Genomic DNA, 288,358 nt, shown 5'->3' with positions numbered 1-288,358 from the left:
CATACGGAGCTCCATCGCAGTCTTTAACACTGGTAGCATGCCGCGACAGCGTGGACGTGAACCGTATGTACAGTTGACGGACTTTGAGCGAGGGCGTATAGTGGGCATGCGGGAGGCCGGGCGGACGTACCGCCGAATTGCTCAACACGTGGGGCGTGAGGTCTCCACAGTACATCGATGTTGTCGCCAGTGGTCGGCGGAAAGTGCACGTGCCCGTCGACCTGGGACCGGACCGCAGCGACGCACGGATGCACGCCAAGACCGTAGGATCCTACGCAGTGCCGTAGGGGACCGCACCGCCACTTCCCAGCAAATTAAGGACACTGTTGCTCCTGGGGTATCGGCGAGGACCATTCGCAACCGTCTCCATGAAGCTGGGCTACGGTCCCGCACACCGTTAGGCCGTCTTCCGCTCACGCCCCAACATCGTGCAGCCCGCCTCCAGTGGTGTCGCGACAGGCGTGAATGGAGGGACGAATGGAGACGTGTCGTCTTCAGCGATGAGAGTCGCTTCTGCCTTGGTGCCAATGATGGTCGTATGCGTGTTTGGCGCCGTGCAGGTGAGCGCCACAATCAGGACTGCATACGACCGAGGCACACAGGGCCAACACCCGGCATCATGGTGTGGGGAGCGATCTCCTACACTGGCCGTACACCACTGGTGATCGTCGAGGGGACACTGAATAGTGCACGGTACATCCAAACCGTCATCGAACCCATCGTTCTACCATTCCTAGACCGGCAAGGGAACTTGCTGTTCCAACAGGACAATGCACGTCCGCATGTATCCCGTGCCACCCAACGTGCTCTATAAGGTGTACGTCAACTACCCTGGCCAGCAAGATCTCCGGATCTGTCCCCCATTGAGCATGTTTGGGACTGGATGAAGCGTCGTCTCACGCGGTCTGCACGTCCAGCACGAACGCTGGTCCAACTGAGGCGCCAGGTGGAAATGGCATGGCAAGCCGTTCCACAGGACTACATCCAGCATCTCTACGATCGTCTCCATGGGAGAATAGCAGCCTGCATTGCTGCGAAAGGTGGATATACACTGTACTAGTGCCGACATTGTGCATGCTCTGTTGCCTGTGTCTATGTGCCTGTGGTTCTGTCAGTGTGATCATGTGATGTATCTGACCCCAGGAATGTGTCAATAAAGTTTCCCCTTCCTGGGACAATGAATTCACGGTGTTCTTATTTCAATTTCCAGGAGTGTATTTCTTCGAACTTAAGCTACATATGGTATTCATTTACCTAGTTTGGAAGGATTGGAGACTCTCTCTTAGAAAGACGTCACCCGAATTTTTAGCTGCTTTTATAAATAGATATATTTCGCGTATAGTTTTGGCGAATTTCTTTGTTACGGAAGTGAGCCTCTCTACGACTGCGTGTTCACTAATCCCTGTATCCGTCGTGATGCTCAGGATTATTTGTGGCTAAGAGGTCAAGTGTGATTTCGTAACCATTTACAATTTGAATGGTCTCGTCAACTAATCGTTAAAAATAATTTTAAAGAAAACATTTAGAACAATTACGGAAGTTGTTTTCTATTTACAATAGGGTATGAAAATGTATTTTTGTCAACATGCGCAGGGTAGGTTGAAGTAACTGCCAGCTATAATTGTATGAGTAGGGTACCTATTTGTGATGAGACTCAAGTTTTCTTTTCTTTCAACTGTTCAGCAACTGTTTCATCTGAGACAGGGGGTCGGTAAAAGGAGCCAGTTATTAATTTATTCCGGTTGTCGAATATAACCTCTGCCCATACTATGTCACAGGAACTATCTGCTTCAAAGTCGATTGTGAGCTTACATTATTTTTCCTTAAGTTGTCCTTCTTGTTTCTGTCGTAGTGCAGATAATTACAATTACGGCTTTTCCCTCCAGAACCTAAGATGCTTTCTCTGTGACCCTGTAAATACCAGAACTAAACAATGTAGAACAACAACGTACGTTACAAGCGTAGCATTCTGTATTACTTCATTTCCTTATTTCTAACATTTTAAAATTGTAAGTCGACTTTAGATGACATGTCAATCATAGATGTTCTTATCTCTATTTAGTGAACGTGTTTTCAGTTATGTTTTGAACATTGTCCCGCTACACTTTATTAACTAATGTTTTTAGAGAGTAAATTAATATGGAGTATGTCGTTCTTCTTTTCAAACATTCACAAACCCATTTATTCTTTCCCTATTGTCTTTTGGGTATGCAGTTGTAGTAATTAAAGTAGGCACAAATGCAGTGATAAAAAAGAAATGATCAGCGTACATTTACATTCTCGTTTCATCGTTCCTTTCTTGTTGCTCCCATGCTGATGGACTGTTTCTATCGCAATCAGTAAGCGTGAAAGGAAGCTACCGTACAGACAGAGGAATCTATATTTATACTTGGCAGAACTAATTACATACTGACATAATCGTCGGTATTGATTTCGTTTCCAAAAAGTTATAAATATTTCGATTTCGGAAAAGAAGCTCTGTATTTGGCCAAGATGTCGAAGAAGAAGGTCCCTTACGTACTGGTTGTATCGAGTAAGATGTGGAGATGGCGGTTTGAAAGCGGACAAAGGTTGTGCGAGGAAGGGCGTCCCTTACCTGAGGGATCGCTACTCAAGCTACCTGGCGAAGGGGCAAGTGTGGCAAATGTCCGGCGTGGCAAATGTCCAGCATTCCAGGAATCCATTACACACAGGAAGCGGCTACACGGGTAGTGGGGGCTGTGTGGAAGGGACTGGGCGATTTTTTAGGTTAGAGGGTCTCAGGAAACCATAGAAAGGGCGTCCTCCTATAAGGGGGCAAGTAAAACACGGTAAGGTAGTTGTAGAAACCATCGGTATTGTAGTTGTAAATTGTCGTAGCTGTGTTGGGAAAGAACCAGAGCTCCAATCCCTAGTAGAAAGCACTGAAACTCAAATAGTTATAGGTATGGAAAGCTGGCTAAGACTGGAAATAAGACCAGCCAAAAGTTTTTCAAACACTCTAACAGTGTTAAGAAAGGATAGATTAAATACAGTTGGTGGTGGAGTATTTATTGCTGTCATTAGTAGTTCACCTTGTAGTGAAATTGAAGTAGATAGTTCCTGCGAAATAGTATGGGTAGACATTATACTTGACAATCTGACTAATCAATTAATTGAATCGTTTTACCAACCCCCCCCCCCTCCTCTCTCCCTCAGAAGATACAGTTTGCAGAACAGTTCAAATAAAACTTGAGTCTCATTTCAAATAGGTACACCAATTTTAGTCGGTGGTGACTTCAATCTACCCTCGATATGATGGAAAAATTATACGTTTAAAGCCGGCGGCAGGCAAAAAACGTCATCCGAAATTTTACTGAATGATTTCTCATAAAATTATTTTGAACAATTAGTTCATGAGCCCACTTGAAGAGTAAATGGTTGTGAAAGCATACTTGACGTCTTAGCAACAAATAATCCTGTACAAATAGGAAGTATCATGATGGATACAGGGATTAACGACCACAAGGCAGTTGCTGCTAGGCTAAATACTGTAACACCCACAAGCATCAAAAAGAAACGCAAAGTACATCTGTTTTAAAAAAAAGTTGATAAAAATGCTCTTTACGCCGTTTAAAGAGAGTCTCCACTCCTTCCGATCTGATCATGTAAGTTTAGAAAAGATGTGGAATGATTTGAAAGAGTTAGTATCGACAGCAATTGAGAGTCATATACCACATAAATTAATAAGTGATGGTGTGTGTGTATTGTTTATTAAACCAGGGACCTAGAAACGACGGATAGGCTTCATCCCGCCGTAGCTCTGTTATTCACATCCCCACAACAGTCCACCCACCCCACCCCACCCCACCCCACCCCACCGCCACCCCGAATCCAGGGCTATTGAGCGGTTCGGGGTCCCCAGTGCCCCCCCCCCCCCCCCCCCCGAACGACTCATACCAGATGAGTGATACCCCAAATGTTTCCGCGGCAGAGTTATTATGGTGTACGCGTGCATGGAGACAGCATTAGCACAGCAATCGCCGGCATAATTAACTGAGGCCGAATGAGGGGAACCAGTACGCATTCGCCGAGGCAGATGGTAAACCACCATAAAAACAGACTGGCCGGCACACCGGACCTCGACACTAATCCGCCGAGCTGATCCGCACCGGGGACCGGCACGCCTTCACGCTCGGGAAGCAGCGCGTTAGACCGCGCAGCTAGCCGGGCGGGCAATAAGTGATGCTACTGATCCCCGATGGTACACAAAACTGATCAAATCGCTGTTGCAGAAGCAACGAAGAAAGTATGCCAAATTTAAAAGAACGCAAAATCCCCAAGATTGACAAAGTTTTGCAGAAGTTCGAAATATAACGCGTAATTCAGTGAAAGATGCTTTTAATAATTTCCACAACTAAACTTTGTCTCGGAATCCGGCAGAAAACCCAAAGACTTTCTCGTCATACATAAAGCACGCTAGTGACAAGACCCAATCAATACCTTCACTGTCCGATAACAACGGTGAAGTCACTGATGACAGTGCTACTAAAGGAGAGTTATTAAACACGGTTTTCCGAAACTCCTTCGCCAAAGAAGACGAAGTAAATATTCCTGAATTCCAATCAAGAACAACTACCAAGATGGGAAACATAGAAGTAGATACCCTCGTTTTAGCTAAGCGGCTTAAACCACTTAATAAAGGCAAGGCCTCGGTCCAGACTGTATACCAGTCAGATTCCTTCCAGAGTATGCTGATACAACAGCACCATATTTAGCAATTATGTACAACCGCTCGCTCACAGAAAGATCCGTACCTAAAGACTGGAAAATTTCTCAAGTCACACCAATAGCCACAAAGGGAAGTAGGAGTAATCCGCTGAATTACAGGCCCATATCAATAACATCGATTTGCAACAGGGTTTTGGAACATGTACTGTGTTCGAACATTATAAAGTACCTCGAAGAAAACCATTTGACACGTAGTCAGCACGGATTCAGAAAACATCGTTCTTGTGAAGCACAACTAGCTCCTTATACTCACGAAGTAACGAGTGCTATCGACGGGGATGTCAAACTGATTCCATATTTTTAGATTTCCAAAAGGCTATCGACACTGTTCCTCACAAGCGCCTTCTAACCAAACTCCGTGCCTACGGAATATCGCCTCAATTGTGCGACTGGATTCGTGATATCCTGTCAAAGAGGTTCATAGTAACAGACAGAAAGCCATCGAGTAAAAGAGAAGTAATATCCGACTTTCCCCGAGGAAGTGTTATAGGCCCTCTGTTGTTCCTGATCTATATTAACGACATAAAAGACAGTCTGAGTAGCTGTCTTAGATTATTTGCAGATGATGCTGTCATTTACCGTCTTGTAAAGTCATCAGATGACCAAAACAAATTGCAAAATGATTTAGATATCTTTATGGTGCGAAAAGTGGCAATTGACCCTGAATTAAGGAAAGTGTGAAGTTATTCACATGAGTACTAAAAGAAATTTCGATCACGCGATAAGTCAAACATTCTGAAGGCTGGAAATTCAATTAAATACTTAGGGATTACAATTACAAATAACCGAAATTGGAATGATGACATAGATAATGTTGTGGGTAGAGCAAACCAAAGACTGCGATTCAATGGCAGAACACTTAGAAGGTGCAATAGGTCTACTAAAGATACTGCTTACACCACGCTTGTCCGCTCTATTCGGGAGTATTGCTGTGTGGTGTGGGATTCGCATCAGGTGGGACTGACGAATGATATCGAAAAAGTACAAAGAAGGGCAACTCGTTTTTCAATATCGCGAAATACGGGAGATCGTGCCACGGACATGATACGTGGATTGGAGTGGCAATCATTAAAACAAAGACGTCTTCGCTGCGACGGGATCTTCTCATGAAATTTCAATCACCAGTTTTCTCCTCAAATGGTTCAAATGGCTTTGAGCACTATCGGACTTAACATCTGAGGTCATCAGTCCCCTAGAACTTAGAACTACTTAAACCTAACTAACCTAAGGACATCCCACACATCCATGCCCAAGGCAGGATTCGAACCTGCGACCGTAGCGGTCACGCGGTTCCAAACTGACGCGCTTAGAACCGCACGGCCACACCGGCCGGCGCACCAGTAGAAAGAAGACCACTTTTTATACAGGGTAAAAGTAACTTAGTCGTTGCGATCATATATTTAACAGCTGGTCGATGTTAGACGATTACGTCTCTCTTCCTACGACACACTGGTACCATCCGCAAGAAAAACAAATGAGACATATCCATCCATCACGAATTTTCTCTCAATATTGTTTGCTGTCTCCAGCATTCAGTTATTACCATACTTAGTAGGGGATGTGTGACAGATTCGCTGCTATTAGCAGCAGTGTGCGTTTGGGTGTGAAGCTACTATGGTCATTCTTCCGATATGTGCAAAGAAAACGACTATGTCCTGTAGTAGGGAAGGTATGGATCTGACCTGGAAAACTGCGGTTACAGCGCATCGATAGCTGTAAGGGGCATGAAAGATTTTACATGGAAAATTATGTCCAGTCATAAGAATGGTACAGATTTCGATATTTTCAGAGCCACAGTCGTGGCTCATTGTCGAATGTCGTCAAATTGAGGCAATAATCGTAACATTTAATTGTAATGACAGTGAGAAATATGTGGTTGGTTTCCTATGACGGTCAGACTGGCGTGCGGGAGCGCATGGCGCAAGGTAGACTGGCCGAAACGAACTGAGGAGGAGGAGGAGATTAGTGTTTAACGTCCCGTCGACAACGAAGTCATTAGAGACGGAGCACAAGCTCGGGTGAGGGAAGGATGGGGAAGGAAATCGGCCGTGCCCTTTCAAAGGAACCATCCCGGCATTTGCCTCAAGCGATTTAGGGAAATCACGGAAAACCTAAATCAGCATGGCCGGAGACGGGATTGAACCGTCGTCCTCCCGAATGCGAGTCCAGTGCGCTAACCACTGCGCCACCTCGCTCGGTCGAACTGACATTTCCAGCTTATGGCGGAAGCAGTCGTTGAGCCACCACGACTGGAGAGGCTGGGGTACAAGAATGCAGCTGACCTAATCGTGTCGTCCTCTAGGCGAGTGAACAGCGAACTAATACTCAGTGTATCTCGGGAAGCCTTCATGATTGCATGTGATGCGAGTATTCTCCATGGAAGTTTGAGAAGGTTCAATATGGGCGAGTGTTGTCGCTGGACGACTATTCCCTGCCATGTAAATTGATCGGTTGACTGCTTGTGCTGAAAATTCTACACATTTCCCGTCTTTATTTGGTTTAGAGAACATCGGTCGTGATGAGTGTTGTGTGCATCTAGATAGTGAAAAACAGGTGGAAGACACATTCGCTGGTTCTCTAGACATGAGAAACCATATGACTATAAGCATTAATACATTAGTTGACTTTATAAAGTACAAGAATGATTTGGAATCTATAACATCATTCTCATCGGTATTCGTTAAAAAATACAAGTGGAACTACCAGTTTTCTTTATTTTCGTGTTTTCACGCAAATATCTTTGCAGACGAGATAAGTTCCTAGTTACTCAGTGGTTTGCAGTACGTCCCACATAATGACCTCAGTAAAGTTTGGGTTTCTATAGCTACAATTTCCACTCTTTATCTTCGGAATTACACCGCACAAGCGATCGGTAGCATACTGCTATGTGAGTGGTATCGAGAACTATTCTGGCAAACCATATGACAATATGTATGTTCTTGTAATGTCATAGTCTAGAGATGATCCAAAGTCGTTGCAGGAGCCAGGGTAGCAAGTAGGCCAGGTCGGTAATACACTACTGGCCATTAAAATTGCTACACCACGAAGATGACGTGCTACAGACGCGAAATTTAACCGACAGGAAGAAGATGCTGCGATATGCAAATGATTAGCTTTTCAGGGCATTCACACAAGGTTGGCGCCGGTGGCGACACCTAAAACGTGCTGACATGAGGAAAGTTTCCAACCGATATCTCATACACAAACAGCAGTTGACCGGCGTTGCCTGGTGAAACGTTATTATGATGCCTCGTGTAAGGAGGAGAAATGCGTACCATCACGTTTCCGACTTTGATAAAGGTCGGATTGTAGCCTATCGCGATTGCGATTTATCGTATGGCTACATTGCTGCTCGCGTTGGTCGAGATCCAATGACTGTTAGCAAAATATGGAATCGGTTGGTTCAGGAGGGTAATACGGAACGCCATTCTGGATCCCAACGGCCTCGTATCACTAGCAGTCGAGATGACAGGCATCTTATCCGCATGACTGTAACGGATCGTGCAGCCACGTCTCGATCCCTGAGTTTAAAGATGGCGACGTTTGCAAGACAACCATCTGCACGAACAGTTCGACGACGTTTGCAGCAGCGTGGACTATCAGCTCGGAGACCATGGCTGCGATTACCCTTGACGCTGCATCACAGACAGGAGCGCTTGCGATGGTGTACTCAACGACGAACCTGGGTGCACGAATGGCAAAACGTCATTTTTTCGGATGAATCCAGGTTCCGATTACGGCATCATGATGGTCGCATCCGTGTTTGGCAACATCGTGGTGAACGCACATTGGAAGCGTATATTCGTCATCGCTATCTTGGCGTATCATCCGGCGTGATGGTATGGGGTGCCATTGGTTACACGTCTAGGTCACCTCTTGTTCGCATTGACGGCACTTTGAACAGTGGACGTTACATTTCAGATGTGTTACGACCCGTGGCTCTACCCTTCATTCGATCTACATCTACATTTATACTCCGCAAGCCACCCAACGGTGTGTGGCGGAGGGCACTTTACGTGCCACTGTCATTACCTTCCTTTCCTGTTCCTGTCCCTGCGAAACCCTACATTTCAGCAGGATAATGCACGACCGCATGTTGCAGGTCCTGAACGGGCCTTCCTGGATACAGAAAATGTTCGACTGCTACCCTGGCCAGCACGTTCGCCAGCTCTCTCACCAATTGAAAACGTCTGGTCAGTGGTGGCCGAGCAACTGGCTCGTCACAATACGCCAGTCACTACTCTTGATGAACTGTGGTATCGTGTTGAAGCTGCATGGGCAGCTGTACCTGTACACGCCATCCAAGCTCTGTTTGACTCAATGCCCAGGTGTATCAAGGTCGTTATTACGGCCAGAGGTGGTTGTTCTGGGTACTGATTTCTCAGGATCTATGCACCCAAACTGCGTGAAAATGTAATCACATGTCAGTTCCAGTATAATATATTTGTCCGATGAATACCCATTTCTCATCTGCATTTCTTCTTGGTGTAGCAATTTTAATGGCCAGTAGTGTAGTACCACCAGTGGACGCCTTTGTGCCAGGGGAACCAGCCCAGTCTTTGTACACCAGTTTGGAGAGCGGCCACTGTCCATTGAGGCGCTTTGAACGTGCGTCAGGCCAGTCTGTGCGGAGGCAGTTGACTCGTGACCATTGGCCACGGTGAATGACTGACTGGCCTCGCGTGAAGTATCCAGTGTTGCGAGTATATACGGTGCGTGTGCTTATGTTTTTCTCGGTATATGTACGAGTGTCTGCCGACTGGAGTGGCCGTGCGGCTCTAGGCGCTACAGTCTGGAGCCGAGCGACCGCTACGGTCGCAGGTTCAAATCCTGCTTCGGGCATGGATGTGTGTGCTGTCCTTAGGTTAGTTAGGTTTAATTAGTTCTAAGTTCTAGGCGACTGATAACCTCAGAAGTTAAGTCGCATTGTGCTCAGAGCCATTTGAACCATTTGTACGAGTGTCTGGTGGACAATAACTACACGCATGATGCAGAAGTGATAATTTTGTATGATGCATGGTATGAATTGTTTTTTTAATACATCGGTATGGTATGGTGGTACAATCGTTTGTGGTGATACAGCCTGGTTGGAGATCGGTTTCACGCCGACAAATTCAAGCATTCCTGGACAGTAGCAGAGCAGTGTAATTGAAGAAGTGTCTTTGGTTGTAGTTTCCGTATTTTAATATGATTGCTGTATGTTTTTCGATCTGTACAAAATAGTTTGCCACTGAAAGTCTCGTAATTTGTCTGTCTGCAGAAAGGAGCGTATAGTGCTCCCACACCAGCAGCAGCAGTTTGGTGGGTAATTTCAGTAAGAACAAATCAGATTGCTCCATTCCAGGAATTTCCATGACGTCAGAGAGTCACAAGACATCCTTTGTGCAAGGCATAGAAGGAACCTCTACAGACTGTTTCGAACAAGACAGGGGCAAAGTATGTACAAAAATTTCTGTGATGTCTGAGCGTCACATGATGTCTTCTTTGTTCGAGTGTTCAGAGAGCAGTCCAAGCAAACAGGTGGGATGCTGTCCTCCACGTACCATCGTGGCTTTAGAGCATCTCCAGACCAAGAGTTGTAAGATACCGAAAATTCACCGAAAATTCCAGCCATTTTTCTCGTCTGTAGGAAAGTGCTTCGAAAACTGTGTTTGTGTTTCACAAGTGTGCCACGATCTTTTTGGAGCCAGTGTTCGAGTGTGGTGGTATTCCTGGGAATAAAATGTATAATGTGGTACATTTAGTCCATTCGACATCTTCAAGCTATATATGTGATAAATTCTGCACATTGTTTAAACACTAGATTTAATAACTCCTGAAGCAGTTTGTTCAGCGACAAAGGGTATCTGTGTACTGCAAAGAATGAAAACGCACGAGAGATGAGGAGAAGGAAGGCTGTGGGTATTTCCAACACTACAGGATATGCTTAGCTCACGGAGCTACAGTTGTTGGTGGCCAGTGGCCAGTGGGAAGCAGCCCAGCACATGGCTTCTTCCAGCGATAGCGACTCTGGTGTGGGTACTCTATGCGAGAAAGTCTTTCAGATATGTTCAGCATGATCTGTGACAGTGTAACTATGTGTTTCCTTTCGTTATCGGAATAAAAAAAAGGTATCCCAATTGTTTAACATTATCTAAAAATTTTAAATCTAGCGTCAATTTCTAAGTGTATTGTGATTCGGAAATAATACACAATACACTTAAACAAGTTGTTTAAACAGCGCCTTGCACACGCTATATCAGCCTACCGCCATGAGGTCCTCCCAGTGCAGCAGCTAGACAGACTGCGCGAATTTCCCGCCATTTTCCCCGGGCCACCATCTAGGATTACGTCATGGGTGGGGAGGAGGAGGAGGGGAGGCGAGAGAGCCAACAGTACCCTCTGGCGGTGGTGTTTTGAACTAGGTCAGTTGGCCTCTGGACCTCAAGGTGAATACCCTGGATGAAGCTACTGTCTAATGCTTGATCAATGGCAACTCAAATTGTTTAAATAAACAATATAATGCACTACACACAAAATAAAGACTTACATCTGTCCTACCCAGCGCATACTGAGTCCATTTGCCACTAGTAACACATGGAGGGGAGGAGGAGGGGGAAAAGGGGGTGGAGTTAGGTTAATGGAGGTAGCCCAATTGAGCTATTTTCTGCCAAAATTTGAACTTCCCACCATGACGTCAGTGCGAAGTTGCCACATCTATGGCTGCCATCTTGTATCCGCCATCTTGAATAAATTTGGCTACAGTGCAGAGTGGGACGACGACGCCGCTATTGCCCCACTACTACTATCTTTTTTAGTTAGACCAATTTGGACCCTAATTTCAATGGCCTCTTTAATCACACACCCCCAGACGGAGGAAGACCACATAAAAATTTGTGTTTTGTTGCAATCCATAGTACAGCCAGTTTTTACACTATGGTTGGCCAGTATTGGCTTGGTGGTTTGGCGTAATTCAACGTGGCTTTTATGTTCACGGCACCTGTCTTCTATCGCTCATACAGTTTTCCCAATGCATCTCTGCTGCACTGGCAGGAAATTTGTTAAACCCCTGGTTTCTGAAGTACATTAGTTTCGAGGTCCTAGTTGATGGGGAAAATAATTTAACATTGCGTCTCTCCAAGATGCAGCCAACTTTACTGGAAGTATTGCCGACAAACGGGGTGCACGCATGTCATCGGTGCTCCTCCCCTTCTTCCTGCTGTTGTCTAGGTACAACCTGTCTAAATGCACGCCTTACCTGCATGTTGCTGTACCCACTCCTTACGAATATACTCGTGAAACGGAAACCAGATAGCAAACTGGGACACAGCGAACACAGAAAGCCTTATCATACTGATATTTATCTACACACCTCCAGCAGTCAGCAAGACTGTCAACATGATGACGTTTATCGCACATTTGTTCACAGTGTGCGATATATATGAGACAGAGACAACCTTCCAACTGAGCTGAAGCACCTGGAGTCAACATTCCAAAGGAATGGATACAACAACATGCCCATAAGGTGTGCGTTTGTACAGGTTGTGCCCAGAGACCAGCATGAAGGTGCGCAAATCATTATTGGGCATCCCATTTGTCAACACTTCCAGAAATGCCAGCAGAATATTCTAGCAATCCCATGTTAAATATGTATTTCGCCCGCCCTATAAGACCACCACACTACTATGTTCAGTAAAGGATGATCTAGGCCTTCACAAACCACCGTCTACCAAATCCCCTGTCTTAGAGCAAGGCATACTTTGGGGAAGTTGTATGCACAGTAGAAAAGAGGTACCGTGAACATAAAAGCCCCACTGAATTACGCCAGACCACGGTGGCCAACCGCAGTATAAAAACTGGCCATACCATTGCTTACAACAAAAGACAGATACTTCAGCAATCGTCCTCCATCTGGGATTGCATGATTAGAGGCGACAGATATTATCTAAGATGGTCTAATAAAAAAGATAGTGACCTAACACTTAGTCAGGGTGGAACCATGCATTGGACATAGAAAAATAAGTGTCCCTGTACGGTGTGGTCCGCATCTGAGAACAGAGCAGGCACTGGAGATCACAGTTCACAGCCGGGCACCAGTAGCCCCACCCACGAGCGACGTCATGGATATGCTAGTGTCCAACGTGTATAGGACGCCGACGAGAGTACAGTAACAGTCATCACGAACCACCTGAAGATCGTAACGATTCTGTTTGCCGATATATCGTGGAAAACTCACGATGCGACGCAGGCAGACGCCACAGAATTCTACGAAGTTGGCCTCGCCGTGTGGTGCCCTCTGTGTATGGCTTTGTCTCTTATCTTGTAGACACAGCATTTAAAATAATTATGTACCAGAGGATTGTATTCAAGGAACGAAAGATAAGCACTGTTTACGCACTCTAAACTGGGGGAGGGGATCAAATAGCGAGGTCATCGAGCCCATCGGATTAGGGAAAGACGAGGAAGGAAATCGGCCGTGCCCTTTCAAAGGAACCATCCAGACATTTGTCTGAAGCGATTTAGGGAAATCACAGAAAACCTAAATCAGGGTGGACGTAAGCGGGTTTGAAACGTCGTCCTCCCGAATGCGAGTCCAGTGTGCTAGCGAAACTAATGGAAACGTTGAAATTTAGATACATTCCTTTTATGGATTCGTAAATGCAATATTATACAATATCCTCTCTTTTTTTATTAGCACTGCCCATTTTTCATGATTCTAGGAAAAACTGATAAGTTTGCACTTTTATAAATAAAGGTATCAGGCAAGAACTGTACAAGCAGCAGCTGCACCTCCGACATGACTACCTGCTACTCCCAGCCACCAGATCCCGCGATGAATCGACTGTGGGACTTGGTGTGAGGTCATAACAGCTACAGTTGTAAAAGTACTGGAGCGTACCGTAGGTTATCATAAGTCAGCGTAGACTAGGATTGGTTTCCTGGTATTCTTGGTCAGCTAAAATCATAACACCGTTGCTTGTACTTTAGGTATGTTGCAAACCTATCGGGCGTTACTTCATTTCGATCACTTTGTTTGCGTATGGTGGGTTGGGTTGTTTGGGGGAAGAGACCAAACAGCGAGGTCCTCGGCGTCATCGGATTAGGGAAGGACGGGGAAGGAAGTCGGCCGTGCTCTTTCAAAGGAACCATCCCGGCATTTGTCTGAAGCGATTTAGGGAAATCACGGAAAACCTAAAACAGGATGGCTTACGCGGGATTGAACCGTCGTCCTCCCGAATGCGAGTCCAGTGTGCTAACCACTGCGCCACCTTGCTCGGTGTTTGCGTATGTGATTACACTAGTCTGCATGTCAAAACTTTTTGTCAGATGACTCGTTGAAAGTGGATGTTCAAATGTTCAAATGTGTGTGAAATCTTATGGGACTTAACTGCTAAGGTCATCAGTCCCTAAGCTTACACACTACTTAACCTAATTTATCCTAAGGACAAACACACACACCCATGCCCGAGGGAGGATTCGAACCTCCGCCGGGACCAGCCACACAGTCCATGACTGCAGTGCCCTAGACCGCTCGGCTAATCCCACGCGGCGAAAGTGGATGTTCTTGAATCTATGTTTTATGCTGATTCTAGAAATAACTTTCGTTTTCGCCAGGTTTTCACCAAGATAAGAAGTAATATTTTGATGTTTTTAACTTTTGAGCCTACAAATATATTCAGATACCATTTTACATATGGTAAGTTTTTAATCAAAACACATCTAAAGAATAAAATACATTTAGAAATACTCTACAGAACTCCCGTAATTTATTTAATGACTGTCTTGTATAAAACCAAGAAATCAGCATTGTTTCATTAATTTTTAAACTTTCTCTTTGACTTCCTTGAAGATCCTTGCGTATGATGACTGCCCCTCTTCAACATCCAAGTCTAGTCGGCCATCATAGTTGCATTCCAGTTCCCGTGGTACCTCCTCTCCATCTTAATATCTTGGTGAAAACGTTCACCCTGATCTTCACTATAATGTCCAAATTTTCCGGAAAGCAGCTGATATGTGAGTGTAGAAAGCGGACTTTCACACTCATATTACAGCCCATCTTCTTGAAATTGTGCAACATTTTTCAACAATGGATTTGTAATTATGATATTGGTTAGTCCCTAGAAAGTTCTCAGTAACTGATCGGAAGGTGCTCCACGCATCCTATTTTTCTCTTATTCATTGTCTTATCAAAATCTTCATCCTTCACGAATTTCTTTATTTGAGGAACAATAAAAATTCCAGCTTTCAGTTAGTCTTGCGTGACAGAAAGAAATTAGAGAAATTTCTGGGAAAGGTACTTGAAGCAGTATCCATCCTGCGTCAATGATGTATGTAATTACAGAATAACAATTTAATCTGTGAACTAACGGCAACCAGACATGTCACTGTTTATCGACTTTATTTACATACAAGAAATTTGCAGGAATTGTTTGTTGTTCATTCAATGCGGATTACTGCGTTAGCATGAGAGTGAATTGAAGAATTTCGTTTTTTAGTGCTACAAACTTTTGGAGTGAAATCTGATTTTTTTTTCCTGTATCTGGTACACTACATTGTTACCGTTTCGTATCATGTACAGCATGCAGGTGAATCCCGATCTCTGACTCTGTGGTGTTCTCATAAAAATCTGAGCTAATTTACTCCACAGAAAAATGAAATATTTCGAGGCTTGTGCCCATCAGTTCTGTTAAAAACAAAAGTCAAGTCAGTGATGTATCCTCCCGAAAATGTAAATGCTATGATCGAAAGTTCTTCATATAAAACATCTAAACATGTCCAGGTACCTATGGAAGATAATATTGATTCCTTTCCGAAATTTATTCGTGCAATTAAACGCAGCACAGGTCTTCAGTATTTTTGTTCAGATGCACTGGAATATGTAAACAGTACATTTTCAACTACGAAATACTAGACGTATGCATCAATGAATATTTAATGGCCAATCTGTGTCCTTAAAAGCTACAATGCACTTCAACTTACAGGAGTCTTACCACGACAATGGCGTCCAGCCGAAGGTTTAAAATGTCCCACATTTCAGCGCTGTTTGGGAGTCTAATTATTTTAACAATGTCTTTGAATCTAATACAGAATGACTTGACTGTTTCTATTTTAAAAACACGCATGAGTAAAATAAAAAACGAGGAAAATGAATCTAACTCTGTTATTCTGGATGAAGCAACCGATGTGTGTAATTTCTCGCAAGTCTTCTCGGCAGTTCGCTGTGCCACAGATGTTAATCATTGCAATGAAAGGTTTCTAAAATTTCCTTTATGTTCTAAAATTCAGGACCGTGCTCGGAGTTACGATGGAGCTGCAGCTGACTCGTTATTGGACTGGATTGCAATAAAGAGTGATAAAAACGTTATCTACTGCAATGTTTATTCACCATATCGCTCACCTACTGAATTCAGTGCTATCGCAAGCTGTGTCAAAGATTAAAGAACGCTGAATTCTTTTTCCTCTCTTCGGGTGGTCTTGTTACGTTTTTCTTCAAGTTAAAAACGAACCTTGGTTCTAGATAAAGTAAAGAAACTACCGCCTTGTGTCTGCCACGTGGTGTTCTGTATCTCGCTTGGCGAAAATCTTAAATCGCAAGCAGCCAGAATCACTTTTCAAGAACATAACAGATCCAGTTCAGTGGGATGAAGAAGCCTGAACTGCTGCTTGTAGTTCTGCAATCAGGATGCGAGATGTCAGCTTCAATTTCGTTCTATATACTTTTGCAGATATTTTCCCTCTCTCCCACATGTCTTATTTGATATCCTTCAAACCAGCGTTTATGACATTTTCTAATGTGTTACAAAATTTATGAATTCGAAGCAGTGTTGAAAACCAAATGTGACGAATATTAAAAAATATTCAGAAGTCTCTTTCAAGCCCAACATATGGATGTATCAATCACTAAATGTCCTGGGATAATACTACAGTTCGAAAACAAACGTTAGAAGAACCTACCCTAAAATTTTGCATGTGGTGATGTGGCAGTTAAAAGATGGTTTCAGTAGCAATGGGGCAAGGTGGCACAAGCAGAGTTTGTTTGTGTGGGTTGCATACAGTCTGGGGCAGGCATACATTCAGGAGCAAACATGATTTATGGTCCCCTCCCCTTCCCCTTAATTTGTTATGCTAACTGATTTATGAACACCTACAGATAATCCATCCTTCCGAGAAACCCCTGACCCCACCCCTCCCCCTCCCACTCCTCCTCCACCTCCCCTACCGCTCTTGGATATCCCCAACCATTACCCCTCCTCCATGCTGATACAAGCACACTTAAGCTAACAAATTAATTGACTAATTAATTAAATTGATCAATTAATTATCCCCTCCTCCTCCTCCTCCTCCTCCTCCTCCTCCTCCCTAGGAAATCCCTCAGTCCTCCCCTCCCAAACCCTACAACCTCCCTCCCTTCCCCATCTGGAAATTGGCTGGAGAAAAAAGACTCAATCTGAGCCAGAGAGAAAAGATTTCATGATACGAAATTGAAATCAGTGTGAATTACGTAATAGAATATATATTGTTTATTTATAAAATTCAGTTTGCAGGGGTTGTATCTTTTCATTTGGCGGGAAAAATCATCATTCCCTGCTGTGCTGGAAGATGCACACCTTCTAAAATACACTGAAAATAAGTAATTAAATCGGGAAATTCTCGGTCTTTGCTGAGCTGTTGGTCTGAAAGGTGCAAGTATTATTTTGACCAGCAACTACATGTCCTAATTACGTAATTACACTGCTACGGATTGGAGGCGTTTTCTGGGTATGAGCAAGGATCGACTGAGCTTGTGCAGAGTGTCACCACTAGAGGACGTCTCACCCCCATCCTCTCGCTCCCTCTCTCCCCACACCTCCTAGGAAAAATTTATGGGAAAAGGACTCAGTCTGTGCTGAAGAGGAAGTAACTCGCAACACGAAATTCAAATCGATGTCAGTAATATATTGATGCATATTCTTTATTTAATCAGCTTAAGGGAGACAGGGCCTCCCGCATTAGATTGAGCTCACGTCTTCACCCCCACCCCCGCTTCCCATGACGTAATAATTGTAAGCACCGAGAAATGCAATGAAGTGCGGTATAGTAGCTGCATTTGTGGTTTCCCACACATGTGTCTGTCATTCAGGCGTCACCACAGACGTCAGAAACCGCCCAATATCCTAATTATTACATGTCACGATACTAAATACCACCGATCACAGATCGCAGCCCCAAACAATGCATAAAGTGGCGGCTTTCTGTCGATCGAGAAATTCCAGACTCCCTCTCCCTCTCTCTCCCTCCCTCCCTCTCTCTCCCTCTCTCCCCTCTCTCTCTCTCCCTCCCTCTCCCTCTCTCCCCTCTCTCTCCCTCCCTCCTCTCTCCCCCCTCACTCCCCCCTCTCTCTCCCCCCTCTCTCCCGCTCTCTCTCTCTCTCTCTCTCTCTCTCTCTCTCTCGGCTGCTTCCTGCTTGTGTGTGTAAACCAACGTCTCCAAACATAGAGTCAGAGGTTTTCATCACTCCTACGTTCCATTTGGCTAATGCTGGGGACGAAGGGAGTGCTGACGCAATTTCGATATCAAAGTTAGAAGGAAATAGTCAATTTGCTCTACCCTATCAAATTAATTGTTTAACAATTTACAGAAGTCAAATAGATCGCTTAAAACACTCACCACTACCTTACGATGATACTTCTTTGTAAGAAAAGAATCACATTCAAACTTTCTGCAAATTAAGTAACTAAATTTCTGCCACAAATAAATCGTTCTGCTAAATATATCCGAAGTCTTGTATGCACGAACGTTTGACAGCAAAAGCCCGCTCTTCCACCACAACGTTTCCACTAAACATATCTGGTGAAAAAATCCTACTGATCACACACACACACTCACGTTCGCAAAGAGCACCCCATGTACTGACTGCTGAGAGCCGCCAGCCGGGATATCATGTCGTCACATGCTCGCCAGTCACGAGAGACTCGCACACACATCAGCTGCTGCACACCCATCCTCCGGCATCCATACGCTGCGCCTACCAAATGCTCGGAGGTCGAAGAGACTATCGACCAATGTACTTGGGAGGAATAATCGTCCAGCACAAACACCTGTCATATTGAATCTTCTCACAAAACACACATGTCCTCACCCTCCATACTGGTTACTTCGCTAGTCAGTCATCTAGAGAGCTCCGCCACTGTGACTTACCCCCCCCCCCCCTCCCCCCCAAGCCATAGGCAAGAGCTGACAGTTCGGAGTATTCTTTGTAACTGCTCGTCACAGGCTAAGCTCATCAGCGACATCCGGTCGACTGAAGTCTCGTGCCCACTCATGCTGCTGGCCGCGGTGCACAGCGAGACAAACAGCTGCAGCTTGGATGTATACAGTAGTTCTATACCCCGACAGACCCCCCCCCCTCCCCCTCCCCCCAGTTTAAAAAATCCACTTTACCCAATCTGAGATAGGGATGTTGTTGGCAATACACTTTGAATTTCTTACGCGAAATGTACATTTCTCACTTTTATACAAGTTATTTTTTAAGACGGAGCCGGCCGCGGTGGCCGAGCGGTTCTACCGTGTCAGTCATCCGTGCTTTTGCGCAGTGCCGACAGTTTTTCGTGTTTTTTCGTCGAGTGTGAACGGCTTCGTGTTTTTTAATTTTTGTCTCTACTGTTTTTAACCACCAATCTGTTACCTTTTTCTCTTCATTGTCTCTTTATTGAATTGCTTGTGGCTGAAGATCGGAGTAGGCTTATCCGCTGCCAGACCACCTTTGTAAGAGGTGCAAAATAACAATAAAGAAAAAAAAGCGATACTTCAATCACTTCTCTCCTATATGACGACCCCAAGAACCTCCATCACTCTCGTTTGATGAAAGGTGTAGTTGCCGTCTTACCGTCGTAAACGCATCTGTGTCATTTCCGTTCTCACCGAATTTTACCAGTGCCGCGAGCAGCCCATCAGTCTTATCAGGCTTGGGCGGCGGAGCTACAGGGTTTGAGCCATAAGTGTCGCTTTGTTACCGAAACCTCCAAGGAACCCCACATAGACTGAATGATTAGGGATGCGATCATCTGCCTAGCGCCCGATAAAGAAGTTCATCAGAGTTCCCTTCACTGTAGCGATCCGTCCTTGGACGAAGTTTTGAACACTGCTCAGTCCTATGAAGTCTCCCGCGCTGCAGGTTACCAAATCGAAGTGTGGGGAGACGTCGCTATCGTTGATAGCGAACCACATCGGTGCACAGCAACAAGCTCGCTGAGCGAAGAGGTAGTCAATGCCCCGCGCACTTTGGATTTGGTTGTTAACGATCCTCATACTAAAAATTTGTTTGGGTTAGATGCCTCCATTGCTTTTGAATTTTCTACTGCCGACACTGTACTTCTTGTATTGGTCCTTATCAAGACCTATATAAACTGTGTTCTTAATTTTCAGATTTGTTTTCTGAGGGATTAAGGTGTGTGAACAACTTCAAGGCCCATATTACACTTAAACCTTCGCCTCAGCCCCCTTTTTTTTTCTGGCCATGGCCTGTACCTGTCTCCTTACACGAACAAGTCAAGTCAGAGCTGGAATGGTTGATGTCACTAGGCGCTGTTCGACTGATCTCAACCGGTGAGTGGACTATACCATTAGTGAGTGTCAAAAAACCGTCTGGAGACTTTAAGGTGCATCGTCTGTTATGAACACATACGTTCTGCCTTGAACTGATGAATTATTTCCAGAATTGGCCAGGGGCCAATTATTTTCCAAGATCGACTTAGCTGAGGCCTACCCACAGGTTCCATTTGATAACGCATCAAAACAATTACTTGTCATGAATGCAAATTTGGCCTTAATTAATAACAAGGTTTAATATCAGTGGTGGCTAGCATGCCAGCTATTTTCCATCACTTTTTGGAGCAACTCACGGTGGAGGTTCCTTGCTCCACCAACTATCTTAGTGATATTGTAGTAAAGGGCGGTGTGACAGAGGAGTGCTTGCATAACCTCTCTTCTTTCATTACTGCTTTGCAAACCGCATGCCTTTAAGTGTAATCTTATTAAATCATTTTTTTTCAACCATCTGTTGTGTATCTGTCACGACTTTTCCTGGCAGGATGTTCAGTCCCTGAAAGAGCATGTCACCACTGTTATGGCTTTGCCTTGTCCGACCAGGCTGTGAGAACTATAGGTGTTTCTCCTTAAAATAGGTTCCACAACTCTGGTTCGCCCACTGCACCAGTTGCTTCGTAAATGTTTGCTTTTGAATGGTCATCAGCCTGTGAAGAGGCATTTGTGCAGCCTAAAAAACAAATTATATTCTGCGTCTTGCCTTGTGGACTTTCGACCTGGGAAACATTCTGTCTTAGACAGACCTTGCGATTGTTTATGCCACAAGGAAATTTCATGTATTTTTATGTGGTACACCTTTAGTTTCTTCGTTTCACACTTGAGGTGCTTTACCTGACGAAGGCAGTCATTGCCTTCAGTATTTCCTTTATTTTTGTCGAGATATAATTATGAGCCTCATTTCCGTCCTACTTCGCAGCACACAAACGCCTTGGTTACCTATGCGGATCAGTCCATTGGTTGATCGGGAAGAACTGTTGTTTTCAACTTGAGACGGAAGCAAGACAGGTTATTGATGGTTTCCCCATTACCATTCCAGGAATGCATCAGCAGCAGCTGCGGAACTGGTGCTTAAATAAATGGTGCGCACGACACGACACAGGTGAAATCTGACCTATTGTGCAACTTCTATGCTTTTCGTCATCATATTTCTTTGTTATACGGTGGTGACATTTTGTCAATGGAAGAAGGTACTCCCCATGCTGTGAGTCAAGTAACGTTGTGTAAGAAGGCTCGCAACCTGTTACATCAGGATAATTGGGGAGCCTCCTGCGCTAATCAACGGGAACTTTGGCATGTGGTCTGGCCTGATACTGATCATGAGGTGGACCGCATGGTTGTGGCCTGGCACAGTTATTCAAATCAACAATCAGTACTACACATTGTTTCTTCCTCTTCGCTAGTGCCCACGCTGCCTCGGAAAAGAATCCATATCGACTTTGCTGGACCTTTCTTAGACACTTTTTGGTTGTTGGTTGTTAATGACTCTATCAAAATTCCTTATGTTCATCTGTGCCTGACAGAGGGTTCATCGAACCACCTTCATAATGTTGCTCGTTATCCATCTATCACAGCAGATGCAATGGTCAATTTGCTGACAGCAACGTTTTCCTATTGAAGGCCTCACAGTGGTTTAAGACAATAGGCTACAATTAATGGGTCAATCTTTTGAAAACTTTTACTCACATGAAGGCATCCACCGCTTTATGCCTCCCTTCCATGCACAATCCAATGGCGAGGCAGAAAGTCTCGTGCAGACTTTCAAAACGCAAATATTTCACAGAATTTTCGGCGGAAGAGGCCCTTACATTCTTTATCAGTTCTTACAGAACAACTCAATTTGGGAACAAGAACCCAACTGAACTCTTGCACAGCCGACAGCCATGGATGCTGCTCCTTCTCCTATTGCCAGAGAGGCATCCTGTAGTCGCACTGATGTCATTGTGGTCTGTACCCAAAACTCTGGTCTAGGCCCAAGGCTTTGGATGACCCCCATGTTGAATTCCAGGTATCGTCAACAGCCAGTGTGGGCACCATGTATTCATGTGCATACCAACAAGTGCCTTGTGACACACCACTACTGTCAGCTACACCCTCTGGTGGGCACTGCCGCCTCCCTGTGGACTGCTGTGTCACCATCTCTTCCATCAGCATCACCACTTACTGTAGGCAACAGGCCATGCAGGCCATGCCCAGCCACCCTCCTGACATAGTCTCCAGCTGTTCTAAGAATGGCCCAACCGCACACATGCGATGCGGCTTGGCACCTCAATGACCCTGGGGTACCTGCTGTCGCCAAGGGGGTGGCCTGCCAAGGCTTCATCAACTTGTCCACAGGTGCCTCCTACGCTGATGCAGGTGCCTACTACACCAACGCAGGCACCTCCTACAATGATGCCAGCACCTGACATCCTGCTGCCAGTGTCACCTTCATTACCTCTGGACACTATGGTCCCCAACTAATGTCACCTAAGGGTGAAAGGGTCAGCCACCTGCTCACATGTATGTGATCAGCACATTGTGGAGTAGCCAACATCTGGTCTCTCTTCCCTCCAAGGTCAAAGTTTTTTTTTTTTTTTTTTTACTTTCTTTATGTAAACTGTTAAGTTCAAGCTTGTTATATTCTTTTAAAAATGAAAACCATTCTTCTCATTTTAATTTGCATGAAAAGATCAACACAGCTATCAAGAAGAAAACATACTAATCCTCAACAATATTGTACAATATAAAGGTTCCCTAAACTTGAAGACTAAAATTAGCATTTTGCTCAATACCATCTTCCTGAATTCATTGAACATTTATATAGGTGGATCAAAGATAACTGACATTGTCAAAGTAGATTGTGCACTGTACAACCATACAGAAAACTATGAAGCCCTGTATTCTCTACCTGTGAAGATGCCAATCTACTATGCAGAAGTCATCACAGTTAGGGTAACAGTAAAATATGGCACTTCTGGCACATGAAGGAGTATGGTGATATTAACTAATTGTTGAAGCATACTAGAGAACCTCAAAGAACCAAAATGGAACAAAAGTGTGTCACTTATAATTATAGATATAATTAAAGAAGACGTTACAGGAATAGTAATAAATTTCTTGTGGCTCAAGGGCACAGTGACACCTTTCACAATGAAGTAGCAGACAGCTTAGTGAAATGAGTAATGAACTTAGGTGACATCATAAATTACCAAGAGTCACTGAGCATAATCAATCAAAACATGAGAAACGACTAGCACACAGAATGGGATTCAACCAAGATGTCCAAAAGTGTATTATGGCCAGTTGCCACCTAAAATAGCATCACCACCTTGGTTTTCTGATTGGGTTCAGAACAGATGATTCATATAAATGATTATGCACTATTGATAAAATCATAGCATATTGCTGACCCACCTGCTCTGAACAGGATTTAAGAAATCTCTGTTATGTGATTTATACAATGAAGGAGACATGAATCATCTCCTTTTCTCATATGCCGGGTGCAAGACAACAAAAATCCTCTATCCTTGCATTTGTTAACAACAATGTTCCTCTTACAACATCAGCTGCAGTGTCATGTCAACCCAAAAGATTGCACTAGTATTAAATGTGATGTTCATTCACTTAAATATGCTTGATCTATCAAGAAACATTTCACAGCAGTGGTAGTCAGCCTGGTTCCTATCACCCAGTAGTGGGTGTTTCAGCTTTCATGGTCGGTGGTATGCTGCAGGGGTTTTGAAAACATTCTCATTAGGTTATCATAAAATTTTGACATAAAATATTTGGCGACTAATTATTATATGCTTTAACTTGCTGAAACTCTATGTCATAACTTTTACAAAGTAAAGTTATTTCTCTACTTTGTAAATCACCATTATTGTGAAGAAGTTTTACTACTAACAGAGATACAAAAATGGGCAGAGGGTAAGTGGATAAAAAAGTCTGACTGCTCTTGGTGTACAGGATGTGTTGGTTTTGGTATTATCCTATGTTTTTCCTATTATTATTATTATCACACTGAAGCACCAAAGAAACTGGTATAAGCATGCGTATTCAAATACAGAGATACGTAAACAGGCAGAATACGGCACCGCGGTCAGCAATGCCTATGTATGACAAGTGTCTGGCACAGTTGTTAGATCAGTTACTGCTTTTACAGTAGCACATTATCAAGATTCAAGTGAGTTTGAATGTAGTGTTACAGTCATGGGTGGGTGATGGGACACAACATCTCCGAGGTAATGAAGTGGGGATTTTCCTGTATGCCCATTTCACGAGTGTGCTGTGAATATCAGGAACCTGGCGAAACATCAAATCTCAGACATCGCTGCAGCCAGAAAAAGAATGTACAAGAACAGTACTATCAACAACTGAAGAGAATCATTCAGCTTGACAGAAGTGCAACCCTTCCAAAAATTGCTGCAGTTTTCAATGCTGGGCCACCAATAAGTATCAGCGTGTGAACCATTCAATGAAACATTATCGATATGGGCTTCCAGAGCCGAAAGCCCACTCATGTACTCTTGATGACTGCACAACACAAAGCTTTATGCCTTGGCTGGACCTGTCAACACTGACATTGGACTGTTGATGACTGGAAACATGTCTAGTTGTATCGAGCAGATGGACATTTACGGGCATGGAGACAACTTCATGACTCTGTGGACCGTGCATGTCAGCAGGGGACTGTTCAAGATGTTGGAGGTTCTGTAATGGTGTGGGGTGTGTGCAGCTGGAGTGATACGGGACCCCTGATATTTCTAGATATGACTCTGACAGGTAGCATGTACATAAACATCCTATCTGATCACCTGCATGCATTCATGTCCATGGTGCATTCAGACAGACTTAGGCAATTTCAGCAGGACAATGCAAGACCCTGCATATCCAGAATTACTACAAAGTGGCTCCACGAACACTCTGCTGAGTTTAAACACTTCTTCTGGCCACCACACTCCGCAGACATGAACGTTATTGAGCATATCTGTGATGCCTTGCAACGTACTGTTCAGAAGAGATCTCCATCTCCTTGTACTCTTACAAAATTAGAGACAGCCCTGCAGGATTCATGGTGTCAATTCCCTCCAGCACTACTTCATATATTGATTGAGTCCATGCCATGTTCTGTTGTGACACTTCTGCGTGCTCATGGGGGCCCTACACGATATTAGATAAAAGTAGTTTCTAGTGGTGTCATGCATCAATCATTTATTCATACCCCTTTTTAACAACATTTAATGAATTCCATAGTAGAATAATCATTAAGAATGATACTTCACCCATGTTATGGCTAACTGTACAGTAATGGCCAAATGCCAACAAAGAAAAAGAAATCAATATTCTTCTTCTCGACCTCTTGATGATACCTGAGGAAATTTTTTGGAGTTAATGCTCTATGGCAGCAGATGACCAACACGATTGTCTTCGCTAACAGGGTGACATCAGCTGCAGCACCTCTCCTGGCCTCATGATCATATCTGTTGGACCCTAGAAGACCGGAAAACCATGGCCTGCTCATATGAGTCCTAATTTCGGTTGGTAAGAGCTGAGGTAGGGTTCAAGTGTGGCACAAACCCCACAAAGCGATGGATCCAAGTTGTCAACAAGGCACTTTGCAAGCTGGTAGTGATTCCATAATGGTTTGGACTATGTTTACATGAGTCATTGACTGGAAATTACGTCAGCTTCTTGAACACCATTTGCAACCATTCATGGACTTCATGTTCCCAATCAATGATGGAATTTTTATGGATGACAATGCACCATATCACCAAGCCACAATTGTCCACAATCAGTTTGAAGAACATTCTGCACAATTTGAGCAAATGATTTGGCCACCAAAATGGCCCAACAGGAATCTCATTGACCATTTATAGAACATAACTGAGAGGTCAGTTCATACACAAAATCTTACACCAGCAACACTTTCGCAATTATGGACTGCTATAAAAGCAGCATGGCTCAGTATTTCTGCAAGGGACTTCCAACGACTTGTTGAGTCCATGACACACCAAGTTGCTGCATTATGCCAGGCAAAAGGAGGTCCGACACGGTATGTAGAACAAGGACCATTTTAAGGTGTTGTGAACATCTATTGTGTCATCAACCATGACAGCTACAAAGGAAGCTTTTCTAATTTCCGTCCTTATCTCCTCATATATTTGTAGCAGGCAGTCAAGAGTCTCATTCCAAATGGTCTTAGAAATATCTTTGAAGACTGCAGTGGTTTCTAAGTGCTTCTTCAAATCTGAATATAATTTAGATGCAAAATTTACTAATCTGCTAAATATCTATGGATTTCCTAAATCATCTTTTTGTCATGTCCACATTCACAGTTTCCACAAACGAAATTTTAGTATATGATTTTGGTCAAAATTTTGTGGTTATTTTTAACCTTTATATTATGCTCTTTAACTGAAATTCTGTATTCATCATTAAGTTTCTCCTTAATATTTAAAATTCCTAAAAGTGACAATGAAAGTACTTTTATCAGTGTGCTTCTTGGACTTCTCATGATTTTTAGGTTTTCCTCTCATTTTGTCTATATTTCCAAATGCATCTTTTGTCAATGTCACAAAACCTCCAAATTACAAACATGGGAAGCAAAACAATGCATTTTTCATTTGATATCTGGTTGAGATATTATATCATCAGGTGTTAAACAACCTCTTTTTTTTAACTGTAACTTCCTCATGGAAAGGAAACTATGAAAACTTAAACTTTCAAAGTTCACTTACTGTCAGGGAACTTATTTCTTGGAGCTGCAGGGCCATATCTAAAGTGTTTTATAAGACAAAAGAACTGAAAAAATAAATTAAATAGAACAGCTGGAAGCAGGATAATAATCTAATTCTACACTTCAAAGAATATAGTACATGGCTTTTTAATCATAACATCACATAGAATAAAAAAGACCTTCCCCCAGCATCATCTTGATAGGATTGGCACTGTGCGAGCAACAGTGCTCTCTCTCCCTTGCAGTGTCACTTGCAGATTCATATGTGCACATGCATACAACAGCTGGACACCACACTGCTGGAACTCTGAACTGACATTAAGATTATGAATATCTACATCTATATCTACATGGATACTTTGCAAATCACATCTAAGTGTGTGGCAGAGGGTTCATAGAAACCACCTTCACAATTCTCTATTATTCCAACCTCATGTAGCTCATGGAAAGAATGAACACCTATATCTTTCCGTATGAGCTCTAATTTCCCTTATTTTATCATGGTGACCATTCCTCCCTATGTAGGTCAGTGTCAACAAAATATTTTCACGTTTGGAGGAGAAAGTTGGTGATTGGAATTTCGTGAGAAGATTCCGTCGCAACGAAACACGCTTTTCTTTTAATGTTTTCCAGCCCAAATCCTGTATCATTTCTGTGACACTCTCTCCCATATTTCGCAATAATACAAAACATGCTGCCTTTCTTTGAACTTTTTCAATGTACTCCATCAGTCCTATCTGATAAGGGTCCCACACCACACAGCAGTATTCTAAAAGAGGACAGACAAGCATGGTGTAGGCAGTCTCCTTAGTAGGTCTGTTACATTTTCTAAGTGTCCTGTCAATAAAATGCAGTCTTTGGTTAGCCTTTCTCACAACATTTTCTATGTGTTCATTCCAATTTAAGTTGTTCCTAATTGTAATACCTAGGTATTTAGTTGAATTTACAGCTTTTAAATTAGACTGCTTTATCATGTAACCGAAGTTTAATGAGTTCCTTTTAGTAATCATGTGGATGACCTCACACTTTTCATTATTTAGGTTCAACTGCCACTTTTCACACCATTCAGATATCTTTTATAAATCATTTTGCAGTTTTTTTTATCTTCTGATGACTTTATTAGTCGATAAACGACAGTGTCATCTTCAGACAACCGAAGACGGCTGCTCAGATTGTCTCCCAAATCGTTTATATAGATAAGAAACAGCAAAGGGCCTATAACACTACCTTGGGGAATGCCAGATATATTGTACAAGTATAAAGAAAGAGTTTACAAAAAAAGGACTCACCATATTAAATGTTATCAGTAATATCTAATGGAAATGGGGGGTTCCTTCTGTTCCACAATGCCTGTACACAAGCTACCACTGTTGCTAGCATTAGTCATATTGAGAGAGTCAAATAATGTTAGCGGTGGTACAGTGGCCCAGATTGTTGATGTATTAAACAAAACAGAGTACGAAACCAACCAACAAATGGCAAACATAGATATGAGATAAAAGAATCTGCAGGGAGTTAGTTGTGTATACATGTTCACAATAATGTTGCAGTTGTATAGCTGTTTCTCTTTTTTTCCAAACACATGTACATTACATAAATATTACATTAAATGATATAACTTTTTGGAAATGTTTTTGTAACATGAGAGTTGTGAAAGTTTATATGGAGTGATGAGTGGATTACGTAAGCTTGGAAGAAGGCGTCATCTCTAAATTCTTTGACTGACCAACTTGTGAAAGTGGCAATACTATGGAACTTTACACCTTTGAGAAATGTTGTAAAGTGGGATCAGTGGAGGACAGTACTACAGAATGAGAAAGTTTTAAAACATAAAAGAAATTAAGCTATTGGTGAAGAGGGATTACAGTCAGGGTATAAGAAGTAAGTTGACGGGAAGAAGTTTGAGGTGCAATGTGAAACTGAGGACCAGGAAATAAAGTACTTTTATGTTTGAAAGGAAGAGGGTGAGTCAAAGAATGAAGGTAGAAATGATACTGAATATCCTGGAATAGGTAGTAAAATCCTGGTTGAGCAAGTTGGACATGTTCTGCAAATTGCTGAGGGGAAGATACAAGGATATCTTTCAGACATTGATGATAAAGATAGTGTAATTACTCTGAAACCTTAAATTATTCCTGTATTGCACATCAGCAGCACTGCAGCTGTAAAATACGGTAATTCCATATGGACAGATTTAACGAATGACAGTGAAAAAGGATTTATAAAATTTGAAAGAATTTCATGGTTATTTGTGGATGTATTAGGACCAAGAACTGCATAGTAAATATGACTGGAAAATGTTAGCTCTGCTGTGTAAAAGTATGGACCATGCAAAGTAAAATGAGAGCATATTTAGTTGCTAGGATTTATTGATAATAAAGAAATGAGTGAAGATGGATGGGAGGAGATACATGCATCGTTGTTCCATGATGATGTAGAAATAGATTATTTGTGAAGCAATGATAATGCAGTTAGATTAATAAGGAACACAGAAGAAACAGATAGCCTAAAACATGTTGTGTTCAAAGCTATCCTGAATACTTACCAGAGAAAATGGACACAATTAAATAATAAAAAACAAAAAAAATCCCTTAGTAAATGTGGAGATAGGTTAAGTGATGACTGACTGTTTAATTGACAGTGGTAGCTAGATGTCAGCAGTATAAAAGAACAGAATCAGCTTTCATTTGCAGTGGGGTGATAGGTTTTGTAGAGGGGTAAGCTTCTATGAACTAATCCTGGAAAGCCTAGTTTAAGAGCACTGCACCATTTATTTTATAACACTTTTTGAAAACAGCTTGTTGAAGCAACTGAGCTACCTCACTTAAAGCAGGAGGTTGAAATTCTTTAGTTCTGACAGCTAGTTTCACAGAAAAGTTTATAAATATTTATTTGTGGGATATCCACAACTATTCTGCTACATGTTCAAGGCAAGCAACTCCATCAAAGTTGTAAAATATTTTATTGACTAAAGTCTTGCTCAACACAAATCACTATATGCTAACATGTTATTTAGTTTCACTTTGGGATGTTATTTGACAATCCCCCTATGGTAGATGTTTGCCTATTAGTTGTTAGGGCATGGACATGGTGTCCCACTACTAATGCTAGGTAGCCTGTTGTTCAATCATTTCATCGGTTTTGCAGTTTTTTAATGTCAATCTTTAATTTTTTTAAATTTCGTAGTTGGTTAATGGAGAAGGTTACAACTGCTGTGCTATCCACTTGAGCTAGTACATAAGTGTCATTTGAAGTAATTTCTTTAATGGTAACGATGTTAGCTATCCTGAAATTTGAACAAATGTGGGTGGTGCATTTATTTGTTTTTATTTAAGTGCAAGTGCAAAGGAACAGTAAATTGAATTTCTTTTGTTATTTAACGGTAATACAATAGCAATATAATCTCAGATAGAAAAAAAGCTGTCAACCTGTGCTTCTAGACAAAAAAGACATCAAAATGATAAGTATAGCCATAGCTTTTGTTGCTTTAGGAATCATTTATTCATGGGAACTCGTTTAGTTACCAAAAATAAACATTTTGGCGTTTTCAACTTAGGGAACCTGTGCTGGGCAGACTATTTTAATTGAAGCGCATGAGTTTAGCATCAGATTTGGTTATCATTACAACGACATAAAATGTTCCTATTCTGCATAAATGGCATACCACTAAATATAAATTCCCCATCAGTTCCATTTGCAAATGATGTTTCTGTTTTAATTGAAGCTGATGGTGTAGAAAAAATTCTGAGCTCTATTGCGAGAACACTTGTTCCACTTAAATGGGTTGGAACTGAACATTGCAAAAACCCATATGGTACATTTTAAAAAAACAGTCAAAATGTGTGGTGCTTAAAGAAGTACTACAATGAATTTATGGAAGATTTTTACATATTCAAATCCCTTGGATTAAATGTGGACATGAACATAAGTGGGAATATGCATGTTGACTTGATATCAAATAAATTAAGTAGTTTTGTGACTGCAGTGGTACTGATGTGTGTTCGCAAAATGAAGTACATCCTTTTTTTTTTGTTCTGTCATTATCTATGGTACAGTTTTCTGTTTAAATTAAAGCTGAAATAGTCTACCTCAAATACTGAAACTGCAAAAGAAAATTGGCATATATATGTGTAAGATACAGCAAAAAGAATCTTGTTGTCCACTGTTTCAGAAACTGTGAAGGTTATGGAAATAGCCAAGCTATACAGTAACAGGGAGAAGCCAATACTGCTGGCCACTTCCATAAAATATATTAACAACAAATTACGACTAGTGCTAATCTACTCAAACTGATAATTATGGTATTTACATATAGAGTACTATATAACTTTACATAGACCACTATTAACTGCTTTTATACATATAAAACCAGGACATATCTGATACAAATATTAGAGTTAGGTAGATTTTTTCAATTTATTGAGTTTTGGGATGTGCATATTCAGCCATCTCAATAGTGGAATGTCAGTTATGATGATACAAATATAGGGACAATGCAACACACAGACCCTGAGTGGAAAAAAAACCTCTGATCCAGCAGGGAATCAAACCTAGGCCCCTTCACTTAGCAATCCGTTATGCTGACCGTGCAGCTACTGAGGTGAATGAGTTGGGTAGAATTTTCATTCTTGATGGTACATTGGGGCTATTGGCCCTCTCTCATAGCAACCAGCCATACATCACCATCAAGTAGGTGACCTACAAAGCAAAGCTGGAGGGGCATCTCCAGAATATGACAGCCCGAAGGTTTTGCATGCGTTACAGACTGGCAGGCTATAGCGTGATCACCACAAGAGGTCTCTGTCCCCATGGACCTTCTTGCCTTCAGAGTCATGCGTAGTAGTAGTAGGAGGAGTAGTAGTACCAATTTCAAATAAGCTAATTCGTATACACATATATTTACAGACTTCTAGTGAGAAACAATCATTAGATTTACTCCTGGTATACAATACTTTTTTTTACAAATAACTTACTAAATAATGTAATCCCACACTGTTCACTCATATCTCACTATCAGTCACTGCATACCACACACACTGGTGATCTCTGGGCCATTTTCTGTACCGCAACTTCCCATTCGCTATCCTGAAAAACTGAGTCAGCACCCCTCCATAATGAGTGAGATGTTGAGCTCAGAAAGAGGAAGAGGTGTTAGTATTGTGTTATGCATAGCTTGGCAGTAAGTATTTCTACAAAGGAAAAAAAAGAAGGAAAAGAAAACATAAAGTGAAGGTGTTATGTGGAAGGTTGGATGTTTTATAATCACCATTATTATTATTTATTTGTATAACATTTTTTATCAAACCCCTACTCTGTTTTATCTAAGTAATCCTTCAATGTATAAAATGTATTCTGTAACAGGTGGCCACAAACAGACCCAGCTGTAGCCTGGTGCCTTCGCAATATTTAGGCTGACACCCAAGCCATGCTTGGGCAGTTCTTTCCTAATGAGCTCTCTGGGCCAAGCACCAAATGCAGTAGCAGTTCATCAATCAGTCTCACTAAGGAATCATCAGGATTTTTGATGCTACAATCCAGCTAGCAACCTGCTCTGCATGGAGAAGCCAGTGCTGCCGATAGGCTTTGCTGAGATGTGATCTCTGCACCAAGAATTTTTCTGGTTTTGTGTCATTAACTTTTTCATTCCAAAGTGAACTTTAATTTTTATATTTATTGAGGCAGTCAGCCCAACAAACAGTTATTGTGACTTTCAAGTGCAACTCTGATTGAGCACATAGTGTAAATAATATACAAATTTATTTCAACGAGGAGATTTGAGTTCACGTGTATACTAATAAACTTGTTCTGTGTTGTTCAGTTGGTCTGTGTTCCTATTGTGCCTATTGCGCCTCCAGCAGTGCAGTGCATATCATCTGAGTCTAGACTTACAGATACATTGTAAAAGAAGTGTCTAATGAGGTATTCTTTTAGTTTGTGTTAAAATATTTGGTGATTTTCAGTTTCCTACCAGGTATCTACTGGCAACCTGTAAGACTTTTGTGCCAGAGCATAAAACTCCATTCTTAACTCTAGAGACAGAAGCATAGTCCATATAGAAACTATTTCTACTTCTAACATTGTAGTTGTCAACTGCTAATTTAATTCACAATTCATCCTTGTTATTAACCACAAATACTAGTATGGCAGAGATCACATGTATTTTAATGTAATGTAAGAATCCTTAGGACCTTAATGAGGCATCTCTGAGATATTCAGTTATCTAATTTATGCAATATTCTTATTGCACATTTCTGTAGAATAAACATTTTTTTCAGCTTAACTGCAATTCTCAAAGGATTATGCCATAGGATAGAATTTAGTGAACAAATTCAAGCAAACTTGTCTGCAGGTCAACACAGTGAGAGAGATTTCTGAGTGAAAAGCAGGCAGAAATGAGATTTTTGGTTAATGTATCTTTACGCCTGTGCCAACTCCATATTCTTTTTTTTGGGGGGGGGGGGGGGGAATTGCATAATATGAGTTTCCCTAGATTAAGGGTTGAGGCAGTTGTAAGCCTGTTCCATTATTCTCCTGGTTGTGTCAACAGCAAACTTTACCGTTTTTGAAGGCTCCTCCAATGTCCCCATTAAACCATTTATTTATACCAAGAACAGGAACAGGCCCAGCAATGAGCTCTGTGGCACATCATATTTAATGTTTCTCCACTCTGAATTTAATCTTATTCTTGTTGTATCATTTCCCATTGTGACACACTGTTTTCTGTTTTTAAGATATGACTCCATCCATGCAAGGGGAAAACCTTCAATGCGGTTCCATTTTAGTTTCTCTAGCAGAATTTTATTGTCTACACAAGCAGAATCCTTATCAAGATCATAGAAGACGTCAACAGGTTAATTTTTCCTGTTTAGCTCTACTAGCATTGAATTTCAGAGAACACATATTGGATTCTCAGTACAGAAACCTTTGTCAAAGTTGAACTCAGCTTTTGTTGAAAGTTTATTCCCAGAGAGACAATTCAGTGTTCTGTCATAAGTTACTTTTTAAAAAATATTAGAAGGAATAAGATCAATCTATAATTTAAGATCATTTACTTTTCTCCACTTTTGTGTGTTGATGTTCCTGTTGATACTTGTCTTTCAGGAAGTACTCCCTGACACATTGACAGACTACAAAGATAACTCAAGAGTGTACACCACCAACTCCGCACAAGATTCTAGTACTTTGGCTGAGATAGTCACAGCCAGATAAGTTGCTACTTCTTAGTGACATGATGATACTCGTGGTCTCTCTAATAGGTGTGTTAACAGAATTGGTTTCTGGTAGTGTAGCATACATTACCTGGCTATATGATTCAATTGGATCTGCTTTTTGTGGACAATATTTTTCCTTGTGTTTTCAGCAACTCTTAGGAATAATTCATTGAGTTTAGTAGCCAATGATTTTAATTGATCTCTCTCTCTCTCTGCTAATAATATTGTTCAATATCATTTCCTGGACAGGTATATTTGTTTCATGCCTACATATGTTCCAAATTGTTCTTGACACCTTTTTGATGACACGCTGGAGAATTTTTCAATAGTCCATTTGTAACTCTTAATGAGAACCAGTCCTTTGTAATACTTCCCTCACACAAATTGCAGTTACATGCAATGTGTCCACAGTATATGGGGATGAAAACATACACGGTCCACCCACATTAATGTGACCACTGCCTATGTTTGATGTCAGTGTGCAGTAACGACTCACAGGTGGCAGGTGGCAGCACTAGCAGTGGAGGGTATATAAACAATATTTGGGAGATGTGGAAAACAATACAGTCATTCTCGTAATGCATAACTGGAGCAATTTGTCTGATGTCCTAAAGGGACATGGTCTTTGGTTTTTGGGCCAAGGCGCGGAAGCATTTCTGAAATGGCTAAGTTTGTAAACTGTCTGTGTGCCGCCACATTTAAAGTATACCATGCATGGCACAATGACCCGACACAAAATCAGCGTCGAGGCAAGTGTGATACACCACAGGCCACAGATCACAGGAGTAAATGACAGATACAGAGATGTCTACACATGAATATATGTGCAACTGTTTCACAACTGAATGCACTTATAAATTAAGGGGCTACCAACAGTGGCTCCTCAATGGTCATTCAGCAAACACTGCTGTGTCTGGGCCTCCACAGCAGGTGCCTTCATGTAGCCATGCTGACAGCCACTCATCAGCAACAGAGGCTGGAATTCACATATTAATATTGCAACTAGATGTCCTCTGAGTAGAAACAGGTGGCCTTTTCAGATTAATCACATTTTATGCTCCAGTGAACAGATGGTCATTGGCGTGTACATCGTGAAACATCTGAAATCAAACACATGGCAATCAAGAGAGTTATAGTCTGGGGAATGTTTTTGTCACATTCCTTGGGTGATCTCACTATTCTGGAAGGCACAATAGATCAACACAAGCATGCATATGTCCGTGGGGACCATGTTCATCCCTACACACAATTTGCTTTTCCTCAGCATTATGAGCTCTACCAGCAGGACAGTGCAGTGTGTCATGGAGCACACAGTGCACATGTTGATTCAAAGAGCCCCAAAGTGTGTTTCTCATACTCCCTGGATCTAAAATCAAAAAGAATCTGTGGGACCACCTCAACTGAGCTGTTTGCACCGTGAACTCTCAGCCAAAAACCTAGCATAGCTGGCCCTGACACCGGAGTTGACATGGCCGCATATACAAGTCAGTACCTTCCAGAACCTCATTGACTCTCTTTCCATACATCTTGTGCTTCAAATGGTGGTTATCCAGGCTTTCAATAGGTGGTCACATTGATGTGACTGGACAGTGCATAATAAATTACAGGCCTAAACTTGCTTAATATGAAGCCAAATCCTCTAAAAATAAGGCTGCAGGAGATTCTGTGAGAGAAATGATGGTATTCAGTAACAGTGGTTGAACAATTCAGGAAAAGCTTGGAGGATGTAAAACTATGATTTTTCTTAACAATAACATGCAGATCACTTAATAAATCTATTGTTATTTGTTACCTTAAGGATGTATCGCAGTATAGGTGCTGACACTTAACTTTATTTCATGAGTTTGTCAGACTTAACCTACATTTGCCAAGGGTAAACAAACAAACAAAAAACAGCATTTGCTCCAAGGAAATGAAATTCTACAATAAATTGCCCAAATAGGTTGAGGAGACAACAGAAACACAATACATAAGTCATTTAAAGTATACTAATTAAATAATTCATACGACAAAGTTAAGGATTATTTAGATAACACTGTATAAGAAATGATTAAATAATTAACACTATTTAATAGTAAATAACTGTCATTTTGTAGCCAACTGTAATAGTTTAATAATTGTTATTGCAAAATTCTATGTCCAGGATCTACGAGAGAGATCAAATGGTACACGGGCAGCCTGGGTACAAGACTAAATGTTAAGACAAAAATACTTGTTCAGACAAGGAAGGATCCACAGGCCCCCCACCCTATCCTCCCCCATACCCAACTCCCCACACAGTGGTGTACAGTGTGTCAGAAAGGAATGTAGGGTGTCTAGGAAAGGTGAAGGGAAATATGTGATACATGCAAGGGAGATGGCATTATGGTGTATGGAGGTGTGTATGCTGAGTGGGGTAGAAATAACTGTAATAATATTTTTAATCAGGAGGCAGTGTGGAATTACTTAAGGAGGAAAATAAAACTGGAACAGGGGAATAAGGACAAAAAGAAAGAAGAAACACTAAATATACCACATCAAATTACAAGAAGTTAGCTTAGAGAGTTGGCGTAAAGTATAAGTTAAAAGTAATATGTAAAAATATTTTATTTTTCAGTCCTTGTGTATGTGATAATTATTTAAAAATAACTTTTTTAAGTTGCATGTAGTATGTAAAATGTGATTTTTCTCTCTTTCTTTTCTAGTGCTAAGTATGAAATCCGAAATGGTTGAATTCTGGTATTATCTTCCATCCTCTATTTTCACTCATGTTCCCCTGCCTTATATTATTATTATTATTATTATTATTACTATTACTACTACTACTACTGTCACTTTCCCTCCCTCAGTACATGCTCTCTCCCCCCTCTCCTTTCTCTGTCTGTGTCTCTGTAAAGATGTCTGATGTCTGCAATCTCACCTGCATGTACTCTTGTTTCATAACAGCACACTCTCTTTTAGACTTTCTCTCCCTCCAGCCCTTGTCCTCCATTCTCCCCACCTCACATTCCTTCCATATTCCTAGTACCATTCTCAATAAGTTGATCTGCAGTGCTCAGGAACAACAGTGCTCATGATTGTGTTTTTTTTTCCCTCACTACCTTTTATGTGTGGTGAATAATGACCTGTCCTTATATGCCTAGTAGTTATTCCATCCTGAATTTTCCTGCAGTTCAGCGGTTGTGCATGTTAATCAACTTAAGCTGGCTGGTGTGATTTCCAGAAGTACTGGTAATGCAAAAATCTCAGTTCATTTTCTTACAAACTTAAATAGTAAAATGTAATAAATAGAAGTGTAACACAATAATTTACACATTTTAGTGAATAAGCATGTTATGTATTATGTTAGTACTAAAAGTAAAAGTGGAATAACAGTAGGCCTGCAAACTTGAGGCAGCACATACTGGAACTTTAATTATAGGCTTCATCATGTATATTACAAATGTGGTTACACTAATCATAGAAAGTCCTTATCTCAGCTGTATAAATATATTTCACTGTATGAATATATTTCACTAGTTTACACACATTCAGTAAAGCATTTGCATATAGTGGTACAGTGTTTGATGTAAACAAGTGTGTTTCCACATTCCCGCAGTACACTAATTCCAAACAGTGATAGGAAACATAGGTCCAAATGAATTATTTAAGTTTTCCAGTGACTGAATGGTACTAATACCTTTCACCTTTACTAATACCTTTCTTCATGGAGTTCAACATCCCATTGACCTTCATGTCATGGTAGTGCTGTGTTGGCTCAGTTCTTCATAGGAATGTAATAAACTCAGCAGATATTACATTAAGGATGTGAACTGCCTCCAGTTCCTTCTGCCTTGGCATTGCATCTTACTTAAAGAGCAAAGGTGTTTAATCACACGAGCTGTAATTGTTATGAGTATTATGCAAGAGATTTAGTCTGGTAAATTTTTGGCATGAATGTCATCAGCTGTGTAAATTTCTTTTGTGAACATTGCACTGTGTTGCAGCTTATCTGTTAAAATGTGTGATTGTTTCTATGTACATTTTGTGTAGTAACATGAAGTGTGGGTTTTATTATCCCAGTGCTCTGAAGGAGTTACTTCTTTGTTTTTGTGTAATGCAAAGACACAGTGCAGTGATTATTACACAGAAGAACTGTAGCTTTAAGTCTGAATTTGCATGAGTTCATCATGTATCATAACTTGATTGGTGTGTTGTGTTTTTGAAGTAATAATTACTAGCAGTATTATCAAATTTATCTTATGTGGGGTTCACCTGTTTAACAATTTCTCTTAAAGTATTGGAGTTGAGCCTATGGCCAGAGATCAGGCCTCCATGCATCGATCACACCAGTGTCACTGGGCTTTACCCTGGTCATTATTACTGTGATTCTTCCCTTGCTACTTACAGCAGTCATTCACTGCAGCAAGGGATCCAGGCTCTGTTAAGCAAATGGAAGTTGAAGATCCCAAGACAGAAGCCAACAGGCCATTCATTGACAAGTTGGCCACAAAAGCCTCAACAATTTAGTAATTTCTCTTAAGATCATCAAATATGGCACCCCTCCATTAAACCTGGCTGGTGAATAAGTATTATTAAACAAAATTACTATTTCTTTTATTTTTCTGGCACTAATATTTCTTTTATGCCTGTTTAAACTTTATATATTTATTTTTATTCTCAATACAGTATCTCTGTTCCTTGACTCATATTATGATGGTTGATATAATATTCTTATTTCAGTTTTTTCCATCTTCTAGTTTTTTTATTATTATTATTTACTTGCTATGCAACCTATGGTTTGTTTTCTAGAAGCTAAGGCAAACTACTACTACTACTACTACTACTACAATAACATTATGAGTTGGGCTTTGACATCCAGATTGAGTTTCATTAAAAATTTCTTTTAGGTATTGTGCCATGTCATTCAATAAAGCAATGAAAATGTTAGAAATTCCAGTGTTTCAGCTGTATTGAAATGGCTTTCATCAAAAACAATAACACAAGATTTAACATTTTAATTGGTTTGCATGACAACATATCATATCCAAAGGGAGTTTAATGAAATTGGCTACTACATTCACAGAAAGAAAGATTACAATAATTAAATAACAATTAACTCTAACAATAAAAATTGACTTAAGAAATGCTCAAATTATTTCCAGTCATATTTTACTGATCCATGTACCAGCACACAGTAGATACACTACACCAAACATGTACCATGTTCTTGTTCTCCATGAAAGATGCTGCTGGTTCCCGAATGTGCTACCTATATTTTACACTTGAGGGAACATTTTTGTGTATGAATTAATTCATTTCCACAACACAGCTTTCTTTCCATACACATTTGAAAAAAAATAAAATGTTCTATGAATATAATATTTTGGCTTCATTTACCTGAATCATTTTTAAGTGTAGCAGGTGCCTTGTTATCAACTTCCAGTTGGTAAGTTACCTGCTTTGTAAGTGTCAAACAGTAGATGCGTATTCCCATGCTGGACAGTTTCTCCTGTTCTGAGCCTCAGTCCTACAACCCACTGACAAAAATACAGGAATACGTTTTCTGCAAAATTGTATGTAACCCAAACACGCTTGTGATGAAGCAAGCTGGGATAATTTTAATTCCCCTCTTGTTTTGCCATCTGCCTCCTTAAATTCATTTTTTCACTTTTTAAAATTTACCATTAATATACATGAATATAATCTGTATTTTTGTAAAAGAGAAAGGCTGGCCCTCAGTTCCAGAGGATTTAACACCAGATCTAATTTTGTGCTTAGTTTTATCTATGTATTTGATTTTCTAATTTGTTTTGGTTATTCCTAGTTAGTATCTTTTATTATAGGGTGAAATCAGTGATTGTTTCATAACTTAAATTTTATTGTTGACATATAAGCGAGTATAAATTCTGTAATAATTGTAAACATTTGGAAGACGAAATGCTAGCAATCTCTAAATATCTATTTGCCTCTAGTCAGAAACGTGTTAGTAAAGCCAAATTCCAAAGTAATTAACAGTTTTGTCAAAAGTACTGTTTACATAACTGTATTTGTTAATTTCATGAGTTAAAGAAATAATTCGGCTTAATCCTTGTAGTAGAAGAAACTGTTAAAAAGAACCAATTTTTCAATGTAGTCAGTTAATTTAATGAGTTAAGTTTTAATTGTAATTTCTGTAAATTAAACTTTGAACAATGTGTAGTTTCAGCACCTATTATTGTGAGGATATATAAGGGCCCGACTTTTGGTCACAAGACAGTCAGTCCACAGCCGAGTTTCTGATGAGTAACCTGTGCTGGTTAGAACAACAACAGTGTTTCAAATTAACTTAGGCCATGTGTAAAAACAGTGACAGTGTCTGCTCCATACATACCTGATTATTCTTCAATAACACTGAACTTTGTGGTTAGGTTTTACTACTTGTAGCTGTTCAACAGTAAACTATTATAGCAGTATGTGGAGTTTTGCGTGCAAACTATTAATGAGGCTTATGGAAAGTTTAAACAATAGTGCACTGGCCATATAACAGTGTATTATTGGGGGGTTGTGAACAGTGAAATTAAAGTACTGTGACACACAACTGTGCACCTGTCGGCTACATAATTTACAGTAGTCAGTGTCAGAATCTACAAACCCCAGATTTCAGTCAGTGTAGCAATGCAGTACATCAACACTGAGGACAACAAATGATGACAAACAAAATAATTAAATGCAGGTGGAACCGCTACAGGCTGATGTGACTGTGAGATAGAAGGATCTTAAAAAAATCCATTTACTTTAAGAAGATAATAACCAGAGTGCCTATTATGATGTTAAAATTTCTCCCTGCATCTAGAAATAGCTGATCAGACTCATCAAAAATATTTTTACTGTCCTACTATCATGTTTCATGTTTTGATAATAATTACAATTGACAGAAGCAAGGCAATGTCTCATGTGTAAATGAAGAAATTATAATATTTGTCAAAAATTGAAATGAATAGCACTGATGACCTCAGAAGTAAAGTCCCATAGTGATCAGAGCCATTTGAAATGAAAAATGTGTTTGTGTTGATACCTTTGGATTGGATCCACATCCATTTATCTTCTTGGTTAGAATTTTAATGTAATTATTGTATATATTATAGCAATTCATACTGATACATAAAGTGTGGTTAGACTTGTAAAGAGTGTTAAAATTGATTTTTCTTGTTTGATAATGAGGTTTTCAGGTCATAAGTCAAATGTCCTATTTGTGCTAAATAAAAATTACATACCTCATTGGTACTTTGAAATATACACGACTGATCATACTCATAGACCGCACTTACTTGGCATTCAGTAGGAAGCATGGGAGAAAAATCATATGCTGACTGCTGGCCACCACTGAAGCACATCGGATTCAAGCTCCAGGTCTGTCTGGCACTGGCTTTCAGCTAGCAATGATATAACCCTTCTCCTGCTATCCTTTTTTTCTGGGCTTTGTTCCATTACCACAATTAACATATTCTCATGACCACCATGACTGGCTTACAGCCTCACAGGTCGACATGGATGTGCGCATATGTGTCCTGTACAGTGAATACATTGAAATTTTGTTTCAAACAATTCTTTCATTGCAAAAACTCGCTTCAGTTGCCAACATGCTTGCCTATCCTTACCAGGTCAGTTTCTGCACCTGTACAATACAAAGTATATTTTTGCTGTTCCTTTTCTGTTCCAGTGGTTTGCGTGCACTTTAGTATCTACAATTTTAGTAATGACTTCTCCATCCTAGTAATGGTTTCCTAAATTTGACTATCTAAATATGTAAAACACAAAAGCAGTTGTGCAGGAATGTGGATAGGACATCATCTCCTTTGAGGGAGAGGTGTATAAAAAATCCAAAGCACAACTATAGTTGCCCATGTGGCAGCCTCCTATGCCAACCGTTAATGGGCCAACTAGAAAAACCTTCCTAGCCTGCAAAAAACCAAAACTCCTTCTCTGGTTCTGGTTCATTGATGATATCTTCATGATCTGCAAACAGGGCCAAGACAATCTATCCTCATTCCTACAGAACCTCATAACCTTCTTTCCCATCTGCTTCATCTGGTTCTCCTCAACCCAATGTGTCATCTTCCTGGACATTGATCTCCACCTGTCTGATGGCTCCACCCTCACTTCTGTCTATATTAGGCCCATAAACTACAAACAGTACCTGCACTCTGATAGCTGTCACCCCTTCCACACCTAACAATTGCTCTCATGTAAGCTGGCCACCCAAAGATGGCATACCTAGAGTGGCCCCTACCCACTATGCTGTAGGTTTCACAAAGGCCTTCACAGAGGGGCACTACCCCCTAAAGCTAGTCCACAAATAGATTTCCTGTGCCATATCGTCACACCCTCGTAATCCTTCCACCACCCCCTAAGTATCAGCTACAAAGGAATGTACCCCCTCCCCCCACCCCCAACACCCAGCATCACCCCAGAGTGGAGCACATGATCCATGTCCTTTGCAGGACTTTGATTATCTGTCTCAATATATAATATCAATAGTAGGAATAAAAAAATCTGCATCAAGACCTGAAATCACTTATCTTCATACAGAAAGGGTTCAATTTTCAGGAGTACACATTTTCAATAAGCTGCCAGCAGCCATTAAAAACTTGGTTTCAGATAAAGCATAATTTAAACAGAGTTTGAAAGACCTCATTGGTAGGTAACTCCTTCTACTCTATAGCTGAATATCTTATCAGAGACTGTTAGACCAGCTTAAGTAAAAATGTCTGTTAGATTTCAGTTCTGATAGCACTTCATCACATCAATCAAGATTGGGTATTGTGCCTACAATAATTTATTAAAAGTGCATAACTATGTTTCATTCTGACAGTGTATTAATTCTGCAAATATAAGCAGTTCGAATTTACTGTAATGTTTTCACATATCTTGACAATCTCCTGACAAATGAGCAGGGAAGTGAGTATTATATTCAAATGTTCTATGTTTTAATGTTTTATTTTCTGACATGTTCCACACCCACGAGAATCATCTTATTTCTGGGTCTATGGAACGAAAGCTGAATCTAATGTAACTCAATCTATCATCATGCCCAAAAATGAGGAACATCCTACCTAAGATCCTTCCCATCCCTCTTAAAGTGGTATTCCATCACCCACCTAAACTACACATCAACCTGGTCCATCTCTACATCACTCCCAAATGCAACCCCTTGCCACAGGAATCACATCCCTGTGGAAGACTCAAATGCAAGACCTGCTCCTTTCTCCCACCCAGTCCATCCTACTCCAGTCCTGTCACAGGCTTAGCCTGTCATGATAGGCAGCAAAGTCATATACCAGCTCTACTGCAATCACTGCTCAGCATTTTATGTGGGTATGACCACCAACCAGCTGTTCACCAGAATTAATAGCCATCCCAAACTGTAGCCAATAAGAAAGCTGACCACCCAGTGGCACAACGTGCTGCTTAACACAACATGGTCAAGTTCTACCTGCTTCACAACCTGTAACATCTGGACCCTTCCCTCCAGCACCAGCTATTTCGAATTACATAAATGTGAGTTATCCCTAGCACGTGCAGCTGTCATCCCTCGCTCCCACATTCCTAGCATGCGCACATGCTGCCTTCTCCAAAGCCGTTAGCTACCTTTCCCCAATCCCTCCTTCTGCTTCCCAACTCTTTCTCCCTCAACCAACCCAACCCAACACAAACCCAACTCCAACATAGTCCACCTGTCAAACTGCAATTCTGGCATTGTGTGTGCACCCAGCACACTGTAGGTGTTAAGTTGCTTGTGCGTGTACATGTTCTCTTGCTTGTCATCGTCAAAGCACTTTTTCTGAAAACTAATAAGTTTTCTTTCTCTTTTGTGTGTCCTTATCAATGACTCAACATTTCTCATATTCTGTGAGTGATTTCCTTTACTCCTAAATTAATTATTTACATTCTGCTAGAACTTTCCTTACTACATGAAAATAAATGTGACTGCACCACTTAGTATTCTTATGGTTACAAGTTAACAATCAAATGAAAAATAATAATCATTTCAAGAAATGGTCTTGCAGTTGTCACTACTTCCTTATGTTTGGTTGACAGAAGCAATGAATTTACACAACCTATTTATCAGGTATAACTAAAAATGTTCAGAGAAAATAACTTTAGTTTTAATATTTTACCATGCAGTAATGCATAGGCAAGAAAACTGTGCAACTAGTCTTAGGCTGATCTAATTCCCCATATTCCTCAGGATCTACCATATTATAGCATTTTTAATCCTCCCAGCTCTCTTGTTGACAACTTGTTTCTCCTTTAGATTTCATCAGTGATCACTATTATAATTATTAATCCCACATTAATCTGACAGTTCAAATTCCCTGACTGATAGATCTCAAAAAGTTTTTGTATAATAGTCAATAAAATTGTGGACATATAGTTGTTTTTCTTTTCATGTTTCTACAGAAACGAGATAGTTTGTTTCAAGGAATGGCATGGAGTGGAGAAAAGAAGAAATAGCCTAAGCATCTAGAAGGACCATGAGAGGGAGAATGTTTACTTGTTTCTCAGTTAGTACTGACAACCCACAGATCTGCTGACCTTGTACTAATCATCAGCTATGGTATGAGTGCTGTGAGTATGATGAAAACAGGAACAATAGAAGAAAGTTGAGTCAAAATTTTTTTAAGATTTAAAAAAGAAACAAATTGATGTGCCTAATCTTAGTAAAGTGATAAGCTTTTTATTAGGCATACCAGGATCAAATGCTTACACAGAAAAAGTTTTTTTGTCTTATGACTAATCTACTTACCAAGAATGCAGCACTACTGCTGGTAGCTACTCCAAAATTTTGCACATATCACTGCCAGGATGAAGAATGGTTGGACTGCAGAGCACAATTAGAGGCATCAGCTACTAGCACACATAATATATGTTTGCAAATTTGTTAAATTTTATTTGTGTATCCTATACCATAAACTTTTTTTGTTTAGATTATATTAGATTCATTATCTTTTATGACTAAATCTCCCTTAAACCTCCCTCAAAATCAAGGTCTCATGTTGGTTATCATCTTAAAATCAAATGTTGGCCGCACTAGCTAGCCTCAACTCATCTTATCTTCATTACTATTTCATATTGTAAGCAAATTTTTATATCTGCAGTATGCTGAATGAGATACCTTATTTTAGAAGTGAGACAATAGGTCAATGTTGTACCACCACTAGCACATTGTGTAACAATCATACCATAAACTATACCATAAATATAAAATTAGTAGAGAAAAATAACCCATACAGATTACACTGAAATATGGGCTTCCAGCATTGATTATTGACATGGACAACAGTAAAAAATTGATCTGTAACTAACTCAAATTTTACCATCACAGAAAGCATCACTTTTAAACTCTTTTGCACTACATGAAAATCAGTGAAAGCTGATAAACTGACTCTTCTCTCTAAGAACCCATATTTCTTAGCTATACAATAATCTCCATTTTTGGTCTAGCATGAACATGGATAGAAAATAATGTTCATAACTAAGTCAAAAACAACAAATTCACCAAAGGTTTTCTTGGGAACTTTACCATTATCATAAATCATCCTGCATGAGCCTGCGCATGTTTCAGTGTTAAAATTCTAATGAAAGAATGGTAAAATATATCGTGGTATTGCCCAGACATTGCGGTGCCACACTAAAGTAAGTAACGTGAAACAATACAGCAAACGTTAGCGATATCTCACTGCAATCCAGAACAACATACGGGAAGTGCTCCTGAAGACCACGCCTCCCCTCTCATTATAGCAGTGCCCTTGTGCTGAGGTCAATACTGTGTGGAGCATGCAAGAGCTCTGCCTCAGTTTGTGACCTCAGCTTCAGAATTCAACACCATCTGGTAGGACACTCTTAGTCGAAATCTCAATGAAACATGTTGTTGTCTTGTTGTTGAACTTTGTACCATACTTCAAGAGAAAAGTTTGTGATTGTATGCATTAAGTGATTCTTTCATAGTCAATGACAGTTGTAAATATTCTACACTTTCCTGTGACAAAGAACTTTCAAGTTAAGTTAACCTTTTTATTCATTCGTGCGATAAAATGAACTAATAGTAAATGTGTTTTGATAAAAATGAACCACCTCTCAGAGGTGCAATTTCATCTGATATCATCTGATATCAACATAAATTGTGGCTGATAATACTAAAAATTAAAACAAATAATATAGTGCCTGTTGGCTTCTGTCTTGCATTCTTTGACTGACGTTTGACGATTTTTTCTCTCATTTCACCAACATGAGTGGTTGGCATTGTCAATGGTTCACCCTCCATTGCGGGTGTCAGACTGAAGTCGAGCATGCACCTGCATATTATGTGAGGGACTTTCAATAGTTTAAGAGACAAATGGATGTATAAATGAAAAAGTTTGTAGGAAGAATTTTGTACTTTCGTGGCTTTTGGTTGGCATCGGTGGGATGAGCTGAGAACAGCTGATGGACATAAAGTTTTTTCTTATAAACTCACAACTGTTATTAATGATTGCGTGTCCACTTGGAGTTTCCACATTGGTTGAAAAACGTTCAGTGATACTTATTTGCTTTCCCCGAAGGCAAAAAACCAGTTAAAATCTTTTCTCAAATGATTTTACAGTAACATGAAAGTTGTGCAATCTGGAAATTTTTATAAGTGGGTAGAACAGTTCAAAGACTTCCGCAACTCAGTTCAGAATACATGAATCAGGGGTAAAAGTCACGTTGACCATCTTTGGAATGCCTTAGGTGATATCTTTTGTGATTATTTGGAAGATCACCATACAGTAAGCAATGGCTACTACTCAGACATGCTTATGAACAAATTAAAAGCAGCAATGGGAGAAAAATGTTGTGGATCTCAAAGTAAAAGCTGCATGACAGTGCTCGCCCTCACACCACCAAGCTGATCCAAAAAACAGTTGAAAAATTGGTTGGCAGATACTGCCTCATCTTCCCTACATTCCAGATTTTGCTCCATTACATTTTGATTTCCTGGCTCCATTCAAGGAGGCATTATGTGAAAAAATGTTCAGCAACAATGAGGAGATCAAAGAATTTGTAGGAAATAAACTCAAATAAAGAGACAAAGACTTCTTTGTATCAGGTCTTGAAAAACTAGTTCATCTTTTAGACAAGGGTCTTAATGTTGGCGGGGATTATGTTGAGATGTAGTAAAAGTGTCACTTTTTAAATACACACTTTTTTCTGTATCAGTGTGTCTCTTTAATACTGTATGTCCCTCGTATGTACCTGTCTCAGCAAAGTCTGAGGACTTTTACCAGGTCATTACCATTGTGTTTCTCCTGATGCTACCTGCAACAGCCATATGCTGCAGCACCAGAATTCAGGATTCTGTCATGTTTGTGAATTTCTATGGCCTCCCTGAACAAGCTGGTCTGGTAGCTCTTCTCTACAAAAAGAATTTCAATGTCAGCAAAATTTTTTATTAAGTGGTCTGTCTCATGCAGTGTGTACCTCCCATAGCTGATTTCTTCACCTGTCCCAGTTCACAATATCATTTACATTCAGTGATCCTGGTGTTGGTGGGTCATTCAGTCATTTCCACATAGGCTTTTCCACATGTACAGGGTATGCGATATATGCCCGACAATGCAAGGGGTCTGTTTTGCCCTTTGACAATCTGAGACACATTTTGATCTTCTTGGTCAGGGTTTGTAAATAGTCATTGCACCTCTGTTTGCACAATATTTATTGTGTATTCTTGTTTTTCTGACATATTCTACATCCTGGAGGATCTCCTCACCATGGCTGCATTGAAGATCTACATCTAACGTAACACATACAGCTGATTCTGTTCATCATCCTTGAGATGTATGGCAGAAGGGCTGTTCTTGTTATTTCTTCCTCTGACATGTCACTTTGCCAAGTGTTAGATTTCGTGACATTTCTTATGGAACTGGTTGAGTACTCTTTGCTACTCAGAATGCTTTCCAGACATTGCACTTTGTGTCTCATGTACTGTGGCTGAGATATTGGTCTTACATGCGTGACAAGCATATCAGTCCTTCCTCGTTTCTGGCTCAGGTGATGATTTGCAGTTTGTGTAGGTATCAGTCTGTGTGTGCTGGTTTTTGATACAAACCATGTCTCAGGTTGCACCATTCCTGATAACCAGCACATCAAGAAAGTGTAGCTGTTAGTTCTTTTCAATCTGCATAGTAAATTTTATGTTGGCATCTACACTATTCAGATGGGTAAGTAGTAACAAGCTGCTCCTAACCATGGCTTCATGGCTTTACACAATGGAGGTGTTATCAATGTACCTGTATCACACCTTAGTTTTACAAGATGCCAAGCCTAGCACCTATCTTTTGAAATACTCCATGAAGCAATTGGCCACCACTCGACACTTTCCAGCAGTTCATAGAAAACACCATTCCACATGAAGCAGCTCATGTTAAAATGAATATGAAAGAGCTTGACAATGTCATATGAGAAATGGAACTCATATGCTCCAAAGAATCATTGAGTGGCACATTGGTAAACAAAGAAACAACGCCAAAGCTGACTAGGATGTTGTCTGGTCCAAGCCATAGTTCTTCATCTTCTCAGTGAAATGCCCCGAGTTCTCTATGAAAGTGCTCATCTTTCCCATGAGCAGATGAAGCAGAGAGGCCAAGTTGTAGCACGCACTGAAACAACTGAGATGAGATTGACAGTGCTACTCACAGGAACATGAGGAATGAACTCATACACTGCATGGAGTGACAGAAGATAAAGTTTGCAAAACACAGAGAGCAGATTGACAAATCAGTTGCTGACATGTCATGTGCAATGGTCCACATCAGTCAGAGGCATAGACAGTGGGGGGTTCAATACTCCCTATCCTCCCCCTCCCCTTGACATTATATGTTTTCCTTTAAAGCAGTACATTCTCTGCTTGTACTGCCATATCATGCTTTCAGCTTTCTTAGACTTGGAAAACAGTGAGTGTGATAATCATAAACAGGTTTACTAGGCAGTAAAAGAATTAAATTCTACCATAAGATTACAATAATAATAATAATTTTACTGCTTAAAAAATTGAAATTATCAGGACCCGTCAGTGTCTCCAGACTTAATCAAAACAGGGAAACGGCAAGCTTAATTTTAACTTGTTGTGCTCCTCTCAATATTCTGACCACCGTGGAAAAGGCAGCCAAGATAATGTCGGTTGCCGCAAGGAGCACTGTAACTAGTGTATTAGCTACTCCATGAAATTTTAATTTGTTGGAAGTTGGATTATACGCCTCTTTGATGTTGGTACAATTTGTGTCAACTACCATGTTTATGACAGCTGTGAACTTCAGTGTCCTATGCTATAGTACCGCGATGAACTCATGTTGTGTGTCAACTGAAAAATAAACAGCATAATGAGTGTGTTTGAACATGAACAACTCTAAGATATACTTTCACATAATCTTGTTACCTCCATGTGTAATTTATACCATAGCTGCCGATCATCTGCACACACTCCTGCTGAAAGTAGTACCATTTTTTAGCAGATAATATTCACTCTCTCACGTCCCTCCTCAGCATGGAAACAAAGTTATCTGTCCTGCTTTCTCTGCACCACCACACTCTCCACTGAAGTTGAAGCTTGACACTGACATCTTATATTCACTTCAAAAATGGTTCAAATGGCTCTGAGCACTATGGGACTCAACTGCTGAGGTCATTAGTCCCCTAGAACTTAGAACTAGTTAAACCTAACTAACCTAAGGACATCACAAACATCCATGCCCAAGGCAGGATTCGAACCTGCGACCGTAGCGGTCTTGCGGTTCCAGACTGCAGCGCCTTTAACCGCACGGCCACTTCGGCCGGCCTTATATTCACTTCTATCGATATCTATAGAGTGTAACTATTGCATCTGAGATCATTAAAACTTGAGATAAAAGAGACATGGCTTATACTGAGCCATGTGGTTCCATCAGCGATATTCACGCTGCCGGTATGGGTCACCTTTCCAGTGGTACGCACAGAGTGCCTGGTGGAGCCACCTACTGAGCCGATCAGGGAGCGAAGGGTAAGCTCTAGCAAGTAGCAAGGACTTTGCTTTGGGACACCTTGCAGTAAAGTTGTTTGGGAAGTCTGGCGGACAATACAGGCATCATGCGAGGCAGTAGGAAGAGCACATCTAAAAGGGGCTGTTTACCCAGGTGACGGCACCATAGCAAATATTGCCGGCATGGAAGCAGTCACGTTACTGGGACGCCGTTGGTGTATTTCGCTTCCTGCATGTCTCCTGGCATTGGGATCTGCAGCAGCTGGCTTCGTCAAACAAGCAAGAGGGTAAGGGCCTTGCTTGTGTTGTAAATTTTGGCCAGAATTGTCTACTGGGTTCAGTGCTGTTGACTTCATTTTCTTGGCCAGCCATTGTTACTCCTACTGAGTCTGTCATAAAATGTGTTAATTTCAACTTGCTTGGTAAGCAAGGTTCTAGAGAGCTGTATGTGATGTGATGATTAACATTTACTAGGGCCTAGGGTGCTGATACATTTTGTTTGTAGATTGCTACTGTCAGTGTTAACCGCCATTGAAAACAGATTGGTTGGTCCTTGTCGAAGTGTCGCATGGTTATTGTATTTATATCACACAACAGAGTTAAGCTGGCCAATTGCTATAGGTATACATTGATAAAATTTTCCCTGGATATATTTTGCTGCGAATTGCAATAACATTACTCTTACGTTTCCGTCTGAAGTGATAGTGCATCTGAGAGACACGTGTCTAATTCTAAATGAGTAGTTTCATAAATTCTTACAAGTTACTGAGAGGCCAGTTGTTATTGCGTGTTTAAATAGTTTGAAACTAATTCTATTAATGAATGCTGTAATGAATTATTGTGTTTCTAGTTACTTAATGTAGATGTCAGTCTGTTTTAGATACCCACTTCTGGGCGTAGTTTGTTGAATCCCACGAGGTTGCTTGGTCACATGAAATTTTGTGTTTTATAGCCTACATTGTAGGGCGCCTGCCATTTAAGTAACGTGCTTATGTGCCATGGTATCTGATTTGTTGCTGCCTGTACTCTGAATTACCTTGGTAATACCAATCACGGCAGTAACAAGAGACTACATTTCCTCATTAAATTTTAGTAAATTGTTCTTCAGATTGATCATAGTTTTTGAGTAAATAATTTTTAATTCATTTCACTAAATGTGTAATAGGCCATAAGTGCCATGGTTTATGAACGTTTAAATTTTGAAGTAACTTGCTGTCACCTAAATGGTAATTTTAAAAATGTGTTGATGGTTTTATGTTATTTGTCTTGTTTAAATGTGCCAAATAAATGTTCAATGCAACTGTCGATGGATATTGCCTGATGTGTCACTTGGTCCAGTCCTACCACCCCACAACCTATTGAGCTGAGCTTGTGTCATTGTGTAAAAGTTGAATTCCAGGCTGTGCTGATACATCATGTACAACATAGTGATTATCAAAAACCAGAATGTTTTTAATGCTTTATGCTTCAGAGTGACTCAGTGATTAAAAAACTAAACTCCACCCGAACGGGCTATGAAGGCCCAATGATACCGACTGGCCGCCATGTCATTCTCAGCCTACAGGCGTCACTGGATGCAGATATGTAGAGGCATGTGGTCAACACACCACTCTCCCAGCCGTATCAGTTTGCGAGACCATAGCTGGTGCTCCTCCATCAAGTAGCTCCTCAGTTTGCCTCACAAGGAGTGGGTGAACCCCACTTGCCAACAGCGCTTGGCAGACTGGGTGGTCACCCATCCAAGTGCTAGCCCAGCCCAACAGCCCTTAACTTAAGTGATCTGACAGGAACCAGTGTTCCCAATGCGACAAGGCCATTGATCATGTGATGTAACAGTGATGTACCCGACATGTAAGTTGGAACTACACTGAGGTGATAAAACGTATGGAAACCTCTTATTATCGTGTCAGACCTCCTTTTTCTCGGCGTAGTGCAGCAACTCCATGTGATATGGAGTCAACAAGTCGTTTGATGTCCCTTGCAGAAATACTGAGCCCTGCTACCCCTTTAACTGTATGTAATTGTGAAAGTGTTGCCAATGCAGGATTTTGTGCACAAATTTATCTCTCCATTATGGTCTATAAATGTTTGATGGGATTCATGTCGGTTGATCTGGATGACCAAACCATTCGCTCAAACTGTCAAGAATGTTCTTCAAATCAGTCGTGAATAATTGTGGCCCAGTGACATGGGGCATTGTCATCAATAAAAATTCCATAGTTGTTTGGAAACATGAAGTACATGAATGGCTGCAAATGGTCTCCAAGTAACCGAACATAACCATTTCCAGTTAAACACAGCCCACACCATAATGGAGCCACCACCAGCTTGCTCAGTGCCTTGTTGACAACTTCAGTCCATGGGTTCATGGGATCTGCACCACACTCCAATCTGTCAGCTCTTACCAAATGAAATCGGGACTCACGTGGCCAGGCCATCGTTTTCCACGTCATCTAGAGTCCAACTGATATGGTCACAAGCTCAAGAGAGGTGCTGCAGATGATATCGTGCTGTTAGCAAATGCACTCACGTCGACTGTCTACTGCCACAGCTCATTATCACCAGATTTCGCTACAGTGTCCTAACGGATACGTTCGTCGTACATGCCACATTGATTTCTAGGGTTATTTCATGCAGTGCTGCTAGTCTGTTAGCAGTGAAAATTCTATGCAAACGCCGCTACATCTCGGTCGTTAAGTAAAAGCCGTCGGCCACTGCATTGTCCATGGTGAGATGTAATGCCGGAAATTTGTAATTCTTGGCACACTCTTGACACAGTGGATTTCGGAATATTGTATTCCCTAATGATTTCCGAAATGGAATGCGACGTACATTCAGCTCTAACCAACATTCCGCTTTCAAAGTCTGTTAATTCCCGTCATGCGGCTATAATCACCTCGGAAGTCTTTTCACACGAATCACCTGAGTACAAATGATAGCTCCACACTACACTACACTAGTCGTAACTAGCAACTCGCAACTGGCCTGTGGGCAGGGTGAGCAGCTAGTGCTGTTCCTGCAATCCCTGATTTCTGAGTAGAAAGTGGACTCAGTAAGTTGGAGTGGCCTACCGGATGCGATGCATCCATTGACTGTTAAGTTTTTAGGCTCGCAACATGTGTCGTTGGCCTGCGGTGTATTGAATGGCCCAGTTCGTGAATGAGCCTATTTTAAGACCTTTGGGTCTCGTGATAGAAAGTACGAGCCAACTGGTGGAAACAGCCCCATATAAGTGGGATTCCTGCTGTTCATGCAACTGAGCAGTCGGGTATTGTCATGGAAGTCACAGGGCGAGCTAAAGTGCTCGGTTCTGCACGCTCTGGAGCTCAGCAATGTGTGTGGCAGTAGCGTTACCCCACACAACGGCAGCATACGGACGGACCAGCGCTAGGTACATGGTGATGCCATGGCGAGGGGGAAGCGTCGACGTCGGCTTCAGCAGAGGGTACAGGACACGAAGACGCCCTGCAGCTCTACCCTTCACCTACCGAATGTGTGGACGCCACGTTAACCTCTGGTAGAGGGTGACCCCGACGTATTTCGCTGTTCTACTCCATGGGACGGAGTCCCTCGTCATCGTGACTGGCTGACAATCGGATGGTAGCTGTCGTCTCGTGAAAATCACTGCCTGGCTCTTGGTAGCATGAAATTTGAGCCACCATCTCGTTGACCACGCCCCTAGTGCGTCGCAACCTAACTGGGGACGGCGTCGCATCTCTTACCACGTTCATGCTCCGGACGAGTAGCACAGTGTTGTCGGCGTAAAGCACCAGCGACACCCCTGCCACCCGCGGAGCATCTGCGGTGTAAGGGGAGTACAATAGGGGTCCTAATACGGACCCTTGCGGCACTCCAGCCTGCATCGATTGCTGTGTAGAGATGCTGTCATCCAGGCGCACGTGATAAGTTCGGTTTTCTAAGTACAACTTTAGTAGAACTCTGTGCGACGTTGGCACCTCCTGCACAAAAAGTTTGTACACAAGGCCATCGTACCACACGGAATCGTAGGCCCTTGATACATCCAGGAACTCTGCCCCAGGTGTCCAGGGCGCGCATGTCCTCCTCCACAAGTCGCATGAGCTGATGTACCACGGAGTGATCTTTGCGAAACCTGAACTGCTCTTCAGGCAGCAAACGCTCAGTTTCCACGTGCTGAGAGAGCTGTTTGGCATACAGTCGCTCAAACACTTTAGAAAGAGTCGGCAAAAGACTGACAGGGCGGTAATTTACCACCAGGCAGGGGTCCTTATTGGCCTTGGGGATTGCTACCACTTCCGCATGTTTCCACTCGGAAGGGTAGACTCCTGTGTGTAGTATCGTGTTCAAAATATCGGTCAAGGTCTGGTAGGGCCCTGCTGGCAGTTCGCGCAAGAGGATACTGACAATGCCGTCATACCCTTCCGCCTTTCTAGGGCTGAGCGACCGCAGCTGAGGAGCTACTTCTTCCACCGAAATGGGGTCTAGGACACTTATATCTTCCCTGACAGGCAGAATGGTGGACAGTTGCACTTCAACAAGGCGAATGCGTTCCACATCGACGACGTCCTCTATAGGCGTAAAAGACGGCGCAAAATGGTCTACCAACATATTTGCCTTTTCATCTGGGTGGCTAATGACATCTCGTCCGACCTGAATTGGGGGGACGCGCCGCAGACTTCTCAGGAATGCCTTAGCCACGCGCCATGCGTTGCCATCTGCAGGATTCGCTGTTGCCACCAGATCTGCCCACTCTTGATTTCTATGGACCTCAACTGCCGCCTTGACGTCGCGGCGCAATCGATTGCGGCGAGTTTTGGTGCGTGGCTGACGCGTGAGTTGCCACTTACGGAAGATTCTGTTCTTCTCCTTAATCGTCTCACTGGTTTCTGGCGGAAAGCGACGGGAGTAGACCCGTGGATGTTGCGGGGGAGGTGAAGAAGCTGCTTCAGCAGCCCGAAGGAGTTGTTGATTTAGACTGCAATGCAGTATCAGTGCTAACTGCAGGATGATCTGGGCCATCTTCCAAGAGAGACAGGACCTCCTCTTGGTAACGCTCGCTACCCAGACGTTTATAGTTGGGGCGCTGCGGCGGGACAGCAGCACTAAGGATGTCCTCATGATCAGGCAACAGTGCACATCGTGTGCAGGCAGAAATGTTCTGCCCAATGCCCTTAATAAGGGCAATGTCTAGCACGTCAGATAAATGATGTACAAGAAATATTGTGTGTTCATATGGCCCAAGTGCTAGAGCACCATTTCTCTCAACAGCACGGAGGAGGCGACGGCCACTGGCATTTGTGAGGCGGGAATTCCACACCGAGTGCTTGGCATTAAAGTCACCCGCAATGAAAACTTGCCCCCCACCCCTCCCCCACTGCCAGTAGTGCGTCAAAGTCATCTTCGTTAAGATTTCTATGAGGTGGTTTATAGGCACCAACGAATGTGATCTGCCCTATAGTGGTAAACACCCCGATCCCCGTCGTCTCCAGGGCTACCAGGTCAGGTGGTGACTGAGGTGACGCCTGAAGGAGCGCCTACATAGGCAGCCATCCCGCCCCGCCAGTCGGCCTATCATAGCGATAACAGGCGTAGTTCGATACCCGAACTTGAACACCAGGCTTGAGATGAGTTTCGCAAACGAGACAGATGTCAATTGCCTCTTCCTGCAGGAAGTTACGAAACTCACCTTGCTGTCTCACCAGTCCGTTTGTGTTACAGCCGTAAACAGAGAGGCAATGAATGTGAAGATTATCCATTTTGGTTCACAGTGTGTATGACGTTGGCCTGGAGGACCATTGTGACTGCCTGGACAAGCCAGGCAGCTGCTGTAGCAGAGAGTTGAGTGAGCGCAGAAGCGAGCTTAGGTCGGATGTGTCTACACTGGGAGAGGTGGAGGCCTCGGGGCGAGCCACCTGAGTAGACGCAGCAGGGAGCGACGGTGTGGCAGAGACCAAAGGACCGACCGCTGGAGTAACTGTGTGAGAAGGCTGAGGTGAAGAGATGGGAGTGGTGCGCACAGGGCGCCGTCCGCTACCTTGAGTATCCTGTGAGGCGATGGGCTTGTCACTGCAGACTGTTCCGCAGAGGAAGAGGACAAGTGTTGCTGCCCCTCGCGGACAGCCACATGGGGCTCGCTACAGTTGCAGCACTTGGGTGGCTAGTCTTTTGTTTTCTTACATTCATTACTTGGTGCCGGCCCGCGCATTTCAAGCAGTGGGCCGGCATCGTGCAGAAGCGAGCTACGTGATAAAGGCCCTGACAAGAGAAGCACAGAGCTCTTCTTCCATTGGCCCTGAGGGCTCAACTTCGACACTAACCTGTGCTACCGTCTTTAGTTGACATATTTTATGGGCCCTAATGCTGTCAACCAGGACAAAAAGGAACAATGGCTTGTCCCGTCGCGTCCTGGGCGAGTTCATGAGGTCCACAGATCGGACGCCGTACCCCACAGTGATCAGTTCTCCCTTGAGATCGGCGAGTTCCATACTCATAGGGAGGTGTCGGAAGACTACCTTCAGAAGTCGGAGTCGCTCTGCGTCGTGGGTGTAGCAGAACAGCCTCTCTTCACGAACCTTCTTCATTGTTGCGCGACAGTCTTCCATATTTGCTAGCTTGAAGCGCAGCAGTTCGCGCCCGACCATTTTGACCTTATAGGGAATAGACACCCCTTCAGAGAATTTCTGCAGGAAGGAGCGAAAGGTGTCCTTCCAGAGGACATTTGTCAGTGGAGAGGCCGCCATTTTTGGTGGCACAGGTGTTGTCTCCATGGCCTCACTACATACAGATGCAGCATCGAAAGAGTTCGACGTCAGAAGAGGCTGCACCTGCTCGAGCTGTCTTGCCTGAGCAGTGTGCTTCCATTTGTTAGCAACAAACTCTCTGTCTGGTTCTTGTTCAGCCGGCTGCGCCACTGACTTACTTTTCTGCCTCCGTCTGGGGCAGAGTCAGATTTGAGGGAGGGATCTTCATCCTCTGAAGCAATATGCACCCTTCACGAGGGCAGAGAGGTATCCATTGCCTCCTGCTTCCCAGTCAGGTCACCTAAATTGGCCTCCACAATCTCGGCAGCCTTATGGGCTGCGTCGTCACCCGTCACCCTAGCCTGGTCGGAACTTGGTTGTACCGCGGCCTCTTCATTGACTACCGCCGTGAGTGAGACTGGCAATTCTGTGGATTCTTGTCTAGCCACACCTGGTTGTGCAGCACTCTCTGAGGCCGCCTCCGGCTAAGTCGTGTTTTCTTGAAATAACATTCCAAGCAGGGCTCTCAGCGGCACATTAGGCCGGTAACGCACTAGGCAGCCAGGCTGCAGCAGCCGCAATTTTGAGCAGCCAGCGTCAGCAGTCAGCTGACGGCCAGTCGTGACGAATTGGCCGAGCGCGATGGACGTGGAAGACGCGATAGTTGTCCACCTATTGTCTCAGAAGAAACGCAGAGCCAAGAAGAGATACTGGATTCATCCTCTACTGCTGGAGCGACACACAAAGGGTTTATTTAAAAACTAATTCAAGGATCTTCGAAACTATCCAGATCGTCTTTTTAACTATACAAGAATGTCAGTGGAATCTTTTGATAACCTTCTGGAAAATATAAGAAATTCCATAACGGGTACTGATACTCGTACGCGAGCTTGCGTAACTCCGAACGAAAAATTGTTGATAACTTTGAGGTGAATTTAAAAACAAATATGATAGTTCATTTTTAATAATATTTGAAAATAATTGGCCAGGAGTTAAAACGATAAGTCACAATTTACTTATCTCTTTTAAGAGAAAAAAATAGTACTTGCCCTTTCCAAATTCTGCAGCAACTATCAACACCAAAGATTTATGTCGCTGACTATTAATGGTCGCTAGTATTAGAAAATGTACAATTAAAAAACCTCAAAGCAGTAAAAAGCCAAATTTGTGTGAAAAATTATTGTATGAAGATAGTAACCGTTCACGAAAGAACATTTACCATTGACGACCGTGCAGCTTCTCTAGAATAAATGATAATTAATTGAAACCCTCAGCTGCCCGACAGGTGTTGTTGATATACCTCGATGGGGACAGCTGAAAATGTGTGCTCCGACCGGGACTCAAACCCGGGACTCCTGCTTACATGGCAGACACTCTATCCACCTGAGCCACCGAAGACACAGATGAATAGCGCGACTGCATGGACTTATCCCTTGCACGCCTCCCGTGAGACCCACATTCCCTGCTGTCCACAATCTACATACGTAATGTTCCTAATAGATATTTGCCCATCCACTAAGGTGACGATTCCCGTAAGAGTTCGGGCAACCTGTGCGCATTCGCACGGATGAAGGTCAATGGTCGGGTAGCCTTTAACTATATATGAACATAGTAACTGTTCACGAAAGAACAGATACCATTGATGACCGTGCAGCCTCATACGTATGTAGATTGTGGACAGTTGGGAATGTGGGTCTCACGGGAGGTGTGCAAGGGATAAGTCCCTGCAGTCGCGCTATTCATCTGTGTCCTTGTTGGCTCAGATGGATACAGCGTCTGCCATGTAAGCAGGAGTTCCCGGGTTTGAGTCCCGGTCGGGGCACACATTTCCAGTTGTCCCCATCAAGGTACATCAACACCTATCGGCAGCTGAGGGTTTCAATTAATTAAGAAAATTATTGAATTGTCATCGGTTTTTCCCCTGGCCCTTCGATTATAATGTTACGAATTTGAAGGAACTGAAAACGGACGAAGTCAGGAAACAGAAGTTCAAAAATGGTTCAAATGGCTCTGAGCACTATGGGACTTAGCTGAGGTCATCAGTCCCCTAGAACTTAGAACTACTTAAATCTAACTAACCTAAGGACATCACACACATCCATGCCCGAGGCAGGATTCGAACCTGCGACTGCAACAGCAGCGTGGTTCCGGACTGAAGCGCCCAGAACCGCTCGGCCACCTCGGCCGGCGAAACAGAAGTGATAGTTTGAAAATAATACAACATGCATGATGGTTTGACATTATTATTTTAATTTTATATGTTAAATTACAACAACATTTGGAAAGAATATTAATATTAAAGTTGTTGTAGTACTGATGACTGGAACAGATAAAGTATTTCAGAATTCTGAATTGACACAGTTTAGTCAGTGGACGATGACAGCTCATCGTATTCGGCGGCAGTGTCCTGTCTGTATGTAATGGGCATAGAATAATCACGGCGACTTTCCTTCTGCCCTCTGCTGAAGTCTGCTCGACCATCATTTGGCTGTAGTACGCATCCATGCTGAAACTGCTGTCTGTCGAGGCTTCTGGTTCATACCTACAGCTATTGCTCCAGCCACTGTTGTTTCTGACGCATAATCAGAATAGCCTTGGTGATGAGTCCGCAGTGGAAGCATCTGTGCTCTTTTTTTGACGTCAGTAATCTCCATTTTGATAGTAAGCTTGCGTTGTTCCGAAATCTTTTTCATATCTTCTAGTAATGAAAGCAGAAATAGTCTATCTGAATCAGATTCTTGGTTCCTTTCACGCTCCTCCCTCAGTTCGATACTCTGTTGTAGTACAGGAATCAATCTCTCGTCGTTATTTTTCTGCTTCTTTTTGGGAAGAAGTGAATGTACGCCACATCCCCCATAGTTACTTTCAGCAACGTCAGTTTCATCCAGGCTATGTTGAGTTCTGTTGTCTACAACAGTTTCCTTAAGAAACTGTAATTGCTCGAAATACACGTAAGGGCTTTTACGCAAAGCTGCTGATCCACTTTTGGCACCTGCTCTGCGTTTTAATTCCCTGCTGAAACTGGTCCTAATATTCTTACACTTCTGCTGTAGAGATTTGCTTGCAAAAAAAGTCTCTTAGCGGCGCCGATGCGATGAAATTAGGGATGTTAATACGACTAATCTATTATAATAATGTAATGAAATTCCTGGCAGAAGTACGTGGGTTTCATTTTTTCATATGAACATAATATTTCGTTTCAGATATCTGGTTACTGGATATACTATGGCAGCACTGAGACACAATTTTCGGATCGGATGTACTACTGTCCGAGAGGTCATATATGAAACTTGCTTGGCGATTTGGGACAAAATAAGACAGACTGCGTTTACAAAATTAAATGAGGAAAGATGGATTGAAATAGTAAATGGATTTAATAGGCATGCAAACTTTCTCAATTGCATCGGTGCCATCGACGAGAAACATATCAGAGTAATAGAACCCCGTCATTCAGGTTCACTTTACTATAATTAGAAAAATTATTTTTCGATGTTTTACTTGCTTTATGTGTTGCAGGTTATAAATTCACTTACATTGATGTTGGAGCATATGGAATATGTAGCGACTCATCTATTTTTAAGAAATCAGTTCTGTATGAAAACTCCTAAATTAAAATTTACAAATACCAGAGAACGGAATACCGGTGCCGTACGTCATTGTCGGAGATAAGGCGTTCGGTATGTCTGAAATTTGAACGCTTCCTTATGGAAGACGGAGCTGAACATACAAAAAAAGGAATCTTTAGCTTCCGACTGTCTCGGGCTAGGCGATTTATAGAACGGACGTTTGGCATTCTGGCAAATAAATGGAGAATTTTTCATCGTCCTATGGATGTTCGGGAAGAATTTGCAATTGCCATAATAAAAGCATGCTGTGTTTTACATAATTATGTGCGGGAAAGAGATGGCTACAAATTTGAAGACACGCTGTACGTCCCTCCAGAACTAGAAATTTCGCCAGGTTCTACAAGAGCAGGGTGCCGTTCATCAGCATCAACATACAAAGATTTATTTGCGGATCATTTTACAAATGGAAATCCGCTGGAATGGTAAAACAGAATTGCATAGGGGTAATAATTATATGTGTTAATTGAATTGTGGATGTGACTATTACTGCTTTCATGTGAATTATTGCTAAGTGTACAATTATACCCTCTTCTTGATTATTGCACCTATAATCATTTTAATTATGTAATAAATAATAAATAACTTACCGAATTCATTCTTTTCATTTTCCGTCATATTCTCCTCACGCATTATACACTACTGGCCATTAAAATTACTACACCAAGAAGAAATGCAGATGATAAACTGGTATTCATTGGACAAATATATTATACTACAACTGACATCTGATTACATTTTCACTCAATTTGGGTGCATAGATCCTGAGAAATCAGTACCCAGAACAACCACCTCTGGCCGTAATAACAGCCTCGATACGCCTGGGCATTGAGTCAAACAGAGCTTGGACGGCATCTGCAGGTACAGCTGCCCATGCAGCTTCAACACGATACCACAGTTCATCGAGAATAGAGACTGGCGTATTGTGACGAGCCAGCTGCTCGGCCACCACTGACCAGACGTTTTCAAGTGGTGAGAGATCTGGAGAATGTGCTGGCCAGGACAGCAGTCGAACATTTTCTGTATCCAGAAAGGCTGTAAACAGAACCTGGATTCATCCGAAAAAATGACGTTTTGCCTTTTGTGCACGAAGGTTCGTCGTTGAGTACACCATCGCAGGCGCTCCTGTCTGTGATGCAGCGTCAAGGATAACCGCAGCCACGGTCTCCGAGCTGATAGTCCATGCTGCTGCAAACGTCGTCGAACTGTTCGTGCAGATGGTTGTTGTCTTGTAAACGTCCCCATCTGTTGACTGAGGGATTAGGACGTGGCTGCACGATCCACTACAGCCATGCGGGTAAGGTGCCTGTCATCTCGACTGCTAATGATACGACGCCGTTGGGATCCAGCACGGCGTTCCGTATTACCCTCCTGAACCCATCCATTCCACACTCTGCTAACAGTAGTTGGATCTCGACCAACGGGAGCAGCAATGTCGCAATACGATAAACCGCAATCGCGATAGGCTACAATCCGACCTTTATCAAAGTCGGAAACGTGATGGGACACATTTGTCCTCCTTACCCGAGGCATCACAACAACGTTTGACCAGGCAACGCCGGTCGACTGCTGTTTGTGTATGAGAAATCGGTTGGAAACTTTCCTCATGTCAGCACGCTGTAGGTGTCGCCACCGGCGCCAACCTTGTGTGAATGCTCTGAAAAGCTAATCTCTTGCATCTCACTGCATCTTCTACCTATCGGTTAAAGTTCGCGTCTGTAGCACGTCATCTTCATGGTGTGGCAATTTTAATGGCCAGTAGTGTATTTGTGATTTCCTCCCATCTTCTTCTCTTCGCGTCGCAGTCACTGTACTCCTCACAAGATACGTCCCAGATTGCTCTTCGTCTTTCAATTTCTGGAATAAATTTCTCGATGTCTATAGCCAAAGCGACTTCTCGAGGTGCAGACAAGGTGTGGCTGCTCGGACAAGTGCGCGGAGACCGAGGCAGCCCCACACACTCTTTGCGAGACGCGCACCTCGCCACTGGCGGCGCGCAGCCGCCTGGCTGTCGTGCAGTCGGCCGTGTTCTGTTGGCTGCCCGCGGCCACAAAATCCTGGCTGTCTTGTGCGCGGCCTGCAATCAGCTGTCATTGTTTTATTGGCTGCCGCAGCCTGACTGCCTAGTGCGTTACCGGCCTTAGTCTGTTCTCTGACTGCAGCCAGCAAGGGAGCGGACTGAACAGTCACTGAGCACGTGTTTATTTACATCAAGGTTTACACGATTGTTAAATGACGAATAGAGTCTGTGGAAGCTTTAACGCTGCGTTGTAATGACACGTGCGTCGCAGTATTTAGTGTGATTGGGATTTCGTTGTTAGTCAATTTCATCTGAAGGTGTTATTTAATGCTATTTTTTTATTTATTTTCTGGAAAAGTGATGTGTTAGTAAATAACTGTGCCAATTTAATCATACTAAACTTAGATGATAATAAATGCACCTATGTATCATTCCTTCAGTGTTAAGATTGGGGGTTACGATAAATAAATCATAAACTGTTTGTTTCTAGTGGCCTTTTAAAACATTAAATTTAGGATAATGCTCCAGAAGAAACAGCTATTGGGTAGAAAACTTCTGAAGAGAGGAATTCTGACTTAAGAAGCCAACAGTGCTTTTCAGAGAAGCCAAGGAAGTACATAGTAAGACGCTGATAGCATATTGTAACAGGATGGCTGGAGCAGGTGATGTCGTCGGGGTTGTAAGGCGTGGCTGGGTAGAAGAAGGTGGCTGTTTTTAACAATCTTCCTCTTCATTGTTGGTTCTCCCAATACATTTTCCGGTAGCTCAGCCCCACCACTCGTGTCATTGTGGAGACGAGCTGATGCACGCAGTCCGGGGAACGCGACGCCGCGCTCGGTCAGTGGCTGCGCAGGCGGTAGGAGGTTAGCAGCATGAGGCGCGGCCCAACTCACAGACGCGGCAGCTCGTGACGACGCCGGGAGTCGCCGATGCAGCAGCGGGCAACGCCCCCCGCCGGCCGGTCCTAAGAGACAGCGTGACTGATGACGACGACGAGACAGCGACCGAACGCCCAGTCAGTCCAACCGAATGCCGACACCCACCTCTGATGCCCTTAAATAGTGCAGGAGCTGATGCACGCAGTCCGGGGAACGCGACGCCGCGCTCGGTCAGTGGCTGCGCAGGCGGTAGGAGGTTAGCAGCATGAGGCGCGGCCCAACTCACAGACGCGGCAGCTCGTGACGACGCCGGGAGTCGCCGATGCAGCAGCGGGCAACGCCCCCCGCCGGCCGGTCCTAAGAGACAGCGTGACTGATGACGACGACGAGACAGCGACCGAACGCCCAGTCAGTCCAACCGAATGCCGACACCCACCTCTGATGCCCTTAAATAGTGAAGGAGCTGATGCACGCAGTCCGGGGAACGCGACGCCGCGCTCGGTCAGTGGCTGCGCAGGCGGTAGGAGGTTAGCAGCATGAGGCGCGGCCCAACTCACAGACGCGGCAGCTCGTGACGACGCCGGGAGTCGCCGATGCAGCAGCGGGCAACGCCCCCCGCCGGCCGGTCCTAAGAGACAGCGTGACTGATGACGACGACGAGACAGCGACCGAACGCCCAGTCAGTCCAACCGAATGCCGACACCCACCTCTGATGCCCTTAAATAGTGCAGACCGCTGCTGATTCCGCCGGTTACGCGGCGGCGTGTTTATTAAAAGGTTCTCGATGAGTTGGCTAACGCAACTGCGCCACACGCGTCCCGCGCCAGCGTAATTCTGCTATGGCTGCGTTCTGATGGCTGCCACACACGTACACACATACCAATGCTCGTTGCAAAACTGTGTCACCTGCATAACGCGCCGGCCAGCCTTTGTCCGCCGTTTGCAGTGAGGCTGGCGCATCGTGCACTGAAACACACTAAATCACAATTTCGCGCCGTATTTCCTAAAAATAACCCCTTGTCCTCTACAACTCCTCCCTCGTACGAAAAGAATTCGTACCCGAATTCAACCAAGAAGTCAAAACAACTACAGTTCACTTCACAAACACCACAAAATGTGATTGAGTCACTATTTACACTGTGTTCAGTCACTTCTATCCTCAGTCTAATCTTTGTCCATAAACATTACTCAGTGTTCTGCTGCAGTGCCTCACAACTGTTCAGCTATTTCGTTTGGACCCTTAGGTTAAAGGTTGGAAGGGGCGGGATTTGGTCTACCTTCCTCTTGAGCCGATAGTACACTAATCCTACGACAAAGATAAAAATACAGGTGGCGGTGAATGATGATCCAATAACTAGTAAGCGATGCTTATGCTCATTACAGTACTCATGCACTCGTTGAAAAAGATGTTCCACAGTTATACGTCCATCCTAAGCTGCTAGCATCCAGTCCAAAAAGACGCGAGCAAAGTCGGGTCTAATGTGCCATTCATAAGAGTGAGATTTTCTTTCGTGACGAATTGCACTGGTTGGTCGGGTACATAGATCAATATGCGTGTTTTGTTCATGATTGTAGCTCCAGTAATCACGGCTGGTAAACGGAAAGTTGGCCCTGAAATGTCACACTGTGTGCCGTTAATTAACAGTCCTTGCCCCTGCAATTCTATTCTATGCATACTCCCTTGCTTACCCGGCTCACAACAAACGCAAAGAACGACTGTGTTTTCCACTACGGAAAATACCCAATGTGTGACCCACTTGCTGAAAGAACTGCACTGTGCCTGCTATAATTTCCTTAGGAGCAGAATAGAGAATACTCACAAGGTTTGGGAACAGTGTGTAACAATTTCACGAGGCAGATGGTAACTGGACCAGTTTGACAACGCAGCACGTCTTGTGCAGTGAGGAATGCATGAGCTTGTCTGTTACGTGCCACTAACAGTATTTCCCGTACAGTTAATTGTACGAATGTCTACAAAATTTCCCACTTCATTGGATACGTATGCAAGGCGTAACATTCAAATTTACAGTCCTTACATGTTAATAGTATTATGATATGAACTCTCAGCAGGATACCCGTCCACGTACTGGTAACAGAGATAAGTATTCGTCTGTTAATGTCGTCAGTAGCTCCAGGGATGCTGGCAATTCCGATTGAACTTTCCGTAATCCTTCCCGAAGTTGTTCCGATGGTAACAGTACCGGGGTTAGGTGCCCGCGCATTGTGTGCAAAAGCTGATCGTAGTAGCTGATATTCCCCCTGTGTGTCATTAAACCTTGACTGATTAGCCACCATGGAATGAAGTTCATTAAATGTATCCTCTAATTTACAGATTTCGTCTTCAACCGCCCAAATATTACAGTCCACCCTTAAGGTCCATTGATGTCCAGACATAATTACGTCCGCTTGTCCCGAGAACAAAACACCACTTGATATAGGACGTACCTTCAAGGCTTCAGCTAAGTTGCAACAGAAAAACAGAATAACTATGCTGAGAGATAGTGCACACCTTCCCTCTTCCCTTTTCAGTGCAACCCATGACGCTGGAACTGCTGGTCTTACCAGAAAGTCACAAAAGAAAGACAACTCACATTAGTTCTTCCTTTTTATGTGTGGCCTAAGAGCATAATAGCATGTCCGATCGCTTCCACAATTAATTTGGTTCTCTTGTTTATCTACTCCTTTCTTATTCTTTTTCTTAGATTCATCTTTCTCTCCACTAGAAGTTACTGCAGACAATGAAGGAAGTGCCTCAAAATTCCCCTTGAAAGGCCTAATTCGGCTCACATGCACAATAGTGGGGCGAGTTGGAAGCTGTAATTTTACATTCACTGGCGATGTCATCTCGATCACCTGAAAAGGACCTTGATAACGGGATACAAATTTTTTCGTTTTGCCTTTTGGCACATACGGATTAGTCATCATCACCCATTGTCCTACATGATATTTGGGTAAAGCTGCCTTTCTATTGTGGACTTTGTCCTGTCTCTCTAACGCTTTAGTGTTAATTTTTTTCACCTGCCACCAGATTGTTTTCAACTTTGTGGATAAATCCTTAACAGCCGAAATATCGGTTCCTGGTGGGGTCTTGAGCAATTCAAACGGAGATGGCATCTTCCGACCGAACAGTACTTCATACGGAGACAATCCTGTACTTTCATGCACTTTTGAGTTATACGCTGCGGTTACAAACGCCAATAGGGTATCCCAATTGTTGTGTTGCGAATTTACTTAATAACTTAACACCTTAGCTATTGTACGATGTACTCTCTCGGTCCGACCATTAGCCTGCGGGTGTAACGCGCTCGTTCTCAGTTTCTTTACATGCAGCAACTTGCATAAATGTTTCATCAAATCGGACATAAAGTTTGACCCTTGATCTGTAATTATAGTTTCAGGTGTTCCGAATTTCAATATCCATTGATGTACCATGGCGTGAGCCACTGTTTCGGCTCGCTGGTCGAGAATAGATGTCATAGACGCATAGTGCGAAAAATGATCAATTATTGTTAAAACATATCGATTACCTGCTGGTGTTTGCACAAACGGTCCTAAGACGTCTACGCCCAGTAATTCGAGAGGTCTATCCGCTTCCGGTAGTCGTTGCAACACAATTTTCTGATGACTCAATTCCGCCCGTTGAGCACACGGAATGCAATTCTTTACGTACTGATCGACATCTTGTCTACGCGTTGACCACTAATAACGATGTGCTACCCTCCTTTCCGTTGCTCTTCGACCTGAATGACCAGAAAACATTGAATCATGTGCTTGCCTTAAATTTCGCTTCGCAGTTTTTCTGGTACGACTGTGCGTGGACCGTTCCTAGTTTTACGGTCGAATATCCCGTCTTCCACGACGAACTGTCGCTGCGAGGTAAATCCGGTTTGTGCCTCCACCCATTGGTTCTCATTTATTCCTGTGCATTCCATAGCGCATACTTTACGACTCAGACTATCCGCGTCTCCATGCGGTTTACCCGGTCGATGAATCACTTCAAAAGCGTACTCATTAAGACGCAAAGCCCACTTAGTTAATCTACTTGTTGGGTCTTTAAGCCCTAACAACCACTTAAGTGCTGCATGGTCAATAATCACCTTGAAACATCGTCCATACAAATAACACCGGAAATCGGTTATTCCGAAAATTAATGCCAATAACTCATTCTCGGTTGTTGAGTAATTTTTTTCTGCATTGTTCAGCTGTCTGGAAGCATATGCTATTGGGTGTTCCTGCCCATCTATTTCCTGAGACAACACAATGCCCAAACCAAAATTGCTGGAGTCACATGATAATATAAACTGTTTACTAAAATCTGGAAAATCCAAAACCGGACTAGATGTTAACGAATCTTTTAACTTTTAAAAAGCCTCATCGCATTCTGCTGACCAGTGAAATTTTGCTCCCTTCTTCAACAATTGTGTGAGGGGCCATGAAATTCCCGCAGATTTTGGAGTAAACCTCCTGTAAAAATTGGCGAGACCTAAATAAGACTGCTACTCTTTTACTTTTGTAGGTGTCGGAAAATTCATTACCGCCTCTACAAGTTTTGGATCCGTGCGTACACCCTCCTGTCCTATAACATGACCTATATGACGGACTTCTTGCAAGAAAAAAATGACATTTTTCCATATGAAGAGTTAACTGCGCTGCTTTCAGACGATCGAAAACTTCAGGCAAATGGCGCACATGTTCTTGCACGTCCTTTGAGAAAACAATTATATCGTCCAAATATACCATACACTGATTAGGTTTCAGCCCTCGTAACACGCTACCTAGTAACTGTTGGAAGGTTGCCGGAGCATTTTTGAGTCCGAAAGGCATTCGCCGATACTGAAAATGACCTGTAGGTGTTGAAAAAGCTGTCTTCGATCGGTCTTCCGGGGCGACCTCCAACTGGTGGTACCCTCTTCGAAGACCCAATGTCGTGAAGTACCGACACTGACCCAAATTATCCAGAGTTTCAGTGATATTAGGCATTGGGTATGCATCCGGTACAGCTTTTTGATTCAGGAAACGATAATCACAACAAAAACGATATGCCTTGCCCCATCAGGTGATTTTTTAGCCACTATTACGACAGGAGCGGACCAGGAACTACTACTGGTTTCTATTATCCCATCCCTAAGCTGTTGATTAACAAATTCTTCCATGACAGGCTGTAAACTTTTTGGAACACGATACGGACGTTTATACACCGGTGCTTCATTCCCAATGGGGATGTAATGCTGAACTAACGGTGTGGCAAGCAGTGGACCATGAGAATTAAATAACTCTTTATACTCCGTCAACAGGTTCTCCATGACTTCTCTGTCTTCTCTTCTAAATGTGCTACTTTACCTCTCAGTGAGGACCAGCTGACAGACTCTCCCGGCATTGTGTAATCTGCTGCGAAATCCTTATCCAGTTCGTCAGGGATTTTCTCTGCCTCGTGATGACTGGGTGTTGTGTGCTGTCCTTAGGTTAGTTAGGTTTAAGTAGTTCTAAGTTCTAGGGGACTGATGACCATACATGTTAAGTCTCATAGTGCTCAGAGCCTTATCCAGTACATCTTCCCCTGTTATCTCCAAATTCGCTATTACGGTACCCCGTGGTAACAGCATCTCTTCAAGGCCAAAATTATCAATACTGACAGGCACAACCCTTTTTTCCTTCTATCTCCCGCTCGTAGGACACGCTACGGCGCGTAAAACACTTCATTTTATCCAGCGGCTCATTCTCAGACAAAGGTTAAACGCCACACAACGAATTTACCGACACGCTAGCTCCAACATCTGCCCAGATTATTTTCCCTGTACCCTTCGGTATAGTACACGCGAGTTAACCATAAGGGAACTTGTGCACAGTCTAGGTGGCCCACCCGACGTCTGGGCGCTTCCTTGCGACAGTAATGGTTTTTCGGCCACAGAACCTAGACGAGATTGTATTCCGTCCAGTTCTACTGTTCGCCGTTCCATGTTAAGTTTTGTATGATGCGCAACCAGGAAATCCAATCTGAGTATGACATCATAGCTGCTGCCAACAACTGGAAGAACTTCTACCTTCACCTGGAAATTCCTCATTTCCATTCGGAAGTTTAACACCGCTGATCTGAGTGACTTCACCTGTCCCCCACCCACGCCACTTAACGCCCAGCGTGTTGGTTTTAATTCTACTTTATCGAGTACACTTCTACTCACCACGGATATCTAAGACCCGGTATCCAATAAAAATTTGCACGGCCTCCCCTCACCATACCGGTCAGAAAAAAGTGTGCCACTGATTCTGCACTAGCATTAATCTTTACCGGAGGTGTTGCACAGCGGACACACCACACCCTGCCCTGTTTAACTGAGGGGGGTGAGACCCACCTTGCGGTTTCCTATCATGTTTCTGCCAGGACCCATTACAATTACGCTCCATATGACCCCAACGTCTGCATTTCCTGCACTGCAATTCCTTGCAATCGCGTCTAATGTGTCCCATCTGACCACATCTGAAACAGTTTATGTCTGCATTAAATACTGCTTTCCTGTCCAGCGTCTTTGTTACTGTTTCAACTTTCTCTAACGCCACAGTGATTCCGACTGCCTCATTGAGAGTCTTAGGGAATTCCATCCTAATCTTGCGGGAGGTTTCGGGCTGTATTCCCCGCAAAAATGCGTCTAGTGCCCTCTGCTCAGCTTCCTGCAGAATGGCTTCATTAACCCTATCTGAATCCGTTAGCTCATAGGTATTAACATTAATTTTTCGAATTCGATCTACAAAAGCTTCTATTGATTCCCCATTCCTTTGATACATTCTATTCAATTGTTCCCGATAATATCTAGACGTATTTTTCCTCCGATATCCTTACAGCAATCCTTTTCTGAATACTTCAAATGTCTGAGCATCCCTTAATTCTTCATGGCATGTAACGTACGCTCTGGTATCCCCAGTTACTTTCAATTTAGCCACATTCAAAAGTGTTTCTGCACCCCAATTTCCCAATTCAGCGGCCATGCTAAGGTTCTCAAAAAAAATCAGAACATCCTTCCCAGAATTTCCCGAGAAAGGGGTGACTAAAGACGCAACGTTAGTGTCAAGAATTACTGTATTAACAGGAAACCATTCCTTGCTCGCTTCTTTAGAGTGAGCAAGCTCTATCTCTAATCCCGACACTCGCTCAAGGAGCTGCTGAATAGCCACCTCAGCTGACACAGACTGCTCCATCACTACCAGCTATCGAATCAAGACTACAGTAAGCCCAGAAAGAAGAACAGGAAGGGAAGATGGACTATGCTATAGGTTCAGACAAACCACCAAACGAAAAACTGGCACTTACTTGTCCTGTTGCAGGAGTTGCTGATTCATTGTTGCCCTTCTCAGGTGCCACATATCCTCGTCGATTACCAGCCACAATTTCCTCCAAATCCAGGGAGAAGACCACTACTGTCACCACTTGTAATAGGAGTGTGTGATGCGCAGGTTGCCCGACTGATGCCACTTGTAATGGGATGACCGGTTGGGTGACGTGGTCGGGGTTGTAAGGCATGGCTGGGTAGAAGAACGTGGCTGTTTTTAGCAATCTTCCTCTTTATTGTTGGTTCTCCCTATACATTTTCCGGTAGCTTAGCCCCACCGCTCGTGTCATGGTGGAGACGAGCTGGTGCACGCAGTCCAGGGAACGCGACGCCGCGCTCGGTCAGTGGCTGCGCAGGCGGTAGGAGGTTAGCAGCACGAGACGCGGCCTAACTCACAGACGCGGCAGCTCGTGACGACGCCGTGAGTCCCCGATGCAGCAGCGGCCAACGCCCCCCGCCGGCCGGTCCTCAGAAACAGCGTGACTGATGACGACTACGTGACAGCCACCGAACGCCCAGTTGGTCGAACCGAATGCCGACGCCCACCTCTGATGCCCTTAAATAGTGCAGACCGCTACTGACTCCGCCGGTTACGCGGCGGCGTGTTTATTAGAAGGTTCTCGATGAGTTGGCTAACGCAACCGCGCCACACGCGTCCCGCACCTGCGTAATTCTGCTTATGCTGCGTTCTGATGGCTGCCGCGCACGTACACACATACCGATGCTCGTTGCAAAACTGTGTCACCTGTACAACGCGCCGGCTAGTCTTTGTCCGCCGTTTACCGTGAGGCTGGCGCATCGTGCACTGAAACACACTAAATCACAATTTCGCACCATATTTCCTAAAAATAACCCCTTGTCCTCTACAATATGAAAGAAAGTGAGTGTTATGAGATATCGCTCAATAAATATACAACACACACAACATATGGGTAATGCAGGTACGACCTTAAATGACCATAGTTACTAAGAAAACTAAGGACGTCTAAGTTTCCTTATGGTAGTCTACGGTAGGTTACAGTAATTTTACAACTCTAATGTAGACTATTCAGATGTCTAAGGAAATCACTGAAATGTTCCTCATCACAGCTCGAAATGACGAAGTTATAATCATCGTACCGGTACCACAAGTTAGGTTTACAAGTTGCCAAATTCAGCGCACGTCTTTTGAAATGCTCCGTGAAAGAATTGGTCACCAATGAGCTGCGTAAATTACCCATGTAGATGCCTTCCAGCTGTTCATCGGAATAGGCATGCCACGTGAAGAAGCCAATATTAAGACATTCATGACAGGAGTGTCTGCAGATTTTCGCGGCAGTAGGGGCAAAACATTTTCCTTGTACATCTCATTTAGAAATTTTGAGGACAATTTTATATGCTCATCATTTTGTTGTATTATTTTCTATGGTGTAGTTTTAAAACCTGGTCAGTATTATAAACTTGCTGAAAGACTAGTTATAGTAAAACCCGTTTTTACATTCTCAGATTTTACGTTTTCCCACATATTCATTATTTTCTGTTGGTCCTGTTGTAAGCTCTATCCCTACCGTTAAAATATTCATGTAGACAACATTTCCCACATTTTGCGTTTTTAAACCACTACCACAAGCTTCAGCATCGATTTCACTTGAAACAATCATTCACAGGTACTATGTACTGCAGTTGGAGAAAAATGTTGTTGGGTGCGTTCTACGAAGCTTTCACTCAAATGAAAGTAGAATTGACTAACTTAATAAAGTTGAACGTAATGACCTTTTCTTCGAATTGTTAATTCAAATCAAATTCCGTGATATCATCTCATTTTGGAGTACACATGTCCCAAGGTGGCCTGCACTGTTTCTGTCATTATGGCTGCTCCACACAGGATACGCAAGCTGCAGGTGCTACAAAATACAGCCTTGCAGACAGCATTATGCTCACACACACAGACACACACACACACTCCTTGTACATCATTTAGGTTGCTGTTTGCCTCATGTACATATATAGTTTCGTTACTCAGTCGATCAGCAACTACATTTTATTTTATTGTAGCTTATTATTAATGCCCGAAGTTTGTTGACATGTAATGTTTTTTTTCCTCATGTTTCACAAGTGCTAAAATCCTGAATATTCCGGTGGTAGGAATGTAAATTTAATTTTGCATTTTTCGTCACATACTGACTGTAATGTATTTCATTTTTCAATGATGATGTCATTTTTAAGCTTTTACCTCAGTTTTTATATATTAGTGATCAGCGTTCATTTTTGACCTAGAAATTTGTTCTTTTAGTATTGACAAGAGTGCACAATGCTGGTGCCTCTAGGACAACCACAACACTGTTGCTTAAGGATATATTTGAACATGCTGAAAAAGAAATGACAGTTCTTCTATTATATTTTATGTCGGTATTGTACCATTATGTCCATTTGCGAAATGTCAGCATTCATGTTTTGATTTTTTAGTTTCGCTTTTGAAACTAAAGGAAAACATCAAAGTGCACTCTCCAGTTATTTCATTCTCACTAGGTGAAGTTGCTTCTACTGGCCGCACCTGGAGCTTTGTGATACAATGCATAAAAATAGAACTCATAGCCTATGCTATAGAGAATCACTGTGTGGCACTTTGCTAAACAAGGGAAATCTTCACGTCGTTTGGTCCAAGTTTTAGTTTCTTCAGCTTCTCAATGAATTGTTCCGAGAGCTTTATATATGTGTTGGTCTTTACAGTGCGCAACTGAAGTAAAGAGGTCAAGGGTGTCACCAGTTTATAAGTGGGTGAGCCAGGAGCGCTCACGATCAGTGTTAGTGGAATATTTGTGATTTTCAGCAATCCATACTGTCGATGTGGTAGGGCTTCTGTGCTGCACACGTTTCTTTGTACGGCCACCAAGAAGAAAACACCTCGATTAACCGATTCGTATTCTTTGTGAACCTCTGCGTTGCACCTGCACTTAGCTTTTAGTACGCCGTTGGATCTAATACATCCCGAATCTTCTGCTCATAATTTTCGGTCATCATTACAAAGGTTGCATTTCCCACTCTCGCAGACGGTGCCGGCACTGACGCTCTAGGTATCTTGTAACTTCTCTTTTTTTATGTTGCAAGCAGGTGGTTTTGGTAGGCGCAGTATCCTGACCGTTTCAGTGCGCATTTCCTCAGCCTTCTCACAAGGAAATGTCCACATGGCCACTTCGGTGGTAGTTTTTATGTCATTAGGTAAAATTCTGTGGATGACAGCAAAGATTTCCCTTTCTTTGAAGAACAGAACGTTCCGCTGAAGGTAATGGTCGTTCATTAATATCAGGAGCATTGATAATTTTCTCTTCTTGATGGTTAAGTGGTGAAGGATGGAGGTGTGGGATGTGGCCGGTGTGGTGGTGGGGGGGGGGGGGGGGGGGGGGGGAGGGGGTTGTTCAGTTCTGCTCATATCTAAGACGTTCATTGAAATCAGTATCCCAAAATATCAGAAGGTGAATTGTCAAACTGTTTCAGTGTATAGAGCTGGAGCACAGATTTCATCTACTGAAAATTATGATACTATGATGGTAGATAGGAGAGATGGTGCCGAGTTGAGAGATGTCCAACAACATTCAGGAAACATTTTTATTAATCACATAAAATTTTAAGAGACAACTCAAAATCCAGAGGGTTCCACACCTTCCCCACCCCAGTTAATCATATAACAGACAGCTTACAGTGATCTTAAAACAAGGCCATTAAGAGAAATACGGAACAAAACGGCTTATATAGAAACCTATCAGATTTAATTCTCACACTAGACAGTTGGAAAAGCCAAAATTAAAATACTCTAAGAATCTCAGATCTATGATACCATTTTAATTTGCCCCTTTAAAATCATTACATAACAAGCATTATGATTTGAAATCCTGATAGATTATTCCAAAAACAAAAAAAGCCTCAAACCGTAATCACTAGAGGTTATAAAAACACAGTATAGTCAAAATAGGGCCACTTAAAATACTCAGTACTCGAAACATTATCAATAAGGACTGTTACCAATTATCAAAGACGAGCTCATAAAAAAGCCACACCTAACACAGCTGCCACTCAGATGGCAATGTAATTTAATGTGGAACTATTGACTGCTAGTCCGTAATGAATAGAAAACATTTGTATAAACAAAGAACACAATCACCCATAAACTTGTCAACAGCAAATTTTATAGGACGTCGGTAACCGATTGTCCCTTACACCCGACAAGTTCCAAGCGAACGAGAAATCAGTACACTTGAGCTCCATTTCATACAAGCCAAACTGAGCTGACACCGTCCCTAAGTAATATGCCGACCGCAAATCTTGTTGGTGCAACTCGTTGGCAAGTCGAGGCACGTGGCACGCTGAACCTACGGGTCACCAGTGTGATGACAGACAATGTTTTCTTGCTGATGAGTCGACAGGGAAGACCACGCTCGGAAATTCGCGCCACCTAAACGGGACCCGGAGAGCCTCATCTGTAGTTGTGACGAGCGTGTATATTTCTCCGGCGGCTGACGCAGAACGCGCCAGAGCCGTTCGGTGGGTGGTCAAAGCGGCTAGGTGACGTGACGGAATTGAAACTTCGCTAATAGAACTGAGCGGAGATGAATGCACCGTAGCAGAAAAACTGCCACAGGTATTGATTCTGACGTAAATCACGAGTATTTAGTGTCTATAAACTGCATGTAATGCGACAGTACAATTCAAATTCTTTCTTTCTCAACAGAGTTTATCTGAAAAGAAAGCACTTTAAAAAAACACGGAAAGCATTTGAACAAAGAGTCAAATCATCAGTCAGACTGAGGATTGGTGTTTCTGAAAGTTTTATGACTAAATATAAGAAGCAATGAATGTAGTATTGAGGACATTTATACCAAATATATTGTTCTATGGATGAATAAATAAATAAAACACGGCTTCAGATAATTAAAGGTTAAAGAAAGGTACCAACAAATGAAATGCACTTTCCCTATGATGACATATCCTGTTTCTTCTTTCTCTTGACGAGATTGCCTGTCTCCTCAAATGGTGTAACAGATAAAGAACGATGAATGGACAGAAGTGCTAGTCCATTTAGTCTTCTCTGAAAGGATAAAATTATTTATTAATTTGTTTTTTATTTATTTATCCATATAAATCTGTTTTTCAGTAGATGTATCGTACACAGGATATTGGACAGAAAATCTATTTATCTATTGGTTTTACAAACATCAAACACATATCATTAAAATTTTTATAACAAATCGAATAAATACAGTTAATAATTACAAATTTTATTAAATATTGCATATTTATAACTTATTTCTACAATTAAGGATACAAATTACATTTTTTTTTGCATAAGATGCTGTGAGATTGAATAGTAGCAGTTTTTCAGAAGTTATGCTGTCACAGACTTTTTAAAACTCTGTCGTTCAGGACGAGAATTTATGTGTCTTGGTAATATGCTGTATAGTTTGGGTCCTGCACGATATACACCTTTTTGGCGAAATGTAGTGTTACAATGACTAACATGTATGTCACTGTCTGACGTGGTATTGTAATCATGGACACTTTTGTTTTGAGGAAAAAGGTTTTCTTTTCTCAGTATACTTTTTTAGAGGTGCATGACTACCTCCAGTATATAAATGCAGGGAAGGGGGCAAGACCCTTGGATCTTTAAAGAAAGGTTTGCATGATTTTCTGCTGCTCGTTTGTTTCATTATTCTTGTAACTGCCTTTTGTTTCCTGAAAATTGTTATGGTCTGGTGCACATTTCCCCACAAAATGATACCATACTTCAGTGTTGAATGCACACGAGCGAATTATACAGCCCTAACTGTTCCTACACTAGTACTGTTGCAAAGAATTCTTACTACATAGCTCGTTTTTGCTAGTTTTGAATTTAGTGATGTGATATAAGAGCTCCATTTAAGATTTTTCTGGATATGAACCCCAAGAAATTTAGTTTCAGTGACAGCACAATTATCAACGTAATTCAACTGATACAACAGCATATATTGCTTATTTTTAGAACTTGTTGAAATTAATAAATGATTTATTTATTTATTTATTGTTCCGTGGGACCAAATTAAGGAGAAGTCTCCATGGTCATGGAACGAGTCAATACATGGACTTATAACACGATAGTAGAAACAGATAAAATGAAATATAAAAAACATATTCAGGCGACAAGTCGTAAGTTTAAATAAAGAAAATCAACAATGTAACACTGGAATTTGCTTAATTTTTCAGCTCTTCCAGGAGCTCCTCGACAGCATAAAAGGAGTGAGCCATGAGGAAAATCTTTAGTTTAGACTTAAAGAGTTTGGGCTACTGCTAAGTTTTTGAGTTCTTGTGGTAGCTTATTGGAAATGGATGCAGCAGAATACTGCACTCCTTTCTGCACAAGAGTCAAGGAAGTGCATTCCACATGCAGATTTGATTTCTGCCTAGTATTAACTGAGTGAAAGCTGCTAACTCTTGGGAACAGGCTAATATTGCTAACAACAAACGACATTAAAGAAAATATATACTGTGAGGGCAATGTCAAAATTCCCAGACTATTGAATAGGGGTCGACAAGAGGTTCTCGAACTTACACCACATATAGCTCGAACAGCCCGTTTTTGAGCCAAAAATACCCTTTTTGAATCAGAAGAATTACCCCAAAAAATAATACCATACGACATAAGCGAATGAAAATGTGCGAAGTAGACTGCCTTTCGTGTTGAACTGTCACTTATTTCAGATACTGTTCTAATGGTAAATAAAGCAGCATTTAGTTTCTGAACAAGATCCTGGACATGGGCTTTCCACAACAGCTTACTATCTATCCGAACGGCCTAGGAACTTGAACTGTTCCGTCTCGCTTATAATATGCCCATTCTGTCCGATCAAAATATCGGTTCTTGTTGAATTGTGATATATAAACTGTAAAAACTGAGTCTTACTGTGATTTAGCATCAAATTATTTTCCACAAGCCATGAACTTATTTCATGAACTACATTATTTGATACTGTTTCAATATTACACACAAGATCCTTCACTACCAAGCTGGTGTCATCAGCAAATAGAAATATTTTTGAATCACCTGTAATACTAGAAGGCATATCATTTATATAAATAAGAAACAGCAGTGGCCCCAGCACCGATCCTTGGGGAATGCCCCACTTAACAGTGCCCCATTGGGACTGAGCATCACTACCACTCTCAATATTGCGGAGAATTACCTTCTGCTTTCTGTTCTCAAAGTAAGAGGCGAACCAATTGTAAGCTACTCCCCTTACTCCATAATGGTCCAACTTCTGCAGTAATATTTTGTGGTCAACACATAATGTAATAATTGTTGTATAAGTTATTGTGAGACAATAAATTACAAAATTTGCTTGTACTACTGAATTTCATGGGTATGTCTCGATTCTTTCTAAAATGGAGAATGATGTCTCTGCTGTAGCTGTAGTTACAGGATGTGTGGTCAGTATCTTGAGAAGGTTGTTGATACTTGGACAGACGGCTTATTTCTCAGATTTCCTTCTCCATAAATGTAATTCAGCAAGAATATCTTCAGTTCCGCATTCTGCAACTCCAGTGTGGAATTCAGTTAAAGCCTTGAGTTCTTCACCGTTTAAGATACTGCACTGGCCGAAAACGGGAAGAGTGAAGAAAATCCAGGAAAAACTTTCTTATGTTCTGTAAACTTCATCTACGTTTTAAATAATCCAGAAATGGGATAAAGACTGACCCATGGTCATACTCGTCAGCATCGCCCATCAAGTAGTTTCGTCTGTTCCTTTGCATCCTAACCACCTGGGGAATCAAGATTGAGATCTCCACCTGGTGACAAGATTCAGTTGCTCTCTTAAAAACAGACGTGATAGCTTTTATAGCACCAGGACTCAGAATATCCAGCTCTGTTCTAGTGACTCCACCTACGAGAAGAAAATCTGTAAAATAAGATTCCAGACCTTCATCTGCCATGGAAGCACTGCAATCGTGTAAAAAAGCTATCTATCCAAGTATCAACACACATCCCACACCTCCATCCTTCACCACTTAACCATCAAGAAGAGAAAATTATCAATGCTCCTGATATTAATGAACGACCATTACCTTCAGCGGAACGTTCTGTTCTTCAAAGAAAGGGAAATCTTTGCTGTCATCCACAGAATTTTACCTAATGACATAAAAACTACCACCGAAGTGGCCATGTGGACATTTCCTTGTGAGAAGGCTGAGGAAATGCGCACTGAAACGGTCAGGATACTGCGCCTACCAAAACCACCTGCTTGCAACATAAAAAAAGAGAAGTTACAAGATACCTAGAGCGTCAGTGCCGGCACCGTCTGCGAGAGTGGGAAATGCAACCTTTGTAATGATGACCGAAAATTATGAGCAGAAGATTCGGGATGTATTAGATCCAACGGCGTACTAAAAGCTAAGTGCAGGTGCAACGCAGAGGTTCACAAAGAATACGAATCGGTTAATCGAGGTGTTTTCTTCTTGGTGGCCGTACAAAGAAACGTGTGCAGCACATAAGCCCTACCACATCGACAGTATGGATTGCTGAAAATCACAAATATTCCACTAACACTGATCGTGAGCGCTCCTGGCTCACCCACTTATAAACTGGTGACACCCTTGACCTCTTTACTTCAGTTGCGCACTGTAAAGACCAACACATATATAAAGCTCTCGGAACAATTCATTGAGAAGCTGAAGAAACTAAAACTTGGACCAAACGACGTGAAGATTTCCCTTGTTTAGCAAAGTGCCACACAGTGATTCTCTATAGCATAGGCTATGAGTTCTATTTTTATGCATTGTATCACAAAGCTCCAGGTGCGGCCAGTAGAAGCAACTTCACCTAGTGAGAATGAAATAACTGGAGAGTGCACTTTGATGTTTTCCTTTAGTTTCAAAAGCGAAACTAAAAAATCAAAACATGAATGTTGACATTTCGCAAATGGACATAATGGTACAATACCGACATAAAATATAATAGAAGAACTGTCATTTCTTTTTCAGCATGTTCAAGTATATCCTTAAGCAACAGTGTTGTGGTTGTCCTAGAGGCACCAGCATTGTGCACTCTTGTCAATACTAAAAGAACAAATTTCTAGGTCAAAAATGAACGCTGATCACTAATATATAAAAACTGAGGTAAAAGCTTAAAAATGACATCATCATTGAAAAATGAAATACATTACAGTCAGTATGTGACGAAAAATGCAAAATTAAATTTACATTCCTACCACCGGAATATTCAGGATTTTAGCACTTGTGAAATATGAATGAGAAACTCATGAAGAAAAAAACATTACATGTCTACAAACTTTGGGCATAGGCCACCTTGGGACATGCGTACTCCAAAATGAGATGATATCACGAAATTTGACTTAAAATAACAATTCGAAGAAAAGGTCATTACGTTCAACTTTGTTAAGTTAGTCAATTTTACTTTCATTTGAGTGAAAGCTTCGTAGAACGCACCCAACAGCATTTTTCTCCAACTACAGTACATAGTACCTGTGAATGATTGTTTCAAGTGAAATCGATGCTGAAGCTTGTGGTTGTGATTCAAAAACGCAAAATGTGGGAAATGTTGTCTACATGAATATTTTAACGGTAGGGATAGAGCTTACAACAGGACCAACAGAAAATAATGAAAATGTGGGAAAACGTATAATCTGAGAATGTAAAAACGAGTTTTACTCTAACTAGTCTTTCAGCAAGTTTATAATACTGACCAGGTACTAAAACTACACCATAGTAAATAATATGACAAAATTATGAGCGTATAAAATTGCACTGAAAATTTCTAAATGACATGCACAAGGAAAATGTTTTGCCCCTACTTCCGTGAAAATCTGCAGACGCTCCTGTCATGAATGTCTTAACATTGGGTACTTCACGTGGCATGCCTATTCCGATGAACAGCTGGAAGGCATCTACATGGGTAATATTTGCAATTCATTGGAGACCAATTCTCTCACGGAGCATTTCGAAAGACATGCGCTGAATTTGGCAACTTATAACCCTAACTTGAGGTACAGGTACGTTGATGATAACTTCGTCATTATTTCGAGCTGTGATGAGGAACATTTCAGTGATTTCCTTAGACATCTGTATAGTCTCCATTAGAGTTGTAAAATTACTGTAACCTACTATAGATTACCATAAGTAAGCGTAGACGTCTGTAGTTTTCTTAGTAACTACGGTCAGTTAAGGTCGTACCTGCATTACCCATATGTTGTGTCTGTTGCATATTTATTGAGCAATATCTCGTAACACTCACTTTCTTTCATATCGTAGGCGACAAGGGGTTATTTTTAGGAAATACGGTGCGAAATTGTGTGTTTCAGTGCACGATGCTCCATGCCTCACGGCAAACGGCGGATGAAGGCTGGCCGGCGCGTTATACAGGTGACACAGTTTTGCAACGAGCATCGGTATGTGTGTACGTGCGCGCCAGCCATCAGAACGCAGCATTAGCAGAATTACGCAGGTGCGGGACGCGTGTGGCGCGGTTGCGTTAGCCAACTCATCGAGAACCTTCTAATAAACACGCCGCCGCGTAACCGGCGGAGTCAGTAGCGGTCTGCACTATTTAAGGGCATCAGAGGTGGGCGTCAGCTTTCGGTTCGACCAACTGGGCGTTCGGTGGCTGTCACGTCGTCGTCATCAGTCACGCTGTCTCCGAGGACCGGTCGGCAGGGAGCGTTACGCACTGCTGCATCGGCAACACCCGGCGTCGTCACGAGCCGCTGCGTCTGCGAGCTGGGCCGCGCCTCGTGCTGCTAACCTCCTACCGCCTGCGCAACCGCTGACCGAGCATGGCGTTGCGTTCCCTGGACTGCGTGCATCAGCTCGTCTCCACCACGACACGAGCGGTGGGGCTGAGCTACCGGAGAACCAACAATAAAGAGGAGGATTGCTTAAAACAGCCACCTTCTTCTACCCAGCCACGCCTTAAATCCCCGACCACGTCACCCAACCGGTCATCCCATTACAAGTGGTGTCAGTCGGGCAACCTGCGCATCACACACTCCTATTACAAGTGGCGATAGTAGTGGTCTTCTCCCTGGATTTGGAGGAAATTGTGGCTGGTAATCGACGAGGATATGTGGCACCTGAGAAGGGCAACAATGGATCAGCAACTCCTGCAACATGACAAGTAAGTGCCAATTTTTCGTTTGGTGGTTTGTCTGAACCTATAGCATAGTCCATCTTCCCTTCCTGTTCTTCTTTCTGGGCTTACTGTAGTCTTGATTCGATAGCTGGTAGTGATGGAGCAGTCTGTGTCAACTGAGGTGGCAATTCAGCAGCTCCTTGAGCGAGTGTCGGGATTAGAGATAGAGCTTGCTCACTCTAAAGAAGCGAGCAAGGAATGGTTTCCTGTTAATGCAGTAATTCTTGACACTAACGTTGCGTCTTTAGTCACCCCTTTCTCGGGAAATTCTGGGGAGGATGTTATGATTTTTTTTGAGAACCTTAGCATGGCCACTCAATTGGGAAATTGGGGTGCAGAAACATTTTTGAATGTGGCTAAGTTGAAAGTAACTGAGGATACCAGTGCGTACGTTACATGCCATGAAGAATTAAGGGATTTTCAGACATTTGAAGTACTCAGAAAAGGGTTGCTGTAAAGATATCGGAGGAAAAATACGTCTAGATATTATCGGGAACAATTGAATAGAATGTATCAAAGGAATGGGGAATCAATAGAAGCTTTTGTAGATCGAATTCGAAAAATTGATGTTAATACCTATGAGCTAACGAATTCAGATAGGGTTAATGAAGCCTTTCTGCAAGAAACAAAGCAGAGGGCACTAGGCGAATTTTTTTGGGGAATAAAACCCAAAACCTCCCGCAAGATTGGGATGGAATTCCCTAAGACTCTCAATGAGGCAGTCGGAATCGCTGTGGCGTTAGAGGAAGTTGAAGCAGTAACAAAGACGCGGGACAGGAAAGCAGTATTTAATGCAGAAATAAACTGTTTCAGATGTGGTCAGATGGGACACATTAAACGCGATTGCAAGGATTTGCAGTGCAGGAAATGCAGACGTTGGGGTCAGATGGAGCGTAATTGCAATGGGTCCTGGCAGAAACATGATAGGAAACCGCAAGGTGGGTCTCACCCCCCTCAGTTAAACAGGGCAGGGTGTGGTGTGTCCACTGTGCAACACCCCCCGATAAGGATTAATGCTAGTGCAGAAACAGTGGCAAACTTTTTTCTTACCGGCTTGGCGAGGGGCAAACTGTGCAAATTTTTATTGGATACCGGGTCTTAGATATCCGTGGCGAGTAGAAGTGTACTCGATAAAGTAGAATTAAAACCACCACGCTGGGCGTTAAGTGGCGTGGGTGGGGGACAGGTGAAGTCGCTCAGATCAGCGGTGTTAAACTTCCGAATGGAAATGAGGAACTTCCAGATGAAGGTAGAAGTTCTTCCAGTTTTTGGCAGCAGCTACGATGCCATACTCGGATTGGATTTCCTGGTTGCGCATCACGCAAAGGTTAACCCCGAACGGCGAACAGTAGAACTAGACGGAATACAATTTCGCCTAGGCTCTGCGGCCTAAAACCCATTACTGTCGCAAGGAACCGCCCAGACGTCGGGTGGGCCACCTAAACTGCGTACAATGTCTCTTAGGGTTAACTCGCGTGTACTATACGGAAGGGTACAGGGAAAATAATCTGGGCAGATGTTGGAGCTAGCGTGTCGGTAAATTCGTTGTGTGTCGTTTAACCTTTGTCTGAGAATGAGCCGCTGCATAAAATCAAGTTTCCTAATTCAAAAAACTATATCGGATGCATACCCAATGCCTAATATCACTGAAACTCTGGATAATTTGAGTCAGTTTCGGTACTCCACGACCTTGGATCTTCGAAGAGGGTACCACCAGTTGGAGGTCGCCCCGGAAGACCGACCAAAGACAGCTTTTTCAACACCTGCAGGTCATTTTCAGTATCGGCGAATGCCTTTCGGACTCAAAAATGCTCCGGCAACATTCCAACGGTTACTAGGTAGCGTGTTACGAGGGCTGAAACCTAATCAGTGTATGGTATATTTGGACGATATAATTGTTTTCTCAAAGGACGTGCAAAAGCATGTGCGCCGTTTGCCTGAAGTTTTCGATGGTCTGAAAGCAGCGCAATTAACTCTTCATATGGAAAAATGTCATTTTTTGTTGCAAGAAGTCCGTCATATAGGTCATGTTATAGGACAGGAGGGTGTCCGCACGAATCCAAAACTTGTAGAGGCGGTAATGAATTTTCCGACACCTACAAAAGTAAAAGAGTTGCAGTCTTATTTAGGTCTCGCCAATTTTTACAGGAGGTATATTCCAAAATTTGCGGAAACTGCAAGGCCCCTCACGCAGTTGTTGAAGAAGGGAGCAAAATTTCACTGGTCAGCAGAATGCGATGAGGCTTTTCAAAAGTTAAAAAAGTCGTTAACATTTAGTCCGGTTTTGGCTTTTCCAGATTTTAGTAAACAGTTTATGTTATCTTGTGACTCCAGCAGTTTTGCTTTGGGCATTGTATTATCTCAGGAAATAGATGGGCAGGAACACCCAATGGCATATGCTTCCAGACAGCTGAACAATGCACAAAAAAATTACTCAGCAACCAAGAAGGAGTTATTGGCATTAATTTTCGGAATAACCTATTTCCGGTGTTATTTATATAGACGACGTTTCAAGGTGATTACTGACCATGCAGCACTTAAGTGGTTGTTAGGGCTTAAAGACCCAACGAGTAGATTAACTAAGTGGGCTTTGCGTCTTAATGAGTACGATTTTGAAGTGATTCATCAACCCGGTAAACCGCACAGAAACGCGGATGATCTGAGTCGTTAAGTATGCGCCATGGAATGCACAGGGATAAATGAGTACGAATGGGTGAAGGCACAAACTGCCGACACAGATTGTCAACGATTTACCTCGCAGCGGCAGTTCGTCGTGGAAGACAGGATATTCAACCGTAAAACTAGCAACGGTCCACGCATACTGTAACGCCGGAAATGCATATCCTCCTATTTCCATCTATTGTACCGTAATTTTTTTCCCTCATTTTGTTACCTGAAGATATGACATTTTTGTGTCTTTATATATTGCATTTGTTTTATTATATATATATATATATATATATATATATATATATATATATATATATGCATTTATGTCGATGTATAATTGGTTTGTTTTGTAAATACTATTTGTATTTTTACGTTGGGTCTTGCCTAGGGAAAACTATGCTATCGAACGAGTACATCGATAGGTCCTGTGGAGATCCAAAGTGTTTAGGATATTTGATAATGTGAACTCTGCCGCGTGGAGCACGGTCAGTGGGCCCGGGGGGGGGGGGGGGGGGGGGTTCTGGCGGGGGTAGGGCAGTGGAGCAGGTGTGTTGTGTGACGCTCCCGCGAGTTGCCGCGCTTTTGGAGTTGGGCAGCATGTAATTGCGCTCGACTTGCTGAGATAGTTCTGACACGGTGTCACGGACGGGAAGCATTAGCTGGCGCACATCAAGGGCAGTTTCGCCTGGTGACCGTGTCGAGAAGAAGGCGCGCCAACATCCAGCTTCTGCAACACCGACGGCCGACAATGAGTGACTGTCGCCACCTCCTCGATCGACGTCTTCAAACCTTCAATCAACCAACAAGGAAGACTAAAAGCACGTAAGGTTTTAGAACTGTATGGCAGACCTCAGCTTTTCAAACTGTTGCATCTCAAAATTACAGCAACGTAGCACGAACCTTTGTTGCTCATTGTCCCAATTGCATTACCAAGCAGGGTCCCTTCCTTTTCCGGAATGAATCCGAGTGTTGTTGAAATTCAAACGCCAGCATTAAAGCAATATCATTCCATTTCACTGCTTTAATTTCTGAGTTCAGTTAAAGTATTCATAGCTGGCTACAATATTTAGATTACACAAGCACAAATTAAGAGTGGGAGTTTTGTTACCATATTTTAGCTTACCTGTGACTGCACCTCAGCTTGGTACATACTAAATTTTACTGTTGTTAATTGTTCAGAATCATTTAATTCAAGTTCAAAGTTAAATCTCTTATTTCTAAGTTGCTTAGATTCAAGTAGCTTTTGAAATGATTGTTGAGGTAGCCCAAGACTAATCTTATTTTATTGAATTTCGTAGTGCTTCAGAAACAAAGTTCACTATTAATTTCAGTCACTAAATTAACTTTCAATTTTCTGGTTTTATTGATTCTTTTGCTAAATTAAGTCAGAGTGTAGCGAAATTTATTACTTCTGACAAACATTCAGTTTTCACACAACACGTGTCAACCTTCAGTTGCCACACTTTTAGTGCTAAATATATGTGCATTAATCTTTCATTTTCAGTTAATATAGTAATTGTCCATAGGACTGGCGACCGTAATTTTCCCCAAATCTCAAATATCTAATTAACGCCAATTAATTGTTAACGTAACGGCCACACATTTACTTCCTTTATTAATTTTACCTCTTCTCAAAATTAATGTCCACCAATTTCATTTGCGTTTTTCCTTTCATTTAGATGTAACCATTTCCTCTCTCTTTACTGACAAATTAACTTCGGTGACTATTGCTTTTCCCAAGTTTCCATTAGGTGCACGCGGTTTAATTTTTCACTGTCATTAAGGTCGATAAGTGAGGGGGAGGTTACATGTGGGGACATGGTGACAGGCCAATCTTCGGATTTGAGGTTGTTCTGGACACGAATTTTGCATTGTGCAAATATCGTAACAAAATACTGGTTACGAACAGGTCGTTACGTCAGCGAGAATAAGTAGTGGGAGGAATCCTAATTAGATTTGAGATTTGGCATTTATATTGAAAATTATTAAAATGAGTGACGGCTACAATTACCAAAATTTGGTAGACTTGGATACGGAAGAATCAGTCGAACAGTGGGAAACGCTACCGCGGAACCCATTGTTCAGGGGCAGGCGGCTAGCATGAAAGACGTGACCGCCGAAACGCAACAAAGAGCAGAAACGGAATTCCAAACTTTAGAAAATGTTTCTGAATCGGAAGTGAAAATCAAATCTGAACCCCTTGATGACGAATACGGGGGGACAATTCAAGAGGCACCCACTATGGAAGTAAAACCAGTATCATACTAACGTGATACGGGCTTTACAGAATAGTAATAACGCCAGAGGGTGTGATAAGCTGCCTCAGCAGCATCCGGGGAGCAGATCTGCTGGGACGAGACACGGAAACCATTAACCGCGCCAGTGAGGGGTCGACCGGGCGAGGAGAAATTTTGGCGGCCCAATAACAGGAGAAAACCCAGGTGTCGTCGTTATGAAAATTCCGTATGGAATAATCAACGGCGGGAGAGAGTGGCAGTGTTAAGAGAAAGGAGTGCGACCACATGTAGTAGATCAGCTGTAGACATGGCAGTAGAAAATACATTCACTGTCAGTGAGAACAATTTAAGTAGTGTTTCGGAAATCGATTATAAAGTGGCAGCTGTAACACCCACCGCGGAACTGGAGATTGAGTTTAAGAATGATTCGCAATTGTTGAGAGAAGATCAGATGTCGGATAACACGTCTGTCATCAAGCGAGGGGATGCAGAGAGGGATGAGGTCTGGTTAAGGCAGTTCGGTCGCTTATATGACGAACTTAGAGATTATAGGGGCCTGTACGGGAGAAGTGTTTATGGGTAGCACGGGTAGGATTTGCCGCGTCTCGTCCCGCAGGAAGATAGTGTTTGTGAAGTGATAGAAAGTTCTGGCCCTAACCGGCAGACTTTACCAGAAATAGTTGATGTTAATGGGGAGCACAAGCAAGATTCGTCGTGTTTCGTCCCGCAGGAGTTGGATGTTGAAGTAGTAACGGAAAGTTCTGGCCCTAACCGGCAGACCTTACCGAAAGTTATAGTGGTAGAAGTAGCCGACCCATCTGACGGAAAACTCCAGTTTAAACATTGCGAGAGTATTAAGGAGAAAGATTACGAAAATTTTAGTGATAGCTGGACACAATTGGTGCAAAAGCACGTAGATTACAGCGTGTATGAGGTTAGAGCTGACGTTATACGGTCGGACGATAGCAGTGTGGGTTGTGCAGATCCAGAGGAAGTAATTGCAGATACTACTGGGCACATTCCTCCAGGTAGATTGGCAGATGAGATCAATCTGACCAAAGAGGAATCAACGAAGGTGACAATTAGTGAATTGATAGCAAAGCAACACTCACTAGTTGACGAGTTACAGGAAAAGGTTTTGGTATTGGAGGCGAAGCTACAGACTAAGCCTCAGGACAAACGTGTTGAAATTAAAACTGTATGAAAACAGAGGCTGAAAAAGCCGCCAGATAAGCCGGATTTAGGATCAAAGCCGGATGGTTTTTTCTGGAATCACCTCGATATAGACGAGCATTTATTGTGGGAAAATAAAGAAACAGTCGAGGATAAGTGTAGACAGATAGTAGTGTATGTTAATATGCACAGACTACAACTAAACGTGTTGATTGACACAGGTGCGGAATTGACAGATTTTTGTCAACTTCGAGATATGTGGGGCACGATTTGAAAAGGAGTTTCTCGTCGTGCCAGACTTAACTACGGAGGTAATTATCGGGTTAGATTGGCTATTAAAGTACCATGCAGTGATTAATTGCGAAAGCAAAATTTTGACATGTACGTCACAAGATAAAACAATAGTAGTTACTTTTGACAAGGCAGGAGATGGTGTGCATAGGCAATACCAGCCTATACACATTGTTAACTGGCCACAGAAGTAAAAGTTTAGTGGAATAGATAACCAAATTCCCTCCACGGATTGACATTAGTATTGGTGTGAAAAAAGATCGTTTGCCAGAAATAATGAAGCTAAAAGCCGATGTTCGCATACATCGTCATGATGCTAAAGCATGTTTTGCTAAATTTGCAATCGGAGAGTTAGTACTTGTAAAAGGTCATGAGAAATCGAGCGAGATAGACAATGAAATCTCTAAATATAAGTTTGCTTATAATGGACCATATAAAGTCATTGGTAGACCTCACACAAATGCTTACTGCTTAGAGTATCCAAGCTCTGGAAGACTATTAGGTATACAGAACATTGTAGACTTGAAATTGTACCAACCAAGGACTGATTAATGCCACAGAATGGGTAATTTGTACAGTATGTAAATATAGAGTGCAATATTTAAGGATTTGCCATGTTGCCATGCTTTTGCCTGACCTAGAGGTCATTAAAGAAGTTGTAATTAATAAGTAATTAATTTTGATTAAATAATTTAAGAGTACCTGATTATTAATCAATTGAAAAATCCAAGCTGCTAGTTTAAGTTTTCAGCTGAGTCACAGTAGATTAAGGAATGTAAATGTGATTTTGTAACTAGCTGTAAGATTTCATGAATATGTGTTTACAAGTCATTGCCAATGTACATAGTCGCTGATTTAAGTTTCAGGCTAGTACATGCGAGTGATGATGGACAGTGTTGAGTTATCCACTGCAATGTGTTAATGGACTCCTTGACATTACTCGGGAGTGAGTTTGTCCGAAAGAATTCAGCGAAACGAAAGTTCCGGAAATGCCGTTACGCAGGCGAGTGAGATCAAGCATGTCGCAAAGACGGGCGCAACAGTACTGGCGAGGCGGAGCCGCTGTTGGCCCTTGTGCCGCTGTCGGCATTCTTTGTACTTGCGAGTACGGAAGGTGGAGTTGTTTTTCTTCCTGGACAGCTGATGTGAAAGAATTCTGCTGTCAATATTTATGTCTTTGTCGATCTGCTGTATATTATTTTCTGGTTTAGCGTTAAGTGGACTCTCATGGCGAGAAAATTAATTATGCAAAGGTTATATAAAAATGTGTATTCTATGTAATTACCTATTAATTTGCGTATTTTGATCTACTTGTTTTTATGACCACACAATCTGATTAATTTTGTAAATAGTATTCCATTTCTTGATACTGTTAGGAATTTTGCTGATTTTAGAATAGCTAAGCCATTTTGTATGTTTTCTATGAATTTTAATATGTTGTCAACCTGTTTTCTTTTGTGTAAGATGACAGAGTGGAATAAGGTTAGGAGTGTCTCCACTCAATTACTATGGTCTAAAAATTGGTTTATGGTTAATTCGCCTGATGCTAAATTTTCTTCATGTTTCGAGCATGTGCATTTCCGCTGTTTCTTTTCCTTTTTGGGACATTTTCTGGGTCTGTTTAGGTTACACGAACATCCTCAGACGATGTGGGGCACGTGTAACGCCGGAAGTGCATATCCTCCTATTTCCATCTATTGTACTGTAATTTTTTTGCCTTATTTTGTTACCTGAAGGTTGGGCATTTCTGTGTCTTTATATATTGTAATTGTTTTAATATTTGTATGTATATATATATATATATATATATATATATATATATATATGCATTTATGTCGATGTATAATTCGTTTGTTCTGTAAATACTATTTGTATTTTTACGTTGGGTCTTGCCTAGGGAAAACTATGCTATCGAACGAGTACATCGATAGGTCGTGTGGAGAACCAAAGTGTATAGGATCTTTGATAATGTTAACTCTGTCGCGTGGAGCACGGGCAGTGGGAGGGGGGGGGGGGGCTAGCGGGGGTAGGGTAGTGGAGCAGGTGTGTTGTGTGACGCTCCCGCGAGTTGCCGCGCTTATGGCGTTTTGCCGCATGAAATTGCGCTCGACTTGCTAAGATAGTTTCTGACACGGTGTCACGAAAGGGAAGCATTAGCTGGCGCACATCAAGGCCAGTTTCGCCTGGTGACCGTGTCGAGAAGGAGGCGCGCCAACATCCAGCTTCTGCAACACCGACGGCCGACAATGAGTGACTGTCGCCACCTCCTCGATCGACGTCTTCAAACCTTCAATCGACCAACAAGGAAGACTAAAAGCACATAAAGTTTTAGAACTGTATGGCATACCTCAGCTTTTCAAACTGTTGCATCTCAAAATTACAGCAACGTAGCACGAACCTTTGTTGCTCATTGTCCCAATTGCATTACCAAGCAGGGTCCCTTCCTTTTCCGGAATGAACCCGAGTGTTGTTGAAATTCAAACGCCAGCATTAAAGTAATATCATTCCATTTCACTGCTTTAATTTCTAAGTTCAGTTAAAGTATTCATAGCTGGCTACAATATTTAGATTACACAAGCACAAATTAAGAGTGGGAGTTTTGTTACCATATTTTAGCTTACCTGTGACTGTACCTCAGTTTGGTACATACTAAATTTTACTATTGTTAATTGTTCAGAATCGTTTAATTCAAGTTCAAAGTTAAATTTCTTATTTCTAAATTGCTTAGATTCAAGTAGCTTTTGAAATGATTGTTGAGGTAGCCCAAGACTAATCTTATTTTATTGAATTTCGTAGTGCTTCAGAAACAAAGTTCACTATTAATTTCAGTCACTAAATTAACTTTCAATTTTCCGGTTTTATTAATTCTCTTGCTAAATTAAGTCAGAGTGTAGTGAAATTTATTACTTCTGACAAACATTCAGTTTTCACACAACACGTGTCAACCTTCAGTTGCCACGCTTTTAGTGCCAAATATATGTGCATTAATCTTTCATTTTCAGTTATTATAGTAGTTGTCCATAGGACTGACGGTCGTAATTTTCCCCAAATCTCAAATATCTAATTAACGCCAATTAATTGTTAATGTAACGACCGCACATTTACTTCCTTTATTAATTTTACCCTTGTCTCGAAATTGATTTCCACCAATTTCATTTGCATTTTTCCTTTCATTTAGATGTAACCCTTTACTCCCTCTTTACTGACAAATTAACTTTGGTGACGATTGCTTTTCCCGAATTTCCATTAGGTCCACGCAGTTTAATTTTTCACTGTCATTAAGGTCGTAAGTGAGGGAGAGGTTACAATAGTCGTACCAGATAAATTACGAAGCGAAATTTAAGGCAAGCACATGATTCAATGTTTTCTGGACATTCGGGTCGAAGAGCAACGGAAAGGAGGGTAGCACAGAGTTATTAGTGGTCAATGCATAATCAAGATGTTGATCAGTACGTAAAGAATTGCATTCCATATGCTCAACGGGCGGAATTGAGTCATCAGAAAATTGTGTTGCAACGACTACCGGATGCGGATAGATCTCTCGAATTACTGGGCGTAGATGTCTTAGGACCGTTTGTGCAAACACCAGCGGGTAATCGATATGTTTTAACAATAATAGATCATTTTTCGCGCTATGTGTCTATGACAGCTATTCCGGACCAGCGAACCGAAACAGTGGCTCACGCCATGGTACATCCATGGATATTGAAATTCGGAACACCTGAAACTATAATTACAGATCAAGGGTCAAACGTTATGTCCGATTTGATGAACACAACAATTGGGATACCCTATTGGCGTTTGTAACAGCGGCATACAACTCAAAAGTGCATGAAAGTAGAGGATTGTCTCCATATGAAGTACTCTTCGGTCAGAAGATGCCATCTCCGTTTGAATTGCTCCAGACCCCACCAGGAACCGATATTTCGGCTGTTAAGGATTTATCCACAAAGTGGAAAACAATCTGGTGGCAGGTGAAAAAAATTAACACTAAAGCGTTAGAGAGAGAGCACAAAGTTCACAATAGAAAGGCAGCTTTACCCAAATATCATGTAGGACAATGGGTGATGATGACTAATTCGTTTGTGCCAAAAGGCATAACGAAAAGATTTGTATCCCGTTATCAAGGTCCTTTCCAGGTGATCAGGTGACATCGCCGATGAATGTAAAATTACAGCTTCCATCTCGCCCTACTATTGTGCATGTGAGCCGAATTAGGCCTTTCAAGGGGAATTTTGAGGCACTTCCTTCATTGTCTGCAGTAACTTCTAGTGGAGAGAAAGATGAATCTAAGAAAAAGAATAAGAAAGGCGAAGATAAACAAGAGAACCAAGTTAATTGTGAAAGCAATCGGACATGCTATTATGCTCTTAGGCCACACGTAAAAAGGAAGAGCTAATGTGAGTTGTCTTTCTTTTTTGACTTTCTGGTAAGACCGGAAGTTCCAGCGTCATGGGTTGGGCTGAAAAGGGAAGAGGGAAGGTGTGCACTATCTCTCAGCATAGTTATTCTGTTTTTCTGTTGCAACTTAGCTGAAGCCTAGAAGGTACGTCCTATATCAAGTGGTGTTTTGTTCTCGGGACAAGCGGACGTAATTATGTCTGGACATCAATGGACCTTAAGGGTGGACTGTAATATTTGGGCGGATGAAGACGAAATCTGTAAATTAGAGGATACATTTAATGAACTTCATTCCATGGTGGCTAATCAGTCAAGGTTTAATGACACACAGGGGGAATATCAGCTACTACGATCAGCTTTTGCACACAATGCGCGGGCACCTAACCCCGGTACTGTTACCATCGGAACAACTTCGGGAAGGATTACGGAAAATTCAATCGGAATTGCCAGCATCCCTGGAGCTACTGACGACATTAACAGACGAATACTTATCTCTGTTACCAGTAAGCGGACGGGTATCCTGCTGAGAATTCGTACCATAATATCATTAACATGTAAGGACTGTAAAACCAGTGTAATTCTTCACAAAAGAAAATCTCACTCTTATGAATGGCACATTAGACCCGACTTTGCTCGCCTCTTTGGACCGGATGCTAGCAGCTCAGGGTGGACGTGTAACTGTGGAACATCTTTTTCAACGAGTGCGTGAGTATTGTAATGAGCATAAGTATCGCTTAATAGTTATTGGATCATCAACCACCCCCACCTGTATTTTTATCTTTGTCGTAGGATTAGTGTACTAACGGCTCAAGAGGAAGGTAGACCAAATCCCGCCCCTTCCAACCTTTAACCTAAGGGTCCAGAGAAAATAGCTGAACAGTTGTGAGGCACTGCAGCAGAACACTGAGTAGTGTTTATGGACAAAGATTAGACTGAGGATAGAAGTGACTGAACACAGTGTAAATAGTGAATCAATCGCATTTTGTGGTGTTTGTGAAGTGAACTGTAGTTGTTTTGACTTTTTGGTTGAATTCGGGTACGAATTCTTTTCGTACGAGGGAGGAGTTGTAGAGAACAATGGGTTATTTTTAGGAATAACGGTGCGAAATTGTGATTTAGTGTGTTTCAGTGCACGATGCGCCAGCCTCACTGCAAACGGCGGACAAAGGCTGGCCGGCGCGTTATGCAGGTGACACAATTTTGCAACGAGCATTGGTATGTGTGTACGTGTGCGGCAGCCATCAGAACGCAGCCATAGCAGAATTACGCAGGCGCGGGACGCGTGTGGCGCAGTTGCGTTAGCCAACTCATCGAGAACCTTTTAATAAACACGCCGCCGTGTGACCGGCGGATTCAGCAGCAGTCTGCACTATTTAAGGCCATCAGAGGTGGGCGTCAGCATTCGGTTGGACTGACTGGGCGTTCGGTCGCTGTCTCGTCGTCGTCATCAGTCACGCTGTCTCTTAGGACCGGCCGGCGGGGGGCGTTGCCCGCTGCTGCATCGGCGACTCCCGGCGTCGTCACGAGCTGCCGCGTCTGTGAGTTGGGCCGTGCCTCATGCTGCTAACCTCCTACTGTCTGCGCAGCCACTGACCGAGTGCGGCGTCGCGTTCCCCGGACTGTGTGCATCAGCTCGTCTCCACCATGACACGAGTGGTGGGGCTGAGCTACCGGAAAATGTATTGGGAGAACCAACAATAAAGAGGAAGATTGCTAAAAACAGCCACCTTCTTCTACCCAGCCACGCCTTACAACCCCGACCACGTCACCCGCTCCAGCCATCCTGTTACAATATGCTATCAGCGTCTTACTACATACTTCCATGGCTTCTCTGAAAAACACTGTTGGCTTCTTAAGTCACAATTTCTCTCTTCAGAAGTTTTTTACCCAATAGCTCTTTCTTCTGGAGCATTATCCTAAGGCTCTAGAAACAAACAGTTTATGATTTATTTATCCTAACCCCCAATCTTAACACTGAAGGAATGATACATAGGTGCATTTATTATCATCTAAGTTTAGTATGATTAAATTGGTACAGTTATTTAATAACACATCACTTTTCCAGAAAATAAATAAAAAATTAGCATTAAATATCACCTTCAGATGAAATTGACTAACAACGAAATCCCAGTCACACTACATACAGCGACGCACGTGTCATTGCAACACAACATTAAAGCTTCCACAGACTCTATTCGTCGTTTAACCATCGTGTAAACCTTGATGAGCTTTTGCACGCAATGCGCGAGCACCTAATCCTGGTACTGTTACCATCAGAACAACTTCAGGATTTATTACGGAATGTTCAATTGGAATTGCCAGCATCCCTGGAGCTACTGACGACATTAACAGACGAACACTTATCTCTGTACTTTGAAATGGCCACTGTTACCAGTACATGAACTGGTATGCTACTGAGAATTCATATCATAATACCATTAATATGTCAGGACTGTAAATTTGAATGTTACGCCTTGCATACGTATCCAATGAAGTGGGAAATTTAGCAGAAATTCGTACAATTAACCGTACGGGAAATACTGTTAGTGGCATGTAACAAACAAGTCATGCATTCCTCATTGCACAAGACTTGCTGCATTGTCGAACAGGTCCAGTTACCATCTGCCCCGTGAAATTGTTACACTGTTCCCAAATCTTGTGAGTATTCTCTGTTCTGCTCTCAAGAACCAGTCGCGGAGTGTCCCAAGGAAATTATAGCAGGCACAGTGCAGTTCTTTCAGCAAGTGGGTCCACATTGGATATTTTCCGTAGTGGAAAACACAGTCGTTATTTGCGTTTGTTATGAGCCGGGTAAGCAAGGGAGTACACAAAGATAGAATTGCAGGGGCAGGGACTGTTATTTAACGGCACACAGTGCGACATTTCAGGGCCAACTTTCCGTTTACCAGCCGTGATTATTGGAGCTACATTCATGAACAAAACACGCACATTGATCTATGTACCAGACCAACCGGTGCAATTCGTCACGAAAGAAAATCTCACTCTTTTGAATAGCACATTAGACCTGACTTTGCTCACCTCTTTGGACCGGATGCTAGCAGCTCAGGATGGACGTATAACTGTGGAACATCTTTTTCAATGAGTGTATGAGTACCATAATGAGCATAAGCAATGCTTACTAGTTATTGGATCATCAACCACCACCACCTGTATTTTTATCTTTGTCGTAGGATTAGTGTACTATCAGCTCAAGAGTTAGGTAGCCCAAATCCCGCCCCTTCCAACCTTTAGCCTAAGGGTCCAGACAAAATCACTGAACAGTTGTGAGGCACTGCAACAGAACACTGAGTAATGTTTATGGACAAAGATTAGACTGAGGATAGAAGTGACTGAAGACAGTGTAAATAGTGAATCAATCGCATTTTGTGGTGTTTGTGAAGTGAACTGTAGTTGTTTTGACTTCTTGGTTGAATTCGGATACGAATTCTTTTCGTACGAGGGAGGAGTTGTAGAGGGCAAGGGGTTATTTTTAGGAAATACGGTGCGAAATTGTGATTTAGTGTGTTTCAGTGCACGATGCGCCAGCCTCGTGGCAAACGGTGGACAAAGGCTGGCCGGCGCGTTATGCAGGTGACACAGTTTTGCAACGAGCATTGGTATGTATGTACATGTGCGGCAGCCATCAGAACGCAGCATTAGCAGAATTACGCTGGCGTGCGACTAGTTAGCCAACTCATTGAGAACCTTCTAATAAACACGCCGCCGCGTAACTGGCGGATTCAGCAGCGGTCTGCACTATTTAAGGGCATCAGAGGTGGGCGTCGGCATTCTGATCGACCGGCTGGGCGTTCGGTCGCTGTCACGTCTTCATCATCAGTGACGCTGTCTCCGAGGACCGGTCGGCGGGGGGCGTTGCATGCTGCTGCATCGGCGACTCCCGGCGTCGTTATGAGCCGCTGCATCAGTGAGCTGGGCCACGTCTCGTGTTGCTATCCTCCTACCGCCTGCGCAGCTGCTGACCGAGCGCGGTGTCGCGTTCCCCGGACTGCGTGCATCAGCTCGTCTCCACCATGACACGAGTGGTGGGGCTGAGCTACCGGAAAATGTATTGGGAGAACCAACAATAAAGAGGAAGATTGCTAAAAACAGCCACACCTTACAACCCTGACCATGTCACCCACTCCGGCCATCCTGTTACAATATGCTATCAGCGTGTTACTACATTCTCTTAAACACTGGTACTGGTGAGCCGTCTAATAACTGAGAGAGAATATATGACGGGCCGGGTAACATTTGAAAAATGTTTGTGCCACAAAGTAATAATAGCCAAGATAGACACAAAGCCAATACTCAGAACAGTATTACAAGCTTATATGTCAACTAGCTTTGCAGATGATGAAGAGATTGAAGAAACGTATGATGAGATAAAAAAGTTATTCAGGCATTAAAGGGAGACAAAAATGTAATTGTGAATGGGGAATGGAATTCCATAGTACGAGAAGGAAGAGTAGGGATAATTGTAGGTGAGTCTGGAGTGGGGGAAGGAATGAAATAGGAACCCGCCTGGTAGAATTTTGCACGCAGTATAATCCAATCATCGCTAAGACTTGGTTTATAACCATGAAAGAAGGTTGTATACATCGAAGAGAGCTGGAGAAACCAGAAGGTTTCAGATTGTTTTATATAGTGGTAAGACAGAGATGTCGGAATCATATTTTAAACTCTAAGACATTTCCAGGGGCAGATGTGGACTCTGACCACAACTTATTAATTATGAACTGTAGATTAAAACTAAAGAAATTTTAAAAAGTTTGGAAAGTAAGGCGATAGGACCTGGAGAAGTTGAAAGAACCAGAGATTGTTGAGAGTTTCAGAGGCAGCATTAGGCAATGGTTGAATAGAAAAGGCGAAAGGAATACAGCAGATGATCAATGGGTAGCTTTGAGAGATGAAATAGTAAAGGGAGCAGAGAATGAAACAGGTAAAAAGACAAAGCCTGGTAAAAATTCTTAGCTAATACTGGAGATATTGGAGCTAATTGATAAAAGTAGAAAATATAAAAATTAAGCAAGTGAAGCAGGCGAAAACGAATACAACATATAAAAAGTGAGACTGAGAAGAACTGCAAAATGGCTAAACAGGAATGGCTAGAGGACAAATGTAAGGATTTAGAAGCGCATTTCAGACTGGGAGAGATTGATACTACCTATAGGAAAATCAAAAAGGTGGTTGGAGGAAAGAGAAGCAGCTGTATGTGTATCAAGAGTTCAGATGGAAAACCAGTTCTAAGCGAAGAGTGCAGAGCTGAAAGTTGCAAGGAGCGTATAGAGGGTCTATAAAAAAAAAAAAGAGGTGAACTTGAAGGCAATACTATATAAATGGAAGGGGATGTAGATGAAGATGGGATGGGAGATATGAAACTACGGGAAGCATTTGACAGAGCACTGAAAGATCTAAGTCAAAGCAAGGCCCCAGGGGCGTGTGGGTTTCCTACCATAGGGCTTCCTACTAGCAGTGGCGCACTAAACATGTCAGAGGCCCGGGCCGGCAAAACAAATTGAGGCTCCCCTTGCTGTCCCCTCCCACTCTTCTCACCACACAGGAGTTCCGCAAACGGAAGGAAGTCTCACATTGCTTATTATCTTCATTTTGTGTCGTGATAATTTACATTTATAACGTTATTTTACGTAACACTGAAAGTGACTGCTCTCGTAATCTCGTTGCTATTATTTAATAGCTATGTTGCCCCTTATACGACAGAAATCATTACATTATTTCTGTAGTTCGAATCTATTATTTATGTTTCGTAACTAAGTCGGCATAGAGCGAATGGGGTGTATAAAAATGAATCCCTATTTCCCAAACCAAGAGGAAGGTCACTGTCTACATAAAACTTCGTTCAGTGCATGGAGGAGAGTACTTCACTTACGGATTTCAACAAAAGCCACAGTGCTGCACCGATCATGATGAAAATTTGTACATTTGATCTTCAAAACAAGGGGAACCTCGCCATCTACGTGAAGTTTCATACGGTGTATGGCCGAGGATACCTTACAACAGAATTACACACCGTTTGACTGATCAGCTTGGGAGTTGTTTGTTTTCGTGGTGAAGGTAGCCTAGGTGTGCTGGATGACGGAGTGTTGTCCTACCTTTAAATAAATTCAACATTGTTTCGTCAATTAGCATGAAAGTTGGCAGATATACGTATTTTTTCATAGGTGAGGTAAGAGGAGATTGCATGACGGAGGCGGAGGAGAAAATATACGGAGAAAGCAAAACGAGATGGGGGCGGGGAGGGGGGAGGAGGTGCATCCAGAGAAGTGAGAGAAGCAGATTAAAAGAAAGAGGGAGCAGCAGGTAAACAGAGAAAGGGGGAAGGTGGTGAATGACTAATGGAACACTGTAATAAATACATAAATTAGTTGTGTTATTGTGAATTTTATGTACTATTAGAAAAAGCGGAGGAGGAGGTGGACATAGACGGAAAGATGGATGGAGAGGGAGAGAAGATGGAGAGGAGGAGGAAGTGTTGTGAGAGAGAGGGGGGGCAGATGGAGGGGATGGAAAGAGAGACAGATGGGCAGAATGAGGAGGTGGATAGAGAGGCGAGATAAGATTAAATGGACAAGAGAGATGAGGGAAGAGGGGATGAACTGACATAAAACTGGGATGAATAAATATTCGGGCAACGCCGGGTTTGCTATTAGTAATTAGATAAAGATTTACGTGACAATGGGCGTGTTCATCTGAAAGAAATTACAGTACGTTTTCCTATGGTTAGATGCGGAGTATGAAGTCTCGATAACTAGAGTGTTGTTCTAGATGTCTACCGTCGACAAAATTCGCTGCTTAATATAGATGACTCCACCAAAGATCATCTAGTTGGAATTTCACCTTTATAAAATGAACTACATAATAATCAGTTGAAAAATACTCCTGCTGTAGCAGAATAAAGGCAAATATGATCGTGTTTAAAAGACTCTGACAGAAAAGTGTGCAACCAGCTGTCTGAGTCTTCATTCTGCCTTCCTCACCAAAAATTCTGGAAGCTTCACAGGACGAGTGACCATGTTATGTAAGAAATCAAATTTCAGTTTTGTTGAGTTAAAAATTCAATAAACAGCAGATTTTGTATTAGAACTTTAGAAATACCGTTAAAAGCGTACTTCTGTGAAGTAGATCCGCCAAATACAAATAATTAGTTTCGTATCACATGTATGACGAAACTCCAGAATCGGCAAGGTAACTTTGCGAAGTTATTGATTCTGGTAAAATGTGTGCTGTATTTACACATACCGTTTTGAAACAATACTTTTAAGGCCGACAGCAAATCCCAGAATTTTTCACACAGAACATCATGGTAAATTTTTTATCATCCAACTTTTCGAATCTCTAGATCCCCTCTGTGGTGACGCTCGTGTTTTCGACTACAAATAACTATCATAACCGTGAACTTTCCGACTGACATGAAAATAAGAACATCCCTTCACATTTTATCCAGGCTTAGGACTGGCTATGCACGTAGTACATAGGCATGTTTAAACTTTTTTCATTTTTTCATTGTATTTATTTTTATTTATTTTTTGTTGTTTTTGTTGTTATTGTACAGAAGCAAATTGATAACCTTTTTTCCTTATCAATCGTAAATTATTATTCAATTTTTTGTAAATAGGCTAGAGATTTTAAACACCTTTTTATCCAACCGGAAGGTTGTGCTTCAAGGAACCCTGAATTCATTGCTTTAATTGTAGCCATTTCCATCTTAGATTTCAATCCAGAAAAAAGTCTTTCGTATGAATTTTGACTTTTGTCTAGCAGCAAAGCAAATAAAACAGGAAATATCTTAGTTGCCTCTTCTGTACTTCCGATGTCGACATGGATTGTGTACAACTGTTTGAACTGTTTCGAACAGCTATCAAATGTCCCATCCATAAGCACAGTTCCATTGCCACAAAGGATTTTCTCTATTTCTTTACAAGCAAATACTAGAAGTCTCTTGCCTGGAGCAGAGCCACCATCAATCTTCAAAAAACTTTTACCTTCCGTTAATTTCAAAAGGTCTTCGCTAAGGTGAATTTCTGAACTAGAGCCAGGGATCTGGTTTGTCCCAATAGCTCCTCTTCTCGCCTTACACAATTGAGTCTTGGAGCTGTCATAATTCGGAATATATGCCACGAATTCTAATCCTTTATCTTCCAAATCTTGAAATTCCTGCTTAAAAATTTGTGCTGTAGGCACTGCTTTTTCTTCAAGAACTGTTTTTCTGCAATTATGTAGTCTTTTTTTTATCTCCACATCTGTTTTGTCAGGTGGACAAGAATGTTGGTGTTGAGCAACGATTTCACCATTTGCAATTTTTAAACGGCCTTTGCACCTATTCCATTCATAACAGACGTACATCCAGTTCGTATATTCATTTTTCCTATAAATACGTTAGCGATGACCATCCTTGATAAGACACGGCCTCCCTTTCGTTGTTGTTATCACTTCCATCGTGTACACTGCATAGAACAGAAGTCGTATAAGAAAACGCACGTAGCGAAAGCTATCGACGACGACACTGTATGAGAAACGATGACACCCGCACTGAGGGTGAGCGGCTGGGGTAGACAAGCAGTGGGGGAGGCTCAGTTCGCAAACACCTCGTTAGGGAACCGGTTGCTCGGGACTGCTTCTCCACCTGCTGCACCCTTGTAGGAATCCCCAAGGTAGGAAACCCCACGTAGCCGACGATATTCCGTCAGAACTACTAACAGCCTTGGGAGAGCCTGCCACGACAAGACTCTTCCATCTAATATGCAAGATGTATGAGACTTCAAGAAAAATCTGCTGATTACGGTACCAAAGAAAGGAGGGGCTGATAGGTGTGAACATTACCCAGCTCAGTAAGTCATGATTGGAAAATACTAACTAACATTTGTTATAGAAGAATGGAAAAACTGGTATAACATGTCCTTGGGGGAGATGAGTTTGGATTCCATAGAAATGCAGGAATACATGAGGCTGTACTGACCCTACGACTTATCTTAAAAGATAGATTAAGGAAAGGCAAACCTATGTTTAAAGTAATTATAGACTTAGAGAAATCTTTTGAAAATGTTAACTGGACTACTCTCTTTGAAATTCTGAAGGTAGCAGGGGTAAAATACGAGGACCAAAAAGCTGTTTACAGCTTGTGCAGAAACCAGCAGCAGGGCAGGTAATGGAGTGTGACAAGATTGTAGCCCATCGCCGATTTTATTCAGTCTGTACATTAAGCAAGAAAAATTTGAAGTAGGAATTGAATTACAGGGAAAATAATAAAAACTTTGTGATATGCAAGTGACATTGTAATTGCCAGAGATAGCAAAGGACTTGGAAGATCAGATGAATGGAACTGACAGAATCTTGAAAGGTGGCCATAAGATTAGCAAAAAAAAAGCAAAACAATGACAATGGAATGTATTCAAACTAAATCATATGATACTGAGAAAATTAGATTATGAAAGGAGACGTTTAAGGTAGTAGATGATTTTTATTATCTGGGCAGAAAAATAACTCATGATGGTTGAAGTAGGGAGAATATAAAATATAGACTGGCAATGCCAAGAAAAGCGTTTCTGAGGAAGAGAAATTGTTAATATCTAATATATATTTAATTCCAGAATGAGATTTTCACTCTGCAGCGGAGTGTGCGCTGATATGAAGCTTCCTGGCAGATTAAAACTGTGTGCCGGACCGAGACTCGAACTCGGGACCTTTGCCTTTCGCGGGCAAGTGCTCTACCAACTGAGCTACACAAGCTCAGGGTAACTCAGTTGGCATAGCACTTGCCCGCGAAAGGCAAAGGTCCCGAGTTCGAGTCTCAGTCCGGCACACAGTCTTAATCTGCCAGGAAGTTTCATAGATTTAATTGTTAGGAAGTCTTTTCTAGAAACATTTGTATGGAATGTAGCCATGTACGGAAGTGAAATGTGGACAATGAACAGTTTAGACAAGAAGACTTTATAAGCTTTTGGAATGTTGTTCTACAAAAGACAGCTGAAGTTTAAATGGATATATTATGTAACTAGTGAAGAGGTACTGAATAGAATTAGGAAGAAAAAAAGATTGTGGCACAACTTGACTAGAAGAAGGGATCAGTCAATAGGACACATTCTGAGACATCCCGGTATCAGGAACTTAGAACTGGAGGGAAGTGGGGGGGGGGGGGGGGGGTGAAGAAGTAAAAATTGTAGAGGAATATGAAAAGATTAATACAGTAAGCAGATGTGGAATGATGTAAGTTGCAGTAGTTATTCAGAGACAAGAGGCTTGCACAGGACAGAGTTGGAGTTGCATGGAGAGCTGCATCAAACCAAACTTCAGACAGAAGTGCAAAACAACAGCTATTCTCCTTTCTGTTAATTAAGAATAAACAATATTTATAGAAAAACTGGAATTGTCCCTGTTTGATTCAGGTTCTATTCCACAATTATTGATTTGTAATGTCACCCAGAGCGATGTTGTTGTAAAATAAAGAAATCAATAAATTTTTATCATATAGCACTGAAAAACGTAATTTCCTTGACAAAAAGGTAAAATAAAAAAACGCAAAATAAAAATACATCAGATATCGCTTCAACACTTCATCGAACTTATGTAAACAATGTTTCTGTTATTCATTAACATCTTCCACATTTATCAATAATAACTGACAATTCTTGCCTTTTATCATGATGAAGAACGTTCTGTTGAGTACAAAATAACAACAATAATTATATATATTTTTCATGTTGTGCATGTAAACTTTAATTACTTTCGTTATATAAAAGCTCAGAACTTACACGATCAGCAAATTTTTATTACTTACAAAATGCAGTTTATATGCTGGACTAACACTGAACGATGTGCAGGTCCAGTTATGTGCAAAACAAACAGCCAAAAAAAACAAAGAGAAATCACCCATTTTCTCTCTTACAAATTCATTCATTTATCTTTCTTTCCCTGGCAGTTTTATCAGTACTACCAGTAGTCCTACAGTTTACTTCGACATTTATATAATGTACCAAAACTACCAAACCATAGTTTTGGTAGAACACAACTTTAATCTCCTTGTCAACATAAGATTTACTTTGGAGGTAGAAAGGGACAAACAGCTTTCCTTTCTTGATGTGCTTGTTATGAGGAAATGGTGAGAACTTGGGATACAGGATCTAGTGAAAACCACCACACACGGACCAATGCTTGAATGAACTATCAAATCATCATCCAAGCCAGAAGAGAGGAATGATTAATCTGCTCATAACGGACACTAGACGAATATCTGAGCTACAGCACCTTGGACACGAGATGCAACACATGGGAAGCATTCTGAGCCACGGTGTGTGCTTCACCAGTGTTATAAGAAGTGTCACAAAATGTAACACTTGTCAAAGTGCCACCTTGGAGGAAAAAATGTCGAGTAGGAGAAAGTGTCCCAAAATGATTAACAAGGGTAAAATGATATAGTGGCTTTTCTTTTGTTTATTTGGCAGCGGACAGGATCATAGTCTTTGGTTTACTTGATTGCTTGTGGTGGCTACACTTTGCCCGCAAGCCATTAATCTTTACCTGCTTCCTTTAGTTGAGGTCAAATTCAGCAAACCACTTGTAAAGTCAACGAATTCAGTATTTCTGTTAGGAATCTTGTAAAACTGTGTGGTGTGGTTTATCTGAGTAGAAGATTTTCTACCAGTGGGAGATCATGTAACACTAAATATTTAAATCTGTAGCAATATGTTGATTGGGTATTTGTTACTTTTTGATGTTATGATCAAAGATTATGATTTTGCTGATGAGACCAAAATAACGTAGGACGATTTTGCTTTTGCATTGCTGCATCACATATCTTATCGATTGCTGAAACACAATGTATCTGTTTATAAAAAGACTATTAGAAATTAAAACCGCAACTAGCACAATGATCATTATTCTTTATAACTCATGTTGTAAGATTCTATGTTCCTTGCCATTAATTTTGGTATATTTTACTAATGAATGTTAGTCATCTATTACAATGACAGTTCTAACAATTAAGTTATAATATGTGTTACGCTATAATTCGTGCTTACACTAACAATTTAATAGTAAAAATAAAGCAATAAATTTGCTAACAGAGCATTTACATCATTTTACCCCACCAAGTAGCCCAAAATAACTCGCATGCAACATTTTTTAAATTGTGAATTTATAGAGAAACTGATTATTTTATGTTGAATCTTTTATGCATATGTTACTCTAGAAAATCAGTCTAATGTTAAATTGCTTTTATATAATTTTAATTGGCATAAATCGGCCGTGAAAGACAATTAACTTTTTAGCATGACATTTTGCCTCACTACAGACTTTCTGCCATACATCCCCAGAGTGACAAATAGAAATTGTCATACAGATTAGATTAGATGTACTTTTCGTTCCACTAGATCTATTTTCAGGAGATCCTCCAGGATGTAGAACATGTCAAAAGAGAAAACAAAAATAACTATAAAGGTTGCCCAAAAACAGTGTAAAGACTGTTTACAAACCTACCAAGAAGGTTACAAGCTGTCAGAGATCGTCAAAGGACGAAACGACACTCTTCCAAGCAGAATAAAATTCGCAGACTTGGAAGTTTTTCCTGTGGAGACGAGCTATCACACCTGCTTGTTCAAGAAAGCTATAGAATTTCATGTCCACAAAATAAAATTTGCTGACATGGAAGTTCTTTCTGTGGAGAAGAGCTATCGTGCACACTTGTTCAGAGAAGCCACAGAAATCCATAAACAGGACAACGCCTTCAACAAGATGTAGATGTAGAAGAAAGAGGGAAGCCTCAAGCTGAACGAATCCTGGATTCCCATGCTGCAGTGAATGACTGTTGCAGGTACCAACGGGACAACCACGGTGGCACTAAATAGGTGAAAGCCCTCACACTTTGGCAGGACAGGTACGTATAAGCTGCGGCCGTGAACTCGACTCTAGACCGCCACCAGAAATGGAACGTGAACCTTTGACAAAGTCAGCCACTCATACTGGCGAAACGTCAGAATAATCGTCAAACAAGGATAGGCCGAATCCAATAGGCAATATGTCAACAAGTGGCCACAAAAGCCTCAACATTTTTAATAAATCCTTCTGAATGAAAGAAATGAAACATACTGACGGAAAAAAATTGCAGCATCAGAAGGAGTTGTGTGATATAAACGAAAGTTGCTAGGCATGTTTCTACATATTAAAGATGATGTCTCTTCAGATTTCGTGCAAGTCCGATAAGAATGGCGCCAGCTATTATGAGGCCACAAATTAGGTCTGCTTTACATACAGGCTGTAATGGTCGTGAGTGGTAGTTACCTTTGAGATTGGATGTAGCAAGTTGACGTTAGTCAAGAATGCCTACAAAGCGACAAAGATACACTATCAACACCTCACTGAGTTCTGACGAGATCATGTAATAGGGCTACAAGAAACTGGATGTTTCTCCTGTGATACTGCAGAGAGACTTGGCAGGAATTATGCCCCTGTGCACTACTGCTGGCAGCGTTGGTCACTAGAATGCATGACTGCAAGAAAATCGTGCTCTGGATAGCCACGTGCTATTACTGAGAGGGAAGATCATCATGTTCAAAGTATGGCTCTGGAGCGTCATACTGCATCTATGACACAATTTGAGCAGCAGTTGGCACCACAATGACACAACGAACTGCTACAAAATGGTAACTTGAAGGACAGCTCCAAGAAAGACGCTCTGTAGTGTGCATTCCATTGACCCCAAACCACTGCCATTTGCGACATCAGACGAGTCAAGGGAGAACTCATTGGAGAGCAGGGAGTAGATCTGTTGTGTTTTCTGATGAAAGCTGGGTATGCCTCGGTGCCAGTGATGGCAGTGTCTTGGTAAGGAGGAGGCCAAGTGAGCGCCCACAACTGGCGTGTCAGCAGCCAGCATGCATTGGACTTTCACCTGTATTTATGGCCTTGGGTGCGATTTAGTATGATAGCAGAGTCTCCTTCCTCGCTATCCCATGCACCCTGACTGTAAATTTGTACTTCAATCTGGTGATTCGACCTGTTGTGCTGCCATTCATGAACAGCAGTCCAGGGGGTGCTTTCCAACCGGATAATGCCTGGCCACATAACATTGTTGTAACCCAACATGCTCTGTAAAGTGTCGACATGTTGCCTTGGCATGCTCGATCGCTAGATCTGCCACCAATTGATCTCTTATGGGACATTATCAGTGTAATCCACAACCAGCATCAATCGTCCCTGTACCGATCGACCAAGTACAATAGCCATAGGAACCCCGTCCCACATACTGACATCCAGCACCTGTGCATCACACTGAATGCACTTCTGCATGTTTGTATTCAACTTTTTGGCGGTTACACCGGTTATTAATGTACCAGCATTTCACATCTGCAGTGGCTTATGTTGCGCTTGCGTTAACCTGTGATCTTGCAGGGTTAATCACCTAAATATGCTACCTAGACACATGTATTCCCGAAATTTCATTACTCGGCATAATTATGTTTTGGTTTTGCGATTTTTTTCCATCAGTGTATAATGCAACATGTTTCTACTCCGGTATGGATATTATGTACAGCTTTTCTGCAGTGTTTTTCCATCTTCATATAACACATAATGATGGATATAATTTTATAATTATTAGACAGCTTTCATTCATCAGGTAAAATAGTTTCTCAACTAGATTTTCCAGATTTCGATTCTTTTAAACCTTTATACACTGATAAGACAAAACATTATGACCACTGTCCACCGCAACATTGGATGCCAGCTGGTGGCGTTATGGGCACATGACACAGTAACAAAGATATGTAAGCAGAGCAGGCACAGATTGGGAATCACCTTAGCGAAAATATGGTCTGCAAATGGGAAAATCAACTGAGATGAGTGACTTTGACAAAGGAGAGATTATAATTACACAAAGACTGTGAACGAGTATCTCGAAAACAGCGAAACTGGTCGATTATTCACTTGCTACTGATGTGAGCATCTATGGAAAGAGGTAGAACGAAAGTGAAACGGCCACTACACGCTAAATGGTGGGACGTCCACGAGTCTTCACAGAACGTGGGGTTCAGAGTCTTGTCTGCTCTGTAAAGTAGGATAGATGGTGATCTGTGACATCTCTACCGAAAGAGCACAATGCTGGTGCGTGCACAAGTGTTTTGCGGCACATTGTTCATTGCACATTTCTGACAAGGAGCTCCACAGCAGACCACCTCTATGGGTTCACATGTTGAGCCAACTTCATCATTAGTTACGATTGCAGTGGACAGGAGACCATCGGCTTTCCACTGTCTACCAACGGAAACATGCATGCTCTTTGGGTGAATCACATTTTTGGTACACTAGGTCGATGGTCGTCTCCACAAACGCGTCGTCGAGGTGAACAGCGTCTCGAAACGTGCAGTGCACCATGGATGCAGGCTGATGGGAGCGGTATTATGCTATGGGAGACGTTCCTCAGCTCTTGCTTGGGACCTGTGGTAGTAGCTGCAAACACGCTGACAGTTGAAAACCACCTGCATCCCTTCGTGCTTGATGCCTCTCCTGTCTACAATGTCATCTTTCAGAAGGATAATTTTTCATGTCTTGGGGCCAGAGCAGTGCTATGGTGCTTTGAAGAGCATTGTAGTGAACTAACATTGACCTAGTGGCGACAAAATTCGCCTGATGTAAATCCTATGGAACCCATCTGGTCGCTATAGGCCGCCATCACCGCGTACAAAAATCAGTGGCACGTTGTTTATGCGAATTACATGACCTGTGCGTAGCCATCTAATACCACATACCTCCACAAACCTGCCAACAAACTGTGGGGTCCCTGATAATCAGAATCAGTGATTTTATTTCATTCCAAAGAAGGACAAATAAGCCGTTAAGCAGGTGTCATAATATTTTCATTATTCAGTATATGTTAAGAACAGATTTTTTCACTCTTTTGTCCCCTGCTTTTTTTTGGATTAAACATCACTACAGATGTTAGGTAATGATATTTTGTGCTTATAATTTAATGTTTAACTAAGTTCCCTCTCAAAAATTTTATCTGCAATACGACTTCTTTTACTTAGTAAAAATCATTGGTTTAATTTAGTTATTATTTATATAGGAAAAGGTTATTCAAAATTATATTGCATAAATTTTTGTACAAATCAATTAATAAAAAATCAACACCTGCTGAAGAAAGCTTGTTCAGAAGAGCTTTGTAAAGAATACTGTATGAACAATAAAATGAAGTCATCATAACTATATAAATAGATAAGCAGATAAGTGTCCAACCATGAATAATGAATGTAGAAAAAGGTAATGTAAAAATAATGAAGAAAAAATTTTTCAAATATGTTTAATATGTATGCAGAGCATATCTAAGCAAGTATCAAAAGAACACTGGTCATATCAAGAAAATCATGATATACAAAACAGTAAAAATACCACGTAAGTACTAAATAAATTTTTTTCTATAGAAATGAATGAAAATTTCAAAGCTCAGAATCTCAAATCATTGACAGCTGTGAAACTTAAGAATATTCACCAATTATCTAGCAATATGAGCATATTATAAACCGACAAAACATGTTATCACCATGAGCACTGCCAGACATTATACTGTTAATCAAAGAAGGAAATGAAATTTTAATATATTTCCATTCTTTGATATTGATCTACAAGAAGAAAGTAAAGCATTGTGAAAAATATTTCCATTTTAGACAGATGTTTCTCAAAAGGCAAAAAAGAATGATTTGAAAAAATATTTCCATTCTCAACACATTTATTTTAAATGCCAAAAGGAACAGTTAAAAAATAATTCCATTCTCACTAATGAGTTTGATAGGCTCAGAAAAGGAAAAACAAAAGTTATTTAGTTCAGAAAACTTTTCAAACCATTATTTTAGGTCATTGCACTTCTGACTGAAACACATTATAACTACTTGATACTGAAGCAAGAAGTATCAGGTAGAATCTAGAAACATTATTTTCTTTGCTGAATGACTTTCATCATGTTGCATTTCTCTCTTTTTACATACGGACTTCATGTCTGTCACAGCTGTGCCCGTAACTGTCATGGTTGTGAGAAACTGCTATTAAGAATACCTTCACATGTTGCTTCCTCCAGATGGATATGTGGAATATGTGCTGCTTTATAATTAAAAATTTTTACCATCATGCAAATAAGACAGGTAGTTTGAATCACAAACCAAAGTAAACACTCACAAATTAAACAGCCTACACATAAAAATGACTTTTGTCAAGAAATTTACGTTCGCTGTGGTCTCATGTATGCAAAAGACTATTTACTAAAGGTCTTATATTGTGCTAAAGTACAACGAACTACAACACTATCCAACCATTATGAACAAATACTTCAAATTATTTGCATTCAGCAAATAATTATTAATTATAATACAAAAAGAGACAATACCAGTGAACTTACTCCATCCACAAACATGTATTATGTTTAAGCTACATAAATTGATTTTAACTCTTTGAAGAAAACTTAGTCTATGCACTGTTGATATATTGTTTGATAATTTTCAGCTTTAAATTAGGGTCATTAACCAGCAGAATTGAAACACTTGTTACAGATTGTGTGTTATCCTAAATGTGAATTTCATATATGTTACAAGAAAATGAAAATGTGATATTTATGTTAATGATATGAATAACATGTTTAAATTTGATCTAGATGAAAATGATTTATCCAAATGTTTGTTAACTAAACTACACTCCTGGAAATTGAAATAAGAACACCATGAATTCATTGTCCCAGGAAGGGGAAACTTTATTGACACATTCCTGGGGTCAGATACATCACATGATCACACTGACAGAACCACAGGCACATAGACACAGGCAACAGAGCATGCACAATGTCGGCACTAGTACAGTGTATATCCACCTTTCGCAGCAATGCAGGCTGCTATTCTCCCATGGAGACGATCGTAGAGATGCTGGATGTAGTCCTGTGGAACGGCTTGCCATGCCATTTCCACCTGGCGCCTCAGTTGGACCAGCGTTCGTGCTGGACGTGCAGACCGCGTGAGACGACGCTTCATCCAGTCCCAAACATGCTCAATGGGGGACAGATCCGGAGATCTTGCTGGCCAGGGTAGTTGACTTACACCTTCTAGAGCACGTTGGGTGGCACAGGATACATGCGGACGTGCATTGTCCTGTTGGAACAGCAAGTTCCCTTGCCGGTCTAGGAATGGTAGAACGATGGGTTCGATGACGGTTTGGATGTACCGTGCACTATTCAGTGTCCCCTCGACGATCACCAGTGGTGTACGGCCAGTGTAGGAGATCGCTCCCCACACCATGATGATGGGTGTTGGCCCTGTGTGCCTCGGTCGTATGCAGTCCTGATTGTGGCGCTCACCTGCACGGCGCCAAACACGCATACGACCATCATTGGCACCAAGGCAGAAGCGACTCTCATCGCTGAAGACGACACGTCTCCATTCGTCCCTCCATTCACGCCTGTCGCGACACCACTGGAGGCGGTCTGCACGATGTTGGGGCGTGAGCGGAAGACGGCCTAACGGTGTGCGGGACCGTAGCCCAGCTTCATGGAGACAGTTGCGAATGGTCCTCGCCGATACCCCAGGAGCAACAGTGTCCCTAATTTGCTGGGAAGTGGCGGTGCGGTCCCCTACGGCACTGCGTAGGATCCTACGGTCTTGGCGTGCATCCGTGCGTCGCTGCGGTCCGGTCCCAGGTCGACGGGCACGTGCACCTTCCGCCGACCACTGGCGACAACATCGATGTACTGTGGAGACCTCACGCCCCACGTGTTGAGCAATTCGGTGGTACGTCCACCCGGCCTCCCGCATGCCCACTATACGCCCTCGCTCAAAGTCCGTCAACTGCACATACGGTTCACGTCCACGCTGTCGCGGCATGCTACCAGTGTTAAAGACTGCGATGGAGCTCCGTATGCCACGGAAAACTGGCTGACACTGACGGCGGCGGTGCACAAATGCTGCGCAGCTAGCGCCATTCGACGGCCAACACCGCGGTTCCTGGTGTGTCCGCTGTGCCGTGCGTGTGATCATTGCTTGTACAGCCCTCTCGCAGTGTCCGGAGCAAGTATGGTGGGTCTGACACACCGTTGTCAATGTGTTCTTTTTTCCATTTCCGGGAGTGTATATACCGGGTGTACATAAAGTCCAGGAATACTTTTCATTATTTATTACACAAGAACTAAACATCGTACAGATGTCATACATATTGCATTTTGAAGAGAAACTCTGAAAGTTGTTTTACAAACATTTGATATGATAACCATTAGTGGCCCGGCAGATGTCAATACAGTAATAGAATTCTTGCCATACCCATCCCAGCATGGCATTGTCAGCTGTGGCAGTCACTTCACGTATTCTCTCCCAGAGCTCTGCTACATCACATGGTAGAGGCAGTACATACAACAGATCTTTAATGTGTCCCCTCTGGAAAAAGTCACACAGAGTGAGATCTGGTGATCAGGGAAGTCATTTCATGAAACAGCTGTCCCCTTCTGTAGCATGGTCGATCCATCAATGTGGCAGCTCCGTGTTCAGGTACTCATGAACTTCACAATGAAAACTGCGTGGAGCCCCATCCTGCTGAAAGATGAATGGAGAGTCTGATTGCATTTGACTCATCAGCCATTGCTGCAACATGTCGAAGTAGGATAATCCAGTGACAGTGCTCTCAGCAAAGAAGAATGGCCGGTACAGTTCTCGACGTGACAAGGCACAAAAAACTTTTGCCTTTGAGGAATCACACTCAAATTCATTGCATTCGTGTGGGTGCTTTGTACCCCATATTCGACAATTATGCCTGTTCGCTTTCCTATTAGTGTGAAAAGTGGCTTCATCGCTAAAAATTAAGCGATCAGCAATGCCATCCCCACCCTCATTCAGTTGTTGCAACTGCAAACAAAACTCAAAACACTTGTCTTTGTCGTCGTCATTGAGCTTCTGCACTAGCTCCCATTTGAATGGTTTCATAGACAGTTTTTCTTGCAGGACTTTCCACACTGTCATTAGAGCCATTTCGAGTTCATGGGATGTGTGACGCACTGATTTCTTTGGACTCCTTATGAATGTCTCTCATATGCGCTCCACATTCACTTCACTCATACTGGGATATCCTCTTCTCTTTGCCGGGCACAAGCAACCTGTTGTAACGAATTTGTTGTGCCATTGGTAAATGGCCTTCGTTGTTGGTGGCTTCTTACCATACTTGGTTCTAAACATCTGCTGAACAGCTGTAGCACACTTGTTTCTGTCGAACTCCAACACATGGAAAGATCGCTCCACACCTGAAATTGCCATGTTTGCGACCAGCACTGACTGTCGGCAAATTACCAAACTATGCTGTGATGGTATGCATGGAAAAAACTTTCATGGTTTCTGTTCAAAATGACACATGTATGATATCTGTACAATGTTTGGTCCTTGTGTAATAAATAATTGAAAGTGTTCCTGGACTTAACGTACACCGTGTAGATAATAAAATTTAGATGTGAAGTGAAACTCGTTATTTTCTTCGTTTTCATTTAAAAAGAGTCCAACATCTTGCCCAACAATACTGCCATCTCTTTGGCATTCACATTTTGGAGCATGTACCTATTTGTTGGGATGGATAACCAATTATGTATCATCTGTGGTTTTGTATTTATAGTCATATTTTCCATGTACATAATCCAAACTCATGTTCATAATAGATACAGAATTTAATATCTACAACAAATAAGTTTTTCAATTAATTTTTCAATTTACATACATCTGGTACAGTGTGATCAATATCATCTCTGAGATAAAATTGATGGATTAAGCTTATTATGAGTGTCAGGTTTTCATGTGAGCTGTTTATTCCAAGGCTGTCATCTTTCAGGTGTACCATATGTCTTACAAGAGCCTTGAACAACCCTCCTGTTCTCTCTCTTTTTTTTCAGTGGCTTCAGGATAATATCAAGGATTGGAAAAACATCTGAGGTTTGAAAATTTTGTGACTGGCGACGATTTTTTAAATTTTTGGCCTATATTTTTTACATCTATGACCATTATTTTCTCACTCAACCTTCAAGCAAGTGCTAACATAGATGGGGAGGCATGGCTATAGGTTCTACCATAACTTTTCACTTTGTCATTTGGCAACACGTCAGCGGTAATGTTTTTATGTTTTTTGTGTGAGATATAATTCCTCTATCCATTTTTGATAATTTTATTCCTATTCGTTTTTTTCTAATTGTTTATCAGTGAGCAAAAGAAAATGTGTGTTTAATGCTAACAACAGATACAAATTTTTGAGATTATGTAATGGCAGTAAAAAAGAACCGGAATTTGTTTATTGCAGACTACACACTATAGAGTTTTCTGTTGCATTCAGATAAAATGGTGATATAAAAGACTGCATGAAAACAGCTAAACATAGGAGTGCTATTAATGCTACTGCTTTGCTAGACATAGCAGATTTTTTAAAAACAAAGATGGAAATAACAGTGAGTTGGAGTGTGCTGCTAAAGAGACTGTATTTTCATACCGTAGTGCTAGATACAAACACAGTTTCAAAACAACAGATTGCTAGTCTGAAATGGTTAAAAACTTGTATTAGTAAAATATTCATCTGCTACAACCAAAACCGACTCAGTTGTCACTAACTTTATTTCACCATTTGTATTTGATTGTGTGTTGCATTTTTTCGAAAACATTGATTTTGTAAGAGTAACAGTGGATTACTGAAATAGAATTTGTTCCAATCACTTTAAGATATTTTAATCTGGAGATGGAACTGCTCAATTTTTGACTCAGTATCTTTTGCACTGTCTGAAAAACTGCAATCTTGAATAAAAGTTGATTTGCTATGCTTCTGATGGCACCGACAGTCATATAGCTGGTGTGGAGAGTAAGAGGAATGAATATGTGTGAAGAAATTTTATGAATTGTTGTTCAGTGCACAATACACAATTCAGGAGAAGCTGAGTGTGATTCTACACTCTTGAACACAGAAGTCATTGTTATAAAAATTATAAATACTTTCACATATATATATATATATATATATATATATATATATATATATAGTAAGAGTAAAGAATCTTAAAGAGTTCTGTCAATTAGTGGAAATGATTACAGAAAAGTATTATCTCATGGCAATATCAAGGTTCCACAGTATGATACCTGCAGTAGAAAGAATTCTTTCCCTTTTTGATGGCCTAAAATCATATGTCTTATCCCATAACAAATCGGACAAATGACCAAAATTATTACTTGATGTTTTTGAAAATCTAGAAATTGAATTACAGTTTACTAGAGGATTTTGGTGTAATTTCAAAATAAATATGGAAAAGGATCTGTTTTTTACTGTAAAAAGTATACATAAGTAGAGGTTAAAAATTCTATTTTAGAAGGGATTAGAATGCAGTAAACAATTAGCTAAATATTATAATGAAAAATGTTCATGTCCAGTTGTGGGCATCATCATTATGTATAATTTTATTGGCGATAATACGGATGAAACTACAAATGGAATTATGTTTTAAAAATATTATCTACTTATTCATGGATATCAACAGAATTTTGAGAAATATGTATCACTGTAACATTTAGTTATCTTTGAAATATCTATAATAATAAATACAAGACAAAATAAGTTGCATTCCATTCATATCTTTCAACTTGTTTTAAGTTAGCTCAATATCAATTTTCTGAGACATCTTTGAATTTGCTAATTCTAAATTTATCTCTATCATTAAATTTACTTTTCCAGGTTGTACATCTCTATCTATTAGTTGCAGCTGTCTTTCATTACTCGTATTTTTACATCTTTATATGTCTTGTACTACTGGACTTATCAGCTATTTATGGAAATAGATCAGTCCACTTATAGTTATCTGAAATAACAAACCTCTTCCACAGTCTCTCTTTGAGTGCTCTGTTGAACAATTCTACAACTGTTTCTTTCATCTCTATGAAAGCAGAGTTATGATTCATTTCATAGTGTTTCGTCATTTGTTTAATATTAGTGTTATAGAACTCTTGTCCCATTATCTGCTTACAGAATTCATACACATCTCTTTCTAGCAACACTTTCAAATGCATCAGGCTCATTTTTATCACTTTCATCTTTAACTTCATTAGTCCATGCAAACATTGAACAAACATCAACTGCTGATAATAGACATTTGTATTATTTAATTATTTATAAAATTCCACTAAGTTTTCCAGAATCTTTTCCTTCTAAATATGGTTACCATACATCATCAATACCAAGTGAACTAACATTCCTTCTAGGAACCTTTTTTTCATACAAGATTATGCAATTCATGTATAATTTTTCATAAATATTTACAGTTACAGATCTATTCCATCTATGAAAATTTAAATTGAATTTGCTCATACATTTTTTGCAAATACCTCCAATTCTCTGCTCCCCATTTCTAGTTATCAGTCTTTGGGGATGACTCTTACACATCAAACACTTTTGCATAGAACACAAAATATAAGATCATTCACTCTCTGCTAATAATTCACCTAATAAATAAATTTTAACTCCTAAAGGTAGTGTGTTAAGTGTATTTTAAGCTTTATTGTAAAAAATTCTGTACTTATTTATCAACTATTGCTTTTGTGATTTCATCTACATCTGTATTTACATCTGCCTACATACTTTACAAACCACTCTAAAGCGCTTGGCGGACGATATCCTGTACTACTACTAGGCATTTCCATTCCTATTCCTAAACAGAGCAAGGAAAAATTGACTATCTACATGCCTCCACAAGAGCGCTAATGTCTCTTGTCTCTTTTTTGTGGTCCTTACGCAAAATGTACATTGGTGTAACTAGAGTACTTCTGCTGTCAGCTTCAAATTCCAGTTCTCTAAATTTTCTCAAAAGTGTTTCTCAAAAAGAACATTGCCTTGACTCTAGGGATTCCCATGTGTGTTTTTCAAACTGCTGGTAAAAGACCTAGCAGCCTGTCACTGAATTGCTTTAATTTGACCTTGTGTGGATCTCAAACACTCGAACAGTACTCAAGAATGAGTTGCACTAAAGTCCTTTATATGGCTCGATTACAGATAAATCACACTTTCCTAAAATTCTCCCAATAAACCCAAAATGACCATTCGCCTTCCATACTACAATCCTTAGATGTTTGTTCTATTTCATGTCATTTTGCAACGTTATCGACATACCTAGCCATTTAATCGACATGACTGTGTCAAGTAGCACACTAATAATGCTACATTACAACATTATTGGTTTATTTTTCCTACTCATCAGCATTAACTTACATTTTTCTACATTTAGAGCAAGCTGCCATTCATTACACCAACTATAAATTTTGTCTAAGTCACCTTGTATCCTCCCACAGTCACTCAATGATAACAAATTACCATACAATACAGCATCATTAACAAACAACCACAGATTTTGCTCACCCTGTCTGCCAGATCATTTATGTATGTAGAAAATAACATCAGTCCTATCAAACTTCCCTTGGGCACTCATGACAATACCCTTCTCCCTGATGAACATTTGATGTTGAGGACAGTGTACTAGGTTCTGTTATTCAAGAAGTCTTCGACCCACTCTATCTTGGTACCTACTCTGTATGCTCATGTCTTCATTACTGGTATGCAGCGGGGCACCACGTCAAACACTTTTTGGAAATATAGAAATGTGAATGTGCCAGTTCATCTTAGTTTATCAAAAATGATTATTGCAATATTAAAGTCGTGGAATACACAAATGTCTACATCTGCCTTTAGAAATTGCAGATATTCTTGCTAGATAAATCTTATACTAAAAAAATATTTCATTTCTTACGTATCAAGAAAGAGTATTCAAGAGTTTTCTTATCATATTCTTTTCTGAAGTAAATTTGTGTAATATAAGAACTGCAGTAGATTTTTGAGAAATATCTGATACTGCTTTCACAATTTCTTTGAGCAATAGTTGTTAGACACTGTTAGCAGATCTGTATATTGAGCGCTAGGCTCTCCAAGTTTCCATATTAGATAATGCTTAATAACTGCATACATATCATCTACAGGAACACTGATGCAAATTAATCTTCTTGAAACGAAATTTTTTATGATGACCAGAAAAATATTTTTGAAAGTTAATAAAGTTAAATTCCATATCGTTGACTGCATCGAAGTCATCTTTATTAATAGTCTTCTTCCCATGACTGACCTTAATTAACTTACATCCAAATATATCCATTTATTAACTTTAAAATCTCTATAAAATTAAAATTGTCATCAAACAGTTTTAAAACAATAGATATAAATACCTACAAATGCTCTCATCGAATTACTGAATTTATTCTTCATTATAACTTATTTAATCCAGGATATTTAGCTACAGCTAGGGGACTATGTCTTGCAAATAAGTCAAGCACTTATTGTTATTTTATCATCAATGAATCAAATGTGTTCCAAAACAATCTGAAGTATCTAAAAACACAATACCAGATTCACCTTTAATAGATGTTCATCTAACACATTAACACCTGTGAAGTGTCGTTTTTCGAATCTGTCACCAATCTTTGTATAGCAGAGTTACTTAGAGGATGCCCGTAGTTTGTAATTACTTCTTTAACACTAGAGCCTTCCCTTCAACTGCATTCCATTTCCAAATTATATCGCTTTTCTTAGACAATCGAACACATCCTCTTTACATCTTATCAATAGCACTTGCAAAAACAGCAGCAGCACAATTCTTTTTTTAAGCTCTTCAGATTCTGTATTTAATTAAATTTATTTTTTGGCTTCAATAAAAGTTTTAGGTTGGCAACTCACTGTAACACTTCGAAGTTACTAGAGGCAGGTATTCTTTCATCACAATAATAAAAAACGTGAGTAAGTATTTTCACAGAAATAAATCAGTATATTACACATACTGACGCTACATTCTCTGTTTAGTCACAAACATAACAAAGTTTACAAATCTTTACATCTCTAGTGAAACAAGTAGTAATGGATGAAAATTGCCTTCATGTTCATTTAACCCATAATCTCCCCCTGCACCCCTCCACACCTTTCCACTGTCATTGTGCTTGACAGGGCCTGGTCCTTTTGTTTCTCCCCCCCCCTCCCACCCCCCCCCCCTTGTTAGTAGCTACCAGAATGTTTTTCTGCAAATAATACAGAATCATAGCTTAACTTGTATACATGCAAATGGACTTACTTATTTTCCACTACAGTTATGGACTGCCTGGAACATTATCAACTACATTTGTTACAAATGTTCAATCTGATTACAAATACCTTCAAGTTTGGTCCCTGGTAGCACCTGCAGATGTGTGTTTCTATGTACAAATGAAAATTTCAGCACAGTCTGGAGTGGCTGGAGTAATTTCAACCAACTTAGCTGTAAGTTTCTTAATATATGGAGATAAATGCTGCAGAGGATGGGGTTGCAGTGAATATGGAAATAAAGTGAAATGCAATCGTAGCTCTGAAATGCTTTGAGGCATTGGTTGGTTCAAATTGCTCTGAGCACTATGCGACTTAACTTCTGAGGTCATCAGTCGCCTAGAACTTAGAACTAATTAAACCTAACTAACCTAAGGACATCACACACATCCATGCCCGAGGTAGGATTCGCACCTGCGACCATGGCGGTCGCTCGGCTCCAGACTAGCGCCTAGAGCCACACGGCCACTCTGGCCGGCTTTGTGGCATAGCAGTCAACTTCATGCACATTTCACTTCCTCTCTGGAAAGATAATTCAGTGGGGGGTAAGACACCCTTAGGGGCTTGAGCATGAAAGGAGCAATACTTGAGCACAACTCTGAAACATCTAGAGAAATTTCTATCAAAATTTGTACAAGTATGATTTAGTGCTTGTAAAAAATTCCATAGGGGTAAGAAAACCCTAAAACCAAGAAATGTGGTGGTGGTGGCACCACTGAGAATGGGGAAATATTTAAAAATTGAATAACAGTAAAGCTCAAATAATACAGTTTTGGGTCACTAGCCTGATAGGTATTAACAACTACACAGATATATCATAGTTTAGAGGTAATGTCTTTGACTGGTAATCAAAACATCCTTGGTCCCAGGTTCAGTCCCAGTCAATGCTAAAATTTAAATAAAAATCATCAATAATTACAATTATGGCTGAAGACTTCTGGTGTAAGCAGTCATTCCTGTTCTGCCGTTGGCTTTGTCAAACAGGGCGGCCAGAATTCTGGGGCAACCTCTTACCGTTCCGGTAAGAGACTGCCCCTAAAAGGTGGAAACATCAGCAGTGATCAATGGCATGAGGATGCAAAAGGCACTGGAAACCACTACATTAAAGACACATAATGAGTATCCTGAGGACATGTGGCCTACAACTGAATAAGTGTCATAATAATCTCTCCAGTGGCAAAGTTTCTGGATCAGTCCTCGATCAGATCTCCAGAAGGAATTTTTATCAATGGGGAGGTAAACATGATAAGAAGATGGAATAACTGATGAGAGGGTAATTTGCAAGATGGAGCATGGAATGTTGAAGAAGTTCTCAAAATAGAGAAATTCATGGTGGACCACATCAAAATAATCAGAAAATCGATGACAGAAGGAAATAAAAGAGGCTGATGATTGACACTTCCAGTGGTTGATTGGCGACTCCATGGAGTGTTCTGTGCACCACGACCAAATAGTGGATAGAATTGGAAGGAAAATCAGCATAGGCCGTATTTTGTTGTTTTGTTGTCCGCAAAATCGATTTTCGGACACTTGGTGACCATCCTTAGTGCTAGAAGTAAAAATTTTTTCACATAACGATCAGAGAGTATAAAACAGAAAATTACAACTACACCTGCGTATGAACATAACAGTTGGTAGGAACATACCTGTAATATACAACTAAAATTCGTAGGCACTGGTATCAAGCTATAACCACAAGCTTAGAGCGATCACATAAACAGAGGCCACTGTTTACATGCACCTGTTCAGCAAATGCCCTCTATGTGACATGTGTCACGTGAAGACTTAATATTACTGGTTTTGCAAGATATTAACACAAAATAACTCTTGTGCATTTGTGAATCATGAAGTAATCCAAATTTAAAATGTACGTAAAAAACATAGCAGAGGAAGGGGGAAGGAAATATCTAAAGTACACTGGCGTATTGTTTTTAAGAAAACCAACTTACAAAACATAAAACAGATCGATAAGTTGTCAGAGTGCAGGACAAGTGAAAGAGAAAAGACAAGGAAAAAAAAAATGAATAACATGAAATGAGGTATAACACAGTTAAAAAAAAAACAAATTACACACCATCTGGCGTGGGGAGTTAGAATTATAACGTTCGTGATTTGCATAAAATGTTACTTCAAGACTAAGGAGTCAAATATATAAAAAATAGTAATAGTACGAAAATGCCATTACATAAAAACTAAAATGCCATGAAACACCATATTCATTACAAAAAAGTTTGAAGATGTAGATAAACAATTTTGTTATCACAATTAACTGACATGATGATGTACCTCTCGTTTGTCCCTTTGAACAAGCTAACATTATTATAACAATGGTTATACGCTTTCGCATAAGCACTGGGTCAGAACCCATACATACATGACATCAAATATACAGGGTTGCTTAATGTAAAACATAGCACCCACCATTTGGCGTGGGAAGTTAGAAGTATATCCTTCTTGATTTACGTAAAATATTACGTTAAAACTGAGGAGTCAAATATATAATAATAGTAGCTGTACGAAAAATGGCACTAAGTAACAATTCAAATGCCATGAAACAATATTCATTACAACAACAAAAAAGGTTTGAGGGTGTAGACTAACAATTTTGCTATCATATTTAACCACACGATGATGTACATATCATTCGTCCATTTGGACAGGCTAGCATTTTTTATAACACCTTGTATTTTTAATTTATTTCAATTACACAATTAGAATTATAGTTACTTCTTAAGTATGCTTTTATTTCATGTGGGTCCCACTGCTACTATAAGTTATGTAAAATCAAATTATCTTTGTTAGTATTCAAAACCGGTTGCTTGGCAATTTTGTTACTGTTTTATCAACCTGTGAATGTATGTATGGATTCTGACCCAGTGCTTACGTGGAAGCGTACAACTAGTGATATTCATGTGTGTTTCTTGGATTTCATCTAGAAGGAGAACCTTCAACCTTGTGGGGCTAATCAAGGTCTGTATTAACATAAGACGAAGACATCAGAGAAACATTAACTGCATATTGTATTAAATAAACTTTCACTATACTGCTTAATGTTATTAACGCTTATGTCCTTAATTTAATCAATAAAATTGTTAAGAATACCCTTAAACCGAAAAAAGCTGCTCCCTCCCCAGTTTATTATGTAGTTACTGTTTGTCTTGTTATTAGCTTAATATTCCAGTGAATATCTGTTTACATCTATCAATACTAAGTCCTATTTATAGTAAATTGTTAACTATTGTACACCTATGTAACATGTAGCTAAAAGAAATTTTCAGTCCCTCAATCTAGATATTCAGATAATTTGTAGAAGTACTGGCCAATAAGGTACATTCACAGTTTTCTTTTGAATTGGTTGGGATGTCCCATTTTTTGTTTTATGTTAGACATGAACTTGTTGAATATCTTACCGCCACTGCACGTAACTCCATTCTGAATGCTGGACAATGAGGCATAGTCTATTTGAAAACTATTTTTATGTCTTTCATCGTGACTCTGGATCCTGTATCACAGTTCACCTGGAACAGGTTTTCATTATCGGCAACAAACACCATTTAGGTTAAGACATATCAATATGAAATTACTCCACCTGTTATGATCACAATTCCTGATAATAAATGATTTTTTCTGATCTTTATCCTACTTTGATACAGTTACCTACATTATTTATATGTAGCATGTACATAAAAATTTCAAAATGTAATCTAAGCAGCAAATACCATTAAGGTTGAGACATAACAATATGAAATTACTCCATCTCTTATGATCACAATTTCTGATAATGAATAATTTTTTTCTGATCTTTATCCTAATTTGATACAGTTACCTGCGTTATTTATATCTACCATGTACATAAAAATTTCAAAATGTTATCTAGTCTGAATTTCGCTCCCATTCATTCTTCTGGTTTATTTTTAACGCTGTGCTGATTCTTCTAGTGTATGTAGTTTTTGAGAAAGTTTTGCTAATCAAATGATTTGGGTAATTGAATTTCTTAGTGCAAAATACAAGGGAAAATTTCTAGCGAACTAATTGGTAGATCTGATCATACTGGCAACACCTTTTACGAAGATCAGCATTCAACCTTTTTAGTAACATTTTTCAATTTCTCTGAAACTAATTAATTTACAGAACAGTTAATTTGAAGTTCAGAAGGAGCCACGTTTTCCATTGCAGATTCTGCCCTTCTACTTGTTGGAGTTATACTTTCGTGATCTGAATATGATGCAGAAGATGGCATAGTTCACTAACTGATTACGCCATTCAGATTCTGCATAACTTACCGTAATTTTCATTATGGCACTTGTACCTGTAAGTAGATTATTCCCAACTGGGATGCATGAAATGGTTTTATTTTGTTTTCTGGATCGGTAGACCACTACATATTTGACGAACAATTTACTGTCAATACTTATAGTCCATTATGAGTAGCAGAACCTAGCCTAGCAGTTTTACAAATGATAATGTAGTTTCCAAAACAGCAATATGTTCGTACATCGGCCTTCAAATAGCTAGATGCCACCCAAAATCATTCGTCTGCTCCAAGTTCACTCCCGGTAAACACTCACTTGACATCTGTGTACACCCAACCTCTAAAAGTCTGTGGGATCCATTCGCTATGCTGTCATTTCCACAAAAGTACATGTAGTTTTATCAGAAACAAACTTTGTAATTTTGATGCCTAAGAAACCTGTAGTGAACTCCTTAATTCAGATTTGTAATTATTTTTAGTACCTGGTGCTGTAAATAACAGAAAACGTGGACCATCAAATCGGTGGAATAATATATTGTTGTGTGTTGCAATTTTCATTAAGGACAGAACTAAGTGAAATATTTCTGTGCAACTTTTCTGGTATATTACTGCAAGACAATGTGTTTAGTGTGATACATCAAGTAAATGTGAACTGTATTCTACACCACATTCAATACAACAATGCTCAATTCATTGATATGTTTCTAAAAACTATACTGCAACAACATTATAATTAATCTGATAAATAATTCCACTCAACTGTTGTTGTATTTGAGAGCTATGACATCCAGTTTAAAAATCTGTAGGAAAGTGAATTCAGGACTATGGAAGTGCATATATTAATAAATAAACACCATCTACTATTCATCATGGTTTTAAGTTTCATGACTACAGACTAATATGCTACCAAAGTGGCAACAAAGAAGAGACAAAAAAATCAGGTTGGTTATATTATAGGGTGCAAATGTATCAGGAAGCAAGTATAAGAATTCCAACCTCCTTGAAAAGGCTCCTGCTAGATGTACTGGTATCAACTTTAAGCAGTGTTCTTACTGCTCACATCTGCTGAATAAACACTTTATTTACCTTAGATACACTGTCCCAGATGACTGTTGTATTTACCAACAGACAGTCAAAAATATGCAAAATACACCAACACACTTGTCTTTAGGTCAGCACAACTGGAGATGATTCTAAGGCCATTACATGCTTCATTGAGCATCTGGGATACTTTACCCATATGTTGATTCCGTTTTAACTTGTTATCCAGTTGGAGCCAAGATATTCTACACACTGTGCTGTATTCAGTGCTTCATAATGAATGGCTACTTTTGGTGCTAAAAGATTATTGCTGCTTGTTTTAAATTGCCAAATATGATTCTTTTGAGGTTTAGACTTTGATAATTTTGCCACAGTATGCCAAAAACTAAGAAAACAGATGGATACTAAATATAATAACTCATGAAAAATATTTATTAGTTCCCATGAGAAAAACAGTGGTGCTGTTTCCAGTGACTGGAGAAGAAACAATACTCATCATAAAAAACCTAAAACAAACTAAATGATGTGCAACTGATGGATTATCATCTATTGAAATTAAATAAATAACTAATCAACATCATTTGTGTAAGGGATTGTTGCAAACTGCTTAAACACAGCATTCATATAACCAATAAATAAAATTGGAAACAAATGAAAACCAGAAAATTACAAACCCATAGTTCCTCTACCAGTCATATTACAAACAACTGAACAAACGTATACACAAAGGCTCATTGCACTTCTGCTGAAATATGAATTAACCAACAGGAACCAATTTGACTTCCAGAAAGATCGCTCCATAGATGCAGTTATAGATCTCATCAACAAGTCAGTTTCGATTTAGGCTCTAAAAATAAGTATGTAGGACTATTTAAGGGTCGAACATAGATGTTTAGTTGCTTCGATCGTAAAATTTTAGTAGAGGGATTAGGACTACATGGTATAAGAAGGAACGAAAGAGATTGAATGTGTAACAAGTAAACAGATATTATAAAAATGACAGAAGGAAAATAAGATCTGAAATGAGAATTCTCCATCTCTGTCCAAAGGTATCAATTCTTCTCCCATTACTTTTTGTTTTATACATGATTTTCAAACATTAATAGAGTATTCAAGTTATGATATTAGCACTATGCGGTATATACCTTTATGAATTCCTATGTAGGACAAAATTCAAATATGCTTCTGAAATTCAAGGTAAGAAAACACAACACAAATATGACAGAAGGAAACAGAACCTATTCCATGGGCACACACACAACAGCATGAAATACAAATTGAATCCATGATATGCAGGACCAAAGCACTGGAGAAACCGTCGGCAACATGATAGAGATAAACAATGAAAATATTTTTAAAAAATCTCTTAGAAATTTTTTAATTGAAATCTTTTACTAAAGTATAAATGATTTTATGTGCACTATAGCTTAAGACAAATTTCACTGCAATTGCTGTACTACAAAACATGTACGTTACATGTACAAGTATATATAGTATATATGATATAAACAAAATTGTAATTTTATACGAAATAAATCTAGAATATTACTGTACAAAATCATAATCTGCTAAATTATAGTAAGTAAACAGTGTATGTAACAAAGTTTTACTTGTTTCATACAATGTATTTTGTCTATGGATCCAATAAATAAATAATAAAGAAGCTGCCAGCTCTGAACTACTTGTAGACCTGGTCAGTTTTCATCTTGCCTGTGTTTGCTATATGTGAGACTGGATCCTCAATTGGAATGCTTGTGTTATCAGCAAATATTATAGTTTGGAACATCCCTATAAAGTCATTGGAAGACCATTTATGTAGGCTAAAAACAAGAAAGTACCAATCCCTGTGGCACAGCGCATCCTATCTTCCTCCATTCTGAGGTTATTTTCATGCTTGAGATGTAGTATGTTAATGAAGCCCTCTGCTTTCTATTACAGAGGTAAGATTCCAGCCATGCAACAAGGATTCCATCAATGCCATAATACTTTAGTTTCCTAAGTAGAATTGTGTTTCCTATACAACCAAATTTTCAAAAGCCTCAGAATACACCATCATGATAATTTTTCTTATTAGCTCTACTAACACTTGATTTGTGATACCTTTTACAGCTTTCTCTGTGCAGAATCCTTGACAGAAGCTAAATTGAAAGGCAATTAGGAAGTTTTTCTCAACGAAATGAGCCTTTATTGTATTGTATACAACTTTCTCAAATACACTGAAAAGACTGGAAGGTGTCACACAGGTCTGTAATTAGAGGTTTATCTCCAGTTTTGTAGACTGGTGTTACTACAGCACATTTAAGTCCATCAGGAAACATGCTCTAAGTCACTGATTACTATTTCTGTTTGTTTCTCCCTTAATAATTTTCCAAACAGTTTTTGTCTTGATCTTGGAGTATTTTATTTTTAGGGCATAGTATGTGATTTTTGCTTTTTAGTGAGAAAGTGAATTATTCAACTACTGCTTGATCTCTGAATTATGTAGAGCTTTCTCTTCCTAGCACAAGATACTTTAATTCCAGGAGCTAACCATCCCTTGTCCTTGCTTCTGATCAATTTTTGCCATTATTTATTTTAGGGGGAATCAAGTCTCAAAGTTCTGTATGAATATCTGTAAGAAAGAGTTAAATTTTTCATCAATACTGTCTGTTTTTTTTTTAATTTTTCCACAGTGTTCTTCTAGTAATTTCTCTCTAAACACTGTGGTCGAATAATTGTTTACTATTCTGTGATATAATACTCTTCTTCTACAATCTTTACCTAAATGGTCAGTATATTTTGTTGTTAATACTGACTACTGGTTTTACAGCTAATTCACTGCGTGTTGTCGGATCTAAAAACAAACTGTCAATATCTGTTCCACTATGACCTTCAATCCCCTTAGAGATTTGTACTGTGAAAAATAATTTGAAGCTGGAGATCAGCGTCACCAGGCGTCACAGTACCATCTGACAGTAAACCAATGCCGAAGTCTCCAGAAACAATTATTTTCCAGTTAAAGATGCATAACCTTTTTAGAGCTGTTTCTAACTGATTTTTGAAGTTTAAAACATCTCCTTCTGGTGTTATTTAATTGTCAGTGCTACAAGCTTGTGTGTTTCCTGATCAATTATTGAGGTACAGCACTCAAAAAGCTTTTCAACACAATATTCTTTAACCTGAAGTACTTCTGACTTAACTACATTTTCTTACACATATAGCTACACCTCATTTCATTTAATTGGTTCCACAATAGTATGATATTAGTTTTATAAAATATTCTCTAACGTTTTGCCATATCAGTTCAGGGTAAGACCATGAGTTGTTCCTGATGAAGACGATAGAGGTAATCCTCGAAAGCTCGAGGTTTTACCCTTAATTGATGTGGTAAGAAGTCTGAGAATGTTTTATACAATAGTACAATTTTGAAAAACTTTGTTCTCAGTATGATATTAGCTTGTAACAAATAACATGAATCCGTTCAATTTCAGAGATTTCCATGTGATGTTTTGATATGCACAAGTCTGCTGAAATGCATTTGCATTTTCGTAAATGGATATGAGAAGTTTATCTTTTTTATTTACATGGATTTTGATGGTTTGTGGATGCCTCTAAATGCATTTCCTTTAATATCCTTGATTCTGACCAGTCTGTCCAGTTACTTTGTTGCACTAGTGACAGTATCGATTGTATCTATATTTAATCATCAGCACTGTCTCTCAGATTAATTTACCGTAAAAACGCCTGTAAATCACTAAGATAGGATGGATGATTCTTTGATCAGACTGGATGTTTCTGGCAGTCAACTGTGCAAATAACCTCTTACGAGAAGCATTCAGATGCAACCCACACTGTGTGAGATGTGACCAGTTGGGGGGGGGGGGGAGGGGGCAATGCATCAGTCACATCCATGTGTGAATGTCCCTCATCTCAAGTACCTTATGCCCTACTCTGTCAGACTGCGTCAGAACTTATTGGGATGTCTCTCTGCATCTGACATAGTATTTACTTGACCACAATAATATTTTTCAAAGAAAGTATTTTAGTACATATATGTATGTAAATATTGAGTTCTATTTACTTCGGTATGACACCCTGGCCCCTCTGCTGGATGGAGATAATGGCATGCCAATGTAATCAATTTGAGACGATGCCAATGACCCTCCCTGCTTTCACTATGGCTGAATCCTATGGACCCCATCATTTATGCATGAGTATGTTTGGGAATAATGGCGCCTCCTGTTTCTCTAGCTTTGAAACTCTGCACTGGAGGGGGTCTGTGGGGACAACGACCTGCAAAAGGTTGATGCAGAGATAGAAATTGAGATATTGTGGAGTCTCGTATTTATGCAAATAAAGTTGATCAGTTTTATTATAACAGTACACAAGTGTTATTGCGGCCACTCACATACACAACATTTCACATACAGTCGTTTCCTAGTATGGAACGTATTATTACTTTTTATAAATCGCATTAGGTTGTGTGAATGAAATTGGCAGGGTCTCACGTATGAAGGAAGAAGAGCCAACAAGAGCTTTTAAAATTGGTACGAAAAGTGTCATTTGAAGATATAACAAGCTGCAGCTTTACATCTTCAGAAAAAGGGTGAAAATCCTGTCTGTTTGATTCATAAAAATCTATAGTTTGTTCACAATAAGATGAACGAATTCTGAGATGGTAAGTGCACTGACAGGAAAAGCAAGCTCTCCCCACTGTTTCCCTGCAGATTGGCTGCTGACGTGTGAGGGGCAGGGCAGAGTGAACAAATCGCTCTTACATCAAGCAATTCCGGCACAATACTTCGCCTCACATATCAATTTATACTCCAAGCAGCATTGACAGTATCCGCTACTGGCCCCCATACAAGCTGTCAACCGCTATGTATTGCATATCTACAAAAGTAAAAACAGACAGGGGCGTGACAAATGCTTACAGAATTCATGAAATCGAACTTGATAATTGAATGTTGAATGGTAGTGCTTTTTGCTCCTAATTCCATATCAGTTCAAAATTAAAAAGAGCCAGTAGTAGAACTTACACTGTGGCAACAAACAAACACAATACAACAATCAGGTTGCAGTGGCTATATGTGTAAGATTCTGTATTAGATTGCTGAGGCTGCCTGCGGCCAGACACAAAACATGAAGTCGACTGACTTCAGCAAATCCAGGACCAGAAAGCTCTCATTCATCCCTTTGTGAAGAAATTATACAGCTAACAGTAAAAGTGATGAAAACAGTGCTAGGTAAAAGACAATTTTTTTTTCAGCATAATGAGCCTGATGTCTTCAAACTTTTACTAAATAAGACAAAGTTATTTTGGGACTGGTCAGCTGTTTACAGAAAATACGAAATTTTAAAAGGAAATGGTGGAATAATATTTCTTGCTATGAAAGTACCAGTACTGTCGCTGTGGGAACATTATAAACTATCGACAGCATCAGAAGGTGGAGAAAGAATGTTGGCTTGTTTTATGCATGGTTTTCCTCCAGAAATGTTCAGTATTCGGATATAATAGACATGTTCATTTGGAGCAAAAGAGTCTAGTACACTTGGGCTCTAAAATGCATGTCTTAAGAGCCCTGGATTTGAAAAGCACCTGTTATTTCGTGAATGGTCAACTGATGTGAAGAGTATCCATCGCCTTTGAACACAGATTGTACGTGTTCATGGGCATCTGCAGAAATTTGTCAACAGGGCAGAGAGCAAAATCTTTGAATTGCCATTTCATATACAAATGCCAGTTTCATGATTTGTCATGTGACAAGAATTACATTTTAAATGTGACACAAAAACTTATTACATCCAATGAACTGATGATTATCTGTGGTGAAGGAGAATTATGTAATGAATAAAAACTCTGTACTCCAGATACTAGGAGGATGGATGGGTGAGTGTCCACTTTTAACCACCTCCTTGTGAACGCCCGTGTAGGTGGTCCAGCTGGTTTGCAGAGTGGTTCCTACCAGTCACATGTGGCCAGTGTTATTGCATTCGAAGGACCCCCATAATTTGAGAATGGTGGTTGTAGCTACTGTAACAAAACTGGTAGAACATATTTCTTCCGGAAATAGAGGTTAGCGGGCAGTTATCCTGAGTTTCTAATGCCAACCCTAAAGGCTGGTCTGCATAAAACTATTTATTTGTGCACATCACATCTGTGCAGACAAACTGTAATGTGCAAACAGGAGAATTGCGCAGGTATGAGATACACGCAAAACCTGGAAGATGGAGTTGGCTGTTTGAGCTAAGTTACTCAGATCTGTGGGTAAAGATCACAGCTGTGCAAACAAATCATAGTGTGTGGATGGGAGATGATCGCAGATCTGGCTCAAAAAACATATCTGAGTCAGCTGTTTGTTCAGTCTAGCGTTTCTCGTCTTTGTGTACACAGTGAAATATAAAATGATTGACATGCCTTAGTGCTTTATAAACTTCTTTGCTGAAGTTATTGTAATAATGTAAACCGGTCACATTAATGTGACCATCTGCCAAACGCCTGACTAACCACGTTTTGCCGTGCAGACCACTGCAGAGGTGGACTTGGTCCCCAAACATAGATGTGTACTTGTGCATATGCAGTGTGCCTTCCAGAATGGCAAAATCAACCAGGTGAAAGCTATGAAAACGTTTCCAGACCATAACGCCCCCTCCTCCATCCTGGACCCTTCCAACCATTGTTGCAGGGTGTTGGCCCAAAACTCAATGATCATGCCGTTTTGGACGTCAGATAATAGCCCCATTTTTGCATTAAACCAACGAATGAACTGTTGTCTATGTTACCACGCGTTTCATACACCCTCCACTGCTAGTGCTAGCACCTGTCATCTGTAAGTGGTTATTATTCATGTCGAACATTGGGGATGGTCATATCGATGTGACTGAACTGTATATACACACTGCACAACAGAATGAAATTTGGTTGAAAGGTACATACAATCTTCTTCTATAATGATGCAAAAGCGTTACGGCCTGTGATGTCCCCCTTGCACTGGGCAGTGCTTTAGACAGCAAGGTGTCGAAACATACGAAAAAAAGGACCACGGCTCAAAATTTCATGCGATGTGTACCGTGGGTTAATGATGTGATATTGGCACCATATTTCACCACAATTCAGCTAAGTGCCACCGTGGACTTGTCACAAAGTGGGAACGTCATCACACCTCCTCTTACCCACATTGCATCCCGTCTTTTGAAGTCAGAAGTGCGATTCCCAGCATAGAAATCATGCGGTTTTCTTATGGGTAGCAGAGGAAAGCATTTCAGACTGACTATGGTTCAAAATCGACAACAAAAGGGTGACACCCGATGGGCGGTTCAATCCTTCTCTAAGGACATTGTGAGCCATCAACCCCATGAACGTGATCGCACTCCATTGGGGTGCAGTGCGACCGCAATTTTTCTTCTGGAATACGGGGTGGAAACATTAGGGACCGTTCAAAACCATTCGACGAAATTTGAACATGATACGAAGCAGCAAAGAGTGCCTATGATTTTTCATCCCTCCTACTTAATACCCTTCTGTGTCTTAATCACAGAGGGGTGCGACATTGACACACGCTTGAATAAAACGGCAAAGGGTCCCTCTAGGACTCCCCTCAGTTAACACTCTTGATGGCACCCACCCACAAATGTTAAGAAATTTAAAAATGTGCCTTTACGAAGAAAACCTGCGAAATAACCCTAGACAATGACAGGTCGTCAACCACTTGACACTTCTCTGAGGTCAGTTGCCTATCTACAAGCTACTAGGACTTAGTCATAGGTTTTCTCTGGAAATGCAGATTTCTAAAATTCTCAGTAAAAGTGGGCAAGTGCCACCAAGGGCGTTGCCAAACTGGGAGGATCTTAGGGGGACCCTTCGCCGTTTTATTTATGCATGTATCAATGTTGCAACACTCCATGAACACGCCACAGGAGGGCATGAAGCAGAAAGGTGAAAAAGCATAGGTGCTTCCACACTACACGTGTGTCTCATGTACTTGTGAGACTTGTGAGCCTTACGAGTAATGTGGACGGTGGAAGGCTCTGAGGGCTCGCTGCAAAACAGGCTTGCGAGTCGCCCGAGCATATGGCTTATTTCGCTCTGGCTGCTATCGGTACGTCAAAGGGATGCGCGGCCAGCTGTGCGATTGGTTTTGACAGCAACAAGCATTCACCAGTTGGCTCGCCGCACTCATACAGTTTGGTCATGGTATTGTTGTCTTTGTGTGTTGTGGACATCAGTTTTTCTTTTAAAATGGAGCTGATCGACGATTTTGCCATTAAATTCATAAATACTTTTGAACAATATCCTGTGCTGTGGGATGCAACAAACTCCCAATATAAATGAAATTTAAAAAAGGTGAAGCGTGGGATTCCATCGCCACAGAACTCCGTATGCATGTGGCTGAATTAAAAAAAAAAAAAAAGACCGCCTTATTAGTCACTTATAGGAAAGTCCGCCAGAAGAAAAATGAGCCTGGGAAGTCTGGCGCTGGGTTGAGGAAGTGAACGCTCCAAACTGGTTTACTTTTAAAGCATTTGAATTTCTTCAGTGCAAATATCAGCTGCAGAAGACAATCAACACATATGTAAGGAAAAAAATTATTTTTGGAAATATATAAGAAACCTATTAACAAACTTAAGGGGTTTGGTCCCCTTTGGGTTCTGTGTCCACAGCTACTTTTTGTCTTTCTCAGCTTACATTTCAGTCCCTGCTCATTTGTTATTTTTAAATTTTTTGGTGTTATTCCCTTACATACTATTCACCTTGTCATATCTTATCTTAAGATATTTATTTTAATTTACTATAATTTCTATTAGGAACATACTAGTAATTGCCTATAGTTTTCAGATTTAAAAATTAAAAAAGTTCTAATTGTGATAAAATTATAGGTTTTATGGCAAAATGAACTCTGAATGTTACAGAGGGGAAAGGAGGAAATGGACTAACAGGATTGGAATATATACTGTGGCAACGCTGGGTACTCAGCTAGTAATAAATAAATAATAACGAATAACATTTATTTTTCTAACACAATATATTTAAGCACATGTACGTTTATATGTATTTTATTTCTGTATCATGTTATTTGAGGAAATAAAAATAATAAAATAGGAATTAATGAAGGTAAAACTTCACATATATAGATGGTTAAAATGTGTACAGTCAGGCAGTCACTAGTATGTATGTAGCTAGTAACTGAAAATTATTTTGAATAAGTTATTGGTAATCGTCTTGCCATGTTAATCTTCCCTGTTCCGAAGTGAAATAAGCAGCAAATTCATCTCTAACATCTTGGGTAATCTGCATTGTACATTGTGGAATGTTCGCTAATCATGTAAATGTTGTAGCAGGAGTGGTTTCATGTCTCCAAGTTCCTGGCTTTTAATGCCCATTCTCTTCATGATTCACTGCTCCTAGAGGGGTATAAATTTGTCTGGAAGCAGAACTTTTTCGCAAGAAATTATGGAGGTATATACAAGTCATAATACACTTCGGGCTTTCTCAGGCTGTAGTAATATAGGCTTTCTCAGTATCCGGAATACAGAAGAAAGAATTCCGAACGCATTTTCCAAAATCCGCCATGTTCTTGAAAGTCTGTAGCTAAAAATTCTTTTCATTGACCTCCGAGGTTGTTGTCCACTATACGGCTTCATGATATGACTGTTGAGGGGAAACACGTCATCTGCGACAATAACATAGGGTACTTATTTCTGTCTACCTGTGAGGGTATGATCGTCTGGAAAAACGATGATAACAGTACACATATTCTTAAAAAAATATATTTCGAAAAACACCACTGTCTGAAATTCGACCATGGAAGCTGACATCAGCATACAAAAAACAATAGTCAACATCCACTATACCGAAAAGGCTTATAATTTAAAAAATCCGTTCCAAAATTAACTAGGCTTTGTACTGCACAATGTTAGTCATCCATTGAAGCGAGGCAATGAGGAAAGTTCCATTTTCTCTCATATTCCTTTGCTACAAGGAACTACTTTTGTTGTGTCTGTGACATGTGCAAAAAAGTAAATAGAAACTAATAACTCTAAGTAATATAAATAAATTACTAATAGTATTGACAATAATGGCCATTCTAATAATTATGAAGATTAATAATAATTAAAATCAATAATGTTGTGTAATAGTAGGCAGGTAATCATTATAATGAATATTCTGCATTTCACTTATCAACGTATCATTGTTCCCAATTTTTGACGTTTATTATCGTATATCCCCCTTTTCCTACACCCATTCTTCTATTTTTTATTTTACTTGCTTTGCTATTGTCGTTGCTTTGTTTTAGGAGGAATTTAAGGAGGATTTGGAAGAATGGAGGGTTATGGGCATTGATACAAACGAAGGTACAGTGTGCACTTGAGAAGAAATTAGTAGTCAAGATGTCTATCATCAAACAACACAAGGCAACAAACTACCATCCACATCAAACACACGCATGAAGGTATTTGCTTCACCTAGAAAAAAATCAGAGAAAAAGGGCGGAAGACACTCGTATAGGAGAGGCATATAATGCACTACAAACTGCTTTATCTAAAACTTGAGACGAGTTTGACGTCTATGTGGAGAACATAGTGAATGTTCTACAGTACATGGACAAAAGAACATGTGCTTTTCTTAAAAAAGAATTTTCTGACACGATTTACAGAGCAGAAAGCGACTGTTTCGAACATTCTAGACCAAGTTCAACCAACAGCGACTACAGTTGCTCGTTGCATTTACCGATTCCTTCAACTCAACATGTTCATGCCCATGATCAGATGCAAAACAACTTCCAACAGGCATCTACTTCTACTTCTACTTCTACTTCTGACAACACTGAACAAGGCTCTCCACACTTTCTGGATCTGCTTAATTTATTATAATTAAAAATAATAATCTTTGCGCTTAATTGTTTCTCATTCTTTAAATCTAAATGTTTTTATTTATTTTGCTTATTAACTGATGAACAGAAATCTATTAATAACAAAATTTGTATAATTTATTAACTTACCTTTGCAAACTCCTTCAAGCTGCCAGTAAGAGCTGCACATACTTCAGGAACAATATTTGATATCACTTGCTTGGAGACCTTAAATAAAAAACTGAGGGCTCAGTAACTGGTATATCCTTCCGAAATTTGCTGTCAGCCTTTGATATTTTCCGTCCAACCAAATTTATCAGATATTCAAAATCTGATGCGGACATGTGGCATAATGTCTTGAACTGTATGTTTTCAGCATCCAAGTCATCCATCAAACCACTCCCACTATATCGTTTTCTGCCCTGAAAACTGTGGTCATCCACCACCTGCGTTGTCTTGGGTCTTTGCAGCATCTTCTTCTACCTTCCTCCTGAGCTAAAAGGCGCATCACAAGGAAGCTGGCACTTGCTATAATAATTTCATCAATTTTTAAATTAGTAAACTGGCACTGCCCATGACTGCCAGTACGGTGCGGATCCTCACTAACCATAGCCTGCCAAGCAATTGGAATAGTGTGGACGAAGATAGAAGCAGCACGAGTGCAAGTCAGACAAGTTTGACAAGTCTCTTGACAGACGAGTATGACGAGCACAAGTCTGGCGAGCACGAGTAGTAAGAAAAAAGCGTGATTTCAACGCTGGGTGTCGCGGTTCTGATCTCTATTGATCTCTACGCTTAAAGAAGGGTTCAAATTGGGGTAATAGGAGGTGTGACGACCTTCCCATCGTGTGACACGTTACGGTGGTATTGAGGAGATTTGTGGTGAAATTTGGTGCAAATATGACACCATAAACCCACTTTACATCTCACATGAACTTCTCAGTTGTGACTTTTTTTACGTGTGTTGAAACTTTACTGTTTGAAGTGTCGCCGAGTCCAAGAGTGACGTCACAGGGTGCCACGCTTTTGCACCATTACAGAGGAAGGTTGTAGGCATATTTGGGCCAAATTTCAAACTTATGTCTCGCAATGAGAAATAATTATGGGGTTTTGACGCAGTGATCCTCCAATTCTGTTGCGCATTGTAGGAGTCACACATGTCTGTGAGAAGTTAGACCAAGGACTACAGCGATCGAAATATCATAGCAGCTGCTAATTATTCTTCAATAGAGAAAACAAGAGCAATTGACCCTACAAAAAAGGAAAATTTTAATTTTTAAAAAAATCGTTCCAGACTTATCAGAATTATTAGTTCTGCCCGTTTTCGCTTGGAAATCTCTCTCATTGTGTTAAGTGATTGCTATTATACTTTCGTTCAGTACTATCCAATGCCATAATCTTTGGTGACAGTATATACTGAATAAAAATGACAGTATGTATTATATGGAAGACCGCAGTCAGACTATTGTTTTAAGTTGATAAAGGAACATCTTGCATCAGTGTCTTCAGGGTTACAGGGATTCTTAGACCTGTGCAGCAATAGATTTACTCCCTAGTGGAGTGTATGCTTCATAACAAGATTGAATTAAAGGTAACTCTACAGTACACTGCCACAATACTAAAAGTAAAACTTTCAATAGACTATGAATCACTATCCTGTCTACCTCTTAGTTGAGTTGTCAGTATAGCTCACTGCCATGCAGAGGACCCAGGTTCAATTCCCAGCGCAACCAGGGATTTTGCCTTGATGGAAGGGCTGGAACAGGACCACCTCAGCCTCGTGGTGCCACTTCAGGAGCTACTTGAATGAGAAATTGTGGCTCCATTCCTGAAAAGACAACAACAGTTGAGAGAGCAGAGTGCTGACCCAAAGCTCTCCATACCACATCCAAATGATTCCATTGTCTGAGGATGTCATGGCGGTGCCAATTGGCCCATCTAAGGACAGAACTGTGGAGACTGATCACTCTGCCAAGTGCTGTCGGCTGGAGCATACCGACACATGTGCTAACAGGAGCGCTTTGTCATAAAAAGCAATTTTTTGCGTCTCTCGAGCGAGACTCATCATGCAAAGGAAAAAGCCAGGGCAACACTAGAGCAAGTAGCTTGCCTTGGTGTCGCCAGACCCAATGGATGTGCCGCCTACAGAACAAGAAGTCGTTCCAGTTACATGTGGAAAACGAGAAGACGCATCAGCAACACACACCAACAAACCTGCAGCATCAGCTTCCGCTAGTAATGCATCTGCAGCCACCAAGGTTAATGTAATCATATCGCCAACACTAGACAACACCCAGATTCCGCAACTCCTGCTCAGGGGCACAGGATAGCAATCATGAGCAGACCAAGATACTATGCTAAAAAAATGGTGTGATTTTGTAAAATTTAAATATTGGCACCTAGAGGATTGTATCATTCAGTTTTGTCAGTATGAACAAACATCGATAAAAATGAAAAAACTTTTATTTCTATGCGTCAAATGTGCAGAGGAAAAAATAAATAAATGTAATCACTATGATAACAAAAGAAGTTGTATTGGAACTTGTACAACAAATGGAGTAAATAAAGCTACAAAAAAGGATACAAGTTTTTAGATGAGTATGAAGTAAAGGATTTTAGAAATAAGAACAACATGTTGTTTAAAAATTGTGTAAAAGACTTTATGAAAATAAAATTAGAAACCAGTCCACAAAATTTTGAAAGCAAAGAGTTATATATAAAAACTGTAGATGAAGAAATGAGGACTGAATTGGATCATTATAAGCTAAATTTGGACAGTGACAGAATGTAAGTAAAACAGAGCACGTCACAGGTTTACAACAATTTTATGAGATATTACTGAATGATCGATTAGTCAATATAGATATCAACTTTATTAATGAGAATATGGTTAGATGAGGTACAATTTTAAAGAGTGTTATGTGGAAAATAACATGCCAAAAAAATTGTAGGGGCATTCACAACATAAAATGCAAGCCTTAGGTTTTATGATATGTTAGGTAAGTTAGGAGAATTTGGTATATATTTTGATACTGATTCTATAGCATACAATGATAGTGGTAAAAATACTGTAGAAACATGTTGTATGCTGGGTGAATGTACTAATGAGTTAGGAAATGATTAGATTACAAATTTGGCTTCAACTGCACCTAAAGGTTACTATTTTGAGAAAATTAATTAAAAAAGTGATGAAGATAAAGGGTTTTACTTTGAACTTTGACAATATTAAAAAGTTCATTCGAGAATTTATGTTAAGGTTAACTGAGAATCAAGTGGGAGAAAAGATACACTTAGAGTACAATCAGATAACCAGAGATGTTAATACACAACATTTAATCAACAAGGAAGTTAAGAAAGAATTCTCATTTAGTATGACAGAAGAATAGATCTAAAAAATTGTCATACAGCACCATGTAGATATTATAAGTTTCCTGTATTGTCTAATACAAAAAATTGTGTATTGGGAATTTCTTTAAACAATAATATAATTACAATTACTGTTTTCATTGTATTATCTGTTTTCTAAATATATTTCTTCCCTAGATTTCTTTTTTAAATCATAATTTTGAGAATCATACAAAATATCAAAATTTGAATCAGAAAGTAAGAAATTTAGAAAATAGTTTTTAGTATATTAGGCTTTATTAAAAATAAGAAACATTTCCTTCCTTCTTTACCTCATATTTTTTGAATAAAGTTATAATTATTATATAAAAATTCTATTTGACATATACACTACTTCAGTTATTTCTAAGTTTTATATTAATTCTGTTAATTGCTTTTTCCATTCTTTATGTGCATAAAAATTTTTTGCTATTTTTATTTCTTTCGCCAGACTTTCAGATCATAATTATTTTCTCAAACAATGTTTTAAAGTTTTAAATAATTTTGTTCTTCTATATATATATATATATATATATATATATATATATATAAATTCTAATTTGTTTAGAAATAAGTGAGCAACATGTAAATGTTTTTGATAACAGTACTGGCTGTGAATATCTGAGCACTATTTATGGGGAAAAATTGCATGGAATTCAATAACACACCAAAAATATTTTGCCAGATAGAAATTGTAAATTAAGGTCACCCCAAGGTATTTTGTGGAAAAGGAACATTTGATTTGAATGCTATTCCATAATATATTTAGTTGTTGGTTGGCCTGTCTGCATTTTAAGTGGAAAGCACAGAGTTGCATTTTGGTAGCATTGGGCTTTAAGTTATTATTTTTGAAGAACTATCATAGTTCTTTTAATGCTTCAGAAAGGTTATTTTCAACATCATGGAAATCCTTTCCCTGGGTTGCCATAGCGAAATCATCCACACACAGAAAACTTTTATGTATGGTGGCAGTGTTTGGTCATTTGTGTATATGTTAAAGATTATAAGGGCCAGAACATTGTCCTCAGGAGCCCATTTTTTTGTAGTCTCCATCCATTGCGTCCTTCTTGAAACTCCACAAAGAATCTCCTGTTGCTAAGGAAGATGGCAATCAAGTTGGCTAAAATAGAGTCATTAGTGATGCCATAGGATTTTTAGGAGTAATTTATGATTTACAGTGTTGTAAGCACCAGAGAGGTCAACAAAGGCCACACCAGTGATCATACATGATTCAAAACCATCTTCAATATACTGGGTAAGACTGAAGATCGGTGAAGTGCAGCTTTTACTAGCTTGTTGAGGTATGACACCATGTTCAATTACTTCTGTCTTGCATGTCGGTATCATTCTCCAGAATAGTGATGCAATGAGCTTTCCTCCAGGTTTTAGGGATCCTTTTAGAGTGTAAGCAGTTATTAAAAAGGTCCAAAATCCTCCTTAATGTTGCAGGACCAAAACACTTTATTTGTTCGCTACTAATATCGTCCAACCAAGCGGCCTTTCCTGTTTTACACTTGCAAGCTACTCTCTGCGGCTCTTCCAACGGAAAGGTCTAGGCAGCTAGATAACAGAAGTACGCATGTTTATAGAGTTTAGCTTGATGTTTCGGTTATCAGATTTTCCATTCATTAATAGTTCATGAGCAATAACGTTGGCTACTGTGTTTTTTGTGGGGTCACGCTATTTGAATCATTCCTGAGGCGTCTGTGAAGTTTCAAGGCTTTCTCACTGGTTTTGCTGAAATAAGTTTCTTCCACTAGCGTGATCACAACGCTGACTTGGCGGCTGTTATTAATAAGAGTAAATGCAGTCCATGAGTTTCATGGCCAAATGGTTCTTGTGGAAATGATGTATAGTAATGATCAAAGTCTAATACTCTCTGGGGTCAGTTCTTGCACATATGTTGTTCGACATCCATGAGTGACGGACATTCTAGAATATTTATTCACAGCACTTACGAAGTGGTCGTATTGCTCAGAGTATGGGCTAATATGCATGACTTCTTGATCAGCGAGAGTTTTAAATTTCTTCTAGTTTGCTTTTTGAAAGTTGTATCTGGGGCAAAATGAAACAGGCTGTAGATGCATTGCGGGCAAGTTCTGACACACAATTGGCCAGTGTCGGCACTTAGGAATCAGTGAGCATACTGATTTTATGCACAGTTCTATGATGGTGTCGCTGGCAAATGTAAGGTCAGGATTGTGTCCACACTTCCCTCAAGCATTATTGGAAGATGGTAGCTACTTACTATCACGTACAGGGTGGGGCAAATAAAAGTGGCCCGGGGAATAGAGTTTCATGGTACAAAGAAACACAGCATAGGAAAGGAAATACAGCACTAACCTGACTATAGTAGACGTTGAAAGTGATCACCATTCATCTCTTGGCACTTCTGGATTCTGGTCAGCAATTTTCTGAAGGCAGATTGAAGCTGGACAGCTGGAATTGCTGCAATCTCATCCGAAACGTTCCTCTGCAGTTCTTGAAGACTATGGAGGTTGTTGTGACACACATCAGATTTATGGGCTCCCCAACACAAAGAACTTTCCCCCCTTCTAACAGCCGTGTACCGCAAGTCTCTAGAGGAATGGAAGGTTCCAAATGATTAAAAAAAGAGCACAGGTAGTCCCAGTTCTCAAGAAGGGTCGTCGAGCAGATGCACAAAGCTATAGGCCTATATCTCTGACATCGATCTGTTGTAGAATTTTAGAACATGTTTTTTGCTCGTGTATCATGTAATTTCTGGAAACCCAGAATCTACTCTGTAGGAATCAACATGGATTCCGGAAACAGGGATCGTGTGAGACCCAACTCGCTTTATTTGTTCATGAGACCCAGAAAATATTAGATACAGGCTCCCAGGTAGATGCTATTTTCCTTGACTTCCGGAAGGCGTTCGATACAGTTCTGCACTGTCGCCTGATAAACAAAGTAAGAGCCTACGGAATATCAGACCAGCTGTGTGACTGGATTGAAGATATTTTAGCAAACAGAACACAACATGTTGTTCTCAATGGAGAGACGTCTACAGACGTTAAAGAAACCTCTGGCGTGCCACAGGGGAGTGTTATGGGACCCTTGCTTTTCACAATATACATAAATGACCTAGTAGATAGAGTCGGAAGTTCCATGCGGCTTTTCGCGGATGATGCTGTTGTATACAGACAAGTTGCAGCATTAGAAAATTGTAGCGAAATGCAGGAAGATCTGCAGTGGATAGGCACTTGGTGCAGGGAGTGGCAACTGACCCTTAACATAGACAAATGTAATGTATTGCGAATACATAGAAAGAAGGATCCTTTACTCTATGATTATATGATAGTGGAACAAACACTGGTAGCAGTTACTTCTGTAAAATATCTGGGAGTATGCATATGGAACGATTTGAAGTGTAATGATCATATAAAATTAATTGTTGGTAAGGCAGGTGCCAGGTTGAGATTCATTGGGAGAGCCCTTAGAAAATGTAGTCCATCAACAAAGGAGGTGGCTTACAAAACACTCGTTCGACCTATACTTGAGTATTGCTCATCATTGTGGGATCTGTACCAGGTCGCGTTGACAGAGGAGATAGAGAAGATCCAAAGAAGAGCGGCACGTTTCGTCACAGGGTTATTTGGTAAGCGTGATAGCGTTATGGAGATGTTTACCAAACTCAAGTGGCAGACTCTTCAAGAGAGAGGCGCTCTGCATCACAGTGTAGCTTGCTGTCCAGGTTTCGAGAGGGTGCGTTTCTGGATGAGGTATCGAATATATTGCTTCCCCCTACTTATACCTCTCAAGGAGATCACGAATGTAGAATTAGAGAGATTCAAGCGCGCACAAGGGCTTTCCAGCAGTCGTTCTTCCAGCAAACCATACGCGACTGGAACAGGAAACGGAGGTAATGACAGTGACACGTAAGGTGCCCTCCGCCATACACCATTGGGTGGCTTGCGGAGTATAAATGTAGAGTTGCTCCATCCTGCTGGAAGTAATTGAAGGTCTTTTCCTCCTCCGTTAATGTTCCCTTAAATTCACCTCCAATCGTATCCACTCGTCCAGAACACTTTTATTTTCCCCACCCTTTATAAGGGTCACAGATCCAGAATCTGCCCAGTTCAGTACCGACACTCCATTGCCATCATCTTCACTTTAACCTCAGCCAGTACTATGGCAACTGAAGTCGTCTATAACACCCTTTGCTGGCTGTCTATGAAAATTAGGCATTTCTTGAAAAATGACAATTTCTCTAGGAGGTTTATAAACTGATGTTTCTGTAACGCCAAGCAGTTCAATTGTTGTGACCTCAATATCGTTCTTTGCAGTGATTCCAGCAGAGTTAATGTCTAGGCTGGGTTTTGTAAAAATAGTGCTGCCATGCTGACTATGAGGTCGTTTTGCGACAAGTGTCATGCCAAGTATTTTGGGGCGCCTATGCTGAAGGTCTTTATGTGTCTCCTGGATGCAGAATGTGTGGCAACGACTGTGCTGGCGCAACTCTTCGAGGAGTTCATCCTTCTGGTTGCTAGAGCCCTCTGTATTGACAGAGGCTATAGTCAAAGCTGACCCTAACAAGGGTGTTTTTGAAACATACTGGGCTGGCATTTCAGTGGATGATGCGTTCGGAGTGGAAAGATTAGCCAGCTGTTATACCGCTACCAGGTGTGCTCTAAATCAAAAATATACGCACCACCTAAAGAGAGGCTGCTCTATGTTCCCCAACATTCTGATAAATGGAGCCAGAAATAAGTGAGATAATCCTATTTGTGGTGATCAATATCATAAGTACTAAGGCATGAACTTTTCACTATTGCCAGTGTTACATTATTACGACAATGAGTACTATTGCTATTGCTACTGCTGCTACTACTATACATATGTCTGCATGAGGATTATTTAACAACCTAGAGTATAAGAATTTCTTTTATTATTATTATAATTATTATTGTTATTATTATTACTATTACCAGTAAATTTGCACGTTTGGTTTAACGTTTTGTATTTGATGCAAGATAATGTTTTGTTAAAATCTCTAATTTTAAGTGACTGGTATGATGCTTTTGCATTTAAAAGTTAGCAGCCCTGTCATAGACCATAGGTAATTGTCTTTGATTTATACTGATTGCACAGACAGATGATTGTTAAGGTGATATATTGCATCCATAGACATTTGCACCAATATCTGCACAGACAAATCGTTGGCTTAATTAAACAGTATAATAGTGTCCATTTGGATATACTTTATACTAACTTTACGTATTTAATCAGCTGAGTGACTCATTTTGAAGTTCATCATGATCCTACACTTTACAAACTCGAAGACGGAAATATCTAAAATCTTCCATAAAAGGTTTTCCAGTGTTGTACCGAAACCAGATAGCAAAGATATTTATCGAGTATTATTTTGGTCAGACATTACTTCCTTCTTGAATAGATGCTATAACATTATTGTTTATAAACAGTGATAAACTATACAATTCAGTAAGAGACTTGTTATAGCCTATAACAGCCGACTATGTGCCTAATATACAAAAATAGACTGTAGGTTATCCAGTACTAAGCCAAATTTTAAAACAATGGCGTGAGAATTAATTTTGTATTTAGCAAAAGAAAATCGTGGCATTAATTCCACAATAACTTCCATCTCCCTCTTGTCTGTAGGGCACATGAAAAAACAAATAAGTATCTACTTAAAAGGATTTCCGTTTGTTCACTGATAGAAACATTTGTGTGTTGTAATTTTACATTGTATGTTCCTTAGGGTGGAGGAGCAGAGAAAGGTTCAGGGCACTCACTTGCCCTTCAGGTGGAAAAATGTTCCTAAAGTGTGAAAGAGCTGCTGTTTTCAATTCAGGATACTAGAGGTTTGGATGAAAGAGCTGTTGATGTGTTTTTTTTTCTTTAACACAGTGTCATCTAAGAGGTGTAGAAATTGTGCAGACGAACTTAGAAAATTACAGAATTGAGATATAAATATTGTAGAGCCAGCTTAAGAAAAAGAGGTGTTGCAATTTTCATTCATAACACTCTTAGGTCACAGGTTGTAGATGTAAGTCGATACTGCATTTAATAAGATCCTGAATGCTGAGCATTCAAACTAGAACTAGAAAAGCTGTTCATCATAATTAACTATCTACAGGTCACTGGTTGGAAATATCCCAAATTTCTTCCTGATCTAGGAACAGCCCTTACAACACTTTCCAAGAGCAACTGAATCATTTATGTGGAGATATTAACACTGACTTTCTGTCAACAAATAGCAACTATAGACAATTAGAAACGTTGATGTCTTGCTTTAACTTGTATCCAGTGATCTCAATCTCAACAAGGGTAGATGACTGCATCATGATGATCAAACAGCAATCTTAAAACACAGCAACAGAAAAACAGTTAATTTACACACCCAAGTTAGGCATGTCAGAATAACAAACAATGAACCCAATAACTCATTTTAAACATTTTCCGAAACACTTTGAAGCCAGTTTCCCCCAAAGACATATCAAAACTAAATCAAATGTATGCAAGCAGAAAAAGTAGATAACATCTGGAATTTGAATATCATGTGCCAGGAAAGGGAACATTACCTAGAACAGAGGAAGAGTACACACAAAGCAGTGAAAATAAACTATAAGAAATACTAGAAACTCTTAAACCATGTATTCAGGAAGGCCAAAAATATGCAATAAGCAAAGCAAATATATAGGTCAAACTACACAACAAAAATTATATGAAAAACCATAGTATCGGGAACAAACAGGGACAAAATATCGGAAGAATCAGGGTTAGCACAGTTCATAGAAAATAGGATTAACCACAGTAATCTGAAAATGATAGCCTCAAAATTCAATAAGTTTTTCCTCACTGTAGCCAAAAACAAGGAAACACAAAACACTCAGGCTCCTTTATAAGCTTTAAAACTACTTAATCTTACGTAATGTACATCAACAATGTCACTCTGCTTCAAATCCGCAACACCTAACGGAATTATAAGAATCATCAGATCTCTAAGAACCGCCACTTCTTCCGTGTATGATGGAATATCAACCAGGGCACTAAAATTATGTGGTGACTTGACCGGCAACAAGTCTATGGAAACTGGAGTATTTCGTAAGAGATTAAAACATCCTGCAGATGCTAATACACAAAGGCGGTAAGAGACATGTAATATCTAACTATGAGGCTGTCTCGTTGCTGCCAGTTCTTTCAAAATTATTTGGGCGAGTAGTGCACAACAGCTGTATGAACAAGTAACACAAAATGGCTCTTGACACCCTCCCAGTTTTTGCTTTAGCAAAGCACTCTCCATACAAAGGACAATATTCAGTCTCATAAAAGTAATTCTAGATGAACTGAACTGTAAAAGGAATCCTTAGGGATTTTCTGTGATATCACCAAAGTTTTCAACTGTGGAAAACATAACATGTTACTACAAAAACTCCCACACTGCAGCATCAGAAATCAATTATTGGCTTGGCTAGAATCGCACTTACATAACAGGAAACAAAGAGTTCAGGTGAAACAATAAAATCGGAGTGGGTAACTATTAAGTATGGTGTTTCCCAAGGCTCGATTCTTGGACCACTGATCTTCTTAGTGTGCATTAATGACCTGCCAACAGCAGTAAATATCACTGCAAATATAGTAATGTTTGCTGATTGTGCTAGTATATTGATCAAGGACATGAAATTACCAATGCAGATTATAACTTAAACAATAACACAAGTAGTATACAAATGGTTTATAATACACTCCTGGAAATTGAAATACGAACACCGTGAATTCATTGTCCCAGGAAGGGGAAACTTTATTGACACATTCCTGGGGTCAGATACATCACATGATCACACTGACAGAACCACAGGCACGTAGATACAGGCAACAGAGCATGCACAATGTCGGCACTAGTACAGTGTATATCCACCTTTCGCAGCAATGCAGGCTGCTATTCTCCCATGGAGACGATCGTAGAGATGCTGGATGTAGTCCTGTGGAACGGCTTGCCATGCCATTTCCACCTGGCGCCTCAGTTGGACCAGCGTTCGTGCTGGACGTGCAGACCGCGTGAGACGACGCTTCATCCAGTCCCAAACATGCTCAATGGGGGACAGATCCGGAGATCTTGCTGGCCAGGGTAGTTGACTTACGCCTTCTAGAGCACGTTGGGTGGCACGGGATACATGCGGACGTGCATTGTCCTGTTGGAACAGCAAGTTCCCTTGCCGGTCTAGGAATGGTAGAACGATGGGTTCGATGACGGTTTGGATGTACCGTGCACTATTCAGTGTCCCCTCGACGATCACCAGTGGTGTACGGCCAGTGTAGGAGATCGCTCCCCACACCATGATGCCGGGTGTTGGCCCTGTGTGCCTCGCTCGTATGCAGTCCTGATTGTGGCGCTCACCTGCACGGCGCCAAACACGCATACGACCATCATTGGCACCAAGGCAGAAGCGACTCTCATCGGTGAAGACGACACGTCTCCATTCGTCCCTCCATTCACGCCTGTCGCGACACCACTGGAGGCGAGCTGCACGATGTTGGGGCGTGAGCGGAAGACGGCCTAACGGTGTGCGGGACCGTAGCCCAGCTTCATGGAGACGGTTGCGAATGGTCCTCGCCGATACCCCAGGAGCAACAGTGTCCCTAATTTGCTGGGAATTGGCGGTGCGGTCCCCTACGGCACTGCGTAGGATCCTACGGTCTTGGCGTGCATTCGTGCGTCGCTGCGGTCCGGTCCCAGGTCGACGGGCACGTGCACCTTCCGCCGACCACTGGCGACAACATCGATGTACTGTGGAGACCTCACGCCCCACGTGTTGAGCAATTCGGCGGTACGTCCACCCGGCCTCCCGCATGCCCACTATACGCCCTCGCTCAAAGTCCGTCAACTGCACATACGGTTCACGTCCACGCTGTCGCGGCATGCTACCAGTGTTAAAGACTGCGATGGAGCTCCGTATGCCACGGCAAACTGGCTGACACTGACGGCGGCGGTGCACAAATGCTGCGCAGCTAGCGCCATTCGACGGCCAACACCGCGGTTCCTGGTGTGTCCGCTGTGCCGTGCGTGTGATCATTGCTTGTACAGCCCTCTCGCAGTGTCCGGAGCAAGTATGGTGGGTCTGACACACCGGTGTCAATGTGTTCTTTTTTCCATTTCCAGGAGTGTAGATAGTCTGTCAATAAACCTCTAAAAAACAAATGTAATACAGTTTCAGACTGCAAATAACGACCTTGAATCCCTTGAAATAGATACCAATGAAATTTCATTTCTAGGAATACAAATGGACAATAAATTAAGATGAAATGAGTATATTAATTACCTACTCAAAACCTAAGCTCAGTATGCTTTGCACTAAGAAATATTTTGCTCTATGTTGTCACATAAACAATAATTTTCTCATATTTCCACTCTCTGATCTTGTATGGTAAATACTGTAGGGAAATGCTACAAAAGTGCAAAAAGTTTTTAAAGTGCAAAAACGAACTGTGAAGTTGATCTGAGGTGTTTCAATTTGGACATCCTGCAGGTACCTATTCAAGACACTTGGAGTATTGACACTTGCAAGTTAATACATCTACTCGCTGATGATATTTAATCAACAACAAAAAACTTTTCCAAACTAACTGTTACATTCACAATGATAACAGAAGTCCGAAACAAAACGTTCACAGAGAACCAGCTAATCACAATATAGCGCAAAAAGGAGTTATCCAGACTGGAATAAGAACTTACAATAAGCTACCACTGAGTATAATAAATGAAATTGATGACCCTCATGTATTCAAAGGGAAACTGACACATGTCATCATAAACAATATTGTACATAATTTAAATGAATTTCTAGAACTATAAGATTTGTAAAAGATGTGTTATATTATAAATGATGTAATTTGTATGCCAATGTTTGTACTGTTGTATGTCTTGTATTTATATTGCCTGCAGTAGTGTTGTTTTTGTTAAAACCTTGAATGTAATATTTTATACCTTGTATTTATATTATTTGCATTATTGTTTGTTCCTCACCTCTTTCCGCCCATATAGTATTGTATTCATTGACTTGTCTGATATCACACTACAAAAAGGAACTTCACAGGAACAAATAAAACTCGGTCAATTAGTCAAGTGTTGGACTTGAACATCTGCTCCTACAAAAAGCGTGTTGCTAAATATCATGAGTGTAAAATGCAAAACTGTGTTCCACTATAGTTGTGCTAATGGAACCACCAAGAAGAAAATCTGAATATGTGTCATCCACGAATTGGGCATAAAACTTAGGGGAAAAAACAATGCTGATGAAATCATATCGGTGCTAATAAACGAGATTACAAGTCCAAAAACTAAATATGAGGTGCTGCTACAACAGAAAAAATGGACCTAATATGTTAGATAATTGTTTGAAACAGAGAGTAGACAGCAGTAGAGTACCCACCCACTTTATTTTGTGAAAACACTGGTGCTGGCACTAAGCTTTATGATAAATGGTCCAGAATAGTGAAAACCGGAGTGTGATTGTAAAAGCTCAAAACAAATTCCGTGAACACAAAAACTGTGTTTGTCAAATACGAGTGTTGATCTTAGTGCTCCAGGCAATAGGAGAAGTGAATCGTAGCTCTTAAAAATTGACAGATCAACAATGGTATGGAGGAAAGAACATTAAAAGAGACTCGTAGTAAAAGTACTGTGCCAAAAGTTGTAGAAAATGTTACGATCGGAAATTACTGCGCTTCTCTCAACGGAAATACGTTGTGAAAAGTTACAAATAATGAAGAAAAAGCAAAACAATCCATGATGGACGAAGCAAGGAGGACGTAGAAAGCAGACTAGGATAGGCAAAGAGAGTACTTCTGGCCAAGAAAAGTATACTGGTAGCAAACGTAGGCTTTAATTTGAGGAAGAAATTTCGGAGGATGTACATTTGGAATAGAGCACTACATCGTAGTTAATGATGGATAGTGGAAAAACCGGAACAAAAGAGAATATAGGCCTTTAAATGTGGTACTATAGAAAAATGTTGATTATTAAGTGGACTGATAAGATGAGGAAGCTCTCCACAGAATCACTGAAGAATGGAACGTTTGGAGAACACTGATACGAAGAAGGGACCGGATGACAGGACATGTGTTCAGACATCAGGGATTAACGTCCAGGGTAGTAGAGGGAACGGCAGGTGGTAAAAACGTTTGAGGAAAACAGATATTGGAATATACTAATAAATGACTGAGGACGTAGATGGAGGTATAATAATTTTTACACCACCATGAGGACGTAGGAAGCAAGTGCTACTCTGAGAAGTTAGTGCAAGTGAGATATTCGTGTCGGGTCGCATCAAACCAGTCATAATACCGATGAAAAGAATGCTGCTATGACTGAATCGAATTATTTAGCTATAAATGCCATATATCTAATAAACCATATTCACTAACATCCCACGGCACGTGTGCAGAAATGCCAATGGCTTTGGGAAAATCATATATATCTTTAGTCATCCAAAGAGTTTTACCTGTGTGCGTATTGTATATTTTATAGATGTGTGGACTGTCAGTTTGTTCTGCGTGCGGTGAAGTTCGTGTGTAATCGTTGTTGGTTATTCGTCCTTGTGTATTGTTTTGATACAGCTCCTAAATATGGTAAGTGAATGCCGCTGTTGCTGCTATTGAAGATGTGAATATACTACTCCAACGCGAGAAAGGAATGCCGGCTGCTGCATTCATTGCGGTCAGACAAAGTGAACTGAGTATTTTAACAGGAAATATATTACTGTATATGCGCACACACCTTGTTTGTTGGATTTTGATTGCCGCTTTACGTTTTGTAAGTGAAAGTAGCAGATGCGTAAGCAAACTGGTATCAGGGGACCTATAACACCTCACAGGTCATCGAAATTCCAAGATGAAGTATATACCAAGTTCCAGAAGTAATTGTGCAATCAAAGTTGTATCTGAACGTTATTTTTTTTTCTTTACGATTTAATTATTACTTAACTGTGAAGAATTATAATTGTTCCCGCAGTCAGTTGACCTAGCTGCTCTTTTTTTTTTTTTTGTTTTTATATGTTTTACATAAATTTACAGCCTTTCCCTTACAATCGTGTAGCGAGTGGGAATATAAAATTTCAGATCTTTAGCGTGGATCTGAATGTGGGCGTTTTTTCTTTACATTTGGAACACCAGTGTAAATAGATGCTGGAAGACAGATACAAACTTATCTGAAAAGTCATTACGTGCGTGCCTCGTTTATATAGAGAATTATATGCCCTCATGAATGTTTACGGTGAATAATGGGGAAGAGCTTTGAGGAGTTACTAATTAGAAATTTCCCAGTTTCTCTTCATGAAACAAAAAAAATGTATACTCAAGCGTTACAATAGGTAATAATTAAATTTGTAGTTAGCAACTGAAAGCAACAAGTCATATTCGTTGTGGCGACCTTTACATATAAAATAAACAGAGCCTCCAGATATCACTTCTCATTAGTGCATAATGGAGTGAAACAGTCTGGAATTAAAGTTATCAAAACCTCGCCACATGGTACTACTACCCCCGCAATTGTTTCATGTAACATTAATATTTTAATGAACCATAGTTGGTTTCGTGTTCCACGGATCGTTTCGCACGATAAACCGTAATGGAGTTGAACGAATCATTTTACATTCAAATCGCAAGTTCAATAATTAATTTGTAAATATGGCTGCATGATGAACATTAAGATGTTTATTTTTAATATAGAGAAGTTAGTTAGTTAGTTATTCCTGCCCACCACCTTTTAAACATCACAATGATTGACATCCTTCTACAGAATAGAATTTATCAAGCAGAAACTTTCTCACTTTGCTTCCAAATTTTACTCCGCACTCTGTATGACATGTTACATCACTCGGTGAGTTATCAGACATTATAGTTACAATATTGTGCACACCTTTTTGTGCTAAAGACATCCTTAATTGGGAGTAATAATGTTATTTTTTCTTCTGGTATTGTAATTATGTACAACGTTGTTACTTTTGAACTGTAGTGAATTATTTAGGGCCTACTACAAACTCCAGGAGGAAGTAAATATATAGGGAAGCAATAGTCAGAACACCAAACTCCTTAAAGAGGTCATTTCAAGAAGATGTGCGTGAAAACCATGTATTATTATTACAGCACCTTTTTGGGCATTAAAGACTTCCTTTCTTACGGATGAGTTTTTCCAGAACATTATTCCACCTGTCCTTATTGATTAAAAATGTTGGATTACTGATTTATCTCCCCAAGATTAGCTATGATTTCGAGTTCAAATGTGGCGGAACTATGTCATTTTAAGAGTTCCAATATTTCTTTCTTCTGAGATAAATTCCCATAAATATGGACACCTAATAATTTTGAAGTTTCCACCCAATTAATCATTACCTCACAAAGTGTTAAATTTATCATTTTGTAGTATACATAGATGAGCAGAACTTATATATTATCGTGGTTAAATTTTTGCGATTGATATCGGACTTTCAGGCACTGTAGCACATCAGACTGAAAAAAAAAAGATGTTTCTTGGATAGATCTTTGTGCTGTAGCAGTGAAAGTGCATATTTGCGCAGTAATAAAGTATAAATATGATATACAAAAATTCTACTGTTCTCTTTTTAAAATCGAGGGGGAGACCATTTACAGAATATCAGTCAATGATATTTTTAAGAACATTGTTTACCATTTCTTCTGTTTCTCTATATATGCATGAACTGATTACAGTACTAGTGTCATCTGTGAAAAGATCTAAGTCTGCATGTTTTATATTAAATGGAAAGTCGTTTACATATGTGAGGAAGAATAGTGGAGCAAAGACTCAGCCCTTTACACAATTTCTCCCCAGTCAGAATTATGTCCCTGAACTATATGGTTTGAATTATGAAGTACAACTATCTTCATTCTTTTGGTTGGATATGACATCCATTAGTTGGCTGAACCATCAATTTCCCAAAACTTAATTTTATCTAGGAGAATACTCTGATTCACACAGTCACTACTGATTATGAAGCATAGTAGGGCCGACATAAAGAATTTGAGTAGAAAATTTATGGAATAGTAGTAAAATAGAGTAGATCCACTTAATTGTCATGAGTTTTCCATGTCTTCATGAAAGTTGCTTAGTTATGGCTAGTACAGTGCAGGATGTTATAATAATGTTTCAGTAGTGTCTGAAGAACTAGCTCATTAATGGCATTGAAAGTATGTAATGTAGCTTAAAATTTTTACTGCACTTGTGCTTGTAAACTTCTTGTTCAGAGGAAATTTAAATAGTGACAACCATTGCTTTTTAAACATTATGTCATTCTCACCATAATCTATTATGTAGAAGGAACTACTTTGAAAGAAAGTGATCACTATCCATAGGAAGGTATTGAGATTAATCTCTGTGCTACTGGTTCCTCTGAGTTTACTGTTGTAGGATGTGTGCGTGTGTGTGATAAATTGATGTGAATGTAGATATGGAGCTATGCTGCAGATAAAGTCTGTTATCACAAACTTTATTTTGCATTAACATTCAGTAACTGTGCCAGCACTCAGCCAACTTAATCTAGACCTAAGGCTGTGCTACAGATCAGTGCCACACCATGAAAGAATTCAGCAGGGACCAGCATCACACTATAGCCCTCCAACTGAATGTATACTGCTGTGAAACTTCACGGCATATTGAAATTGTGGGCCAAGCCTGGCCCCAAGGCGCAGTGGTTAGCACACTGGACTCGCATTCTGGAGGACGACAGTTCAATCCCGTCTCCGGCCATCCTGATTTAGGTTTTCCGTGATTTCCCTAAATCGCTTCAGGCAAATGCCGGGATGGTTCCTTTGAAAGGGCACGGCCGATTTCCTTCCCCATCCTTCCCTCACCCGAGCTTGCGCTCCGTCTCTAATGACCTCGTTGTCGACGGGATGTTAAACACTAATCTCCTCCTCCTCCTGGCCCCAAATCCAGACCCTTTCCTTTTATGTGCAACATGATTCGCAACTGATTTAGAGAACTGCCTATGGAAGACAAGAATCTGGGTCTGAATCCAGTCCCAACCCATAGTTTGTCTGCAAGGAACATTTATTAACTGTTGTTATGATAGATTTGATTCCTGTTATAATCTTTCAGGAGGTAGTTTTTACAGTGAAATTGGGCCCCTATGATCAGAGTGTGATGATTTTCACTTAAGATTCATTCATGTATAAATCAGTGTTCAGTAAAGGTGAAGCTGTCCTTAAACTGATTGCTCGTTTGAACCTGACAATGTTTTACTATGCCCATTCCTGTTGGTGGTAGTCTACTGTTGCTGTCCTATTTTGAGCTGACTGCCCCCCCCCCCCCCTCCAGTTATAGGAAGACCTACAGTTTAACTTGTCATTTTTTCATGCGTACAGATAAATGAATGTTTAAAGGGAATATAAATTGTGGTTGTAGTTTGGATACAGACAGCAAGGAAGTCGGTTATCTAGTGACTTTGTCTACCTTGAAAATTACGTAGCTGACACTCGTACACCCCTCCACAACACAAGAATTTATTACACTCTTTTTGTTTGACAGGTATAATAAAATTTGTATTTTAAAACTCGTAGAGTTAGGAAATGTTGAAGTCAGTGCTGTAAATTCACATTTCACTGAGTACCATGTTAACACCAATTCCCCACAAAATCTGTTCCATTATTCTTGAAGATGAAATTTGAGAGTTATGCCCTTTCTCCCTTTTTGAGAATTGCTTAATAAGACATAATTGTTCCTCTGCAGTTATGTAGGAAGCTCTTTATCTCTAAAAGCCAGTGAACAAGATTTCAACCAATCTCTGAACAGTGTAATTCTTAGAAGAATTGAAGCTTTCAGTACCGTTTAACCAACCAGTCACTTTTCAACCTAACAAAGACCTCAGGCTATGCCACAAGTGTGTCTGTAATCAGCTAAAAAAAAGAAAAACTAATATTGTCAAAGTGAAGTTACTTCTGTTTATGCCCATATAATGTCACAGGACATCATTATGTTATAGGTCAAAGCTGACATCTGCTGTCGATAGTTTGTTAGCAATAATTTTCATTCACACCATGATTATATTCTGTTAAAATGCTCAGTGCTTTTTGTTGAGCTGCATCTTCACTGGCAGGGTGTAACTGAAGCAAATTGCTTTAACAGTGGAATCGCTGATTCACCTGTAGACCAGGACGAGCCCTCTTACATGCACTTAATAACCAAATTTAATATTGAATGATCCCATGTTAGACCAGCCAACAGTTCTTTCTAGGAATGCGTTAAACCTCATCAAACTTTTCTGCTTTTCTCATTATGGTGGTGGTATGAGTATGAGGCACTAGGTTATCCTGGTCAGTGTTTCCATAATATGAGCTGTTTTTATATTGAATTGTCCCAGTCCCCTCCAATTTTTTAATTTTTTAAATCACTGGGTCTATTGAAAAATGGCAATATAAGGCACCTGCATCCTGTGTTGCAATTAAAGTGGTGTACTTGGTTGCGGGATACCACCCGTCTGCTTTGACCTGTGACGTAGTTGCGCTGTGCCGCGATGTATTGTGTGATGTCACTGAGCCACGGTGTGTTTGTTTTGGTATGGAAGTGAAATGTTGTCGAGAGTGCAATATGTGAAAAGTTAACATACTCTACCAGTTTAATTATGTGGTGGTTATGTGTTTGTGACGTGTGTTGTTATGTCATTTAGTGTGCTACAGTCACCATGATGTGGAGTGTACGAAATTATGTGGTGGCACAATGGGATATATTGTGCAGAATGTTGTCATATAAAACAAAATATATCGAGAAATTTAAACTGTACTCTTAGGTGACTGCATAACCAGTAATTGGAGCAATGTTTTTAATTAAGTCGTGGGAGAAGGTAGGTGAACCAATGTTTATTAATATATTAAAATGTGCAGCTGTTATTAATAAACATCCACTTACCTTCTCCCATAATTTCATTAAAAGACATTTCTTCACCCACCTTTTCCCATGGTTTGATTAAAAATCATTGATCCACTTATGATGTTTATGAAAACTATTTTCTCATGGGTCCTGCTGTCTTGTCCTACCCAATTACTCATTCATCATGTTCACTTCCCATCATTCACTACGCATGCACTTACTTACCGCAACATGCAACAGAAAAGAACCACACACTCAGCTATATAAGTGAACTGGAGAGTGGGTTGCCAGTGTTTGTAGTTGTTTGGGGGGGGGGGGGGGGGTGTTAGTTGCTATCCTGATCTACGGTTGAGCTATAAAGGTTAACTGGAGAGTGAGATACCGTGCTCGTCTTATAGTGTGTTTTTTATGCTTCTGTTGTATTTTATTTTTTGCCAGTTAAGTGTCGTCATCCCCCACCCACCAGTGTTGCACCTTGTATGGTGTTGTTGCTTTTATTACTGAATTTTTAGTTTGTCCCCATCCAAAAACTCCTTTTTTTCGTGTGGTTGTCCCGCTAATTTTATTGGGTTTAGTTTGTGTGTTATTTCGCTTCGCATTTGTATTTTTTGCGGGTGTTTTGATAGATCTTTTGGATGTGCTTGAAATAGGGGTTTTTGCCATGGTGGTGATGTTGTTGGTCAATGCAGACTGGTGGTGTCCCAGTTTCCAACCATCCCCAGTGGAAGAATAGGGCACATGTCAGATGGACCATCCTCAGTGTGACCTTAACTGATCTGTGATTAGGTTCAGTTTTTGTTCGACAAACCCGAAAAAGAGATGAGATGATTCTCTTGGGCATGGAATGTCAGAAAGTATAACATAAAAAACATAGAACATCTGAATATAATGCTCACTTCCCTGATCATTTGTCAGGAGATTGTCAAGATATGTGAATACATTGCAGTAAACTGGAACTGCTAATATTTACAGAATTAATACCATGTCAGAATGAAACATACTTATGCATTTGTAATAAATTTATCATACCCAAAATAACTAATCTTGACTGTTGTGACCAAGTGCCGTCAAAACGTAAGCTGGTCTAACAGTCCTGCTAAGATATTCATTTGTAGAGTAGATAGACTTGCCTAACAAAGTGTTTCAAACAGTGATTTATCTAAAACCAAGTTTTTAATGGTTTTTTAAGGGCCTAAGCATACAGCACGTCAAATCGTGTGGTGTTGATAAGTGCAATGGGAATCTATTGTCAGCTGCTTACAACAGGTGCCTCTTGCACTTACAATGGCTCCAAATATCACCAGTGGAGACATTGCGGGTGTGAACATGGTCTGTGTATTACTGAAACTGGTTACCATAACACAAAAATAAATGTGCTCTGAACTTTTGGTGCGTGTAATATCAGTGGCTTGAGAACTGTTAACATTTATGACTTGTTGATGGCTACATTTTTATGACATATATATAATCTGAAGCTAAGAAGAAAAAATCCACAGTATTAAAATTTGTAGTCACAGCCACTTGTGCCAACCTGAAATTTAGCTGTGCGATTCCAGTTGCTGTTTCGTGTTCTTGTGTTGACACTGAGATATTGTTAAAAATTTTGAAGTGATTTTAATTTAAGTGTAATTAGCACGTTATTTTTCCTAACATTTTTCTGTATGTATGCTTTTTGTGCTTTGTTTCAGTTTGTCAAAATAATTTTCACTTTACTTTCTGTATTTCCCCTCCTCCCTACATTGTACACTTAAGAAAGATCAAAGAATCAAAATTGTGTAAGACTGACATTCCCAGAGAGGTATTTTAACTGTGGGAATGGAAGAGCCTACCCACAGCAAGTTGAACAAATCATTGTAGCTCACCTTTGTATGGGTCACTATCCTTTAATCCATTACTCACTCCTTCCCCATAATAAGCCTCTAGAATGGAGTGAAAATAACATAATTATAACATTGTGCCATATTTTAATTGAAGGTTGTTTGTATTCTGATTAGAGGACATTAAACAGTTCAACCGAGAGCATGCCTTCTGCTTTACTGATAGTTGGAAGAGTTCAGCACAAGTTTTAAAATTTTGTGACGAATCAGGACTCCTTGCCAAGTTGTTGGTTCCTCTCTCTGTTTTATTTATTTTGTTTTATTAGTGGTCAGCCAGGAACATATATTTGGGGAAAAAGTTTGTGATTTTTTAAAAAAAAGGATGATGATTGAAAAAGCGCAAAAAGGAAAAACAAAATTGGCATATATCACACTTAATCAGTTAAGTTGACAGATGGCTTATCAACAACAGGGAGAACCCCCCCCCCCCCCTCCTGCTTGCCGCTCTTTGACCCCTCTCCCCACGCCACCACCCCCCACCCCCAAGGACAGAATTCCATCTCATGAAGGAGTCATGCTGCTCATCTGGGTTAATGATGATAATCAACCCATCTCCCTGAAAACCTGGCTCCAAACTGTTGCAGTCTGCATTTTCCTTCTTCACTTTCCCTTTTGGCTTTGTACTGTTTACATCCCTCTGTCATTTGATGTCACCAGGGCAGCCCCTCTCCAGCTTATTGGGCAGCTGTCCCACCTCTTTCTACTGCTCGGTGACTTTAATGCGCACCATGCCCTTTGGAGTCCTCCCAGATCCTGTCAAAGAGGTGCACTCTTGGATGATCTTCTCACTGTCTTAACCTCATCTGCCTTAACAATGGGGCACCAACATTCCTTTCAGACTCCATGCACACATATTCCCATTTGCACCTATCCTTTTGCAGTGCCCAGCTTGCCCATCATCTCGAGTGGTCCATTCTCTGTGACATGTACTTGAGCAGCCATTTCCCATGTGCTACCCATTTGCTGACACCTACCCCGCCTCCATGCACACCCAAATGTCAACTTTCTAAGGCTGACTGGAGGCTTTACTCCTCCCTGGTGACATTTGATGAACAACATTTACCCAGTTGTGATGACCAGATGGAATACTTTATGAACGTTATCGTTACCGCCCCAGAACATTCCATTCCTCGCACTTCCTCTCTATTGTGCTGTGTCCCTGTCTCTTGTTCGACTGAGACATGCCGTGATGCAATTCGCATGCAGAGCCGTGCTCTCCATGTTTTTTTAAGTCATGCTATGACGGCAAACATTCATTATAAATAGTTGTGTGCATAGTGTCATCGTCTTCTTTGTGATAGCAGAAAAGCTAGCTGGATTTCATTTATTAGTTCTTTCAACAGTTCCACACACTCTTCTGTGGTGTGGGCCAACCTCTGGTAGCTCTCTGGGACCAAGGTCCATTCCCCAATTTCTGGTCTGACTGTAGCAGGTGATGTCATAGTTGATCCTCTTGCTATCTCAAACACATAGGGCCACTATTTTGCAGAGATTTTGAGCTCCCCCTACGATCACCCTGCTGTCCTCCATCGGAAACAAGTGGAAGAGGCTTGAGCGATACTCTTCTCTTCTCAGAACTGTGAGTGCTATAATGCTGTCTATATGATGAGGGAGCTAGATCATGCTCTCACTTCATCCTGATTCTCTGCCCCAGGACCAGGTGATGTTCACATTCAGAACCTTTCTCTTGCGGGCAAGCTCTTTCTCCGACATACATACGATCGCATCTAGGGAGAGGGCACATCTGTCAGATGCTGACGTGAAGCCACAGTCATATCCGTACCTAAGTCCGGTAAGGATAAACACCTTCCTTCTAGCTACTGACCTATTTCTCTCACCAACTGTGTTTGCAAGGTGATGGAATGTATGATTCATGCCTGGCTTATGTGGTTGCTCAAGTCTTGGAATTTACTATCCACTGTACAATGTGGATATTGAGCTCACTGTTATGCAGCTGACCATCTTGTCACTTTTCCCATTGATGTCGTAAATGGTTTTCTGCGGAAAACACATACGGGTTGTGTTTTTCGATTTGTAGAAAGCATACGACACCTCCTGGAGGACTGGTATTCTTTGTACTCTCTACATGTTGGGCTTCCGAGGTTTTATGCCTTGTTTCCTTTAGGAATTTTTAAAAGACGAAGTTTTCAAGGTATGTGTGGGTTCTGCTTCATTGGACACCTTTATCCAGGAAAACTGTGTGCCTCAGGGTTCTGTCCTGAGTGGCGACCTCTGTGCTATTGTTGTCAACCCTATTATGGCCTGTCTCCTGTAGGGCATCTCCTGCTCCCTTTTTGTTGACAATTTTGCCATGAATTGCAGTTCTCTACGGACTTCTCATTGAGCGGCCTCTTCAGTGATGTCTCGGTCATCTTTACTCGTGGAGCATCGACAGTGGCTTTCATTTTTCCTCTGACAATACAGTTTGTATGTATGTCTGGCTGAGCAGTTGGTTTTTTTTTTTCCCCCCATCTTGGGCCTGTTGTTCTTCCGTTTGTTGAAACTACTAAATTCCTGTGGCTCATGCTCGATAGGAAACTTTCTCAGTCCTACCACGTGTCTTACCTGGTAGCCCACCGTATGCAGTCCTTCAATGCCGTACGTGTCCTCACTGGTCCTTCCTGGGGAGCAGATCGAACTACCATCTTCCGTCTGTACCGGTCCCTTGTCCTTTCCAAACTACATTGTGGGTGTTTCGTTTACGCATCTGCATGTCCGTCCCATCTCAATACTATCCACCATCGTGGCATCCATTTGGCCACTGGCGCCTTTTACACTAGCCGAGTCGAGTGTCTACGTAGAAGCTGCCGAACTACTTCTGTCCTACAGCCATGACTTTCTCCTCATCAGATTTGTGTGCCGTTCATCTGCCACGCGCGGCCACCCATCCTATGCCACCTCCATCGATTACTCATTTGATTGCCAGTATGGGGCACATTCCTCTTCTGTTACCTCTTGGAGTTCACATTTAGCTCTTGCTCTGGCAGCTTAACTTAACGCTACCTGCCACTTTCCCAATAGGTGTAAAGCCTTCACCTTGGCTTCATGTGGTGGCTCATGTTCACCTTGGCCTTCATTCACTTCCAAAGGACACTACTCCTGCCTTGCTGTATTGCCTTCAGTTTCATGACCTCCGCACGGAACGTCGCGATAGCACCTTCGTGTACACTGATGGTTCTCCGACTGCCCGTCGTGTCAGGTGTGCATTTGTCATTGGTACTGACGTTTTTTGGTATCGGTTTCTGGAACACTGCTCAGTATTTACAGCAGATCTCTATGCCCTGTATCAGGCCTTGCAGTACATCTGGCGACACAGGCTTTTCAATTGCGTCATCTGCTCCGACTCTCTGTGCCCTTCAAAGCCTCTGTGTGCTGTACACCATTCATTCCTTAGTGCAACGAGTCCAGGAAAGTTGTCACTTGCCGCTCTTGATGGAGCCACTGTGATGTTTATGTGGGTCCCTGGTCATGTCGGTCTGACAGGAAACGAGGCCGCTGACGCTGCTGTCGAGGCTGCAGTCCTTGTTCCAGAACCCCCTAGTTGTTATATTCCCTCTGATGACCTGTGTTGGTGTCTGTCAGCAGGTGGTGTCACTTTGTCATCACCACTGGTCCTCACTCCATGGGAACAAGCTCCGGGTAATTAAGCCTCTCCCAGCAGATAGGATGACCACCTCTCGCCGTGAGATCATTTTAAGTAGGTTGCGTCACAGGCACTGTCTTTTTAGACACCATTTTGTGCTCATTACCCTCAACCTTTGATGGTTCACCATGTCCTGACAGAATGCCCTTTTTTTAAGCAGTTACATTCTCATTTGTGTTTGCTGTCTGAGTTATCGGCAGTTTTAGCCAACAACATGTGAGCTGTAAACCGCATTTTATTTTTTGTATGGCAAAGGAAATTTAACCTTTAGTTCAAGACCTCAATTTCTCTATGGCTTATTTTATAAGTCTTTCTCCTTTTTCCTGTGTTCAGCTGAGTTCTCTTCCCTCAATTGGGATTAATGTGTAGTCGTTTTTAACTCCTCTTTGTTTTTGTGTTCTACTGTTGTGACATTGGCGCATATGACCCTAGTTGTTTTTGCGCCTTAAAACAAAACAAACAGAAAGTTGCGCGAACATTTCCAGATTTATTTAAATACTTGTTTACTTAAAAAATTAGTTGTAAATGTGCAAAGTCAGTATTGGGGTAATGACATTCCAGAAGTAGTGCCAAAAGAAATATTTACAGCTGTTTGAGATACAAATAAAGTAAATGTCTGAGGAAATTGTATGTGAACAAAAATGAGACTTTAGACAAAGGACCTACCAGTTTTGAGAAGTGGATATAGCACAGGGGATCATTTGTAGGGCTTCAATAAAATTAAAGAACAGGTACTTAGCTTGGGTCAGAGTGATGGTAATGCTGCCATTAAAAAACTAAAATAAAACTGAAAAAAATAACTAAACTTTTGTTGATGTGCAGGTTGGTATGAACCCCAGAGTGCTGTTGGGCATAGTCCAGTTGGCGGCGATATTTCCCTGGCTTCTTTCGCTTTGAGAACTATCTCATCTAGTCAGTTGTATTACATATCTAGTGTACACTGCTCAGCCTCTTGAATCATAACGTAATCCATTTTTACACACGCTTCTGGGGCATACATTTTCTTATTGATGATGTGAATGTGGTCTGTAAATTTTTCGTATCCTCCCCCGTGCTTCATAGAGATGTTACTAAGTAGCTCTTGGTGGTGACTAGTGGTGCCTCTCGTACAGTAATGCTCACACAACCCCACTGCAAAATCTGCTTGAGTTTTCACTCACTGTAACTTGTCGTGACACATTATGAGCACATATGCATCACTTGTCAGCTTTAGACGTACTGTATTCAGCATCAGCCCTCTGATCTCTTACCCGAGGTCACTGCAGTCTCAAATTGTCCAGAAAAACTACTTCTTCCCCAGGTTTCCTGCTCAGATGGTGTTAACAAATCAGATAGTGTAAAATCCAGTGTTGGCTAAGAGAGACTGTATGGTGAAGGTGTTTCTCCCCTTCTGGCTATCTAAAATTATTTAGTTCCTCACTCGTACCTTGGTAATTGACACACTGCTCTGAAAGATTGTTTGAGATGTTGTATAACTTCTTGTGTGGTAACTTTCTCGACCACTGACATCTTGTAATTGCTGTGTACTAAAAATAAAATGTATAAAATGGCCAGACAGGTTACACATGCTAGCAGCACTCACCCATTAATCTCTGATAACCAGTATCTGTGGTGTAGATCGGGCAGCACCCATGCAGTCACTAGAATTGAGCTTCTCCATATTGATCCCACTCTGTCACCAATTGTTGTGGATCATATTGACTGTGATGTCAGGATGGCCAGCCTAGTCCACATTCAGTGAGCTGTGTAGCATTCACATATTAGTGGTTTCTGCATTACAGACCCTCATAAGGCGAGAGGTGAGAACATATCGTGTACCCAGAAATGTTGTCATACAAGATCATTTTGGTGGTCCAGTTGTTATGGTATATGGAGGCATAATGTTGCAGGGGTGTAATGACCTCCAAGTCTTTGAACACAGTACTCTTGACTGGTCATTGTTATTGTGAAACTTTGCTTCATTTCCATGTGCATTTACTTGTAGGTGTATTGGGCCCCAACTTCATTTTTATGGATGACAGTGTGCTACTACATTGAACAGTGCAGATGGAGAAGCTTGTGGAATGAAATGATATTCAGCAAATGGACTGTCCTTCCCATTCCCTCCATCTGAAACCCATCGAGCACATGTGTGATGCATTTGGGAGACGTATTTCAGCATGTCCACATGTGCTAACAGCCATCTAGCAGTTGAAACTTCCTGGCTGGCAGATTAAAACTGTGTGCTAGACCGAGTGTCTAACTCGGTACCTTTGCCTTTTGTGGCAGGTACTCTATTGACTGAGCTACCCAAGCACGACTCGTGATCCTTCCTCACAGTTCTACTTCTGCCAGTACCTCATTCCCTGCCTTCCAAACTTCACTAAAGTGCTCCTGTGAAACTTGCAGGACTAGCACTCCTAGAAGAAAGAATATTGTGAAGATCTGGTGTAGCTACAGCTTGGGATATGCTTCCAGAATCAGTTTTCATTTGGTATTGGGGTATGTGCTGATATGAATTAAGAGGAAGTCTAGCTGTGACGACGGGTCATAAGTAGAGTTCGGGTAGCTCAGTCAGCAAAGCGCTTGCCTGCGAAGGGTGACGGTACAGAGTTCAAGTGTGTCTGGCACACAGTTATAATCTACCAATAAGTTTCATATCAGTGCACACTCAGCTGCAGAATGAAAATTCATTCTGTATCCAGCAGTTGTCAAACTCGATGATGGAGGAATGTAATGCCTTACCAGAACAACTCCTTACCAACGTTGTGCCCAGCATGGGACCACATTGGAGAGTGTGCAATACTGGACATGGTGATAACACACCCTTTTAAGAACAATGGCCCTCCTTTTGTAATGTCCAGGGGACCATCATAAATTACAGTTACTTCAGTACGATTATCATCTTTGAAAATAAATGTCATTTCTGTTTGTCTCATTGCATATCTCTTTGTTCCCGTCTGTACTATGCTGTAGCAATTCTTTCAATGTCTGATCAAAGTTTCACTGAGCTATGTTACTTGGCAGTGGCACATCATTTGAAAGTTACTTTCATTCTTAAGTTTTGCACACTGGTGTACTTCTAGAAATCCTCACTCCCTTTTTCATTTACATTTGCATTTTTACAGTTCTTTTTGTGTCATGCACCCTGATATTAAATAACATCATTGTGAGAGAGACCATTAACTAAGGGAATAATGATATGGCTTTTCAGTCTCTCCTCCTTCCTGAAATGTTCTGCTTGTGCAGAATGTCCACAAAGCCACTTCCAACCTTCTCCTTTCTACCACTTTCTGTTGTTGCATGTCCACTAGATTCGTGTCATCCTTAATGTGATCTCTTCATCTTTGTCATACTCCTTTAGATGGTCTTCTTCTAGATTCTGTCCATTCCAGAGCTGTTCTTAATAACCTTTCTTTTCCCATTCTTTTAATGTAGCCAAACGAGTCATGCCCATTCTCTCTATAGTTTTTAAGGGGTAGATCTGTTTGTCTAGGTCCATCATTCTGATTCATAGGTCAAAACTGGTAGCTAATATGATTTTTATGTGATGATCTTTGCTTTGGCAGACAATTTTCCAATTCCTAATTGTCTGATACACAGCAATAAAATTTTGGACAATTTTCTAGCCTCTCAGAAATTTCATCCTTTGTTTCCTTTCCTGGTCAGCTTACTTCCTAAATATCTGAAAGTATCTACTTCTTCAATAATCTTCCCATTCTAAGTTGCATCCTTCATTTTGTGTGTTTTACCTGCTGACTTTCATTACCTCACTTTTTGTCAAGCTAATTTCCATACCTGCTTCTTCAGTTTCCCTCTGTCAGGTATTTAGTTGATCTTCCAATTTCTACTCATTCTCATCCCATATTGTCACATTGTCTGTATACATTATGATTTTCATATCATCTGGTACTGACCCTTAATGAACTCTCCTTACGATGTTATCCATGCCTATATGTTTTAAGAGTAAGTTAAAAGTGATGGTATGGGATAAGGTATATATTATATAGAAAGAGATGCTAATGTGAAAAACATTCAACATTACATGCATTCTACAAAAAATACTGTAATAATTTAAGGAAAGGTTAAAACTGTGTGGGGATATTGTCATGTAGGATATTGTCAAACAGGAGACGGGAAAGCCAGACAGTGTATAAGATACCATAACAATAAATTAACAGCCAGTATTGCGACTAGTTTGCAGGTTCCAAGTATTTTTAGCAATCACTTTCTAAATGTAGCAGCAAAACTAGGATTAAATGGTACAACTGAAGAAGCAAGAGAATATATTAAAAATGTCATTCCAATTTAAGCGGTTAGAAGTACTACTAACATCCTTCACTTAGATTAATAGAATTTAAAAAAATTCTAAAAAACGAAAGCTTGTCTGGTGTTGACGAAATTTATAATAGAATTCAGAAAATTTGTTCTAATGAAATAAGTAATGTTCTTAATGAGGTATGTAATGCATCTTTAGCAGACAGAATTATTGCACATAGCAGTTGTTAAGCCAAAAAACATAAGCTACTACAGCCGTTGTCACTAGCAATGAAATGCGTCTTGAGTAATTGTCAATATGTAAAATTTTCCAACGTTTTGGCCACTGTTGCAAATGGCCTTCCTCAGGGTGTTGTGCTGACTGCTGAATGAGAAAAAACTTAAAGTTCTTATATACTATAGAAAAAAAGCTGTCTTGTAATCTGATTGAGGATGACGAGGAGAAGTAGTGTTAGATGTTCTTTATTTTATTGCTTTATTTCTTTTTGTTGGTGGAAATAGATACCCTTTATTTGTGTTTGATTAATTTGTTGCCATTGGAGGAAGCAGGCAAATGAGAAATGGGTGGCAGTTACTTGCTGTCTTGTGCCAATTGAGGCATGCTATCTGTTTACCCACCACAGCAGCCACAGGTGCACTGAGTACTGGCACCCCTCAGCCGACACCAGGCAATAATTAAACAACATTGTGTCACAATTGCTGCCCATAATTCATCTGCCTATTTCCACCAATGGCAAGAAATAAAGTGAACACCAATAAAGGATATCTGACACTCCTCCTCCTCCTCCTCCTCGGTACCTCATCAGATTACAACATCTTTTTGCTATAGTAGATAAGAACTTGAAGTTTTTCTCGTACAGCAGTCATCACAAAAATCTGAGGGAGACCATTTGCAACAGTGGCCAAAACATTGGAGAATTTTACATATTGAAAATGCTATCACACACCCAGAAGAATTTTGGTGACTGTTATTAAACCTCTTTATAAGAATGGTGACAAGAAAGACTTAAATAATTGTCATCCAGTTTACTTGACACATCTTTCTCCAAAACATTCGAAAAGTGTACTCGAATAGTCTCATATTTAAGGAGAAACAATTTACTTACTGAATCACACTTTTGATTCTGGAAGGGTTGCTCAGCTGAGACTACTATTTACACATCCACTCACCAAATATTACAAGCCTTAAGTAATAAAATGTTGCAAGTTGGTATTTTTTGTTATCATTTTAAGGCATTTTATTGCATAGATCATGTTACTTCCTTACAAAAACTTGAGAAACAGAATGCAAACAGTCATGCTGAATAACTGAAACAATATTTGAAGAAGAGAAAATTTTAGTTACTGAGAAGAAATCATGAAGGGAGCCCCCACAGGGTTCAATTTTGGGTCAACTACTGTTCCTTATACAAGGTGTTGCAAAGTCTTTGTGACAAATGTCTGTGGGCGATAGAACGTGTCACGGAGAATGACATTTATTGGAGACAAAATGTTCAGATGCCTCCCAGTGATGCTGGGGATCCATGAGTATTCACCTGTCCTATGGTAACGAGATTTCATCAACCTAGCAGTGTCTACTATTTGGGTCTGCAGCGTACTACCTAAAACAGAAAACAGATAGGTTGACTTTCAACAAAACAACTATAAGAATCTGTGTCACTGAGTGGCGAAAGATATTTTAAAAGCAAATCAGGAACTTCAACTTTGCACAGCCTATCAAGCAGAGCAGATGACTAGATGATAGGCAATACACCATACAAATGCTTCAAGATGCCTTAACTGTGCCACTTGTCAGGGGCATAACTGGTCTTTAACAACTACTACCATCACTGGGAAAAGTAGATAAGCATTTTGACTGTAACAAAAGTTGTTCTCCATGACTTAATTTATCACCTCTAGACATTTGTTGCAAAGACTTTGAAATGTAAATTACCTTCCACTTAACATTCAACAAGCAAAACTGGAAATGTCTGCAGACAATACATGTGCTATAATATGTCCCATTAGAAAGCAACATCTCTTAGTAAGGCCTAAGTGATTATGAACGATGGTCTGTGCTGCTGTTGATCCAATATTTAGGGTCCCTTCAATGTCGCAAAATGTAAGATGTGGATCTTCTTTGATCATTTTCCTCACAGCATCAATGTTTTCAGGAGTCACAGCTGTTGCTGGCCGACCAGGACGAGGTTTATCTTCAATTGACTGCCGACCCCTCGAAAACTCGCAAAACCAATTTCCAAATTTGGCCCTAGAAGGGGAAGCTTCACCAAAAACACGCAGCAAAGAAGAATGGCATTCTTCGGCACATAAACCCTTTTTATAATCGTAAAAATTCATGCCACGAAAATCGCGACGTGACAGCTCCATCCTGCACCATCTGTCTCAGCACTGCCTGTGCTTTCTTACCATGCTGTGGGGGGATCACCACTAACCAGGTGCTGCGCGTGCGCGTCCCTAGGTCGAAAAACATTGCACTTTCGAATGAAAACAACCCCATTGTCCTCCGTCTTACGGTTTACGGGCTGGTAAAAACTTTCGGCATAGCCTTCATACAAAGCATTCGTCTGGTCCCATCTATATTACGGGAGTCTCGCATATGGCTCGGCATCACCTTCAACATTACAAATGCAGAACCCAATTCACCACTGTGGGGTGGGATTGGCAACTGGTGCCTTTCGGACTAGCCCCAGCAGTTCCACTGTTGCAGGTTCTGTGTCAACAACAGTCTGTCACTTATGTATAAAGCATCCGCTGTTCCCAGGAGTACCCAAACTACTCTATCCTCTTTCCAGATACTGCAATGCCAACCCAGGTCTGGGGTTAAGACTGCCAACCACATACGGATTTTTTTATTTTATTTATTAATTTTTTTTCCCCTATGAATTCCAGCTTTCCCTTCTACAACGTCTTCTCACATACACCTCCATGGTGCATCCTCCATCCACAGCTCTGTCTTGACCTATCACAAAGTCTGAAAGACTCAACTCATCCTTAGGCCCTCCACACAAATTCTTCTCCGTGTTTCATGGTTCAGAAGTACAGTAAACTCCCATTTTTCGAATCATGTTTATCCAAAATCCTCTTTATCTGAACAAATTTTTCCAATTTTTGCAGCTCTCATTGGCGCTGTCTGACGCATCGCACAGCTGCGCTTTTGGCTAGTTAGACTGACACTTGACAAGATTCAACTTATCTGTGCCTGGTGCATTTGCTGGTGTTTTTCGGCAGTCTACTGCTAATCAGTGCACTGGCGTCTGTCAAAAGTCAGAACGTCGTCGGTTTGTGCAAGTGTTAGTTGAAGTTTTAGCATGTTTCTTGTTCATATTGCATGGTTTCATGCCAGTGCCATCTATTGGAACTCCTTGAAAGTACAGTACATACATTATTACTCTATGGAGCATGATGTAGCCCTGTCGAAACTGGCAATGAAAGTGCGGCGGCTAACACTTTGTCTGTTGTCGGTACATCAGACGAAGCTGAGCATTTAACAATTTAACTGTGAACGTACTATGCACTGTTGTGTAGAATGTGATCTTGTTGGAACAAAAGCTTCGCACTTTGCAGAGAATTGATGCTGGTGAGCCACCCGTGAAAGTTGTTGTGGATTTGAATGTTGGTAGGAGCAAGATTACTGATTGGAATACAAATCGATCAGAAACTGAAAAAAATTGTTCCATTAGAGCGTCAGGCAGTGCAGCGAAATCTTGAAAAACAATGAGAAAAGGTGGACATCCTTAGTTAGAAGAGGCCTTATTTTTGGGGCACGTACAAATAAGAGCCAAAGGTGTGCCAGCTTCAGGTCCTCTACTTCGTCAAAAAGCTATGACTTTTTATGAGGAAAGGAGCAAGAATTCCTTGGAAATGATGGCTGGCTGGATCGGTTCAAGAAATGGCATGGTATTCATGAAATTGCCATCAGCTGCGAATCATTATCCAGGGATGAAGCCGCTATCGCTGATTTTAAGAGGAAACTGCACACAATCAACAAAGGAGGTTATATTGGCGATCAGCTTTACAACTGTGATGAAACTGGGTTGAATTACAAAATGTTGCCAACAAAAACCCTTGCCTCTAAACAAGAAAAAAAGGCATCCAGATATAAAAAAAAAGCAAAGAAAAGAGTTACTGTCCTCGCATGCAGTAATGCCACTGGCAATCATAAACTGTGCCTTCCTTTAATTGGCAAATCTAAAAAACCAAGAGCAATTTTGATGCAACCAGCTGTTAAACCTTTGCCATTGTGGTACATGAATCAGTCTAAGGCATGGATGAATGGTGCCATCTTCAAAGAGTGGTTCCAGGCAGTGTTTGTTGCAGCTGTAGAAAAATACATGGAAGAAAATAGAGTTCCTCGAAAAGCGCTACTTCTTGTGAACAATGCTCTTTCTCACCCATATGATCTACAAGGTGGGGATATCAAAGTTGTTTCTCTCACCAAAAGTCATGTCTTTATGACAACCGATGGACCAAGGTGTTCTTGAAGCAATGAAAAAACATTGCAGACATACGCTGCTGAAATACGTAATTGGTGCAATTGATGCTGAAGGAGAGTTTGTGCAAGCTCTTAAAAAAAAACGATATTTTAAGTGTCATTCATCAAATTGCTGAAGCTTGGAATCTAATTCCTCCAATTTCTCTCGTTAGGTCTTGGAAAAAAACTCATAAGGCAACTTATCAGTGGTGGGAAGAAGGAGGCAATACTGAAACTCGAGCTGACATGCCAGAAACAGATGAAAATGATGTAATTTTGTTGTATTTCCTGGATAAACTACCGGGTTGTGAGGACGCAAACTTAAGACGTTGAAGAGTGCATGGCAAACGACTTTTTTTTTTATTTGACTAAGGAAGAAATTGTTTGAATTGAGACTAATCAGAAAGTGTCTGAAGAATATGTCTCTGATGACGAAGGAGAGGAAAAGATTCCTCACACAGTTGATTACGAAGCAATCCAAACTGCCCTGGAGTACATTAGCCAACAGGAGGGGGTGACTTATCCTGAAATCCTTTGTTTCCAAAATTGGAGATATATTGCCACAACAAAAGTTCCTCAAGCCAAAAACAAAAAACCATTACAGACTTTTTTAATCAAAAAATAAATTATAATGAAGCATCCTAGAACTTCAATGTCCATAAGGTAAAAATTTTTGGATTTTTACTTTAAATTTCCTCTAGACAAGCTATTCATTCCTTTGAGTAATCTCTAGATTTGTTTAATAATTTTTTAAAGTAGTTTATTTTATTCAAAAGAATAGGTAATAAAATTAAAAATCCTGTTTTTTTTTTCCTGCTGCCAGATAAGGTGACTTTTTTCCCCCCGAAAGAACACTAAATAAACGAGCTTTGTTATTCAGCATTTGTAAACTTTGAGTTTTCAATCATGCTTTGGCACCCTTTTAACATGTCAACACAGTTTTTCCAGTCGAAACATGACAACCATATCAATAACATTCTATGTACCCTAGACATGTTTTATGGTCGTATTTCGTGGTATTGACGTAATTTGGGGTGTCTCACGCATAAAAACAGGGGGACTTAAGTTTCTCTGAAACTTCAGTTATCAGAACTGACCACCGTTCCGATCATTTCAGATAAACAGGAGTTTATTATAGTCTATACTGATGTCTCAATGTTTGCTGGTCACACTGGTGTTGCTTACCTTTGTGTGGGATGTAAAGAACTCTGCTCCTTGCTGGATGGCTGCAGTGTTTTCTCTGCAGAGATGTTTGCCATCTCTTGTTCACTTGAGCATATCCATTCGTGCTCTAGTGAGTCCTTCCTCATCTGCAGAGACTCTTTAAGCAGTGTACAAGGTCTTGACCAATGTTACCCTTGGTCCTGACTATCCAGGATTCAGTGGTCTTTCTCTGAACCCCCGGTCACTTTTGGGTCTTGGGGAATGAACTCGCTGATAGGCTGACCAAATTTGCCACGTCTGAACCCCAGGTCACTTTCGGATCCTGGGGAATGAACTTGCTGAAAGGCTGACCAAATTTGCCACCAAGTGGCCTCTTGATATGGGGGGTCTCTTGCAAGGACTCCATTGTCCATTGCCTGATCTGCATTGGCCATACTTGGATGACTCAGGGTAATCTCCTCCATCAGGAGGATCCACCCCACTGTCGTTGTGGCACCCATTTGACATCTGTGTGCATTCAGCTGGACTGTTCTAACGTAGCCACCCTGCAACGGTCTCTTAATCTTCCTGGTGTTAGCGGACGATGCCTCAGCAGCTGACGTGGTTTTACATTTTGCGGAGACGGCTTTTCCCACCCTTTGAGGGAGGGAATGTCACCCTAGTAGGCCTATTGAGGGGTTGGCAGAATACTCTGTTGCCTCCTTTGCCCCAAATGGGCAGTGCATGTCTGGGCTTGGTGGTCCCCGCCCCCTCCCCCTCCAGCCCCCACCCTACCCACTCTTTTGCTCTTCTTCTCTCTTCTTGGTATTCTTCCTATGTCTCCTGTGCTTCTCTCTCTCAGTATGTGTCACTGGTCTTTTGTGGGTATTATTGGGTGGGATGCCTCTGATAAGTGATGGGAGGTATGTACCCCATCTCACTTTCTGCCTTTGGGGGGCCCCAGCTGTTCACTGGACAGGACACCTTTGCCTGCTTTTCATCCTTTCCCCCATTTCTTCTTCCTTGTTCCTTTGTCTAGGCTTTGTTGACGTTTGGTAGACCTTGGGGCTTTCTTCCCTTGAGTTTTGCACACTAGGCCCTTCTTTGGTGTGTAGTTTGTTGATTTGCCTGTTCCAGGTAGGAGGGATTGATGACCTTGAAGTTTGGTGCCTTTAATCATTATACCAACCAACTTCCTACAGCAGGTCAAACACTTCTAATGCTTATTTACAAACAATATGGAAGTCTGAGCCAACTCATAAAAGTAAATTTTTCTATACTACAGTCAACACCTGACTTACTTTTTAAGTAACAAGACAAATAAAATGTAGCTATAGGGAAATTTATTCGTTTCTGGGCAATGAAAATTTAGACATAGACAGACACGCACATACATGCTATGACATTTGATAGTTTAAAAACTGCTAATATAAAAATGAAATTTTCAATTGATCAACTAGATTGTATGATGACTCCTTAAATATTACATGAAATACTCATGGAAAAATAGCTTGATTTTTTTTGCCCATGTAATGATGGCAGTGTCGCTTAGTCTTGGAAAGTTGTTACACAGGTTTACTTTATAATTAACCATTGTATTTGTGCAGTAATATTGTGTGTTGATGCTTGACCAAGAAAATTGTTGGAACGGAGAGAGGAACGGATTGAAGGTAACAAGCCACACAATCTTCTCACAAGGATAGGCAGTAGGCCTTATATACCCATGTTTTATTAAAGCTGGAGTCATTGGCACTTTACTGTTTTTGACCAGGAACAGCATCATCTATCATTTCAAAATGAAAAGATGACAAAAACAGCTGAGTAAAGTCCACATACTGTGATGGCTATGGCACTGCTATAGCGAACAGTGCTGTTTGCTAGCTAAGATTGGCACTGACCAGAGAAGGTTGATACGAGCCTGTAGTCAACAGATTTTTTTGTTGTTCTTCGCTCTCGGCAACCAACCCGAGAAGTGACAAGTTTGTGTGTGTGTGTGTGTGTGTGTGTGTGTGTGTGTGTGTGTGTGTGTGTACTAAAGCACCAACATATCATTAGTCAGAATATTAAGTGTAAAATTTGATGCAGTTTTAGCAGTTATGCTTCACACAATGACCTGGCTTGTTGGTGTTGTGATCTTCAGTCGGAAGACTGGTTTGATGCAGCTTTGCACACTAAAATTTTAGCCTATCCTGTACAAGCCTCATCTATGCATAAGTTTTGCAACATATATCCATGCATGTGCCCTATCAGTTAATTACGTATTGTAGTCAATTTGTGCCATATATTTATTTTCTCCCCAATTTCATTCAAAACCACCTCATTTGTTATTGGATCTACCCATCTTATCTTCAGTTGGCTTCTGTTGCACCACGTTTCAAAAGCTTGTATTCTCTTCCTGTGAAACCAGTGCCAAGGATAGCACTGTGTTATTCATATAAATCTTTGGATTGAGGGCTTTTTTACTTGGGCCTTATAAAGAAAGTATCATGCATGCATTTACAATAATACATTTTTGAATAGACATTTGATTATCTGCAGAATGGAAGACGATGTCAATGCTTTCTACTATCTTTCAGAATAATACTCCAGACTCGGAAGGAAATGGTTGCGGCAGAGGCAGAGGTCGTGGCCATGTAGACTGGTCCAAACCATTACGCCGGCCACATCAGAGCACAATTACTCCAGGTATGGTCAAATATCTCTAAGGGGATTTACTTTAATGACTTTCATATTGCTGAGGCTTTGTGACCTCTATCATGCTTTCAAGCAGTTGTCTATAAGTGGTATAGGGCTATTAAAATAGCTTTGAAGTGGCAGTAATTGGAATAAGGAGAAAACAACATTGCTAAATGTAAAGTAAACAGTGTTAACACATTCATATGGCTGAATGTATGTGTGCAGAAATGCAACACATCAGTCCTGTGAACGCTAGCAAAAAATGGTGGGTGGTTGATAGTATTCCTTCTTAGGCTCAATTTAAGTGACAGTCATGAGACTATTTATATTCAACCTTAAGAGCTTTGTCAGTGATGATTCAGAGCTGAACCCAAGACAACATATTGCATCTGGTACTGGGGGTTGTTTGTTTTTGGTCAAGAATTTTCATCTTGACTCACAATTAGACATAAACATGTGACAGGCCACTTCATTTCACACAGGTACAACTCTCATGAAGCTTTATGTAAGTTGCGTAGCAGTCGAGTACACCATTCATATGTTTATTGTATTATGAACTTCTAATTAGAAGCAACTTACTTATTTTGTTTTTGCTGTAAACTTTTGTAGTTAATTTTTTGAATTTCTTGCATGTTTGTGTAGTGTAGGTTTCCACCGTCTGTAGTATAGATACAGACTGTGAATGCAGTGTTCAGTGCTGTGTTCGGATGCAAGCCGACTTGGTGCCCTGTTGCTTGCAGCTCCATGCAGTGATGGCTTGTAATGTAACTTGAAGCTGCTACCGGTGGGCATCACTGTCAGTGGCCAGATTTGGGGCTACAATGGACATCCCACATGTCTTATGATTGGTCTCCTAGTATGGTTGGCCCAGTTACTTTCAGCAGTGAGGTTGACCCCTCACCCGTGGTAGAGTGGAAGGTCATTTCCAGGTGTGGCAGGCTGTGAAAGACATTCTGGGGGACTAATCAAAGGGCTTATCTGTTTATCCAGTGTCTGTGGCCAAAAAATGTTGTGAGCCAGATGCAGTTGCACTTTAGAAGTGTGTCAACCTGCAAGGTCCAGGCATTCACAGAAGGTAAGATTATTGGTAGGGGAGCTCCAGTGTTCAGCACATGACGGAGCTCCTTGGGCATATGGCTGCCAAAAAGGGCAAAAGTCCATTGTGCACTCAGTGTGCTTATCAAGGAGAGCAATCCCAGATCTGGAACAGGTCCTTCTAGAGGTCATGAAGAGTATGGGGTGCAGCCAACTGCAGGTGGTGGCTCATTTTGGTACTAAAGATGTGTGTCACTTTGGATCAAAAGATTTATGGTGACTATCAGAAGTGGTAAAGATAGTCATTCTTGCTTTGCAAGATGAAGGTGGAGTTCAGCATCTGTAGTATTATTGGCGGGACTGATGATGGACCTTTGGTATACAGTCAAGTGGAGGGTCTGAATCAGAGACTCAGATGGTTCTGCAGATGTGTAGGCTGCAGATTCCTTAACTTTTGTCATAGAGTGTAGGGGTGTTGGGTTATGCTTAGTAGATCATGGGTCCATTACACACACTAAGCAGCTACATCGGTTGTGGGTGATGTGTGGATTGGACTGGATGATTTTTTTAAGTTATAGAATTGGGGAAGTGTAAAAATGGATTCAGTCTCAAAGGGTGCAGGTCAAACACAGGACAGGGGTAGACATAGGAAACAATGGTATTATAGTTGTAAAGTGTTGTAGCTGTGCTGGAAAAAGAGCCAGAGTTTCAAGTACTTGTTGGAAGCACTGAAGGGGAAATTGTTGTAGGCACTGAAAGCTGACTAAAGTTGGAGATAAGTTCAGTCAAAGTTTTTACCAAGGACCTATTGGTGTTTAGAGAGGAGAAATTAAATTTAGTTAGTGGTGGTGTGTTTGTTGCTGTTAGTAGTAGTTTATCATGTAGTTAAATTGAAGTATATAGTTGCTGCAAGTTAGTAGAGGCTACACTTGACAACTGGAAGAAATTAATAGTTGGTTCTTTTTACTGACCTTAGACTCAGTTGATGTATTACAAATTGGTTTCGCATTTCACAAATCTTGATTGACTTCAGCTGTTTGTAACACCTGAAAATTTGGGTTGCATGAGAATTTGAACCTGCATTTCCCACTTATAAGCTGTCGCCTTAACCACTGCAGCTCTGCCAGTGTGCCTCCAGGACTGACATCATGGAGCCCACAACCCTTATGCCTGCACATTTCACAAGTCCCACACTGGGAAAGACAAATATTTTACTGTCATTCCTCTGTGAAGGACATTGTAATGTGAAGATACAGATACTGTATAAATACAGACATTGTAAGCTTCAATACTGAATCACATGATATAGTTGCTGAAAGGTTCAATGAAAATTTCAGTTTCCTCTTGAATAGTAATACAATTGTAGTTGATGGTGACTTTAATCTACCCTCGATATGTTGGTGAAAATACGTGTTTAAAGTCAGTGGTAGACATAAAACATTATTTGAAATTGCACTAAATGCATTGTCTAAAAAATATGTTGAGTGATTAGTTCAGGAGCCCACATGAAGTGTAAATTGTTTTGCTAACATATTAAACCTATTGGCAACAATCCTGAGTGAATAGAACACATCATGATAGACCACAAGGTCAGTGAAGTGAGATTGAATGGCATAACATCCAAATCCACCAAAAGTAAACAAAAGGTATTTCTATGTAAAAATAAAAAATAAAATAAAAATTCAACTGATGGATCCCTAAGAGACAGCCTGCACTCCTTCCAAAGTGTGTAAATGTAGACCAGATGTGGCTCCAATTCAAACAAACAGTATTGAGAACAGTTGAGAGATTCATACTAAAAAAAATTAATAAGAGTCTGTAAACATGCCCTGTGGTATGCGAAACAGTTCGGGACACTGCTGGGCAAGCAACAAAAAAGAATGCCAGATTTTAAAAAAATGACAGTTCTTAAAGATTAGGATTGTTTTACAGAAGCTTGAAATTTAGTGTGGCCTTCTTTGAGATATGATTTAAATAGTTTCTACGATGAAATCCAGTCCCAGCAGAAAATCCAAAGAGGTTCTGTTGATACGCAAAGCACACCATTGGCAACACAAATTTAATACCCTCACTGCGTTATAGAAGTGGTAAACCCTCAAAAGGAAATAAAACCAATCCATTGAATTATAGACCCATACCACTGACATCAATTTGCAGTAAGAGTCTGGAACATATATTGCATTCAAAAATTGTGAACTAAATCAGAAGGAAAAAATTTTTGACACACAGCACAAGATTCAGAAAATATTGTTATAAAACGCAACTGGCCCTTAACTCACATGAAATAATGAGTACTATTAGGGTATATCACATTTCTAGCTTCCAAGAAGAGTTTTGACACTGTTCCTCACAAGCGGAAGCTAATCACCCTACAGGTCTATTGAGTATTGTCTCAGATGTGCTACCAGCCTCATGATTTCCTGTCAGAAATGACACAGTTTGTAGTAAATGATCAAAAGTTATAGAATGAAAGAGAAGTGATATGTGGTGTTCCACAAGAAAGTGGTATAAGCTATCTGGTGTTTGCAATCCTCATAAATAATTTGGGAGACAATGTGAACAGCAGTCTTACATTTGTTTGCAGATGATGCTGTCATTTACCATCTAATAGTCGTCAGAAGATCAGTATGAATTATAAAATGATTTAGACAAGATATCTGTATGGTGCGAAAAGTGGCAGTTGACCCTAAATAATGAAATGGTGTGAGGTGAGCCACTGGTATTAAAAAGGATTTGTTAAACATTGGTTACATGATAAATTGTACAAATTTAAAAGTTGTTGATTAAACTAAATGGGACTACAGAAGTGTCCAATTCCACCCGTCTGTGACCCATGACATCACCAATATGGCAGAAATGACCATTCTCAATGTCTCCAATATGGCGCGTAAACCTGACAACAAACACGAAAATATATTTAAAACCAACAAACACATCTTCCTCCAAAAATATAATTAAACTAACAGGACCAGTGTGGGAAATTGGGGGTTTTTGGATGAGGACAAACTAATTACACACACACACACACACACACACACACACACACACACACACACACACACACACACAAAACTTGCATATGGCGCATTTCGCTATCTCTGCCACAAGCCCAAAAAGTTGCAGAAACTTAGTGATGGACAACATGTCGTCCCCCATTTCAGCCCGCAGACACGCATTGTTAAATTTAGAAGTCATATCCATACCTAACAAAATAAGCCACAAATTGAATTAAGTGACTTACGGCATGACAAACAGCAAACTGATAACATCAAACGACACCACAATAACATAAACACGACGGAAACTTAATTCTTAACTCACTGAAACTAATTTCCATTCTTTTATAAGAGTCAGTACCGATAAATGCACACTTCAAGCATTGACACCCAAATGAACCCAATACCTCACATAACACGTGGATCATACACATACCACCAGAGGACACCACCAAACGAAGCAAGATGACATCTACAAACACAACACACTCATCAACTAAACTCCATACCGTCATGACGTAACACAACATTGGAACCATAACATAGAAAATGACGTATTATTGACGAATATGTAGAAGACTCAACAAATCTACTATAGAAGCTAGCTGCCTACACTATGTTTGCATGCCATCTGCTGGAGTATTGCTGCAAAGTACGGATCATTACCAGATAAGATTACCAACGGAGGAGGAGGAGGGGGAGATTGAAAAAGTTCAGAGAAAGGCAGCTCCTTCTCATTTTGTATTATCACGAAATAGGGCAGAGTCACAGATATGATACATGAGCTGCTGTGGCAGTTATTGAAACCAAGTTGTTTTGCATTGTAGCTAATTCTTTTCACAAGATCTGTCATCTCCTCTCTACTCTAATATTTTGACTCTCACTTACATAAGGAGAAATCGGAGCTCGCCTGAAAAGATTTGGCTGTTCATTTTTCCCACACACTATTATTTTATTTTTATTTATTTATCCATCCGTAGATAATAAATATTGTAGGCCTATGGATGTTGTCAAAAAGTACATGTAAATTTATGGTAAACAGTTTGTGCAAAAGAAACATACAAAATTTTACATTCAGTAGTAAAAAGAACAATACATACAAAACTGTACAAAAAAATGTACAAAGAATAATACTTTGTCATGCAAGACACAGTAATACAAATTTTTATACATGTATACTAATAGTATTGTAACTGCGTAGTCTGTTTGCCCTAAGGCTTTACTTTTGTCTTTCCTGAACAGGAAGCTCTTATATTCACTACAATAATTCAGTAAAGATTTTATTTCAAACAGCTGTCCATCAGTTTTTTTAAAAAAAAAAAAAAAAAAAAAAAACCTTTAGGGGATGAAAGACAGTGTTTTCAGTTTTGCCTCAATATAAACATTATCAGAATTATTTATTGGCCTAAATAGTCATTTACCGAGTAAAAAACAGTGTTCAAGCAGAAATTCTTCAAATCTGTTTTCATCTTCTAACTATCTGATGCTGACTGGCAGTATGTTGTAGAGCTTTGTACCAATATGGCTCACATGCCTTTGTATTGTAGTTACGCAAGTCGGCATTTGTTTGAAAATCTGCAAGGTGGACCCTCACACACAAAACACATTTGTGTATATACAGGGTGAAGCGAAATTTGTGCACTCGGGCTTCGCAGTGCGACTCCTCACATGCCAGCGGGGGAAAAAAAATCTCTCTCTCCCAAAATTTCTTCTGGCGAATATAATCTGGCAGAAAAAGTACATTAAAGAGTGGCAATCTGGCAACACTGTAACAACATGTATGGTAACTCCATCTCACAGGACATTTTAATCCTGTTGCACAGTTGGTGCAGTTGATAGTTTTGGGTTACCATGCAGGAGGTTGAGGGTTCTATCCTGGGTTGGCATGCATTTTTTTTATTTGCTAATTTCATTCTGACATTTCATACTGTAATATACACCATTTCTTGTGTCACAAGTACCCTAAATTTACAACATTTTGTATAGCTGAACACAACAAATACATGGTTGGACAAGTAATAAATAGACAGTTGAATCAATTAATGTGACCATGGTGATAACACTTACAAATAGTAACCAAGGTTGGACATTATTTGCAAAGCATGTTGCTAGTCCTACTGGTAACGTAAGGCCCTAACGAAATGTAATGGAACTAAAGGAGGCAAGAATAATAGTTAGTACTAATCTATGTGACCATTAGAGGAGGGTACAAAGAAAACGGGTTTTGCTTCTAGTAGAGAAAGTGGTGTGAATAAATTCGAACCCATGACATGGAAAGGGCATCTTTCAAAGCTGACCAATGTTCCATTTCTACGATTGTTGTATGTAAGGTTGTGTTGGGGCTTATGGGCACTCAACGTCGAGGTCATCAGCGCCCTTTAAGCTTGTTGAATAAGGGTTTGCATTGTGTCTGTGTTGCTATTCAGATAGCCCTCTTCTATAAGAGAAAGATTTGCTTTTGATGGCAAATGGTGGAACCCCAAAATATTATTCTGTATGTTGCAAGAGACTGAAAATACGCCATCCTGGCACCCTCTGCAATACAAACATTTGCAATAATTCTAAGAACAATACAGGCTGAGTTAAGTTTCTGCACAAGTTTCATTACATGATTATTTAAATTAAGGTTTTCATCTACATGAATCCCCAGCAAGGGGAAGGTCCTGTGTAGAATGAATCTTTCTCATAGCAACAATATGAAGGTCCTGTGTAGAATGAATCTTTCTCATAGCAACAATATGAATTCGTACCGTTGTGCAGATTCCTAACATGTTAAGTGTGTACTGGACCAAACTGGAACCTGGACAGCTGTAACTCAGTTACAGTTGCCTGTTAAAGGCCAAGGTTCACAGAGGAGTCCTTATCCACAACAAAGATTTGATCTATTAGGAAGTTTCACAAGATCCTATCAGTTCCTCAGTTCCTAGTTTTTTCTCTGTTGACCTTTATGAATGACAGAAACAAGAGCAGACTTTATTTTGCAGATTGTATTTAAGCCAGACTTAGCGCTCCACATGTTGTGTGACAAATGCTGGTCACTAATTTGGGAAGTGCCAGTTTAGAAGTTTTACCAAGCTATACTTGTTTGCATATCCGAGAGGAATGATGTACAAATCCTAGTCCAACCATCATAATTTAGGTATCCTACATTTTGACTAAACTATACGACACAGTTGCTAGAATAGACAGTCAATCTAAGTTTATGCTAGATCTGTAATGGCATTATACTAATGAGGTACTTCTTTACCTTCACACTCCCTCAGATTTTCAGGTGAAGCTAGATATTGTCACAGTCCCCAGGAGCAATGTGAAGACGTCTTTCAACCAGTCTGTTTAAAGACTTATGTTAAGACATTTATATGAATGTTAGAACACTTGTAAATTCAGAAACTGCCCATTTTAAGATGGTAAATGTCAGGAAACACAGTAGGAAAATTTTCCGCACGAACTAGAGGAAGAAATGTGAAGCTTGATCCTGGTTTAGAAAACTGTTGGAGGTTCTTGATTAAATGAAAGTTACCTCATGCAAGCACATACCTGCTGTACCAGATTATTCAACAGAAAGTTGTAGTGTGTTCCATTTAAAGAGGAAAGTATGTGTCATAATTTAGCAACTATAAATATTGGAAATTATTTGTGTACATCAAAATATTAACCTCATTGTCAACTATAACTTAATGAAAGCTACATTTAGAAATATTTACCCATTTTGTGGCTATATTTGTAGTGTCCTGTCTGAACTAAATCACCCTGCATATTCCATTGACATAGTGTCACACTTTTTGGCAAAGTAGGAACAACTTTTTATTGAGATTCAGATTATTGAAGGATTAAACTTTGCATGCCAGAAGGCATAAAAACTGAGGAACCTCACAAACTGTTGTGCAATTTCTATTGGGGCACCTCCAAATTTGCGTCAAAATAGATACCTCACCACTGACTGCTTAATGGAAAAATTAGCAAGAAATCTGATAACTACAAAATTTAAAAGCTAGACAGCTGCTATTTTTAGTTTAGAACAATTGGAAATTTCCATCCTTAAAATGAAAAGTAACAAATTTGTGAAATTACATTACTTGTTGGTGTAACAAATAAATGACTGGTTCTACGACCTAAAAGTGTATATAAACGTATATTGGTAATCTGTGTTGCACAAGTGAAGAAACCAACAATGTAATGCAATAAAGCTAAGGTTGTAGCCTTGCTGAATTCAGGAAAGGAGTTGTCAGACCCAGAAACCGTCCAACCATTTTCACTCCTCTCCCTCCTCTACAGAGTCTGATCGAGAATGGTACTTTAATGATTCTCTGAGCATGTTGCTCAAACTCTTGTAAAGAAGCAGGGTGGATTCTGTATGGGGAGGTAATCATGTTCTGGTCAGACTCTTTTAACCTGATCCAGCATGTAAAGAACAGATGTGAAAGAGGCGGTCACACTCGTGGAATTTATTGGCCGAAGGCATGGGAGATTCATTAGGAAGTTATTGGCAAGTAAGAGATTACTGTGTAACACAGATCACCCAGTGCCAGCTTCAAATTAAGGTATTCTATCTCACATTAAACATCAAAAGAACTTGTAACAGAAACTAAAAAGTCTCTCTCAAGGTAATGTTGTAGGTCTCAGTGCTGTATATACATCATCAATGTGACAGAGCAACCTGTTGGACTTAGTAAAAGTTCTTTCATTCATGCAAATGACACAGCAGTTGCTACCAAGATGAAATGTTTGAGGGCATGTAAATAGAGATATCAACAATGTTTGAAGACCGGGCAAATTATTACTGTCAGAGCCAGCTGAAGCTCAACACTGACAAAACATTCATCTGTATACATCACCTGAGAAACAGAAGCCAACAGAAATCTGAATAAAACCTGGAAAGCTCAGCTGCTGTCTCCACACTGATCATCTTAGCATCAAGCACCTGAAACCTATTACTACCACCACCACCACCACCACCACCACCACCACCACCACATTAACCACATGCCAGCAACCACTCCTCCAATTGATTGAGTCTACCGTGTCTGCAGGTTGTCCATAAAGCTGGACAAGACTGTTTGCCAGCAAGAAGAAATTTTCTTTGAACTTCCTTGTGGAATCTGGTTGTAGTGGAAATACACCATTATTACAGTTCCTTTCTACATCTGTGTCTATAGTCTGCAAGCCACCTTACAATGTGTGGCAGAGGGTACTTCTGGTACCACTATCTTTTTTCCCTTTCATGTTCCCTTTGCAAAATGGCACTTGTGAACAATGATTGTCAGTATACCTCTATCTTAGAGCTCTAATTTCTCTGATTTCCGTGTTTTTGTCATTTTGCAATGCCACTGGAATTTGTTCACCATCTCATTAACACTCTCACACCAACTAAAGGATAATTTATAGAAAAGAGAAAACACTGAATTGCTTTGCAGTGGTCAGTGTCCTCAGTTATCTACAGCTCATGCAGAGCTTGTGTAAGTGACATGTTCTTTAAACCAGAAACGGTTAGTTCTGTTGCGAGCTTGGAAGTTGCCATTTTAGAAACCGTATTGTGGTTGAACCTGAAATAGCTGTGGTAGAGGCTTTCCTGTGTGTTCATTGTATGATGGCTTTTCTGTTGAAAATATAAGGAAGTGTTGTAGCTCCATGAAACAAATTTCTTGTCATTTCTCCTTTGTGCCTATAGCCATTGAGCTGAATATTATTTACTTATCATGAGAGTATTGTCAGTTGTGGGAATTGTTTCAATATTTTTAACTTAGCATACTGTAATTTTTTCTTTGCAGGGAAAATACAGGAGGGACCAACAACATATGCTGATTGTGCTGAGGCAGCTGGATTGCCTGGAAATTCTGAACAGGTAATGCCCAAGTAACATCTCATATCCTTGAAGGATGCTCTTGTATTTAAAAAAGGCCTTGTGAACAAATATACTGTTTGCTTCTCTCTCTTCTTCCATAATAATATCAGCTTCTGTAGTAATTTTTTTAAGATATCACCTTTTTGCACAGCTGTGTTTAAACTGTCATGTGCTCGAGTAGCATTTTGAGTACAGGCTTTATTCCAAACTTCATATTGAGGAGATGACATTAATGGCAGGCAGTTATTATTTTATCTTGTAGTTTGTGGTAGCATATCATGAAACCACCAACATGTTTCCTCAAAAACAGTCAGTTACACCCAAGCAACAAATTTTGTACCCTACTCTTTAGTGAGACGAAGCAGAGAAGGGACAGAGTTCCTAACACATGCTGTCGTATGTCATTAACTAAATTTTCTACTTTCATCTCATTGGGGCAACATCTCTTGAGATCTTTCCTTGGTAGGTGTATGCAGTAGTATTATTTTTTCTATGCTGTGTCCGTGTTCGGCTCCCACCATGTAATAGTAAATGCATTGCATGTAGTTTTTAAATTTACTGTTTGGTGGAAGCATCATATCAAATAGGTCACTGCTGGATACGGGCCACTTGGTGTTAATGCATTATAAGTACCCTCTTTCTGAGGCATGTAGCCTTTCTTTCTTTTATTTTTCTAAAATTACAGCTATTAATAAATGTCATCACTCATAGGTGTGTATCCAAAAATGCGCTACACACAGTGTGTGATTTATAGTGTAATGAAAACAAGTGGGGGCTGGAGGATTGAAAATGCACTGCTCACAGTTCAGGCACCTTGTATATGGATTTTTGGTAGTTTTCTTCACTGTAATGACAGTCTTAAAATGTATTCTTAACTCTGATAAAACGCTACTTGGGAAGTGAGTGGTACACAGAAAAATGACTGCCTTGAGTTGCAGAATCACTTAATTGTCCGACAAAGATGACATGTAGCAATACACTTAAGTAGGGATGCTTTGCATCTTGTGATTGTACTCTTTTTTTTCAGAAGTGATGATTCAGCTGATTTTGTACAGATCATTTCCCTGCAGCTAAGCAATGAATGTACACTGCTACCAGTTAACACTTGTTTGATCATGAAGTATGAACAGATGCATAGAGTATAGTGAAATAAACATTGAAAAAGAATCAGTTAAATGCGTGAACTGTTAATATTTAATTTAGTGTGTATCAGAAAATTTGATTTTATTACTCTTGTAAATATTTTAAATGAAAATTTACTCATTAATAGAAAGTTAACCCTCCTTTGATTACACCCTGAAATTTGTCTTTTATTTCACTGTTACATTAAGCACATGTATAATGCCTGCTCCGTGGGCAAATGTTATGTACTGTGTTTCTAACCATGTAGATGGCATATTTATTGAGAGTTCCTAATTGTTTCTCTGCCTATTTTTTTTTTTTAAAGGTCACTGGAGCAGGACTTACAGTCCAAGATCCTCAGTGTGAAAGTCTTGAAAAAGATGTACTATGCTTCATGTCTAATTTTATAATGGAGGTAACTAATTCACCAGGTAGTTTTGAATTTGAATCGGAGGTGGCACTGAGAGATTTAAACAACTGGGCAACAAATGCATCAATTACACAAAAAGTATCTATGATGATTGTTGAAGAGGTATGTAAACGTATAACTTTATCCTGCCTCTAAGTCATTTCAAAACATGTTGCAAGTGATTGGAATGCTTTTGTTTCAGTTATTGAGTTTATTTAAAATGTTGAAATTTTTGCTCTTATCCTTAACTGGTGTATGTGAAAATAAGTGTCCTTCATCCAGGTGTCATGGAGGTTTTATTGTTCTGTATGTTTTGTAGCATAGGCTGAAGTAATGAGAAATTCAACTTAAAGAAATGCTATTTACTAGCTAAGACCATGTCTACTCTTCCATTCACTTGAGGCACACTACAGAAATTGTGTATTATATCAAGTTTCCTTTAGGAGGCACAGAATTGACTGCATTTAAATGGACAGAAATTAGTTGCTTCCCCCTCACGTGATAACTGTGGTTTACGTAAATTGTGTAAAGCAAATGATGCAGTGTCGGCTTTGAAAGAGGGCACTACAAATTTCCTTTTGAGCATATGCTCAGTTTCTAATAATTCTTGCTGATGGAATGTTAAACTCTCAAGTTTCCTTTCCTTTTCCACATATGATATTATAAATTCCTTATTTTCATTTTAAGCACATGTGACAAACACCTACGTTATGTTCTGTCAGAAGTTCTCTTCATTGAGTTTTATTGCCAAAGGCTACTGGTTGAAACTTTTGAATTTTGACACAGTTATTAATTTAAGAACTAAATTGAATTCATGGCTTCTTTAGTTATTGCACAGTACAATTTTCAGTGATGTAATCAAATCTGTTTAAATGCTATACAAAAGGCATCTCACACGAACTATCAGCAGTACACACAACTTATTGAAAGAATTTACTGATACAGAAACACACAGGTTAGTACAAAATTTTTAAGAATTCTAACAGTGACTACCTTTGGGGAAAACTTTGTGACCGTTCTTGAGCATCATGCTGTACATACTGAGAAAAGTTAGAAATGAGCTCATCTCTGCTTTATTTTTCTCTTTGGACATCACCACAAGCAAAACACAGATGGAGTTATGTGTAGCCTTAAGTACCTCTTCTAATAACAGTACCAGATCAATTCACAAGTCTCCATGCAAGATTCCTGTAAGAAAACAGATCCTGTTAAATGACTGTCAGTCTCATCCCACAACACATGTAAAGTGTAGAAATGTGTCAAATGTATTGAGAATGATATTTGAACTTCAGTTTCATGACAGATAATAGTTACACACTATGTTGATTTTATACATGAAAGCAATTGTCAATACTCAATTGACAAAATTCCTATTATTAAGTGTTACTGTCACTTGTGTTTGCTGCACTTCCGGTTTTGGACAGTACAAAATATTTAAATTCTATTTGTTCCTGTCATAGGATTAGGGTAAGGTATTATAAACTGTGATGCCTTTTAAATCATATATCTAGCAAACTATCTGCTTGGTGATGCCGCTTATTGGACAAAATGTGTATTACATTGTATCTAGCTGTTGTATGGGACCAATTCCACTGACCACTGAGAATTTTGGCATTGAGAGATTTAAGTTTATTTTAAGATCTGAGGAAGTAAATGTTAGTTTCTGAAGCTAAGCAAATGTACTCTTACAGATAAGTAATGTTTGCTTATACTTTATAAAGCATATACACCATGTGATCAAAAGTATCCGGACACCTCCCAAAATATAAGTTTTTCATATTAAGTGCATTGTGCTGCCACCTACTCTGTATCAGCGACCTCAGTAGTCATTAGACATTGAGAGAGAGAGCAGAATGGGATGATCCGCGGAGCTCACGGACTTCGAACATGGTCAGGTGATTGGGTGTCACTCGTGTCATAATTCTGTACAGAAGATTTCCTCACTCCTAAGCGTCCCTAGGTCCACTGTTTCCGATGCGATAGTGAAATGGAAACGTGAAGGGACACACACAGCAGAAAAGCATACAGACCGACCTCGTCTCTTGACTGACAGAGACTGCCAACAGTTGAAAAGGGTCGTAATGTGTAATAGGCAGACATCTATCCAGATCGTCACACAGGAACTCCAAACTGCATTAGGCTACACTGCAAGTACTATGACAGGTAGGAGGTGAGAAAACTTGGATTTCGTGGTAGAGTGGCTGCTCATAAGCCACACATCATGCCGGTAAATGCCAAATGACACCTCACTTGCTGTGAGGAGCATAAACATTTGATGATTGAACAGTGGAAAAATGTTGTGTGGAGTGATGAATCACGGTACGCAATGTAGCGATCCGATGGTAGGGTGTGGATATGGCAAATGCCCGGTGAACCTCATCTGCCATCGTGTGTAGTGCCAACAGTAGAATTTGGAGGCAATGGTGTTATGGTGTTGTTTTGCATGTTAGTATCACAGCACAGGCCTACATTGATGTTTTAAGCACCTTCTTGCTTCCCACTGTTGAAGAGCAATTTGAGGATGGCAGTTGCATCTTCCAACACGATTGAGCACCTGTTCATAATGCACTGCCTGTGGCAGAGTGGTTACATGACAATAACACCCCTGTAATGGACTGGCCTGCACAGTCCTAACCTGAATCCTATAGAAGACCTTTGGGATATTTTCGAATGCTGACTTCGGGCCAGGCCTCACTGATAGACATCGATACCTCTCAGTGCAGGACTCCATGAAGAATGGGCTGCCATTCCCCAAGAAACTTTCCAGCACCTGGTTGAATGTATGCCTGCGATAGTGGAAGCTGTCATCAAGGCTAAGGGTGGGCGAACACTGTATTGAATTCCAGCATTACTGATAGAGGTTGCCACATGCTTGTAAGTCATTTTCAGTCAGGTGTCCGGATACTTTTGATCACATAGTGTAACTATAATTGGTGGTAATACAGCATAGAAACAGTAAAAAGTTAGTTTAAAAAGTATGCTATTGTCTTATGAACTGTATTGTGACTTTTCTTAAGTACTTTACTGGTAAATTTTAAAATATTGTTCACTATACTAATGATTTGATCTAATAATTCTCCTGCTGTATGTATTGCCTGCTATAACTTCAACAGTACATAATGGTGTAATTGTGCTTTGCCTGCTTCCAAACACTATTGTATAACACTGCTTTTACATTTCCAGCCGTTTATGACATTTTTTATTGTTCCCGTCAAATTTCATACATCCACAATGTTAATTTGCACCTGATTTCGCGTCAACATATTTGTAATTTTCCCGTGATTTACACATTACGAATAAATGTTAGTAGAGAAAAAGGTGACTATGGCATGATATTGGCCATTCAGTAGTGTTAACAAATATTATGTGGTTAAGTTTCTTAACACCAGGACACTCTGCTCAGAAGATCTGAACTGGTAAATGTGTAAAAGTTGGGACAGTTCATGCCGTATCTCCCGCCTCTACTTGGAATGGTAGCTGATGGGAGTAGCTAGGTTCGTTCAAATAAAGATATCATGACCAATCACAACCATTTCCAAACTGTCCTTACTGCGCAAAGGCAGTTTTGTGATCGTTGTGATCATCATGACATATTTGTCAAATCATATTTAGCGTGTTTCAGCATTTGGCCACTTGTAGTGCTAGTTGTCACAGTCATTGACTTTGCGGTGCCCAAATATTTTTAGTTTAGAGACAGCTGAGCAAAATGTTTTTAGAGAATTTATTCTTGTTGTCAAATGCAGTATTTACATATGTATTTTTTTGGTGATGTTACACAAATAAACAATTGAGTGATAGTTGACCTGTGTGGTTTTCCACATAACTGAGGAGGCATGGTACCTGATAACCTCAAAAAGATGGCTACAGTGCAAGAGATGTAGAATAACACACATTCAAACACCACACAAAATATTTATGTACATATTTGTACTTGACAACAATAAAAAGTTCTCGAAACGCGTCATGCTAAGCATGAAAAAAATGTGTAATTAGTGCAGTATTTCATTATTTAAATAATGAAGGACAGCTGCAGAGTTTCAAAAATATCGATTATGATATATGAAATTGAGTCAGACCTACCTACTTCCCAGACAGGTATCAGTTCCAGTTACATCAGCAGTTTTTATTAAATAATAAACCTTCTGTTAGATAGTAAAAAGGTCCTTCACTAGTCTTTTGATGCCTGTTACGTACATATATCATGAAAATGCGAGGGGGTATCCTATACGTGACTTTCACAGCTTAAAACGTTTTTCCCACATTTTACATTTTCTTGCATTTTACACCATTTCAAAAGTGGAGTTTCACTGTATTTGTAGACTACAGCTACTAGATGTTACATTTTTAAGCCACTTGCAGCTTATTGCAACCAAGCGGTTGACAAAAGGTTTCACACAAAACCTGGCAGCAATATTAGCCAAACAAGGATTGTTCAGCTGTTAGGAGAGTCATTCAGCAGGGTTGCAACTGTATAAAATTCTATCAAGGCCTTCTCCAAAACTGCAATCTGGCCATTGGATCCAAATATTTTTTGGAATTTGGAGTCCGTGGTGAATAAATAAATCCATACCCAAAAACCTAGTGTTTTAGATAAAGTTTGTCTTAATGGTTCATATTTGTTTAACGAAGTCTTAAAAATTATGATAAATATTGGTCATATTCATTAAAGTTCCGTATTTCGTGCTGTAGTTGAGAAAAATTTTAGCCATGCATTTTACGACACCTGCTTATATATTGTACCACTTTGCAACCCTTCATGTAATGTTTTAAATTATGGAAAATGTATTTTCGAAACTTTCAGCAGTTGTCCCTGTTGCCAAAAAAGAAGTGAAAAGATATAAATACTCACATTAACACTGTGTAACAAATAGTCTCTCTCTCTCTCTCTCTCTCTCTCTCTCTCTCTCTCTCTCTCTCTCTCTCTGTGTGTGTGTGTGTGTGTGTGTGTGTGTGTGTGTGTGTGTGTGTGTGTGTGTTCCCGCCATCATGTATTTTACACCCTGTTTTTAACCTACTTCCACCTCACTACATTAATATTTAAATTACTGGTGTCACTGAGTTGCTGCTTTGCCTGACTGTGAGCGGTGCTAGCAGCGTGTATCAATATATCCCCTCTTGTAGTATCTTTGCTTGACTGCTATTACTTCCCGGTCGTTGTCTGTCGTAAGCCAGTTCGGGTTGCAAGTTCGGGCTGCCAGTCAGTTGGAACATGTCTGGAGCGCAGTCAAGAAAATGTCTAAAAATCAAATTTTTGGGCCAAATAGTTTTTGTGAAATCGAATGATAAGTGTGTCAAAGCAGTCAGAACACCATGTGTCTGCACAGGCGAGCAGTGCAGTGATGACAAAATCATGCAGAGCGCGGAATGCGGGGAGCACATCTCTGTAGCAGCGAAAGGGTTAATGCGGCCGTGGTGGCTTTACTTCATAAACTGCGCTGTCCCCCCTAAACGTAAGTTTGCGAACTATACTATACTATACTATACTATACTATGGCGCTGCTTCTCTTGGTGCGTGCGTCGTTTGCAACTGGCAACGCAGTAATCTCCCGCGTCTGGGCAGGCATGCGCGAACCGCAAAGATAAAAGAATTGAACTATAGTGCAATCGGGTTGGAGCAGTAAGGTCTGCGTCAACATGGCTCGCCCGACCATTGCCACCACACATCACTTGAGCCAGGCCACGGTCTTGGTGGATCGTCAGTCAGTCGTCCTGCTGGATGACATGTTTTGGCTCACCTTGTCTTCATGCGTACTTAGTTACTGTTAGGTATCGTTCAGGTCTTCATGCAAGTATTTGTCAGGTTGTGTGTGTAGTTGGTGTTATTTCCACTGACTACTATTTTAGATGTTGTTGGCATTCCGAGGGTAGTCGGTCAGTTGGTGCAGACCAGGGAGGATATCTCCATGCGGTCCAGTCGGCTGGGTCTGCTGGCGGTCCCTGCGCAGTGTCAGAGCAGGTCTAGAGCTGTCTGATTGCTACGAGCTTCGTTGCTCGCCAACCCAGGACATCAAAGTTGAGTGGTGTGTTAAGTACCCAAGCCACGTCCGTTCATGTTGTGTTGTTCGTTTCAGTGGTTCAGTGTTGGCGAACTTTTCCTGTGAGCAACACAGAGTGTTTGTAGTGATGAAATCGAGCCGCCGTGCTGTGGAATTAATTATATTGGTTCACTACAATTCAAGTGCACCAGTGGAATTTTCTGCCTTGGGGCCGTTAGTGTTCCGGTTACCTGCCCTGCTGACTAACGTAATTTCAGGCAGCGTCCTTTCCTCACCTGTTGTCGTTGTCCAACATGGTGTGTAGTTTTGACAGCTTAATACATATTTCATTGTGAATAATCATGTCCTTAAAAGTTTGGTCTTCGAGTTTTTATGTACCGATTGGTGGTTAGCAAGTCGTTTAGTTGGTCGGTCCATGACTGTCTCTTGGTTGGGTTACCGACTGATCAAGTGTAGTTGGGCCCACCACCTGTCTCACATAAGTGAACGTTTATGTTTCAAGGCCAGGCCCTCCCCCCACTGGAGGCGACTGAGTGCCATTGTCTATACTGTCCTTTCCGTGGGTGTTTAATGGTCTATTGGTAATCCATTATGGCGAATGCTTAAAAAAATTTCTATTGTGTTTTATGTAAATCAACTGTGGGCCTTCAGCCACTTAAAGCCTTACTCTCAAAATTCCCACTTAAGGAAAAACATTACAGCTTTCTGCCTTAAAAGATTATGGTAATATATTTTAAAATTTTGTAATTTAATTGTGGCCTTCAGCCATTTGTATTGCACCTTGCATATGTTTTTTCTATCCATCTTTGCCTTGGGGCTTTCCACCTAGCTGAATTTTAACTACATGTTTTCAGTCACTTGAAATTTATCTTGTTGCTTTTAAAGATTTCTTGTTTGGAGGCCTTCAACCGTGAAAGAATTGGATTTTGAAACTCATAGTTGTAAAGGTTCGACTATGTGCCGTTTTGGTTTAAAGATGGTATTAAATTAAAATTTTGAAGTGAAACTGACTGACTCCTTATTTGGCCCTTTCCACAATCCTAATCACCTGTTCTACCCAGCGGGTTTAGCTGGTGTATCAAACATGTTCTTGTTTATGCACTTTGATATACCTTAATCAACAGTAAAGTATAATGTTCGTTCCTGAGTTATGTGGTGGTACACTATGTTACCTGTCTGCTAATATGGAACCAGTTTATTTTCTTGCTCCCATCTCTCTGCCCTCCATCTCCCCCATCTACCACCACCACTTCCCACCATCTGCACACTACACACAAGAAAGTCATATAGGTAGTAAATGAATGTTTTGGGGTATTAATTCTCCAATTAAAAGGCTGGAAACTGTCCCTTTACAGGGTCTCAAATACACTGTATGTAAAGAAAATTTATTAATAAACCACCAGATTGGATTAAAGAGGTGAAGAAAACTGTATCAGTAAAGAGAATTGCAAAACCCCATCTGATTTGATAACCATAGATATTGTCAGAATTAAACTAGTTCCTGTTGAGTTTCTACGTCAGGAAGAGCGCCTCTGACCTGAACTCACTTGTACAAATACCTGATCTTACTACAGTATGAACTAATATTTTCAGCTTCCAGCTGCATTTAGTGGTTGAATATCCACAAACTTTCAGATGAGTGTGGCTCGATCATTTCGAGTGGTGGCTGCCGTGCAGTTGCTACGTTCGTACCTTAATAGCTGTGCTACCACCTGTGACATAATAGCTGCCCAGTCCAATACCTTATAAGGTAATTTACTGTTGCGCATCCACCTCAGCCTTGAGATTGCTGGGTCCCAAACCATCTATTCAAATGCTATTCGATGTCTATTTTCTTGAGCATTTTCTGCTACAGATGTTCTCTCAGGATATTGTAAGGCGTAAACAACTCTCATAATTCTATATGGCACCGTTAAATAGTCTGCACAATTTGACTGACTTGAAACTGTCCACACCCACATATTATTTTTTGAAATTTCATTGTTCTGAGGCCTAAATCATTGTTAATAGGCCTAAATCATTGTTAATAGGCCTCAAGAATTTTTGAGTTTTTTGTGGAGTCATAAAGGTTGAATAGATTTTATACCTCTCTTGAAGCTGGGTAATCTTTCCTGTCACTATGCCACAAAACAGCAAAAATGGAAACTTCTGCATGTCCTCCTCGACGAGGCCTTCTGCTTGTGTGTCTTTCGTGAAATTTGTCTGTTGTTGTAGTCATTTTCCTTGAATGAGTAGATGTATAGAGACTTTGATAAGAATGCATATAAATTATAACACATCAGAATTGCCCATCAGTTTTCCCTACAAGGTGCTAAATATTAATTTGGCTGTCAGTCAGTTGTATTCTAGATATGGTACACACGATGACAAATATGTGGAGTAATGCTGATGACCAGATGTTTAAAGAGTCTGTAGCTTGGCGATGCAGTGGTACTCAGACATCAAAACCACACTGCAAGAGCTGAGCCATGTAGGGGAAGTATTAAAGGAAAATGACTATGACAGCTGACGAATTTTACAAGCCATTTCAATAAGCAGAAGCCCTCACCCCCATTTCCAAGAATGACGTGAACATTGCTCTGACATGAAAGATTAGACTCCTCCTAGAGATACATAAAATTAGTTCAGTCTTCAGGCCTCTAGCAAAAATGCGACAACTCTTGAGATCCATGAAAGGTGATGTAGGTCTTATAAAGCTGAAGATGTTCAAAATTGTGTGTGTGTGTGTGTGTGTGTGTGTGTGTGTGTGTGTGTGTGTCAGTCAGGCAGACTATGCACACTATTCAAAGCACCATACAGAATAAGAGGCCTGTGTGTTACCTCAGGAAATCAATGAAGAGCAGAACATCGTCTGGAAACCCACCTCCGTAGCAAAGATCAGTTTGAATCCAGGTATTGCATGAAATTTTGCTGTCAGTATTTGGTCTGCGAGGGGGTGGTTGTGGCGGTGTGTAAAATTCCTGATCGCCAGGCTTTGCACCAATGTCCCATATTAAATTCCAAACTTCTCCACAGTGTCTCATGAAGTGATGGCCTGTGACACTGTTGATGGTAATTGGTCCCTTGGATAGGTTTGTTAAGCTGCACTGCACAAATACAAATACAACACAACTCTCTCATACCTGCAAGGAAAGGGGCTGATGTGAGCAGATGGAGAACAGCCCAGCCTTTTCACTAGGTGACTGAATCCACCCTGTGGGATTTCCAACCACCAATTCCCTACAACATTTTAATTTTTATTCTCCAGAAAAATGATTCAAATTGCTCTTGCAAATATAGCTACCATTAAATGGAAGAGTGATTTCTCGGCTAGCATAATAAAAGAATCAATAGAGAGAGAAATATCTGATGATATTCTCAGTAGAGATGGTGACCTGTAGCCGATCACAGCTTGGGACCCAGCCGTCAGAAGGTTGAAGTGGGTGTGCAACAAAAAAGTTACCATTTAAGGCTGGATAGGGCTCTAGTGACATTACAGGTAGTAGTGTACCACAGCTATAAATGGATGACAGCAGTAACCATGTGACAAGTCACTATCTACTTGATAGTGGCCAAGGAGCACTTGTTGGAAAACTTGTGAGTATTTAACCGTTTAACATGGTTGGAAACGCAAGAAAATTTTATTACTGAACTCGCCTCATTATGTGCAATACAAATTTTTGTGTATTCTGTAGCTTCCAGCTACAGTGTTCACTTTTTTCCCTGCTAGCTGTTACTAACTGCTGAACAGTGTTCAGAAAAGTGGTATATATCTGATAACCATTCCAAAATATATATATATTTATTTCTGTTATTAATGAAGTTTATTTGTTCCAGTCCATCACACAACCAAATTTTAGGTACAGTGGTGCAAGGCTTTGCAGCACATTGATCAAAAAATGTCAAGATATGCAACTAGATACATTTTGGGACAGTTTAAATTCCGAGTAAGTAAAATACCACCTGTGTTGATGTATAAGACCAGAATTAAAATAAAATTGTCCAAAATTAATCAGGAAATGTAAAAACAACTTCAATTAGCATCACTACTGATATTGTCCTGTGACTTACTTCCTGACTGTTTTCTGTCATGTTTGTACTTAATTGTGTTTACAAAGAAGTAATTCAGAGCTAGTCTCATGTATTCCATATCTGAAATGCAAGTTCATTTGATGAGATTTAGGAAGGGGGGGGGGGGGGGAGTAGAGGGAGAGACATGCTGCATTATCAAAACCATCCATTTCAGACCCCAACACCCTCACTCAGTGTTTCAAAATGTTTATTGATTACACTTGTAGCTACAGTAACACACAAGTGAATGCTTTTCAGATTAGCTGGCTGGTTTGCATCAGCTTGTTCTTCGTGAATTTGTGTAAGTTGTACACAGTTGCATAGCTCTAAACTTGTAGAATTTTGCTACCAGTTTTATTCTTAATCACTGAACAAAGCAGTGAGTCACTGAATGATGTAATAAACGCACAACTGATGGACTGTTTTCCGAATGGAGTGAAACTGTGAAATGTGCGGCTGTCACATCATGTTCGAGTCTAATTCTTCTCCTGCTGCACAAAACCAGCATGTGACAACTGCGCATTATGACGTCATAGCTCATGCTACACCTCGTTGACTATAATAGTAGATTTAACTCTTTGCTATTGGTAAGTGTTCTTTCTCATCAAAAGTTCATTTAGTTCATAGGGTCTGAGCCAAACCAGTGATACGTGTTTTGTGCTGTTTTCCTAGTCAGTGGGGGCTAGAGCTTGGTTGCCATTTTCAATAAGGGTTATGATCAGTTCATTCCCCTCAAACCTCCCATTCCTTATCCACTATCTGTAATTCTCTAATCATTGGCACTTTGGAAGGTGCCATAGTGATTAAGGCACTGGATTTGCATTTGTGAGGAGCAGGGTTCAAATGCCAATCTGGTCATCCAAAGCAAGCTGGAAATGTTCCTTCAAAATGGCCACAACTGACTTTATACTCCACTCTTCTCAAACCTGAGCCATGCTGCTTACAGTGATCTCACCGTCCAAAGAACATTATACACCCTCTTCCTCCCTTTTTTCACAGTTATCTGTTCGTGAAATATTGCCTAAGATAGCTAAAACATTCTTAATGCAGCTATTTTTTGCTCGTGTTTTTATCACAATATATCTGGCTTCGTAGTGCTCTCCTCAGTTTAAACATGTCTCTATTTTCATTTTCTGTTGCGCTTCAGCATTCTGTACTTTGTGTTACTCTTAAAATGTTGCAATGAAAAGAGAGTAGTTTACCTTTTATTAGCAATTATTTTGTACTGTACCTTGTGTTGAGCTAAATTGGACACGGTGTTGTGTGACAATGAAATAGCCTCATAAAAGATATGGTGTACTCAGTCTAGTGCAGATATGATGCAGAACTAATCACACCTTCTGTATTAACTGATGTGGACGGCTTGACAAAAAAAGTGAAGGACCTAGAAGACGGACATCAATGTAACTTTGTACACATACAAACCATCAGTGGATATGTAAATGATTAGTGTAGCAGTTGTCTAAGTCAGGTAGGATGGCCACCATTGTGCATTAGTGTTGTTTCTGTTTAGTGTTCTTACCATGTCTGGTAGGGCATATAAGGGATGTGAACAGCATCAGATGTTGAGTGATGTCTGTCAAGTAGCTGACAGCATTTGAAAGGGGGCATCATTGTGGAGCTCCTTTTGGCCAGCTGATCAAATTGTACAATATCAATATTTGTGGGACATCTGGATGTGACAGTGGCCAGATATTGAACTGCATGGGAGTATGAAGGCACACTCCTCGTGAAAGTTCCAGTCAACCATGTATGACCACCACAAGGGTTGATTGCTGTACTGTGCAACAAGCGCTTTAACTCCTTCACACCTGCACTTGCCATCCGAAAACAAGTAATACTCTCTGCGTAACATTGTGTCATTCCACACCATTGGTGGTAGGCTATCAGCAGCCAGCCTAGGGAATAACCATATGATGATGTATAGACTGCTGTTAACATGAGACCACAAACAGCTACATTTGGAGTCGTGCCATGACTGAAAACATAGACTGCTGATCAATGGTGTCTCATTTTATTCGGCGATGAATTGCAGTTCTTCACTACTCCAGATGACCATTGTTCGGAATTATGGAGGCAACCTGGAGGGAGGTGCCATTCTTTCATTGTTTTGGAGGTGCACAGCAGTGCTAATCTTGCTGTGGGGAGCCATAGGGTATGACTTCAGGTCACTGATGGTAATGATTAAGGAACTCTGGCGACACAATGATACTCTTGGACATCGTGCTTCCTTGTGTTACCTCTCTTGCAACAGTGTCGTTGTGTCATTAGTAAGCAAGACTGTGCTCATTCACACAGGGGACATATCCCCGTGAACAGTTTGTGTGGTGTTAGGTAGTCTCAGGGTCAATAAGATAAACTTACGTCCCCGGTAGAATGTGGGGCACCAGTCGGGATGTCAGCTTTTTGCTGAAGCCAGTATCAAAGATATTGAGGACCAGTTGCAACAGTTGTGGTCCAGCTTGCCTTAAGAGAGAATGCAATGGCTTTAACACCCTTCCCAACTGAATCAGTGCAGGTATACATGCCAGAGGGGGTGCAAATTAACACCGAGCAGGCTTCTACGGCCAAGTTCTTCATAAATTAACTCTGTTTTGTAATCGGTGACATAGCATCACATGCTCTCTCAATACATGTAGATCCATTTTGTTTCCACCTCCCCATCTGGGTGCTTCACTTTTTTGTCAGACAGTGTAGATTATTCAAATTGCACATATAGTAACAGCAACTTTTCCTTTGTAAAAAGTTGCTGCACAATCACCCTCATTAAGACACACACTTGCCTTCATGAAAACCATCCATTAAAGCCTGTTTGATAAATCATTAGTGCTCTGTTGTATTCATGGTGAAAACCATTTGTGAAGAAAGTGTTTGAAATGGTGAGTTTGGGTGTAAACATTACATTCCATAAACATGTAGTTTTGGGACAGCATCTACACTCCTGGAAATTGAAATAAGAACACCGTGAATTCATTGTCCCAGGAAGGGGAAACTTTATTGACACATTCCTGGGGTCAGATACATCACATGATCACACTGACAGAACCGCAGCCACATAGACACAGGCGACAGAGCATGCACAATGTCGGCACTAGTACAGTGTATATCCACCTTTCGCTGCAATGCAGGCTGCTATTCTCCCATGGAGACGATCGTAGAGATGCTGGATGTAGTCCTGTGGAACGGCTTGCCATGCCATTTCCACCTGGCGCCTCAGTTGGACCAGCGTTCGTGCTGGACGTGCAGACCGCGTGAGACGACGCTTCATCCAGTCCCAAACATGCTCAATGGGGGACAGATCCGGAGATCTTGCTGGCCAGGGTAGTTGACTTACACCTTCTAGAGCACGTTGGGTGGCACGGGATACATGCGGACGTGCATTGTCCTGTTGGAACAGCAAGTTCCCTTGCCGGTCTAGGAATGGTAGAACGATGGGTTCGATGACGGTTTGGATGTACCGTGCACTATTCAGTGTCCCCTCGACGATCACCAGTGGTGTACGGCCAGTGTAGGAGATCGCTCCCCACACCATGATGCTGGGTGTTGGCCCTGTGTGCCTCGGTCGTATGCAGTCCTGATTGTGGCGCTCACCTGCATGGCGCCAAACACGCATACGACCATCATTGGCACCAAGGCAGAAGCGACTCTCATCGCTGAAGACGACACGTCTCCATTCGTCCCTCCATTCACGCCTGTCGCGACACCACTGGAGGCGGGCTGCACGATGTTGGGGCGTGAGCGGAAGATGGCCTAACGGTGTGCGGGACCGTAGCCCAGCTTCATGGAGACGGTTGCGAATGGTCCTCGCCGATACCCCAGGAGCAACAGTGTCCCTAATTTGCTGGGAAGTGGCGGTGCGGTCCCCTACGGCACTGCGTAGGATCCTACGGTCTTGGCGTGCATCCGTGCGTCGCTGCGGTCCGGTCCCAGGTCGACGGGCACATGCACCTTCCGCCGACCACTGGCGACAACATCGATGTACTGTGGAGACCTCACGCCCCACGTGTTGAGCAATTCGGCGGTACGTCCACCTGGCCTCCCGCATGCCCACTATACGCCCTCGCTCAAAGTCCGTCAACTGCACATACGGTTCACGTCCACGCTGTCGCGGCATGCTACCAGTGTTAAAGACTGCGATGGAGCTCCGTATGCCACGGCAAACTGGCTGACACTGACGGCGGCGGTGCACAAATGCTGCGCAGCTAGCGCCATTCGACGGCCAACACCGCGGTTCCTGGTGTGTCCGCTGTGCCGTGCGTGTGATCATTGCTTGTACAGCCCTCTCGCAGTGTCCGGAGCAAGTATGGTGGGTCTGACACACCGGTGTCAATGTGTTCTTTTTTCCATTTCCAGGAGTGTATAAAGAAAAGTTTCAAAATGTGTTTGACTTAAAATGGCAAATTAAAAAGTCCCTCATTAAAGTGGATTAACTAAGCTGTAGATAGAGTAGCATGGAGAGCTGCATCAGACCAGTCTTAGGACTGAAGGCAACAACAACAATTAATTGCTGAGTAACAACTTGTATCAACATGTTGAATGGTCGTTACAAGTAGACCCTCGAGAGTTTAGAGAGCATCTGCTGTTAAATATAGCAGTGAAAATGTATTGTGGTACTTTTTGACGTGCATATTTTTTTAAATTTTCTTCCTGTAAAGACTCTTATGGTCTGAACAGATGTATAGTAATCAGCTGCCATGTAGTTTGATCCACAGCCAATGTATTACATACTTGTGCAGTTGTCCACTTTTTGATATTAAAGGTATGAAAATTAAGTCTTGTATCGTGCAGGGAACCAGAATACAATTTAGTTGTGCAGCCTTCGTTTTTCACCACAGCATTAGCAGAAATCCAGAAGGCATTCAGTATATATAGGTAATGTATATCAAAAAAAAAAAAAAAATATACATCCATTGACATCGGCCATTGCAGATGTTATAAAATTGTATAGTAGTAACTGATAACTAGCCAGTAAGTTACTTTCTGCTCATAATCTCCCAACCCTTTCATAATTAGAGCAGATGATAGAATATAAGTTGATTTTTAACTTATAGAAAACAAACTGATTTCCATACAGACATTTCTAAGCAGTATCTTTTTTGTCTTGGACAGTGTTAAAGCTGTACTCAGTCCAACGATTCATTTGTATACCATAGTGCCTAACTAGGCATAATACTTCTGTCGTCCTCCGAATTGGCTTATCAAGTCATTTATAGGGAGATATATACACACGCCAACAAGTACTCGGAGCTATCCTGCAATGTGGCATTTCCCACATATACAGGTAATTGCCAGAAATGAATGATGTAGGTGATAGAAAGGGGTCCTAGTGCAGATTAAGAATTAAATGTTGAACATTTGTTTTGTTGTGACACTTAGCCATTTAGTCTTACCATCCAGGATACAAAGAGCTAAATCATCATGATTATCTGCTCTTAATTATCTACACGTATAAAAATGGAGGGGTGTCTGGAAAGGAGCTCTGTGGGAGTAAGAACCACTCTCATTGGAATAGTGGCTCAGAAGCAAGATGGACAGACAGGTGGGCGGAGGAGACGGGAGTGGACATTAGGGACTACAGGATGGACAGGGTAAGGAGGGGAAGTGTGGGATGGACAGGGAGAGGAGAATGGAGGGGGGGGGGGGGATATAGGAGCAGGTAGAAGATGGAGAGGGATAGTGGGCAGGTGGAACAGGAAGAGAATGTGATGAGGCAGGTGGATAAGAGATTTCCTCTCTGGTGTTGCGTGGTGTAAAACAGCAGAAAGTGAGAGATATATATGTGCCATGTATGTGTTATATGCAGATGAAGCTGCAGATAGATAGCTAGTAGTACAACGTGTATGAAAATGACCTTGTGACCATAGAATACCAGTGTGTACCCTGTTACAAATATACTATTCAGTAACATGTGAGGTGCAACTGTGTTACTTATGTCTGCAATCAGTCCGTATGCAGATATTCTCACAGCCCTTCCAGCATTGACAATTCAGCTGGAAGAGATATTTGCAATAAATAAGTGGTCATCAGAAGCTTCTGAATGTCCAGTAAGGCAGTCCAACCAGTAGCTGATGTCTTTATTACAATTTGTCCGTAACCCCCTCACCCAATCCAGTGAGCAAAGTTGTAAAAGTGTTTGCTGTTTCCTCTAACCCTTTATAAATTATTAGGACTGAAATACCGATTTGACAATTTTTTCTTGAAATTCATTCAAAAGTTGTCTTGTAAATAAAGTTATGATTATTGAACAGTAGAAGATGAGGTAATGATGGAAGTGGAGCTGAAGCTGTGAGGACGGGGTGTGAATTGTGCTTTGTTAACTCAGTCAGTAGGAGTGCTTGCCCACAATATGTAAAGATCCCAAGTTCAAGTCTCGGTCTGGCACACAGTGTTAATCTGCCAGAAGGTTTCGTTATGACATACAGGATGATAATTATTGAACTGTGTGAGGGGGGGGGGGGGGGGGGGAGGAAAGTAAATTCATTACAAACTACAGCATGCACGCACTTTATTCAACATGTAAACGTCACTACAGATACTCGGATTTAGGTTATGATATGTTCGATACGCCTTCCATCATTGGCAATGATGTGATGCAGACAAATAGTGAAATTCTGCAGGACCCACTGAGTGTCAGAACATCCGATGCTGTGGATGACCTCCTGAATGGCTGTTTCCAGCTCAGCAATAGTTTTGGAGGGTGGTTTTTTTTTACGTCTTGTCTTTAATATAGCCCCACAAAAAGGAGTAGCATGTGTTCAGATCTGGAGAATGTGGCGGCCAATCGAGGCCCATGCCAGTGGCATTTGGGTACCCCAGAGCCAGAATGCGGTCCACAGAGTGCTCTTCAAGGACATCACACACCTTTGCTTTGATTGGGTCGAGCTCCATCTTGCATGAACCATATCTCGTAGAAATTAGGATCACTTTGGATAATGGGGATGAAATCACCTCCCAAAACCTTCACATAATATTCAGTAGTCATCCTGCCATCAAGGAATGTTGCACCAGTTATTCTGTGGCAGGATGTTGCACACCACACAGTCACCTGTTGAGGATGAAGAGACTTCTTGATCATGAAATGCAGATTTTCTGTCCCCCAAATGCCCCAATTTTTCTTATTGTCAAACCCATCCAAATGAAAGTGGACTTCATCACTAAAGCAAACCACACCATTCCCATCATTCCCCAAGGCTAACCATGCAGTTTGAACATTCTAGCGCAAACCGTTCAGAAGTTACAACTCTTATTCCATACAGTACAATAATTGTCACCCTGTATGTTGCTACAGGATACGAATTCTCATTAAAAAAGAGGAAATCAATATAGATTGAAAAGTGGAACTGTACTAGTGTTGTTTAACTGTAAAGCAGTTGCAAAAACTGATGTTCAGTGAAAGTCTTCAAATCCTTAAAACTTAAAGACTAGGGTGTCCTGAGGTGGAGAATTAATATTATATGTTCAGTATTTCTTCCAGTATGTCCTGCTTTGTACTTAGTGAATAAGTCTTAAATCCGTTAATTCAAGATTATGTTTTAGGGCGTTTATTATTACATTAAATTTGTTGTTAATGAAATTTAATATTTTTTGTGCAATTTCAGGTTGAAAGAAGAAAGAGAAAAGGCCACTGATCTGCTTCATGAAAATCCAGAGAGACTTCGTGGTTTCCTGATGTTTTTGGCTGAGCTGTTTGTGCAGCTTGAAGGGGAAACTTTTCTTTGCACTGAAATTTGTTACATTATAGATCTTCTGCTATTCAATGAAATGCCGGAAAATGTGAAGCGTGTATGCCAGACGTTAAAAGTAAGTACACAGCATAATTCAAATATTATTTATTAGGGTTAGGAAACAATGGGGATGTTTTCTCCACACTTGGGTGAAAGAGGGGAGCAGTGGCATGTGTTAAAAGATCATTTTTTATGTTTTTCTTGAATTACTCAAAAACTGAAACTCATAGCAAAAATATTTCCCAATACAAAATTAAATTACATTAGATTTCCTACAAAAAAAAGTCCTATTCATTTTTTTTTCTAGGACTAATAATTTCCTCATTGCCATGGATGGAAAAATCACATACTATTAAAATATTGTTGTAATAGTATAAATTTGTTTATCTTTGAGCAAAGTCGGTTAAAAATGAATATTAAATGTGTGTACTACAGCTGAGCAGACCCTTGTGAAGGGACCAGTTGTGTTCAGGGTGGGTAACTGAGTATTGGGGGGGAAGGGGGGGGGGTGCGTGGGGTAGAAGTGTGAGGGAAGATTGGTTGCTGGGTTGTGTTATCACACTTCCCTCCATCACAGATCGGTAAACTGGCACAAGAAGCAACTGCAGGATGTTTCACAAAGTTATGTTGACCCTTCACAGCATGCCTTATGAATTGCTGACGATGCAGTGCACAGACATACCCGAGGGTTGTTTACTTTCAACAAAATGCATTAATGCTAGATGGAATAGAGATAAAAATTACTAATACTAACACAAATAACTCTTACGGACAAAATCTGTGTAAATCTCTGCACACTGTTCCACACAGCTAGAGGAGAAACCGATTCTTAGTCATCGTTTATGGCAGCTGTACTGTTCTTCCAGGAAAGTCAGCTTCCTTCACTATGACCATGTCTTGATTTTCAGTTTACAGGCAGACAATACCTCTCCAGCATTTCCTATCCAGTTCTCTTATGAGCAGACAAAATAACGTAACTGAGCTTGTGTTTATGCAGTAGTTATTTGTAGTTTATTAAATTAATACTTTTTGCAAATGCTAAGTAAGTTTTTATGTAAAACACGTACCTGTAAACAGTGGCTGAGAAGTGTTTAATCTGTAGTGTGATGTTGTCAGTGACCTACGTAGTGTTGGTGGGAAAGTGATTGGATTGGTTAATGTGACACTTTGCCACTGTCTGTCATTCACAGTGTGTTGCAAAGCTATGTAATTGTGTTTTTGCCACTTGGTAGTGAAGTACTGAACGACATGAGAAGTTTCTGCACGTCTTTAACCGTTGTGTTACTGATAGTCTGCATAAATCTTTTCCATTCAAGAATTCCTGGCACTTGTTGAGCAGGCTTCACAGAGTGGAGCCGCTTGCCATACATCAACAGTACGTCTTACAAGATTGGTGTGAATGTGTGTGATGGAATGGGACTGGTCATGTTAAAGTTTAGAACAGTAATTTGCTCTAATTAGGTGACCTGCTTGGGTGTTAGAGGGATGCAATTTAAGCCTCTGGGTCTCTTCAAGTGTTACGAGAGCAGAGGCTGGTGTGATGCAGCAGATACCCCTCACGTTGTGGAAAGTATTCTGGAAAGTAATAGTGGACACAATGAAAGTGACATTGTTGAATACATATTGACAGTGTGTTACACTTGAGACAGGCTTGTCAGTGTGGTAAATATTGCACATTTCCAGCTGTTGATTTTTTATGTAATTCTTCACTTAACAATTGCAAATATGTACTCGCTTTATAAACTAAAAAAAACTCCTCTATATACACGTGACCTCAGGGAAGTTATTGTGTCCACTCACATTAGAGAACTGAACCGCAAATACTGGGGAGGCATAGTCTGTAAACCGAAAATCCAGCAGCACTCATAGCGGGGAGAAGTTGCTTTTCCTGGAAGAACACTACAAATACCGTAAAGGGTGACTAGTATTCAGTTTCCCCTCTAGCAGTATAGAACAATGTACAGAGATTTGTGTACTTTCTGTCCATGTTTGTGCTTGTGTTAGTGTTGTTTATAACTCATATATGCACACCACATAGATTCAACACATTGTGTGGAAAATAAACATCCTGCAGGCGTGTCTCCACACTGCTTGACCAGTGATTCATAAGGCACACTTTGGAGGGTCAGTATAGCTTTGTGAAACACCATGTAACTGCTTTTTGCGACGAAATGCGGTAGACTGAGTGGGGCACCTGCTCGATCTTCAGTTTGCAGACCTATGAAGGAGACAAGTGCATGAACACAATCCGGCAACCTTCCTTCCCACACACTTCTACCCTACACATTCCCCACCCCTCTCTTTTCCCATTTTCACCCTTTTACACCCCAGAAGACAATTTGTCCGTTAATATGGCTCTGCTGTGCGTAGATGTGGTACACACATTTAATATTTGTTTATAACCCACTCTGCTCAAAGATAAACATCAAATTTATACCATTGAAACATTATTTTAATAGTCTGTGATTTTTCTATCCCCTGCAATGTGGAAATCATTAGTTCTAGAGAAAACAAGAATAGGACCTTTTTTTGTAGGAAATGTTAATATTGTACTAGGAAACATTTTCGATAGAAGCTACAGTTTTTGAGAGAAAAATAAAAAATGACTCTTAAGTGCCTCCCACATCCTCTCCAACACACTCCACCAGTATGGATTTTTTGTTATGTTATTCATGACACACTATCCTAGCTGTAACCGAACCTGCTGATTCCATGTGTGACTGTTTCGTTTAAATTTTGAAGTATACGAATTGCGTGTGATCTAACTGTTTAATATAGGGAAAGAATTTCTTTTTAACTAAGAAAATAGCAACTATCAGCTAATTTATGAACTCTGTTTGCTATAGAAGATATCAAGTTTGGCACAGAATATGATTTTTAGCTACTGGAAAGCCACTGTTTCAAAAACTAGACACTACTTTAAAGGAAATTGCTGTTTCATCCTTTTACACAGCAGAACACCAAGTATCCTGGTGACTGCCTTGCATAGCCACAAAAAATGATTTACGGGGTGTATACGATCCGGGAGATCCGGGAAAAACCCGGGAATTTTTTCATCCGGGAAAAACATCGGGAATTTTTTAGAATTCTGGGATTTTTCGTTGTTTTAGATTTCAGTTAAATTTTTGTAGGTTTGACGTGTGAGATCTGATACACTGACAAAGAACTTTAGCCCACTAATGCTGAAGAATACTGTAGCAATGAACATAAATCAGAGAATAACACCAAAATAAAAGTTTAGTTGCATTGGAAATGGGTAATTTACACAATACACAGACCAGTTTGCCAACACCGAAAAGTGTCAAAGGCTTTAGGTCGAAGATTATGCAGTACGTCCGTAAAGACTAATGTGCATTCGATGTGTGTGATGTCACAGTTGTTTACATTTCTAACAGATCACTGGAAAATATTACGAATAGTGGCTTGAGGAGCGATACTTTCAAAGTAAATTTCCACGTAAGATGATTTATGTTACGTTTGAGAATGTGCAGTGAATTTCTTAAATCACAGGGCATTATAACTCTCATTCAAAACGTAACACTTTGAGGATCAGCCATTTGAAAAATTTCGGGCCCAGAAGATAAGCCATTTACGCCACTATTTAAAATTTTACCGGCACGTTTGTATTTGATATGACTTACCGTGTAACACACACTAAAGAAAGACCGAGCTTCGAGTTTGTTTTCATATTTAATGTTGTTCTTTCACAGATAAAAATTTATGCAATCAGTGGCAAAAAGTATAATTGACCTTCAAAAAAGTACATAATGTGTTACTGAGCAATGTCACAAGTCTCTTCATGCCAGAACACTTAGACTTTTATATAGTATAGAAGAGACAGTGTTCTGGCATGCAGAGCAATATCAGTTCGCTTCTTTTCTGCTTTTTTTCTTTTTTTGCCGGTGAATTATCTCTTCGTCTATGAACAGCTCTTATGTTTGCTACTACTTCATTCTAACTAATCCTATAAATGGACAACAGAAGGCAACACCAGTCAAGCGACAGGTAACGGGACATCCGTACCTTGCTCTCATACGAAATTAGTCCAGTTTTAGAGTGAAAACCTGTGTCGAGCGCAGTTGCTATAGACCCCGCTCTAAAATTTGCCTTCAGTAAGGACAAGTATGTCTCTTAACTCTTCCATTCCTCAATTTCTCTGATTTTATTATTGTTTTTATTTAAATACAAAAGCTTGCGATTCAATCGTTGTTAAAGACCTTTAATTACTTTCTTTCGTTTTAGAATAATAAGAGATTTTTTCCGTAAAATATTTTGTGCATTTTTACAGTCTTTTCTTTTCGGATTTTCACATTTCTTAATTTTACCTCTGGTCTTTATTTTAATACTTAATTTCTTAAATTAAGTTTATTTTTCAAATATTTTTGAATCGCGAAAGTTATTGTTTGAAATGTATATTTAAACATCTGTGGGAGTTAGCAGTTTAAAATAAATAACGCTATCATATTCATTTGTTTTAAAAACATTTTATTAAAGAAATATTTCAATTATTATTAGACAATACAACAAATAATTTAGAAGGATGTACCATGTTTAACAACAAATACTGTAATTTAGGAATTGACTTTGGAGAATAACTCACTTGGAGCTGTGTGTGAGAGCATTGATTAGTTCTGTAATAGATTCTCGCTCTATCTGAGTGTTTTGAATGGTCCCCTCAAGTTTTGCCTTCTTCTCTTTAAGCTGTCTTATTTCTGCGTCAACAATCTTCTTTTTAGTCAGATGATCCTTTTTCCTGGATGACTAGTCAGTTCAACTTTTGAGGTCTTCAGCTTATCGATCTCGTGAGTTTCTTACAGAGTGTATGAGGGACTTTGTTACAGGCACTCCTTGGACTCCGCTGTGTGTCTTAACTGCATCATACACCAGTCTTCTGCTCACTACAGATTGTTCCCTTATATTCTCAAAGAGGCACTCTTTGTTCACCGAGAATACTCGCTCCGCAGCTGCTTGACCGTGCAACAAAGTGAGTGCGATTTCCATTGCCTTCTGCAGCTTGTGGCGCGTTGCATTCTGGTTCTTGAGACATTCCATCCAGAACTCGTCCAGCTGTTGCTCCTCTTTGTTGAATATTTCGAATTTTGTTTTGCAATCCTTCTTTACAACAGAAGTGTATTGCGCTTCTGCTTCATTGGCACATTTGCCGTCCATCCAATTGCTCTCCAGCAAAATCTGTAGACAGGAGTGAGATCTCTTGGGACCAGCCTCCCTACACACTATTGTGGGATCAAAGCAGTTTACAGCTTTTGTCAACCTAAAGTGGAGGGGAGATTCCTGCATCAACTTTGACACGAGCTTGATCATTCCTCTTCTGCATTCATTCCGGAACTTAGCGATTTCAAGGGCTGTGAGAGACCTGCACTTTCTGAACTCATTCTTGACGGTGAACCCAATCTTGATGTGGTTCACACCCAAAAAAATTGGATTCTTTGTCCAAATTAACTGACGGTGAGATCTTAGTCGGCTAGACAAGTTGTGTCATCGTTGTGTACATTATCTCTGTCAAAGCAGAGTGGAGGAACGGAGTTAGCGGCCAATCGGATTAGAAATCCTTTAGGAAAGGTGTCAAGTCTCCAGCAAGAGTCTTGAAAAAGGCAATTTTCAGACCGAGTAGCTTGTCCTTGAGGTGATCCTCCACTACCTTGTAGCTAGCACATTTTGGTTTGTTGTTTTCTTCCAGCTTTGCAACAAATATTCACAGAAACGGAAGCATTACTAGAGCTCGCTCAGTAACTTACACATTCCCCTGCCATCGGATCGCGCAAAACTTTAAGGGAAACAGTTCCGATTTCGTTGTCGAAATATACAGAGCTCTTCTGGCAGGGACATCCTTAAAAAGATTGTACAAGGCATGTAAAAACTGAATTATCATCCACTGTGTTTCCTGAATTGCGGACTTGAAGGTGCCATGAACAACGTGAAGCCCACACGTTCCAATTTCCAATAAAACAGTGTCTACTCCTTCAATTTCTTTTAAAGAAAATTTGAAGTTCCCTTAAGAACGCGACGTTAGGGCCGTCCATCGATACTTGTAAAAGTTTTTTCATTGCTTTGCCGGGAATTTTGTTCTTGAAAGGCTCGAGTAGCTTAGCTGCCATTGAACTGCATAGAAAAGCCGATGCGTAGTAACGGGTGCACACTAGGTGTGTTTTTTTTTTATTTTTTTTTTTAAAAAAAAGACCCAATAACGCACTAAAATGTCCATCTGGATTCTTTTGCAGATCTTGTTTAAGGATTCGTCAAAACAAACAACAATCCATGATGCGTCTACGAGGTCAGATTTTTATTTCAGACTCTAAAAAGGGGGCTAGTCCATATTGCACGATATAACCGATTTTGTCCTTTTGTAAACGCATGCTCTTGGTCACTTTACTGTCGGGGAACATTGCAGGGAAAAGTAACATGTCGTTTGCTGAACTACGCAGTGACTTTAGTGAAACAATGCGCTCCAAACACCAAACACCACAGTATTTCCACCTTTGTTACTTCGTCCTTTATTGTCATCCGATCAATTCCTCTCAGTTTATTCCCTGGTTTTGACACTGCAGTGACTTCCTTCTGCGGAGGCACAATGATTCCAGCGGCCAACGCCACTGTTGTTGACCCAGCTGAATCCGCAGATGTGGTAGTGGAAGTAGAATCTGTTTGCTGGGTTGAAGTGGTGTAGAAGTACAAACTTGCTGTGCTTCTCATGGCAGCTGCTTTCACAACGTGCTTCTTGGATTTTGTCATGTGACTTGTAAGAGCCGATCTTCCCATAGTACATATGTTAATGAGGGTCCCTGGACATAATCCACATTTAGCACTATAAAGGTCTGTGGGTACTTTCACCAACCAGTCCTTGAATGCTGGATCTGAAAGCCAGCTATCTTGAAAACCAATCGACATGGCACAGTCGCAGTGATTGTTGGTGGGCAACCTTTATTGGAGAAATAGGAACGATGGATGTAAATAAGGCTGCGCCTCGATATTATGCATAATGAAATATGACACAACGAGTGTTACCTACCTTTGTCAGTTTATAAAACTTTGCCCCGCACGTGCGCAGAACTGAATTCAACAGGTGAACAGAGCACACTGACTACTGACGCTGTGTGATTTGTAAAGCAAGCGAGGCACGTTTGACAACACTGTCTCTGCCAAGCAACAATCAGCGTTAATTATGATATTATTAGTAGTGCTGCGTTTGTTGACACTTTAAGAAACTATGAATGACAAGACTTATCAACCAGTCTTACTCCAGTAATCTGTAGCAAGTTTCTAGCTAATTTTACATGTACAGTACAGCACATCAATTATAAAGACGAAAGATATTAAGGCCACTGCGCTCATCGACCAAAGTTCTGAACGCTTCGCCACCTTTTTGTTCTAGCTTATTCCTTACCGTGAGGCTTCTCTCTCTCTCTCTCTCTCTCTCTCTCTCTCTCTCTCTGTGTGTGTGTGTGTGTGTGTGTGTGTGTGTGTGTGTGTGTGTGTCGGCTGCTATTGGTTACTTGCTCTCATCTCCCATCCATGGTTTCTAAGTTATGAAGTCTGCCGGTTACGAACGATTTGGCCTCCTAGTTACTTTACAGCTGAGGCACTCTACAGTATGTGAAATTTTCGAAGTGCTTTAGGACTTGGTAGACCTTCTGTTGTACATATACCGATTTTAATTTAAAGCCTAGATTCTGTACCAGCGTACATGTTGATTTACTTGTAGAGGAATGATTTACCCGCTTAATTTAAAAATATGGTTTTACTTGACATTCAGTGTATTGATAATGTCGCTTTTTATGTATCCCTCTGTACCTAGAAATGTAATAAACGCTGTTCAGCTGTTATTGTTGTCTTCACGTTATGTTTTCTTGCTGTTGTTTCACGTACTTGCAAGCCCCCTCTCCATATTTTTCTGCTAATCAAGTCAGCAGTAAAGGAAACATTCTGGATGATAATTCAGTTGGTACATGCCTTGTAAAACCTATTTAAGGATTTCCATTCCAGAGTAGCTCTGTATATTTAGACCATGGAATCGGAACGGTTGCCCTAGAAGTTTTGCGTGATCCGATGGCTGTAGAACTTAGATGTTGCGGAGTGCGCTCTAGTAACTGCTTCTGTATTTGTGAATGTTTGTTGCACTGATAGAGCACAAAAAAACCTGAAACATGCTAGCTACGAGGTAGTCTATGATCATCTGAAGAACATGCTACTTGACTCAATAAACTCGTATTTCAAAACTCTTGCTCCAGACTTTTCTTCTTTAATTATTGACAAACTTGCGTAATGTTTTTGTTTACCACTTAGCTGCCAGCTAGTATTTTCCTGTAATACTGTGTCGACATTTTTTTTTCTCTTTACATATACCAAGTTTATATATATATATATATATATATATATATATATATATATATATATATATATATATATATATATATAGACACACACACACACACACACACACACACATTGGATGTATAAATGGCAATTGTTTTATTTGTATTTAATCACGGTAACAGCGGCTGTATTATTATGGCGTTTCACGGTACTGGGATTTTGAGCAGGCATGTAACAATGTTAGCTGCTGAAAGCGATGGTTCGTCTTTCATGTGATCGATTGCTGGCTTGGTCACCTCACTTCACCTAGCAGCGATGTCTCTTCCCACTTCATCCTGTCACTGGATTGCTTTGCACTGACCAGCTGACGCCGTGCTGACTGCTCCCATTCTGTCCCATCCTTCATTGCCGCTCCAGTCCCAGTCATGCAGAATGCTCTCAAAGGTCCCTACACCATGCTGTGAGTGCTCGCAGCCTTACGTCAGTGGGAGTTCAAATGTTGTACAGTATATTCGGAGTTTCAAATAAAAACAATGTAAAAATTGTTGCATCACTCTTCGAGAAAACATGACACCGACTGCAGATAAGTGTAAACTCCACTTTGTAAAGGTTCTCCTAATCGCTGCAGCCATGATCACAAAATAAAAACTAAATAAATTGTGTTATTGGGAAACGGCTTATGGAAAGGTTAGGGTTTTTATACTTCCGAGCACTTTAGGAAACAAAATCTAGCGAAAAACAACACGGTTTGGAAAGATCTTCGATTCACATCAGCATTCGAACTGCATGTTTGCGTAATACGAAAGTATATGTATGAAATACATCAAATACAGCAGTTTAGTTTCTGAAGCATTCTTAGGTTCCTGCCTAACCGTGCCCTCCGAGAGAAAACAGTAAAACATTGTTAATGCCCAATATTATATATGAAAGTTAAGCTTTTCGTGACGTCATGAAGACTGGCCTGAGCTCGCTCATTCCCTTAACTCAGTGGGCAAAATGCGTTCCTAAATCTGTTAACTCGCAACTGGGTGTGTGCATACTAACGAGAATTGCGTCTTGTACTGGAATCTGTTATTATGAAGTCTTACTGATTACTGTTCGTACAACAATATTTAAAATCAATTCTCAATAGAAATGGTATAACCGCTTGTTTATAGCATTTAGTCTCTTCTTTGTAACAGTTCTCCTTTCATAGGTGATGTGGTGCCTTACGCAACTGATAATCATATTTGCATGATTTTAATTCCCAAATTAGAGCTTGTTAGTAGGCCTACGGACTTCCTATCATTGTAGGACTAATAATAGTGGATTCCAATAGACGATGCAATTCTCGTTCGCACATACACATTTAGTTAACAGTTAACCAATGTACAAATGCACTTTGCTGAGTTGAGCGAGTTCGGCCTACTTTCGTAACGTACGCGCTGCGTCCTGTCTTTCTCGTAAGCCTCATGCTCTTAATAACTGCAGTCATTCGCTAGCGAGATCAGATGACATGAACTATGACTGGCTGACAAAAGTACATCGCTCAACGCAATCTTTCCGAGTTTCGGAAGCTACCGTCTGTATATACTTTTGCAATACGAAAATAAACTCTGTCCATACTGTCTTGCATCAAACATCTTTCCAAACACATTGTTTTCCCTGGATGTCGTTTCCTAAAGTGCTGGGACGTCCTCCGCTGGTATAAGACCTTAACGATTCAAAGGACTGATAGTTTTTACAGCGCCGAGGGAAAGTATACTGTTGCTTAACACGGATGTATTTTCACCCACTTTATACATATTTTCATCCACGATAAATTGTGTTTTTAACCAGGAAATCCGGGAATTTTTTTTTGCTTGTCCATGTAGACACCCTGATTTAACATGATGCCCAATCTCTGCCCAGAAAAACTAACCCCTTTTGTCACTCATTGGCATTTATTTTATACTTTAAAACTGTTGTTAGTCTGATTATTGTAAAGAGGTTTGATTGACTTGTTGATAAAGTACAACTTAACGGAATACATTGTTAATTTTCAGTCAACTAATTTTTTCATGGACCTCTCTCCCAAGCACAATGATGACAATGGGGCTTAATTTGCAATAATTTTGGCACACGGCAAAGGATGTTTCACTGAATGATCACCTCACTGCCTACCAAATGGTTTTATCCTAACCACAGCAGCAAATCGATTGTAGGCTGCCACAATCTTACCATACAGCAGTCCGTTTGTAAAAGATACTAATTCTATGCCAATTTTTAGTCACCAGCTCTTAATGAGCAGTTTAACTTTAATACTTTAGAATCAATTTTACTGTTACTGAAACGCAGTTATTTAGTTACAGTTATTTTGAGTTTTCCACTTGGAATCAAGATGGATGCAAGGTGTGAGAATACTGCGTAGCTCAATGGCAACTGCCTTCAAAATTTGCAGTTACACATGAATGGAAAATTAAGCAGCTAGCAAAATTGTGAAATTAATTTCAATACCAATATCAGTAATTAAATTAGCAGTGCGACCAGTAAATGTGAGAGAGATACAAATAGACTTAATAATACAAAGGAAAGGAAGACATTAGCTGCCATTGGGTATTGAAATACATCAATAGGGGAAAGAAAGTTGAAAATTCATGCTCAACCAGGACATGGTGCCCCTGTCCATTACTCTAGCTACTCACAGCAATTCACTAATTCCTGTAAGAGTTAATCTGTTGTGCATGTAGACAGAAAGGATCATTGGGCTGTCCTGCCCTAGTTATATATTTGTGATGTTTGTTCATGTGGGCATATCCAAAGGAACACACACTGCATATAAATAAAGCTGTTCTTTCTAGCAAAATTAGCATTCGTTGAAATAATGACAGTCTTGCGTTTGTTTGTGTGTCTATCAACATGCCAGCACTTTCGTCTGGTAAGTCACATCATCTTTGTTTTTAGATATATTTTTCCCATGTGGAATGTTTCCTTCTATTACATATATAAACAGCGATAAGGAAATAGGATAATGTTTGTAACCTCAGGAGAATGAATTGAAGAAAAATTTTAAATAACAGAATTTATTCCATAATGGCATATGAAGCTTGGACATGTAATGTTCAACATAGTTACCCACTTATAATTAACAAAAGTTCTTCCCTTGTTTGTAGTGGCTGTTGTGACGCTGTAGTTGAAGTCTGCAGAATTGTAGTTGACTAGGCTCTTCACGTATGCTCCTAGACACGGGATTAATTTGCTATGAACACATTACTTGTGGGAACCATTGTTCTTTATGTAACATTTGCTCAAAATTCCATCATAGATTAATGTTAATTAATGTTAGGTAATCTTCCTTTACAAAACTGCAATCTCTGGAGAAGACTCCGCAACACAAATGCTGCTACCACACCAACTTTCAATGTAATTTACACAGATTTAGCACTCTAAAAATAACAGCACCAGACATGACAAAAGTACCTCCACACACTAGGCTAGCCCACCTATAACTTTCACCTTTGCTTTCTACCTGTGCCACTTTGTGCAGAGGTCATCCATGCAAAATGGATTAAAAACCCTTAGTGGATCCCTGCCGTCCTTTGTAGCCTACTCAAAAGTTTGACATTTCCAAATAACCACAGACTATTACAGTCATTATGACTATTGCAAATGTTCATTATTATTCTCTTAGTTTTAACAAATAATTATTCATTCGTTTCTGATTAATAGGTAGTTGGACATTCAACACTGTTCATAAAATGGATATCTCAACTATAAATTTTCATGGTTACAGTTTAAGTGAAAAATTTCTAAATCTAGTCAAATTTAAGCTATTCTGTTACATATGTCCCACACTTTGTTGAATTATCCGTTTAGGATCTTGAAGGAAATGTACCTCCACACAATGTAACTCGAGCTGAATTATTAGTTACTTCAAAAATTTATAAATTTTCCATCGGGAAAATTTACCTAGATTAGTATTTTCCAAATCGCATACGTACATAAAAAAAACCTTACCAACTAATAACTTTATTTAGAGTTTTGTATTAGTTCATCATTACAAAGTGTAACATTTTGTACGTAAAAATAATTTATCAGTTACTGAATGAAACATCCTTCATAACTTACAGTTCGAAAACCTGGTGGCTGAACTGCATACACTATTCTTTTTACATACACCTTGACACAAATTGTTCATAATGAGCAAAAGGTTAGTTTTTTTTCACTCTTGTATAATAATTTGAATAAATATTTATTTTTGGCCATGTTTTATAGCTATAAATTGCTGTTTTGAACTCTTGGTTCATATTTTCTTAAATCTACCACATTTCTTATTCTTTCAGATATTGGAAATTCCAAGAAAGCCTTAGCATAAGGTGTATTTATAATTTTGAATGGCCGATTATAAATGGATTTGAACTTGATAATTTCTTGATTAATTTCACCTGATTTCTCAAGAGTTTTCAGGAGGATAAAATCAGTCTCTTTGAACCTTTGAAATTTAAGATTCTCATCATACCAATGAATCCTGCATTATTTGTTGAACAGCACCTGTAGTTTCCACATGCTTATTTTTGAAGTATTGTATGTTCTATATTTTTGTCTTATTTCATTGTTTTTCAGTGTTATGTTGAAATTGAAAGTATACTTATCAATTACATTACACTCATTGATATCTTAGATTACATTTATTTACGTCATTAAAAGGGGATTCATTTATATTAAGCCCATCAAATCTAATAAGTTAAAGAAAAATAATTTTGCAACTATACTGATTCAGAGTCTTTCAAAAGAAAGCATCATTGTAACTTCAAAGATCTCTTGCGAGACATTATGCCACCAATCCATCAACACTTCACTATAGTACCAAAACCTCTCTGGCGAGAATCTAAATTTGAACGCATAAGACAACTGCCTTCAGTACAACACCAGACATTCAGCAATGTCTATGTAGCCTGCTGAGATGGAAAGTTACTGTTCCACTAAATTATGAAGCAATTCGTATCCCTTCAGAATATCTTGGCAGTCTGAGGACTGCCATTGTAGGTACACATAATAGACTGTTTGCCATTTCAGCATTATTAGAGTTCATCATCATCCCATGGTTGAAACAAGAGCCTACAGTTGCGAACACGGAATTCCATGGATCTGTTGCCGTAAGAGTTGGTAGCCTAATTTGTAAGTACAACGTAGTATGTTTTGTTTCCTTCACCTCCGCCTGAAATATTTGTCCCTTCATATTTCTCAAAGCTTGCTGGTTTAATCAGAAAAATTCTTTTCAATGAAGCAGTCTTCACTTTTAACTTGGAGTACAGGTACTGGTTTTATCCAGCAGCATCAGATTTCCCAATATTTTTGCACAAAAAATTGTATGAACAATGGCGTGGTTGGGAAGGTCTTTTTTTGTAGCACGCAAGTATAAATACCAAAATAACCACTTATAGCACTTCAGCTTCACAAATATATAAATCAGCATATCGTCAACTTGCTTTGCTTCTATCAACCAACTGCAGCACAGAACATCTGAGGTTGTGCAAACATGTTTCTGGTGGTAAAACAAAACACTGAATGTGTTTGTTTCAATATTTATTTGATATTATTTTTACTGTTTCGTAAATGAAGTTTGTGGTGACGGCGTACTCTGTTGCAGACTGTGGTCTAGGTTATTTTGCAAGATGACCATGTTGATCGTGCATTTCCAAAACTAAAATGCTGTATTTGGTGTTCTTCATATTTAACTTGGGTACTATGAATATATGTACTTCAGTTGATGCACCGCAGTAAATATCTCTCACAAACACATTATTTTTCCTACCATAGATCGTGAAAAGTTGTTTGGGATTGTAAAATTGGTGCCCAAAACTGTTACCGAAATGGAGTTATTTAGAAGTAGTGTTTTGGTTTGATATCATGTCTAGAGCCATGGTTCTTGAAATGGGAATTGGATGTCATTTTAATATTATATGTAATTTTCAGTGTGGAGGAAAATAGTAAAAATAAATTTCAGCATTCAATCAGTTGCCTGTATTAATAAACTGCCTCCCTCAGATTTACAATAATTTGCGCAGGGAGGAGAAAAATTGCAAATTCTGCCACATTTTGTAAAAGCCACCAGTTTTGCATTATAATACTAAATACCACAGATTTTGCAGGTTTGTCATTTACTGTTTGTGACTTTTTTTTTCCTGTCCCTAGTTATCATCTTGATCCTCAGTGTATTCTATTCTTATTCTTCAAGGAATTGGTAGTATTTATCAACAATAGTCTCTCTACTCATCCTCTTGAATGAATACCAACTTGGAGAGTCAGTATTAATGACATGAAATTGCTAATTGATTTTAGTAACTATATAGTATAAGCAGAGTAGAAATTGGTATATCCTGGACACAGCTAATTGGGTACTTACAGTCAACAGTTACTATTCTCACCAATGGTGTAAGGAAAATTAACTAGTTCTTTTAGATCACATTGTTGCTGATAGTCATTCCCAAAAGTGAGTATCAAAATGTAAAAGTCTGATTTGGGGAGTTTTCATTGCCCACCTAGAAAAGAAAGTATTGTAAACATTGTCAAGATAAATTAAAGTCCAACTAAAATTTGTTTGCGTGATGCCACATTTGGATGCCGTCAATGAAGGATACTTAAAGCAATTTTTGTGTGGCAGTAAGTGAGATAAGAAAGTATTTGGCCAAAGTAAATATTTTGAGCATTAATCAAAATATTTTGAGAAGAAATTTCAGTCAATAGCCATAAGTTATTCACACAGTCACCATTTCTATATATCTAGTATTGTAATTCAGTTTCATTTTTCATTTTCTAGGAATGCATACCTATTGTATATTTCATGGGCATCCTTTGAGTGCCACAGTCAGTCTCACGACTTGCACAAACTGCTTACATCGTAAAATTCTGTAAACAAAGTACATAGATTAAAACTGGATTGCATGACTACTAAAATTGCTTAGAATTCAGATAACATGGGAACCCAGTTGAAATTACATTGTTAGCAGATGTTTGGCATTCTGGCCAACCTAAGTGTGGTTTAAAGGCAGTTTTTTTTTTTTTTTTTTTTTTTTTGTTTTTTTTTTTTATTTTTTTGTCCACTCTCTTCACTAACTCTTAAATAGCTGACTACACACACACACACACACACACACACACACACACACACACACACACACACACAAAACCTTTGCTGTCCTCATGTGAAAATGTTTGTGAAAAATAGGTGTAAGAAAGTACATAATGAAAGAGGGTTAAAAAAAAAAAATTCCATACTTTTTTGATCAAAAATTACAGTTGGAACATTTTGATATGTGGATCATTCTCACAAAGTGGCATTGAGAGACAAGGTAAGTAATATGTTTTTAATCACTAACTCTTTCATTTGTGAACCAGTTTTATTCAGTTTGGTGCCATTGGAAAGGTAAAAGAATCAGCTGTAATATAAAATTATTAAAATGCTGGACTTCTACATACATATATTTATAAAGTTTTAATGAAAGTTGTTTCTAAAGAGTTTTTGGAATTGCAAGTTTCGTCATTTATAAATTTTGTTTCGCATAATGCCTATCATCATACTTTTCAACATAAAAAGTCAGGAGGGTGTTGGTTCTGGTCAGTGATTTAAAACTGAAAAAGCATAAATAGTAATATATTACTTTCATTTTGTAACTCTTAGCTGCCGTTCAACAAATGATCTTCAATTTACATAATAGATGTCCATAACATTGTAAAAAAGAGTTCTTTCTTTTTAAACAAGTTATCAGTGAAGAATTTTGTCTGATCCAGAAGTATACAACTGACCAGTGCTTGTGCTTTTCATAAGGGATGTAGGAAACATCAGCATGGAATTGACTAAAAATAAATTTAAGAAGGTCCACTTGGTGTCATGAAATTGACCTTTTGCAGCTCTTATGTTCTTCACTAATCTCCATAATTTTTCCAGACCCCAATGGTTGCTGCAGAAAGCTGCAATGAACATCACTTTTTAATAGTGATTGAGGCATTGTTTTGAACCCCAAGATGAACTTCTATGAATTTAGTAGAGGATGAAACAAGGTTTATCAGCAACCTGCTTTCATTCATTGGTTTGGAGAAATGATTGGCTCTTGTCCAGGGACTCGTAGAACCAGATTCGCGCTGTTTCCATAACGTATTTGTGAATTTCGTTATTCCTCTTTAATAACATAAAATGTTTGTGTTCTGGAACAAGAGTTTTGGCAAATGTAAACAGATCTTGTGAACTTTAAAATGTGGTTGATTGTCATATGGGCACTATAAAATTACTCTTGTGGCTAAACATTCAGTAATACCACCAACTCCATCACATGCATTTTGCCATAACTAGAAAAAAATTCAACATGCAGTTACCTCATGATGTTGCTTGTGATGATACGAATTTACAAACCTCTTAAAATTTTTGGGTTTTCCAAAAGTTGGGATACCACCACACCATTGGCTTTGACACATGATGTTATCAAGATGGGGGACATCTCGTTTCAAGCATATTAAATATGACCACCACATCAGCACCCATTATACTCCACAAACAAACATCAGTAACTTGCAAAAAATTTAACTCCAACCATAGAATGAAACCAACGGGACAACTGCAAGAAGTGACGGGGTTTTGGGCAGAGGCAAACTAAATATTTGGCCGGCCGAAGTGGCCGCGCGGTTCTGGCGCTGCAGTCTGGAACCGCAAGACCACTACGGTCGCAGATTCGAATCCTGCCTCGGGCATGGATGTGTGTGACGTCCTTAGGTTAGTTAGGTTTAACTAGTTCTAAGTTCTAGGGGACTAATGACCTCAGCAGTTGAGTCCCATAGTGCTCAGAGCCATTTGAACCATTTTTGAACTAAATATTTGACAACAACAACAACACCTTTCCAAACAGATATAACCCAAAAATCAACAACACTCAACAAAACCAAAAAATTCACAAAGTACTCCTTTTGATATTGTACATTGTGCTTGACCCCATATGTGTATGTTGAGGCACATGTTGTCTCCAAGAACCTAACTTCTCTCTTCACCACTCACAAGTTACCACTTTGTCTATTTGTCCAATAAAGCTTTTGGTTTTCTTCTGCTTTTGTTTGCATCTAAGAGCATTTGTAACTTTTTCACCACCCATGCACGAGCCATAAACCTTCAGTTTTCAAATTGCTAAAAACATGCTTCCACAAAAATACTTTTGCCTACAGTTCCCGCCTCTTGAGCCCTTACCAAAGTAAGTTTCATTCAAACAAGAAAAACAACTAGAACATAACTGTGACATTGCAGTGAAAGTTTCTATGTGACATAAAATACTTAAAGCTACTCATGACCAGTTAACTGCATGTGTCATCCAGTAGGATGATGTATAAACAACAAAACAGATTTTCCTACTAGTAAACTTCACTATGCCTTATCTGAGTAACCTTTTTACTAAGAATTTCCAAATCCAGTCATTTGTGGCACTCGATAGAGCTTAGTGGGAAGCGTGAAAAGTAACCTGGGTTATGTAAGGTAGCTATGGTTGATGGTACCAGGAACTCGCACACAATTCAGAAACCCATTAATGCGAATTTCTCTTGACCTATATAGCTCAAACAAAGCCCACAATACAAACAACCCGCAGCTAGCAGAACTAAGTGTTATCAAATCCTAACGAGTTCAAAATAATTAAAACAGTCCACAATACCCACCATTATAAACTACTAAATATGAACTTCAACTGCCAACACAAACCATAAAATCATAAAAACTCCCTCAACATAAACTCAACATAAATTTAGATATCAACACCTCAAAGAAAATTATGAACACAAAGAAACATACTACATTTCTTATGACAAACACCAAAATACATAAAAACATACTTGCCACCCGAAGTCAGCTCTCTCTCTCTCCCTCTCTCTCTCTCTCCCTCTCTCTCTCTCTCTCTCTCTCTCTCTCTCTCTCTCTCTCTCTCTCCCCCCCCCCCCCCCCCCCCCCCCTGCGGGTCCGGGGTAAGAATAGGCCCGAGGTATTCCTGCCTGTCGTAAGAGGTGACTAAAAGGAGTTTCAACCGTTTCGGCCTTCCATGTGATGGTCCCCCTTGGGGTTTGACCTCCATTTTTCAAAATTCTACAGGAGTACGAGCCTTTTGGGGAAGGACACCTTACGTGGTGTACCACTGGTCCTAAGTGCACTAAGACCTTGGCACTCAGCATTGTACCGGCGTTGTAACCATGCCCGCTATTCCTCAAATTGGGCCTAAACGCCTGATGGGTTGTACAAGTTACGCCCATAGTGCGTCCCCATCTGCACCAGCAATCATGATGGACTTTCCATGGCACCAGAAATCCAGCACGGTAGCCAGCCCGTTGTGGTGGGGTCGTCATGTACCCTCTAGGTTGTAGCCCCCTGACAACACAGGGATCGTACTGCCGATACCTGAGCTGCACCCTCCCCACGTTGGCCAAGGAGTACATGCCCGTCTCCTTGGGGCATCAGGACTCCCGGCAATGGTCATCCTGCCAGGTGGCCCTTGCTGCGGCTGGGTGGCGCCCGTGGGGAGAGCCCCTGGTCGGAGTGGGTGGTATCGGGGCGGACGTTTCGCAGATGAAACGTCAACACGTATCAGGTCGCTCTGCGGCTGAGTCTTTCAAACGAAAAGGTACCGTTTCTAGTTCTGGTTCTCCTGCCCTTTCCCCGTTGGCCACTCCCTGGGAGGAGGGACAGGCCCGCCGGCTTGGGGCGAAGTACTTCCCCCGCTATTTGGTCTGTTCTCGAACCGATGGGACGTTCGCCACCTCCGAGCCCATGTTCTTTGTTCAGCACATTGAGGACATCTTCGGGGAAATTGAGGCTCTAAGCAAGATGCGTTCAGGGTCCGTTCTTATCAAGACCACCTCCACCACACAGTCGGCAGCGCTCCAGGCGTGCGACCGCCTAGGGGACATTCCAGTGTCCATTGTCCCGCATCTGGCACTAAATCGGACGCAGGGGGTTATTTTTCATCGTGACCTCCTGCTACAATCTGATGAGGAGCTCGGGGCCAACCTGGAGCGCCGAGGCGTGCATTCCGTCCGGCGAGTCCAGCGCGGCCCCAAAGACCGTCGCATCGACACTGGGGCCTTTATCCTCGCCTTCGAGGGGGACGTTCTCCCAGAGAAGGTAAAGGTGATGTGCAACCGGTGCGACGTGCGACCTTACGTCCCGCCTCCTATGCGCTGTTTCCGGTGTTTGCGCTTTGGGCACATGTCGTCACGGTGTGAGGCTGAGCCCCTGTGAGGCGATTGTGGACGTCCTCTTCGTGAGGAACATACATGCACCCCACCACCTCGGTGCATTAATTGCCCTGGCCTCCACTCGCCTAGATCCTCAGACTGCCCCACATATCAGAAGGAGAAGAAGATACAGGAACTCAAAACTTTGGATCGGCTCTCTTATTCTGAGGCCAGGAAGAAGTATGACCGCCTCCATCCCGTGCCGTTGACCACTTCGTTTGCCTCAGTTGTGTCCACTCCTTCCGCGGTATCCTCACCCCTATCCTGTCTCCCCTCCGCCTCCTCCGCCCATCAGGGGGCTCTGCCTCCGCCTCCCAAATCCCTCCCTTCCAAATCCTCCTCCCCCGTGGCCCCCGCCCCCTCTGCCCCAGGGGCCACCCTTCCTCCTCCTCCTCCTCCTCCTCCTCCTCCTCCTCCTCCTCTCCCCCCGCCACCTGAGAAGCGATCCTCTTCTCAGGCGTCCATCGGGGAAACGTTCCGGACCCCAGCTTCCGAGGTCCGGCGTTCCAAAACGGACCCCGCGCGTGAGGACCTTCTTCGGGTCCAGCCCACCATCCCCGTGCCTCCTCGGCCTTCCAAGAAGGCCTCAAAGAAGTAGTCCTTATCCTCCTCTTCACCCCGGTGCGTTTCGTCTGACGCTCCATCCGTGAGTCGCTGCTCCCGGCCGTCCTCAATTTCGCCGGGACGCTCTGCTGCCAGGCGCTCAGCTGGCCTCTCGTCGGCAGATGATGCTGCCCCTCCTACACAACCAGGGACAGCGGCCGCAGCTGGCGACGAGTCGATGGAACCGGATCCGCCTCCCGTCGGTTGTATCGTTGTTCCCTCGCAACCTGGCCCTCCGCGGCCGTCGAGGTGACCAGCTCTTCCCCGTCTCGTTCCCCCAAGTTTTTGACTAGCGATGGCGTTGTTTCATTGGAACATAAGAGGTATTCGATCTAATCGGGAGGAATTACAACTGCTCCTCCGCCTGCACTGTCCGCTCGTCTTTGGTCTCCAGGAAACCAAGTTGCGCCCGACTGACCGTATTGCCTTTACCCACTATACCTCGGAGTGGTATGACCTCACCCCTGTGGACGGTATCCCAGCTCATGGTGGGGTCATGTTGCTCGTTCGGGACGATGTCTATTACCATCCCATCCCATTGACCACCCCACTCCAAGCAATAGCTGTCCGCATTACTCTTTCTGCTTTTGCTTTTTCAGTTTGTACCATCTACACTCCACCGTCATCTGCTGTTAGTCGGGCTGACATGATGCACCTGATCGTTCAGCTTCCCCCGCCGTTTTTATTGTTTGGCGACTTCAATGCCCATCATCCCCTTGGGGGCTCTCCTGCATCCTGTCAAAGAGGCTCACTCTTGGTGGATGTCTTCAACCATCTCCATCTTGTCTGCCTCAATACCGGCGCCCCGACTTTCCTCTCGGACTCTACTCATACCTACTCCCACTTGGACCTCTCGATCTGTTCTACCACTCTTGCCTGTCGGTTCGAGTGGTATGTCCTTTCTGACACCTATTCGAGCGACCACTTCCCCTGTGTCGTTCGTCTCCTGCACCACACCCCATCCCCACGTCCTTCGAGCTGGAACATACTGAAAGCTGACTGGGGACTTTACTCCTCCCTGGCGACCTTTCCGGACCACGATTTTCCCAGTTGTCGAATACCTCACGGCTGTTATCATCAATGCTGCCGAACGTTCCATTCCTCGTACTACCTCTTCTTCACGTCGCGTTTCCGTCCCCTGGTGGAACGAGGCTTGTAGGGACGCTATCCGTGCTCGACGACGTGCTTTACGCACATTTCGCCGCCATCCTACGATGGCGAATTGTATTGGATACAAACGGCTCCGAGCGCAATGCCGTAGAGTCATCAAAGACAGCAAGAAAACTTGTTGGGCCTCTTTCACCAGCTCCTTTAACAGTTTTACTCCCTCTTCTGTCGTTTGGGGTGGCCTGCGCCAGCTGTCGGGCATTAAGGCCCACTCCTCGATACCTGGCCTGACCTCAGGTCATGAGGTCCTTGTTGATCCTGTGGCTGTCTCCAACGCCTTTGGCCGCTTTTTCGCGGAGGTTTCAAACTCCGCCCATTACCACCCTGTCTTCCTTCCCAGGAAAGAGGCAGAAGAGGCTCGGCGACCTTCCTTCCACTCGCTGAATCTGGAAACTTATAATGCCCCCTTTACTATGCGGGAACTCGAACGTGCGCTTGCACTGTCCCGGTCCTCTGCTCCGGGGCCAGATGCCATTCACGTTCAGATGCTGGCACACCTTTCTCCGGCGGGCAAAAGCTTCCTTCTTCGTACCTACAATCACGTCTGGACCGAAGGTCAGGTCCCCATGTGTTGGCGTGATGCTGTCGTTCCTATACCCAAACCCGGGAAGGATAGACACCTTCCTTCTAGTTACCGCCCCATTTCCCTTACAAGCTGTGTCTGTAAGGTGATGGAGCGCATGGTTAATGCTCGGTTAGTCTGGATTCTTGAATCTCGACGGCTACTTACTAATGTCCAATGCGACTTTCGTCGCCGCCGTTCCACTGTTGACCACCTTGTGACCTTGTCGACATTCGTCATGAACAACTTTTTGCGAAGGCGCCAAACGGTAGCCGTGTTCTTCAACTTGGAGAAGGCTTATGATACCTGTTGGAGAGGAGGTATCCTCCGCACTATGCACGGGTGGGGCCTACGCGGTCGCCTGCCCCTTTTTATTGATTCCTTTTTAACGGATTGAAAGTTTAGGGTACGTGTGGGTTCCGTATTGTCCGACGTCTTCCTCCAGGAGAACGGAGTGCCTCAGGGCTCCGTCTTGAGCGTAGCCCTTTTTGCCATCGCGCTCAATCCAATTATGGATTGCATTCCACCTAATGTCTCAGGCTCTCTCTTTGTCGATGACTTCGCGATCTACTGCAGTGCCCAGAGAACATGCCTCCTGGAGCGCTGCCTTCAGCGTTGTCTAGACAGCCTCTACTCATGGAGCGTGGCAAATGGCTTCCGGTTCTCTGAAGAGAAGACGGTTTGTACCAACTTTTGGCGATATAAAGCGTTCCATCCGCCATCCTTACATCTCGGTCCCGTTGTTCTCCCATTCGTGGAAACAACTAAGTTTCTAGGGCTCACGTTGGACAGGAAACTGTGTTGGTCTCCACATGTCTCTTATTTGGTGGCCCGTTGTACTCGTTCCCTTAATGTCCTCAGAGTTCTTAGCGGTTCATCTTGGGGAGCGGATCGCACTGTCCTGCTTCGCTTGTATCGGTCCATAGTCCGATCGAAGCTGGGTTATGGGAGCTTCGTCTACTCGTCCGCTCGGCCCTCCCTCTTACGCCGGCTCAACTCCATCCACCATCGGGGGATACGTCTTGCGACTGGAGCCTTCTACACTAGTCCTGTCGAGAGTCTTTATGCTGAAGCTGCCGAGTTACCATTGACCTACCGGCGCGACGTACTGCTGTGTCGGTATGCCTGCCGGTTGTTGTCTATGCCCGACCACCCCGCTTACCAGTCCTTCTTCGCCGATTCTCTCGACCGTCAGTACGGGTTGTATGTCTCTGCCCTGCTGCCCCCCGGAGTCCGCTTCCGTCGCCTGCTTCGACAATTGGATTTTGCCCTCCCTACCACCTTCAGAGAGGGTGAGAGCCCGACACCACCTTGGCTCCAGGCTCCGGTTCATATTTATCTTGACCTCAGCTCACTCCCGAAGGAGGGTACTCCAGCTGCAGTGTATTGCTCACGGTTTGTCGAACTTCGTGCTGGACCCTTTCGGTCACACTTTTATTTACACCGATGGCTCCAAAACTGACGATGGTGTCGGCTGTGCCTTTGTCATCGGGGCCGCCACCTTTAAATACCGGCTCCTCGACCAGTGTTCGAGCTTTACGGCCGAGCTTTTTGCTCTCCATCAGGCCGTTCAGTATGCCCGCCGCCACCGCCATTCATCGTACGTACTCTGCTCTGACTCACTCAGTGCTCTTCAGAGCCTTGGAGCTCCTTATCCGGTCCATCCCTTGATTCAACGGATACAGCAGTCCTCCATTCTTTCGCTGCTAATGGTTCTCCTGTCAGCTTTCTGTGGGTTCCCGGACATGTAGGAGTGCCTGGGAATGAGGCTGCGGATGCTGCAGCCAAGGCTGCAGTCCTCCTGCCTCGGCCAGCCTCCCATTGTGTCCCGTCATCTGACGTTCGTGGGGATGTGTGTAAGAGGCTCGTGTCGTTGTGGTGGGATGCTTGGTCATCCCTCCAAGGAAACAAGCTCCGGGCAGTCAAATCGCTCCCAACTGCTTGGACAACCTCCTCCCGACCATCTCGGCGAGAGGAGGTCCTTCTGACCAGGTTGCGGATTGGGCATTGCCAGTTTAGCCACCGCTACCTGCTCTCCGGTGACCCAGCCCCGCAGTGCCCTTGTGGTCAGGCATTAACAGTGTGCCATGTTTTATTGTCGTGTCCCCGTTTTAGTCAATTTCGTGTTGTCCTGTCCCTCCCATCTACTTTACCAGATGTTTTAGCTGATGACGCTCGAGCAGCTGCTCGTATTCTGCGTTTTATAACTTTAACTGGCTTGTCCAAAGACATTTAACCTTTTTACTTATTTTATCTGCATCCTTGTCAGGTCCTTCTGGTGTCCCCCCCTTCCCCTTAAGTTTTACTAGATTCCATGTGCTCTAACAACAGTGACTGGGTGCTAATGACCTCAGCAGTTGAGCGCCCTTAAACCCCACAAAAAAAAAAAATCTCTCTCTCTCTCTCTCTCTCTCTCTCTCTCTCTCTCTCTCCCTCTCTCTCTCCCTCCCTCCCCCCCCCCCTCCCTCTCTCTCTCTACACACACACACACACACACACACACACACACACACACACACACACACACAATCCTCCTACATGAGTGGGTGCCACCACTTACTCCAACATGCTCTCTGTAGATGCAATTTATTTCATACATGCCATGCTTCAATTGCATCACACAATGCAACAGCTACATCATGAGTTGAAGCTGATGGGGTGCCATCCCAGCCTTTTTGTATTGTGCAGAACTTCCATCACTGAAGTAGCTGGTATATTGGATGTGTGATATTTTTTCCTGTATACAGGAGAGAGAGATTTTCTGGAAAACGTAAAATGTGTTTGTCATGCTACAAAAAAATCACTTATACAACATGACAACATTGAATTAATGAAATCCTCTATTGTGTAGTACACAGCAGAAGGTTGAAGGGTAACTTGAATTTTTCACTAGCGAAATCCTTGTACAGCATCCTGAAACAAATATGTAGAGTTTCCTGCAAAACCCACTATAATAATACGTGAAGGTTTGGGGAGTGTTTCATTGTTATATTTTAAGTAGCGACTCTGCAATTTAGAAATGTAATGATGTTATTTCAAATTTGGATGAAATACTCAACAAATTCATCAGCTGTCTTCATTAATGTGTCCAATGTAGATTAATCAGGTTGGATCCATTGCTTGAAAATAACATTTTCAGACTCTTGTAATGATTTCAGCTCCAAGAAATAATTCTGCAAAGCATATTGCAAACCAGTTTCTGTAAAAAGGTTCTTCTATGTGTGCAGAGTGGGGTATCAGTTTTACATTCTGGTGATAAATGATTACACGTACATTTGTGGATTCCACAGCTGTTTGCTATAACACATTACCTTGTATGAAATTCACAAGACTTTATAAAACCAATTTTTATCAGAAGTGGGTACACATATTTTACATTGTGCAAAATGTATTTTTTTTTTTTTTTTGTCCTACACATTCTTTTGCCATTTTCTGAAGGTACAAATATCTCTTATTAGCAGACATTTGACTTGTTGTCGAAATAATAAGATTGGGCATGTGTTTCCACATCCTTATGTATTCTGTTTCCCATTTAGTAGCTTCCTTTTGACAAAATGTCATCCTCTTCAATACCCATGATTTCTTTAGGTCATGAAGTTGGTGCTAAGTACTTGCAGTCTTTCTTCAATAGAATTTCTGCTAAATTTATCTTTAAAGTTTTTACATTAAACTATTACAGCTGGCATTCAGCATGCCATGTTCTTTAGATACATTTTCCACTGGAAAATGTAGCAATTGTGAAGTTGTTTGCTGGAATTTTAAGGCCACTCAACAGTACTTGGATTGAATGTGTTCTGGGTGTCTGTCATGTTCTTTTGGTAACTTTAAATGATAAAATTTCAAGTAATTCGTAACTTTCATCAAATTTTTCAAGGGTTGTAGATACAGGGTGTTTCAAAAATGACCGGTATATTTGAAACGGCAATAAAAACTAAACGAGCAGCGATAGAAATACACCGTTTGTTGCAATATGCTTGGGACAACAGTACATTTTCAGGCAGACAAACTTTCGAAATTACAGTAGTTAAAATTTTCAACAACAGATGGCGCTGCGGTCTGGGAAACTCTATAGTACGATATTTTCCACATATCCACCATGCGTAGCAATAATATGGCGTAGTCTCTGAATGAAATTACCCGAAACCTTTGACAACGTGTCTGGCGGAATGGCTTCACATGTAGATGAGATGTACTGCTTCAGCTGTTCAATTGTTTCTGGATTCTGGCGGTACACCTGGTCTTTAAAGTGTCCCCACAGAAAGAAGTCACAGGGGTTCATGTCTGGCGAATAGGGAGGCCAATCCACGCCGCCTCCTGTATGTTTCGGATAGCCCAAGGCAATCACACGATCATCGAAATATTCATTCAGGAAATTAAAGACGTCAGCCGTGCGATGTGGCCGGGCACCATCTTGCATAAACCACGAGGTGTTCGCAGTGTTGTCTAAGGCAGTTTGTACCGCCACAAATTCAGGAAGAATGTCCAGATAGCGTGATGCGGTAATTGTTTCGGATCTGTAAAATGGGCCAATGATTCCTTTGGAAGAAATGGCGGCCCAGGCCAGTACTTTTTGAGGATGCAGGGACGGTGGGACTGCAACATGGGGCTTTTCGGTTCCCCATATGCGCCAGTTCTGTTTATTGACGAAGCCGTCCAGGTAAAAATAAGCTTCGTCAGTAAACCAAATGCTGCCCACATGCATATCGCCGTCATCAGTCCTGTGCACTATATCGTTAGCAAATGTCTCTCGTGCAGCAATGGTAGCGGCGCTGAGGGGTTGCCGCGTTTGAATTTTGTATGGATAGAGGGGTAAACTCTGGCGCATGAGACGATACGTGGACGTTGGCATCATTTGGACCGCAGCTGCAACACGGCGAATGGAAACCCGAGGCCGCTGTTGGATCAACTGCTGCACTAGCTGCGCGTTGCCCTCTGTGGTTGCCGTACGCGGTCGCCCTACCTTTCCAGCACGTTCATCCGTCACGTTCCCAGTCCGTTGAAATTTTTCAAACGGATCCTTTATTGCATCGCTTTTCGGTCCTTTGGTTACATTAAACCTCCGTTGAAAACTTCGTCTTGTTGCAACAACACTGTGTTCTAGGCGGTGGAATTCCAACACCAGAAAAATCCTCTGTTCTAAGGAATAAACCATGTTGTCTACAGCACACTTGCACGTTGTGAACAGCACACGCTTACAGCAGAAAGACGACGTACAGAATGGCGCACCCACAGACTGCGTTGTCTTCTATATCTTTCACATCACTTGCAGCGCCATCTGTTGTTGAAAATTGTAACTACTGTAATTTCGAAAGTTTGTCTGCCTGAAAATGTACTGTTGTCCCAAGCATATTGCAACAAACGGTGTATTTCTATCACTGCCCGTTTAGTTTTTATTGCCGTTTCAAATATACCGGTCATTTTTGAAACACCCTGTATATCTAGTGTACTTTCTGAATCTTCAACTTCACATTCATTCATCTCTGGCAAGTTGTTTAATGTAGGAGATAAAATGGCCTTCCAGCATGTTATAGAAAGCTTATCTGGTATAAGTCAAAGACTTTGTTTCCTTTCCATCATCAAAGAAACAGCTCTCAAAGTTTTCTTAACAAATATTTTACCTTGCTTCTTAAAAGGTGTTACTGGCATTAACATCAATGGTGTGCTATGTACCGATGCAAACCCAATTGGTGAGCAATATGCTCGAGCCTCCGCATCGGAGAACTATTCCTCAGCATTTCGCACTCTCAAATGGCGGATAGAAAGGAAACCCTCTCGTTCACTAAATGTCACACTGAATCCTATAATGCTCCATTTACATAGTGGGAGCTCCTCAGTGTCCTTTCACATTGCCCCAACACAGCTCCTGGGCCAGATCGGAACCACAGTCAGATGATCAAACATCTCTCGTCCGACTACAGGCAACATCTCCTCGTCATCTTCAGCCCTATCTGGTGCGATGGCATCTTTCCATTGCAATGGCGGGAGAGCACCATCATTCAAGTGCCCAAACCTGATAAAAACCCACTTGATGTGAATAACTATCGGCCCATCAGCCTCACCAACATTATTTGTAAGCTGTTAGAACCGATGGTAAGTCGGCAGTTGTGTTGGGTCCTGGAGTGGTGTGGCCTACTGGCTCCATGCCTGGGCAGTTTCTGCCAGGGTCGCTCTACCATTGATAATCTAGTTTCCCTCAAGTCTGCCATCTAAACAGCCTTTTCCAGATGCCAACGCCTGGCTACCGTCCTTTTTTTATTTACATAAAGCAAATGACATGACATGGCGACATCCTATCCTTGCCACATTATATGAGTGTGGTCTCCGGGGCTTACTCCCAATTTTTATCCAAAATTTCCTATCGTTCTGTACTTTCCATGTCCAAGTTGATGCCTCCCATAGTTCCCCCCCATATCGAGGAGAATGGTGTCCCGCAGGGTCCTTTATTGAATGTATCTCTATTTTTAGTGTCCATTAATGGTCTAGCAGCAGCTGTCGGTCTCACTCTCTCTGTATGCAGACGACTTCTGCATTTTGTACTGCTCCTCCAATGCTGATGTTGCTGAGCAGCACCTACAGGGAGCCATCCACAAAGTGCAGTCATGGGCTCCAGCCCACGGCTTTCAGTTTTCAGCCACAAAGTCGTATGTCCTGCACTTCTGTCGGCATCCTACCATTCATCTGGAACTAGAACTTTACCTTAATGACAATCCACTCACTGTAGTGGAGACATATCAATTCTTAGGACTGGTTTTAGACGCTCGATTGATGTGGCTTCTTAGTCTTCATCAGTTGAAGTGGAAGTGCTGGCAGCACCTCAATGCCCTCCGCTGCCTGAGCAACACCAACTGGGGTGCAGATCCCTCTATGCTGCTGCAGCTCTACACAGCCCTTGTTCAATCCCGCCTTTACAAGGTAGTCTGGTTTTGGGTTCGGCGGCACCCTCAGCATTGTGTTTACTCGATGCAGTGCACCACTGTGGCATTTGACTGGCAACAGGAGCTTTTAGGACAAGTCTGGTGACCAGTGTCCTGGTGGAGGCCAGAGTCCCTCCATTGAATGTTAGGAGTGCACAACTGCTCGTCAGTTATGTTGCACACATTCATAATTCTCTTGAGCATCTGAATTACCATCTCCTCTTCCCATCCATGGCGGTTCATCTCCCACATCGGAGGCCCAGGTCAGGGCTTAAGATTGCTGTTTGTGTCCAATCTCTTCTGTCTGGAGTGGAGTCCTTGCCTTCACCACCTATACTCGAGGTCCATTCACATACACATTCATGGCGTACACCTAGGCCGAAGCTTCGCCTGGACCTTTCACATGGTCCTAAGGACTCGGTTAACCCCATAGCTCTCTGCTGTCACTTCCTCTCAATTCTTGACGTGTACCGGGGCCGCCATGAAGTGGTTTACACTTACAGCTCGATGGCTGATGGTCACGTTGGCTTTGCGTATGTTCATGGAGGACATATTGAACAGCACTCCTTGCCAGATGGCTGCAGTGTTTTCACTGCAGAGCTGGCAGCCATTTCTCTTGCTCTTGAGCGCATCCGCTCATGCCCTGGAGAGTTGTTTCTTCTCTATACCGACTCCATGAGCAGCCTACAAGCTATCGGCCATTGCTATCCCTGCCATCCTTTGGTAGCGACCATCCAGGAGTCCATCTATGCCCTGGAATGGTCCAGTCGTTCCGTGGTGTTTATGTGGACACCAGGCCACATCGGAATCCCAGGAAATGAACTTGCGAACAGGCTGGCCAAACAGACTACAAGGAAACCGCTTCTGGATATCGGCATCCCTGTAACTGACCTGCGATCATTATTATGCAGCAATGTTTTTCAGCTTTGGGAGACACAATGGCATAATCTCAGTATGCACAACAAACTGCATTCCTTTTTAAGGAGACTACGAATGTGTGGAAGACTTCCATGCGGGCCTCTCACAGGGACTCTGTGGTTCTTTGCTGGCTCCGCATTGGCTACGTGGCTAACACATGGCTGACTACTCCGTTGCAAGGACCCACCTCAGTGTCACTTTGGCTCACATATGATTGTCGTCCACATCTTGCTGGACTGCCCACTTTCCGACACTCTGCGCCGGACTTTTAACCTTCCCAGCACCCTACCTTCAGTGTTGGGTGACAATGCCTCAACAGCAGATTTAGTTTATGTTTGAATTGTGAGAGGGGGTTTTATCGTACCTTCTAAGGGTGGGCATTTAACCTTCTCTCTGAGATCGTCACCCTCCCTCCATTTTAACTCTGTCACACTTTCTTTGCATTTGTTTGTCTTGATGGTCGTCTTTTTCCCTACATGTGTTCATATCGCCTTGTCTTTTGGGGTGGACACGTTAATGTGTTCCAGAGTGGCTGGCTCATCCTCTTTTATTATTGTGGTCAGCCAGCCCAGACCATATGCTCTACGATTTTAATACCTTCTTCTACTTTTCCTTGTGGTGTATGTTTTCCCCATTTATTGTTTGTTCCATTCATTTTCTTTGTAGGTGTGGTGTTGGGTGTTTTTGTACCTGGAGCCTTGCTTGTGTCAGGAGGAAGGGACTGATGACCCTGTAGTTTGGTCCCTTTATACCCCAAACAAACCAACCAACCAACCAACAATCCCATCTAGGCAGAGGGCACGTTTCTCAGAACCTGGTTTGAAGCCACTGTCATACCCATACCTAAGCCTGGTAAGGACAAACACCTTCCTTATATACCGCCCATTTCTCACACCAGCTGTGTTTGCAAGGTGATGGAATGTATGATTCATGCCAGTCTGCTATTATGGCTCGAGTCTTGCAATTTACTAACCACTGCACAGTGTGGATTTTGAGTGTGTGGTTCTGCAGGTGACCATCTTGTCACTTTGTCAACCTGTGTGAGGAATAGTTTCCTGTGGAAATCCCAGACACCTCTCTCTCTCTCTCTCTCTCTCTCTCTCTCTCTCTCTCTCTCTCTCTCTGGTGTTTTTTTTTTTTTTTTTTTTTTTTTTTTTTTTTTTTTTTTTTTTGAAGAAAGCCTATGACACCTGCTGGAGGGCTGGTATCCTCATACTCTCTCATACTCTACACGCGGGGCTTCCTAGGCCGCATGCTTAGCTTCCTTCAGGAATTTTTAAAATATGGCGTTTTCAAGGTGAATGTGGGTTCTGCCTTGTTGGACACTTTTATCCATGAAAATGGTGTGCCTCATGGTTCCATCCTGAGCATCATCCTCTTTACTATTGCCATTAACCCTATTATGGCTTGTCTCTCACCGGGCATCTCTGGCTCCCTTTTTGTTGACAATTTGGCCATTTATTGCAGTTCTCCACAGATGTATCTCCTTGAGTGGCATCTTCAGCATTGTATCAGTTGTCTTTACTTGTGGAGCATCAACAACGGCTTTTACTCTTCTGTTCGTTGAAACTACGAAATTCCTAGGACTCATGTTTGGTAGGGAACTTCCTTGATCCTCCCACATGTCTTACCTGTCTACCTGCTGTACACGGGCCCTCAGTGTCCTACGTGTCCTCAGTTGTACTTTCTGGGGGAGCAGATTGGTCCACCCTCCTCTGTTTGTACCATTCCCTTGTCTGTTCAAAACTAGACTATGGGGGTTTCATTTATGCATCTGCATGTCCATCTATCTTATGCCGTCTCAATACAATCCCCCATCGTGGCATCCATTTGACCGAATCTGCCAAACTACCATTGTCATACCGCCTTGATTTTTCTCCTCGGCAGATGCTCATGCTGTTTGTCTGCCATGCCTTCCCACCCATCCTATGCCTCCACCTTAGAGGGCTCCTTTGATTGCCAATGTGAAGTGTGTCCCTCTTCTCTGTTACCTCTTGTAGTTCACTTTTGGCTATTGCTCCGGCCGCTAAACTTCACACTATCTGCCACTTCCCCAATGGGTGTGAACCATTCACCACGTTGGCTTCATGTGGCGGTCCATGTTCACCTGGACTTCATTCGCTTCCTGAGGACACTACTCCAGGCTTGCACTATCACCGCAAGTTTCTCGACCTTCGCACAGAACACTGCGATAGTTCCATTGCGTACACTGATGGCTCTCAGACTGACCATTGTGTCGGGTGTGCCTACATCATTGGCATGACTATTTTCAGTATTGGCTTATGGAACGCTGCTCAGTATTTACAGCAGAGCCCTTTGCCGTTTATCAGGTCACACAGTATATCTGGCAACACAGGCTTGCATCATTTGCTCAGACCCTCTCTGTGCTCTTCAGATCCTCTGTGTGCTGTACACTGTTCACACCTTAGTACAACGTGTCTGGAAATCTTCCACTTACTCACTTTGATGGAGCCACTGTGATGTTTATGTGGGTTCCTGGTCACATCAGTTGGACGGGAAACGAGGCCGCTGACACTGCTGCCAAGGCTGCAGTCCTCGTACCTCGGCCCACTATTTCTTCCGTTCACTCCAATGATCTCTGTGTTGCCATGTGTCAGCGGGTGGTGTCACTTTGGCACCACCACCGGTTTTCCCTTCGTTTGAACAAACTCCAGGAATTAAACCTCAATAGCAACTTGTCCGACCCCCTTCCGGCCCTTTCGTCAAGAGATCATTTTAGCTAGGTTGCGTATTGGGCACTGTTGTTTTGGCTATTGCCATTGGTTAAGTGGTGATCCCCCACCACTTTGTGCTCATTGTCCTCAACCTTTGACGATTCACCATTTTCTTTTTTTAACCACATACTTTCTTGTTTAGGTTTGCCACCTGAGTTATCGGTTGTTTTAGTGAACAATGTATGGGCTGTCAGTCGTGTTTTACTTTTTATCCATTGTGGCAATGTGATGAAGGACGCTTAATCTTTAGTTCAGGACCTCCATTGTCTCTCTGACGTATTCTATGGACCTTTCTCCAAGTCCCTGTCTTTCCTTCCGTTGACTGGGCTTAACACGTAGTTGCTATTGACTCCTTTTTTGTCTTTGTGTTCTACGGTTCTGGCTTAGTCACATATGACTAGTTGTTTTTTCGCCCTAAAACTAAACAAAGCAACTCTGTGTTCGATACTTAAGAAGACTGACTGACACTTTCAGCACTTCTGTAATGGTTGATATGCCTCTGCATTGGGCTATTGAAGAGACGTTCATGCAACCGCGGACTCTTACACTCAACGGAACTAGTGAAATATCTTTCCTCAAGATGTCCCTGTCAGATGTCAAACCCACTGTAGACAAAGGAAATTGGTGCAGCTGTTAAATACCACAGACAGGCAATATAAGTGCAGTCCTGTGAAAGCTGCTCTTATCACATTTAAATTTTCCAAGGTAGATCATATAACGTTACAAAAGGCAAAAGAAGGTATGCTGGGTATGTTTCCTATCTACCATGCAAAATCTTACTTCTCTTTCACATACAGTGGCCAAATTTCAGTGTATTAGTGGTCAACAAAAAGTGACTGATATCCCAGGCATCTGTAAGGATGATGTAATGAAATATGATGCCACGCTCATCGCCGACCTTTTGATAATCCATCTTGCCCAAGTATTGGTGTCTGATAACCAACCTCCTTGACTTCCCATCCCTACAAAAGGCAGGCAGTGTGTGTCTCCCTGCCCTTCAAAGCATGACATCTGAACCCTGGAACACCATTTTTTTCAGAGTGGGAACTCTTGTGTGCACTTAGGTGGTATCAAAATACAGCTCTAAGTACTTAACAGATTTTACACCATCTGGTTTGAGGTAGAATCCCCCTTCTCTCACCACCCTTCGCATTAGGGGAAAATGAGATTTTCATAATTTTGGAACCAGAGAAGACCCCACAGAAAGCAGATAGGTACAACCAATCTCTTATTGATGTTCTTTGCAAATAGTTTGAGCGCATGGTAATCTTATGACTGTGTTTGAGTATTGATAGAAATGGGCTCTTGGCTAGCTCCAGTGTTTATTTCGAGAGGGCCGGTCTACTGGTATCATCTACTCCATATGCAGTCTATCAGAATGGCTTTTCCCGGTTGGCAGCCTCTCGTTGTTGTCTTCTTTCACCTGTGTAAAGCCTACGACACCGCATGGCACCACTATGTTCTCATCACCCTGCATGAATGGGATGTCTGTGAGTGTCTCCCAGTTTTCTATCTTGTCAATCCTTTGGTGTTGAGGTTGGTACTTCCTAAAGTACTTCCCACATACAGGATAACGGAGACACACAGGGCTGTCCGAAGTATCACCCTATTCTCAATAGTGATGAGCAGACTTATAGAGGCAGTGGGATTGATTGTCTTTTCAACCTTATATGCTGATTAACTTTTGCATCTGCAGTACTGTAGTTCTTCCAACATGAAGGTCATGGAGCAGTAACTACAGCACCTTAAAAGGAAAGCAGTATATAAGGCACACACATGTACGTAATGAGCTGCTTAACATTCAAGCGGGCACACCTACGTAGAAAGTGCACCAACCACGAATAACATTATATTGTATGATTCCAGGGGTGTTTTACAATTGCGAGCTCATATCTATTCCTTAATTATTGCTTCAGCTAACACTGTGGTAAGTTCTGTTGTCATAAGTCCAGGAGAGCAGTAGTAATATAAAATAAACAGTGAGATAGGTGAGAAAAAATTTCATGATCTGTACGAGAAAATGACCCAAATTCAGAGCTAACAGCATAATCGTACAATGAGGCAGTTGTCTAAGAGATAATTAGCATTCAAAGAAGCAGTTGGCTGGGATCTGATGTAACTGCACTGTTTAATGCTTTGAGTGGGTCATTACCATGGGGTAGCATTTTTATGCAGCAATAGAGATATAATGAAAGTTTATTTTACATTGTTTAATTGAGCTCATATAATCTACATCTATTATATCATTGTTCTGTTAAACGAGGGTTAAACTGTGATATTCCTCATGTGCATGTTTACTTCGGCAACATAAAGAGAGCTGTTATTGGCATGTGTACGAAGTCGCTGTGCATCCACTGGTGTTATAAAAAATGGCGTTCCCCTCGAGGGTTAATGTAGTAGAGACGTACCACTTTTTAGGGCTCAAATTTAAGAAGTTAACTAAGTTACGCATATATGAAAGTCTAAGCAGACTTACCAGTTAAAACTTATCTTCTGCTGCCTCCACACCTCTTGAGGTGTGGATGATTTTCCAACTCTTCAAAGCTCTCCTTTTATAACATTTAAATTATGGTAGCCAAACCTGTGTATCAGCAGTGTCATCAGCATTTAAACTCAAAGACCTGATCCATCATTGTGGGGTGAGGCTTGCAAATAGTGTCTTCTTTAAAAGCTCTGTGGACAGCCTCCTAAAAGAGGCAAGGATTCCCCCCATTGGATAAGGTGTCACCAATTATTCCTCAGCCTTACCTTACATGTTCGTAGCACATCCAGCATGTGCAGTTAGACACCATTTCCTGATACGGAAATAAGACAATCGGATAAGAGCGTCACTTAAGAATTCAGTATCATATCTGACTTTCGTTTACCTCCTCTCAGTGCTGTAAAGGTGAGAGAGGCAGGCTGCCTGGGTGTGGGCTGGGTTCTCTGTCAAAGCTGATGGATGTGAACAGCAGCAGAGGCAGGTCCTGGTGAAGACAAGAGTACTCTTTTAGTTTTTTACTAATTCATACAGTTCAGACATTCTTCTGTTTGTGCTCCAGTCTCTGGTGTGGTCCAGAGGTCCCTCATAATATTCCTGCGTCACACTAGCAGATGTTGACGTATGGTGGGCAGCGTGCCTGTGCCGCTCGGGAGACAAGAGCACCGCGCTAGTGTCTTCAGTATGTGAAGCAAGCTGAAATGCTAGAATGCAGCCATGCTACAGTCGTGGATGACCACCAGGTCTTCTCTAATGCAGAAGGTTGTGCCATTCCAATGGCACAGTTATGATGTTCCTCAGTCGAAGTCTGGATCGACGGTGAGGAGCAGGGGTGAGTGGATAGCACAGTGTTGCCTGCCAGAGCTGTGCAGACGGGCAGAGGTCTCTCCTTCATAGTCCAGTGGTGACAGTTCACAGCGAGGATTCCCGGCTGACATGCGGCAGGCGGCATGTGTGGCCCTGCCGTGCTGAACGCGAAGTACTTGACTGGGCCAGCATTTAAATGCTATTTCCTGGCTCTGAATTCACAGAAGAGCTGCGTTTGTGGGCCACTGTGAACCATGTGGAACCAGGCAATGACCGGGGTTTGGCGTAATCGTCGACGACATGGAAGTCAATCATGCCGAAGTGGCTTCCCAAAGGCTGGCCCCATGACATTGACGTCCAGGATGGTGTCACAAATGTCTTGCTTCTGGAGAGGGGTGCCAATCTAGCAGGAGCAACAGCCGGCAGCAGCTGATGTTCGTGACTTGTGGCCTGACTTCGGCCCTTATGGTCCAACGACACGAGAGCGAACCACGCAGTTCAGTGACCATCATCCACTGTCTGGCTGTGGCCCTGTGGCAGTTCAGGGTTATGTCTTCTCCATGTTCTCCTATAGTTTTGTCCCATTACAGTACTTCAAACTCTTGAACACACCTATGGTGCATACTTTTCCCACGAATTCACCCACATATTTCTCTTGGCCCATAAGATGTGATGGACGCCACCATTTTTCCCCAGTTTTTCCTTGTCAGTACTTGGTGAGTACACCAATTCAGATATAATGTACGTAGGTGGCTCAAGAATTGAAGATTGGGAAAACTGCCCTTACATGCACAATTACAAGTGAGGAACACTCCCTGCCTACTGCATGCAACATCTTTAAGGTAGAATTGGTGGCCATTGTGCGTGCCTTGCATTGCATCAGCACCTAATCCCAAAAGTATTTCCTAATCTGCAGTGACTGTTGGCACACTACAGGCTAAAGCACACTGTTAATCCTGGTTTCCATTGGTAACTCAAATAAAAGCTCTCCTCTTGCAGCTCCATGAAAGTGGGAACATGGTAATATTCTTCATGTCCCCCAGTGTTGTTGGGATCCTGGAGAAAAAACCCATCAGTTGCCTCAATGAGGAGGCTTCTGGAAAGGATGCACTAGAGACAGACAAGAATCCAACATATGGGCAGCCATGTATCACCAACTCTCTATGGCATGAAACAGAAAAAGGTCTGTCACTGCCACAACCAATAAATTCCAGAGTATAAGAGGGTCTGAGACGCTGTAATGGTCTTTCCTTCGACTAGCTTGCAATGAATCCACAATCTTGTGCCAACGCTGTATTGCTCACACCAGTTTGACCCGTGTATACGTTGTTAAGACTTCTACACCACTTGTTAGCAGTAGATACAGTGGCTGCACCAAAGACTGAGATGGCATGGAGTTTTACAATTATTTATTGAACTTTCTTTACAATTTCTCCCTCGTCGCTGCCCAGCTCTGTGGATCCCTCTGCCTGGCTGCTGCTGTGTAGATTCTCTGACAATATGCGCAATGCTCGCCGCTGATCGCACTTGGGAGCCTCAGGCCACCAGTGCTCTGCTGAAGCCAGGATGCCCTGTGGTTGAGATGAACTCGGCGCCCCAGAACAGGCACGCTCACGGAGCCGCGTCACCGTGAGGTCAGCTGCCGACACCTGCCGACACCTGCTGCACCGGCAGCTGGGAAGCCATCAGTCGTGATGTCTGCGAGGTCCTGTCATGGATGCACCACACGCCGTGAGGCCGGGTTGTTGTTAAGCCCGGGCGTCAGTCCCTGGCGGTGCCTGTGACCAAGACCGCGCTGCGGCCGGTCCTGCTGGAAGTTCTTGCTGTAGTTAGTAGTCAGCCATGGTGCCGACCGAACTCGGGCCGACCTCCAGAGCTGAAGTTGACATCTGGCGGCGAACGGATGACTCCTGTGAGCTGGAATAGACTTCCGGAATCGTCACCTACGAAGATTGAACATTCGGACACGGACAACGTCTGTCCTCAGATCCGAACTGCTTCCTAATGCCTTCGGTCTGTTGCTGCCTGCGCTCCACTATTTATATCCGGCAGGAGGACGTTTTTTACTTTCGATGGTAGCTTTTTGTTATTACTCCCGCAGTATATTGCAGCGTAACTTAGCGTGCTGGCCTCACTTCCCCTTACTCAGCACTCTCCAGGCTTCACTCGGTGCTCGGTCTGTGTGCATCCTTGCGTCAGTCTGTTGGTAGACTGCTGCGGTCAGCCAGGCTATCTGTGAATGCTTACTTCACAACGCCTTGGTCGCTGGCGTGCCCCTGTTTTGCCATTCTCCACTGCGTGAAGCAATGCTTACTACATGTGGCCACAACACTGCCTCCTCCTAAAAATTAAATTTGTCCCCGAATTGACCCTATACGTTAACTCTAGTTCTATCCTATGTTCTACTTCTTCCCTATAAACATCCAGGTTGCCCCGACTCGTGCCCTACTGGTAATCCATTCTACAGGAATCTCGTGTAGCGGTCTTGCATTAACAAGCTGAATCCTCTGTTTTAATAAGACATATACCACACCGATAAATACAATCAACACTGTAATAGTACTGGTTGAAATACCAATGGTCACTATGCTACGTTTCCGCCTGGTATCGTACTCCTCCACATGCCTTAATGATTGCTGCATTGAAGTTCGACCATTCTCCGAATCCACTAGTTTATCTATTGTTTGCAATAGTGTAGCATCCAAGGTGTTGTTAATATACGTCAAATTTTCTCCTAGAGCGATGCTGAATGACGCATCTGTCCTGTACAACGTCAGATGAGCATCTGTGACCTTGGTGACTAGCGTGACTGTTGCTCGTAAGCTGAAACGATCCCCTACTATTTCACAATTTGTCCTGTTGATTAGCAAACCACTGTCGCGTATTTCCATCTTCGTGGTTGCTGTCCAATTTCCATTGTCATAACGTTTGGCTGATATCCTCTCCGTAGCGAATACTGAATACAACCAATGCCTCCCAACTTGCTGAAAACGTGGCGTAGGCTTCACTATTATTCTCAGACACTCCAAAGCTTCTGCTTCTGCCCTAAATAACTGGATTCACACGACCCCTTGCCCATGAAAACAACCCGTGATGGAAAAGTGGAAACTGACCCCGTTAGACATCTACTCAACTCTAAACTCGACATAGTAGCATGAGTATCCCCCTCCTTAGAAATTAACAAAACCTCCTGTGTCCTGAACTGTATGCCCTTCTCCATGCGCTCCCATCTGACTGGATAAGGATGCACTGTGTAACAGTGATACTGTCTCCCCACTCTAGATACTGGAAATCTGATCTCTATATACATCTTAACTAGATCCGTTGTTACCTTAATCCTAGACATATGATAAAAAAGTGACATATTCGCTTCAATTATCGCCACTACTTGCTCTACCCCCTCTGGAAACTCTCCCTCTGCCTACTTCAGACTGTCTGAATTTTTCTGTTGACATCAACGTCACACTCACCTACCCGTGCAATGCGTGATGTACTGCCTCTTGCAATTCATCCATCCTCACTCGTGCATCACCAATGCTGTTAACCAGTTCCCACAGCAATTTAGCCATTTCCAGCTTCCTTTCCACTATATCCAATCGCGTTTGCACCTGTTCCAGATCCGTATTCAATAATTTCTGTGTTGGTTCTATATATGTCTGTAACCCTGTAGCCATCCCACGCACCATGTGTGTCATATTCAACAACTCTGTACCTAATCCCCGTATCTCTGCTGTGTGTATACCCACTAACTTCCCTATGCTTTCGTCCCTGTTGTGAATAACTGTTAAAGAATTGTTCAGACCCTCAATATCGTCTCTATCCGCTGTTCCAAAAATTGTTTTCAACAACTTCCCACCTACATTCAACCAACCCCTCGTTACTCTCTTTCTCCTCCCTTTAATCATGCTCACGACTTGGCGCAGTTATTGCAGTTATTCCCTTATTTCCTTACCTGACCTATCCAAAGCCTCGTACTCTTCTTGCACGTCCCATAATATTCCTTGATACCACCTCCTGTAGCTGCCGCATCTCGTTCCTTAACTGCAGGATGTTGAGTGCCAGCCGAAGCGTCCACTCGTGACTCGTGAGGACCACATCCGGTTGTTTCCCGAACACCACCGCACTTTGCAACGGCATATCCTGTACCTGGCCAGCTTGTGTCAGCTGCCAGAGGACTACGCCCCATACTATCCACTTTTACCTCATCCTGTGTCACCTACAGAATGAAGAGAGAAGGGAAAAAACTCCCATCACTACCCCTTAATACCAATAAAATAACCCTAGTCTGTGCACAAAAATAATACACACATGATAATTACTGCTAACTACACATCCCTCAAACGCAACTTATACTTAATACCCGGATTACTGTCTGCTTCTGGCGCTTCTTTTTGCTTTCTGCCAGAAGTAGTACATATATACGGAACTACTACCCCCTGGAACGGCTTAACTCTACTAACGTGAACCACCGTTGTCTTGGTAAGCAATTGTAATTTTACATTTACAGATAATGTCATTTCCAGTACTTGGTACAGTCCCTGGAACTTGTTCGTGAACTTCTTGGTTCTCCCTTTTTGAAACGTACGGGTTAGCTAGTAGCACCCATTGGCCTACTCGCTACTGTGGCAACTTCCTCGTTGTAACTCCCATCTGTTCTTGTCGTTCCAACACTTTCGTGTTAGCTCGTCTAACACTCTGCCATACTTCCTTAATGGTTTTCGCAAATTGCCTTACATGCTCGCCCTCTGCTCCCAGCCTTGGACGAAGCATGTCAAAAGGTGATGGCATGTTCCGCCCATACACCACTTTGTACGGCGACAATCCTGTGGACGTATGTACCTTACTATTATATGCACTGGTTACGAATCGCAAGTACACATCCCAGTCGGTGTGTTGACTATTTACATAGTGACTCAACATCTTAGTGATCGTGCGATGCACTCTCTCCGTTCGTCTGTTTGCTTGCGGATGGAATGGACTAGTCCGTAGTTTCTTTACCTTCAGTAACTTACACAGTTGCTTCATCAGATCAGACGTGAAATTAGTGCCTTGATCCGAGATCAGGACTGAGTTATCCCATACCCGAGTAACCAATTATTAACTAAAGCTTGTGCCACCGTACTTGTTTTCAGATCTGGTAATGCGACCATGACTAAATACCTAGAAAAGTGGTCAGTCACTGTTAACACATACTTATTCCCTGCTGCACTCCTATTAAATGGGCCTAATAAATCAATTCCGATTTGTTGGAAAGGTCTGTCTGCCTCTGGTAATCTTCGAAGCTGAATCTTTTGATGGCTCAAGTCCGCACTCTGTGCGCATGGCACACAATTCCTGACGTACTCGTCCACATCTTGACATCGCGTCCTCCACCAAAACTTCTCCGCTATCCGCCTATCCGTAGCTGTTCTCCTGCCATGTCCTGAAAGAAAATGGTCATGCGCCTGTTGCAGAACTTCAGATCTTAAAGCTGCTGGTACGACGACGTGCGGGTCACATTTTGTTGACCTGCAAAGTTAGCCATCCTGTACTAGGAACTGCAGGTGCTTTCTGAACAATTGGCAATCACTATCCATGGTTTGTGCCCTTTTCCACTCATCTTCAGTCACCACTGTTACTTTTAATATTGCCACTTTCCTGCTCAGCGCGTCAGCATTGGCATGTTTCACACCTGGCTTGTGTATTACCTCATAGTCGAACTCACCAAGTTTCAGTGCCCATCTCACTAGCCTACTCGCTGGGTCTTTCAGACCTAATAACCATTTCAGAGCTGAATGATCTGTCACAACCTTAAACCTTCTACCATACGGATAACATCAAAAGTACGAAATCTCATATATTACCGTTAACAATTACTTCTCCGCCGTGGAGTAATTTTGTTCCGCCTTGTTAAGTTGACGAGACGCGAACACAATCGGATGTTCTTTGCCATCAATTTCTTGCCCAAGTACAACCCCAAAAGCGTGATTAGACGCGTCACATTGTAGTGTAAACTCCTTCGAAAAGTCTGGAAACTTCAAAACTGGAACTGATGTCGGTATCCGTTTCAATTCTTGAAATGCTTTCTCGCACTCTGACGTCCACTGGCAGGTAACACCTTTTCTTAGCAACTTAGTAAGTGGCCTCACTATTTCTACGAACCCCTGTACGAATTTTCGATAATAGCTCGCAAGACCAGTATACGATTGCAGTTGTTTAACCGTTTGTGGAACCAGAAAATCTAGTACTGCAGAAGTGAGATGAGGATCTGTCCGTACCCCGTCCTGACTGAGAACATGCTCGAGATAATTTACTTGTGCTTGCACAAAATGACATTTGTCCAAACTTAATGTTAGCCGTGCTGCCTCTAATCTTTTAAACCCCTCCTCTAACCATTCCACATGCTGCTCTATATCTCTTGAAAAAACTATGATGTCGTCCAGATAGACCATGCATTTTTTCAGTTTCAACCCGTGAATGACTCCATCCAACCGCCTCTGAAATGTTGCTGGAGTGTTTTTTAGTCCAAATGGCATTCTTTTACACTCGAAGTGACCACAATGCATCGTAAATGCTGTTTTTGGCATGTCCTCCAGACATACTTCAATCTGGTGATAACCACTTCGCAAATCCATAGTGGAGAAAAATTTACACTGCCCTAGGTTGTCTAATGTTTCTGTGATATTCGGAATTGGATATACATCTGCCACTGTCCGTTCATTCAAATATCTGTAATCGCAACAGAAACAAAATTTTTTCGACCCGTCCGGTGTCTTCAGAACTAGGACCACGCTACTAGACCAAGGACTATTACTGTGCTGGATTATCCCATCTTCCAGTTGTTGCTCTATTAATTGCTCTACTACTGGTTGTAATTGTTTCGGTAGTCTGTATGGCTTACGATACACCCTAGTGTGATTCCCTGTCGAAATACGATGCTGTGTTATCGGTGTAGCAGGTAACGTACCCTGTGCTTCAAACAATGCTTTGTACTTTGGTAATAATGCTTCCATACCCGAACGATCATTTCCTCTCAAATGATTTACCTTGTCACAAAGTGCAGACATGCTGACGGTTTGCTTTACATCATAGTCTAGCCTCGAACTATCGATGTCCTCTTCATCCATTAACTCTGCTGTGGCTGTTACTAATCCCGTCTGCAGATCGACATCATCCTGCCCGAAGTTATCTAAACTCACCTGAACCATAAACTGCCCGTTAATGTCCGTTAACCGTGATACACTCCTACGAATAAAGCAATGCTTTTTGTCTAAAACCTCATTACTCGGTAGTGGCTCTAGCAAGAATAACCCCTGCTGTGGCACATCGACATCCACCAGTACCCAGATCAACTTCCCTGTACCTGTTCGTACTTTGTCACACGAAATCACCTTTAATGCACTTGTACGCAGTGTAGTTGGTATCACCTTAGCTATCGTTGCACCTTGTGACTCTGAAACATTTGCAACGGCTGTACCCATTGAGAACAAGTTCCCATCGAGTTCCAAAGGTCAATTTTCTTGTGATGTTTAATCAGAAAGTCCAACCCAAGTATCGCTGAAAATCCCTCTCCCACAGTTGACAACACCTCCATTTGCTCCCGGAACCACACATTCCCTATCTTAAACTTGAGCTGTGCTGTCCCTAGTGCATCCAATTTTTTATCACCTGCTGCGCACAACCCTTATTTCGGAGCTTCCAATCCTTTCTTGCCCACGAGGTCCACACTGACAACTGATACATGCGCTCCAGTATCCACTAAAACTCTTTGCCACTTATATTTTATCCAAACCATCAAACTACAATCCACCTCTTCATGCACTTTCTGAGTACCTCTTTTTACTGGGAATGCCTCTCGATGGCAGGAACACTCCCTTTTTCGTTTAACAGTTTTTTACCTTCTGTATCATTAACCTGTTTCATGGCTTTACACTGCCGTGTCTTAGGCCCTATTTTCTGACAATTGAAACACTGTCTGACAATTGAAACACTGCGGTTACCGACATTGTCCCTTAAAATGACCTTGCTTCCCACAGCGGTAACAGTCTTTGAAAGACGAAAAAATTTTCTTATCATTGCAAATTCTAGTGGCGCTATCCACTTCCTGCAAATGTGTAGCTATGTGTAATGCTGCTGCTAAGTCACTTGGATTTTCCATCCGTATCCGGCGTGAAAAATCCGGCGAGGCCCCTCGCAAAAATGGGTCTAAAGCTCTATTATCTGCTTCTTTCTATAGAACTTCATTTGCACTCGCATCTTGCGTTAACTCATATGTGTGCGCATTCATTCTCCTAAGTCTGTCTGAAAATTCTTCTACCGTTTCACCCGTTTTTTGCATCATCCTCCTCAATTTTTCTCTAAAAAATCTGGCACTGTTTTGTTTCCTAAACCTTTGCAATAATCCCTCAGCCAACTCTGTGAATGTAGTAACATCCTTTAACCCTTCGTGGTGTGCCACATAAGTCTTTGCGTCACCTACTAACCATAACCTCGCCATTTGCAAACACTTTTCATCTGACCAGCCACACAGTCTAGCCGTACTACGTACGTCACCAATGAAAACATTCACATCCTCTGATGTTTCACCCGAGAAGGAAGGTATCAAATTAGCCGCTGAACAATCTGCCACACCGGAAAAGACAGTACCCTTGCATTCTACACTATTGCTTCCCGAGCCTGATTGAATATTTTGCAACAATTGTTGCTCCATCCTCTGCATGTGCTGCTTTTGCAACTTATTTTCTTCACTCAGTTTCTTAACTTGCTCTGTCAATGCGACTACGACGTCACTTGTCCCGGTTGCACGTGTGTCTGGTATTTTCCGTGTGGTATACTTCACCTCACAAAAATAAAATTGTATTACCCAGAAGCAAGTTAATTCCTAGCACGTCTAATGGCAAGCCATCTAGACTTACCACATTGCCCCGTTACGTGATCATTGAAGCCACACACATCATAAGTGCTTGGTACAAATTTATCACGAGGAACGATGTGACCTGTTAATCCACACACTACACATTTAGATGGTACTAAGTTTACATGACTATCATTCCCACAAAACTGCGATAAGTCTACAGGGCTGCAAGGCCTTTCAAATGACACTCTCACATCCCTTAACTTTACCCTCGACATGTCTAGCTACACAGAAAACATAGAGAGAAGGCAGTTGCTGGACTCACCCTATTCGGTGTTTCTTGGTTGCTCCGCACGGTGCTAGTCAAAGTCGTGGCGTGGGTGCGCCTGACACCACTTGTTATGACTTCAGCACCACTAGTTAGCAGCAGACACAGTCGCTGCGCCAAAGACTGAGATGGCATCGAGTTTTACAGTTATTTATTGAACTTTCTTTACAATTTCTCCCTCGTCACTGCCCAGCCCTGCGGATCCCTCCACCTGGCTGCTGCTGTGTAGATTCTCCGACAATGCGCACAACGCACGCCGCTGATCGTGCTTGGAAGTCTCGGGCTACCAGTGCACCGGTGAAGCCAGGATGCCCGGTGGTTGAGATGAACTCGGCGCTCCAGTACAGGCACTCCCATGGAGTTGCATCGCCGTGAGGTCAGCTGCCGACGCCTGCTGCCCCAGTGGCTGGGAAGCCGCCAGTCGTGATGTCCATGAGGTCCCGTCATGGACGGACCACGTGTCGTGGGGCCGGGTTGCCGTGAAGTGTGGGCGTCAGTGCCTGGCGGCGCTTGTGACAAAGACCGCGCTGGAGCCGGACCTGCTGGATGTTCTCACTGTAGTTAGTCAGCCATGGTGCCGACCGAACTTGGGCCAAACTCCAGAGCTGAAGTTGACATCTGGCGCCAAACGGATGACTCCTGTGAGCTGGAACAGACTTCTGGAATCGTCACCTACGAAGATTGAACATTCAGACATGTACCACCTCCGTCCTCAGATGCGAACTGCTTCCTAATGGCTTCTGTCTGTTGCTGCCTGCGCTTCACTATTTATATCTGGCAGGAGGACATTTTTTACCCTCGGTGGCAGCTTTTTGTTATTACTCCCACAGTATATTGCAGTGTAACTTAGTGTGCTGGCCTCACTTCCCCTTACTCAGCACTCTCCAGGCTTCGCTCGGCGCTTGATCTGTGTATGTCCTTGCGTCAGCTGCTGTCAGCCAGGCTATCTGTGCATGCTTACTTCGCAATGCCTCGGTCGCCAGTGTGCCTCTGTTTTGCCATTCTCCACTGCGTGAAGCAATGCTTACTACATGTGGCTGCAACAACGTCCTGCAAAAAGCTGCCTACCTACCCCATTGACTCGACGACTCGATTCGCTTGAAGGAGTGGGTTAGAGAGCTGGGTCAGGCAAGGGTCGCAGTTCTGCTACATGACAAGCTGCGATGGGCCTCTAATCACTCCTGAGTGACATCCGCCCTATGCTACTGTGACATTTATATTTTAGCCCCTGACTCTTTTTAATATTGTATTCTCGGCACCTGTTACGAGTGTTCTATGCCAGTTTTTCTTTCACCCACCCTTGTTTTTTATTTAAAATTTAAGTTGGGTCCCTTAAAACCTCATAATCAATCCATCCATCAATTTACAATTGCACCAAACTTTCACACAATGCCTAGTTCACAATAATAGTCCTATGTGTGTGATAAGATACAGGAGTTGGATGATGGTTGATGGCTTTAAGAGAAAAAGAAGTATCAAGTGAGCAACAAAAGTCAGTTTACACTTCCTAGTTTCAAGTGTATAAGTTCCAAACTGGAGGTAATCTGAGTTACAGAACTTCCACCTCACATTATTGCAAAACACAGGTTTGATATGACCTATTTGATGTTTTCAGTGTTTAAGAATTTCATTTATAATTTGTTGTTATTGTAGGACAAATAATAAGCCACAAATCTTCACATACCTTGATTAATCTTGCGTGTAGTTGATGTGCTTCTAAGTAGTTTTGAAAGAAAACTTGGGCGATATTCTAGGACAGTATATATGCACGTTTTATTATTTAAATTGTTGTGCAGAAATTGTCATAACATTGTACCGGTTGGGCAGGAAAATTGTTTACATAAAATTCTACACACAAAAGTAGGAGGCAGTCCAGCTAAAAGAACCTAGTATGGTTCTGCAGGTTTTGTAAGTAGTTAGTTTAAAGTAATGTCTCAAGAATATGTTTCACCTATTGTTTCATTTAGTGTTATGTTATCATATGAAGCAGGTAATGTAACCATTTATTGCAACTGCGGAATATAGAGGTATAGTTATTAAATACACTGTTTGTGGTGACATTGTAGGAAAAAATTTGAAGTTTGGAAAACATTTCATATCATGTCATCTATGATTTAAAAATAAAAACATAGCAACTGTATGTGAAATATTAACTATCATAACTTGTGAGAGGAAGAAAAAGCTATTGGAAGTTTTAAACACCTTAGCCATTAAGGAATGTCTCCATCCTTGTATTACATAAATTTAGATGTGTGTTTTGATTTTTGTAATTTTTTTTTTTTTTTTTTTTTTTTCCAGCTGGCTGGCAGATACATAGATTCGATGGATACTGTTGCAATGGATAGAATCATGAATAAACTTTGTAAATTAACAAATAAAGCCACGTGTGATAAAAGCTTATCATGTCAGATAATGTCGGTGGCAGAACTCCGCAGGGCAAGTTGGGGCAGTAATGTGAATGAAGCACCAAACCAAAATTCAGAGTCCTCAGTGGTTAATGTCGTAAGTATGCTTGTTACGAAACTGACATAGAATTATGTTTAACCATTTATATTATAAACAGACTTAATCACTTACATTGGAATTTATTTATGGAATTGAAGTACCTTTGGGTGCTTGCATTAAGTTTTGAACTGCTGAAAATAGAATTAAAAAAAGGTTGGTTGGTTATTTATTTATTTGTTACTATGGCTTCATATATTCCATCTTTTCTTTTACCTGCGGAACAGGGGTAAATAAAAGGATCATTGTTTTGAAGAAATTTGCATTTAACTCCCTGAATGTTGGGGGCAAAAGTTCATCATATAATTCAAACATTGTAGTTTTCTGTAAGGACATTTACATTGAAGGAAATGTCTTCTCAAATAACTATCTTATTCTGTCATCAGTGTCTTAATATTTCGTCTCTCAATTCATTTTGTGGTGCCATTTAAGTGAGTAGTGTCCCACTGTCTTATTATTCAGGCAGTTCATTGTTATTTTCCTTCTGAATTACCACCAACTCCAGATCACACAAACACAAGAAAATCTTCTGTTATCTGGTTTCAAAAAAAGTTTCTGCATTTGCATTTAGTTATGCTAACTAATGAGCTATGAAGACTGTGAGAACTTATAGGTAATAGTAAGCATATCCGTAATTGAGCTTGTATATATTTAAAATGATGGTCACTAGAAATTATGAAACTTTCTAGTTGCTATTATTTCTTAAATTTGCAAGGAAGGTAGCTGGTAGTGGTGCACACTGTTTGCTAAGTCATGACAGTATCAGATTGCTAGACCTTCTCGTGGACCACTAGTCATTCATTTGTTTTATTACCCAAGTCAGACTGAGGCAGCCAAGCAGTCAAATTGTGAACATTTCCACTTTTTGCAGCTGAATGCAAATCAGTAATTGTAATGATTGCAAGACACATTTGTGACATTTTACATTCCGAAACAGTTTGCTATTGGTTTGATGTGTTCAGACACTAGACACACTCTTGAAGACAAAAGGTGAGAGTGACTGAAACTGAAGACAACAGGCTTTGTAACTGGACTTGGATGGAAGGCAACTTCCTCTTTAGCTATCAATAAATGGAATAAGTGTTTGGGATCAGATTTGGATAAGTTTGTGAAGCTCAACAGATTGGCGGTCATTGGATACTACAGCTTCTAAGGCTGACCGTCCATTAGACCTGTATTTGTCCAACTAATTTGACAGCCGTAAAGAACCGCACATGGCGAGTGCCTATGGCTGCTTGTTTTTGGGTGTGTTTTGTACCTAACAACAAACTATGGATGTAGGTAATCTTGCAAGTGTTTCGAAAGATAACAGGCTACTGTGGCAGGTGCAAGACGAGGTATCACTACTGCAACTTACGGAGGAAACTGTTGTTGAAAGTTGCTGATGACACGTGTGTGGAAAAAGGAAATTAGGTAATATTGTGCGATGAGATATATTGAATACATGACACGTTTTTACTAAAAACTAGTACAGGCATGTGTGGCATGCAGTGTACATTCAGTAAAATTGTTTTAAAGATTAGTAACTGTATTTAAAAACAAAACTGAGAACACCACCTTTAACCATATGTTCAACTAAATAATGAGTATTCTGTAAAGTGTTCACACTGCTTTCATTTGTGCACTTCCCATGTGCAAAAGAACATGCAATTTTGTGCAAAAGAACATGCAATTTGTCTCGAATGGAATACTCTGCATTGATACCGCTGACATTAGGGTATCCTTTTGTTGATTGTGGTAGCTAGCAAATGAACGTAGCTGCTGGTTGTTCTCTCTCCTAGTCAATTAAGATGCTGTGCAGAAGTTGTATACATCTGAGTATGTCAACACTATCAGGGTTTTTGATTTCAACACCCTTTTTTGGAGCAATCTCCATTTACTATTGGTGGTCATTATTCCAAACGCACATTCTAGCACTTGCCGAGCCTTAGAAAGACACTTGCTGAAAGTATTTGTAGTTAGCATGTGATGTCTTTGGAGGCCGTATTGTTAACTGAAGTTAAAAATCATATTCCTTCTAAGAGACTACACAAGGTAGTACTGGTTTACAGGTGTTTCTCTAAATCAGTAATCCACTAAACAGGCAGCAACTGCTGTGTAGATTGAAGAACACAGATGACACAAATTGTAATGTAAACTGTCTTTATCTCAAATAAACAATTTTCAGGTGTTATACCCTGTGAGACACCAGCTTATACTCCTTCCCTACTAGCCATTTGTTCTTTCTTAAAGATATCCTGACACTACCAGCTGTGATACTCTGAGGAATTGGCTCAGCTGCGTATTTGAAAGATTCCGCTCTTTGCACTCAGTGGTACTTTGCTGTTGAGAAATTTCATATTTGTCTCTTAAATGTGAGTAGTACAGGTAGAGTTAATGTTCAGGGTGTGGTTACAACATAGAAGGTGGAGAGTGAAATATTGTGAAATTGGGCAGAAAGGAGTAGGCTGTGTCTGCATGAAGCAGCCCAGTGAGTTTAATGCTCCCCTTGAGCAGAGTCATCAACAGTGTCTTAGTACCGAGCGAGGTGGCGCAGTGGTTAGACACTGGACTCGCATTCGGGAGGACGACGGTTCAATCCCGTGTCCGGCCATCCTGATTTAGGTTTTCCGTGATTTCCCTAAATCACTCCAGGCAAATGCCGGGATGGTTCCTCTGAAAGGGCACGGCCGACATCCTTCCCTAATCCGATAAGACCGATGACCATGCTGTCTGGTCTCCTTCCCCAAACCAACCAACCAGTGTCTTAGTGATTAGGAACTGTGTGCCGCCACTTCCTCCTCTTGGCAGTGATTACATTTGTTTTTCACTACTAGTAGTCAAACCATCTACGTCACTCATGTACCTCGGCATAGCATGTGTTAGTGATTTCTGTAATGGGGATGAGTTGCTTTCAGTTGATTTGTGAGTTTTCTTCTATAAAATAGCTTTCTTCTTATTGCTCAATCCTCTCTTATAAACAGTTCAAACATTGCCATCTTGGACGACTTACAATTTTTTCATTTTCTGTACCCCTTAATAAATATCATTCTCTTGTGGACAATGCTGTACCTAAAAATGGATCCAGGGAAATAAAATTGCCACAGAAGTGATGCAGTGATAGTTTAAATTTTTGCATTAGACGGCTATTTTTGCTAGGAAAAGCAAGTTCTCCCAAACAAATATAACTGGTTATGCACAGTTTGAGATGGGGTAGAATCCGCATCTGGGAATATTGATTTAGGTTTTCCCAAGTTCTCTCCTCTGCCCCCCCCCCCCCCCAATATATATATATATATATATATATATATATATATATATATATATATATATATATATATACACTTCTTCTTTGTTGCCCAAAACTTCTGCTCCATTTCTGAAGACCTCAGTCCTATGGAAACACTGATCTGTAACCTTGGTTTCTTCTGTGGAAATGAACTACAGCTCTTAGTTGTTCGTAACTTGCAGATAGCAACTGAACTTTCAGTCCAGTTGATAGTGTTAGCAAGAAAGAGAACCAGAATAGGGACAGGAAAACTCCCACAGCCATCTTTTTCTACATATGATAACTAATTTCTGGGTTTTCAAAGTAACTCTCTCTAACCTACAACCATCAGCACCATTGGCTGAACTTGAGCAACTGGGCTTGGGCATTTTCTCCCCCACCACCCTTGTTGCAGTAACAATTATCTTTAGAGCTTTATTTCACACATTACTGTTAGCTTCAATATCTGGTGGGCCAGAAACTGAATAATCTGCAAATGCACGGCAAATTATCCAGATCAGTATGTTTACTCACATTTATGTCATCAAACAAATGTTTGTGTTGTCATTCCATTAATGTGCTTTTTCTCCTGTTATAATGTGATAAGACAAAAATAATATATTCAGAATACTCTCCATGTTTTTTCAGGGAAGTGATCCAATTTTTTATGGCCCTGATGGCAGTATTCTGTCTGCAGAGGAGAGTAAATTCCTTGAAGAGAATTATGAAGAAGTAGGAACAGCTGGTGAAGAGTAAGTATAAACAAATTATTGATTGCACTCAAATTTTGTAAGAAGTAATAAAATAATACATTCCATATTATTAGATACTGGATTCTCTTCACATCTCTAGAGATTTTCAGCTAATTAATCTATACTCTGCTGGCTGTTTATTTTCTGTACTAGCCATTGTAAGTAACAAGATAAAGCTGGATGCTGCCCGAATAAGCACTGGATTACAAATTCTACATGAGGATCTAATCTAATCCATGGGTATTTTTTGGAATCACCCCTCCCCCCGCCTCCATCTGAATGCATATAATGGATCTCACCTCTACATTTTCTGCAAAGAACTGTCACTGTCAGTTGCATTGTGACTGATTGGTCCACGCGGCCCACGTGTCTCTAGCTGCTTGGGCCAGACTACCACATACAGTGTTCTTTATTTGTGTGTGTGTGTGTGTGTGTGTGTGTGTGTGTGTGTTTCAGAAGAAGGCCTTCTGGCTAAAGGCAAAGTCTTTTTGTTGTGCTTCACAACTCAGCATCTCTGCTGTATGATGAGTAGCAATCTGTCTTTCTCGTAATACTGTCATTTTGTATACTTATTGTGAGAAGTTAAGACAGTCAGTGCCAAGCGAGGTGGCGCAGTGGTTAGCACACTAGACTCGCATTCGGGAGGACGATAGGGACGATGGTTCAGTCCCACGTCCAGCCATCCTGAATTAGGTTTTCAGTGATTTCCCTAAATCGCTCCAGGCAAGTGCGTGGATGGTTCCTTTGAAAGGGCACGGCCGACTTCCTTCCCTATTCTAATGAGACCAATGATCTCGCAGACTTCCTTCCCCGTCCTTCCCTAATATAATGAGACCGATGATCTCACAGTTTGGTCTCTTCCCCCAAACATGTAACATCTGTCAATCAAGAATATCCTTAATTTGAGTGCATTTTGTGTATTCAGTTGTTGCATTTACTTTTTTAATTAAATTTATGCCCATTTCACAAACACAGATTCCCATAAATCAAGGAAAAACTGGTAATGAAACCTTCCTGAATGGCATAACACTAATGTGGAAACACTGCACCAGGTTTTAAATTTATATTCACATGGAAAATATATTTGACACACACGAAATGCAATTCCATATGTAACTCAGTGTGTCAGAGTACTTCTAAGCAGCAATTCAGGATAAAGGGCAGTGGTGGATGATGATGATGATGATGATGATGATGATGATGATGATGATGATGATGACGATGTGGCTGTGAGTCACAGTATCTACATCTACATTCATACTCTGCAATCCACCATACGGTGCGTGGCAGAGGGTACCTCGTACCACAACTAGCATCTTCTCTCCCTGTTCCACTCCCAAACAGAATGAGGGAAAAATGACTGCCTATATGCCTCTGTATGAGCCCTAATCTCTCTTATCTTTGTGGTCTTTCCGCAAAATGCAAGTTGGCGGCAGTAAAAGTGTACTGCAGTCAGCCTCAAATGCTGGTTCTCTAAATTTCCTCAGTAGCAATTCACGAAAGAAAAACACCACCTTTCCTCTAGAGACTCCCACCCGAGTTCCTGAAGCATTTCCATAACACTCGCGTGATGATCAAACCTACCAGTAACAAATCTAGCAGCCCGCCTCTGAATTGCTTCTATGTCCTCCCTGAATCCGACCTGATAGGGATCCCAAACGCTCGAGCAGTACTCAAGAATAGGTCGTATTAGTGTTTTATAAGCGGTCTCCTTTACAGAGGAACCACATCTTCCCAAAATTCTACCAATGAACCGAAGACGACTATCCACCTTCCCCACAACTGCCATTACATGCTTGTCCTCCTCCATATTTCTCTGCAATGTTACACCCAAATATTTAATCAACGCGACTGTGTCAAGCGCTACACTACTAATTGAGTATTCAAACATTACAGGATTCTTTTTACTATTCATCTGCATTAATTTAGATTTATCTATATTTAGAGTTAGCTGCCATTCTTTACACCAATCACAAATCCTGTCCAAGTCATCTTGTATCCTCCTACAGTCACTCAATGACGACACCTTCCCGTACACCACAGCATCATTAGCAAACAGCCGCACATTGCTATCCACCCTATCCGAAAGATCATTTATGTAGATAGAAAACAACAGTGGACCCACCGCACTTCCCTGGGGCACTCCAGATGATACCCTCACCTCCAATGAACACTCACCATCAAGGACAACGTACTGGGTTCTATTACTTAAGAAGTCTTCGAACCACTCACATACTTGGGAACAAATCCCATATGCTCGTACCTTAGTTAGGAGTCTGCAGTGGGACACCATGTCAAAAGCTTTCTGGAACTCAAGGAATATGGCATCCGTCTGATACCCTTCAGCCATGGTTCGCAAGATATCATGTGAAAAAAGGGCTTGCGTTTCGCAGGAGCGATGCTTCCTAAAGCCGTGCTGATGCATGGACAGCAACTTCTCTGTCTCAAGGAAATCCATTATATTCGAACTGAGAATATGTTCGAGAATCCTGCAACAAACCGATGTTAAGGATATTTGATCCGTCCTTCTACCACTCTTATATACAGGCGTCACCTGCGCCTTTTTCCAGTCGCTCGGGACTTTACGTTGGGCAAGAGATTCACGATAAATGCAAGCTTACAGATACTGTCCCATCGTCACAGGTGCAGGCTACGCTCCCCAACGTCCAGGGCTGTTAGCAGCAGTCTTCCATTCCAGGACTTGCCCTTCTAGGTGGCTGTTGTACAGATCCATCAGTTCTCACAGAACCTCACATGATCCATTTTGCAACGGCATCAGTCTCCTATCCAGCTGCCTTTCTCCTTCAGAATCAGCTTCCTGCTTTTGTTTTACCCTTTTTCAGGTGAAATCCTACAATAAACCTTTTACTGAATCGCCCTTTCTTCTTCCCACGTTCAGTTCCTGGTCCTGGTTCCCTCCATATTCAATTGCTCCGGCAGCTCAATCCTCCACAATGACAATGTCTCCTCCAGGCATTTAACCATATTTGGCTCAATGACATTTTCCGCTCTCAATGGAGAGACAGTATTGTGGTTCCCGTCCTTAAGCCTGGCAAGGATCCATCAACCCTAGATAGTTACCGGCCAGTCAGCCTGATCGATGTCCCCTGCAAGTTACTAGAACAAATGGGGGCTCATCTACTCAGTTGGGTCCTTTAAACTCGGGACCTTTAATCTCCTTACCTTTGGGGCTTTTGGGAGTGATGGTCTTAGATCAACCATCTGCTTCAACTTGAAACAGCAGTTTGTCAGGCCTTTTCTTAGCACCACCATCTTGTCGCAGTTTCCTTTGATCTTCATAAGGCCTACGAAGCAGCTTGACACCATCCTATCCTTCTTACAATCCATGAATGAGATCTTTGGGGTCCCCTTCAGATCTTTATTAACCAGTTCCTGTCTCATCAGTCATTTACAGACTGGGTTGACACTATTCCAGCTCACCACAGACCCAGGGGAATGGTGTTCTACAGGGCTATGTATTAAGTGGTGTCCTAGCTCCCACTTGCTGGCCTCTGCGCAACGACTGCTCCAGGGTGCCATCCAGCGTGCTTCCATATGGACACTCGCACAGATTTCAGTTCTCTCCCCTTAAGTAGAGGGTGGTGCGTTTCTGTCTCCCAGGGAAGGTTGGCTGCTTTTGTAAACCCAGTGTCCTTTGTTTCCTTGCCCACACCTCTTGGGGCATAGATCGTTCAATCCTTCCCTGCCTTTACCAGGCATTAGTTGTTTCATTTGAACTATAGTTGTCAAGTTTATGGATCAGCTGCCCCTACCACGCTACTCCTCTTGTACCCATTTCACCTTTGTGGTATCCGTTTAGCCCCCAGTGCATTTAGCGCTATCCCTGTCAATAGTCTTCTGGCTGATGCTGGAATCCCTCCCCTTCAGATTTGGCAGTCCCAGCTCCTTGTTTCCTGTACCATCACTACCTGTCCTAGCCTAGCTGTCCCTTCCTGTTCTGTTATTTTCATGGCTTTGGGCCATCACCCGCTTGCTGCCTGCCCTCAGGTTCCCCCCCCGATTCTCTCCCTACAAGGCCCCCCCCCCTCCCCCCCCCCCCCCCCCCCTCTGTGGTTAGTTTCTTGGCTGTGGAGTTGGATGATTCTCTTCTGGGGTCTGAAAGCCTCCATCACTCCAGTGATTTTCTTTTGTTTGTTTGGAATGCTGTTACAGGAGTTCCAGGATGCTGTTCCCCCCCCCCCCCCCCCCCCCCCCCACTTTCACCGATGACTCTAAATCTGCCGACTATGTGGGATATGCCTTCACATCTTCTGTTGGCACGGAACACTCATCTTGTGCCTACCACATGTGGGGTGTTTACTGTGGAATTGATGATGATGATGATCTATTGGGCCCTCTGCTTAATTATGTATGAACTCAATGAGTGGCTTTCAGGCTATCACTTGGAGTTTTTCTTGCCACCCCTTGTCTCTGTCATCCACAACCTTCTCACTGATTTTAGTGATGCTGCTCGATCGATCGATCGATTTCCGTTGGGTTCCTGGCCACACAGGTATCCTGGATAATTAACTTGCTGATCATCTGGCAGGGAGAGGTGGCCTACTTCCCTCCCCCCCCCCTTTCCCGCACCCTTCCCCCATTCTCCGTGTCCCCTCCAGTAATGGATTTGCGACTTTACATCGAATCCCTTGTTGCTTAATTGTGGGCCAACTCTTTGGGTGGCTAACCCCTCCCCCCCCCCCCCCCCCCCCCCCCCAATTCTAATAAACTTTGTGCAATCAAGGAGACTCGCACCACATGACGTTCTTCCCTGTGCCTCTCCCTTCAGGAATCCACCATCCTCTGCTGTCTTCATATTGAACATAGTAGGTTGGTCCACGGTTTTTTGCTCCGCAATGAGGTTTGAAATGTCATTATGGAGACGTGGAAACATTTCCCAAAGAAAACAATGTAGGCCTCCTGGACACTTTTAACATAAAAGAATTTGTCTTTTAAATGGGAATTATATTGTAGATCAACACGTTCCATCTGCAAATGCACAGAGGGAACTTTCAACTGAAACGGAAAATGGTCCTGAATATAGCTCAAAAACAGATGTAACATTGACAGTGTCCTCAAAACATTTACAAAACTATCTTTGTAATTCTTTAAAGGTCTCAATGAATTCTTCAGTCCTCATGTTTTCTTTAACACCATTGAGCCTACAGAAATGTATGGTCAGAATTTGTTCCTTCCACAGTGAGATTTGCTTTTTAAATGCATGCCCATCAAATCAGAAATAGTTGTTTCTCATCTTGCATTCTCTCACTGTGGGCAGTGTGCTGTCAAGTCCACTTAGCCCTCAAGTTGACGTGCCTGTGTATAAAGTGAACCAACCACAAATAACATTGTCTTTCACCAGTCCTGTGTTTCTTTACAATTGGAGCCTATACCTGTTCCTTGATTATTGCTTCAGCTAACATAGCAATATGTTGAGCTTTCATACGCCCATGTGAGCAATAGTATTATAAAAAAATGAACTAGGTGCAAAAAATTACGATCTGTGCAAGAAAATACCCCAGATTCTGAGCCAACAGGTCAGGCATGCAATGAGGCAGTTGTTTAAGAGAGAATTAATAATCAAATAAGTGTTTGATTGTGATTTGATGCAACAGTGCTGTTTAGTGCTCACAGTTGGTTATTAGTGTGGGGGTAACAGTTGTACCTGGCAGCAGTGTGATACAGTTAATATTCATTTCTGCTCTCCTTTTTCATTTGTAAATTCAACAATAGCAAGCTTTGAATAAAAAAAATCATTTTGGCTAACCCCATTGACTTTCAATGTTCTTTGCAATAATATAGTGTCTCCATACTCTTCATTCAGTTCCTTTGGTAACTATTGCAACTGGCAGTGGAATAATGCATGCAGCTTCAGAAAACTTGCTATTTGTACCACCAGTTTCATCATGTTCTCCATGCCTGCAAATTTAGCACAGAATGTTTCTTAATTTACTGAACAATGAATCCAGACTGTCGATCCTTGCAGTTTTTTGCTCTTTCATCATCAATTTATTTATTTATTTATTTATTTTTTTTTCCCCCTACATTGTGGTGGTATGTCGTTACATAGCAACTTTGCGGTAACCATTGATGATATAGGGCTGTATATTGCCTAATAGATATTGAGAATTCTTATCCTTTTCTTCTGTCATTCCCATACACTTATAAAGGCTTGTGACAATAGATCTCTAGATTGCCTCGTTTTGTGCAAACAGCCACTGGACCTGTGAACTTCGTTTATGTCACAAATAAATATGAAAGAGTAAACAGCACTGACTCCACAATTCTGCAAAACTGAAAAATGTCGTGCTGACAGAAAAATGCCACATTGCAATGCTAAATGAAATGCCGCATTGTACCAAGTAGTTCAGTGAAGTAGCAAGCAAAGCCAAGACAGACAGCCTTGGCCTGCATATTGTGCTCATGCGCAGTTTGGCACAACATGGATGGCCCTGCACTAGATGATGGTGAAGCTTTAACATGAGGGGCTACCTTTGAATCGTGGTTAAGAGGATGTGACAATGTGACAAGAATGCACAGTCTGCCAGTGCTGCCATTCAGAGGACCATTGATTAAATCTAAATTCAAGGTGCTGTAGTTTGGTCCATTGAGAACTTCTGAAACAGCTGCTCACTGTTTGTCCAGGAGGGGGTGCCGTGCCGCAAACTGCACTGTATGTATTGTGGCATAATGGTTAGCATCGCTGGGTGGCTTGCTGCAGGTGGCCAGTTGAAACCCAACCAGCAGCAGTTACTTGTTTGCCATTTTTGGAAGTGTCTTGAAATTTCTTATCTTTGTATTGTTCGTATATCGTAGAATATTCAATGTCTGTAAAAAAAAAAAAAAAAAAAAAAAAAAGAAACACACTACCCATCCAGGAATTAAGTTTTGTTCTGGCCGTACACAGGTGTTCATTATGAACGTGCTTTCAGTGCTAAGTGTTGTGCTTTATTGATGACCTTGCTTTTGGATTTGATTGTGGTTATGCTATGACAGTATTCTTTTCTGTTCATTCCTGTTAATATCACTCACATTTTGTTGGCTACTTTCAGGCTATTTGGTGTTCAGTTTTCCATTCTGTTGAATGTCTTGTTCCTGTCACAGAAAAAGATCTGTATCTTTGTTATATTCAGTCTGTTCTACCTAATTTTACTATTATCTTTTTCACTTGTTACTATTTGTTCTGTTAGAATTACTACCACCAATGTTATTACATTCTGGTACGCAAAACTTAAGGATGACAGTAACTTCCTTGATGTGCCACTGCCAAGTAACATAGCTCGATGAAACTTGCACTATATTGTAGGGCACTAGGTAGAGACCTCTGCTGTTTTAGGGATGATGAGCATGGTGTGTGGTGGAGCAGGACACTAATGACACATTAGGAGAACAAGAGCTTTTGTAGCCTTGGAATCACTTGACGATGTCCCAGCAAACTGCAACGGACGTCTCCATAAACATTCGGCTCACATAACTGCAGTGTCAGGTGGGAGACAGACCTCATGGGAGAATGGCTTAACCCAAGTGAAAGGTGTGCTTCCCAGGGCAGAGAATGTGAATTACCATAGCACTGTCGTTGACATAGGAGGGGGTGTGCTCGGGTAAGCTCTCAGTAGCTCTGCACGGTATGGAGATCAATAGCAGCATACCTCTTCCACCAAGGAAGGCATGAAATGTAAAGACTGCTTACAGGTATCACTTGGGCAGCAGCTGTTAGTGTACCTCCCAAATTCTGCAATAGGTGGACAGTGTGCCAAACACCATCTGTTTGGTTCAGCAAGCTGTAGGTAGACGTCTCATCTTCACCTCAGTGGTTGCGAGGTCGGCATCTCGCAGCGACAGAGTGTGTTAGAGTGTAAAGATAGAAGTCACTGAGGTGGAAGTCGCCTTGGCAAACAGTGCATCTCTTGTAGCTGGTGTACTGCAGTGTAAAAGTTGACACACAGGCTTAGAAGCGTGAGTATTTATTACGAGTGGTTTGAGGCACTTTATGGTAGGCTGACGATGACTGAATGTGACCTACTTTCTCAGGTTCGTCAACTGTCTTCATTACAGTCTATTTGATAGGAATGGCTTTGAAGACTTCAGCTTGTTGCTTTCCCACCAGATCAGCAGACTGATAGGTGTTCTTGTGGAACTTTCACCCTCTGTTACGAAATTGAGCTGTGCTGTTAAAATGGCATGTCTTTTCCTCACTGAGGTCTTATTGCTGAGTTTGATTCAAGCTTCTTACTCGTACAAGGTGAGGCAGTTTCTTCCGGATTTTAGCTGCCTTTCGCAGTGTCAGCTTTCTGCCCCTTTTTTTTTCTCTTACATGGGGAGTTGACTTGGCTGAAGATGACTTTGAGAAAATTTTGCATTTGTCTATAATACATTGCTGCTTGTAACAATACATAGAAAGATCTGTTTACAGTATAGTATAGAAGGTAACTGAAAGAAGTACACAATAAGATGAACAGAATGACTCTTTCATTCAAAGACAATAATTACACTGAAATCAACGCAATTTATTATGGTTCCCTGGACATAACAAAAGGCAGGACAGGATTCTTAATAGGATGTGTGATCACCACAGATAGCAGTGCACACGTGGCAACTTGCACCCATGCTGGCCACATGGTTGGTAAGAGTTCTTGTTGTATGGTATTCCATTCCCCCACCAGTGCAGTTGATAAATGCTGGGTGGTAGTTGATGCATGGGGACATCCTGCCATGTCTCTCCCCAATGCATCACACACATGCTCATTGGGTTTTAAATCAAGGGAATGGGTAGGCCTATCAATTCGCCAAATATCCTATTTTTCCAAGAGTCTCCTCCACCTGCGCTGTTTGATGTGGTTGTGCGTTGTCATCCCTAAAAATTAAGTCTGGGGTTAATGCACCTCTTAAGACTTACATGGGTCAGGAGTACAACGTTTCTATAATGTTGGCCAGTGGTAGTACTTTGTTCAAAGATTTGGAGGTCAATATGCCCATGCAACATTATGCCTTCCCACACAATGACACCTGGACCATCAAAATGATCATATTCAGTGTGTTCCTGAGTGCATTACATGTTCCAACTGCTCACCATATGAGGGTATGTCCCCTATAACAACTCCTTACCAACCTTGTGATCAGCATGGGTGCACATTGCAGAGCATGCATTGCTTATCTATGGTGATCACTGTCACTATTAAGAACCATGTCCCACCTTTCCACCTTCTTTAATGTACAGAGGACCATCACAAATCATGGTGACTTAAGTGTAATTATCATTCTTTAATAAAAGTGTCATTTCTATTCATCTCACTGCATATTTCTTTCAGTTACCTTCTATACTGTACCATACCAGTTCTTTCTATGGATGGTCAAAGTTTCATTGAGCTCTGTTACTTGTGGAAGTTACTTTTATTGGGAAGTTCTGCACACCAGCGTATTATGGCAGAAATAACTACTACCGAATCTTGTGCTACTAATAACAGTTCTATACCCTTATGATTGCTGTTGAAAAATTTTGATTTCTGACTCTCAGAGCACAGTCGGATCACGACACACACACACACACACACACACACACATACACACACACACACACACACACACACACACACACACACACACATGTACACACACACCTACCTCTTCTCACTTATCCCTGCTTCAAAAGTGTTTAAATTACATGGTTTTGTGGCGTACACGTCTTCTTTCAAGTACCTCCACAGAAAGAAATCGAATGGGGTCAAGTTTGGAGTCCTTGGCTACTGCTAAACATTTCCATGATACAGCATAACATGGCCTGGAAAGGCATTGTGAAATCGATGTAAAGTGCGGAGATTTGCCATCCAGCGTGAAGTATACATTGTCCATGTCATCCCAGTTTGCACCAATGGGGTGAATAAAAGTTTGTAATGCCTGTGCACACATCACCATAATTCATTATTTCACAAAAAATATAAAATCATCATCACAAATACCACACCACACTGTCAAGTGATGAATGTGACTGCAATCTGTCAATCTTAACTTCAGGATTGTTTCTCCTAGGATTCCAGTAGTGACAGTTAGGATGATACATGAACCCACCCACATGGGACACTGCTTCAGCTGACCACACAAAATGTTACTCAGGATACCTGGTTTTTCTTCCATCCATTGTAATGTGGATTCAGCAAACTCTGTCCTAACTTCACAGTCCTCTGGTGACAATGCTTGGACAAAGTGTGGGTTTCGTGGCTGTCTGTCGATCTCCTTCATTATCTGTTGGGCCAAACCACACGATAAACCAGATACCGCAATATATTGCCTAGGGGACCATTTAGTATTTTATGCAAACACTGCTACAGCGTTAGCTTTAACCTCTTAAGTCATAACTATCTTTTGGGGCTCAGCACCCTTCAGGTGAGTAAGTTAATCCATATGCAACAAGTTCCATGCAGACTCTCTATTGTTTTCACTTTCCCTTTCTCCCATCCCCTCCATCTGGCAACTTCCATACTACAGTTTTAGCTGCAATCTGAGCATGATCAGAAATGTTTAGCCTTTGTACCATCTTTACTTACTTGTGGTTAGACATGCAACAAATAAATTGTTTAACAATTAGTTAACAATTATGTAATAGCATAGAATGGAGTGTAATGTAGCATTAAAATTTTTAATGTTATATAGTTTCTGATAGAATAGCAATGAAACAAAAAGTGGTACATATTGTTGAAAGATAGTGTATGGGCAATGAACAGAAGTTTCCATTCTGCATTTTGCAGAGTATGGAAGTGCTGGAAAGAAATAACTGCAGATCTAACATGTGAATTGGTATGTAAGGCTTCCTGAGAATTCATAGGTAGGAAGAGCCTAAGCCTTAGAAGATGAAAGGTAGCACGCATTCCAGTTAATAACAACAATTTTAACCCGTCAGGAAGTTCATTTTCTCTAATTATTCCATCCTGTGTAAATTTACTTTTCTTATACAAGTAAATACTGAAACAATAATTTCTCCAGCTTACTGATTGTTGAGCTCCATGTCTGTTTATGATGTTGTTTCAAGAAATACAGCAATGAACCAGTTTTATGTATTTATAATATCTATAATAAATACTGGGAATTTAAATATAAAGACTGCTTTAATTTTCCAGTGATATGGTAATTTGGGATTATGAGGATCCAATGAATGGACTAGATGATGCATTTGAGGAATTCCTGAGGTTCTCCAAACAGCAGTAAAACTGTAAGTATGAAATTGTTAGTCAGTTTACTGACACGTTCTTATAGATGAGATCATGTGTGATGGTTCTCTATCTTGTGTAACTTGAATCTGCCCTATATTCTGAAGCCTGCCATTTCAAGAAAGGTGTAGAAAAAGGAAACTGTTTCTTTAATGTGCTAGAAACATGACTAGAGACATTCATCTTACTAAGCCATAACAAAGAATGTCCCATATTTACAGACTTAATTTCTCCTCCTCCACCACCACTGCCATTTCTTCTATCCCCGTAATCACTTTTAGAATTAAATCACTTTTGATTTAACAAATGACAAAGAACACGAGCTGCTAAGTCCCATTCAAGTGGAAGGATTCTGAAATATTTGATACTTGGGTGCAAAAAATGCAATGGTGAAAGACAAGTTTGATGTCACCACCATTCAGAACACTTTGTGTCGACTGTTCTGTTTTTAATTGCTGCTACCCTCAGAAAGTCCAAATTTTTTACACTGTAATTTGTGTTTTTTTGTGAGTGGGTTATTAATTAATTAATTAATAACAGTAATCATACAAATGCATCATTATACAATATGAGAGGCAAATCACAGATGTTTACTAAGTGCTTTGAATGTCATTTTTCCTCTATTCATAGCATTGTATGAAAACAGTCTTAATTTAACTTTGTATTCCTTGTTATAAATATGTACTGCGTATGGAGGTAACTGTCTCTATGATGTTTGTTCATGAATCCGTGTTATTTCAATGTGAAATTCATCCCATAGCAGCTGATCAGTATGAGGCACAAACACCCACCAGTTGTCAATACTGGAAGACAAATAATAAAACCTTCACCCTATCACAGATACTAACCCCGCAGTGGCTGCACTACTTATCCTTCTGCCCCTGACATAAGCGATCAACTTTATACTTAGCTCACAGCTGAATTCATTTTAAAATAAAGCACACCTTAAAATACTATTCTCTGTGTAGGTGTTTTTGTTTGTTACTAAGCAAGACAACTATACTTTTGTGAATCTCTGAACGTTAGGCGACATTTTCGATTCTACTGTTAGTTTCTAGATGCGTATTATTATAAAATACAGCTGAGAACAGTGGGCCACATGAATACTTCATTCAGGCCGCAGTTTGGTAACCACTGAGCTAGAGCAACGAAAACAGTTTTCTGAAGAAAGGCATCAAAGAAAAGTTAATTGACAACATTTGTCATTGTATCAAGTGACAATTCAGCTAGTAAGTTTTTGGGATACCCATATTTCTTCTGAAGAGGACAATTAAACAATAATCAATTGCCATAAATGTTAAGTTCTTGTTCCTTCCCCTCCCCAAAGCTGGAAACGTTGTTCCCACTCTTTATCTCCTTTCCTATAGTTGTTCCTTTCCTCTCTCCTCCCAAAAATGTATCAATATGACACGGAACAGCCACCAAGCATACATTGCCTGTGCGCACACGTTTGTCGATGGTACTTGTAGGGAGCAGAAGACCCGTATTTTTCTGCTTTGCACTGAAATTAAAAGTAACTAGCAAAGCTAAGGTAAGGTTAAACTGTCACATAATCAAACTGAAGTACCTTTATAATTTAACGCTTTGAGAACTGTGCAGCCAGGATTTTATTCACCTGAGTGATACCATGCTTTTTCAGTTTTTTTTTGTCATTAGTTTCCTAAATTAAGATTAGAAGTTGTCCATATTAAGAATAAAGCTATTTCAGAATATATTCTTTTTACTGAAAGTTACTTACATGTGGCTCAGCATAAAAATTTGGAAAGATTTTGGGAAATGAAGTCCTACATCAGATTTTTCACAATAGTACCCAGTACTTTTTCTTGCCACTTCTTCATATCTCACTGTGCTTCATTCTACACAAATCGTACAACTCCTCTGAGGCCACTTTGGCATTCCTGTAGCCAAAATCAATTTAGAAAAATAGCTTCCTTGAGACTGTTCACAGGTGAACTATTTTGAATGGAAAGAAAATTCTTGTACACTGTAAATACTTTTGGATTAAGGGAGACCATTCACCGAAAAGTGGAAACATAGTTGTTGATGGGCACACACAAAAGAAAGAGAACTTGCTAGCATTCAGAGTTATCCGTTGACAATTGTGAAAGGTGCCATGCCATATATCAGCCCTGCTCCACACAGCAGAGCTTTTTATGTTGATATGACCACCAACCAGCTGTCAGCTAGAATGAATGGCCACTGCCAAGCTGTTGTCAAGAACAGAATTGACCACCTGATGGCACAAAGTGCAGTTGACCACAACATGCTCAGCTTCAAAGGCTGCTTCACAACCAGAGCCATCTGGATCCTTCTCTCCAGCACCAGCTAATCTGAACTACACAGGTGGAAGCTAGCCTCCCAGCACATCCTCTGCTCTTGTAATCATCTTGGCCTCAATTCAGGTAACCCACTATCCCTGCACACCCCACCCAACAGTTTGTCTGTCCTCTCATCCCCTCCCAATTCACATCCCCACATTGCATTCAGCGTGTGCTGCTCCATGTTGGATGCTACAGTCTTGCCAGCCCATCTTCCTGCCACCCCTCGTTCCCGTATTCCTAGCTGGCAATCTGACTACCTCTCTCCAAACCACTAGCCGTTTCCCTGCTTACCACCTCCCTCCCCATCTAGCAACCCCACCTGACACTACCCCCACCACAACTGCAGTCTGCCTGCTGAAAAATAGCATTGGCACTGTTAGTCCAACTGGCACCATGTAGGAGCATAAGTGTGTGTGTGTGTGTGTGTGTGTGTGTGTGTGTGTGTGTGTGTGTGTGTGTTTGCTATAGCTTGTCAAATGATGGCTCCAAAAGCTAGGAAGATTCATTTATTTTGTGCTTGTCAACAACTCAATGTTTCTGCCTTTCGGTGACTGTTGTCCTTTAATCAAAAGTGTTCTGAATGTAAGTTTATTCAACCAGGCATTCTCCGTTCACAAAATCCTCTTCCAATTTGGTAATAAATTCAAAAAGTTGGTTGATACAAGACCTTGACTTTTCGTAAACATACTTACAAATTGGCGAAGAGTTCTCGGGCTTCCAGCCGGGTGGCGGTATCTTCAAACTGCAACGTTTCGACGAGTGACATACTCATCATCTTCCCCAGAAGATGACGAGTATGTCACTCGTCGAAACGTCGCAGTTTGAAGACACCGCCACCCGGCTGGAAGCCCGAGAACTCTTTGCCAGCTGTATACACCGGGAAAGCATACATTCATACTTACAAATTTTCAGTCATCATGAAAATGTGAAAAAAAACTTTCTTCAACCATTTTGATTCCTCTGAAAAGGAAGTAGCCCATAAGTGGGGGTCACTGTGGTGCCTTGTTGTTATTATTATTATCCAAAATATAGTCGGGTTTCATCCTCTCTGTTCTTCTTATTTTGTTCTGACATTGACAGTGGCTGCAGTGATTTTGTGTTTCACCATTACATCTACACCTACTAGATACTCTGCAAGCTACTTTATGGTGGTTGTACCACTATTTGTCGGTTCCCCACTTGTTCCACTTGCATATAGAGTGAGGGAAAAAAACTGTCTGTACACCTCCATATGAGCCGTAATTTATCATACCTTAACTTTGTGGTCCTTGCATGCAATGTATGTTGGCGGCAGTAGAATCGTTAGACTGTCAGCTTCAAATGCCAGTTCTCTAATTTTTCTCGATAGTGTTTCTCAAAAAGAACGTCGCCTTCCCTCCAGGAATTCCCCATTTGAGTTCCTGAAGCATCTCCGTAACACCTGCACGCTGTTCGAACTTAACGATAGCAAATCTAGCAGCGTGCCTCTGAATTGCTTCGATGTCTTCCTTCGATCCGACCTAGTAAAGATCCCAAACCCTCAAGCAGTTCTCAAGAATAGGTCACACCAGTGTCCTATATGCGGTCTACTTTACAGGTGAGCCACTCCTTCCTAAAATTCTCCCAATAAACCAAAGTCTATGGTCTGTCTTCTCTACCACAGTTTTCATATGTTCATTCCACCTCATATCGCTTTGCAACATTATGCCCAGATATTTAAATGACTTGACTGTTTCAAGCAGGACACTATTAATCCTGTATCCTAACATTACAGGTTTGTTCTTCCTACACCTCACATTAACTTACATTTTTCCACATTTAGGGCTAGCTGCCATTCATCATAGCAACTGGAAATTTTGTCCAAGTCATCTTGTATCTTCCTGCAGTCACTCAACTTCGACATCTTACCGTACACCAGCCATGCAGTCTAGGGCGCCTTGCCACGGTTTGTGCGGTTCCTCCCATCGGAGGTTGGAGTCCTCCCTTGGGTGTGTGTGTGTGTGTGTGTGTGTGTGTGTGTGTGTGTGTGTGTGTGTGTGTGTGTCCTATCCTTAACGAAAGATAGTTTAAGTTAGATTAAGTAGTGTGTAAACCTAGGGACTGATGACTTCAGCAGTTTGAGCCCCCATAGAACTTACCACCACCGTACACCACAGCATCATCAGCAAACAACTACAGATCGCTGTCCACCCAGTCCACCAAAGCATTTATGTATATAGAGAACAACAGCGGTGCTATCACAGTTCCCTGGGGCACTCCCGATGATACCCTTGTCTCTGAACACTCACCATCGAGGACAACATACTGGGTTTTATTGTTGTTTAAGAAGTCTTCGAGCCACTGAACTTATTCCATATGGTCATACCTTCATTAACAGCCTGCATTGGGGCACCATATCAAATGCTTTCTGAAAATCTAGAAATTTGTAATCTACCTGCTGTCCTTCATCCATAGTCCTCAGTATATCATATGAGAGAAGGGCAAGCTGAATTTTGCACAAGCCATGCTTTCTAAAACCATGCTGGTTCATGGACATCAGCTTCTCACTCTTAAGAAAGCTTATTGTACTCAAACTGAGAATATGTTCAAGGATTCTGCAGCAAACAGAAGTTAGTGATATTGGTCTGTAATTTTGCGGGTCCTTTCTTGTACCTTTCTTATATACACTACTGGCCATTCAAATTGCTACACCAAGAAGAAATGCAAATGATAAACGGGTATTCATTGGACAAATATATTATAATAGAACTGACATATGATTACACTTTCACGCAATTCGGGTGCATAGAGCCTGAGAAATCAGTACCCAGAACAACCACCTCTTGCCGTAATAACGGCCTTGATACTCCTGGGCATTGAGTAAAACAGAGCTTGGATGGCGTGTACAGGTACAGCTGCCCATGCAGCTTCAACACGATACCACAGTTCATCAAGAGTAGTGCCTGGCATACTGTGACGAGCCAGTTGCTCGGCCACCATTGACCAGATGTTTTCAATTGGTGAGAGATCTGGAGAATGTGCTGGCCAGAGCAGCAGTCGAACATTTTCTGTATCCAGAAAGGCCCATACAGGACCTGCAACATGCATTCGTGCATTATCATGCTGAAATGTAGGGTTTCGCAGGGATTGAATGAAGAGTAGGGCCACTGGTCGTAACACATCTGAAATGTAACGTCCACTGTTCAAAGTGCCGTCAATGCGAACAAGAGGTGACAGAGACATGTAACCAATGGCACCCCATACCATCATGCCTGGTGATACGCCAGTATGGCGATGACGAATACACGCTTCCAATGTGCGTTCACCGCGATGTCACCAAACATGGATGTGGCCATCATGATGCTGTAAACAGAACCTGGATCATCCGAAAAAAAGACTTTTTGCCATTCATGCACCCAGGTTCGTCGTTGAGTACACCATCACAGGTGCTCCTGTCTGTGATGCAGCATCAAGGGTAACCACAGCCATGGTCTCCGAACTGATAGTCCATGCTGCTGCAAACGTCATCGAACTGTTCGTGCAGATGGTTGTTGTCTTACAAACGTCCCCATCTGTTGACTCAGGGATCGAGATGTGGCTGCATGATCCGTTACAGCCATGCGCATAAGATGTCTGTCTGTCTCGAATGCTGGTGATACGAGGTCGTTCGGATTCAGCACGGCGTTCCGTATTACCCTCCTGAACCCACCGATTTCATATTCTGCTAACAGTCATTGGATCTCGACCAACGGGAGCAGCAATGTCGCGATACGATAGACCACAATCGCGATAGACAACAATCCGACCTATATCAAAGTCGGAAATGTGATGGTACGCATTTCTCCTCCTTACACGAGGCATCACAACATTGTTTCACCAGGCAACGCCGGTCATCTGCTGTTTGTCAATGAGAAATTGGTTGGAAACTTTCCTCATGTCAGCACGTTTTAGGTGTCTCCACCGGAGCCAACCTTGTGTGAATGCTCTGAAAACCTAATAATTTGCATATCACAGCATCTTGTTCAAGCTGGTTAAATTTCGCGTCTGTAGCGCGTCTACAGCAATTTTAATGGCCAGTAGTGTATTAGTCACCTGTACTTCTTTCCAGTCACTTTGGACTACATTTTTACTGTTTTCATGTTTCACAAACAGTAAATGTTCTCTTCTGGAAATGAAAGTTCATTTTTTTTCAGCTGGTGGATAGTTATTTATTTAGCTAGCTCTTTTCTACTTTTCAGTACTGTACTGTAATGCCATCTTGAAAATAAATACAAAGAATGTAGCAAATGTCATCTGGTTTCTTTAGTTTATATTTTTTAGTACAATCATCATAAAGTACCTTTATACAGATGACAGAAGTAAGGTAAGCACTGCAATACATTTACAAAGCTGAAAAAAAGGCCAACGTAAGTCGTAATCAGCGTCTTAACATAGTATAATCTGCATGGTGTAAGAGCAACGGCATTAATATCCAAACTGTTAGTAGATGAGCAATAACAGTGTAATTGGCTGCCATACACCTTCTAAATCACAAGAAAATAACTTAATATATAGAGGCTCTATTTCAGTACTTAACTTTTTAAGTATTTTCTTGACGAAGTTTCGCATCCATATTACGTTGTTTAAAACAAGTGATTGTCCGCTTCTGGTTACAAAATCTTTACTGCAATGTGCTATCTGCCAAGTTTGGTTATTGTATCATTTTCAAATGAGTATCTTGTAATGCACTGTGCATACTTGCACCAGACTACATTTCTTTATGGCATAGTTTCCTGTGTTTGGCTTGGCAGATGTGAGATGAAATCTTGTGACAACTGAAGTGTATGATGATGAGAGCAGTAGTGGGGTAAGTATGCAGAAAAGGTGGAAGGAGGTACCCTCTCCACTTGGCCCTCACTTTTTCCCTATCATAATATGTATGCTTCACCCTGAGAACCTTAGTTGTTCAGGTGGGAAACAGGGAGGATTGTAGCTGTTGCACTTTTACTCAATTGCCGGAGGGAACTTAGTACAGAATTGTAGGCTGTCACCCATTGTTGATGTGTAATGAACAGGGTGTATACGACCCGGGACAACCAGGAGATCCTGGAAAAACCCGGGAATTTTTTCATCCGGGAGAAAACTGTGAAAAACCCTGGAATTCTTCAGAACTGTGGGAATTTTTCATTGTTTTAGATTTCAGTTAAATTTTTGTTATTTAGACTGGTAAGAACTGATTCTCTAGCGAAGAATGTTACTGTATCCTGCTACTGGAGAATGATATTGCAGAATAAATTATAAACGAGAGGAAAAAAAATATAACTTTAGTGTCAAAGGAAATGCGCAATTTACAGCAACAAAACACCGAGCACGCACAAGCGTCTGCATATTGCAAAAATATGTCGAAGACCATTGGACGAAGACTGTGTAATTCTTCATAACAATAAACTGCTTGCTATGAGCATGATGTCACAACTGTTCACATTAGGTTCATTTGACCACTTGCCAGCGGGCATGTGCGCATGCACAGTTGACTCACATGTGAGCAGTACCTACTCCCGCTTTCTGCTACTTGAAGTGTGGCTGATAGCTGTACCAGCTGTATCCTCTGATGCCCTGTTTCTTTTATTGTGTAATGTAAGCTCTCTTAGTGCTTTATACATACGAACATGTGGGCTTCCTACGCCACTGCAGCTAAGTATGCGCAATAATGCCTGTTTTCTGGCCCTCTCTGGCAACTGGTAGATCGAACCTTTGTCTAACAGTCTCCAGATAGTATTGTGAAAGGTGGTTCGAAAAGTGTTACATTCAAAGTGAATTTCTTTTTACGCAAGATGAATTATGTTGCATGTGAGAAAGTGGGATGAATTTCTAAGTCACAGAGCATTTAAGACTGAACACTTTGAGGACCAGCCACTTACAAGAATTTCGAGCCCAGGCGTTTGTTATAATTTTAAATTTACTGGCACATTTGTGTGATGTATCTTAAAATATAACACACACAAAAAAAGATAAATATTACATGTGAAAGCTTAGCTTCTGTTGTAGCTTGTTAGTCTTAGAAACCAATATTATATGTGAAAGCTTAGCTTTTCTTGTAGCTATACTATGTATATTAATGTAAACCGTTAACTTTTCCTCTTTGTGTGTTCACGCTACGTAACCAGTGATCTTGCTATTGGCTGACAATAACACGTGTCCTATTCTCTGAATATCTGCTGTCATCGGCTGGCGTGATAGATGATTGGCTCACAAAAGGACATCGCAAACTCGGTTTTAACTAACTCGCTGTGTTTCGTGCAGTTCGAATTTATACTTTCGTAATACGAAAATATGCAGAGTATATGTTGCTGCAAATCAAAGGTCTATCCAAAACTTCTCTCCTCCTTTCTTTCTTTCCTCTTTTTTCCCCTCCATTAAAAGTCTTTCCAAAACTTCTCTCCCCTGTCTTTACTTTTCTTCCGGGAAGTTCTCCGTGAGTGTATAAAATGTTAATCATTCAAAGGATTGATAAGTTTTACAGTTCCAAGGGAAAATCTAGGGAAAACCTACTGTCACTTAGCCCGGGAGCCGGCCGCGGTGGCCGTGCGGTTCTAGGCGCTCCAGTCCGGAGCCGCGCTGCTGCTACGATCGCAGGTTCGAATCCTGCCTCAGGCATGGGTGTGTGTGATGTCTTTAGGTTAGTTAGGTTTAAGTAGTTCTAAGTTCTAGTGGACTAATGACCACAGCAGTTGAGTCCCATAGTGCTCAGAGCCATTTGAACCATTTAGCCTGGGAAAAAGCATATTTTTAAATGGGATATCCGGGAATAATCCAGTAATTACTTTTCCTTGTCCCCGTATACACCCTGAATGAAGCAGATAGATATCAAAAACATATGAAAGTGAGAATCTCTTACAAAAGAAGTTCTAAATTTAATTCTTCTTAAGAATTCACAAGTACAATGTCTATCTCGTTGTGGATTATCTGACTTGCAAATTGTCTGTGATTTTTTTTTTGATTTGAAAAGATGAAAATGGAGCGTGATGTTTTCTATTGTAGTCACAAACAATATTTTAATATAAAATACAAATTTTTGGTTGTGAAAGGTTTTTCCATTCACTTTTTTCTTGACAGTGCCCTCCTACAAACAGGAGGAGGTGGACAATTGTTCACCAAAAGTGAAATGATTGCAAAAAATAGGAAATAGTGTGTGTTAAGTTTAATCTGTTTTCATTGAACAGTATAAGCAATTGAGTGGGCTTTCAAGTGTGATATATAGCATGTGTTTCAAATATCATTTTACAGTAAATACGTACTGTATTTTATGGACTATAAGATGCACCTTAATTTTTAAGCAAAATTTTAAAATTAAAACTTTTTTACGATTTTTATCATTAGATTGCAGAGTCAGACTAAAAAAATCTTTAGTTTATAAAACTAAACTGACCTTTAAAATCCCTGAAAAACCATCATTTTTCCAGTTTTGGTGGAGGGCCGAAATGCTGCTCAGCTGCTCTGTATCCATGTTCTTCTGCATATGCTTTCACTTTCAATTTATGGCCCATGCCATGTGAATACATTTTATTTTATTTTTCCATTACAAAACTGGCTACTAACAAAAATATTGTATTGTTACCGATAACACAGATCACTTTCGGTTAAAGTTCACTAGCACTGTAGACTGCAATGACGCATCATAGGCTAGACAGTGTTCTGGGTTCATGATGACGGGTCAGGAGGGAGACAGTGTCAGCAAGCTTGTGAATCACCGCAACTCGTGTTCATCACATCGGTGCACTGCTGCTGCCAGGTGAATGTGATGTTGCCAAATAGGTTTCCCATGTCGTCGAATATATCGCCATTTTTAAAACTGGTGGGAATTTTAAATCAAAACGTGGACATTTTTATAGTAATTTCAAGTACGACACACCTGACTTTTGGAGGCAATTTTTTGAAGAAAAAAGTTTCTTGTAGTCCCTAAAATACAGTAGGTATTTTGGATCATTTGTGGTGTACACCCCCCACCCCCACCCCTCCCCCCACCCCCCCACCCCCTCACCCCCACCCCCCACCCCTCGTTAGTCCCCCGCTGCATTGTAGTAGCTCTAACAGGTAGTGAAGGCAAAGGCACAGTTGCATGTTGAGATTCTCTCTTTCAGACCCATCATGGGTCCACCTGCATGTGTGCAATGCATAGTAGAAAGTTTGTTAGAATATGGAATTAGTCAAGAAAATAAGGGCACAGAATACCACTTTTGAATACTGATACAGAATTTTAGTAAAAGTACAAAGTGTACCACTTTGCTTCTGCCATTTGCCAATAGGTGGCTACAACAGTAAGTAGCGGTCAAAAGAAACAGATCGCAGACATCAGGCAGTTAGCTTGGACATAACCTCATTCAAACATTAGTCGATTTGTGTCTACATCATAAAGTTGTTGTTCATTTAAAATTTCATTCTACGAGCCTAATTCTCATCATTTGCAGGAGGTGTTACTATTTTGTTTCAATATGAAGAAAACAGCGGCTGAGTCTCATTGAATGCTCTCAAGTACGTATGGTAAGGACGCTATTAGTGAAATAACATGTCACGAGTGGTTTCAGCGCTTCAAGAATGGTAGTTTTAATGTCATGGAGTGACAAAGCAAGCCATTTCAAAATGTCTCAAGGCTATGGGCATGATTCAGAAAGAAGGAACTTTGGTCCTGAGCTGAAACCAAAAGATGTTGGACGTTGTTTGTGTGTTTGTGAACAGCTGGTTCAGGGGCAAAAACAGAAGGGATTTGTGCATTTCATTCTGACCGGGGTCGAAAAATGAGTTCATTACAATAACCCTAGACACAAAAAATCATGGAGATATCTTGGCTATGCGTCCACATTGACGGCCAAACTGAATATTCACGGCTCAAAGATCATGCTCTGCATTTGGTGGGACCAGATCGGCATTGTGTAGTATGAGGTGTTAAAACCAAGTTAAACAGTCACAGGTGCTCGTTATTGAATGCAATTAATGCGTTTGAGCAGAGCATTAAAAGACAAACGGCCGCAACACGGCGAGAGGCATGATAAAGTGCAGCACGACAACGCTTGATCCCCACATTGCAAAAGAGGTCAAAATGTACTTGGGAATGTTAAAATGGGAAGTCCTAACACATCCGCTGTATTCTCCAGACATTGTTCCCTCTATCACCTGTTTAGATCAATGACGCATGGCCTGGCTGACCAACACTTCCGATCTCATGAAGAAGTCACAAATTGGATGAATTCATGGATTGCTTCAAAAGATGAATGATTTTTTCGGCATGAGATTTGTACACTGTCCAAAAGATGGGAGAAAGTAGTGGCCAGCGATGGACGATACTTTCAATGATACATGTGTAACCAATTTGTTTCATTAAAGCCTCAAATGTTGGGGAAAAAATGGTGGAAGCAAAGTTGTACACCTTGTGTGATCACTGAAAACAAACAAATCGGTAAGGCACTACCACAAAACAGGCAAAAATCCAGTATTTTCATATGCCACATTAGTTTTCGTACTGATTCTCAGTACAAATCTCACAGTACACTTGTAGTACCATCACTGATAGATGAAGCTTATTCCTTGGCACTGATAATTTCACCGTGACACTCTGTCTGGACAGAGATTGCTTTCTCTCTTCACAAACCACAATCTACAAACAGAAAAGATCCAAATAGTACCAAAACATGAGTGCCGGAAATATACTTAAAAGATAAATAGGGAAACATTTTGTAGCACAGGCCACAAATTGGAAATACACAGATAACAAAGAGCAGATTTTTTTTAAAGCCTGGTGACTGGAAATGAGTATCTCATAAACGGCAAAGCTGTTCGCATGCTACTGTCGTTAACATTTATGGAAAGTGGGGAAGGATGGTGAAACTGTTATCAGGTGACATCTGTGCATCATAATAGAACGTGGAGGGAGGAGGCTTTTACACTTTGGAAAACAGGATAGCGGTTCTGTGGCAGATGTGATGACCGAGTAGAATACTGGTGCAGCAAAAGTGTTTTGGAGCGCTTTGTTCAGTGCACATTGTTGAATGTGGTGCTCCTCAGCAGTAACCCCTGTGTGTTCCCTTGTTGACCAAATGATATTTCAGTTAAGATTGAAGTGGACATGGTGTCATAAAGATTGGACCATGTGTCACTGGGATTGTGTCACCTGTTTGGATGATTGCATTTCTTATTCAATAAGGTCAATGGTCGCATCCAGATAGGAAGTCGTCCAGATGAATGGTGCTTGAAACATGTACCACACCATAGACACAGGCTTTTGAGGGCAGTATTATGGTATGAGAGACATGCACCTGGACTTCCATTTGACGTATGATAGTAGGCAAAAGTACCATGACATCTGTGGACCATGTCATCATCATTGATGACCACCTGCATCCCTTCATGCTAGATGTCTTCCCCAATGGCATTAGCATCTATTAGCAGAATAACTGTCTGTCACAAGGCCAGAACTGTGCTACAGTGGTTTGAGGAGCACAATGATATCTTGACCACCAAATTCATATGATATGGCTAAATGGGACACTATCAGGCACGAGCACGGAGCCCATGAAGCACCAGCACATAATTTATGAGAATTGCATGGCCTCTATGAGGACATTTGGTGCCAAATATAATCGGAAACCTTCAGAGCACTTGTCAAATCTATACTGTGCAGAACTGCTGCTGTATTGCATTCCAAAGAGGAGGGATACACTATTAAGCAGGTGGTCATAATGTTTTGGCTACTCCATGAACAGAAGCTTAGTGAGAGAAAGGGAAATAATGTTAGAAACATTCCATGAAATAGGAGGTAAAATTCTATCTACATTCCTGGTGACAAAGTCCTAAGAAATTATAGTTCAACATGGTCAATAAATGGCTCAGTTATCTATGCAGTCACTGTGACACAGTGATATCGATGATGGAGGGAATGCCAAATTGTTGAATTTGAGTACTTCGAAGTGTTTTACAGAAGACAGTTATGAAATTTATGTCCTTCAAATTATTGAATGAAAACTGAAATGACTGATATTGAGAAGTGATCGCAGAATTCAAAACGGACAAATCTCACTCTACAGATGGAAGAAAAGTGAACTAGAAGTATTACCAGGGTGTACACGCTCCAGGAAATCCGGGAAAAACCTGGGAATATTTATAATTCAGGGAATTCTTCATTGTTTTGGTCTCTGTTAAAGTGCACTGAAAAGCTTAATATCAGGTTGGGGCCTACTTGTAAGTCTGGACATATGAATGTGTCTTCTAAGCCAAATTATGCTTTTAGTATGGTTTGCGAAATTCCTATGCTCTTGGAGTATCCTCCGATGTCCTGTTCCTATTATGACGTCATGTAAGATCCCTTAATGCTATATGTGTACGAACATACGAGCTTCCTACATCACCATAGCTGCTGACGCGCAATAATGTGTATTTTGTGGCGCGCTCTGGCAGCTGCTGAAATGAATCCATGTCTAAGAGGTCGCGGAAAAATATTGCGAATAGTTTTTTGAGAAGCTTCATTTCCAGAGGAAATTTCCTTATACGTAAGATGAATTAAGTTACATGTGAGAATGTGCAATGAATTTCTTAAATTGCAGAGCGTTTGGCTTTCATTTTAAACTAGCACTTTGATTACCAGCTACTTAGAATAATGTCAAGCCCAGAAGACACATACACCCCTGCATTACTGACAGCAGTCCATTAATTTACTGTCACATTTGTATGATGTATCTTGAAGTGTAACACACGCTAAAAAGACCAATATTATACGTGAAAGCTCAGCTTTTCTTGTATCTTATGAATCTTAAAGATAAATATTATATGTGAAAGCTTAACATTTCTTGTAGCTGCACTATGTACATTAATTTAAACCATTAATTTTTCCTATTAGTGTGTTCACACTACTTAAGTGATGTTGCTATTGGCTGACTACATCACATGTTCTATGCTCCCTAATATCTGCTATCATTGACTCGTGAGATCACATGACATAAGCTATGACGCTTACAAAAGCACATTACAATGTTGATTTTAATGCTTTGGAAATTAAGGTCCTGTTTTGAATCTATACTTTCGTAATATGAATACAAAAATATGCAGCATATTGTAATATGAAAATCACAGCGTAAATGTTGCTGCACATCACAGATCTTTCCAAAACATTTTTTAAGAGTTTTTACATTCTCTGAAGATACACGCTAGTGTATAAAAGCTTTACCATGTAAAGGATTGATATTTTTACAGCTCCAATGTAAAGTACACTGTCGCTTATCATGGAAAAAGTGTATTTCCACATCGGGGGAAAGTGTGTTTTTAACTGGGAAATCTGGGGAAAATCTGGGAATTTGTTTTTTCTTGTCCGCATATACACCCTTTATTACTGACAGCATTTCATTATAGGTTGCCGGAACAATGAAGTGTTGAGTGACTCAAAAAAAGGTGCAGGTTTTTGGATAGATGGGCATTATTATAGGTGTAGATCATTTGTCAGTTGATTAGAGAAATATTAGAACATAATTTATGTTTGTTTATTTTTATTTGAAGAAAAACAATCCAATCCATGGGTTCTGATAACAGCACTTTCGTGAAATTTGGCTCATTCTGTTAGTCAGTGAGATCAAGAGTGCAGTAGATAGCATCCACATCAAAGGCATGTTCTGTGAGTTCCTCAAGGCTTTTGACGCAGTTCACATTGTCATGTAGTGTAATTGAAAACTTCCTAGTAAATAGAAATCAGTATACCATTGTTTGGGGAAAAGTGTTCAGGTGTGAAAACAGCTTTAGGTGTACCTCATAGGAATGTATAAAGTTCGTTAGTGCTAGTGATACATATAAATTATCTTACCTGGTACAGAACATAGGGTTATTAACAGGCATAGCTGTCGAGTATAGGAAATGTGCAATGCCAAAACATTGTATCACAATATAAGACAACATGTATAGGGTCAACACTTGGTGCCAGAACTACCTATTGACCCTCAGCACAGACAAATATAATGTGTTATGTATAAATAGGTAGTGTGTCTAGTTGTTTGCATGATGAGCAGTCAGCCACTAGAAGCAACCACAACTGTAAAGTGTATAGGGTTAAGCATGTGGAGTGATTTAAAGTAGAACCCTTCTGCCATGCTATGCAGTAGTTTGCAGAGTATGCATATAAATGTAAACTGTGTTTTACAGAAGGCAGATGCAAGGCTATTGTTCTGGAATGGTTCCTAAATAAACAAAATGGATTCCTTTCACGTATCTCGTGAATTGGCTAGGACTGTAAATTAGAGTTCGTACCAATTCCTACAAATTGTCTTTCTTCTTGTACTCTTTTTGTAAAGAGAACAGCAAAAAGATACGGGTATGAGAACTACACTTTGCCATGTACTGCAAAAAGGAAATATCACCATCATGAAACAGTTCTTGCTATTATATTTCCTGTCATTCTTAAAGTAATATTTTCGCAGCAACTAAATGTTTTTTGGCAAATCATTTTGAAACCAACAGTTACTTTTGCTGTGTATTCTCAGTGGAATTTTCATAGAGATTCTTCATAAGCTGCCTTTCAAATACAGATAGATAAACATTTAAGGATTGTACAGAGTTTAAAGTGATGAGGAAGTGGCAGCAGAAATCATAGTGGATAAACTATCAACTTCTACTTTTTTAATTGTGATGTATTTTGAACTCGGGGAGGAAATAATAAAATTTATAAACCTAAATTGCATTAGCAAATGCCAGAATGATGTAATTATGGAATTAGTTTGGCTGTATTGTAGCAGAGGAATACATAAATTTTGGAGTGGTGGAAATGAGTACTGAAGTTCAGTTTGTGTGTGTACATTAACCATCTCAACTAGTCATGTTGCAATATTTAGTGTCCTGTGTAATTGTTTGTTTCAGAATAACTTGTGCTGTGAAAATCTCATCACAAAAACAGTAATTCTTGAGATATAGAACATCATCGACATCAATGCCACCGAAGACTGTCGACACTAATGTCAACATCTGACATTAGACAACTAGCATTTTTTTCTTGACAGTTTTATACATGCAGAAGGCTTGTGAATTATGTTTTCAGATGAAGATTATGAATACAGTAAACTCTGGATTATGTAAATGGTGAGAAGGTGATGAAAATAGCACAAAGGCAAGAAACTGGAAATGAGAAATACTGTCTATATAAAAATGTTTTGCATTTTTGTTAGTATAAATTGCAAGGTCTTTAAACTTTCAGAAAATAGAATTTGTTTGCTTTCAATAGTTCCTGGTTTACTACAAAAACTGCAAATAATACTCAAATATTTTGTCACTGACTGGGGGCTTAAAAAATCAAATCAAATCGAGGAGATCCATTTCAAAATGAGGAATTACAAGAATCTCAACAGAAGTTTGAGAAGAAATGGGGACCAAAGTTATAAAATTCAGATTTTACTGTATTTTCCTTTATATTAGTACCTGATTTTTTAATTTATACGAGTTCGCCAGCAAGGGGTGTGTGTGTGTGTGTGTGTGTGTGTGTGTGTGTGTGTTTTGTAGTAATTATGCCTATGTTTTCATTTCATACTAAGTTAATTGTAATAGTATTTCAAAACAGCATTTATTATAAATGAATTCTCTGTTTTCATTTTTCATTGTTGCTTTCCTTTTACTGTTTCCAAGATTGGTGAAGTGCTATACAAACCCTGAAATGTACTTATTTTGTGTGTGTGTGTGTGTGTGTGTGTGTGTGTGTGTGTGTGTGTGTGTGTGTGTGTGTTTGGTGAAGTGCTATACAAACCCTGAAATGTACTTATTTTGTCTTTGTGTGTGTGTGTGTGTGTGTGTGTGTGTGTGTGTGTGTGTGTGTGTGTGTCAGTTTTTATATCTATTTTGGAACAATTACTACTAGTCAATGCCATTGGAGATGCAAATCATGTGAGAGATTTTACTGTCAGTCAGTTTTGTCTTTCACACACCAAGATCTTTTAGCTGTGTAGGAAAGATTTCATTTTTACTGCTGGTGATTAGTGTAGTGTGAATGTGAATCATCTGTTGCTTTCAAAAATTCAACAAAATATTTATTTTCATAAACTTGTTAATAAATGATAGTTCATCCAGTGAAATCTATAAGAAACGCATGCACTAAATGAAAACCGCACAGTACTTTATAAAACTGCAAATGATATTGAGAGATTTTATTGTTGTATTTTTGTTTTTGTTGTTCTGCTGTTTTACTGGTTGTGATGAAAACTGTCTTCAGGTAGGTACATTGGACTGTGTAACAATGAATTATGTTCAGTTAAGTCTGATTTGTTGAGGTAATGCTAAGAGTGATTCAGCCTTTGAATATTGTTTGATCTATCATTGTTAAGAATTTTTTGTTTATAATATGTGTAGCTGTAAATGTAGTTGTGTAAATAGTATTATCAATTCTTTTGTGGATGTCGGTACACTCATAAATTTTTATAACAAAATATGTATTTTCTTAAATAAAAAAAAAAGTAATGTTGGATGTAAAAGTGTGCAATGTGTAGAAGAAATCTGTGTTCAGTGGATTATAGAAACTTCTGGTATTGTATCAAGAGATTAAAAATTTAAAGAAAGTTCACATATCGACAATTTGTAATTGAGTTATTGATGTTTTTATTTATAAATAAAAGTACTATTTTCCAATCGGTTCTGGCAAAAAAGTGTGTTGTTTTATTCTGAATATTCTGATCAAATCCTTTTATTTCTTACATAAATAAATTTGAATAAAATGTAGGTCTGCTGAATTGTACACACATATGGCACTCTTAGAAAAAATCACAATTTTCAATAGCTTTATCAAAGTTATGTCAGCTTTTGAAATTAATGTAGCATTTGGGCAGCAGCAGATTCAGGTGCAGCAAAAATTATGTACCCTCTCCTCCTCCAAACCCAAACAAAAGAAAGAGGTTAGAGTATATGTTAAATGTCACCATATAGCGGAGATGCTGAGTCACAGATAGGTACAACAAAAACATTGTGTGTGAGTTGCTGTTGCATGTGTGCGCCCACATGTATGCATGTCTATTGTTGACAAAGGCCATTGGCCGAAAGCTTTACTTTTTGTTGTGCCCATCTGTGACTCAGCATTTCCGCTGTGTGGTGAGCAGCAACTTTCCATCTCATAATATTGTTACATTCCATCCTGGATTTTCCATTGTTTCAGTATATGTTATTTCATATTTTGAAATAAATAAAAATGTAATCTTGTACTAATTTTTTATCTCCAATAAAATTTGAAAATAGTATGCATGTAATTTTCTTTCCCAGTTTCAGTTAAGTAGAGTCCCTTGTCTGTACATTAGCTTCCATCTTGTGTAATCTTTGATATCTTGAGCAATAACTTCCACAGTGGACATCTCAGTCTATAATGTCATACTGGTGCTTTCCTGATTTACATAATTAATGATAGCATAATCACAGTCCTTTAGCAGTTGTAGAATTAAAAATTCACTGGCTTCTAACATCTGTCAAATCCTGTTTTTATAAGACCCGAGTTTTTAACTTTCATGCATAGTTTATCTGGAATAACAGTTTTGTAACAAAAAAAACTGTTTTGCAACTTATTTAAACCCCCCCCCCTTTCCCCGCCGCCGCCGCATACAGGTATAACATGAAGTCTGATACAGTTTTAAATACCTGCTCAATCATACAGTACCATTTCCAAAATCTGACTTAGCTTGTGTTCCTGCAACTGAAATATTTGTCAAACAATAGTTTATGGAGCAAAAATCAAACAGTGGAAAATCCAGGATGGAATTTAACAATATTATGAGAAAAAAGTTGCCACTCATGATATAGCGGAGATGATGAGTCGTAGATAGGCACAGTAAAGAGATTCACACTCGTAAAGATTTCGGTCTATGGCCTTTGTCACAAAGTGTTTATGTACACCACTGGCCATTAAAATTGCTAGAACAAGAAAAAATGCAGATGATAAACAGATATTCATTGGACAAATTTATTATACTAGAACTGACATGTGATTACATTTTCACGCAGTTTAGGTGCATAGATCCTGAGAAATAAATACCCAGAACAACAACAACAACCTCTGGCCGTAATAACAGACTTGATACGCCTGGGTATTGAGTCAAACAGAACTTGGATGGCGTGTACAGGTACAGCTGCCCATGCAGCTTCAACACGATACCACAGTTTATCAAGAGTAGTGACTGGCGTATTGTGACGAGCCAGTTGCTTGGCCACCATTGACCAGATGTTTTCAATTGGTAAGAGATCTGGAGAATGTGCTGGCCAGAGCAGCAGTCGAACATTTTCTGTATCCAGAAAGGCCCGTACAGGACCTGCAACATGCGGTCGTGCATTATCATGCTTACATGTAGGGTTTCGCAGGGATTGAATGAAGGGTAGAGCCACAGGTCGTAACACATCTGAAATGTAACATCCACTGTTCAAAGTGCCGTCAATGCGAACAAGAGGTGACCGAGACATGTAACCAATGGCACCCCATACCATCACGCCGGGTGATACGCCAGTATGGCGATGACGAATACACGCTTCCAATGTGCGTTCACAATGATGTCGCCAAACACGGATGCGACAATCATGATGCTGTAAACAGAACCTGGATTCGTCCGAAAAAAAGACTTTTTGCCATTCGTGCACACAGGTTTGTCATTTAGTTCACCATCGCAGGTGCTCCTATCTGTGATGCAGCGTCAAGGGTAACCACAGCCATGGTCTCCGACCTGATAGTCCATGCTCCTGCAAACGTCGTCGAACTGTTCGTGCAGATAGTTGTCGTCTTGCAAACGTCCCCATCTGTTGACTCAGGGATTGAGACGTGGCTGCATGATCCGTTACAGCCATGCACATAAGATGTCTGACGTCTCGACTGCTAGTGATACGAGGCCGTTGGGATCCAGCACAGCGTTCTGTATTACCCACCGATTCCATATTCTGCTAACAGAGCAGCGGGAGCAGCAGTGTTGCAATACGATAAGCTGCGCTTGTGATAGGCTACAATCTGACCTTTATCAAAGTCGGAAACGTGATGGTACAAATTTCTCCTCCTTACATGAGGCATCACGTCAACATTTCACCAGGCAACGCCGGTCAACTGCTGTTTGTGTATGAGAAATCGGTTGAAAACTTTCCTCATGTCAGCACGTTGTAGGTGTCGCCACCAGCGCCAACCTTGCGTAAATGCTCTCAAAAGCTAGTCATTTGCATATCACAGCATCTTCTTCCTGTCGGTTAAATTTCGCGTCTGTAGCACGTCATGTTCGTGGTGTAGCAATTTTAATGGCCAGTAGTGTATGTGTGTGTATTGTTGACAAAGGCCCACTGGCCGAAAGCTTTACTTTTTGTTGTGGCTTTCCATCTCATAAAATAGTTTATGGAGAGAATATTAATCCAGTGTTTACAAAGGACAGAGCGTGCTGGCTGTCTGTTCGTTGGTGGTGTTGGCAATGCAATGTAGTACAGTTATAGACCAGTGAGCAGCCTCAGGAACTTAAATTGAAACCACTGGAGGGCAGGTGACTTTCTTTTCGAGGAGCACTGTTGAGAAAATTTAGAAAACCAGCATTTGAGGCTGACTGCAAAACGATTCTACTACTGCCAATATACATTTCATGTAAGAATCGTGACATTAGAGAGAGATTAGGGCTCGTACTGAGGCATATGAACAATCCTTTTTCCCTCTGTTTGAGAGTGGAACATAGAAGGGAAAGACTAGCAGTGGTGCTGGGTACCCTCCACCAAGCATTATACAGTGGCTTCTGGAGTATGTATGTAGATGAAGATGTACATGTTGATGTCCTCAACAACGGTGACTAGTTTGTATGCAGAATATAGTTTAGTCATTTTCTTATATGATTCTTATTAATTGTTTATGTAGGTCTTTGCACATTTCTCCGATATTAGTGTCATGTAATATGACTTAATAGTGCAGTCTAGTCCTTGGGATGAACAGTAGTCAGCAGCAGCAACAGCAGTAACACTTTGCATAGATCATCTAGTTTAGTAATTACAGTAACACTCCATTTTTATGTTCCTGCATTTTACATTTTCCTGCTTTTTACATTCATTTATGTTGGCCCCAACAGAAGTCCTATTCTCTCAATACAGTGCTTTCCTGTCCTTAACAATTCCGTATTACAGCATTTCCTGCACTTTTAAGTTTTCTTTGATGTTATCACAACCTTCAACGAATGACCTTTAAAGTTGATTTTTGTGCAGATCTCTGCAAAAAGTGCATCATGTTTCTGCTCACAGTCAGTTTTGGAACAAAGCGAAAAACACACATCTCGGCAGTCAGAGACTGTGGTCATTTGTGGAGAGGTGTGTGTGTGTGTGTGTGTGTGTGTGTGTGTGTGTGTGTGTGTGTGTTTAGTTCTAATGAAGGCCTTTTTAGCTGAAAGCTTACTTGGTTGACGACAGTCTTTTTGTTGCACCTGTCTGCGACCCGGCGTCTCTGGTACAAGGTGAGTAGCAACTATTGTTTTCATAATACTGTCATCATTCCACCTTGGATTTTCCATTGTTTGATTTAGACTATATGCAGTGTTATTGATCATGTAACATAGCATTAGCACAGCAAGCATGATTTTCATTGTCAGCCTGTTGGGGGTCACAGCCACCTGTATTATAGGTTCCCAATGTCTGGAAGGATGGGAAAATATGCTGAGTCACTGCCCTACTGATAATCACGATCTGATTATAGTAACTGTAGTAGCTACCTTCTTTCTGCCCAATGCATTTTATTACAATAGCTTTAGTTTAATCTTGCAGTCATTTATACAAATGAACACTGCTTTTGAAGAAGGCCATCTTTCTAACGGGCTTTCACGAATGTTGTTACTTTCATATGAAACGTGCTAATCTGTTATTAGGCCTGCAGTCTGTTTGGTATGACCTGATTTCAGATGTAAACATTCCTTCTCAAGATGCTCCATAACATTATGGCGGAAAATTTTTCTGCCCTCATTCTTACCCAGGACGTTTCTGAACTGAGTGACCTCCTTGTTGACAAGAAGCTGTAGATTTCGTGCATACTGTTCTCTTCTTAGGAAGTCTGCCGATTTTAGTGTTTTAACCAATATTGTATTAAAAGTTTTGTTTACCGTAATTTTTTAGTGTTAATCAATAAGAAGTTTCATATGAGGACACGAATATCTCTTTAATGGGGTTTTACGGAAGAGTAGAACTAATTGCTGTTAGAAAGAAAGAAACAAAAACAATTATTTCAGATTTTTTAAAATACATAAAATTCTAATTACTTAATTTCATACTTTGAACAATATAAAGAGAATGACAGTAAGAGTAATTTATTCATTTTCACTTGTTGTGTTTCCTGTGCTTTCCAGTATTTTAAACTTTCCTGCATTTTACACTTTCCGCATTCTACACTTTTTCGCATCGGTCTCCTGTATGTGCTTCCATGTGGATATGGCCTACAGTTTATTTGTTGGTGCGTTTGGTAGTGCTTTTCAGTTCTCTAATGGTTTGCATATTTTGTGTATGTTAGTGTAGTATTATCTGTGTGACCATTGCTAGCGAGCTACAGCCAGTAGTGACAGTATCTACTGACAGCTGTGATTTCTTCTTGTATAGTTGGATGCTGAAAAAGATGGTTGAGTACTGATGCAGGGAAATTGGTCACTGTCTGGAAACAGTATACACCACTGTTGACACAGGTAAAATTGCCGCTCTCAGCTGCAGTGGCATTGACATACCTGTGGTGAAAGCTGTGGCACCTCTTGGTGGCTCCAATGTTGCCTGGTATCCCAATCATGTTGCAGCACCTACTGATACATGTGATGCTGAATTGCCAATTTTGGTGGGATCGAGTGTATCTGGGTAGAAGTTGAAAGTAGGTAGTAACTGCACAGCTGTCCCTTTAGCCCATAAAAAATTTTTAAGTTTTGCCCATTACTGAGAGAATTTTGAACCAGCATGGGACACCTAGTGTGTTCGGACTGGAGCTACTCTGTCTGTAAGGTTCAAGCAAGCATAGTGTGGGTTTGCTAGTAATGGGAAGTTCCTGTGTTAGGTGAGTGATTGTGCCCCTTTGGGAATTG

General features: G+C 41.0%; 1 protein-coding gene and 1 non-coding gene across 3 annotated transcripts; one reads left to right on the top strand and one right to left on the bottom strand.

Annotated features, from left to right (window-relative positions):
- Positions 1-6,871: 6,871 nt before the first annotated feature.
- Trnaa-cgc lies at positions 6,872-6,944 on the bottom strand. The gene has a single exon. It is a non-coding gene; the product is annotated as a tRNA-Ala (tRNA).
- A 142,891-nt stretch (positions 6,945-149,835) lies between these two features.
- LOC124556473 (polyadenylate-binding protein-interacting protein 1) lies at positions 149,836-286,635 on the top strand. Of its 2 annotated transcripts, XR_006968612.1 has the most exons (11): positions 149,836-149,971; positions 173,190-173,298; positions 183,089-183,162; positions 184,610-184,816; positions 194,506-194,615; positions 202,338-202,539; positions 249,656-249,859; positions 253,755-253,858; positions 264,970-265,061; positions 281,205-281,831; positions 286,620-286,635. XR_006968612.1 is itself a non-coding variant. In XM_047130427.1 (10 exons), the coding sequence occupies exons 1-9, from the start codon at positions 149,969-149,971 to the stop codon at positions 265,055-265,057; spliced, it is 1,101 nt and encodes a 366-aa protein (XP_046986383.1). In that variant the 5' UTR covers positions 149,836-149,968; the 3' UTR covers positions 265,058-265,061; positions 281,205-282,816. The 2 variants fall into 2 exon arrangements, 1 of the variants encoding a protein (XP_046986383.1); XM_047130427.1 differs by lacking the exon at positions 286,620-286,635 and having other exon boundaries at positions 281,205-282,816.
- Positions 286,636-288,358: the final 1,723 nt, after the last annotated feature.

This window comes from Schistocerca americana, chromosome X (genome assembly GCF_021461395.2).
Source record: "Schistocerca americana isolate TAMUIC-IGC-003095 chromosome X, iqSchAmer2.1, whole genome shotgun sequence".
Lineage (NCBI taxonomy): Eukaryota > Metazoa > Arthropoda > Insecta > Orthoptera > Acrididae > Schistocerca > Schistocerca americana.
Note: the sequence above shows the minus strand (reverse complement) of the source record. Positions and strands in the feature narration are given on the sequence as shown.

Coding starts and splice junctions, on each gene's coding strand:
- LOC124556473 (XM_047130427.1), top strand. Junction 202,540..249,655: donor GTGTATGCCAGACGTTAAAA/GTAAGTACACAG, acceptor TTTTTTTTCCAG/CTGGCTGGCAGATACATAGA. Junction 253,859..264,969: donor GTAGGAACAGCTGGTGAAGA/GTAAGTATAAAC, acceptor TTAATTTTCCAG/TGATATGGTAATTTGGGATT.